Raw genomic sequence first — 243,793 nt, forward strand, 5'->3', positions numbered from 1 at the left:
GGAATTTCTTTAGTTCATTATTCCTTTGAGCACAATAGTATGCCATCACCAACATAGACCACAATTTGTTCAGCCATTCTCCAATTGAAGGGAATCCCCTTATTTTCCAATTTTTTTGGCCACTACAAAGAGTGCAGCTATGAATATTCTTGCACATGTATTTTTTCTTATTATCTCTTTGGGATACAAACCCAGCAGTGCTATGACTGGATGAAAGGGCAGATAGTCTTTTAGTGCCCTTTGGGCATAGTTCCAAATTGCCCTCCAGAATGGTGATCCAGAAATAGATCTTGATCTTTTAGATCTTTTAGACATGTAAGATAGATCTTTTACATATGTAAAATCCAGTGGAATTGCTTATTGGGTATGGGAGGGGAATGGGAGAAGGATAGGGAAAGGATATGAATCATGTAACCATGGAAAATATTATTAATTAATCAATTAAAAAAATTAAAAAAATAAATAAGAGGAAAAAAGACAAAAGGTAAGGTTTTTTAAAGAGTATATTGTAGCTGTATTCATATGTCTATCTTGGTAGGTAGACGTCTAAGTATTTCATATGTTCTGTAGTAATATTAAATGGAATTTTCCTGTCTATCTCTTCATAATGGTTTTTGCTGCTAAATACTGAGTTATATGGATTTAGTTTATGCCCTATAACTTTGCTAATGTTTTTAATTGATTTAATTATTTTTACTTGCCTTCTAGGGTTCTCTAAGTAAACCATCTTATCATATGCAAACTGTTTTAATTTTATTTCTTCTTTGTCTATGCTTATTTTCTTAATTTCTTTTTCTTGTCTTATTGCTTGAGATAGGATTTTTAGCATTCTATAGTGGTGATAATGGATATCCTTGTTTTAACTCTGATCTTATTGTCAAGAACTCTAAAGGCAATTAAATATAATGCTGTCTCTTGATTTTAGAGAAGTAATGCTTATCACAATTAGGAAAGGGCCATTGATTCCTTTATTTTCTGGAATTAATAGAAATGGCTATTATTTTGTCAAAAGGTTTTTCAGTATCTAATGATGTTACAGGATTTTTGCTATTCTTATATTACTAAATCGTTATGTTAACATGATGTTAATACTTTTAATAATATTGAACCAACCTTGAATTCCTGGTATGAACTCAACTTGGTCAAAATATATAATTTTTTTTGATATGTTACTATGGTCTCTTTGCTAATATTTTACAAAATTTGGGGGTGGTAAATATAGTAATGGAGAAATTCAAGTATGGTAAAAACAAAAGATAGCAATAATAATTATTTTTAAAAAAGATCATCAACAATCTGTTCTGTATATATCCTGTTTATATCTAGGTTTGGTTTTGTTTTTTGAAAATCTGCACTTCCCAAGTATTTCATCAACGATTCCCCCCTCCATTTTTCTTTCTCCCCCCCTTTCTCCATATCATCTTAATGCCCCAGTCTTTCCCTATGAGTGATTCTTCTAATTACTCTAATAATGCATACAATTTTTGAGAGTTACACATTACATTTTTTCCCAGGTATTTCAAACAGTACTTTGCGATATTAAATGCTTACCAAATGTTTGTTGATTTTACATGATTGCTCATCTCCCTCATTAGAATGAGAATTCCTTGAGGACAGTGGCTGATTTGACCTTTCTTTTTATTTATAACACTTAGCACTTTGCCTAGTACATGGTAAGAGCTTAATAAATGCTTTTTTTGACAGTCTGAAAGGGAAACCAGATACTGATGTGACAGATTTCTTTCTCTGGGTATATGGCCTGGATTTAGTTAGACCCTATACCACTTGAGGGCCAAGATTTAGAGTATATTTAAGGAATCTCAATAGTGAGGACGTGTCTGGCAGATTCAATTGAACATTCTTTTTTTTTTTTTAAGTTTTTAAAACATTATTTTATTTGGTCATTTTCATACATTGTTCATTGGAAACCGATCATTTTCTTTTCTTCCTCCCAAACCCCCCTCCACCCCTTCCCTAGCCAAGGCACGATTAGTCTAGGTATCACATGTGTCCTTGCTCTGAACCCATTTCCTTGTTGTTGGTATTTGCATTAGCTTCATTTAGCTAATTTAGCTTCTCACCTCGATCATGTCCCCTCAACCTCTGTAGTCAGGCAGTTGCTTTTCTTCAGTGTTTTTATTCCCTCAGTTTGTCCTCTCCTTGTGGATAGTGTTTTTTAGATCCCTGCAGATTGTTCAGGGACACTGCATTGATACCAATGGAGAAGTCCATTACTTTCAATTGTACCACAGTGTATCAGTCTCTGTGTAAAATGTTCTCCTGGTTCTGCTTCTCTCACTCTGCATCAATTCCTGGAGGTTGTTCCAGTTCACTTGGAATTCCTCCACTTTATTATTCCTTTTAGCACAATACTATTCCATCACCAAAATATACCACAATTTGTTAAGCCATTCCCCAATTGAAGGGCATCCCCTCATTTTCCAATTTTTTGCCACCACAAAGAGCGCAGCTATGAATATTCTTGTACAAGTCTTTTTCCTTATTATCTCTTTGGGGTACAGACCCAGCAGTGCTATGGCTGGATCAAAGGGCAGACAGTCTTTTATTGCCCTTTGGGCATAGTTCCAAATTGCCCTCCAGAATGGTTGGATCAATTCACAACTCCACCAGCAAAGAATTAATGTCCCTACTTTGCCACATCCCCTCCAGCATTCATTACTTTCCTTTGCTGTTATGTTAGCCAATCTGCTAGGTGTGAGGTGATACCTCAGAGTATTTTTGATTTGCATCTCTCTGATTATAAGAGATTTAGAACACTTTTTCATGTGCTTATTAATAGTCTTGATTTCTTTAACTGAAAATTGCCTATTCATGTCCCTTGCCCATTTTTCAATTGGAGAATGGATTGATTTTTTGTACAACTGGTTTAGCTCTTTATAGATTTGAGTAATTAGACCTTTGACAGAGGTTTTTGTTATGAAGATCATTTCCCAATTTTTTGTTTTCCTTCTAATTTTAGTTACATTGGTTTTGTTTGTACAAAAACTTTTTAATTTGATGTAGTCAAAATTATTTATTTTGCATTTTGTGACTCTTTCTAAGTCTTGCTTGGTTTTAAAATCTTTTCCTTCCCAAAGGTCTGACATGTATACTATTCTGTGTTCACCTAATTTACTTATAGTTTCCTTCTTTATATTCAAGTCATTCTCCCATTTTTAGTTTATCTTGGTGTAGGGTGTGAGGTGTTGATCCAAACCTAATCTCTCCCACACTCTCTTCCAATTTTCCCAGCAGTTTTTATCAAATACTGGATTTTTGTCCCAAAAGCTGGGGTCTTTGGGTTTGTCAAAGACTGTCTTGCTGAGATCATTTACCCCAAGTCTATTCCACTGATCCTCCTTTCTGTCTCTTAGCCAATACCAAATTGTTTTGATGACCGCTGCTTTGTAATATAGTTTGAGATCTGGGACTGCAAGGCCACCTTCCTTTGCATTTTTTTCATTATTTCCCTGGATATCCTTGATCCTTTATTCTTCCAAATGAACTTTGTTATGTTTTTTTTCTAATTCGGTAAAAAAGGTTTTTGGTAGTTCAATGGGTATGGCACTAAGTAAATTAATTTGGGCAGGATTGTCATTTTTATTATGTTAGCCTGTCCTACCCATGAGGAATCAATGTTTTTCCAATTGTTTAGATCTAGTTTTAATTGTGTGGAGAGTGCTTTGTAGTTGTGTTCATATAGTTCCTGTGTTTGTCTCGGCAGATAGATTCCTAAGTATTTTATATTGTCTAGGGTGATTTTAAATGGAATTTCTCTTTCTAATTCTTGCTGCTGAAATGGGTTGGAGATATATAGAAATGCTGAGGACTTATGCAGGTTTATTTTGTATCCTGCAACTTTGCTAAAGTTGATTATTTCGACTAGCTTTTTGGTTGATTCCCTAGGATTCTTTAAGTAAATCATCATATCATCAGCAAAGAGTGACAGCTTGGTCTCCTCATTGACAATTTTAATACCTTCAATTTCTCTTTCTTCTCTAATTGCTACTGATAGTGTTTCTAGTACAATATTAAATAATAAAGGTGATAATGGGCATCCTTGTTTGACTCCTGATCTTATTGGGAAGGCTTTGAGTTTTTCCCCATTGCAGATGATGTTTGCTGATGGTTTTAAGTATATACTGTATATATTATTTTTAGGAAAGGTCCTTCTGTTCCTATACTTTCTAGTGTTTTCACTAGGAATGGGTGTTGTATTTTGTCAAAGACTTTTTCTGCATCTATTGAGATAATCATGTGATTTTTGTCGGTTTGCTTGTTTATATGGTCAATTATGTGGATGGTTTTCCTAATATTATACCATCCTTGCATTCCTGGTATGAATCCTACCTGGTTGTAGTGGATAACCCTTGTGATGACTTGCTGGAGTCTTTTTGCTAGTATCCTATTTAAGATTTTTGCATCTATATTCATTAGGGAGATTGGCCTATAGTTTTCTTTCTCTGTTTTTAACCTGCCTAGCTTTGGGATCAGTACCATGTTTGTGTCGTAAAAAGAATTTGGTAGAACCCCTTCTTTGCTTTTTCTGTCAAATAGTTTGTATAGTATTGGGGTTAGGTGTTCTTTGAATGTTTGATAGAATTCATTTGTGAATCCGTCTGGACTGGGGATTTTTTCTTAGGGAGTTCTTTGATGACTTGTTCAATTTCTTTTTCTGATATGGGGTTGTTTAGGTAATTTATTTCTTCTTCTTTTAGCCTAGGCAATTTATATTTTTTAAGTATTCATCCATATCATTTATATTGCCATATTTTTTGCCATATAATTGGGCATAGTAGTTTTTAATGATTACCTTGATTTCCTCTTCATTAGAGGTGAGGTCTCCCTTTTCATCTTGGATACTGTCAATTTGGTTTTTTTCTTTCCTTTTTTTAATTAGACTGACTAGTACTTTGTCAATTTTATTTGTTTTTTCAAAGTACCAGCTTCTAGTCTTATTTATTAAATCAATAGTTCTTTGACTTTCAATTTTATTAATTTCTTCTTTGATTTTTAGGATCTCTAATTTAGTCTTCATCTGAGGGTTTTTAATTTGTTCACTTTCTAGTTTTTTAATTTGCACGCCCAATTCATTGACCTCTGCTCTTCTTAATTTGTTTATATATGAACTTAAGGATATAAATTTCCCCCTGAGTACTACTTTGGCTGCATCCCATAGGTTTTGAAAGGATGTCTCACCATTGTCATTTTCTTCAATGAAGTTATTAATTGTTTCTACAATTTGTTCTTTAACTAGCTGATTTTGGAGAATCATATTGTTTAATTTCCAATTAATTTTTGATTTATCTATCCATGTACCCTTACTAATTATTATTTTTATTGCATTGTGGTCTGAGAAGGTTGCATTTATTATTTCTGCCCTTTTGCACTTGTTTGCAATGATTTTGTGCCCTAGTACATGGTTAATTTTTGTGAATGTACCATGTACTGCTGAAAAGAAGGTGTATTCCTTTTTGTCCCTATTTATTTTTCTCCATATGTCTACTAACTCTAGTTTTTCTAAGATTTCATTTGCTTCTCTCACCTCTTTCTTATTTATATTTTGATTTGATTTATCTAGTTCAGATAGGGGAAGGTTCAGATCTCCCACTAGTATAGTTTTTCTATCTATTTCATCCTTGAGCTCCTCTAGTTTCTCCTTTAAAAATTTGGATGCTCTGCCATTTGGTGCATACATATTGAGTATAGATATTTCCTTGTTGTCTATACTGCCTTTTATCAGGATGTAATTACCTTCCCTATCTCTTTTAACTAGGTTTATTTTTACTTTGGATTTGTCCGATATCATGATTGCTACTCCTGCCTTCTTTTTATCATTTGATGCCCAATAGGTTTGGCTCCATCCTCTTACTTTCACCCTATGCATATCTACCTTCCTCGTGTGTGTTTCTTGCAGACAGCATATGGTAGGGTTTTGGATTCTAACCCACTCTGCTATTCGCTTGCGTTTTATGGGTGAGTTCATTCCATTCACATTCAGAGTTATGATTACTAGCTGTGTATTTCCCAGCATTTTGATTTCTACTCTTGGTCCTGCCTTTTCTTCTTTCACTATTTCCTTCTATACCAATGTTTGTTTATAGGCAGTCCCCTCCCTGTTCCCCCCCTTATTTTACTTCCCTTTCTACCCTCCTCCCTTCTTATTCCCTCCCTTATTTCCCCCTGTAGTCTTTTTAAAATTTTCCCACCACCCTCTCCCTCCCTTGTACTGCTTCCCTCCCCACCAGTCTGTTTTTTTACCCTTCTACTCCCTTATAGGGCGCAAATCTATTCTCTTCCCCAATGGATTGGATTGTTCTTCCCTCTTTGGGTCAGTTTCAAAGTATGTAAGAGTTGAGTATTTCCTATCTCCAACCTCTTTACCCTTCCAGTGTATCGATGTTCTCCCCTCTCCCCCCCCCATGAGCTTCTTTGTGACATATAAATTTACCCCCATTTGTTTCTTTTCCCATTTCTTTTAGTCATAACCTCTTTTCTTTTTTAGCTTTAGTCATGTATATATATATATATATATATATACACATGTATATGTATTTATGCATGCATATATCTATATACCTATTTATGTCTTGTCCTTTCATCCTATACAGTTTGTCACTGTTCCCTCTGAGTGTAATTCTTCTAGCTGCTCAGGTGATAGCAACAGTTTTTAAGAGTTGCCAATGACCTCTTTTCTTATAGGGATACATGTCATTTTAACTTATTGAGTCTCTTAAAATTTGTTGTTGTTGTTGTTGTTGTTGTTTTTGTTGTTGTTTCCCCTCTTTTTAAATTACCTTTTGATGGTTCTCTTGAGTTCTGTGGTTGGACTTCAAATTTTCTGTTCAGGTCTGGTCTTTTACTTATGAATGCTTGGAACTCTTCTGTTGTGTTAAATGACCATACTTTCCCCTGTAAGAGTATAGTCAGTTTTGATGGGTATTTTATTCTTGGCTGTAGACCTATTTCCCTTGCTTTCTGGAATATCGTATTCCATGCCTTTTGGTCCTTCAGTGTGGATAAAGACAGATCCTATGTTATCCTCACCGTGTATCTGAATGTATCTGAATATCTTCTGATGTATCTGAATGGCTTCTTCTTGGCAGCTTGTAATATCTGCTCTTTCATCTGATTGTTTTTGAATTTGGCTATAACATTTCTTGGTGTTGTCAGTTGGGGATTAAATACAGGGAGTGATCTATGGATTCTTTCAATCTCCACTTTCCCCTCTTGTTCTAGGATCTCGGGACAGTTTTCCTGGATAATTTCCTCTAGTATTATGTCCAGGCTTTTTCTTTTGTCGTGGTCTTCTGGTAGTCCAATTATTCTTAAATTGTCTCTTCTTGAATGATTTTCTAAATCGTGTGTTTTGTGAATGAGATGCTTCACATTTTCCTCAATTTTTTTCATTCTTTTTGTTTTGTTTTATAGTATCCTGCTGCCTTGTGAGGTCACTAGATTCTAGTTGTTTTATTCTGGTTCTTAAAGATTGGATTTCATCTCTGGCTTTTTGGTCGTCTTTTTCCTTCTGGTCTGATTTTCTTTGAAGATTGTCTTTCATCCTCTTTACCTCATCTTTCATCTCCTTTGCCTCATTTTCCAGCTGGATGATTTTGGCTTTCAGGACACTGTTTTCTTGTTTTAGTTCAAGTGCCTCTGTTTCCAGATGACTTATCTTAATTTTTAAGTTCTTTTCCCAATTGTCTTCAGCCTCTCTTAGCTGTGTTTTGAGTTCTTCCACAGCCTGTATCCAATTAGCTGGGATTTCTGGTTTATCGTTTGCTGATCTCTCCCCCTCTGTCCCATTTGCTGAGTAGTAGCTGTCTATTGTAGTTTCTTTCTTCTTTTTCTGTTGTTTGTTCAAATCCACCCCTTCTTTACTCTCCGTATTTGTCTGTGCTCTTGTTCCTCTCATTTTTTTGTTTTTTTTGGGGGATTTCTATCGGTCTCCCCTCTTGGAGCTTTAACCGAAGATCTCTTGGTGTTTTCTCTGGGGGAGGGTTTTTGGGGGTTTGAGCTTTCCTGTCCTCTGGAGGCTTTTGATTGGCTTAAAGTTCAGCAGTCAATGAGGATGGGTGGGGAGCCTGGGCTTCCCTGCATTCTGGAGACTTTTGATGGGATTGAGTTCAGCTTAGTTGGGCTGGGTTTACTCTGAGTTTTAAACTTCCTGGACGGCTGGAGCAAATATGGAGGATCTCCAAAGCTCTGACCAGGCTGCCAGGTCTATGCTCCTTCTAGGCTGCCATCTTGACTCTGCCTCTAGGTTTCTGTTTTTTTCAGAAGACCCTGCTCTCTAAGGGGGGAGGTGGGTGGCTTCCCTGGGCTCTGAGGGCTCCTGATGGGATTAGGTTCACCTGGTTTGGACTGAATGAGCCCTGAAGCAAAAAACCTCTTCCTCCACAATCTATGTTGAATGCCTGGAGACTGGCCCAGGTTGTTTTCAAGGTAAGCCCTTCGATGGCCCTGAGATTTTTGTTCTTTCAGAAGCTCTGAGGGCTCCTGATGGGATTAGGTTCAGGTGGTGTGGGCCAAATGATCCCGAGCCAAAAAAAAGAAAAAAAAACCAACTTCCTCCTCCACAGTCTATGTTGAATGCCTGGAGACTGGCCCAGGTTGTTTTCAAGGTAAGCTCTTCAGAGCAACCCCTTTGCTGGCCCTGAGTTTTCTGTCCTTTCAGTAGCTCTGAGGGCTCCTGATGGGATTGGGTTCAGCTGGTGCCCTAAAGCTGGGACCTCTCTTGAGACTCAGATGGAAGGACCCAGCCAGGGGGCTACAGGCTTCCCCCTTCTCTCTATGTTTCCCTGCCGTTTGGGTTGGGTGCCCCAGAGACGGGCTCAGGTTGCTTTCAAGGTGAGTCCTCAGAGCCCTGAGGTTCCCGATGCTGCCGTGGGATCATCACTCTGGGTTGGGGGGGATGGGTCATGGGACCTTCCTTCTGCCTACCCCTTAGATCCGAGTGATCTAGGGTTCTGGCTTTTGGGGTACAGTACCTTTTGATCCAGGTCCAGGAGGAGGGTTCCCCAGGTCTATCCTGTTGTTCAGCTTGAATTTCGGTGTCCTAGGAGCACTCCGTTTGTGATCGGTAAGGAAGGGTTTCCAAGGTCTGAACTTTCACTGCTTCTACGCCGCCATCTTGACTGGAAGTCTCCCAATTGAACATTCTTAAATCATCTGTCATGTGGAAAGAAGGCAGCATAATTGTAGTTTTTAGAATTCTGGACTTGGAGGTAAGACGATCTGGGTTGAAATCTGGATTTTGACACTTATTAGCTATGTGCCCCTCAACAAGTCACTTAACCTCTAAATGCTCCAAACAACACCCTAGTATTCACCTCCCAAGTCACACACAGATTTTAATCCACTTTGTAGGAGGGAGTTGCTATAGTTCTCCTCACTGAGGAAATTACAGATCCTTTATGTTTTATTCTATGTAAGGCTCTATCCCTAATAAAAGGCAGCACATTCGATCCTCACAGTAACCCTTTGAGATGGATATTGTTATTTTCCTTTACAGATGAGTAAACTGAGGCTTAGAGAATCTAAGTAACTTGTTTTTTCTACTATACTGTCTTGATCCTCTGCTAGGCACTATGGGGATTCAAAGCTAATATTTATAATAATGATGACATACCATTTACATATCATTTTAAGATTTGCAAAAGCACTTTATAAACATATCTCATTTAATCTTCATAACAGCCCTACTATTATTATCTTCATATTACGGATAAGGAAAGACAGGCAGAAAGGTTAAAAGACTCATCCACAGTTACCTAGCCAGTAAGAAACTGAGATGGGATTTGAACTCAGGTCTTCCTAAAGCCATCTCCAGCATTCTATCCACTGTACCACTTAGGTCCTCAATTCTAAGGAATTTAAGATTCCAGAGGCCTCTGCCTTGGCTATGATATGTATCCAAATAAGCAGGCTTTAAAGTGAAGGATAACAGCAAAAGAAAGCCAGACAAAATGTGATGATAAATTGGAGGAGTGGTCATGGAAAGCTTCATGGAGATGGTAACATCTGATTTGGCTTTCAGTGCTACATATCCAAGGGTAGCTAAGTTAGCACTGTGGATAGAGTGCTAGATCTGGAGTTCAAATCTAGCCTCAGACACACTACCAATGGGACCTCCAGTAAGTCACTTAAGCCTGTTGATTTCTGTTTCTTCAGTTATAAAATGAGCTGGTGAAGAAAATGGCAAATCACTCGAGAGTCTTCATGGAGAAAACCACAAATGGGGTCATGATGAGTTGGACATGACTGAAATGACTGAATAACAATGGCAGATGACTCTAGTAAATTCCTTTGAGATTGATCAGTGGGAATCGCTTTCATGACAATTGTGGCAGAAAGGAAGACTGAGACAAGGGGAGAAAGAAGAGGTCATGATGAAGGGTTTAAGGAATGTCTTCACTTTTTAGGGTCCATGCAGGAAAGTACCTGTTTTTGTGTGGGTCGATAGATAAGCTCTAAGGCAGACTAGTGTATGTACTGGACTGGCAAGTTTCTTCCTTACTCTGAACCTCAGATTCCTAAGGAGAGTGGACTAGATGATTCCAGAATCGTAGACTGCACGTATGGGATTTGCTGACTCCATGCACCTGTGAGCTCCCTGAAGCCAGAGATGATGGATTATACCTTGCACTGGCAAGCTAGCACACAGAAGGGCTCAGAGTATATATAACTGACTGTCCGAAATGCAGGCAGGACAAAAGAAGTCTGTGGCCTGCAATGCTGGGGCCTCATCATATCTTGTAAAAATCACACATAATGATTTTGGAAGGCCACAGGCACCCTCTAAGGTGCTGGGTGGTGGGAAAAGTAAAGGGAATCAGGTCCTAGAGTTATTGTCCCAGCTGGCAAAGGGAGATTATGAATTCTTGCCCCCAGGGACTGTCAGCTGATTTTTCAATTTTTTAAGAAATCAACTTTTAGGCAAGCCAGAGCAACACTGAATGTCACATTATATCAAATCACAATGGCACCTTCTTGTCTCTAGAGAGCTCCCTTAGAGATGTTGATGGAATTACCTGGAGAGAATTTATTCCCAAGTCCTTTGGTGAAATTCATGTGTGTGCAAAAGGGCACTATCTCCTGATGATTTTGAGATATCTCTGGGTATATTAATTGCTACTTGTTTTGCTTAACTTTCAGCTGCACAAATGAATATAAATAAGGAATGAAGGTAGAATGAGTAATAGATTAAACTCACAAAGACTTGATACTGAATTCTGACTCTGCTGTACGACCTGACCACGTCACAACTTGTCTAAGCCTAATTTTGCTTATCTGTATAATGGGGGTGATAGATAGCATTTCTAGGCCTATAGCCAAATCAAAGAAAGCAGAAAAGAATCTGAGTATTCAAAAATATTTATAGCAGCTCTTTTCTGAAGCAACAAAGAACTGGAAACTGAGGGGTTGTCTATCAGTTGGAGAACAGCTATGTAAATTATTGTATCTGAATATCATAAAAAACTACTATGCCAAAAGAAATAATAAAAGGGATGATTTCAGGAAAACCTGGGAAGACTCTATGAATCGATTCAGGGTGGAGTAAGCAGGACCAAAACAATTTATATGACAACAATATGCTGTTCAGTTATTTTCAATCATGCCCTACTTTCTTGTGACCTCATTTGGGATTTTCTTGCAAAGGTCCTAGAATGATTTGCTATTTCCTTCCCTATCTCATCTTACAGATGAGGAAATTGAGGCAAATGGGGATAAGTGACTCGATCAGGGTCACATAACTAGTAAGTATCTGAGGCCAGATTTGAACTCATGAAGATGAGTCTTCCTGATTCTAGACCCAGTGCTTTACCCACTGTGCCACCTAAATTCCATGACAACAATATTGGAAGATGGATAACTCTGAATGACTTAGAACTCTGATCACAGTGATTTACTTTGATGCCAGATATAACCCACTACACATGAAGTCTTGTTACAAAGGGAACAGTTGAAAACATCCTGACAGATGATGGACCAAGGTCTAAAACAGGACATACTATTTTGGCTACAGCCAAGGCAGGAATTTTTTTCTCTTGATCTTGCACATTTCTTACGTGGGTTTTGTTTGTTTATTTTCCAGTGTTAAAAAAAAAAACCAAACAGCAAGAAAAGAGCAAAATTTATAACAAGGCACTAATCCCTTCTTGCCTTGAGCTAGCATGAAGTCCAGAACTCATGGCAGGTGTTATAGGGAACTGGCTAATAATACTAGTTTTAGAATATCTCGGTGGATAGAGCACTGGATCTGGAGTCAAGAAGATCTAAGTTCAAATCTGGCCTCAGACACTTATAAGCTGTGTGATCCTAGCCAAGTCACTTAACCTCTGTTTGCCTTAATTATCAGGAGAAGGAAATAGCAAGCCCCTTCAGTACTTTTGCCAAGAAAATGCCATGGACAGAATTAGCATGATATAGTCTATGGGATCCCAAAGAATTAGGCATGGTTGAGCAATAACAATAACACAGCACTTTGTGGATACAGTTTCTAAATGCTCTTTGAAATTGGTGTGGGTATATTGTAATAGGTCCATGCTAGGAATAGAAGCCTTTTTAATTGGCTCCATAGTTGGAAGTGGAGGAACAATTCAAAGGTAGGAGTTCTTGGGAGCTTATCCTTTTACTTGGCTTGAGTTCTTCAGGTCTGGTGGTATTCTGGGGAGAGAAGAGTGTAGAATTTATAATAGTGGGAGACTTAAACTGTAAGAGTTAAAATAGTGAAAGCCATAAACTGTAATAATTAAATTGGTTGATGTTGTAAACTGTAGTGAGTTAAAATGGTGGAAGATATAAATTATGATAGATATAAGAAAGGGTGAGTAAATTTGACCGCTGAAAATATGTTTCACTACAGTGTCTTGGGTTTTAAATCAAATATAAGGTTGTCGCCAGGGAATGTATTCCCAAATTATGAATATGCCCAAGTCAACTGGGTTTTATAGATAATTTAATTAATAATACAATGAGTAATCAAAGAAAGAGAGAGAGAGGAAAAAAAAGTATAAGTATGAAGGGCCTTAAGCCAACATGGCCTAGACCTGAGTCTTAAGAGAAAGAGAATCAGTCAGTTTTTTTATCACTCACCACAAGATTTGTCTTAAGCAAGGATGTCTGGGGAACAGAGTCTCCCCAGAGGGAGTTCCAGCCAGAGTCAGCCTCCCAAGGGACTTCTTCTCAAGAGATCTTCAAAGGGCCTCCTCCAAAAGGATCTATCTCCAAGGATCTATCTCCAAGGATCAAGGATCCTATCCAAGCCTCCACTTGCTCAAGAGATTCCTTTTCTTATATAGGGTTTTTTTTTTCCTATGTCACCTCCTTCTTCCATCTACCAATCACCGTAGATGTTTTCTAAGACAGCCCATCTGAATTCCAGCTAAGTCGACTAATCTCCTCAGTAAGTCTGAACCAGAGAAAATGCTGCTGTGTCGACTCATCCCCTCAGTAAGTCTGAACCAGAGAAAACACAGCTGAGTCGACTAATCTCATTAAGAGAAAACCTGCCCGACCTTTTTTAGGTACCTAGCATCCCATTGTATCAATTCTAAAAACAGCCATGGCTCAAAGAACTCCTTGCCTTTATAAGTATGGTTTTTTAAGTACTTTCATTGTTTAGCAAGGAGTTTTCTCCCCTAAAGCAATCTTAAGTATGGGTGGAGTAGAGGTCCTCCCATAGCAAGGAGTTTTCACATCAAAATGGGGAATGTTCCCAGTCCAATGGGGAAATTTTTAACATTCACAAGTCTGAGAAATTTCAAGATTTATAAGAGAGAGGTGGTTCTTTAAGGGGAGATGCATATAGTGATTAATCTGGTCTCATACTCTGAGAGGCTGGCTACATCTCCTCCTCCCAGTTGTATTGGATATCCCTGAACCATTGAGGTGTTTCCTGTACTCAGTTTGGGCTACCTTTCTTATGTGATTCCCCCTCTCCTAACTGCCAATGCCTCATGCCCCAGTTTTATTTATTCAATTACCATCCAGTAACTTTTAAAAGGGAATATTTATTTTATAGCTATAGCAAGAACATAACTACAAACATTTTCCTCCAACACTTCAGGGGCATACTCTTCCCAACATACCCTTAGAGAGTTGGCTCAGTCCTAACAGTTTCTACATTGCATTGATTGCATAAAGTTCACATCCAAATGTGTCATCAGTGTTAGATAAGACACCTTGTCAGCTACTTCTGGGCTGAGTCCTGAAGGTCACATTTGTTTTTTAAGCCCTTACCTTCTTTTTATTTTTGAAATTTTTTGAAAATTTTGAAAATTTTATTTAATTAATTTAGAATAATTTTTCATGGTTACAAGATTCATGTTCTTTCCCTGCCTTCCACGAAACCTCCTTCCATAGCCAATGAGCAATTCCTCTGGATTTTACGTATCATTGATCAAGACCCATTTCTATACCATTGATTTTGCACTAGGGTGATCATTTAGAGCCTACATCCCCAATCATATCCCCCTTGACCCTTGTGATCAAGCAGTTGTTTTTCTTCTGCATATATACTCCCACAGTTCTTTCTCTGGATGTGGATAGCATCTTTCTCATAAGTCCCTCAGAATTGTCCTGGATCATTTAATTGCTGCTAGTAGAGAAGTCCATTACATTCGACACACAGTGTATCTGTCTCTGTGTATAATGTTATCGTGGTTCTGCTTCTCTCACTCTGCGTCAATTCCTGGAGGGGTCATTCCAGTTCCCATGGAATTCCTCCACTTTATTATTTCTTTGAGCACAATAGTATTCCATCACCAACATATACCACAATTTGTCCAGCCATTCCCCAATTGAAGGGCATCCCCTCATTTTCCAATTTTTTGCCACCACAAAGAATGCAGCTGTGAATATTCTTGTACAAGTCTTTTCCCTTATTATCTCTTTGAGGTACAAACCCAGCAGTGCTATGGCTGGATCAAAGGGCAGTCAGTCTTTTAGCACCCTTTGGGGATAGTTCCAAATTGTCATCCAGAATGTCTGGATCAATTCACAATTCCACCAGCAATCCTTACCTTCCTTTTAGAATCAATACTGTGTATTGGTTCCAAGGCAAGAAGAATAGTAAGGTCTAGGCAATGGTGGTTTTAAGTGACTTGTCCAGCTAGGAAGCCACTGAGATCACATTGCAACTCAGCATTTCCTGCCTCTAGGCAAGGCTCTCAATCCACTGAGCCATCCTGATGCCCCTACAATTGTTGCTTAATTGATCTCTGACAAAGCCTTCTTCTACACAACTGGCAAAACGATATTCTTAAAGTTCAGATCTGACTATCTCTCTCCCCTACTTAATCAATCCCAGTGATTTGCCATTGAATCTTGAATAAAATATTATTTCTTCAGTATCTCACCTTTTAAAATGTCTATTTTGGGGGATAATTTGTATAATGCCCACATTTATCAGTAGGGTAGTTAAAGCATATAATTTATAAATAAGTAATATACATATATTGGTGATATGAACTCAAAAATCTTTTACTAATGACATCATCAAAAATTTTGGAAACTACTGTTATAGGGAAATTAAAATGATAAGTGACTCTGGTGGCCTCTATTGTCTACACCTTATCCATGTTCAGACTTCTCTCTCCTTGTCCACCAGAATATAGGGGGGCAAGGAATGTTTTCCTCTTTGTCTTTGTGTCCCAAGCAACTAGCACAGTGTCTGGTATAAGTTAGATTCGTAAACAGAGTTTGAAAACTAAATTAAATTACCTCCTTCAATGTCCTCCTAGGTAAATGGTATTCTATAGGTTGCTGAAATGTCAGAAGGACACCAGAGTTAAAGAGAAAAGCTCAGGAGCTGGAAGAGGGAGGTTGTTGCACAAATTCTGATTCTATTGATCCCTAGGGACTGGATTTCAAGCATGCAATTTTCCCATTGGAGGACCTCATCTTTCTTATTTGTAAAGTGATTGAGTTGCCTCTCTGAGGTGCCTATCAACTCTAAATTCTATGATCCCCACAGAGTTAGATGATCTGTTTCAAATTAATTGTTAAAATATGTTGATAAAATTTGAGATTAAAATTAGAAATTAATTCATAAATTTCCTTAAAGGGAGGTGGCTTTAAAGATATGATCAGTTTGCATTTGGTAAGTGGGAGGAGGATCAACTAGTTGAATTCTGTCCCTGAGCTGGTCTGACTTTAGAAGAAAGGTGAGCGGCACGATTTCTCTTTCCGGCATACCCATAATTTCTTCCTTTTGGTTCAGCAGTCCCTCTCAGTGACATATGAAGGCAGGATAGCCAGAGAAGCCCCTTTGACAGTACTCACTTTCAAGAGTCCTCCAACAACTCGGACATTGGCGTGGATGTTTTCAGTCTAGCTGACAAAAAAAAAGGGGGGCATGTCTTGGCAGTTAAAAAGTGGAAGTCAAGAGATTCCTCTACGTAGAGTATTAATAAAAATTCCTTTCCTCTCCCTTTCTCTTTGCCTAAGAAGGTGTCAGTTTAAAAATATGTGTTCAGGCTTGGGAGCATTCAAGTATGTGGTAAGGCTCCAAACTGCTTTTGTGTCTGTGACCATTGGATTTGCGCTGGGGGAGGAGCCTCAGAGAAGCTGTGCCAATTAACATTGGCCCAAGTGGTGGAAGTTTAGAGAAATCAGGTAGAAGTCAGGACCCTCCAAAGAAGCCCAGACATGTTTCATTTGTCAGGGGGTCTGCCTGTGAGGGGGAAACTTTTGAGTGTATTTGACATCAAATGAGAATGTGATTTATTTTCATATTCATGCTCTGCAGTATTAGTTTGCTGCAAAAGGAAATGTGGAGAAGGGAAAAAAACAAATCATATGGGTCAGTTAAAATATTTTATAGATATGCTAATTTTAAAAATGATTGCGTATGAGGTTGCTTTAATATTTTTTGTTTAAAAAAAGAAATATTTTTCCCAGATTCTTCTCTTTCCAACTTAAAAAAAAAATAAAATAGAATAAAAGTTGAGAAGGGAATTCAGTGAATAGTTTAAAATATTTTTATATGATTTCATTTCATCTTGTAAGGTAAATTATTATGAGAGTTAGTCATTCCATTCAGTGAAGTTAAAGGATCAGACAGTATTGAAATACTAATTTTAAAGAAGGAGAAATTGAGGTGAGAAGATGAGAACCAAGATTAATTAGTTAATGAATGAATGAGTGAATTAAAAAAAAAATTCAGTGAAGGCATCATTGGGAGAAAAGCCCGAGGAAATGCAAACTTGCATTACAATTCAAGCTTTTATATTTTGTATTTCCTATGCAAGAGAATTTGAGGGTACCACACTTACCCTCTAGTAGTCTACCTTAAAGTCTACCTTAGGGAAATAAGACATATATGCACATGGGACGTAGGATCTATGATCCTAATAGGGTCATAGGTTTAGAGCAGGAAGGGATTTAAGACTTCACCTAGTCTAGTGGTATCAAAAGTCAAATAGAAATGGATCTCTCTGGTCACATAGTGTCTTTTTTTTTTTTTACCTTCTGTCTTGGAGTCAATGACTTGCCCAAGGTCCCGCAGGTGGGGCATATCAGAAGTGGGATTAGAATCCAGGGCCTCTGACTCTAGATGCTGTACTCCCCAAATAATTAAATAAAAATAGTATAATAGAGAATTTCTTATAACTCCTGCCTTTTCCAAATAACTAAAGCATATGCTTTAAATTTGAAACATTTTAATTTTAATCTTTTTGGATGGAAAAGCATAGGCATTGTGACAGGTATTTGTCTGACCACTCAGAAGCCCTTCCCTTCCCCTTAATTCTACAACTACAACTATATTTCAAGCCATCAAAATTCCCAGAAAGTCTGGCCACTAGAGAATTGAAGTATTATTTAATAGAAAGGGTCCAAAATTTGGAGTTAATCATTGAAATCTTGGGACAATCTTTTACTACCTGTGTGATCTTAGGTACATCACTTTCCATCTCTGGGCCTTGGTTTTTGTAAACTCAAAATTCCTTTGTGTATCTAAATGCTATGATCTCATATATAATGAGGTGACACCGTTTAGCAGACACTAAAGTATGATAAGAATTCAGAAACACAAGAAATATTTCTGGAATGGATTGGTAAGGGGCATATTTAATAAAATAGGTACTTAAGAAAAAGTTTGCAAAGCGGGTAGGATTTTAAGGGGGAAAGCTGCCCCAAAAGGTGAAGGGTTAAACTGGCTAATAAAAATCATGGAATAATAAGCTTAATAATAGATCCTTAGTTGTGGAAAGATCTTTAAGAGGTTTCTTTATAGTCTAAATTACCACTCAATTCTTCTTACTGTGTCTCTTGTATAATGAATCCTTGTTCCCTCTTCCTGAAAATAGTCTAATAGAACTTCCATCTTTAACTTGAATACTTTTAGTGATTGGAATGATACAGGGAATAGATTTACCTGACCTTGGAAGCCATCTACTAGGAGCAAAGGAGAGATAGGGGGAGGAAGAGAATAACTTGATTCTATCTCTCTATTCTGTCTCTATAGATATCAGTGTAAAGCAATATAAGGATGAGATTGGACTGGATATAATTAATATTCAACACTTCAAGGATTATTTTTATGAAGTTTATTATCTGACAAAATAGAACCATAGGACTAAGTTTTCTACCTGCTCAAAAATCCCAGCTCCACCAAAGCCGCCACAGGAAGGAAAGAGAGCTAGACATGGAACTGCACCCAATTTATATCCTGTCTACATCAGCATGTAACAACAGAAAGTGAGTATGGTGCTGGGGATTATAGTTTTGCTGAGGATCATAGTTTTGCTGGGGATCAGAGTTTTTAGGGCAACAAATTCAAATTACACAATATGGCATGAATAGACATCTGACCTGGGATCTGGCCCAAAATATCTTTTTTTAAAACCCTTACCTTTGTATTTGAGGGGTTACTTAGTTGTAACTGAGGGGTTCAGTCTTTCAGTATCAAGAAGGGGAAAGAGAAGAGAACCTCCCTTCTCAAAAGCAGGGTTAAGGGGAGACAGCTGATGTTTAAGGCTGGCTCAGATAGAGAAGAGGGGGTTTTGAAGATTTTCCCCTTTCTGCCTTCCCTCCTTAGCTAAGGTTGCTCTGCCAGATTCATTCTTGTCCCTCTTGTCCCCCCTCCACTGCTTGAGACCAAAGGGTCTCCCCTTGATCTGTTCATTCACACTTGTTCACAGCTTGGGGAACAGATAACTTGTAATGTCAACTCAATCAGAGTAATACAAAGAATAACTAGCAGGGGAAGAATGGGAAAGGAAAATGGGAAAAGGGGATCCTTGCTTCTATCTAAAACCCTTTTCCCTCCCTCCTCGTGTTTGGGGGGAACTCAGGCCTTGGCAGCCTGAGCCCCCTGAGAGGAAGTCAGGTTGACTCACCCTGGGTTTGGCCCCTTGGCTACAGTTCAGACTCAGGGCAACAGGAGCTTAAGTAAAGTCAGATAGAGATTTAAAATGTCTTTCTCAGTCTTCCTCTTTAATAGTCTTTTCAATTGGAAAATGTTGGGGGAAAGATTTCTAGTCACCAGCAGGAAAGGTGGGTAACTCTCAGGAGAAACCTTCTCTCTTCGGCTTCTCAAGACTAAGAGACCAACTCCTCTAACAGCCAGAAACTTCTCCTCTTCAAGACTCCAATCCCTTGGGGCCCTTCCCCTGTTGAGGTGATCAATTTCACACACTCTTCAGCTTGGCTCTTTCTTATGTGTCAGCCTCTGTCACACCTTCCATCTTAAAAATTAATACTAGGCATTAGTTCTAAGGCAGAACTAAGCAAGTAAGAGATAAGCAATTGGTTAAGTGACTTGTCCTAAGTCACATAGTTAGGAAGTGGCTGTGGTCAAATTTGAACCCAGGACCTCCTATTACTAGGCATGGCTCTCAGCTCACTGAGTCACTTAGCTGCCTGCCTCCATAATATCTCTGAGAAAGATATTTGTGGAGAGTTAGAGGATGGCTATGCCAATCTTGCCAGCAGCTTAGTAGGGGAGGGGCAGACTGGATCCAGGATGGTTGTGGATAGGCAATAAATCTCTCCTTTACTCTTCTCTCTCCAAGAGAAATATGGGGCTAGACTATCTATCTACCACATATCACAGATGTGTAGTTTAAAGGTACAACAGGAGTTAAGACTAAGTCACTTTTCATGTTTACTCTCAAGGGGAAGGTAACAGTTAACTTACTCTTGTCACCAAGTTCTCTTCTCTTAAACCCTTCTTTCATAATAAGACTGTAATGAATAGTTAGCAAACTTCTTTAAATGAAAAAGCAATAAATGCCAATAGGAGAAGTTATACGTATTAGAGCAAATATATAACATATTATAAATGAAATTTGATGGAATTGAGATAAGTTTTCAGTTTAATGGAGGAGGGATGGAGTGATCTCACCAAAGGAGTCCAGTTTTGGTATTCTTTCAGGTTTCAAGTCCTGGAAACTAAGAAATATGTTTGTGGGTAGGAGAGAGTTCCTGGCTTCTCTACTGCCTGTGACTCTGGAGAAATCTCTAGTCTATCTTTTAATAGATTGACCAGCTTTCTCAAACTCCTCTTCTAAAGTGTCTTTTCTCTACCCCAGGATTCAGTGTTGTCAGCTCAGAGTTCTCTTTGTCAATCAGGAATCACATTGCTTTCCCTCTCCACAGCACACATTATCACAGGACTTCCCCTCAGGAATACCTGAGGATGGAAGTGTGACTAGAGTAAAAAATGGAGTGGAATATGTTAGTTATGAGCACGTATATGAGTGAGGAACTGAAAAGGAAGAGTAGTAAAGATGTCATCAAGGATATGGATTATTGGAAGAGAAGATGGACTGGGCATGTGCAAAAGCTGAGGAATAAAAATTGAATAGCCCAAGTGTTATGCTAATATCTTCATGATGCCAGGAGAAAGTAAGAAACACATTGTGTGGATTCCCTGAGATGAACCTTTGAGAAGACATGAATAAGAAGAGATGCAGAGGATGGGAAGGTAGGCATGAGTTTGAATGTGCATCCTTTGGAAGGAGTATCATGAAATGTCAAAAATATAGAGGAAGGCTTCTATGATATTAGATGGACCCTCTCTGGAAGATTTAGGGAATGATAAACAATGGATGCACAGGATGGGCAGTCATAGACAGTTTGCTATCTATATTGTTGGAAGTATTACCTTAATGTGGTCACAGATCTGAAATATCAATGTATTATTAAGCATCTGGTGTAGCCAACATTTTGTGCTAGGAATAACTTCTTAAAGAGAAGTATCATGTATATTATTATACATTATATGTTTATATATTGTATAATCTATATGTTGATATTAATTACTATTAATTATGTGTTATATTATAATGTACAATATAATATTAATTATTAACTATTAATGATTAATATTATATTATATAACTCAAGGATCTTTGTGATTGAAAAAACAATCCAAAAAAGAGAATGGGGTGGGGGAGGGTGGTACCTACAGGCAATCTATTTCCAGGTGTAGCAAATCTCACTTCACAACAAAGGAAGGTGGTAGAATTCTGAGGAATTATGAGGCAAGTTTAGGTTACCATTCATGCTTTTTCCTAGTGAACTATAGAATAAGCAATCCAAACCTGGAAAGGGTCCAGGTACATGAGCTGGACTCTTTCTGGACTCGTGGTTGTTTCTTTACACATGCTGATAATGATGAAATGACAGATCCATACCCAAATACTTGTGAGAGTGGGCTTAGTAAAAACAGACTAAGTCCCCATCAGAGGGTGGAGGCTGGAGCCTGGATGACTGAATGGCAGTGATCTCCACAACCAGAATCTTCACTATAGTTATCTCTTAATTTTTAATTGGGGAGGAAGTAACTGTGACACCTGGCAACTGTAGAGTAGTATAGAAGGCACTTGGTTTGGAGTCCAAGTGTGAGTCCTGGCTCCGCTTTTTATTAGGGTGAGACCTTGGACAAGTTACCTTTCTGGACTTCAGTTTCTTCATCTATTCAATAAAGGCGTTGGATGCTGATCTCTAAGGTCGCTTTCACCTTTAAGCCCTCTGCATTTTTGACCTGAGCTCTTTGGAAATTTCCCTAAGGCCTCGTGTGCTTGGCAAGGGTGACTTTTCCTGAAAGCAAAGTTTTGAGAGAGACTGTAACTGGGAAAGAGATAGGAATGTATACTTTGGGGAAGGAAGTACTATCTATTAAAAACTGGGAACTTAGCAAAGAGCTTCTAGGACTGATAATGGAGCAAGCCTTTAAGTCAGAAACAAGCAGAGATGGAAAGGCTCGCTCTGAAAACAGACCAGAGATGAAGGATGAAGGATGAAGCCCTAGCCCTAGTTGTTTATGGAACTCATTTTGAGTCTGCTATGGTTTAGCTTTCCTGGTGGGTCCTTCCACATGGAGAGTGAGGATGGAGAGGAGGAGGGGAGCTGAATGCCTTTAAAAAATTCATACATGATTAAAGAGATTTTTTTTCTTCTCAAATTGCCATCCATTGCATAAAAGTGCCTGAGAAATCCAAGTGGGGCCAATGTTCCTTATGCCAGCCTGTATTTCTTCAGAGTCTGCTCAGTTCAGCATGGTCCTCTGTGAATGCCAAGTTCATTCCGATCTTCCTTTCATCTGGATAGGCCTTTGTAAATAATCATTTCCACCCCACTTCACATTTGCAAAGGGCTTGACAGTCCTGCTTAATTAGCTACTTCTCTTAACAATCCTATGAGGCAAGGAAATATTTTTAACCTCCTTTTAGAAGCATAGGTTTCCCAGGCTAATAACAATAATAATAATTTACATTTGGATAGTGCTTTCAAAGCACTTTACCATATCACTTGTCATTTTGAGCCTTTGGGAGGTGAGTAGGGCAAGTGTTATCACTTTTTTTTTTTTTTGCAAAGGAGGAAACTGAGACCCAGAGAATTGAAGTGGCTTGTTCAAGGTTCCAAGCTAATTAGCGAAGGCACGGGGAAGACTTAGATCTTTCTGACTTCTAATCCACAGTTCTTTTTACTATATTCAGGGGAACCCCTCTGAGTTGCTGAAGTTGGGCATGTGCAGCTGGATCCTTGGGGATAGACATGGGCTCTGGCTCGGTTATTGAGGGACTCACCCTTTGTTATGACAAAGAAGTCCTTTATTGGTCATTAAGACTAGGGGTGTGCGTCAAAGAAAATTGACAATTGACTCAATAAGAGTCAATCACTCAAGTTTGGGAAAGAATTGAAGAAAGGCCCTATATCTCTCTTCCTATATTTTGAGAGCATCACCTGGGATTCTGCCAATTTTCTCTTGAATTTCCAGTGAGGATGGAGGTGGGATTTCAGTGTTTAGTTTCCTTCTATGAGATAGTTCCTGAAACTACACCACTTCTTAGAGAGAAAAGATGGACCAATGCCCAGAGAATGTTGCTGTTAAAAGGACTAAGAAAGCTCAAGATATGTCCTGGTTTGCCTGGAGATCTAGACCTGCACATTATGCTGAAGGTGCAGAAGAAAGGGAAAAGTGAAATATCTGTTCAACAGTCTTATGGAGTTGTCTATAGTGAGAATATAACAGGGTATTGCTTTAGGACTTAAGTATTTGCCAATGAATGCTTAGCATTATTTTGTGTTTTAAGCATTTTTTTTTGTTATGGTGAAGGAAATAACTAGCTGCCCTATATCTGATATCTACTTTGTATATTAAGTACATTTTTTCTAGAAGAGATCTGATTAATCCCATTTGAGAGAGACCCCAGAAATGAGCTAAGCATTAAATTAGAGATTTTCCCTGGCACTTTGAAGGGATGGATCAATGAGCAGAGAGAGGGTGTAAGAAAGGCTGATTCTACTTCTTTTAAAGCTTGGGCTTACATCAAGAATGAACTTGATACATGGCGTTCAGAGCTGGAGCTCCCAAAAGAAGAACCTTCTGGGTCCTGTTTGACATTACTATGGCACATGGCCTCTCAGGCTAGAGAGAGTCCCTTGAGATAACATTGTCTTGTGTCTTATCTCCATAGTAGCTTCTTGAAATTATTTCCTAGAGAACTTGGGATAACAATATAGAACACTTGGAAATCATCAATAGAGGCTTTTCTTAGTAGCTTAGCTCTCTTTTTCCCTGCCCTATTTATACCCCTTCCATGCCCCCAAGCCCTGAAATTGCCCAGACTAGGTATCATTTGGGGCTAGATCCAAGAAGGTCATTGCCTTCACCTGAAGCTATCCCTGGAAAATGTTCTAGCAAATGCCTGCATTAGAATTAGGGTAGAAAAAGATAACTGTCATTGTTTGACCTACCATGCTTTGAGGGGAAGTACATTCTCATGTCTATTGCTTCTGGCTTATACTCAGAAAAGATGAAGTACATGATCTCCATTTTTAGGCCAACTGGGCAGATATTTCAGTCAAAAGACATCATCAACTGATCTGGGGAGGAAGGAGGAAGAGAGAGATCCTCTTCTTACTCTGTTACAATGGAAGAAGGCACAAAGGAAAAGGTTAAGAAAGAGTCCTGAAAACTGACCTATTAGCTTACTTTTATAGGCCCAGAAGAAGGTGGATTCTGTGATAAAGAGTTCATTGGCTTGAGTTTTCAATTAGTCATTCATCAGAAGCTTCCTGTGTCCTACCAGCAAAGTGTCAATGCTCACATTCCATAGGGATGTGCCCCTTAGATACTTCCATGTCTTATCTCATTAGGTTGATTAGGGAACTCATTAAAATGACCCAATACTGCCTTGACCAACCCCACTTAGATTAGTAAAACATTGACATAGCTCAATTTATATAGAGAGGAAGGCAAAGAGAGGATGGAACCTTGTAGTAAGTCAGTAGCAAAATCTGCCTGAGAATTTTCATCCCCTTAGCATTTAGCCCACATTACCTAATTCAAGACTTTGCTGAAAAATTTCCTTCACCTGCATTTGAAGACCTGCTTTTCATTGCACATCAGTCTCATAAACTGAAGGTCCCCAGTTCGATCCTTGAAAGGGGGGTATGATATACTGGGAAAGGCTTCTGAAGACAAAAGAGCTACTTGACTTCAGATGGGGTCTACCTCCCCACCTGAAGTGGATGTCCATTGTCTGGCGAAGAGGGACCTTCCCTCAGGGGGAAACTCTCTTGTTACAAGGTCAAAACCTGGGGTTTCTACCTCCCCACTAAATAAACTGGGGATCTCTAAATTTCCACGTTGATAGTGGTGTAATGAAAAGAACCACTCCTAGATTTTAAGTCAAAATGGGAATGTCTGCATTGTACCCAGATGCCCAGGTGACTGAAGAAGACCTTAAAACTCTCTGGAACTCAGATTTTTAATCTGTTTAATGAGAAGGTTGAACTGGAGGATCTCTAAAATTCTTATAACTTTAGAGTCTTTGACTAACACATTACCAGGGGAGCAGGTAGATGATTTATGAATTTTTTGAATATGTGGAGAATCTATGATTTCATCAGTAAGCCTAGCAAAGTCTTCTTACATAGGCAGAATTTATTGCTGATTTATCAAATGATAGTGAGGGCACTGGATTTGGAATCATAGTTTGAAACCTGGCTCTGCTACTTACTACCTGTGTAACTTTAGGCAAGATAGTTAATTTCCCTGAGTCTCAACTTCCTAATAGCTATATAGAATTCTATATATAGAATTTAAGGCTATATTTAAGTTTTGTGAAGCACTTTAAATATATTATCTCATTTGAAAACTCAGTGAGGTAGCTGCTGTCATTAACCCCATTTTACAGACAAGAAAACCAAGGATGAGAGACATTAGGGTTTGCCTAGAGTCATACAGTTAGTAAGTGTCTAAAACAGGGTTGGAACTTGGGTATTCCTGACTTTAAGTCCAGGGATCTATCTACTGTGCTTACTTCTTGATCCTCTGCTATAAAATGAAGTTGGATCTCAATGATTACAGTGATCCCTCACCTATCACAGAAGATATGTTCCAGAGACCCCTGTGATAGGTAAAAATCCACAGAGTAGCAGTGTTATATTTATTTTATTATATATATATATATTTTAATACTTTATGAACCCTTTCTAATCTCCTATAAACTTTTCCACACTCTTATTAACCTTTCCCACATTCTTATAAATATTGAGCCAATCAGCATCCAGGATATAGAACACACAGCTGCGGTTGGTTGCCTTTCACCCAATAGTGTGCCATGTTCAATTTCACATTGGCAAACTTGCACAAACAGTGGTGGCATACTGCATTCCATTGTGTAGAGTATGGTATTCATCTACAAAATCCTGCAATTTAGTGAAAACTCTGCAATACAGAATTATATATATACATATATATTTTTAAAAACCCAATGATAAAAACACAATGAGTGAATGGTGATATAGTGAGGGATGACTGTATTTTCACCTCTAGAGCACCTTCTACATTCTTTTTCAAAGGGAGAGGTACATGACTAATTTTTAAAAATAGACATATTTTTCCACTCATGAGAGGCCACTGGACAGACCTCAATACCCTCCCTCTTAGAATCAATATCAAGTATTGGTTCTAAGGCAGAGGGGTGGTAAGGGCCAGGCAATGGGGGCTTAAATGGCTTGCTCAGGGTCACACAGCCATATTTGAACCTAGGACCTCCCATCTCTAGACCTGACCCTCTATCCACTGAGCCACCTACCTGCCCCTATTCTCTTTATTTCTAAGATTTATGTATTAGATCTCAGGGGCAGCTAGGTGGCTCAGGGGTTCAAATTTGAACACAGACACTTCCCAGCTGTGTGATCCTGAGAAAGTTACTTAACTCCAATTACCCAGTCCTTAGTTCTCTTCTGCCTCAAAACTGATACTTAGTATTGATTCTAAGACAGAAGGTAAAGGCTTGAAAACAACAACAAAAAAGAAAATCTTGCAAAAACTTGCAAAAAACAACAACAAAAAACAGACATACTCCAAGTTTTTGTAAAAACCAACTATGCAAGGGAATTTTGTATTTAATTTTTTTTTTAGTTTTTAAAACATTATTTTATTTGGTTATTTTCATACATTTTTCATTGGAAACATCATTTTCTTTTCCTCCTCCCTCCCCCCCCCCCCCTTCCCTAGCCGACATACAATTCGTCTGGGTATCACATGTGGCCTTGCTCTGAACCCATTTCCTTGTTGTTGGTATTTGCATTAGGGTGCTCATTTAGAGTCTCTCCTCTGTCATGTCCCCTCAACCTCTGTAGTCAAGCAGTTGCTTTTCCTCGGTGTTTTTACTCCCTCAGTTTGTCCTCTGCTTGAGGATAGTTTGTATTTAATTAAAATTAAGAATTTAATACATTTTGTGACAATATAAAACATCTTAAATACACCTTAAAAATAATGTGGCATAGCTAGTGTTAATAATTTTTTTCTCTTTTCTCAGTAATATTTTCCCCATGTACATCTAGAAATATTTTTTATTTCTTTTCTGACATTTTGCCATGCAAATTTTCTCCATTCCTCCCTTCTCTCCTCCCTCTCTGAGACAGCAAGCAAGTTAATAAAATTTGTTATGATTTTCATAAAGGACAGGGGCTAGACCTATGATTTCATGGGTACAAAGAATGACTGGGTAAGACATTCCCTCTGCCACTATTGGTCCTCGAAGGTTACCTAGAGCCATGAGAAGCTAAGGGACTTACCCAGGGTCATACAGTTAGTATGTATTGGAAGCTTGATTTGAATCTAGGCTTTGGCATTGAGGCTCTGTTTCTATCTAGTATGACATACCACCTCTCACTCATATTTCTCAATGGTTCACACGATTGAGTTCATACCCAATAATAGATCTCTTATGACCCAAGTCAGTTGCCTGGGCTGTATGCATGCTAGATTGAGCAGCTCATTCTTTGCTTACCCTTTACTAACAAGTAATCTTTGAAATTCCATTAGTTTGGGGCATCAGAGTTTATAATCATTCCCCCTCAAAGAAGAATTCCTAGTAAGTTTGGATCATAACATAAATTAATCACAATATCATTATCACTATGATGGGTAGAATTATTTTATAAACTTCTCAAAATTTCATATCATTGGGGTAGGTAGGTGGCAGAATGGATAGGACTCCAGGCCTGAAATGCACATTTTGGTTCACATCTGACCTCAGATACTTCCTAGCTGTGTGACCCTGGTCAGGTCACTTAACTCCATTTGCCTCACCTTTGTCTTTCTGTCCTAGAGTCATTTTTTAGGACAGAAAGTAAGGGCTTAGGGGAAATAAAGACAAGTACTACTCACAGTCTTTCTCTCAAAAACTAATCAAGATTGATATTTATTTTTATAGTAACTACACAAGAAAACCTTGTTTTACACAAACAAGATGTTTCCAATGGTAGGAAATTTGTATTGCATTGTTTGATGAACCAAAGAACTCATTATTTAACTGTAGCTCAAGGAGAAGACTGTCAGGTTCTTTAAAATAAAAGTGAAAATTGCTTCTATAGATCAGTCAAGTGATTAAGAAGTGGAACTTCACTTTCTACTATTTTCTTTGCATGACTGGTATTTTTTAACTCGGGGAAAATGGCAAACATTTTACAAATGTATTATCTGTAGTTTTGATTTTCAGATGTGGTCATTTTATTCATACATAATGGAGTATGAATTTGAAGTTCTTATATTGATTTTTAGAGTATTCAGTTTTTTAAAAATATCCAATGAAATATAGAGAAAATTATTGCTAAAAAATTAATTTGCTTTGTTTTCACATTTTTTTTAAAAAGCACTTACCTTCCATCTTACAATCAATACTATGTATTGGTTCCAAAGGGAAAAAAGTGCTAAGGGCCAGGCAATGAGGGCTAAGTGACTTGCTCAGGGTCATATAATTAGGAAGTGTCTGGGGTCAGATTTGAACCCAGGTCCTTCCACCTTTGGGACTCTCAGTCCATTAAGGCAGTAATGGTGAAACTTTTAGAGCCTTTTAGACACCACGTGCCGTGGCCCACCCCATCCCCAGATTGGGTGCTATTTCCCCCCCCCTCAGACCAAGTGGCCTCCCACCCCCTCTCCTGCTGCCTTACCCCAGATGGGTGGGAGAAAGGGAGGGGGTGGCTCAGGTGCTCTGCTCAGGAGAGAGAGTAAATGCTTCCATTGGGCTACTGGGCAGAGGGGCAGGGAGGCAAGATGGAGAAGGGTAAGGGAGTAGCTCTACCTGAGTCCCCCTGCCTTTCTAGTAACTAACTCTGGTGAGTAATGGCATGCATGCCTACAGAAAGGTCTCTGTGCGCCATCTTTGGAACACATGTCATAAGTTTACCATCCCGGCAAGCCATTGAGCTTCTCCCCTTGTTTTCACTATTATCACTAAACAACAGAATTTCTTCTCAACTCAAACACCCTTCCATGTACTTTGTCACAAGAGATCCAGAGAGTTCTGCCATGATGCAGAAATGTTCTATTCTGGCGGGAGTGGTTTTCCACACTCAATCTAATTAATCTCAGAAATCAGACAATAAGATTAAGCTGTCAACCAATCAGTCATGTGAACCAGGTGTGAATGAGTCCTTAAGCAATTTAAAAGGATTGTAATGCTTTGCTCTTGGCTGAAGGCAAGGTGACATCACACACAAGAATCATTTTATTATTAGCTGAAAGAATCGGACCCACTGCTGGGTCTAGGTTCAGAAATGGCAGTTAGTTCATTGTAGATTCAGTAAAGAGATGAACCAATTTAATGATGGAAAAGCTCCAGTTCAGATGTTTGCCCTTTGGGACTTCAGGGTGGAGGAAAGAGGGTTTTAGTTTTTAAACTCTTAACTTCCTTCTTAGAATATTGACTAAGTATGGGTTCTAAGGCAAAAGAGCAATAAGGACCAGGTAATTGGGATTAAGTGAGTTGTCCAAGGTCACACAGCTAGGAAGTGTCTAAGAAGAGATTTGAACCCAGGACCTTATGACTCCAGGTCTGGCTCTATATTCATTAAACCATCTCAGTGCCCCAAGAAAGAGAGTTTTTAGACAAGATAGCTAAGTGGCATAGTGGATAAAATGGGGTCTTAGCTTAAAGAAGCCCTGATTTGGAGTTCAAATCTTGTCTTGGCAACTTCTTAGCTGAAGCCCTGAGCAAGTAACTGAACTTCTGTGCACCTCAATTTCTGTATCTGTAAAATGAGGAGCATGTTGGAAATGATGGTCTCTAAGATCCGTCACCACTTTAAATCTATTGATCCTGTGAGTTCTCCCTTGGGGCAGCTAAGTGGCACAGTGGAAAGAGTGCCAGGTTTGGTGTCAGGAAGACTCATATTCTTGTATTTAAGTCTGGCTTTAGACACTTATTAGTTGTGTGACCCTGGGTAAGTCATTTATCCCTGTTTGCCTTAGTTCATCATATATAAAGTGAGATGGAGAAGGAAATGGCAAGCCACTCCAGGATCTTTGCCAAAAACAAACAAACAACCCCCCCCCTCAAAATTGGGTGACAAAGAGTTGGACACTATTGAACAAAAATGTGATACTTCTCTCGTTGATCATATTATCTGAGAGAGTAGGAAACAACAAAAACAGGTCAGAGCAGAGAAAGCCTTACTTAGGATCTCTTCCAGTGCTTTTCTTTTCTCCCTTAAATTTCCAGCAAAGATATGGGTAGGGGGAGATTTTCTCCTCTTTTATTTCCCACTTGGAATGGGAATGTGTATTTGCCTGGATAAGCCTGATTCCCTGGCTTCATTCTTCTGCTTTCTGTTTCCTTCCCTAAGTACAAGCTAATGATTAATGATTCTAAGAAAATGAACATTCTGGCCTTGGTCACTACCTCTGGAGTTCAAAAATTCAAGGCAACATGAGTTAGGTGTTGACTGCCCAGTGGGAGATGATTTTCATGAGAGCACATTTCTCAAAAGAGAGGATAAATACCGTCAGAATCTTTTAGTTAGAATTAAAGGAGGTTGCATGCTAAGATGGAGGAATAAAGGATTCTCTACTCCACCAATACTACACACACACACACACACACACACACACACACACACACACACACAATTTTTCTAAAAACAAAGGAAAGCTGGAAGAATATATCTCACTGGGCTAAAAGGAGAGAGCAGCCTAGATAGCATCTGCAAGAACTGGCAGAACTTGGAGCAGCCTAACAAATGGTGACTCCACCAGAGGCAATGAAGCTGCAGAATGGGAACAAACCTAGCCCAAGCCAGTCCACAGAGGTATAGAAGGCAGAAAAGGCAGGAAACCTATAAACTCTCTCATGGCAGCAGAGCTCTGAGACCAGAAGGGAACAGAAGGGGGAGCTAGAACTTCAGGGCCCTACTCACTCTAATGTGGCAGCAGAGTCCTAAAGCCACAAGGGAACAGAGGGGAGGAACTGGAACCACAGCAAACTACTCATTCCTACATGGCAGCAGAGTACCTGAGGCAGTGGAGCCTAGAGACAGGGGATCTGTGGAGCCCAGACCACTTGGCAGGGGCAGGGAAAAAAACAGAGGAGAGATCAACCCAGCCCACAAAATTATGGGGGAACTGGTAGCATGGGGTGCTGAATATACCTAGAAAAAAGGCTATAAACCTCCTCAAAGCAAGTCATCAGGACCACCTCCTTGACAGACATACCATGAGAAACAAGGACAATTGGGCCTACCCCAAGTACCAGAGAAGAACACTCTGCAAGCTTGAAGCAATGTGCCTGCTACACAAGGAACAGTGAAGGACCTCAACAGATAGATAAGATTAACAGGGGGGAAAAACAACTAGAAAATTGATCAAAAGACAAAATAAACCCTGACCTTAGAAAGTTATTTTAATGACAGGGAAGACCAAAACACAAACCCAGAAGAGGACAGTGCCAAAAAAGAAAAATGTCAAGCCTCAAAGGAAAAGATAAAAGGCTACTCAAAAGAATCCTTGAAAGAACTTGAAAAGAAGTAAAAAAATAGAGAATTAACAGAAAATCTCAATAGAAGGGGAGAAATTAACAGAAGAAATCAACTTCCTAAAAACTAGAATAGACCAAAAGGAATGTGAGGTGAAAAAATACCTTGAATAAAATCACTCCCTCAGTAATAGAATTGACTAAATGGAAATAGAAGTAAAAAACAACTCTAAAAAGTAGGATTGGCCAAATGGAAAAGGAAACACAAAAACTCAAGGAAGAAAATAACATGCTAAAAATTAGAATTGGACAAATAGAACTAATTAAACCACAAGAATTAGGAAACAATAAGACAAAATTTAAAAAAAAATGAAAAGATAGAAGAAAATCTAAAATACCTCACTGGAAAAATGTCAAATCTGTAAAGTAGATCCAGGAGCCATTAAATATTTAAAAATTTTTTATTTTTTATTATTGTAAGAGAGGAATCTGTAAGAGAGAAAATCTTTGGCAGGAATCAGCTGCAAAGAGAAAGCATGGGGGAAGGGCAAAGGAAAAAACTCAAGATTCCATTGAGAGAACAGAAGCTGAGAGAACTCAAAACTGCCAGCTCACCTGATTCCTCAAGCTGAGAACCTGAGAAGAGGACCTCTGAGGCTGGGGGGTCCCTCTGGATATCAATTGTTCCCAGTGAACCCCTGAAATCTCTCACTCAGCTTAAGACATCATAGACTGGGACTTTGAAGAAAGCTGTTTACTGAGAAATCTTCACTCCAGAGATTATTCACCTATATCCCCAACTTGTCCTGAACTCCATTACTCTGACTAGAATCTCTTAGGAGTAGGGACCAAATCAGCAGCTGACCAGAAGAGGGGTCAAGGCCTAAAGCCTGGATCCCCAAGATTTAGAGGGATCAGTCTGCCAATCAATAGAGATTCCTGCTATCTACTTTCCTCACCTAATACCTTTATCTCTCCCTTCCCTGAGTGATCCCAAATAAAGTGTTACTACTTAGATCATGTCTGTCTAGTTCCTGGTGCTAAGGAAGGGGGCTGAAGATTTGGGGAGAACCATACCTCTCCCCAAAAGAGAGGGTTAACTCAGGATCATAGGGATATAAATAACTAGATCCAAAGGAGTAATCCTCTCCTCTGGGCAGAGGAGTAACTCCAGGTTTTGGGGGATGGAGAAGTGGCAATTGGTGTGCTTGAAGGACCCAGAGAGAGGAAGGTCCATCTGATTTCTCAACTATAGTTGAGACCAAGGAGGGAAGCTGTGTGCCATTTCACTAAAACTCTTGCCTCTAGTTTTAACCTTCACCTCCCAAAATCACTCTCTGAGGAGACATACTCTGTCTCTCTATGAAACAAAGCCAGGTTACCTTCTCCAAGAAGAAGAGAGAGGAAGATCAATCTCTTCCCTCTCTTCATTTCTCTCAATTCTTTCTCTCTCTCTCTCTCTCTCTCTCTCTCTCTCTCTCTCTCTCTCTCTCTCTCTCTCTCTCAAGTTCCTCAGTGTTTGTGTGTGTGTGACCCTCTTACTGGTCATATATTTCATTAGCATGCAAAACACACTTGCATATTGATCATTGTAAGAGCACATTCTTACAAAACCAAAACCCCCAAATAAAACCATAAATACATTGATGTGAAAGATAGTATGCTTTAATCCACATCCATCCAACTCTAATAGTTCTTGCTCTGGAGGTGAATAGCATTCCCAGTCATAAGTCTTTCAGGGTTGTCCCAGATGATCATTGCTAAGAGTAGCCAAGTTTTCACAGTTGATCATCATACAATATTACTGTTATTTTGTATAATGTTTTCCAGGTTCTACTTATTTCACTTTGAATCAATTCATGCAGATCTTTCCAACTTTTTCTGAAATCATCTTGCTTACCATTTTTTATAGCATAATAGTTTTCCATAGGGGTGTATGAGGTGTTCAGGAGGGGTAGCACCTTGGTATGGAGGGCTTGTCGTGCCCTTCTAGAGCAGTTCTCCAGCCTCTGACCCCCACCTGACACCCAGCTATCACTTGTGGCTCCTAGTAGCTGCTAGCATGCAGCAGCGGCCACACCCCAGGCAACGGCTTCAACAGGCCGGCTAAACCTTGTGAGAGTAGCCATTGGATCGTAGACCCCTGGTGAACCCCTTTGCTCACCTAGCATGTGAAGACTGTTTCGGCTGAACAGACGGAAGAAACCAATAAGAAGGTTCAACGGCTGAGATGGCGATGCAGCAAAGCACTGTGGAGTGCTTAGGGCGTGTTGGAGCACAAAAGCAACACAGCCATCCAATGCAGCTGAGGAACTCTCCAGGTGTAATGACTTTTCGGGCCACTGGACCCAGGCTTCCAACACCAAGAGAGTGGGACTGTCTCTGTGCATCGACTTTTCCACTTAAATCTCCTTCATGCACAAGTGTCTTTGTGCACACTCCTCTATCATAGATGAAAACTCACAAAGACAATCATCATTCTCGATTACTGAGAGACTATATATTTTATATATAGTTTTCTATATATAAATATACTATATATATTTCTACATATAAAAATACTAAATACTATAGTTTTCCATCACCAACATGTACCACAGTTTTTCAGTCATTCCCCAATTGATGGACATCCTCTCAGTTTCTAATTCTTTGCCATCACAAAAAGAGCTTCTATAAATATTTTTGTGCAAGTAGGTCCTTTCTTCTTTTTAATTAGCCCTTTGGGATACAGTTCCAGTAGTGATATTATAGGATCAGAGGGTATGAAGAGTTTTATAGTCCTTTGTGCATAATTCTAAATTGTCCTCCAGAATGTTTGGATCATTTCACAACTCCGCCAATAATGCATTAGTGCCCCAATTTTGTTACACCACCCCCATACACATACATATTTATCTCTTTTCTTTACTATCATATTGGCCAAACTGATAGATGTAAGGTGGTACCTCAGAGTTGTTTTAATTTGCATTTCTCTAATGAAGAGTAATTTAGAACATTTTTATATGATTATTGATAGCTTTGATTTCTTCATCTGAAAATTGTTTGTTCATATCCTTTAACCATTTGTCAATTGGAGAATGACTTGTATTCTTTTGAATTTGACTTAGTTCTCTATTGATTTGAGAAATTAGACCTATATCAGAGAAATTTGTAATAAAAAATTTCCCCCTACTTTGTTGTTTCCCTTCTAATCTTGGTTAGATTAGTTTTGTTTGTACAAAAGTTTTTTAATTTAATATACTTAAAATTATTCATTTTACATCTCATAATGCTCCCTATCTCTTGTTTGGTGATAAATTCTTCCCTTCTCCAAAGATCCAGGTAAAAACTAGACTATGTGCCCCCTAACTTATTTATACTATTTATATCTAAATCATATATCCATTTTGACCTTATCTTGGTATAGGATGTGAGATACTGATCTATACTTAGTTTCTGCCATATTGTTTTGTAATTTTTCCAGCAGGTTTTGCTAAATAGTCTTTTTTCCAAAACCTTGTAGCTCTGGGTTTTTCTAACACTAGGTTGTGAAGGTCATTTCCCCCTGTATAGTGAGTATCTAATCTATTCCACTGATCTACCATTCTGTTTTTTAGCCAGTACCAGACTCCTTTGATGATTATTGCTTTATAGTACAATTTGTGATCTGATACTGCTAAGCCACTTTCTGTCACACTTTTTTTCATTAATTCCCTTTATATTATTGACCTTTGTTCTTACAGATGAATTTTGTTATTTTTTTAGTTTTATAAAATAATTATTTGGTAGTTTGATTGATATGGCACTGAATAAGAAATTAATTTAGGTAGAATTGTCATTTTTATTATATTAGCTAAGCCTGTCTATGAGCAATTGATATTTTTCCAATTGTTTAGATCTGACTTTATTTTTGTGTAAAGTATTTTGTAATTGTGTTCAGTTAATTCCTGGGTTTGTCTTGGCAAGCATATTCCCAGGTTCAGTATTTTATATAGCTTAGAGTTATGTTAAATGGAATTTCTCTTTCAATCTCTTGCTCCTTAATTTTGTTGGTAATATATAGAAATGCTGATGATTTATGTGGATTTATTTTGTATCCTGCAACTTTACTGAAGTTATTAATTCTTTCAAATAGTTTTTAGTTGATTCTCTAGGTATACCATTCTCTGAGTATACCATCATATCATCTATAAAGAGTGATAGTTTAGTTTTCTCATTGCCTACTTTAATTCCTTCAATATCTTTTTCTATTTTTATTGCTGAAGTTAACATATCAAATAAAATATTATCGGTGATAATGGGTATCCTTTCTTTACTCCTGATCTTATTGGGAAGGTTTCTAACTTATTCTCATTGCAGAAAAATTGGAAAATGAGGGGATGCCCTCTGATTGAGGAATGGCTGAACAAATTGTGGTATATATTGGTGATGAAATACTATTGTGCCCAAAGGAATAATAAACTGGAGGAATTCCATGAGAACTGGAATGACCTCTAGGAACTGATGCAGAGTGGAAGGAGCAGAACCAGGAGAACCTGATACACAGAGACTGATATACTGTGATTCAATCGAATGTAATGGACTTCTCTACTAGCACCAATGCAATGATCCAGAAAAATTCTGAGAGACTTATGAGAAAGAACACTATCCACATTTAGAGGAAGAACTGTGGGAGTAGAAACACAGAACAACTACTTGATTGCATGGGTTGATGGGGATATGATTGGGAATATAGACTCTAAATGATTACTCTATGGTAAATATCAATGATATGAAAATAGGTCTTGATCAATGACACATGTAAAACCTAGTGGAATTGTGTGTCAGCTATGGGAGAGGGGTTGGGGAAAGGGAGGGAAAGAATATGAATCTGGTAACCATGGGAAAATATTATAGATTAATTAATTAAATAAAAATTTCCAAAACTTGGAAAAAATAATTTATTCCCATTGCAGATGATATTTGCTGATGGTTTTAGGTAGATACTACTTATCATTTTGAAGAGTGATCTATTTATTTTTATGCTTTTTAGTATTTTTAATAGTAATGAATGTTGTATTTCATTGAAGGCTTTTGCTGCATCTATTGAGATAATTATTGTGTGATTTCTATTAGTTTCGTTATTGTTATAGTCAATTATACTAATAATTTTCCTAATATTAAACTGGCTCTTATTTCCTTGTGTAAATCCCCCTTATTATAGTGAATGATCCTTGTGATATATTGCTATAGTCTCCATGCTAGTATCTTATTTAAAGTTTACATCTTTATTCATTAATAAAATTGACCTATAATTTTCTTTCCCTGTTTTTGCTCTTCCTGGCTAACAGTATTATATTTGTGGCATAAAAAGAATTTGGCAAGATTCCTTCTCTGCCTATTTCCACAAATAGTTTATATAGTTTAGGGATTAATTGTTCTTTATGTGTTTGATAGAATTCACTTGTGAATTCACCTGGCCCCAGGGATTTTTTTTCTTAGGGAGTTAATTGATGTTTTGTTCAATCTTTTCCTGATATGGGATTATTTAAGTATTCTATTTTTCACTTTTGCTCATCTGGGCAATTTATATATATATTTAAAATATTCATCTATTTCACTTAAATTGTCAGATTTATTGGCATATAATTGGGAAAAATAGCTCCTAATGATTGTTTGAATTTCTTCTTCATTGGTGGTGAGTGCACCTTTTTCATTTTTGATACTGATTATTTGATTTTCTTCTTTCCTTTTTAAAATAAAACTAACCAATGCTCCATATTTGTATTTGTTTTTATTTCCCTATAAAACCAACTCCTAGTCTTATTTATTAGTTCAATAGTTCTCTTACCTTCAAGTCTATTAATTTCTCTTCTAATTTTTAGGATTTCTAATTTAGTGTTTAATTGGGAATTTTTAATTTGTCCTTTTTCTAGTATTTTTTTTTACTTGTATGCTCAATTTATTGGTCTGCCTTTTTTCTATGTTGAAATGTGTTTAGTGATATAAAATTTCCCTTAAGTATTGCTTTAGCTGTATCCCATAACTTTTGGTATGTTATCTCCTCATTGGCATTCTCATTAATGAAATTATTGTTTCTAGAATTTGTTCTTTGACCCACACCCCCTTTTTAGCATTAGATTATTTTGTTTTCAATTAATTCTTATTTGTCTTTCCATGGACCTTTATTAACTATAATTTTTATTGCATTATGATCTGTAAAGAATGTATTTATCATTTATACTTTTCTGCATTTAACGGTGAGGTTTTTATGCCCTTACATATGGTCAGTTTTTCTGTAGGAGCAATGTATTACTGAAAAGAAGGTATTTTCCTTTCTATTCCCATTCAATTTTTTTCAGAGCTCTATCAGTTCTCACCTTTCTAAAATTTCATTGACTTCCTTTATTTCTTTCTTGTTTCTTGTTTTTTTGTTTGATTTATTTTGATCTGAAAGGGAGAAGTTGAGGTCACCCACTAATACAGTTTTACTGTCTATTTCCTTCTGAAGCTCATTTAATTTCTCTTTTAAATATTTGGGGGGCTACCCCATTTGGTGTATATGTGTTTAGTATTGATATTACTTTTTTCATATAGTAATTTTCAGCAAGATGTAATTTTTTGTTTCTTTTAATCAGATCTAGTTTTGCTTTACTTTGTCTGAGATCATGATTGCTACTCCTCTTTTTTACTTCAGATGATGCACAATAAATTATGCTCCAGCCCCTTACCTTTCTAGGCCTCAAATGTGTTTGTTGTAAACTACATATCATAGGATTTTGATTTTTAATACACACTCCTCTCCTGACTGTGGCTCCAAGATATTAATATTATTTCTTTCTGAATGCATCAATATTTTCTCCTTGTCTTGGAGGCTCTTGAATTTAGCCTTGATATTCCTGAGATTTGTCATTTTGGGATTTATTTCTGGAGATGATCTGTGGATTCTCTTTCTATTTCTATTTACTCTCTTTTTCAAGAATATCAGGGAAGTTTTCTTTGATAATTTCTCATATTATGATGTCCATAAGTTTTTGTATTTATCATGGCTTTCAGGTAGCCCAATAATTCTTAAATTGTCTCTTCTGGATCTATTTTCCAGATAAAAATTTTTAATGAAATATTTCATTTTTTTCTTCTTTTGATTTTGTTTTACTGTTTCTTGGTGTCTCATGAAGTCATTAGCTTCAATCTACTCAATTCTAATTTTTAAAGAAATGATTTTATTGTGTGAGCTTTTGAATCTCCTTTTCCATTTTGCCTGTGCTGCTGTTATTTTCTTCTTTTATTGCTTTCATTTCTCTTCCCCATTTTCCCCCTGACTCTCTTAATTTATTTTAAAATTTATTTTTGAGTTCCTCCATATCCTGAGACAAATTCATTTTTTTTTTGAAAATTTCTTTCTGTTTTCTTTGTTTTCGCTGTCCCTTTCTGGGTCTGTGACTAGTTTTTCTTTGTCTCTAAAATTGTATATGATTAGGTGTAATTTTGATATTTATTCATCTTCCCAGACTTTTTCTTGACTTTCACTTTTATCTTAAGGTTTGGCTATGTTATCAGAGTAGAGCAGGCATTCTCTTAAACTTCAGTATTTCCTTGATGCTATCCTTAGCTCTATTCTGCAAATTTCAGTTCATTCAAGGTAGTCTGATAGCCTGTGGGCTGGGAGCTCTGAAAGTCACTTCCCACTATTGATTCAATTACCCCCTGAGACTGCTGCTTGCTTGCAGAGCTCAGAGCACTGTGACCTACCCTGTGCTAGGGCTCAAAGTCTAATTTCAGGTTTGGGAGAAGACTTTTGGTCTCACTCTTAGTTGATCAGGTCAGACACACTGTGGACTGCCTTGCCCTTGGGGCTTCTAACTTTGTACTGAGCTTTAATAGGGGCCAGCTCCGGGCCATAGATTTTCTTGCTCTAGAGCTTGGGGCCTCATTCTGAGCTTACACAGACCAGCTATGCTGCATAGACTGCCTCACACTGGAGTTCAAATACTCTCCACAAGCTTGGGATGGGGCTTAAAATTTTATGGTATGTATGTGGAGGGTTGCATTGCTATTGGTTTAGCTAAGATATCAGGGTCTTGATGTTGGCTCAGGTTAAGAACCTAGAACAGTAAATGTGGGGTAGAGAGGCTTGATGTTAGCTTGTGCCAGCATTCCTTTGTGTAGCCTCCTATAGGCTTTGCTACCCTCTCACTTCAGTGAGCCAGACCCTGCCTATATTTCAAGTTTTCTCCACATGAAAGTTGCTTTTCTCCTTCTCCTTGCTGGTTTTCACTCTAGTAGTCATCTTGAGGAAGTTTTTTTGGGAGAGTTCTCATAGTGGTTTGAACTTTTTCTGCTTCAGCTCTTCCATCTTGGCTCTGTCCCTCCCACTACCCAGAAGGCATAATCTAAGTATCATTGGAATATATGAAAGTCATGATCAAAAAAAGAGCCTGGACACCATATTACAAGAAATCATCAGGTAAAACTGCCCTGATATCTTCAAAGAAGAGAAAAAATAGAAATTGAGAAAATCAACTGATTATTTCCTGAAAGAGACTCCAAAGTAAAATACCCCAGGACTACTGTAGGCAAATTACAGAGCTTCCAGACAAAACAAAAGTATTATAAGCTTCCAGAAAGAAACAATTGAAATAGCAAGGAACCACAGTAAGGATTACAGAGGATATAGCAACTTCTACATTAAAAGACCAGAAGGTATGGAATATAATATTCTGAAAGATAAAAGATCTAGGACTACAACCTAGAATTATATACCCAGCAAAACTGAGCATTATGTTCCAGGGGGAAAATGGATATTTAATGAGATAGAGGAATTTCAGACTTTCCTTAACAAAAACCTAGAGCTAAAAAGAAAATTCAATGAGCAAATTCAACACTCAAGAGAGGTATAAAAGAGGAAAGTGAAAACTTAAGGGTTTTGATAAAGTTGAATTGAGTATATTCATATCTGGGAAGGTGATCATTGATATAATTAAAGTGTCTATAATAGTTGAAAAAGGTAACATCCTAATGTATGCAAGATATCTAAAGTCCCTAAGCTACTCAAGAACTTTATCACTATTAGAGCAATAATAGAGTAGGAGGGTATAGAGAATAGGGAAGAGGAGTTGAAAAAAAAAGAAGGATGAATTAGGGGAGGAGTATGAATTGGAGAGATATTGATCAAAGGAAATTTGAGGAGGGATATGGTGGAAATGAAGGGAGAGGGGGGAAAATGGTGACAAGTAATGGAATAAATGGAAATGCACAGCTAATAACTATCACATTGAGTGTAAATGGGATGAATTCACCTATAGGAAGAAAACAGCAGAAAGGATTAAAAACTCCAGGACCTGACCATATAATATTTACAAGAAACACACTGAAAATAAGATATACATAAAGAATGAAGATGAGGGATTAGAGCAGAATGTACTATTCCTCAGCTGATCCAGAGAAGGCAGGGAGTATCAGCCATAATCTCTGATAGAGTTGGGGCTAAAGTGGATATAATTGGAAAGGGTAAATAGGGTAACTATATTATGTTGGGGGAATACTATGGATAATGAAGTATTATTAATATTGGACCATATTCACTAAGTGTTATAATATCCAGTTTTTTAAAGGAAAAACTAAATGTGACACAGATGAAAATAGATAACAAAATAATAATAGCAAAAAACCTTAATTTTCCCCCATCAGAACTAGATAAATCTAACAAAAAATATATAAGAAAGAAGCTAGGGAAATTAAAAGAAACTTAGATAAGTTAAATAATATAGATATCTGGAGAGCCCCAACATAGCTACATGAAGTTGACAGTAGATCCTAAACTTGAACAAACAATTAATCTAAATATAGAGTCCAGTGGGACAACAATGGTTTACAGATCATAAATATTCTGCAAAAATCTTACTTCAACATTCATCATACTATGGAAGTAATCCTGCATTCCCGAGAGATTGTTGCATTTGAACAAAAAATGGGTTAAAGTGATCAAGTTAAATGCTGATAAGAACATGGAGAAACAACCTAATATTACATGTCTAGAGCAGCTGTTTAGAAAACAAAAGAGAAATATATATTAAGAGCTTTAAAACTGTTCATGTTCATTGACTTACAAATCTCATTAGTAGGATTATTCCCTAAGAGTATTATTGAAAGGATAAATAGCTATTTAAATATGAAAATATTCATAGAAACTTTGTAATGACCAAGTAACTGGTAATAATACAAATGAAATAATTGGGAGAAATGGCTAAATAGATAGCAATATTGGAATGTGAAAGATTGTGTTATGTTATTAGAAATGATAAATATCAGAAAGATAAAAAATAAGGGAAATATATGAAGGGATGAAAAGAGAAGAAAGGAAATAAGAGTATATACTATGATTACATTAAAAAAATAGCAGCCACAAAATCAAAAGAAAAAAGTGTCCAAGTAAAACAAATCCAAGGGAACTCAGAAGTAGAAAATGTTTATATTAATACACACATATAATTTACATATTTTAAGCAAATTATAAATGATGTGGAGTTTGTGGTGTAGCACATAATTTTTATGCATTTGTTTATTTAATTTTGTTGTTGTTGTTGGAGTTTATGAAATATATAATTAAAAAACCAGCCTCATCACAGAAAAAGAAATTGAACAAACTGTCAAAGAACTCCCTAAGAAAAAAGCCCCAGGGTCAGATGGATTCACAAGTAAGTTCTACCACACATTAAAAGAACAACTAACTCCAATACAACATAAACTATTTAGAAAAATAGAGGAAGAAGGAATCCTTCCAAACTATTTTTATGACACAAATATGGTAGTAATATTTAAACCAGGAAGAGCTAAAACAGAGAAAGAAAACTATAGAATAATCTTATAAAACATTGATACAAAAATATAATAAAAATAAAAATTGTAATAAGATTACAGCACTATGCCAAGAATAATACACCATGATCAGGTGAATTTTATACCAGAAATGCAAGGATGGTTCATTTCAGGAAAACTATCAGCACAATTGACCATATAAAAAATAAAAAATAGAAACCACATGATTATTTCAAAAGATGCAGAAAAAGAATTTGACAAAATACATCACCTGTTCTTTAAAAAAACATTAAAAAACATTGGAATAAATGGAACCTTTCTCAAAGTGGCATCTCTCTAAAATCATTAGCAAGCTTTATCTGTAATAAGTATAAACTAACACCTTTCCCAATAAGTGCAGGTATAAAGCAAGGATGCCCATTAACACCACTTTTATTTAATATTGTACTAGAAATGCTCACTATAGCAATAAGAACAGAAAAAAATGAAGGACTTAAAATAGGTAATGAAAAAACAAAGTTATCACTCTTTGCAGGTGATATGATGGCATAGATAGAGAATCTTAAAGAATCAACTGAAAAGCTAAAAGAAATAATTAACAACGTCAGCAAAGTCACAGTATACAAAGTACACCCACTTAAAATCATCAATATTTCTATTTATTAACAAAACCCAATAGCAATATATAGAAAGGAAAATTCCATTCAAAGTAAATACTATAGATGATATACTCTAGGAATATACCTACCAAAACAAACCCAGCAAATAACTATATGACACAATTACCAAACATTCTTCACACAAATTGTCAGACCTAAAACAACCAGTAAAACATTAATTGGTTATGGATAGGCCAAGCCAGAATAGTGAAAAATGACAATCTTACCTAATTAATTGCTTATGGATAGGCCAAGCCAGAATAGTGAAAATGACAATCTTACCTAAATTAATTTACCTATTTAGTGCCATACCCACCAAATTACCCAAAAAAATATTTCTTAGAATGAGAAAAAATAACAACAAAGTTAATCTGGAAGAACAAAAAGCCAAGAATTTTAAGGGTTAATTAAGGGGAAAAAATATGAAGGAAGAAGGCCTGATTATATTAGACACCAAAGTATACTATAAAGTAATAATTATCAAACCAATAAAATATTGTGTAAGAAATAGAATGGTGGATATAGATTAGGTAATCAACACATGGCAGTTAATGTCCATAGCAACTTTTGTTTGATAAACCCAAAGATCTAAGCTTTGGGGGAAAGAATTCACTGTGTGACAAAACCTTCTGGGAAAACTAGAAAGTAATATGGCAGAGATTAGGCATAGACAAATATCTGACACTCTATACCAGGATAAAGTCAAAATAACACTATAAACAAATTATGGGAACATGGAAAAATTTATCTGTCAGAATTATAGATAAGGGAAGAATTTATGACCAAACGGGATATAAAGGACTTTACAAAAAAATGAAATAGATTGACATAGCCATAAAGATGCTACGGGCCAACTGAGGAAAAGCAGCAAAAAAGACAGATCTGAACTTCTGCTCTGAAATTCTTTGGCAAGGGCAGATTTCAAGAGAACTACAACTCTTTGTGAGGAGCCAAGGTTAGCTCCAAGATATGTTGTCATTCCTCAAGTAGGCTTAAGCTGTCTGGCCGAACTCCTCAGACAAGCAACATCTGCACTATTTTAGGCAAGAGACCTTGAAGCCATATCTTCATAGACACACGCATGCTAAGACCAAAAACCCTTTGTATTCTGTGTATGACCATATTACACCTGTGCTCTAACCCCCTCCTCACTTTATTGCCTAATTCTGACATTATGCCTATTATTCCTGATTGGCTTTCAATAACGTCATGCTTCTTTAGTTACTAGTGCATAATTTCTTATAACAATTGGACCTGTATGCTCAATAAACTAAAAATAATCTGTGATCCTATTCACAGCCCCCTCAACCCTGTCAACTTCTCATCCATGCAGGCCTTTTCTCTCTCTTTTCTCCCTTCTCTCCTGAAGCTGGTCTTGAAGAGAACCAGCTCTTATCAATAGATAATTTTGTTTAAATTGCATTTAAATGCATTTAATTAAATTAAATTGCATTTAAATAAAAACATAAAAATGTTTTGAACAAATAAAACCAATGCAGCCAAGATTAGAAGGGAAACAACAAATTTGGAGGAAAATCTTAAAGCAAATGTCGTTGACAAAAGCCTCATTTCTCAAATATATAGAGAACTGAGTCAAATTTATAAGACTACAACACATTCCACAATTGAAAAATGGTCAAAGGATATGAACAGGCAGTTTTCAGAGGAGGAAATGAAAACTATCCATAGTTATATGAAAAAAAAAAGCTCCAAATCACTATTGATTAGAAAAATGCAAATTAAAACAACTCTGAGAACAAAAGACCAAAAGATCTCATATCTACCAGATTGGCTAACATGACCCAAAAAGAAAATGATAAATGTTGGAGGGTGTATGGAAGAATTGGAATGCTAATAATACACTGTTAGTGAAATCATTTTGGAGAGCAAAATGGAACTAGGCTCAAAGGGCCACACAACTATGCTTACCCTTTAACCCAGCAATACCACTACTGGATCTGTTTCCCAAAGAGATCAGAGTAAGGGAAAAGGAACTATCTTTACCTAAGTATTTTTAGCAGCTCTTTTTGTAGTAGCAAAGAATTGGAAACTGAGGGGTTGTCTATCACTTGGGAAATGGATAAACAAGTTGTGGTACATGGTTATAATGGAGTACTATTGTGTCATAAGGAATGGTGAATAGGATGAGTTCAGAAAAATGTGGAAAGATTTATACAAACTGATACAAAGTAAAGTGAGCAGAATCAGGAGAACAATGTATGCAGAAATATTATATGATGATCCACGTGAAAGACTAAACTATTATTAGTAAAGCATGTCTCCAAGATAACCACAAGGGACACATGATGAAAATGAAGTGTTTCTACATGTAACAGGAAAAAAAAATAGATGTAGCAAATAAAATAAAATAAAATAAAATAAAATAAAATAAAATAAAGGACCAATAAGAGCCATTCTCTGGCTGACCAGAAAAGTAGACCTTATGAGTTACTTGGATTCTGTAGGTAGGAGATAAAATTACTTCTATACATTTGTCTTTACTTTCCACAGATCTTTCCTTCACATTATATATATTATATAATGGACTACTTGAGATATTTTACATCGTCTGAATCTGTTTGTATCTTAATCATTTTTTTGTGGTAGAGGATAGAAATTCCAGTTTTATGCTTTATATATTGCTATCATTTGTTCTGTGTCCCTACTGTTCCTACACTATTCTTGATCTTTGTTATCATCTACATGAGGAAATCTACTGTGATCTGCAAAGTTTTTGTACTACCATATAAAAAAAATCCCAGATAGTGCATATATGGGACTCTGTTTTTCAAAGGGGGAGAGGAAAAACCTAAGAATTATGGTCTTTGTTTCTTCCAATATCTTTTGGTTGCTCCTTCAAAGTGCTATTAAGATTTCTTCTCAGGACTGCCTATGTCAGTTGGAATTTGAGTGCAGATCAAAGCATGCCATCTTCCACTATATTTCCTACAAGAGATCTCTATTGTAGGTGTGATGGATCATCTATCATGACAAGAGCAATATGGAAGTATGTATTATATGAAAGAATGGGTATAATGTATATCAGACTATTCACCATCTGAATGGGGAGGAAGGGTAAGGGTGGGGAACGAGGGAGAAAATCTGAATTTTAAAATGTCATCAACAATTTTCATCAAGTGTTTCTACATGTAACAGGAAAAAAATAGATATAGCAAATAAAATAAAATAAAGGACCAATAAGAGCCATTATCTGGCTGACCAGAAAAGTAGACTTTATGAGTTACTTGGATTCTGTAGGGTTGGAGATAAAATTACTTCTAAACATTTATCTTTACTTTCCACAGGTCTTTCCTTCACATTATATATATATTATATAATGGACTACTTGAGATATTTTACATCGTCTGAATCTGTTTGTATCTTAATCATTTTTTGTGGTAGAGTATAGAAATTCCAGTTTTATGCTTTATATCTGTACCATTTATAGAAGACACTCTGTTATATTTTGGGGATACTCTGGTATGATACAATCACTATTTACCAAGATTCCCCTTTGCCTTTTTCCATGTAGATGGATCATTTATGCCTTTAGGCATCCAGATTATGAATTTGCATGGAAGAAATCATATCCTTTCACTAGCTTGGTAACAATCCCAAATTCCTAGATGAATGTAAAGCTCATTATCCAGCCCCTTCTTAAAAGGGAGGAGCCTCTTAGCAGAAACTTGTTAAGAGGCAAAGATATGATAGTTTTCCTTTGATAGGGCTGCAAAGGAGGGGGAGATTTTGGCTGGTGGGCAATGAAATACTGAAAGAGTGATGGTATAGGGAGATCCTTAATATTATCTTAGATCCAAGGACAGATTACATGCAAAAGACCCCTTGACCACTTAAGTCACATTTTATAATTTTGACATGCAATGAAGAACTGGTGGTGGGAATCTTGAAATTTCTCAGACTTGTGAATGTTAAAAAATTCCCCATTGGGGAATTCTCCATTGGAACAATTCCCTACTGGGACATTCCCCATTTGGAAAGTGAGAACTCTACTTAGATCAGAAATGAGAAGAACTCTACTCCACCCGTACTTAAAACTGCTTTAGGGGAGAAAACTCCTTGCTGAACAATGAAAAATACTTACACCCATACTTAAGCCATGCCTATTTTTAGAAAGGGGTGCTAAGTACTTATAAAGGTCAGGCAACTTGTGAACTTACAAGGAGCAAAGAGGTGAAAACTTACTCAGAGCTTTCCTGATTTGAATTACTCAGAAGTTTTAGCCTACCCAGAAAAGGTGAGAGCAAGATGTGAATTAAGAAGGTGATAACAAAATGAGAATTAAGAATGGCCAGTCCTTTGGAAAATGTCTACTGTGATTGGTAGATGTAAGGACTTAGGGGAGGTGACATAGGAGAAAACCCCCTATATAAGAAAAAGGAATCTTTTGAGAAAGGAGCTCTTGAGATGGAGAACAAGCTCTTGAGATATACAGGCTCTTGAGAGACAATCTCTAAGGAGATCTTTCAAGGGAGGCTGACTCTGGCTGGAACTCCCTCTAGGGAGACTCTGTCCCCCTGGATCCTCACTTGAACAGATCTTGTGGTGAGTGATTAAGGACTGACTGATCTTTTCTTTTAGGACTTATGCCTGGGTTGGCCAGGGCTACCCTGGGCCGGTCTATCCTTTTCTCATTATTCCCCTTTTTCTCTCTTTCTCTCTTTCTTTAATTCCTCATTGTATTATTAATGAAAATCTCTATAAAACCCAATTGACTTGGGTATATTCATAATTGGGAATATTTCCCTGGTGACTACCTTATATTTGATTTAAAACAAGACACTGTAGTGAAAACATATTTTCTGTGGTCACAATTTACTCACCCACTCTTATATCTACTATAATTTATATCTTCCACTATTTTAATCACTACAATTTATATCTACCAACTATTTTAAATCTTACAGTGGTAACTAATGTTCCTACACTAGACCTAATATTTGTTACCATCTACATGAGAAAATCTACTGTGATCTGCAAAGATTTTGTACTACCATATAAAAAAAAAAACAGATAGTGCATATATGGGACTCTGTCTTTCAACAGGGGAGAGAAAAACCTAAGAATTATGGTCTTTGTTTCTTCCAAAATCTTTTAGTTGCTCCTTCAAAGTGTTATTAAGATTTCTTCTCAGGACTGCCTTTGTCAGGTTTCTCATATCCATGAGTTTAGGATGGTCAAATAAAAGCTCTAAAGCCTTTTAAATGGGGTAAGGGCTATCAAGGAGCAACATGGAATAGGATCAGTCTCTACAAGTATTTCATTTCCTCTCTTGCTTCATTTTTCCCCTGCAAGGTGACAAAATTGTCCCTAGGATTTAATTGATCCAGAGGGTTAAGACTTAAGTCTCATTTCCATTGATGCAGCTTCCTGGAAGCCACTAGCTCTATCATTGTAGCTTCATGGTGGTCTAGTGGCATAAAAGGTCCACTGAAGTAGGAAAAGAGCCCTTCAGCTTTTGTGGATGTCCCAACATCATGAGAATCACACTGAACACCAGATACATTTTCATATGGAGAAAAGGGAAAATCTGTCCAAGTGCTGCAAAACCCTTGCTGAGTATCTTTTATATTATATGTCTTTATAGTCTTAAAAGATATCCCTTTGTTAAATGTTTAATTACCTACTATTACCTCATTTTTTTCCTCTTCCAAACCTAAACTAATTGGAGACCACCTGAATCATCTGCTCACTGTAGCTAGACCATATATACACATTTTGGAGAGGAAGTCAGCCCTTTTTAGGTCATCATTACTTCAAGGTAATTGACACAGGTCTGTGTGAATATAAAACAGAAAAGATCCCCTTGTGGAAAGAGAAGAGGGTCCCCTGAGCTCCCAAGTGACAAATTAGATCTAGGTTTCATCCTCACAACAACTGTGCTCTATCAGTGCAAATTCAATAAAAATGTCCATTGAGTCATCATCATTAAAAAAAATCCATCATTTATATTGAAATAGATGTTAATGCATCATTGTCATCAATAGTTTTGCAAAGCTTCCTTTTAATTTCAAAAACATGTGCCATGAATATGTAGCAAAGTGACTATTTAAAACTACATCTGTTGTATAATTTACTTACAATGAAGATTTTTAGCTTCTTGATTGATTACAAAGATTTTTAAATATATAGGCATTTCTTCCTTCCACTATATTGTCTGCAAAGGTATTAACTTTACAAATCTACTTTACGTGTGATTTGCCAAGCACAGAATCATTTATCCTATGGAGAACATTTGAATGCTTAGCAATTCTATAAGCAATCTCGTACAATTCAAGCAATTCTTTTGCTTTCAAGATGTGTTTTTTTTTAAGTTTGTTTTGCTTATTAAAAACATCAAATTTTCTCTGGAAAAATAATTGTCTTGCCAATGTACTCTGTATTTGTGCTTTCAAGATATTTTGATGTATTAGGTTTAATGCTAATTATAGCTAAAACACCTGCACAAAGCAAATGCAATGATCTTTTCTCTCCATCAAAAACAGTAAATACAGTGTATCTAATTTTCTGGTTTTGGATTATTTAATTTATGTTTCTATATTTCTTTCAGTTAAATTATTTTCTTTGCTAGTACTAGTTTCAACTGTTCCAACAGATTTTCTTTTTTAAAGAGGTTATCCATCACAAAGGAATATTATTTCACTTAAAAAATAGAGTAAAATTTTAAGATAATTAAATTTCAGTTTAATTGCTGAATATATTAAATGATTAAAACCATCCTTATGTTATTTCAATTTTCTACAAATGGCTTTTTTTGGAAACTAGCTTCTTATGTTGTACTTTTTAAAATGAAAAAATGAAGGTATTTCATAATATTCAGATATTATGGTACTTAGCCTTCATATGAAGGTTTCTTAATTTTAAGTTTACATATTTTACATTCAAATGAATCAAATAGCTTAGCAACATAAGTCATATGTGTCAAGAGCCAACTGATGGTGATGGTGGCAGATTGTGCCTGCACTGAAATTCACCAACTCCAATTTGACCTTGTGTGCTTATACTGTATTAAGTAATTACTCATCTGCATACACTGTAAGCTGGCTATAAGTACTCTGTTAACCATTTTTGTTGATTTTAATTTGAACTTTATTTTCATTGAAAAGAGCAAATGGATTTATTGAGGAAAATTCAGTGATTCTGGTCACTGATTCACACCCACCTTTTCCCTTGATGATTTTTTTTACATAAGATAAAATTTTTTAATTACACACTAAATCTGTGCCATTTTCCCAGGCTGTGTAGCATTTCAGCAATTTACCCAATTACACTCATTTTTGCTCTAAGAAGCATTAGTGAGAGTTATTATATTGTTTTGCACCAAACATTAGGTCCCTGCATCAGTCTTTGACCAGATTTCTCTTTCTCTCTTTTTTTTTCTTCAAAAACTCTTACCTTCTTTAAATATCAGCTCTAAAGCAGAAGATGGGCAAAAGGGCTAGGCAATTGAGGCCAAGTGACCTGCCCAAGGTCATACAACTAGGATGTGTCCAAGACCAGACTTGAACCTAGGACCTCCTGTCTCCAGGCCTGGCTCTCAATCTACTGAGCTATCCAGATGCCCCCCATAAGAAATTCTTATTAATGCACCTCACTATCATGCACAATTTTCAGCAATGAAGTTTGCCACATCGATTGACTTTTCTTTTCTGTTGAACACTTAGAGGCCATTGTTAGGTTATTAAGTAGTCTAATTTCAATATTTTGGGGTCCTTGATGATTTTTTTCTAACTCAAAGTGCTCCATAATTTAAAAAATTCTGTCAGAGGTGGAAGACTTAGCATTTATTGAGCACTAATTTCTTTCCAGATATTATTATAGGTCTTAGGGACACAGAGATTAAAGGGAAATAGCTCCCACCTATAAAGAAATTATATTCTCCTGGGGAAACATTGTTAAAGAAGTTTTCTTAATCTTTCCCCCTGTGCCTTTAAGAGGCAAAGGAGCAGAAACATTTCTCAGTAAGAGTCAGTTAACTTTCAGCCTCTGTGAAAGGGAGCAGAAGTTTCCGTTACCTAGGAAAGGAAGGAGGGAGCAAAGTAAAAGGACAGTTGGAGGTTTTTGCCTCTGGAGTTTCCTAGAGTGAGGGAGCTCTATCTGCTTTTGTCTCAGTCAGACTGGCAGTTGGAGTTTTTCTGACAGTTCAGGTAAAGAAAATGGATTTAAGGGGGTTTGGAATTTGATTAATGCTTATTGGTTGGCGTAGGTAGTTAGATAGAGCATAAATCCTTAGACAGTTTAGGTGGATAGGATGGACTTGGCCCTGGCAGAAGAAACTGCCCTTGAAGGCACATGGATTTAGGATTTTTTAAGAAATTTTAGTTAGGATTGGGGTTTTAGGACTAGTTATAAGATATTAAAATAATATTCTCACTTTCCTCCTTCCTATTTTCCTATCCAAACTTCTCAAAATGTGTTTTGTGTTTTATCAAACTGTTCTCCTGGCCTTTGTTCAAATTCCTACCAATAATTTTAAACCTTCACAATATGAATACCTATTTATAATTATGAAATATGGAATATCTTATTAAAATAATTAACTTTTCCTAAGCCTTGTGGATAATATAATGGCCTCAGAAGTCCAGGAGGCTCCTTCCTCTGATTTTTAGGGAGTTTGTTTTAGACAAAAATTGAATTGCTCCAAGTGTCCACTTGAGAAAATTCTTAATATGGAGTGACAGATTGGGCTCTCTGCTTAACTTAATTTTATCTATTTCCACTTACTCCTGACTTCTTTGTGATTGAGGTAAGATTCAGTTTACTAGAAACCTTTGGGTAATGAAACAGCAGATTATGTTATTGTGTCTGTGGATAGATGGGCACTAGAAAAAAAGCTTTCTGCATTTCTGCTTTGACATCTGAGATGCTTAGAGAACTGAGAGGGCATCTCTGAATCTCTCTTTCTGTCTCTCTCCTTTCCCCCTCTCTTATTCCGTGATAGATCCCTTCTTTTATAATAATTCCTTAGAGTATGACAAAGTATTCACACAATGACTTTGATTGATTCAAGGAGGTTTACAAACCCTGTTTAGAGGCAGTTTTGATTGATTGATTCAAATAGAAGTGTTCTTATCTAACACAGTTAATTACTTTTAAGGGGAAGGGACAATCAATAGAACCCCACCTTTAAGAGTACATATATTTTCAAGACAATTTCAATGAGAATGACAAGGATGGGGGGAAAATTGCCACTTGTAGGTGATCTCACTTGATCTGAGATTTGAAAGAAGCCAAGGGATCTAGAGGAAGAGGTTAGGAAGGAATGTATTCCAGGCATGGGGAATTACATGTGTAGAAGACATGCTTTTGTGTAGAAGGAATAGCAAGCAGGCTGGGGTGGCTAAACTGTAGACTGTTTGAAGAGGATTAGCATGAAAAAGCTGAGAGAGGTAATTTGTTAAGTTCTTTAAAAGCCTCATAGAGAAGTTTGTGTTTATTCTAGAGACCCCAGGGAGCCCCTAGGACTTTTTGAAGAAGGGAGCAACGTGTTCCAATCTTTGATTTAGGAGAACACTTTAGAAGGTAGGTGAAGGATAGATTGGAAAAGAGAAACACTTGAGGGATGGAGACTAATTAGGTGGCTGTTGCAATCACACAGGTCAGAAATGATAAAGGATTGAAGTAGCCTGGTGGAGAAAGGACTTAGAGGGGAGGTTGTGGAAAGACAGAATTGACAAGATGTGGTTAACTGTTTGGCTATGAGTGGTGAAGGAAAATGAGGACTGAAGAATTTCTCTAAAATCTTAAATTTGGGTAACAGGAAGAATGATGATATTCTTGACAGAAATAGAGAAATCAGGAAAAGAAACAGGTTTTAGGGAACAATAATTAGTTCCATATACAACACGTTGGGTTTGGGTTACTTATGGGATATTCCATTAGAAATTTCTAAAAGGCAGCTGGTGATATGGAACTAGAGTTTAGGAGAGAGACTACAGATATATTTCCAGGAGTCATCTGGATAGAGATGATAATTAAAGCCATGGAAGCTGATGAGGTCACCAAGAAAGGATATGTAGAGAAGAGGACCCAGGTTAAAGCCTTGGGGTATACAAAAAATGAGGGAATGATAAACTCTGTAAAAGATAAACTACCTAGACAACTTTAATCAGTTTATATTCATTGTTTTATGCTTTTTAAAAATCATTATGTCTTCTACATGCCATCCTATTAGATACTCAGTATTATAATTATAAGTTGTAACCACAGACTTAAAAATAAGTATAAATCCCAATTGCTGGTTGAATAATTCTGTCGGAGAATCAGTAATCAAAAATCATATTTTGAGTAAAATGACAAGGAAAAATTCCCCAAAGTGCTTTGCCAAGATACCCTTGCTAAGGGGAGTTATGTGCATGCCTTCAGAGTTCTGGAATGTGTCCAGATGCTCTTAAAGCCAAAGATTCATGAATAACCTTGGCTGTCTTCTTTTCATCATATATGGAGCAAGGGGCTAATTAATCCACCTCTATAAGGTGATAAAGAAAAAACCTGACATTCTGGAAGAAAGAAACCTAGAAGGAGAACGTCTGGTTCTCCCACTAAGAAGAAATATTCAGCTGACCACCCCCATTTTGGGGGGGGGAGTTTGTATAATGTGACTTTCTTGCATGTAGTAAATAAACCAGTCAACAAATGGGCCTGGATCTTAGACTGTGCTGGACATGTCTCTGACCCTGACTTTGTGATTTATATCTCTTACAATAAAGTCAATATTGGCTCAGAAAATTGTTCCCAAGATTTTTCTTTTATGCCCAGGAATTGATCCATGGCTCTTAGTAATAGGGTAACTCTGGACAAGTCACTAAATCTCTCTGTGACTCAGTTTAACCATCTGTATAATGGAATATTTGTATTGCATACCTTCTAGAGTTGCTATGAGGGAAACACTTTTAAGCCTTTTGAGTTTATTCATATAATTATAGTTTTAGAGATAAAAGGTACCTTAGAAGTCTTCTAATTTAAGGTTCAATTAAATTAGAAAAAATGGAGGTAGGGGCAGCTAGGCCTATTGAGAGCCAGGCTTGCAGAAAGGAAGTCAGATCAAATTTGGCCTTAGACACTTTCTAGCCTTGTGAGACCTTGGGCAAGTCACTTAACTCCTGTTGCCTAGTCCTGACCACTCTTCTGCCTTGGAACCAATGCACAGTATTGATTTTAAGATGGGAGGTAAGGGTTTAAAAAAAAAGAAAAAGAAAAAATAGAGGTCCATAATGATTAAATTATTTATCCAATGTCACATAGGAAGAAAATGTTACCTAGATCTGAATTCAGGCTCTCTGACTTCCAAGTGCTATTTCCCTTTTACTGTACCACATAATAGAAAAATGTGAGTAATTAGTAATAGTACATGAAATAAAGGGGAGGCAGAGCAAAACTTGGGCCCAGTTCACAAATTCACAAATACATTTTCTCAAGGCAACATATTCTATTTTAGGAAAGATAAAATTTTTAGGAAGTTTTTTCTCTCTCTTTTTTTTAAACTCTTACCTTCCATCTTAGAATCAATACTGGGTATTGGTTCCAAGGCAGAAGAGTGGTAAGGACTAGGCAATGGGGATTAAGTGACTTGTCCAGGGTCACACAGCTAAGAAGTATCTGAGGTCAAATTTGAACCCAGGACCTCCCATCTCTGGGTCTGGCTCTTAATCCACTGAGCCACCCAGCTACCCCACCCCCAATCTCTCTTCCACATGGTGACACTTCAAATTCTTGGTTATAGTTATCATGTCTCTCTCAAATCTTTTCTTCAGACAAAACTTAGCAGTTTAGTTTATTTGATCCTCATAAGCATGAACACAGTAAGTAGGACAGAATACAGCAAGACTATCTTCTCTCTAGTCTTTGTTCCTCAATGGTTAGCATGTTTCCACCCCTTCATATTCTCCATAGTCCAGTGCTTCTGAACCCCTAAAGACTGAATTATATCACCTTTTCCTTACCCCTAACTGCCCCCAACCCTATCCCCTCAATGCCACTTTTCAGATATGTTCACCTTTGTACTCTCTGCAATTCCTAGAACATAATTAACACATTTGCTTTAATTATTTCCATCCTCACTCCTATTTTTTGTCATTCTCTGAGAATTGGTTCTTTCCTGATGATACTGCATTCCTAGACATCCCTCTCTTATCTGGTTACATTTTTACTGATGCTCCCTAAGTCACTGATTATGGTAGAGGGCCCTTAGATGACTCCTTGTTCCCCATGGCCACTTTCAGACTCTCCCACGCCTATCATCTCGTCCTTTGACATTCACACTGTTTTCAAATCTCTCACTCAATTCACATCCCACTCACTGTTATCTATTGACCCTCCCAGGACATTTTCCTCTCCTTTGTACTAGATGAGTCCAATGCCTGGCCAAAAGTCTTTCTCTTTTCCACAATGTCTGCATTGATTTTAGAAGAGTTGAATATAAATAGCCCATCTTCTCAGTTCCTCAGTCTACTTTACTGTCATGATCTACTCTTCAACTCTACATGTACCTATAGAGAATGACATACCTTCCCCATCAAGTGCTCCACTTCTATGTTCCTTAGCTCTGAAGTTCCTTCATCAGATTGTGATCCTTTATCATTCTTTCCCTCTAGTTTATAGTCCTTAACCCTGTTATTCAACCTTGCCATGATCTCCAATCCCTTCACCTCTTAGGACTTTCCCATTCTGTCATGTCTTAGATGGCTGCATTCTTTACCATTTCATATTTCAATCTCTTGGAGAATTGGTTCAATGCTACACTATTTTTTATATTTGAATCCCTTTTTGACATCAACCTTGGATTACTTCTAGCATCTGCCTTTATCTGTGGTTCTATTCAAATGTGACTGAACAGATATGAATCCACCACAAATTTCTGTTACATAATCTCAACAGGGCCCTCATAGAACAAGATAATTCTTTTATACTTTCATAATTGATTCACTATCCAACTCACCTAAGCAGCGCTTTCAAATTTTTATCCCTTCTCAAATCTTCCACAGTACACCTGATGACCTCACCTTGTACTTCACTAAAAAAATAGGGGCCATTTGCTAAGTAGTCCTTTCTTTTCTATCTTCCTCATCTCACATCACTCAGGTACCTTTCTCTACTCTATTCCCATTCACTCTTATTTCTCACAAAGACATAGCCCTTTCCTTGCTAAGACAAATCTCTCTATAGGTATCCTTGATCCATTCTCATCTGGTATTCTCCTGAGGATTGCCCCTATAGAGCCAAGATGGTAGAATGAAGCCAGCATTTTTGCTAAGCTCTCTCAACAATCTTCCTGGACAACAATATTTTAAAAGTGTGACAAACTAAATTCTGAATGTGAAAACCAACAAAGTGAGTCAGTTTTCTAACCTAGGGAAGCTTAGGAAGACAGAAAGAAAGGACTGAGGATCCTGGGGTAGGGGCTGGCTGGGAGTTGAGTGCAGCACAAGTAGTACCAACTGTAGGCTGTCATGGCAACAGCAGTGGTGGGGAACAGCCTGAACACCTGGTCAGAAAGCAATCTCAGGAGACCTCACTAGCACTGTGAGCAGAATGGGGGAGGCATCTGGTGGGTTTTTTACTATTACCTAGCTCTGGATTACAGTTTCAGGGTGGAGAGAAGAGAAGAGAAATAGCTTCAGTAATGAGGGAGCAGTGGTCCTACCGATGTAAGGAAGGAGCAATAGGGCAGTGAATAGTCCTCTCTTTGGATCATAACACTTTGGAAGCACTGAAATTTATAGGCTTCCATTGATCTGTGAAAACAACAGAAAAACAAAACATAATAAACAACAAGAACAACAAAATAACATGCGCAGGACAGACATCCCTCTCATCACTAGAGTTGAGCAGAAACTGTCTGTAACCTCAAGTCTAAAATAAAAAAAAAATAGGCTGGAAAAATAAGGAAACAAAAAATAACTTGAACATAAAAGTCTCCTATGGTGATAGGGTGCTGAAGACACAAATTCAGAAGATAATGACTTGAAAATATCTATAAGCTGTGAATCTTGAAATTTCTCAGACTTGTAAATGTTAAAAATTTCCACATTGGGGAATTCTCCATTGGAATAATTCCCTACTGGGAACATTCCCCATTTTGACAGTGAGAACTCTACTTGGATCAGAAATGGGAGGACCTCTGCTCCACCCTTACTTAAGACTGCTTTAGGGGAGAAAACTCCTTGCTAAACAATGAGGGTACTTGGGCCCATACTTATAATGAGGCAAAAAGTTCTTTAAGCCATGCCTATTTTTAGAAGTAATACAATGGGGTGCTAAGTACCTATTAAAGGTCAGGCAACTTGTAAACTTGCCAGGAGCAAAGAGGTGAAAACTTATTCAGAAGTTTTTTCTGGTACAAACTTACTAAAGGGATTAGTCGACCCAGCAGTGAATTCAGAATGGGCTGTCCTTTGGAAAAAGTCTACTGTGATTGGTAGATGGAAGAACTTAGGGGAGGTGACATAGGAGAAAACCCCCTATATAAGAAAAAGCAGAATTGCTTGAAGGACATCGCTTGAGAAGAATCCTTTTGGAGGAATCCTTTTGAGGAATCTCTTGAGGAGAGGCTCTGGAGAAGGGAAGCTCTTGGAGGACAATCTCTAAGGAGGTCTCGCTGGAGCTCCTCTGTGGGGACTCTGTCCCTCTGGAGGCTCTTGAAAGAGGCCCTTTGAAACAGTCTCTGGCTGGAAGGCTCTTTGAGGAGGACTCTGGCTGGAACTCTCTGTGAGGAGACTCTGTCACTAGAATCCTTGCTTAGACAGACCTTGTGGTGAGTGATAAAAGACTGACTGACTGATCTCTCTCTCTTAAGACTCAGGTCTAGGCCATGTTGGCTTAAGGCCCTTCATACTTATTTACTTTTTCTTACTCTTTCTCTCTTTCTTTAATTCCTCATTGTATTATTAATTAAAGTCTCTATAAAACCCAGTTGACTTGGGTATATTCATAATTAGGAATATTTCCCTGGCGACCACCTTATATTTTGATTTAAAACAAGACACTGTAGTGAAAACATATTTTCTGCGGTCACAAATTTACTCACCCACTCTTATATCTACTGTAATTTATATCTTCCACTATTTTACTCACTACAGTTTATAGCATTAACTCTTTTAACTGCCACAGTTTATGGCAGACAACTATTTTAAATATAACAGTTTGTGGTTAACTATGTCTCCAACTATTTTAAATGTAAGAAAGCAAAGCCTCAAGGAAACATACAAATTGGATACAATTCCCCAAGATGAATTCCTAGAAGCTAAAAAGAGATAAAAAGCCAAAAACTATTTTAAAAATCAAATTAAGGGTAGTAAAGGAAAAAATGGGGGAAAGAAATGAGAGCTATTAGGCAAGAACGTTTTTGGAAGAGAATTATTAGCTTGGTAAAAGAGACACAAATAATGAAGAAAATAACTTCTTAAAAATAGAATTGGTCAGGGGCATTTAGGTAGCTCAGTGGATTGAGAGCCAGGCCTAGAGATGGGAGGTCCTAGGTTCAAATCTGGCCTCAGACACTTCCCAGCTGTGTGACCCTGGGCAAGTCACTTAACCCCCATTGCTTAGCCCTTACCACTCTTCTGCCTTGGAAGCAACACACAGTATTGATTCCAAGATGGAAGGTAAGGGTTAAAAAAAATAGAATTGGTCAAGTGAAAGCTAATAACTCCATAATACATCAAGAAAAAAAAAGTAAAAAATTAAAGAAAATGTGATTATATCACAAAAAAAAAATCTGCCCTGGAAAACAGATCAAACAGCAAGAATTTTAGAGTTATTGAACTAAATTAAAACCATTATTAAAAAAAAAAGCCTGGACATCATATTTCAAAAAATTGTAAAGGAAAACTGCCAAGATATCTTAGAACCAGAGGGTAAAGTATATAAATTGGGGTAGTTTCATCTTCAATCTTTCTCTAGCTATTGGCTCCTTTCTTGCTGCCTATAAATATACCCAACTTCTCTATTCTTAAAAAACCCTCACTTGATCCTACCATTTGTGCTAATCCTATATCTAGGATAGTCTAGGGAAGCTAGGTGATACAATGGATAGGCTCTAGAACAGTGATGGCAAACCTTTCAGAGACAGGTTTCCCAAAATTGTACTGAACCCTTAAGATTCCTGTGAGCCCCCAGCATTACCCCAGACAGGGGAGGGAGAAAGTGCTCACATTGTGTTGCTAGGCAGAGGGGTGAGGCATGTGAAAATATCCTCAGATGCTGTGGAGAAGGTGAACAGAGCAGCCACCTCTGGCATGGGGAGGCACATGTGCCATGGGCTCACCAACACAGTAGAGTAAGGAAAATCTGACTTTAAATCTTACCTCAAACAGTATTAGCTGTGTGACACTGAGCAAGTTACTTAACCTCTGCCTGCCTCTATTTATTAATTTGTAAAATGGGAATAATAATGGCACCTATCTCCCAAAATTGTCATAAAGACAAAATGAGATATTTGTATAATGCTTTACAAACATTAGAGCACTATATAAATGCCATTATTATTGTTGTTTTCTCCTAAACTCCTTGAGAAAGCCATCTAAAAACACTATTTCTATTTCTTCTCCTTTCACTTGATTCTAAACTTTCTGTAAGTTGGCTTTATTCATTCAAAACTGCTTTCTTTAAGGTCACCAATTGTCTCAAATGCCAGATCTAATGGCCTTTTCTCAATTTTATTATTCTTTTTACTCTTTGATTTTTTTCTTATCACCTTCTACATCTGTATACACTCTCCTCTGTAGTCTTTTATTTTTTTTTTAAAAGTCTTGCCTTCTGTCTTAGAATCAGTACTAGTATCAGTTCCAAGGCAGAAGAAAAATAAGAGTTAGGCAATTGGAATTAGGTGACTTGCCCAGGGTCACACAGCTAGGACGCATCTGAGGCCTAGGACTTCCCATCTTCAGACCTGGCTCTCAATCCACCAAGCTATCTAACTGCTTCTTCTTTAGACTTTTGGTACTAATCTTTCCTACTTCATCTCCTATATGACTCATATTAGATCTATATATCCAGCTATAACCTCTATTCTGAGCTTGATTCTCTCTCATCGTGCCTTTTTGAACACCTGGAACCAAACAGACATTTCAAATTCAACATATCAAAAAGAGAACTCATTTTTCTCTCCAAATATTTCCCTCTTCTGAACTTCTTAGACAATCTTACAACCTTGGTACAATCCTTCACTCCTTTCTAATAGTTACTCTATATAGCTAATTTGCTACTATCTCACTTTTTCTATTTTTATAACATTTACTATATATATATATATATATATATATATACTCTCTCTCCATTCATACAACTATTACTCTAAAATATTGCATTGGCCTTCTAATTGGTCTTTCAGACTCACATTGCTCCCCAATTCAAACTTTCCTTCACTTAGCTGTCAAAATGTTCTTTAAAAATTTTTTAATTTTTAACATTTTCCATGGTTATATGATTCATAATCCTTCCTCCCCCACTCTCTCCTCAGTAGAGCAATTTTTTTTAACATAAAAACCCTAATCATATCCCTATTGCACTACATGATTGGGCATATATTTTTCTAATGCATTTCTGGTTCCACAGTTCTTCCCCAGAGGTGGATAGTGTTCTTTTTCACAAATTCCTCTGGATTGTCCTGGGTCATTGCATTGCTGCTGGTAGACAAGTCTATTACATTCAATTATGCCATAATGTATCAGTCTCTGTGTACAATGTTCTCCTGGTTCTTCTCCTTTAGCTCTGCATCAATTCCTGGAGATTATTCCAGTTCACATGGAATTCCTCCATTTCTTTATTCCTTTCAGCAAAATGATATTCCATCACCAACATATACGACAATTTATTCAGCAATTTCCCAATCGATGGACATCCTCTCATTTTTCAATTTTTTTGCTACCACAAAAGGGCAGGTATGAATAATTTTGTACAAGTATTTTCCTTATTAGCTCTTTGGGGTACAAACCCAGCAGTGGTATGGCTAGGTCAAAGGGAAGGCATTCATTAAATCCCTTAAAGCATAGTTCCAATTTACTCTCCAGAATGGTTGGACCAATTCACAACTCTACCAGCAGTGTATTAGTGTCCCAATTTTACCACATCCCCTCCAGCACTTATCACTTTACTTTGCTGTCATATTGGCCAATGTGCTATGTGTGAGGTGATACCTTAGAGTTGTTTTAATTTGCATTTCTCTAATCAGGAGGGATTTAGAACACTTTTTCATGTGCTTATTGATAGTTTTGATTTCATCATGTGAAAACTGCCTATTCATGTCCCTTCACCATTTGTTGATCAGGAATGGCTTAATTTCTTTTAAATTTGACTTAATTCCTTATATTTTTGGGAAATTAAACCTTTGTCAGAGAGTTTTGTTATAAAAGTGTTCTCCCAGTTTGTTTCCTTCCTTCTAATTTTGGTTGCATTGGTTTTGTTTGTATGAAAACTTTTTAATTTGATATAATCAAAGTTAGTCATTTTATATTTTGCAATGTTCTCTATCTTTTGCATGGTCTTAAATTCCTTCCTTTCCCACAGACCTGACAGGTATACTAATCTATGTTCACATAATTTATTTATTATTTCACTCTTTATGTTTAAGTAATTTACTCATTTTGAATTTATCTTGGTATAGAGTATAAGATGTTGATCTAAATCTAATCTCTCCCATACTGTTTTCAAATTTTCCCAGCAGTATTTGTGAGTTCTTGTCCCCAAAGCTGGGGTCTTTGGGTTTATCGAACACTAGCTTACTGAGATCATTTACCCCTAGTTTATTCTATTCATCCACCCTCTGTCTCTTAGCCAGTACCATATTGTTTTGATGACCACTACTTTATAGTTCAGTTTAAGATGTGGTACTGCTAGACCCTCATCCTTTACATTTTTTTTTCATTATTTCTCTTGATATTCTTGATCTTTTGTTCTTCCACATGAACTTTGTTATAGTTTTTTCTAATTCAGTAAAACAGTTGTTTTTTTTTTTTTTTTAATTAAAACCCTTACCTTCCATCTTGGAGTCAATACTGTGTATTGGCTCTAAGGCAGAAGAGTGGTAAGGGCTAGGCAATGGGGGTTAAGTGACTTTCCCAGGGTCACACAGCTGGGAAGTGTGTCAGGCCAGATTTGAACCTAGGACCTCCCGTCTCTAGGCCTGGCTCTCAATCCACTGAGCTACCCAACTGCCCCTAAAATAGTTTTTTTGAGAGTTTGATAGGTATGGCACTGAATAAGTAGATTAATTTGGGTAGGATTGTCATTTTTATTATATTAGCCCATCCTACCCAGGAACAATTAATGTTTTTACAGTTGTTTAGATTGAGTTTCAATTGTGTAAAAAGTGTTTTGTAGTTGTGTTCATATAATTCCTGTGCTTATCTTGGCAGATAGATTCCTAAATATTTTATAGTCTAGAGTAATTTTTAAATGGAGTTTCTCTTTCTAACTCCTGCTACTGAGTTTTTTTTGGAAATATATAGAAAGACTAATGATTTATGTGGGTTTATTTTGTATGCTGAAACTTTACTAAAGTTGTTGATTATTTCCACTAGCCTTTTAGTTGATTTTCTAGGGTTCTTTAAGTATGCCATCATATCATCTGCAAAGAGTGATAGTTTAGGCTCTTCATTACCTACCTACTTTAATCCCTTCAATTTCTTTTTCTTTTTTTAATTGCTACTACTATTGTTTCTAGTACAATATTGAATAAAAGAGATGATAGTGGGCATCCTTCCTTCACTCTTGATCTTATTGGAAAGGTTTCTAATGGGTCCCCATTGCAGACGATACTTACAGATAGTTTTAAATACATGCTGTTTATTATTTTGAAGAATGGCCCTTGTATTCCTATACTTTCTAGTATTTTCAAAAGGAATGGGTTGTTAAAAGCTTTTTCTGCATCTATTGGGATAATCATGTGACTTTTGTTGGCTTTATTAGTGATATGGTCAATTATGTGGATGTTTTCCTAATATTAAACCATCCTTGCATTCCTGGTATAAATTTCACCTGATCATAGTTGATAATCCTCATGATCACTTGCTGGAGTCTTTTTGCTAGTATTCTATTTAAAATTTTTGCATCTATATTCATTAAGGAGATTAGTCTGTAGTTTTCTTTCTTGATTTTTGGTCTGCCTGACTTTGGAATCAGTACCAGATTAGGTCATAAAAGGAATTTGGTAAAATTATTTATTTGCTTATTTTATCAAATAATTTGTATAGTATTAGGATTAGTTGCTCTTTAACTGTTTGCTAGAATTCACTTGTAAATCCATATGGCCCTGGGGATTTTGTCTTAGGAAGTTCCTTGATGGCTTGCTTGTTTAATTTCTTTTCCAGAGATGGGATTGTTTAAGAATTCTATTTCCTCTTCTGTTAATCTATTATATTTTTGTAAATATTCACCCATTTCACTTGTTAAAGTAATGGATTTGGGGATGGTTTTAGGGAAGGGGTAACATATGATAACAGCAATATATATATAAACAGGGTATATTTAATATAAAAGAGTAAAGGGAATTAGGAGGGGATTAGGAAAGTCCTATTTCTAATAATAACCCACTCAGCTAATAAATATAAAACCCTTAACTTAATTTAACTAAACTAAACTAAACTAAACTAAACTACAAATTACTAAGGGGTTATCAATGTCCACAGGGCCAGATTCTCACAAACCCCAGATGGTAGGGTCAGATCAAGTTGTAGTGTCCTCACAAGGTCCAAAAAGGGAGAAAGTTCTCACCATTCACAATGTCCACCACTGTGAAGGAGGAACACTCACTCAACCTTTTGATAATCCAAAAGTCCTTGGCAGCTCCTCAATTGGTTCTTCAGAGAGACCACTAGGCACACCTTCAAGTTTGACTAGTTTCAGAGAGAGAGATTTTTAACTGCCTTAGAATCCTGACCCAGTCAAGTCTATGGGATCTTGATCTTGCAAACTACTAGCCTGCATTGCTATGCCCTGCTAGAAATCTTTTCTTACACACTTAGATTATCATATTTATTGCCACATAATTAAGCAAAGTAGTTCTTAAAAATTGCCTTAATTTCCTCTTCATTAGAGGTCAGATTTCCCCTTTCATCTTTGATACTATTAATTTGATTTTCTTTCTTTTTTATTATATTGACTAGTACTTCATCTATTTTATTTGTTTTTTTCAAAGTGCCAGCTCATAGTCTTATTTATTAGTTCAATAGTTCTTTTATTTTCAATTTGATTAATTTCTCCTTTAATTTTTAGGATTTCCAATTTAGTTTTTATCTGGGGATTTTTAATTTGTTCTTTTTCTAATTTTTTAAGTTGCAAGCCCAATTCATTGATCTTTGCCCTCTCTATTTTCTTGGAAAAGGTACTCAGTACTATAAATTTTTCCCTGAGTACTACTTTGGCTGTATCCCATAGGTTTTGGTATAATGTCTCCTCATTATCATTCTCTTTAATGAAGTCTGTAGTTGTTTCTATGATTTCTTCTTTGACCCACTTGTTTTGAAGAATTAGATTATTTATTTTCCAAGTTTCCAATTAATTTTAAATTTGTCCTTCCATGGATCATTGTTAATTATAATTTTTATCACATTGTGATCTGAAAAGGTTGCATTTAATATTTCTGCTTTTCAGCATTTGTTTGCAATATTTCTATGCCCTACAACATGGTTGATCTTTGTATATGTACCATATACTACTGAGAAGAAAGTATATTCCTTTTAATCTCTGTTCAGTTTTCTCCAGATACTTACTAACACTAATTTTCCTAGCATTTCATTTACTTCCCTTCTTTCTTATTTGTTTTTTGGTTTGATTTATCTAGTTCTGAAAAGGGAAGGTTAACATTCTTAACTTTAGCTTTGTCTGGTATCATTATTGCTACTCCTGCCTTTTTTTTTACTTTAGGAGATGCATAATATATTCTTCTTTTACCTTGAATCTGTGTGTGTCACCTTGCCTCAGATGTATTTCTTTTAAACAATATATAGTAGGATTTTGCTTTCTGCTTCTGTTTAGTGGATGAGTTCATCCCATTCACATTAAGTGTTATGATTACTAACTGTATATTGCCCTCCATAATATTATCCCCATTTGGATTCTGCTCTATTCCTTTTCACTCTATTCATCCTCACCAGTATTTTGCTTTTTGTCACCCCCCCCCAGTTCCCTCTCCCTTCAAATACCCCCCTCTTCCATTGTCTTTTTCCCCCTTCTACTTCTCTGTAGGGTAAGATAGAATTCTATGGTCCACTGAGTGTACTCATTTTCCCTCTCTGAGCTAGTTACAAAGAGAGTAAAGTTTAAGCATTTAAGTTTAAGAACCCCAAGCCCAGATTGGGATTCCTGGCTTTACTCTGGGTCCATGTAGATCAGCCCCCTTTGGCCCAGATTACATTGGGCTGGGACTCTGGACTTCTCCACAGGTTTTCAATTTTTTTTCAATTGATTGATCCAGTTAGTCAGATCTTCCCCAGCTGACAACAGAAGCTAAAAATGAGCTGGGCTTCCCACCCTGTTGTCAAGGTTATTCCCTGTAGTTTGTTGCAGCCTTTGCCCTTGGAGCTTAGTCATCAAGGCTCTCAGATCAATCTGTTGGGGAGGGGTGTTGGAGCTTGAGCTTCCCTGCCCTCTGAAAGCTTCTTATCTGCCCTATTGATGGGATTGAGCCATGGAGGAGTTGATCTGCAAAACTAGATGTGCCCTGAGGCCAAAACCTCCAGAAGGGGAGGGGGAGATGGAAGGTCTTGGCTGTGAATAGACTGCCTGCCCTGCACTTCTCCAGCTGCCTCTATGCTGCCTGTGTTCAATGCCCTGAGCCTGGCACAGCTGTGTCAGCAAGGTATTCCCTCTTAACTAGCTTCCTTGCCTGGCCAGAGATACCAGCCACCACTAGAGGATCAGCACTGTAGGTGGGGGAGGGGTCCTGGGACCTTCCTTCTTCCTTCCCCTTAAACTCATGTGTTCTAGAATTCAGACTTTTTTTTTGGGCATGTATCTTTTAAGTTGGGTCCAGCAGGAGGGTTCCATAGTTCTGCCCTGCTGTTTGATTTGGTTTTCAGTCCCCTCAAAGCGTTGTGTTTTTGATTGGTGAGGAAGGGTTTGTGGAGGTCTGTACTGTTGCTGTCTCTAAGCTGCCATCTTTACTGACATTCCCATTTAGCATTTTCTTGACAAAGATACTTTAGTTGTTGGCAATTTCTCTATCTTTTTTTTACAAATGAGGAAACTGAGGCAAACAATGTTAAGTAACTTGCCCAGGGTCACACAGTAAATATCTGAAGCCAGATTTGAACTCAGGAATATGAGTCTTCCTGATTTCAGGAAGGAAATTTATTCACTGTGCTACCTAGCTTCCCTTTCAATGCCTATACTATGAACTTAGAATGCTCTTTCTCTCCTTATTTGGTTTTCTTCAAGCATCAACACAGAGCTAGTATCTTCCTTCTAAGATTATCTTCTATCTATTCTATATATTTCTAATTTGTACACAGTTATATGCTGTTTCTCCCATTAAAATATTAGCTTCTTGAAGGCAAGGACTTAAATTTTTGCCTTTCTCTTTATCCCTATCACTTTGTATAATATCTGGCATATAGTAAACATTTAATAATAGTAATAATAATATGCTTACTAATAGGTGTTTGGTCTAGAGTCAGGAAGATCTGAATTCAAATCCAGTCTCAAATACTTACTAGATCTGTGACCCTGGCATGCCACTTAAACTTTGTTTCCTTCTTCTTTAAAAAGGGGGTAATAATAGCACCTATCTTTCATGGTTGTTATATGGATAAAATGAGATATTATTTGTAAATTGTTTTGCAGGTTTTAAAATGCTAGATAAATATTATCTATTATTATTATAAATTATAAATGCTTACAAATTGACTAGACATACCACACTGTTAACATATATTGGACTTGCTGTTCAATAAAGTCCCCGTATCTTATTTCAGATGAATTTTTGTCTAGTTACTCCTCTCCTATTTCAGCTTTTTGTGGTTTATTTTTTGCACCCAAATATAAGAATTGACATTTATCTCTGTTACATTTCATCTTATTCAAGTTAGGCCCATTGTTTTAGACTGTCAAATTTTTTTTTTGGATATTGACAGTCACCTAACATGTTAGAATTCACTTTTTGCTTTTTATTATTTACAAACTTGATGAACATATCATCCATCCCTTTATCAAAGTCATTGTTAAAAGTCAAACTCTTTTCTTGGACATTCTGTTAGAACCCCCTTTCCAAGCTGATCTGGAACTAGATCCATTTCAGACAATGCCTGGCTTTCTTCTCTATCACAAACTCTGAGAAGAGGTCAACTTTTTCCAAATTTTCATCATTTCCACCTTATCAACCATTTCACCTTACTGGTGAGAATCAGGTTCAGGATTATAGTTTCCTTAGTTGACTCCTGTGGATCTTAAAAATTCTCAGACCCTACTTCAGAACACTTGGTTAAGACCATTCCCCATTTTAAACAATGAAGGGACTTAGACAGGAATGTGAGAATTCTACTCCACCCATACTTAAGCATACTTTAGGGGAAGATAAAGTTGTAAACTCTTTGCTGAACAATGGAAAAAGTACTGAACTCATACTTATAGTGAAGCAAAAGACTTAAGCTAAGTCTATTTTTAGGAAGGTGCTAAGTACCTATAAAGGTCAGGCAACTTGCAAACTAGCAAGAGACAAGCTTAACAAAAGAGGTATAAGGTTTTAGGCTATTCAGGTGTGAATTACTCAAAAGTTTAGTCTACTCAGGTGTGAATTAAGAATGGTCTGTCCTTTGGAAAATGTCTACTGTGATTAGTAGATATGAGAACTTAGGGAAGGTGACATAGGAGAAAATTCTCTTTAAAAGGAGCTGTCTAAACCAGTTCAGGGGAGGTCAGAAGAATTCAGCCTTGGAAGCTGACGTGAAGCACAGGAGCTGAACTGGTGGGTCTCTCTGAACACTAGAATCTTGCTTGGGACAAATCTTATGGTGAGTGGATTAAAGACTGACTGATCTCTCTCTTAAGGCTTAAAGCCTAGGCTGGCCTAGCCCTTTTCTCATTATTTCCTCTTACTCTCTCTCTCTCTCTCTCTCTCTCTCTCTCTCTCTCTCTCTCTCTCTCTCTCTCTCTCTCTCTTTCTCTCTCTCTCTTTCATTAATTCCTTAATTTGTATTAATTAAAATCTCTATAAAAACCCAGCTGACTTGGGTATATTTCATATTTGGGAATTTTTCCCTGGCAACCACTATATTTTTGACTTGAAACCATATTTCTGCGGTAACAGTTTAAGGCAAACACTCTTTTATCTGTAACAGTTTATGCCACCACTCTTTTAAGGGTCACACTCCCCCAACACCCTTTTGAAAATATATGATAGGGGGCAGCTGGGTGGCTCAGTGGATTGAGAGCCAGGCCTAGAGACAGGAGGTCCTAGGTTCAAATCTGGCCTTAGATACTTTATAGCTGTATAACCCTGGGCAAGTCATTTAATCCCCATTACCTAGCCCTTATGGTTCTTCTGCCTTGGAACCAATACACAGTATTGATTCTAAGATGGAAGGTAAGGGATTAAAACAAAAGAAAAGAAAACATATGATGCTACTCTGTACACCTCCACTTTCTTTATCTGGTTTCTTTTGAATGAATAATAGTCTTTTAGAACCAGACAAGGTGCTATGTAATGAAGTCTCAGTGATAATATGTTGTCACATTTTCCTTCTTGAGTTAGGATCCCAACATGCTATCCATACTTTATGTATTTATGTATATATAGGCATGGATTTTTATTGATTTGGGGGGAATTTTTTGTTTCCTATGTTTTTTTCAGTGTCCCTTCCTATCTTGATGAGTATATGTAGGCAATTTTCTTCTTCCCTTTTCCTTTTCAGTTTAAAATCCTTTTGATTAGATTTCTAAAGATCCAGTCAGTCAGATTCTTTTGAATGCTTTTTTTGGTGCCTAGTTGGATGCCTGCTATTTCTATTATAATTAACTGGTTCTCAAGCATTGATCTCTCATCTATTTAATTTTTGTTATTTTTTCATTGCACCAAGAAGAAAATAATGATTTATGGAGAACAAGTGTTGACACATGAGAGGCGAGAGTCAAATGTCTCTCCTTTCATGAATAGATTATTGCATTTTATTTTGCAACAGAGCAATGGAACAGGAATGAGCTGTCTACTTTGTTGCATGTCTCTTGAGAGGAGAGGAGGGGAGTGAAATCTGAGTAATAGCATATAAGCCAGGGGAGAGAATAGTTTTGATAAAGCTGGTGTGTTGGAAAAATGGACTGGATATTTTCTCCTTCTTCTTGTTTGCTCTTGAGATTTAGATTAGGCTTGCATGAAGAGGAAAGGGGATAATTGGCTCCTACCTGGTGAATCTGGGGCACCATCCTCTTGAACTTTTACTGATTTGTAAATGAGTAGATATAAGAAAAGTAAAGAGTTTAACTTTTGGTGGTTCTAATTTCCTATGGCTGAAAGTATGGGGCACACCTCCAATCCCTGAGAATTGTTGTGCATTCTAAATTTGAGAAAGTCAGTTCTCTTTCCTGGGTTTCACTTTCATCATTTGTAAAATGAAGAGTTAATAATAGCAGATTTCTGGACTATCACTTAAATATATATTTGACATTGGTTGATTGTGCACTGGGAGGGTGTCCCTAGTAACACTTGAGGACCTAATTGTCTTAACATTGCATACCAAACCTAATTCCTGTCCTGCTTCCTAAAAGCCTTCCAAAAGTCATACCCCAGTTCCACAAAGATAAAGAGGTTGATGTTGATGGTTCTAAAGCAATTTCCTGTTCTTGAAACTATAAATCATTTGATCCTTGAGAATTTATATGTAAAGGATTTTAAGAATTAATTCGTGTCCCTAATCTTTCCTTATCTTCTAAATCACATGCTCAGACTGAGCCTAATTCTCCTTTATACAGAATTTTTTTTTTTGTCTCTATTCTGTTAAGAAGGGAAGAAAAGAGAACCCATATAGTCACTGGTTTGGTTCTCTGCAACTTCAGTCATGCTAAGTCTACTCTGAACTTCTATTCTTTCACTTCACTTTTTTTCTTCAAATATAAAAACCAAGTAACAATTTAGGACAGGTGAGTACTAACCATCAGTGTCTCATCTACCAAAGGCAGAAAGCAGATAGCAAAAGGAATGGACAATCAGCTCTCTGGAGCTCTTGGGGAAAGAGCAATGTGGTACACAAGAGGACTCCATGTGGTGGTGGGGTTGATGTGAAGGAGCACACCAGGTTTCCCCAGTGCTGAAGCCTCATCCAGCTGTGACCTTAGACATGGAGACTATATATGCCTTCAACCTCTAATCTGAGTCCTTTAATCTGAAAATAGAATTCATCTATATTTTGAACTCTAAGCTGGAGCACTTATAAGGAGGATTATTAGCTGACTTCTCTTGGGGTGCTGCAAAAGACTGATGCTCCCAAGTTTTAACTAGTTGATTCCAATGAACCAGCAAACAAGAGATTCCCAAATATTTTGCATCAGAAGAGAGATTATGACACAAGAGTTACATTAATTCCATTATATGCCTTTTTCCTCTTAGTAGATTTCAAGTTCTTTGAGAGCAAGGCCTGAATTGTGTTTACTTTGCTTTGTATCTACACTACCTAAGACTGACATTGTGGATTTTTTTGTAATATTTTTAGTTTTAAAAATACTTTAGGATGAATTGATAATTTGGGGTTACCAAATGGATCAGTTATTTCATCAATTTGGAAATATGCACCCATATTCTGTCCATATCCAAGTTCACCACCATTGCTATAACCTCTATTTTTCATGATATAACTAAGATATCAGTGGAACACTTAGGCTGTTTATTATCCCATGACCTTACCATATGAATATCCCATTTTGTTTTTTTATCATACTTTTATATCTCTGATGAAATAATTTACTCTTGCTCTTTCTTAAAATTCTTTACTACTTATATCTTACAGCCTCCCCCACAGTTCTCTTTTGTCTTCTGGGTGATATTCATTTTCAATTCTTCAGAGACAATTATTGTGTCCATATTTTATAGCTATATAACAATAGTGGTTGAATATTTATAGTAAATGCTTACATTAATATATATTTGCTTCAAGAAGAAGTGTAGTCATTAAAGGAGTATCATAATTTCTTGAAAACAATCCAGCTCTTTCTCTTACTTCTATTTATCTTGGCCCGACTTGTTCATCTCTGCCCACTGTCTAAGCTATAAATACTGATGGACAAGTTCAATAGGTTTTGCATACAACTGTATGTCACAATCTAAGCAATAGATATTTTTCATCTATTTTCTTTTTCTTATTTAGATGGTTGAGTGAATTTCTTCTGAATAGTTATGGATCTCTTGTAGGAATTTCTTCACTTTTCTGACAAATACAACCAGCAAAATATCATCCATAAAAAGGAGCATCCTTACCCAACCAGTCATAGGCATTGTATTTTCAACTTGATCTCTGCACCGTATACTCTGTGTCATAGTGTCAAACATCTTTGATGAACATATATTTCTTTTTTTAAGCCTTGCTTGATATTTATGATCAGATGGTCATTGAATGAGGTTCTTCTTGTTGTTAAATCTTAATTATTTTCCATTTTTCCAGCATGTAGTTGTTTTCCCCCCCCCCCCCATCCACCTCCCCTCTATATCCAATTGAGGGGGAAAACTCTGACCTTGCAACAAATATGTATAATCAAATAAAACAAATTTATACCTTGGCCAAGTCCAAAAAAATAAAATTCTACATATTCAGTCTATTACATATCTGTCAGGAGGTGGGGAGAATTCTTTTTCACCTGTCCTCTGGAATCATGCTTGATGATTGCATCTATCAGAATTCCAAAGTGTTCCCAAGTTGTTTTTACATAGTTGCTCTTATAATATGAATTATTCTACTGGATCTTCTCCCTTTACTCTGAATCAGTTCATTCAAGTCTCCCCAGGTTTCTCTGAAGCTACGTCATCTTTTAATGAATCTTGATTGATTTTTGATACATGAATGGAAAGCCCTTTCTGAAAGAGAATCTACTAAGGCATTTTGCTCTACCAAATAAAATACTTTATTTCATTAATAACCTATAACAAGTTCAGTGGGATCTTACAATCTATATTTTTTTAGTCAACTATGTGATGGTAAAGATGTTGTCTATTGTAGAATGTTGCTTGTGAAATCCTAACTTCATTGAGCATGCAATTAATATACATGCAGATAATTCTCATAAAATGTTATATAGGTACGAAAGTAGGCAATAAACTTTATTTATCTATGCTTTCTCAGTTGCCTATAAGGTATTAAACAAACTCTGAGGCTTTTCTCCATGCCTTTGGTGTTTTCTACTCCTTTAGAAACCTTGTGAATCAATGCCTCAGTTCCATGAGGACGATGTCACTTTGAGCACAGATTTTCTCTTTATACTTGGTCAAATCTGGCTGACTTTTCCATCTGTTGTTGTTGTTGTTTTAGTGCTTTCTGTACTGTTTTAGTAAGTGCTTCTGAAACTTTGAGGTTTGATTCAAGGACTACTGTTTTTGACAGTAAAAAAGGTTGTTGTTTTTTTTTAATAAAAAATCTTTCCAGATTTTTCCACTTTTCTCCACTGCATTTTTACTCTCCTTCCATTTTCATTCTCAAATGACCTTGGGAGGACTTTGCTTATTTGGGCTTTTCACCAAGTTTTCTTTAAACTGGTTTTACCCTCCATTGCTTCTCTCTGCTGCATAGGATAATATTACTCAGAATTAATCATCACTCTTCTCTATAAGATTTTACAAAAATGTTTATATTCTAAACTTGTATTACCTTTGGCTGTTGTCTTTCCCACTTGGCAAAAAGTCAAGTGTTTGCTGACAATGGAGTGCCATAACTTTCCTTGTTTTAGTAATTGATTTATGCTAGTTAAATTTCTCTATAAAATTATTAATAGGAATGCAGATATCCCTTTTCTGTCTAGTATGTGTTTTTCATTATTAATGACTTCATCAAATAGATTAGGATTGTCTCAATTGCATGCCATATCTTTGTACATGTTTATTCTTTCCTTAATTTTTTAAATTAATTTTGGTCTTTGCTCTAACAAGCTGATAGTACACCGACAGATCAAGATTTACTTTCATGTTATTAGGAAGTAATTTCCTATTTGTTAGAAAATAAGCAATTTCATTTTATGAAAATTTATTCAGTGTCCAGTGGCTACTGATTCTTTTTGTTAAGAAAGGATTTATTCAGTCTTTAAATCTTTGGGCTTTTTTATTCCTTATTCCAGACCTATGTTTTCTAATACATTTCTTACTGTCCTCATATATCCCCACTTTGTTACTGAATTCATCCAGCATCAAAACATGATAGCTATTGGTGAAAAATAATTATTTTTATGGTGGTCATTTTACAAATATTTATCATAAACATTGTAAAGAAAGATGACCACATAACAATTATATGTAATAATAATGTAACTGGGCACTGGTCACTGAGCCTAGTCCTTAGGGACAATGTTTAATAATGGCAACCTCTTGAGGAACTGGAAGCATGATAGACAATCCATAACTGGCTCTGGTCTGCTCTTCATGGTGAGGAGGACCCTTTTTGATTCACTTGGACATAATTCAGGAGGCACTATTTGACCACAATTTTGGGCTCTCTTGAGACTGATTACTTCTCCTTGTATGACTTCTTCTTAGCTCATGTCAGAAGTATGGTATAAGACCCTGGTATAACAGACAAAACATTAGGCTCTCTCTATCAAGGCCACATATGGCATTTGTTCTTTCCTTTTAGATGGAGAAAGTTTGAAGTAATGACCTTGTAAATTATAAAAGGTCAGGAGAACAAATCAACTGAGATCTGGTAGTCCAAGAGTCTATTCTTGTCCATTCTTTCTACTTGTAGTCTACTCTATTCCATACTCTAAAACTAAAAGGCAAATACTGAGGCAAAGAACTAATTCTCTAGCTGCATGTTAGCTTTGAGGAAGAATGATTGAGGCCATCTCCACTTTACAGCATAGTCTCTATCTATGCCTAACATCAGACAGAAAGAAATCACACAAAGGGAAGTAATGACACCAAGAAAGTTCACTGTTCTTGTCAACTATTAACTTCTGAGGTGTTCTAAATCCCTCCTGATTGGAGAAATGCAAATCAAAACAAGATACCACCTCATTCCTAGCAGATTGTCCAAAATGACAGTAAAGGAAAATAATAAATGTTGGAGGGGTTGTGGCAAAATCAGGACACTAATGCATTGCTGGTGGCAATTCTGGACCCATATTCTCAGTTTCCCAATCCTATAATCTTTTCACTACTACATCCTGTTCATTCATATTGCAGAAAAGATTCAGGTAAGTGACCTAGGCTAAATCTGAAAGTGACCCCAAGAGCTATAATCTGTGAAATTCCTGGTTCCTTCTACCCCATGTCATTTTGATGCCTTCTTCCCCTTCCAGCCTGTCTCTTTCCCAAAGTCTTTCATTACTTCTCCATTTCCAGAGAGTACATTTTCTAAGTATGGCTGTATATGAAATTCAGTTGGGAAACCGAACTTCCCAGAAGTTAAAAATAATGCCAATGCCTTACATGTCCCTGAAAATATGGTATGCAACCCAAAATGACAGAGGCTAGGTGGTGACTTAAGGGGATGTGACAGCCAAAGCTGAACTTGGAATACGGTTTGATAGGTGCCATTTAAATAGAGTTACTCTGTCTAGACCTATTGCCAGGCTGACAGATATTCTGGGCACTTGGGAGAGATATTTGTTCCTGAGTGTCTAGTGCTAGAGCCAATTGCCTCTGGCCCCATGCAACACAACAGTGAGTTTCAGTGGACAGGAAGACTATAGACCTAGAAAATTCTGTTCCCAGGTTACTCTGCCTTTTTTTTTTTTTGAGAAATTCACCCTTTTGTGAGCAATATTTTTATATGGATTAGAAGCAGAATTGAAAGGTTCAAGAAAAGATTATTCTTTATATTTTGCTGTATGTATTGAAGAAAAACACTAAATCTCTCTGTATGTGGTTTACTTTCTTCAAAAAGGGCAAATTTATCTCTATCCTTTCTTAGGCACAATCAAAATATTTCTGAAATACAGTACAATCAATTCTCAGGTGAGATGTGGTGGTGGATTTTTCATAGAAAATGTTGAATCTCAGACTTTTCCTCTTTACCATACAACTCACTTCTATATCACCTTTCTATTCATTTAATAAACATTTACTATGTACCTACTATACTTAAGGTATTGTGTTAAACACCAGAAAGATAGATGCCAAATAAGAAGCTATCTTATTTTATAAGGAGCTTACAGACTGGCAGCATATTTGAATATGTACACACACATGCACAGCATAAAGTACAATACAATATACAATAAATGCATGAGAGATATGAACAAAGTAGAGAAGATACAAAAAGACAGAAAGAGCTAAGGGAGGAGGAGGAGGAAGAGGAGGAGGAGAAGAGAGAGAGAGAGAGAGAGAGAGAGAGAGAGAAAGAGAGAGAGAGAGAGAGAGAGAGAGAGAGAGAGAGAGAGAGAGAGAGAGAGAGAGAGAGAGAGAGAGAGAGAGAGAGAGCGCACTCACTTTACAGATATCAGAAAAGGCTTCAAGAATCTGAGCTTGAAATTATGGGTACTATTTTAACAGACTGAAGGAGACACAAGAGGTGTCTCATTCCAAGGGTCGAGAATGATGTATACAAAGGCACAGAGGTGGGAAAGTACAAGATAAATTGTAACTGTGTTCTCAGATCTTGCAAATTCATTTTCATGTGAGCTAAAGCCTAAAGTTGGAAAGTAAGCATGCTTTCTAGAAGAGACATTTAATATAAACCGAACATAACTGATATAAGAATCCATACTCTTTTATATCAACCATTCATTCTGGATAATTGAAAGTTGGCTGTATAGATCTAAGATTCATCTTTAACAGGATTGTTCAGAAATGCATCTGCTGACCCTTATACCCTTCTTCCTTGTGACAGGCTCTAGAGAAATCAAATGGCTATTGTTTATGAGAACTGCTTAGTTACTGTCCTTGGGGCTGTAGGAATCAAACAAGATTCATCTTTTTTTAAAATGGAGTTCATGTTGACCCTAGGAAGATGCTAATTATAGCCCAGTGCTGTAGTGAGCACTGTAATTAAAAGTTGCATACAGCTGTCCTTTATACATTTTTCTCTTCAGGGAAATTAAACTTTTCCTCTAAGCATTCTTTCCATTGGGAAATTGAAGCTCCCCTCTATGAATCTTATCCAGGAAGTCTTTTTTAACCTTTAGTTTCAGCCTTCAAAGGGGAATTTTAGTTTGAGATATTTCTAAAGAATATTATCTTGAGGTGGGTATAAGTTGGGGGAAAAGTTGCATATGATTATTGAATATTAGAGATGGAAGGAACCTTAGAAATTATCTGGTCCAACTCCATTTTAATAATGAAGAAATGAGTCTAAAAGAAGGAAACATTTATCTAAAGTCATACGACTGGTCAATAGCAAAGCTGGAACTAGAACTTGGAGCTCCTGACTTTTTATCAGTGCATCATATACTGTTGTTTTGCAATATCTCATGTGACAATATTACAGTCCTTTATAGAGAGATTTGAAATATGTTATATATCTTTTGCCTTATGTCCCTTCTCTCAATCCTTAAACATATGAACAACTTTTGGGTTACTGAATTATTTAATAAATGGCAAGTTTTTATTGCTCAGATTTCTATAGGTTCAGAGAATCATATGAGGAAAAAATTCATGGACAATTCTGAGAAAGAAATTTTTGGAGTTAAGAGAAATTAAAAATGGTTTGTCTGAATGCCCAGAGAAGAGTGCATAATATCCAAGGAAGAAAAAATTTATCATTAAGTAACATCTTTTACATTGTACCTGCTTGGAAGCCTGAAGTTCTGGGAAGAGATGAGCATTGCCAGAGAATATCAAGCTCTTTAAGGTATAAAAATCTATGACCAAAGCAATACAGAAAAACATCATCTGTGAAACAGTAAATCTCTATTACTTACAACTTGCTTTTTAAAAAAGTTTGATAAATACAACATTGTTATAAAAACTATTGTTTGTATGTTACCTTCTGATCTTCCTTCTGTTCATTTAAAAAATTACTTCAGTGATCCTCTTTCTTCTCTTTGAGAGCAACTCTCTTGCTGATTTCCTCCTCCTTAGGTGTCCTTGCCACCATGAAAAAAAGAAAAACAGAATCTTTAAAATGAATAAACATAAACATAACAAATCCACACATTTTCCAGGTCCCAAAATGTATCTCATCTTGTTCTTTACCTTGTGTTGAGAAGTAGGCATCTGTTCTCTGGAATTGTGATTGGTCATTACATTGATCAGAATTCTTAAGTCTTTTTAAATTGTCTTTCTTTACAATGTTGTTATTGTATAACTTTTTTTCTGGGTGTTGCTCACTTCACTATGAATCAGTTCATATATGTCTTTCTGGGTCTCTCAGAATCCATTCCTTTCACTAATTCCTAGAGTGAAATAATATTCCATTATATTCATATACTATAACTTGTTCAACCATTCCCTAATTGATAAATTCTCTTTGTTTCCACTTATTTGATATATCCAAAAGTGCCCCCATTAATATTTTTGGACATAGGGTCTTTTTCTATTTTCTTTCATCTCTGGCATATAGGCCTAAGAGGGGGATCTCTGGGTTAAAGGAAATGCATAATTTAGGGACTTGTTTAAAGAATAGTCCCAGCTTGCTTTTTGGAATGGCTGGTCCATTTTATAAACTGGTCTACCAGCAATGTACCAGTATGCTGGTCTTCCCACAGCTCCATTAACAATTGTCATTTTACTTTCTTTGCCAACCTGATGGTTGCAAAGTGGAACTTCAGGGTTACTTTAATTTTTATTTCTCTCATTTTCTTCTCCCTTTAAAGTATTATTTTAATATGTCTGTTGGTAGCCTGGGTTCCTTCCTTTGAGACCTGTCTCTTCATATCATTTGACTATTTATCTATTAGAGAATGGACACTATTTTGTTAGTTTGTCACCTGAATGTCTGTCTACTATTCTGTAGCCCAGGTAGATCTTCACAAGCATTCTAGAGCCAATAAAGCTTAAGATTTTGACATTAAATTATGGGGCTAGTTGTGAAAGATAATGGAATGTAGACCCTTAGATCCAGAATTCTTTTGAGTCTTGCCTATCCTCCTTTTCCAGACATCCCATAACAGAAATAAGAAACCAATAGTTATCAAAAAGCTTTCTCAGAATACCACATTTCATCATTTCTCATGAAACCATTCCAGTGTATTGCAAATTTCCAAACTTGCAATAAAAATAATTTAGAATAAAAAAATAAGCCACAAAAGTACAAATTCCCTAGATTCCTTAAGGCTATGGATTATATTCTTCCTCCAATTTTCCTGCACACAGTGAGTGCTCATAAATAGGATACAAAGACAAAAAGTGAAACAGTTCCTGTTTCATTCTGAGCTTACATTCTGATAAGGGAGATATGTGTACACACAGAACATATACAAAATAGATACAAGGTCATCTTATGGGAAGATGGGGGAAGATTAGTAGCTGAGAGATGAATAACAAGAAGTCTAGTAGGGCTGAATCTTAGAGAGAATAGGAAAGAGTAATGTGTCATAGTAGTTAAGGGACAGGTAGTTAAAAGTCTGAAATTTTAAGTGGTTGAATTTATGTTTGAGAAATCTAGAGTGAGTGGGGAGCAACTAGTTTATTGAGTGAGGTAGAGGGGAGTGACTACATTATAGGATCTGAGCTTTTAGTAAAAGTCATTCAGATTTGGGATTGAGAGAAAATGATTATACTTGAACACTGAAGCCATTTAACCTCTGGGGACTTCAGTTTTCTTATCTGTAAAATGTAAGGGTTAGATTAAATGATATTTTAAGGTTCCTTTAAGCTCGTAATAACCTTTGTCCAACTTAGGATGAATTGATAAATTGGAGACATTTTTGTAGATAAACAAAAACACCCCCATATGAAAGATTTGAAAGAAGGGGGGGGGGACCAGGATTTGGGAGTGGTTTCCACTAAGTACAAAGGGCAAAGTCATGGAATATTAGACCCCTTAAAACTTTTCAGGATCTGTATGTAGGGGTATTGTTGTTGATCTAGCCCCTTTGCTGCCCTTCCCCTTGTTCATTTTCACCTTATAATAAAAAGAAGTTCAGGTAGGGCAAGTTCTATCACTGAAAATCAACACTGAGGTTGATTTTCCCTCAGAGGAATGTAACCTGTGAAACAGGCTGAGTTAAGTGGTTTCTTTCCTATATTGAGACAACTACCTGTTTGACTGATTTAAAGTTGTCTGGGAAGTAAGGTGCTATAGTCACCTGATTTTACTCATGTCTGATTATTTCATGGAATGTTGAACATCAATTTGTCAGTCCTGGGTGTGTGAAACTCTCACTTTCACCCTGGGACAATGTCAGTCAGGAAACTGGATGGCAATCCTTTGAAAGGATTGTTCACTGGATTCTTGGTTCAAGTAGGATGGGATCAGGTATGGGTTGGGTTAAACGATCTAGTCAACCCATACCTAAATGAATTTTTTTTCTGTTACATATCCAGCAAGTAGTTATCAAGCCTTGGGAGCTCAAAGGTTCCCATTTTAAGATAATCCAATGCCCCCTTAAGTAGGCCATTGGATTTTTTGGCCAGCTATAATTGTTAGGAAGCTTGGTCCCTACATCAAACAAAAATCTGCTTTGCAACTGCCATCTATTGCTCCTAGTTTTGCTGTCTGGCAACAAGAAGAACAAACATACTTGGAAATATCTCTCTTCTGCTTGAAAATACCTGAACACAATCTTCATATTCCCCCCTCCTAACCCTCTTAATTCTTCCCCACCCCAACAGGTAATTTCTCCAGGCTAAACAACTCCACTTTCTTCAATTCATTTTTGCATTACCTCAAGACCCTTCATCACCTTCTTCACCCTTCTCTGGATACTAGCCAAACAAATGATTCACAAAATGTGGTGCTTATTTCAGAAGTCCATTCAACTCTAAGATCCTTTGATTCTAGCCTAAGTGAGAAAGTGTTCATGAGTTAATATATTAATAGGAAGGGGATTAAAGAAAAGTTATAGGTTCCAATAACGGGTCATAAGATTGAAGATGCTATAAAAAATATTTCAGGGTGGAAAGGTTATAAAAGTTGACTTTGTCTTAAATCTTTTCCAGCTATAAGATTCAAATGAAATTTAGACTGTGTAGGAAGTGCTTTTGAGGGTCATTTGGGAAAAGTCTTGGGAAGGGGTATATCTTATCATCTTTCTTAAATTTCAACAAGTAGACAATGACTAATTTCCCCTGTGTTTAGGATTAAACCTTACAAGCACTGCTCAATCATGCAAGAGTCTTAGTGCCTTATAAAGAATACCTTGGCACTGACTTAGTAAGGGTCTATGACATCACCCTTCCCCCAGGATACTACTACTCTGGGTAGCCTCAACCTCCTCCCTCCCCAACCCAGGAAGCTTATGAATTGGATGGTTCTGAATAGGAATGCCATGTGAATGCAACACTCTTCTCTCTCCACTCCAAGGGAAGCTGAGTTTGTACTTGGGGAAAAGCCAAGAAAAGCACAAGATTTCAGCAGAGAATCAAGGAAACACACCCACTGAGGTTCTCATAGCAACATAATTGTGCACAGGCAACAGCCTATTTTGGTGGAAGTCTGTTTCAGCTCCCCCTCCCTATTTGTTAGAGGAGGCACGATCTGAGGCAGCATGTTGTAATGGAAAGAACACTAGATGGAATGAGCATCAGGAAGCCTGTGTTTGAGTTTTGCCCCTGTCATTAATTAGTAGTGCAACCTTAAAACAAATCACAGGACTACTCTAGACTTCAGTTTCCTCATCAGAAAAATGAGAGGTGGTTGGACCAGATGACATTTGGTGTAGTAAGAGAACCCTGAAATTTTACTAGCAGATCACCTTCTGGCATCTTTGTCTTTGAAAGAAAAGGGCATCTAGAGTTAGTGTTCTTGATCTGAGAATCCCTAATCTCCCAGTTCCTTAATTTCAGTTCCCATGTGAGTTGGTGAGATGTAACACTTTGATATTTTCAATGATTTTTAAAAATTTCACTGATCAGGTGAACTCTCTTTAAGCAATACAGGGTACAATCTCTTGATGTTTGCTTACCTTGTGTGATTCTTCCTTATGTCTTTCCATAAGTACTCCAGAGGGGCACCACTGAGTGAACTGGAAGTTTTTCTGATTCAATATCTTGGGGGCATCAATATACAAGTCAGGCAATCCATCTTTTATTAGGATATGGCTATGCAAAGACCTGTTTGGAGAGGCCTTTTATGTCTCCTCTCCCAGTATCTTAGTCAACAGGGATCAGGAGGTGGTTCCTTACACTTAATTTGGTTCTCTAACTCCAAATACTGTGCCTTTAACTTTAATCCTATGACTCATGACCATACTAGCCTTCCAACACCCCCCACACCCTTTTTTCCCCCCTTTCGGACCATTCTCTCTCCAAACCTTCTATCTTTCTACTATTTTAATACCCTCTTGTATCCACTATTTGTCAGTTTCCACCTAGGTCCTTAACTCCACCCCCAACCTTACACAAAGCATCTGCCTTGCCACCATGGGACAGGGAAAGAAGAAAATTCAGTAAAGTACTTCTAGAAGTTATTTGTAAATCAGAATAAAAAACAGGAGAGGTGAATAACTATCATTTACAAAGAATGGTGGGGAGGAAAGCTAGTGAACACTTTCTAATTTCATATCACTGATTGGAGGCTGATAGCTGTACATCTTTATAGACAGTAACCAGGGAAGCCTATTACAATGGAAAGAGAAAGAATACTGATATATGATGGTACTGGGTCTCCCCTTCTCTCAATATTTCTTCTTACCTCTGTGCCAACTCCCTTCTAACAGATGGCTTGTAATATGGAAGGAGATATTTTAAAAGTGGAGAGTGTAATGCATTGTATAATGATGTACACTCTCTTCTGCCCATACTACTTTCAAAATGAGCAAAATCCTAACTGGTGTGTGATACCCTTCTTTTCTTCCAGAAAAAAAAAAATTGTAAAATCTTGGGGGGGGGAGCTCAAGGAGAATGAGGAAGAGGATCTGTGTGTGTGGTGATGGGGGGGTGGTCTAAGAAGTCTTCTAGAGACGTTGTGTGCATGTGTGTGTGGAGGGGTGGGGGTGGGCGGAGATGAGAGGCACAGGGATTTATATTTAAACTTCCTTCTGCAACTGCCTCCCCACCCCCTACCAGCCGCTTTTACCCCATAGTCCCTACAGTCTTGCTTTATAGTGGTGAATACCCTGTCAGTCTTGGACCAGCAAGGGGTAAAAAGAAGATGCTAAAAAATTCCTCCCCTTTTCCATTCCCCTCAGTTGTAATTCAGTGAAGGTTTGACATGGAGGGTGGGGGAGAGAGGGGGGTCATAGGGGGGGTAGAGGGGCGGAGAGAGGGGGGGGGGAGAGAGAGAGGAAGGGAGAGAGGGAGAGAGGGAGGGAGGGGGTTGGAGAGGCGGGGTAAAATTTCTCTCTCCCGCCCCTCACATCGTTTCCCATCTAGAGGAGGATATTTGCTCAACTCAGAAAGCCAGACACTAGTCCAGTGCCCGAGATTGCTGATCGCTCCAGCGCGTTTTACTGTAGCAGGGAAGCGTCCGAGTCTTCTGAGCCACGTCCTCGCCTCCAGCTCAAGTTTTCCGGAGAGCCTAGGCGTGTTTCTTTAGGCAGAGAGAAACAAGGAAACTGGGGGAGGCGGGAACTAGGGTAACCGATTAGGGGGGAGACAAGCCCCTGCCCCGCCGCCTCTCTGTGCCCGGGTGGCCTGCCTTCACCACTTCCACCTCCCACCCCACCCCCACTCACCCAGCTCAGCCCCCGAGAAGACGCAAGGAGAAAGGGGTGTTGCTTAGCTCAGCCGAGCTGCAGAAGTTAAGAGGAGTTACTGGCTGCCTTTGGGCTGCTGTACTTCCCCAGAAGCGGGGCGAGAAGCAGCTGTACATTTGAGGCTACCTCCCTAAGCAAACCCGCAGCGTGTGTGGAGTGGGGCATGGTGGGGGTGGGGGGTGGGGATGCAAGACAAGAACTTGAAAGTGTGTGAAGGAATCAGAAGCAAATGAGAAGGGAGGAAAATAAAAGAAAGTGGAGACTGCTGAAAAGACTCAACCGTGGTTGATTTTTATCCCGTGTGTGCTCCAGATACAGTGTTTAGGTTCGGGTTTTGTTTTGGGGTGGGGTTTTTAGGGGCCCTTATTTTTAAAGCCACAACAGCTCTCCCTTTCTCTACTATCTATATATCTCCAACCCCTTGCTGGCTCTTATGGGCATGAAACACTCTTCCCGCTGCCTGCTCCTAAGGAGGAAAATGGCGGAGAACGCTGCCGAGAACACCGAGGTAAGGAGGCGAGAGAGCCAAGGTCCTTGGCGACCCCGGCCGCTCAGATCTGGAACCACTACGCTGCTGCTGCTGCTGCTGCTGCTGCCGCCGCCGCTGCTGCTACTGCCGCCGCCGTTGCTGCTACCACTACCGCTGCTCCGTATCAAGTGCCAAACTTTCCCTAGCTCCATCCTGCTTGCTTCTGCTCTGTGTGTGTGTGTGTGTGTGTGTGTGTGTGTGTGTGTGTGTTGTGCTGGGGGGTAGGAGGAGGGATAAGAGAAATCGAGGCAGTGCATGTACCGGACCCTCTCCTTGAAAATGCCAAGAAGCAGATAACACCCTCATCCCCTTCTTATACCATTAGCCTGCAAGCTCTCCATCCTCTTCTTTCTGGTTTTGCAGCTCTCTGGCTGCATGCAGGTCTTTCTCTTCTTTTACTTTGGGCTCTGCATAATTTTTTGGTTGGGGGAGGGTGTCAAGACAGGATGAAAAATCAAGCAGTCAGTTTCTCCCTCTTTGCACTAGTCAAGCTATCTTTTGTTTTTACCCCTTTTGGGGTTCCTAGTTTCTCACAGCAGTCCTTCTGCCTGAGCTGTGAGCCCTGAGTACTCCGGGTTCTACTTCAGGACCACGGATAGATCCTCCGCGCTTGGAGCTAGTGCGGGCAGGATGACTCGTAATCCGGGTTTGGTCTAAATGTCTCTGGAAGTAAGGGTGGGGGTGGGTTACAGCTATAGCCTCCTCCTTCAGTACCAGGGACAGCACCCCTGCAGTTCCCTGGAATTTGGGGGCTGGGAGATAATGCTGGAGTTTGTGACTGCAGCTATAGGCTCCATAAAAGCCCGGAACAAATGCCCCCCACTCTATGCTGCTCTATCTTTATTCCTGTTTTCGGCCCCATTTGTCTCCCTCTCTCCTTCTTTTCCACTTCCCTCAATTTTACCTTCTAGTCTACCCGGAGCATTAGTCTCCTCTTTTGATCCAATCCTTGGCCTGCGATTTCCCCTACAAGCAGCTCCTAGCTAGAGTGACCAGCGTCACTGACCTCATCTTTACAACTAGTGAATTAAGGGGCATCAGGGCACCTGTGGTCATGAATGAGGTTAGCTTCCCGGAAAAGCGCGGCATAAGAGAGTCGGTGAGGGCTTGGGGGTATGAGTGTGGAGACTGCCCCCTTACTTGCCGGCAAGAAAAAGAAAGAGAAAACTCCAGGCTCTATTAATAGCATGTGATCTGGCTGGGCTGCCACACATTTCACATATTGCTAACCCAAAGCACAGGAGGGATAGGGAAGAGAATAAGAGAACTCTTTCTTTATTTTCCCCTTTTATCCTATAGCTTTTGTTCCTTAACACCTGCAGCAGCCCCGCGTAAAGCATCCATCTCGATTTCTCCGCAGAGGCTGTAAGGAACGCAAACCCCTGTTCTCTGAAAGATACCAGAAGCGGCATGTATCTGGGAATCGTCAGTCTTGAAATACACACGCTCCGGGGGCTGAAATGTGGGAGGTTGGGGGAGGTGCATGAATGCAGCTGGGAGGTTTGTCAGCAATAAGGTCTTCGTTTAAGATAGACTCCAATCCTTTTTTCTCTTTTCAACCCCTAAATCCTTAGACAGGGAATTTGCAAAATGCTCCACCTGCTAGATGGTCGAAAAGATCTTTTATTCATGCCTTCTGATTCAGACATCTAGCAAGCAAAGCTCCGTTAGCTAGTTACTAGCCCTTTAAAGCTCAGTCTCTCTGCTTGCCCATCCTTGTCTTACTGACATTTGTAGCAGAGGTTGCTAAAAATAGCACAGAGCCCCGGACTGCACCTCTGTAAAGTGTGGGCCAGCCAGGCACGTAGCGGGACCCAGCCACCAACAGGCTGCTGGGAGGCGGAAGAAGGCGGAAGGGGAAAGGGTGCTCGACAGGAGGGGAGGGGGAAGCGTCAGGATCCTAGAGGAAGATTCTCAGAAGCTACTGCCACCACCCTTCCCGCTTCTCTTGGTTTTGTTTTTAAAATAAAGTTTTCGCTCCTATGTAAACTCTCTCCTCCTCCCCATCCTGATGCGCAGTGTCTGGCTGGGAAAGGGAGACAGAGGCTCTGGTTTCCGCAGTCTGCATTGGGTAGCTAACATAAAAAAGCAACAGCCCACCTTGGCTAGGGTTGCAAGTTTAGCCCGCTATTTTTACTCCCTTCTCTTGCCCCTTCTTCCCTTTCCCCTCCCCTTCCCTCTCTTTCCTCTTTCCAACCCCCCCTCCCCAATCCAGGCCCCCGCCCCGCACCTTCCCCATCATGTCTCACATGCAAGCTTTGCTTAAGGCTTGGATCAAAACAGTATCTACTGCGTAGAGCTAACAGATCGCTGTCGTACCCTTGTGCCAGGGGTTGATGGGCTGACCCGCAGCCAAGGTTGGAGCAAACTCCAGTGGATTCGAAACCGAGAGCTCAGTTCTTTCCACCTTTCACTGGCCACGGGCAACTAGCTTCCGTATAAACGTGGAACGAATCTAGGTACCTCGTGATGGTCACTAGGTCAACATCCAACTAATTACCTTTCTAAAGAGTCTGAAGCAGGAATTTCCCAGGTTCAGTTCCCAAGTCTGGTTGTGAGTTCTTCCGGAGTGGGTGGGGTCTGGGAATGTATTTGTAAAGGGTGACTAGAGTGAATGGAAGACTGAAGTAGTTCAGAAGGAGGACTTGTAGGGGAGATTCTGGGGAGAGAGGGAGAGAGAGAGAGAGACGGAGACAGAGACAGAGAATTAATTCATGTAGAGGAGGCTGTCAGGTCATTCTAAAGTAGTAGAACATTGGACTGGGAGTGTGAAGACCTGGATATGCATTCTTGGCGCTATATGACTTTGGGCAAATCATTTAGTCTCTTTTAGTCTCAGTTTCCTAGCTTTAGTTTCTTTGTAAAATGGGAAGAAGAATGCTTTTACTACCCACCTATCAGACTTATTTCAAGGGTCGAGAGAATTAATAGTATTTAGTAACTGGTACGGCTAAATATAACTCTAATACAGAAAGGAAGTAGAAACTGAGGAATGGAAATATCAACAACTACATTGTAGAATCTTTGCTTAATCACTGGTCAGTGGACTGAAAATTAGATTTGATATAACTTCTTCAGGTATTTATATAGCTTCTTTTAGGCAAGTTTTTATGAACAATGGAATTACACTGGAATTGGTTGACCTGTATTTGACTCCTAACTCTGGCTCTGACAGCATGACCTTGGGCAAGTCACTTTAAACCTCCTTTAGTCTTCTTTTGTACATTTGTAAGATGGAGATAAAAATACTTCTACCTACCTAGTAGGATTGTTGTAAAGAATGCACTTTGTAAAAATGCAAAATCAATTTACATATGTGCAAAACCCTTCAATATAGTAGATAAAAGTGCTCCACTGGGAGTCAAGTTGACCTGGATTCAAGTCCCATCTTTGACAAAGCCTGGTTGAGTGATCTTTTTTTTTTTTTTAAGTGCCTTACCTTCCATCTTGGAATCAATACTGTGTATTGGTTCCAAGGCAGAAGAGTGGTAAGGGCTAGGCAATGGGGGTTAAGTGACTTGCTCAGGTTCATACAGCTGAGAAGTGTCTGAGGCCAGATTTGAACCCAGGACCTCCCATCTCTAGGCCTGACTCTCAATACACTGAGCTACCCAGCTGCCCCCTGGTTGAGTGATCCTGGGCAAGTCACTTGACTTAGTTTCCCCCTGGCAACTCTCTGGGACTCTAAATTATAAAAGAATGGCTTATATATGTGGCATAGGATTTTCTACTACAGAAGTATCTCTAGACTGTAGAAACCAGAAGTCTGCTTTCCCCTCTCTCTTCCTCCCCCAAATGTAAATGGGACTTTTTACTACTCTTTCCAGGCCTCAGCCCCTCACAGCTTTATGTAAATCATAGCTTTTACCCCAGACCCAAAAACTTAGAGATAAGTGAGACCTCAAAGAGTATTTGGATAATCATGCAACAGACAGAATGTTGGTCTTCTGACTTCAAGTCAGTGTCTTCACTAAACAATGCTGTCCCCTCCCAGACCTAAAGGACTCAAGTTCTAGAGCCCTTAAGTGTCAAAGGAGTTTGGTTTTACTTAACCTTCCTGTGCTCCCTATCCTCCTTCAAGCACAGAGTTCTGACACAATCGGTTCTTAATCAGTATTTGCAGAATTGAGTGCAATTATTGAATCTGAGGGAAGCTGCCCCAAATCTGAAAGTAGAAGGGCTTCAGCAACTGTAACACAATGAATGAATGAGTACTCTTGGGTTATTCATACTCCTATTCAAGATCTGGCAATTACTGACTCCTACTTTGGGGCCCTCATTTGAATTACAGATAAATGGATTAATCACAATCTACAATTCTGAACTCAGAGGGCTAATGGCCCCTTCAGAGCTGTTCTTTGCTTTTCTGAGTCCCAGTGAGAGGTGCTTTCTTGTTCCTGATGACTGTCCTACTGGGGCTTTAATCACCAAGGAGAACCAACTCTTAACCTCCTCCAAGGGGTTTAAAACAGGTTTAGTGAAAGTATCACTTTGGGGACTCAATTTAGCGTTTTAAATATTTCTATGTTGACTCTGGGAATTATGGCTTAAAAAATTCTGATTCAATGAAAGGACCTGGTTGAACTGGCAGAGTGAGGAAAATGATTAACAATTCTTTTTTAAAAAGAATTCTGCCTGATCATAAGGCAGAAGAGTAGTAAGAGCTATGTAATTAGGGTTAAGTGACTTGTCCAGGGTCAAACAGCTAGGCTGTGTCTGAGGACAGATTTATTTTTTTTAACCCTTTATTTAAAAACAACAACAACAAACCTTATCTTCCTTCTTTTCAATATTATTTATCACTGGTTCTATGACTGAGGAATGGAAAGGGCTAGGCAATTGGAGTCCAGGATCACACAGCTAGAAAGTATCTGAGGTCATATTTGAACCCAGGTCTCCTGAGGCTAGTCCTGGCTCCCTATTTCTTATGCTACCCACCTGCCTTTGAGTAAGATTCTTTACACATGTGAAGGGGATTCTACTTTTCCATGGTGTACTGTAATCATCAATGAGTGACTGCTTGCTGTGTTCTGTGCTAGGTCCTTAGCACAGGGAATAAAAAATGTGAGATCTACTCTGGATTCTTGTGGAACTAGCTGAGAGTCTAGCAGGAAGTTAAGTAAAGCACCCAAAAACATTGTTAATAAAACAGAGCAGCATGTGGAAAATGAGAGATCAGGATTGTTCTGTTACTTAGAATTGTCCAAGTGTCTAGCCTGACTAGAAGTGTGGGGCTGTAGAACATCTGCCAAACCTTTAATTTATAAAGAAGTCTGGGAAATGACTTGGCCAAGTTTACACAGCTAGTTAATGGTTTAGCTGAAGCTCAGACCCAGGGCTCTTGACTTACAGTATAGAACTTTTCCTATTGAATCAAAATGTACCTCATGATGTAGGATCCAGGCATGGGTTTTAGGAGCCAACAGAAAAGATTTAAAAATCATCCCGCATATTTTGGAAGGTTGCTTTGAGCTGGCCTATCATCATGTTTTAAAGGTTGCTGTTTCTCTTGGTGGAAGCGGACTGAGGCAGAACACCCTCTCCCTGCTCTGTGCTTTATCCACAAGCATCAGAATTAGCATTGTTAATAATCATGATGCTCATATTTATATAGTACTTTAAGGTTTACAAAGTGACAGCTCACCAAACTGGGAGCTAGGAAGTAAAAGAATGATTTCTTCCATTTTACTCAGTCAGTATAGATTTGGAGTGAAAGAATCTGAGATCAAATTCTGACTTCCACCTACCTCCTGTACAGCCTTGGACAAGTCATTGAAAGGGTCTGCATCTCGGATTTCTCATTAAAAATAAACACAACTGAGGGGTTGTGCTAGAAGATCTCTGAGGCCACTTTTATCTCTAAGCCTGACTGCTTTTCTGACTGGCCCAATCGGAGCCCCCAGATCTTCATCTGTCAAGTAGGTTAATAACACTTATTCTCCCAACCCCACAGGGTTGTTGTGAGTAAAAGGGCTTGGGGAAGTGCCACAGAAAAGTGAGCTGTTATTATCTCCCACCGTTCCTATTTCTGCAATTAATAATGATCTCTCCAGCCATACAGCAGAGAGCTCAAGGTCATTGTCTCTTTGTCACCACCAGCACTGGTCACACTTGCCTAAAGGAAGGATTCCCAAGGGTTAAGGAGTTTGTGGCATTTTCATAGCAAATGCAATTTTTCAGAGGACTCTAGACTAGCTGATATTTATCAAGCACAGCGTTGTGGTCTCATCCAGGAGGGGGTTTGAATCTCTAGTTTTTCCACAATGCCATGTGAAGAAATTGTCACATACCATTTCAAAATACATGAAAATGCTTTACATCTTACACTAGGGCATCTATTGTATTTGCGAAAGTCAAATAAAGGAAAGAAAAAAAAACTGAGCAGTCTGGTAAAGTATAACCACCAAAGTGGCTGGAAGCAAACATTACATTTTAATGTAAAGTACAAGGATGTTTGATGCTTTTATATTAGTGTAGACATGGCAGTGATCTTTGGTAGAGGGAATATGATCCTTCTGTGAAAAGGACCTTCAGAGATCACACCCAGGATCTTTGCCTTCTAGCTAGCAACATCTAAAACACTATTGTTATGGAAACTGTAATAGATTTGGAGTCACAAGGCCTGGGTTTGAATACTGGCCATTAATAAAAGTGTGACCTTGGTCAGGTATTTCATCTCTTTGTTTCTTTAGCTATAAAATGAAGTGCTTTGAAAACATGATCTCCAGAATCCTTCCCTGCCTTGTAATGCTGTGGTTGTATGATCCTCTGAGAGAAGATGTTTGTCCTTCCATCAAGAGTGACTTCCATAATGCCAGGGTAATTCCTTTTTTAAACAACTTAATTTAGGAACTCTGCCTTAGTTCTTTTTAAAAAATAAAATATTTTCTTTTTTCAGCCCCATAATATTCTATATGTTTCTTCTCCCCTCCCCCCAGAGAGCTATCTCATATGACAAATAGTATTTGTTTTTTTTTTTTGGAGAGGAAAAAGGAAACAAAAAAAAGCCAGTCCAATTGACAATGAAAAAGTCAGAAAATATGCAATGTGTAACACAAATGAGCAAGATGTCATTTTTCTTCACTTGAATCCACTTGATCTTTATATTTTGTTACATTTATTTTTTTATTTTTTTGGTGCATCATTGAATTTCTTTTTATTTATATTGATGTAGTTACTATTAATATTGTTTTCTTGGCTCTATTCACTTTATTCCACATCATTTCATATGCCTTTCTGGCATGGGACATTGCACCCCCAAATTATAGAAGTGCTTCAGACCAAACTCTAAGCAGGAAAATTCCCTTGCTTCCTTGCATCCTTGTGACCCTACTATAGGAAAAGGAGAGTCCCCAGAGAGAATTATCCTCCTTGGATCTCCTTTTAGGTTTTGAGATGGACACAAAGATACACCTTCTATTATTCTTAGGAGAATCATCTTTGATGATGATTCTCTCAGAGACACTGTCCCAAGAGCCCCCAGAGTTTTGACAGTGTAGTATTTAGTGCTTTGCTCTATATGGCAGATTTAAGGACTTGTTTCTTGCCCTGATTAAATATTTGTGTTTTTTTTTTCTGACTACTCTGGTGGTTCTGTGTTTTTCCAAGTTGACACCATCCTTGCCTGAAGTATTTATTCACTCCTGAATTTCTGTTGCTTGGGATGTTTAAGAGGCAAAAAAAAATCTCTTCAGTTCTGAAATTCTTTCTAAAAATGCTTCAAATTATTCCTTATTGAACATCCATCTTTTGTCCTGTATGTTTGAGCTCAGATTTGCAGGGTAGGTCACCCTATGCTTCCTGCTGAATTCCATTGCATTTTGTAACACATTATTCCATTCTCTCATTATTTTTTTCTAGTGAGTATGGAATAGTCTTGTGGTACTTGAATGTCCTTTGCATTTGAAGATATCTCTCCTGATGTTTGTAGAACTCGTTTTTAGATAGAATCTTTAAATTTCAGTACTATGTCTTGGAATTTGCAAACTTTGGGGTTTTTTTCCTTTTCCTTTTCTGGAGGGGATCTGTGAATTCTTTTAAATAGAATTTCATATTCTACATTTAGAAGTTCCTGACAGTTCTCTTCTATTATTTCTTTCATTATGGTTTTAAAGGGTTTTTGGTATTTTCATGTTCTTTTGGGATAACTATAATCCCTAAATTGTCTCTACATGTCTTTGAGAACAATATGTTTTGCTTGCATAGTGAATATATTTTCTTTTAATGTTATTTTTTTGCTTCTCTTTTTTATGTTCTCCTTCGCTTCTGTGTATTTGAATTTCCAATCTCTGATACTCTTGTTTCTTTGGTAAAGTTTGCCATTGCAGAATCATGTTATTATTTTTGCTATGCAGGACATAAATTCTGCTTTTATAATCTTAATTCCTCTTTTTTAACCAAGTTTGAAATAACATGTTGTGGTTCCATGTTCTCAAATTCCATATCAAACATTAGATCATTTCCCCTTATTTTGCAGGCTTTATTCATGGATTCTCAAGCCCATTTACTGTTACACTTGGAGGCCATACTTCCTTCTGTCACTACTGTTTTTCCTATTGATTTATCTGTTTATGTTCAAGATTTTTGAGTTTTCTTCTTCCTGAAATCTTTGGTGCTTTTAGGTGTCCCCTTCTGGCTACTCTTTTCCCTACCTTCCAGAATCCCCCCCCCCCTCTGATTATGGTTTCCTCAGGGGCTGGATCACAAAGCATCTCAGCCTCCTTCTACATTGAGCAATCAATTACTGTTCACCAGCTAGGTGTCTATCTCAGGTGACTTTTGGATGGTCAGAACTGGCTCCAGCTGGGTTCTGGTGCTCTCTGCCTTAGGTCTGGTAGAGCACTTCACAGTCTCCCTATACATCCAGAGTCCTGTCCTAGAGATTCAGCCCACTTCCTCCTGTTCCTCATTTTGCTGGTTGGTCCAGCTCCAGCAGTTCAGATCTAATTTTCCTAGGCTTCAGAGCTTTGCAGCACTTATGATTCCAGGTTGCTAACCCCAGCAGCCTTTTGTTCTTCAAGGGCTCTGACCAAGCTGGCTGTGGAGGTCTGAGCAAACCCTTCCCGCACTGGAAGAAGGGAGGAAGCCATCCATGGGTAGGAATGGATTTTGACGTAATGCTGTGTGGTGTCCTTGGGTCTGCTAGTGCAGCATCACTGCTGGTAGAGTGGGAAGTGGGAGAGGGCTGGTCAGTGAGTAGCAGATAGTGGGTTTGATTTTCATTTGGATTTGCCTTAAGTTTGAATTCTGAGTGTTCTAGAACACAGAGACCATTGGAATTGCTTTATCTTTGGTGCATACTTCTTGAACTGAAGAGGTTTGAGAGGTGATGGAGATAGAGAAAATGTCTAGTCCTCCACTGTGTTGCTCACATGAAGTAACCCTGCCTTAGTTCTCACGTTACTCTCTTCACATTCAGAAGTATGTAGATTGTTGTTACTAGAGGGAACTTTAGAAATAATTTAGGGGGCAGGTAGGTGGTTCAGTGGATAGAGAGGCAGACCTGGAGTCAGGAGCACCTGGCTTCCACTATGGCCTCAGACATTTCCGAGATGTGTCATCCTTAACCCTGTTTGCCTAGCACTTGCTCTTCTGCCTTAGAATAAGGGGGGGGCAGCTGGGTGGCTAGAGATGGGAGGTCCTAGGTTCAAATCTGGCCTCAGACACTTCCCAGCTGTGTGACCCTGGGCAAGTCACTTGACCCCCATTGCCTAGCCCTTACCACTCTTCTGCCTTGGAGCCAATACACAGTATTGACTCCAAGACAGAAGGTAAGGGTTTAAAAAAAAAAAGAATTCTTACTAAGACAGAAAGTAACAGTTTAAAAAAGAAGAAAGAATTTAGTCTAAATCTCCTTTTACAGAGAGAAAAGCTAAAATTTGGAGGTTATATACCCTGCCTGGGGCAGATTATTAACTAGTCAAAGAACTGGAAATGGAACCCAGATCTTTTGACTCCTAAAAATGCAAGTTTATAGATTAATATAACTGGAATCAGAGTGAGTTTAGAGTTTATCTAGTCTAGTCTTCTCATTTTCCAGGAAACTGACCAGAGAAGTTAAGTGTTTTGCTCCAGGACATGAAGCTAATTAATAACAGAGCTATAAATTTAATTCAGATGTCTGGATCCCAGTGTTTTTTCCACTACATCATGCTTTGACTCTACTTTTTTTTCTGATTCATCTTTCAAGGAGATGGGGATAGAAAAAAGAAGATGGGGTTCAATTGGCAACTGTGTTTTCTTGTAACCGATCATCATGAATTCACTTTTTCTTTTTCTCCCAAGCTAGGCATCTGAATTCTGTTCTCCATCATTCATGTTTCTGTTTCTTTTGGAGGACCTAGGAGAACGAGGAGGACTTATCCTCCTCAACATTACCAGTCTTTTTTGCCTATTTCACCTGGAATTGGATTTTGTAGTTCACTAACTGTGAGATTTAGACACCGTCTATAGTGTATTTGACCTATTTACAGATAGTTCATATTTATTTGGCATTTGTATTCAGATTAAAAATTAGCCCTGAGTGAGTTAGGTATTAAAAATGTTATTATCTTCACCTTGTGGGTGAGGAATCTGAGGATCAGGAAGGTTAGGTTATAAGAAGCAGACCAGGGGACAGCTAGGTGGCTAAGTGGACAGAGTGCCAGGCCGGGAATCCTGAGGACCTGGGTTCAAATATGGTCTTAGACACTTCCTAGCTATGTCACCCTTGGCAAGTCACCTACCCCTGTTTGCCCAGCCCTTGTCCTTCTGTCATAGAGTTATAATTAAGACAGTAAGTAAAATTTAATAAAAAAGAAAAGTGGCAGAGCTGAAATTTGAAACCTTGCCTTTTGACTCCTTCTCTGATCACTTTCTATTAGATTAGACTTTTTTCTTTAATGCACTATGGATAAGTGGGGCCCAAGAAAATAATAATACTGAAAATAATGATAATAATAGCTGATATTTACGCAATACTTTCTATGTGCCAGGCACTATGCTCATTTGATCCTCACAAAAGCCCAGGGAGGCAGGTGCTATTTTTATTCCCATTTTACAGAAGAAGAAACTAAGACAAACAAAAGTTAAGTGACTTACCCTGGATCACATAGTTAATGTATGAGGTTAGATTTGAAATCAGGACTTCCCGACTCCTCCAGGCTTGACAGTCTCTCCATTGTACCACCCAACTATGCTTATTATGTATATAGTCATAGAATTTTAGCACTGTATAGGAAATTAGGAATAATTTAGACTTATAACCTCATTTTTAAATGAAAAAGTAGACCCATAGAGGTTGGGTGAAGGTGACTTAATGAAAGTTATGAGGCAGCAAATGTGTTTTGAGTTGTGCAATTCATGGTATATTATACCACCTGTCTTTGGAAAGTCTTGCAAATGGGGAGAAAACATTTTTTCCCATAGTAATTTTCAGGTACAGGCTGATCTGAAATGTCTTAATTCAACACTTTCCTAGGGAATGTGGGAAATGTTGATAGAGAGGAAAGGACATTGAATTTGGAGCCATGAATCTTTGGTTTGATTTAAAACCCTGTTACGTACTAATAGTGTGACCTCATGCAAACCACTTGCTTGAATTATCTGGGCTTCATTTTCCTTTATCTCAAGAATGAAGGGGTTGAGGGGGCAGCTGGGTAGCTCAGTGGATTGAGAGCCAGGCCTAGAGATGGGAGGTCCTAGGTTCAAATCTGGCCTCAGACACTTCCCAGCTGTGTGACCCTGGGCAAGTCACTTGACCCCCATTGCCTAGCCCTTACCACTCTTCTGCCTTGGAGCCAATACACAGTATTGACTCCAAGATGGAAGGTCAAGGTTAAAAAAAAAAAGAATGAAAGGGTTGGATCAAATGACTGCTATGGTCTCTTATAGCCCCAATTCTAAGATCCACACTTCAAAGATCCTCATAAGTGTAGAGCTGTAAAATTCCTCACCAGGTGGGTTTTGAAGAAGTTAGAGAATCACTCAAGCCCTTCTCAGAACTTCTTTGTTCACTGATTCCATCAGGTGAGAACCTTTTGAATATTCCAGATTTCAATGGAAGCATATTCTAGTCAATTCTATTGTTATAAACTCTAGTCTAGAGTTTTAGGGTCATTCCAGTCTCTTGTACTCCTGATTGCACACAGCAAGTTCTTTGTGTACAACTGATATCTTTTCTGTGGCATATTGTCTGGTTTTTCTTATTCTAAGAATTTAAAAAATATTTTTATATATAATTGGGTGGGGCAGCTGGGTTGCTCAGTGGACTGAGAGCCAGGCCTAAAGATGGGAGGTTCTAGATTAAAATCTGGCCTCAGACACTTCCCAGCTGTGTGACCCTGGGTAAGTCATTTGACCCCCATTGCCCAGCACTTATTGCTCTTTTGCTTTGGAACCTATACATAGTGTTGATTCTAAGGCAGACGGTAAAGGTTTATTTTTTTTAAAGTAATTGGGAAATGTTTTACAAAATAAATGAAGATACAATACAACCTACATAATCCCAATTTGTGGTTTTCTAAATCAACAAGTGACCTCCCATTGACACCACTAACACATAACAAAACAGAATTTGTATCCAAGATCTCACTAGGTCTAGAAATTACCTAACTAGATAAAGTGTAATAATGTAAAATTTGACTCTAATAAAGTAAACTCTAATAAGGCAACTGTAATAAAGCTGATTCCAATAAGGTAATATTTAATAATTCTGTAGTTGGATTTAAAAATCAACTCCACAAATATAGAATGTGGAAATGTGGCTAAGGTACTGTTCATGTACAAAATGTTTGAGGTTTTTAGTGAATTGCAAGCTCAATATGTCAGCAATATGACATGATGGGTAAAACATCTCATCTAATCCTAGAGTACATTACGAAAGATGTGATATACAGAAAGTGATAGTTCTCCCGCACTTTGCCATGCTTAGACCATATCCTGAGTACTTTGCTTTTTTGGAATACATATTAGAAATTATTTTCATAAGTTGGAGGCTGTCCAGAATATGTTGGCAACTTTGCCATATGACAATTGACTGAAGGAACTGGGATGGTTCATTTTGGAAGAGAAGATTTGTTCGTAGGAGGGCATAATAGTTGACTTTAATATTTGCAGGATTATTTTGTGTGGAAAAAGATTAAGCTTCTCCTTTAAAGACCAAGATGACAGAACTTGAAGAAATTGATGAAAATTTTAGAGAGGCAGATTTATGTTTGAAGTCATGAAAAAATCCCAAGCATTAGTGTTGTTAAAAAATGAAATGTGTTTCTCCTCACATAAGGTTTTCAAGTGCAGCTTGGATGGCAATTTGTTACTAGCCTTACTGAATGGATCTCATTCAGGAATAAGTTGGATTAAATGGCCTCTGAGGTCCCTTCATACTCTATTAACCTGATTTCATGAGTCAGTCATCATTTTCAAAATGTTAGAGGAAAATTGTCCAAAGATTATGAAGGATCGAAGCTTAGTCTGTTGGCACCAAAATTATAATTATGGAGTAAACATCATGAAAACTAGTTGGGATTTACAGAAAGAAGATAGAGATTAAATAAGGTACAGTTACTTTTTCCTCAATGCATGAAGGGGAACAGTGGTATTAGTTCTACAAAAGTTACTTCTTTGTTTTTAGAAGAAATTGCCTGACTCTTTCTAGCCATTCCATCCATTGCTCTCCTGATGCTTTGCTAAGGCTGCTTTTATTATTCATTTGCATCTATTTTTGCTTCTGTTGGGCCAGCCAAGAGCTACCATGTTGATTCAGAGAGAATGCAATGCTGAGAGACTGGTGAAAAAGAGGTCTGAATTCTAGTTCCAACTCTATTATTCAAATGGACACATCTTTCCCCTTCTCTGAGAGTGTTGAACTAAATTACCTTCAAATTCTAGCCTAAGGATCTCATGATAATATGGTTCTCTGAGCACATATTCAAGAGCAGAGGAATCCAGCCTCACATGGTTAGAGATGATCTTGCAGTGCGCTATTTGTGTCAGCTTTGGTAAATTCCTTCTACTTTCTACAGGATTGGACTAGATAATATCGTCGTTCCCTTATAGCTAACATTCTATACTGCTATGTGCTTATGATCCTATTTAGTAGATTATACATTTGTGGATAGATGAAAGTTTACTATATTTTAAGGATTTAGGAGTAGTGAAACTAGGGTAGGAAAGGAAGAGAAAAAGCAAGGGAGAAAAATGTAGAGTTAAGGTAACAGAGATCTCAGAATAGCCTACTTCTCCTTGTTTTGCTCCCCCTCCTACTTTTATTTTCACCCCCATTCTGTGATTACTATGACTTCTATCATTATCAATGACATGACCTAGTGGAACTGTGGCAGAGACACAATGTACCCCCTTCTACCAACCACTTCCCATTCCTTCCCTACCCCCAGAACCCTAGTACTTAACCTGGGGAAATATACTGCATATTGAAGCCTTTTGATGTGGTAGTTGGAAATTTGGCCAGTCTCTACTGAACCTATAGTAGCCAAAGGGCACCCTTTTTTACACCCAATTTTAAAGTGAGTTAAATCTGTCTTTGAAGCCTTTTTGCTCTTCTGTGTTGTCTAGTAACAGTTATAGAATATTTGAAATATGCAATCATTCAACAAATCAAGCATTTGCCAAATGCCTATTATGTGCCCGATATGGTGCTAAGTTCTGAGGATAAAAAAATGAAAATGAAGCAGTTTCTGCCCTCAAGAAGCTTACATTCTGATGAAGAAATATAGCATGTGCCAATAGATATTTATTTCACCAATCCAAGGGAACCTCAAGGGAAGGTAGCAGGAGGCACTAAACAGTCTCATGCAGAAAGGGGCACTTGATCTCAATCTTTAAAATAAAAACAAAACTCAAAAGTAGAGGAAAGGGGGAGGAAACTATTCTAGGCAGGGGTGGTGCGGGGTGAGACTAATCAGTGCAAAGGCTCAGAGATGGAAAATGGAGTATCTCCTGTGAACAATAACAAAAAGGCCATGAGGTGTGGCTCATAGAATGCCCAGGGGGTAATAATGTATAATATTAATATGTATGCCATGGTATACTAATATGCTTCATAATTAATGTTATAATCAATTATTCACAACCATCAATTATAATAAACATTGATCATTCTAATTAGTGGCATAATTATATAATATAATTATATATAATATAAATATTTATATATAATATAAAAATAATATAATGGAAAGGTAGGATGGAATGAGGCAGTGAAAAGTTTCTAACAAAGGAGTTTCTTCTAATGGTAACAGAAAGCCAGTAGAATTTATTGATGTGGTTAGACTTGACCTTTAGGAGATCACTTTGGCAGGTATGTGAAAAGTGGATCACAGTGGGTGGATGGAGGGGGAAGGGATGGCTTCAGCTGGGCAAACCAGTGAGAAGACTGTTGTAGTAGTTTAGAAAAGAGGTGAAGAAGGCCCAGCAGTATTTATGGTGCAAGTGGAGAGGAAGGGGCAGGTTCTAGAGTGAGAAAAAATAAAATTTGGCCACTGATTAGATATGTAGAGTGAGTGGAAGGAGTGGAGCATTATGTGGAAGCTGTGAATCTGGGCAACCAGAAAGATGGTGGCACCTTCAACAGAAACAGAGAGTTTGGGGAAAGAGAGAAGTGCATTAATTGGAAAAGGGTATTTTGGACCTATCGAGATTGATAGGCTTGTAGGAGATCCATTTCAAAATGTCCAATAGGCAGGAGGTAATGCTGGATTGGACTTCGGGAAAGAGAGGAGGGCTGGACACAGGGATCTGGGAGTCATGTGCATGGAGATGATAACTGAAATCCTTGGAATGATGAGATCATCAAGTGAGATCAAGTAGAGAGAAAAGGGAAGAGGCCCTTAGACAGAGTCTTCTCTGTCCATCTGCAGCTAGTGGTTGTGACATAGATGAAGAACTGTCACAGACTGATAAGGAGCAGCATAAAAAATAAAAGGCCCAGGTAGGAGTGAAAGTGGTGCCATGAAAACCCATAGAGGAGAAAGTATAAAGTGAAAAAGGATGTCCAGAAGGTTATGGTAGGAGGCATCTAGGTGGCTCAGTTGATAAGGGATCCAGGGCTAGAGATGGGAAGTCTTGGGTTTCAATCTGGCCTCAGACACTTCCTAACTGGGTGACCTTGGACAAGTCACTTAGCCCCCATTGCCTACCTGTCACCACTCTTCTGCCTGGCAACCAATGCACAGTATTGATTCTAAAGCAAAAAGTAAAGGTTTTTTTTTTTTTTAAGAAAGATAAGGATCAAGAAAAAACCATCTAATTTGGCAATTAAGACATTATTGGGATCTCTGGAGAGAACAGTTTCTATTGAATAATGAGGTCAGAAGCAACAACTTTCTAGTCCAACCAATTTATTACTCTGGATAATGAAACTGATACTGAGAAAGGGATGTGACTATCTCAAGTTACACAGGGATGGGCAACAGATGAAGAGTGCAAAGGCAGAGTTTGGTTTAATTTGAGGGAAAACTTTCTAACAATTATAACTGTCCCAAAGTAGACCAGGCTGCCTTAGGTGCTCTTCAAGCCTTGAGGACTGTTTGGTAGGGCTATTGTAGAGCAGTGGTGCATTGACTGATCCTTAAGGCTGTAGGCTGACAGAAATTAGCATTATCTAAGTTGTATTGCATGTGTATGTATGTATTTTGTTGAAGATTTTCCAATTACATTTTAATCTGCTTCAGGCACCACTCTGGAGCTTTGTTGGCTGCATGGGAACCTGGGCTATAACTAACACCGCTGCTGCAGTTTCTAGTTAGTTTGGTTGGTCCACACGGTATCTATGGTGCCTAACAACTCAGAGATTCTTTGATTTTAGTGGAAGAGCTAGTATTCAAATAAATTCAGATCAATACAACAAATATGTATTGTGTTTACAATGTATAATTCTGGGAGTGCAAAGACAGAGAACAAAATATTCCCTCCGCTGAAGGAATTTACATTCTGGAGGATAGGGGGACATATTCAAAGTATATACAGTTACACAAAATAGCTTCAAATGGGAATGACCAATAACAACTGGAGGGAGGGTGTCGGGAAAAGTCTTGTGTAGGAGCCTCACCTGAAAGACAGAGAAAGAAAAAGAGACCGAGGCAGAGGCAGAGACAGAGAGAGAGGACAGAGAGAAAAACAGGTAGAGACAGAGACCCAGAAAGATGCTGCTGAAAATGGGGAGAAAGACAGCCAGATGCTTCATGGTAGCCTTGCTAGGTAATATTAGAATTTGCTGCTTGTGTGGACTTACACAGGCAGTTATGAAACTTCTCAGAACCAGACCAGAGTGAGAGCAGAGCCACTGCAGCCTGTCAGAGCTGCAGCTCTTTCAAGTCCATTTGGCGACCCATTCAAAGTTGTGAAATGCTGTCACACCTTGCCTGCTATAAATCACACCAAGCATTGTGAATAAGGTTTCTTGGTGATTCACAGAGTTCCAGGGAGAAGTGGGCAAACAGGTTGCATACTCAGTGTCTTTTCTTCTTTGTTTAATCAAACTTTTGATATTGTTTTACATTTTTAAAAAGTTTTTTTTAAAGATCAAAAGTATACCCATCATGTGACACTGAAAAGGGCAGAATTGTTTTAGAATAATACGCTCTTACTTTTGGGGTATGATGTACAAAGTCTGTGGAATCTAATCTGTATTCTCAACTACCATTCACCCCCATACCACAAACCCAATCCGTGTCATGACTAGCTTCACAGTATTTCTCACATCTGTTCCCTTCTCTCTATTTACTCATAAAGCTAGTGTTGGACCTCATCCCCTCCAGCTTGATTATTGCAAAAGCCTCCTAACTGGTTGCTCTGCCTCAAGTCACTCTCTATTCCGATCCATTCTTCACATAGCTTCCAGTGATTTTCTTTAACAGTAGACGTGGCCATGTTGCTCCTCTTCCCAATAAACTCTTGTGGCTTTTCTTTGCTGTAATCTATGGTGTGTCCCAACTGGCCTTCTCTCTGTTCCGTACACTGGTACTACATCTTCCGTCTCTGTGCTTTTGTCCTAGCTGTGTTATAGGGAATTTAGGGAAAGGGGAAGGGTGTAGGAAAGGGAAAATACACAATTATATAAATAAGTTTATTAATAAAGGAAGGGAATGATGGAGGAAGGAAAGGGGTTAATGGACCCTCTGACTATTAAAACCCTAGATACTTAACCCAATATAGTTTATATACTAAGTTTAACCTGTCTAAACTAAACTAAAGGTTAACTAATAGTTAAAGTCTAAACAGGAATCCCAAATTCTCACTCTTTCCAGAGTCCTGGGTGGGTCAGGCTGCAGTATTCCAGTTGTAAAGTCCTTAGAAGATCCAGGAAAGGGAGAAATTCTCTTCTAAAATCACTTTGTCCAACAGAATGAATGTACATTTTCTCTCAAACTCTTCTTTTTTTTTTTAAACCCTTACCTTCTATCTTGGGACCAATTGGTCCCAAGGCAGAAGAGTGGTAAGGGCTAGGCAATGGGAGTTAAGTGACTTGCCCAGAGTCACACAGCTGGGAAGTGTATGAGGTCAGATTTGAACCCAGGACCTCCCATCTCTAGGCCTAGCTCTCAATCCACTGAGATACCCAGCCGCCCCCTATAATGCTCTCAACCTCTTCTTGATGATAATCTAAGGCAGGCAGCTTGAAAGATGGGTTTTCCAGGGAGAGTCCCAGATTCACAGCTTCAGTGTTGAAATCCAGCTTCAGACAGACAATTGAAAGCTCTTCCTCCAACAGCTTCGAATCTTGACCCAGCCAGCTCTCTTACAGAATCCAGGCTTGAGGGCTGTCAATCAATCCTTGCACTCTCCATTGCACCTTCCCTTGCTACAGCTGCCCCTATGCCTGAGATAGATTCTGTCCTCACCATTTCTCCTTTCCTTCAAGACACAGTTCAAGAACCACATGAATGAAGCCTTTTCTAATCTCCTACCAACTCCCTCCAACCCAAACATCTCTCTCTCACCTCCCTAGCATTTACTTTGAACATACTTCTCTATGTAATGTAAATGTCACCTCCCAAGAGATGGTTTCCTTATCTTTGTGTTTCCAAAGACTAGTTTGGTGCCCAGTCCAAAGTAGGTGCTCAATAAAGGTTTATTGATAGTCTAATTGATGAACCCCATTGTACAATTTCCTAACAATTGATCACCTACTCTGTATTTGAATACTTCTAGTGTTGTAGACCTCACTACTTTCAGAAGCAGCTGTTTGAGTGTAGAGACTACATCTGATATTTCTTTGTATCTCTCTGTATGTAGGAGGCACACAAAAATAGTGATATATTCTGGCAGTTAGGAGTAAATTAGGATAAATTAGGTAGTTATGACTATAAATCCTGGTTCTGCTTTTTGTGAGATGTATGATCTCAGTCAGGGCAGGTAGGTGGCACAGTAGATAGAACGCTGTTCTTAGAGTCAGGAAGATCTGAGTTCAAATGTGACCTCAGACATTTATTAGCTGTGTAATCTTTGGCAAGTCATTTCATCCTGTTTGTTTCAGTTTCCTTATTTGTAAATTGAGCTGAAGAAGGAAAAGGCCATTTACTCTAGTATCTTTGCCAAGAAAACCCCAAACAGGGTCACAAAGAATTGGACACAGAGGAAACAACAAGAAATATCTCAGAGTCTTAGTTCCCTTATCTATAAAGTGATGAGATTAACATGGATAATCTCTAAATTCATTTCCAGTTCTCACAATCTTTGACACTTTAATCATTGTAAAACAGAAGAAAAGAATAGGACTTCACTAAACACACAGGAAACTAGTAGTAGAAATGGCAACCAAATCAAGCGGTCAGTATTTTCTTGCATACTCAAATATGGAGAGATCTTGATAGGTAAGGACACATTACCTTCTACCCTTCTGGGGCCCATAATACTGTAATACTGTCCATGGGACTTTCCGGGCAAAGATGCTGGAGCCATTTGCCATTTTTTTCTTCAGTGGATTAAGGCAAACAGAGATTACATGACTTGCCTAGGGTCACACAGCTAGTAAGTGGTGTCTGAAGAGAGAGTTGAACCAGGTTTTCCTGACTCCAGGAGTAGTAAGTACTCCATCCACAGAACCACTTAGCTACCTCTGGGAGTGGACATATTCTACAGTTTATGTAAGGAATAGTCATCAGCAAATTCATTATTTTCAGACTTAGGTCATCTACTTCCTCTTAATGATTCTATTGCAAAATTATTAGTTTAAGGAAGACTCCAAGCCTTTATGAGAATCATCATTCTCCTTGAAAATCGGGAGTGAAGCTGGGAGTTTTACTCAATTGTAATGCTGTTTAATTCACACATACTTGGAAATTCAAGTACATTCTCTATTACTGTCAAGTAGTTATAACTTTAGTGTAATAATGAGGGAGTCTCAATCCAATGAAACAAGGCTATGGCTGACAATAGAAATTTAAATTGACATTAATTTGCTTATAATTTTGCCCATTTGTCAGTATTAGAAAAATATCATCTTTAACATGAGACAAACATATCTTATATTAACTTAGTAATTCCTCCCATCCCAATCAAAGGATTTCTTTAAAGTATGTGCAGATGAAGGTTATAACACAGATAGCCATTATTGTTTAAAAGTTATAAATTAACCCTTAACTTTTAAACTCTTACTTTGTATCTTAGTATGAATTCTAAGACAGAACAGCAAGGGCTAAGCAATGGGGGTTAAGTGACTTGCCCAAGGTCACCCAGCTAGGAAGTGTCTGAGATTAGATTTGAACCCAGGTCCTCTCAAACTCTGGGGCTTTGCTACCTAACTGCCCCATAGTATTTATTTTTTAGGAAAAATATTATAGATGAAGGTGGAAAGGGTTACTACTATATTTCAATGCTGACAGATAAAAATACGCTAACATATTGAAACATAACATATGTGCATATGTGGATTTGTTTGTGTATGTGTATATACACATATTTATTTCTACAGGTATTCTTTTTAAAGTATATTATATATGTATGTAAGTATATATAAAATGTAACTATGTAGATATATATCTCCTTGTGCATGTAATGAAGGCTCTGGGCTTTTTCAGAATAAAAAAGGCTTTATATCTTTCCCCCTTAGTATTCCAGGGGTATCCTTGAGAAGTTACAGGTATCTCTTGATTGACTTATGCCCTCGTTTCAGTGTAGTCCTGTCCCCGCCATTGTTAATTCTGAGATGAATGATGTAAAGTGATCATTGCACTACAAGTCTTGGATTTTTTTGGTCTTCCAGTGCATATAAAAGTTATGTTAATACCATGCTGTTTATTCATTTACTTTTCCTGAAAGTGTATTTACTTCAAAGATAGAGCAAGAATAAAAGTACAAATGTGACTTCCCAGTGCCTGGAGACAGTCTCTATGGAGTGTGAGCTCACATTTAACTCAGAGTCTACACAGCATTGGTCCCACCAATTCTCATCCAAATGTGACATGGGTGACTGGAGGAGTTTGAGTCCCAGGCTATTGTTGGACTGGGTATGGCAGCCTCCATGCTGAATTGTTTGTCTGCCAAAACAGGCTCATGGGGTGATAGTAATCTCCAGACTCCTTTTCTCAGAAGCAAGAAAGACTGGACAAAACAGAGGCAAAGAACAGCAGAGCTGCCTACTCTTGGTTGTGTTTTGGCTCCAGGTGAGGAAGAGCCTGAGGCTCCCAGGCCACCAGGAAGCCCTTAGCTGTGTGTCCTGCTTCTCCAGTGCCAGTAAGACACTGAGCCTGAACTGAGACTGACCCTGAATAGTCTGGTACTGTTTTGAAGGTTCCTCCCTTCTGGGTCTATAGCTAATCAAAGGGACTACTCTTCACCATGTGGTTAGTGAAGCCAAACCAGGTAGAGAATGACCGCGTATGCTTCTGATCTCTCCAAAGTCCTCATGCTTTCCAAAGCAAGGCCCTCCAGCCTCTTTCATATGGGGAAGCCCCCTTCTCCCATTTCATAATATTTGTATGTATTTATGTAAATATATATTATGTTTATATAAATATATATGTATCTTTTGGCCCAATAGCTCTTTTCTTCTAAATCTGGCTTCTCTAAAACCTGAGTGTGTTCTATAATTGGGGTTTTACAAATTTATGAATGTTTAATTTTTCATTTCAAAGAGTTCTTATTTTAAGAATGTAGCCTATATTTGGACCAAGGTGTCATATGTATATCTCCACTGCATAACGTATGCTGTCCTCCATACTTTGGTGCATTTTTGCTCTCACTAGAGCAGACACAGGCATATCTCTTAGCATATCATGAGTTTGGTTCCAGACCACTCACTAACATTATTATTGCAATTAAATATGCCACATGGATTTTTTTGGTCTTCCAATACATCTCAAAGTTATATTTATACTATACCATAGCCTATTAAGTGTGCCAAAATATTATGTTTAAAAACCAACATATATAGCTTAATTAAAAATGCTTTATTGCTAAAATATATTAACTATTATCCACATTTTCAGTGAATTATAATTTTGTTTTGCTGGTGGGGGATTTTGCTTCATTGTTGATGGCTGCTGACTGATCAGGGTGGTGGCTGATGAAGGTTCAGGTGGCTCTGGTGATTTCATAAAATAAGAAAGCAATGAAATTTGCCTACCACTTGACCCTTCCTTTTACTTGAACACTTAGAGGTTAGTATGGGGTTATTCATTGGCTCAATTTCAGTATTGTTGTGTCTCAGGGAATATGGAGGCCTGAGGAGAGGGAGGGAGACTGGGAACAGCCAGTAGAAGGAGTAGGCAAAGCATACCGGACATTTATCAATTAAACTGACTGTCTTCTATTGGTGTGTTTTGTGGTGCTCCAAAACGATTACAATGTTGACATCAAAGATCACTGATCACAGATCACTGACATAATAATAATTTTAATTCTTTAAATATTGTGAGAATTACCAAAATGTGACCTAGTGACACAATGTGAACACATGCTGTTGGAAAAATGGTGCCAACAGATTTGCTCTGTAGAGGATTGCTACAAACTAATTTGTAAAAAACAAACATGTATCTTCAATGTAGTATCTTCAAAGTGCAATAAAACAAAGTGCCATGGGACAAAATACGTCCATACTTCTCCTAGTGCTGAATATAGGCAATCCCAGTACTCTGAGCCTGTGGAATCCTGGTCTAGGACATTTCATAAATCTTCCACTGAGAATTCCCTAGCACTGCCCTCCTTTGTTTTAAAAATATTTCATGGAGCCATCCATCTGTTACCCTTGACTCTTCTTACATGACTGACTCACTTTTTTTTTTCATTTTATGTTTATTGGATGGCGTCTTTTAAAACACGTCTGATCTTGAAGTCATCACTGGCAAATGGTACAACTTGCTTAGATTTACTATGCGCTTACTAGTGCCCATTGTGGGTGCTTGTGATTTTGATTCTTTGGAAGGTGTGGGATTTAATGATTCATAGCCATACACTACAGACACTGAAATGTGACATACTTGAATGTATGCACACGTATATATGTAGCTATATACATACCCATAGATCATTAAAAAAATAAAAAAACCTTACCTTCTGCCTCAGAATCAGTACTGTGTATTGGTTCCAAGGCAGAAGAGCCCTAAGGGCAATGGGAGTTAAGTGATTTGCCCAGCTGGGAAGTGTCTGAGGCCAAATTTGAACCCAGGATCTCCCTTTTCTAGGCCTGGCTCTCAATCCTCTGAGCTACCCAGCTGCCTGTCTCCACCCACCCCCAGATAATTTTTGACTATATAACCCCCCCACCCCCCCCACCCGTTTTCTGTCTCTCCCTAATGTCAAGTCACTCAACTAGTATGTAACATATATACCATCACCCAGGCACTATGCTAAGCACTGGGAATGCAGAGAAAGGCAAAATAAAGTCTTTGCTCTCAAGAAGCATCTAATGGGGGGAGACAGCTTGGAAATAGCTATGGTGCAAACAAGATACACACAGGATAAATTGGGGGTAATCTCAGGGGGTTGTCAACTACAGAAGAAGTCTTGCAGAAAGTGGGACTTTAGTAGAGAGCTGAAGGAAGCCAGAAAAGCAAGGAGATGGAGAGGAGTGAGAGCTTTCTGTGCATGGTGGATGGCCAGTGAAAATGCTTGGAATAGTCAATGTACAATGATGTGTGTTTGTCTGTTACTTCAGAATAGTGCATGGGATTGGGTGATTGAGCATGAAAGCTGAAACCAGCAGAGTGTGGAATCAAGATCCATGGGACAGAGCCAAGTTACAATATCCCAGCAGCTACATGCATCCTGGTTGCTCTTGATGTACACAAATGTTTATGGATCCTAAAGCAGGAAAAGGCAAAATTGTAGTGGAAAGAGGGTTGGATTTTGAATCAGAAGCACTGGGTTTGAATCTTGGGTCTTAACACTAACTGTTTGATCTTAGGAAAGTCATCCAAACTCCCTGAGCCTCCATTTTGTTATCTGTAAAATGGAGTTGATACAACTTGTATATCACTTCTGAAAACTATGAAATTATATTTGGAATAGGAAGTTACTTACCTCTTTGAGTCAACTTAGTATTGACTCTACCTACCTAATAAGGAAGATACTTTGTAAACCTTAAAACCCTCTGTAAATGTGAGCTCGTTCTCATTACCACTGCCTATGGTGTTTGTCCAGGGAAAATGGAGTGGTATAGTATGAGTGACATACATACATATCCCTTAAACTTCCTTTGTTTTGTAAAAATGGAGATTTGAGCCCCAGACTTCAAACCCCAGAAGTCCTTGGTACTTCCCAGAATTCCCTATAATGTTACCTAAATCCTCATCTGGGCAAGATCACAATTAGTATTTAAACTAGCTGTAATGCCTACTTCAGCCTCTTCCTGTACTTGGACATTGCAACATGTAGTAAGTAGGCTGTGAATGAGCTAATCAGCCCTAGGCACGTGATTTATTATTTTGTATCCTTGATTTCTAATAATCTTAATAAACCCCATAAAATATAATATTTTTATTACTAGAAACTAATTTAATTTTTACAGTTTCCAGGTCCTGAACTGAGAAAGACAGTGATTGACAGCATCTTCCTGGATTTGTTCTGAAGGATCTCCTTCACCTTTCATTTTATACTTGGGGTAGGCAGTATAGAGTCCTAGAGAGAAAAATACTCAATTTGCACTATTTAATCAAATACTAACTAATTTATAAGGTTAGAGGTAAGAGGTAAACCTGTCTAGGTTCTATCTTTGTAGGTCAGGCAATATGTCACATCAAAGTGGAGTTTAAAAGACCTAGATTCAAATGCTAGTGCTAGCATTTACTCCAAAGTGATCTTGGATCAGTGACTTCAGCTTTGTTGGGCTCCACTTTCTCATCTATAGAATGATGGGATTGAGTAAGATTAGGGATTCTTAATCTGGGATCCACAGACTTGTAAAAAATCTGTCAATAGATTTCAGGAGATCTGTAGGATCTTGACTGGAAAAAATGACATTTTTATTTTCACTACCTCTAACGGAAATTTAGTATTTCCTCCAATTTTTAAAAAAAACATTATTCCAAAGTTCCCACCAGACTGCAAAGAGGTCTGTGACTCAAAATGTCAGAGCTAGATGATCACTGAGGTTTTTCCAAAGGTAAATCCTCTGGTCTGATGAGAGTAGGATTCTATTATTATTTTTTCTAATACCTTATTATAGTGACCTTGAGCCACATCACTTCATGTCTGTGGACCCACCATTCTCATCTGTTGATAAGATAAAATGGAGACCACATGCAAAACACAGTTTAGTGTAAGAATCAGAAGGACCAATAAGAGTCTATCTTGAACCCTGTCTCCATTTTGTGCTGCCACATGTATTCTCTTGCATTTTGTTTTTCTGTTATTTATCCATGGGAAACTAGATGTTATATGCCATCTATTATTTCATACATGCTGGTAGATGCAATTAATCAATGTCTTTTCATTTTATAAACAGAAGACCCCAAAACCTACTCATCCTCCTCCCAAAACTTATTCTTTTTGTTTTTTTTATTTTATTTTCCAAAATTTACTTTTTCTTTCTTTTCCTTGGGCCAGGCAATTTGAGTTAAGTGACCTTCCCAAGGTCAAACACCTAGGACGTATCTGAAGCCAGATTTGAATGTAGGGCCTCCCAATTCCAGGCCTGGTTCAAAATTCACTGTATTACCTAGCTGCCCCCTACTTCCATTTTGTCCCTCCCAACTTGGAAAGTCCCTAATCTACCCTCCAGTTGGAAATTAGATTATCTAATTTTGTATACTGGGTTGTATCCCGCTTAATTGTTAACATCAATTAGTTATATTATAGATATATTAGTTACATATAGTTATTTTATATAGTTTATATATCATATTATATATAATGATATATTTGTTATATTAGTTATATATTTTATTATTATATTATATATAATGATATATTAGTTATATATAATTGTTATAATTAATTAAGTGTATTTGTTTACTTTGCTTTGCTTTGTATTGAGTCTTTGGTCTGCCTGGGGAATCCACCAACCCACTCTTCTGACTGCCTAGCAAATAATCACTTATGCTCAGATTGTTTCTTCAGTTATTATTAATTACCTATTACACTAGAAAATGAAAAAGGTTTGGACAAGATGACTTTTTTTCTAGCAGTACATTTCAGTGAAATTCCATATCCAATACAGGTGTCATTCTTTTATTCAAGTTTAAAATTATGGAATCATGGGTAAGAAATTTCTAGACAAGATAATTGACAGAACCCTTTACTTAGGGCATAGAGGGAGCCTTTGGGGGCTTGGAAGAAGGAAGAAGAAAAGAAACCATTTGTGTTTCATAATTATTGGGTTCTTTCCTCTTTGTTTCCTTGATCATGCAGATGAGTTGGGCAATGATTTGTAAAGTGCCTGGAGCAGGTTGATCTCCCAGGATACCAACCTGGGCCAGTCTGTCATCTTGCTTGTTATCACTGGCAGTTATGATCAAATGAGATAAGTTATGATTAAATGAGATAATTTACAACATTGTGCAAGCCTTAAAGCACCACGTAAATGTTAGATAGTATTGTAGTTGTTGCTACCATTATAGTGAGACTTTGCTCCAAGATTCTCAGTCTTAGGAACCATGCAGAGACTGCCTGAACTGAAGATGAGCTGGGGTAGTTGTTTGGAGGGAAGAAAGATCAGTTTGCTGTGTGGCATGGGCAGTAAGGATTGTACTGAAGAGAAGAGAATAGCATAGATAAAGGGCAATGGAGTGGATATTAACACGAGGTTTGGAGTTAGAGGATCTGGGTTTCAAGTGAAGCTTGGCTTTGTGTGTTCTTGAGCAAGTCATTCCCTCTTACTGGGTCTCAGTTTTTGCACCTGCAAAGCAAGAAGTATTGGGTTAAGTCAATGACATCAAACTCAAATGGAAATGGATCCTTATGGGACAATACTGATTCGGGAAGTCTCAAATTAGCATTATCTATGCTGTATTGTATTTTTATTTCTTTTGTTGAACATTCCCTAAGTAATTTAAAATCTCGTTCTGAGTTACACCAGGGAGTTTTGTTTTGGTCTCTTCTTTGACACATCTGTATTAAATTATGTCCAAGGTCCCTTCTCTAGGTCTTTGGATTCCTGGATGTTAAGACTTGCCCAATGAACATCAAGGGGGCCCAGTAGATTGAGAGCCAGGTCTAGAGATGGAAGGTTTTGGGTTCAAATCTGTCCTCAAGAATTTAACCCCCATTACCTAGCTGTTGTCACTCTTCTGCCTTGGAAACAATATGCAGTATTGATTCTAAGATGGAAAGTAAGTATTAAAAAAAATACTTGTCCAAGGTCATTGAGTAACTTACTACATGACAAACACAGATCCCCCCCCCCCCAAAATTCCTCATATTTTTGTTTTGGGATAGGTAGGTGGCACAGCAGATGGAGGGCCAGGTCTGAAGTCAGGAAGGCTCATCTTCTTGACTTCAAATGTGGCCTCAGATACTTGCAAGCTGTGTGAACCTGGACAAATCACTTCACCCTGTTTGCCTCTGTTTCCTCATCTATAAAATGAGCTGGAGAAGGAAATGGCAAAACACTCCAGTATCTTTTCCAAGAAAATCCCACAAAGGGGTCATGAAGAATCAAACATAGCTGAAACGACTGAACCACAACAAATAACAGTCTTGTATACACTAAATACTATGCTCTCCATTTTCCCTGCTAGACTTCTGCTACTCTCTCTGCTCTGTGATAAGGCTTCTTGTGCTCCCTGAGGAAGAAAGGCAAAGAAAGTCAATTTCCTTTAGGGAATGTCTTAGTTCAATCTCAGAAGGAGCACCTGAGGTCTCGCTCTGAGATTCACTCCCTTATTAAGAGAATAAACATCTCTGCTGTTCCCATGGTCTCCGTTGGTAAGATATGGCCTCATTATACAGAGCTTATCTAGGTGTGTGTTCATGAATGTTTTAGTTATCCCATTAAGCAATCCCAGGCAAGCAATCTATGAGTAAGACTTATTCAACATAAGAGATAAAGTGGGTAAGTCAGTCCCACTCTATAAGCCTCAGTTTCCTTATTTGTAAAATGAGAGAGTTAGACTAAATGATTGTTAAGGTCTTTCCCTCTCTGAATATTCTAAGATTTTAACCTTTTGAAGGTAGAGGAATGAACAAGATGAACTCTGGAGGCCCTTTTCAGCCAAATAATTCTATAATTGCTGACTTGCTTCCTCATATGGACACCAAGCAAATTTCCTTAAATGGTGCTGATTATCTCTGCACTTAACTGGCCCTTGTGGGAACTAAATGATCTCTGTACCATTTCTAGGCACTGTTGGGAAATAAGCCACCTGTTAATCCCACAATATTTGTTCTTGTTTTTTGCAAAGGCAGCAAGGCACAATGGAGGAATTTTGAGTCTGAATTCTGGCTAGCTTTGGCTCTGCTACTGATTGCCTGTGTTACTATGGCCAAATCAAGGACTCTCTTCTTGCCTCAATTACTTTATCTGTAAAATATAGATAAAAATTCTACTACATACCTCTCAGAGTTATTGTGGGAAAAGTATTTTGTAAATATTAAATTGCTACGTAAATATAAGTTAACATTTGCAGAATTCACTCCTCATTTTTCAACTGTGTCAGATGGCCTTGGCTGGAGAATCTCTTTTATCTTCTCTTTTTTATTTTAATTTTCAAAATGGTAGTAATGCATTGCTGTTGGTTGAGGCAAAGCAATGCTCATATATTGCTGGTCAGACCATATCAGTGTCCTATTCAGTCCTAAGTGCCATATTTTGAGAGACCATTAACATGGTATACAGATGGAGGCACTCGGGACAAGATCAGTTGAAGAAACTAAAGCTAGAAAAGAAAAGATTAAGGCAGAAACTTGAAGCCTGAATTTGTCATCTCATTGATTTGGATTTCAGTTCCAAAGTGCTGGATCACAGTCCATTCATGTCTTCTCACTCCATGTAACTTTTCTCCATGTTCTTTCATAAATTCTCTGTGGGGACCCACCCCAAATGGGGAAAGTCTTCCTTTAGAATCTATTGATTCTATCCTGTATTGACTCCTTTAGAACCTATTGATTCTAAAGGAATTTGTGTGTACTGATGTATTCAAAGGGGTTTGATTGTATTCAGATGGAGCAAGTAGGCAGTCTATCTCTCATTCTTGCTACATGACCAGGCCACGCATTTTCCCAGGTAGATATTGCTTTGCTAATATTTTCAATTCTACTTTCCTTGTGCATTTTTTCATCAGCCTGCTATATGTGATAGCCTGAGATGTCCACCTTTCTCCATTGTCTTTTAGATGACCTATGATTTTTTTTACCTTTATCTTCTGTCTTAGAATCAATACTATTTATTGGCTACAAGGCAGAAGAACAGCAAAGGCTAGGCAATGGGGGTTAAGTGACTTGCCCAGAGTCACACAGCTGGAACGTGTCTGAGTTGATTTGAACCCAGGACTCCCTATCTCCAGGCCTGACTCTCTATCTTCTGAACCACTACACTGTCCCTGATGACTTAAAATTTTAATTGTTTAGGGGCATGCTTTATTGTTGTAGAGCATCAACAGGAGAATACCTGTGTTTAAAAAATGATCTTTGTTCAAGATATATGTTTGGGGGCCATTAAAACATCTTATAATTTCTCAGATGTGATACAATCTGCTTTTTTTCCTCTTGTATAATTCTGAGCTTAGTTTATCATCCATGCACTGTTTCTGTCTAACATATATATTCTTCAGATATCATTGTGGGTAGTGATTCCCTCTCCCCCCCACTTTTTTTGGTATAATCTCCCCCATTAGAACATAAATTCCTTGAAGGTGGGGGTTGTCTTTTTCCTTTTGCTCATTTTTGTATCCCTTAATGCTTTGTCCAATGCCTCGAACACAGTAAACACATAATTGCTTGTTGGCTTGCCTTATTGCTTTGATCGATCAACTCTATGGGCTGTTTATGCTACTGCATTTCATAGTTCGAACAATAGCTATTCTTTGTCCACTTGGGTTTTCCTGTATGCATAGTTAAGTTAATATTGAAGGCTATTCTTTTATTTTTCAGCTTCGGTAGTTCATTTCAAAATACGGAGTCAGAATTATTTTAAATGAATACCAAATCCTTCTCTTATCATCTTCTTTTTTCTTTCTGATTTGGGGATTTGATCTTTGCTCTAGAAAGTTAATGTTTTGATTGTACATAGGCAATTGACTTGAAGATGACTCTCACATCAGTTAAGTGTTCTTTCTTATTTTAAGATGGGAAGCAATCTGAAAACATTATCATAGGAAGGTCAATGGAAGTAACTGAAGCTGTTTAGCCCAGAGAATAGAAAACTTAGGGGGAGACATAACCACTATCTGTAAGTATTTGAAGGGTTTGGTGGAATAGAACAAGATTAACTCTTCTTAGTGCCAGAAGGCTGGACTGGGGCCAGTAGCTGAAAGTTACAGGGACATAGAATTTTGCTCAGTGAAAGATAAACTTTCTTCTACACAATAATGGAATAGGTTACTTGATTAAAGGAGTAGTGATTTTATAGGCACTAGAAGTATTCAAGTGGAGTCTAATAATAACTGGAAAGGGCATTGAATCAAGGGTCAAAAGAAATATGATTCTAGAGAAGAAGGACACAATATGACTTAGTGATTTGGAGTTAGGGGATTAGGTTTGAATTCCAGGTCTGTTTCTTCCCAGCTGTGTGACTTTTGATAAATTAGATCCCTTTTCTGGGTCACAGTTTTTATTTTGTATTTTTTTATAAAATGAAAGAAATATACTTGATGATTTATAATGTTACTTCTAATTCTAAAAATTCTATGATACTTACTGGGGCATCTAGGTGGCACAGAGGATAAGGTGCCAGGATTAGAGCCAGGAAGACTCATTTTCCTGAATCAAATCTGGCTTCAGACATTTAGTAACTTTGTGACTGTGGGTAAGATGCTTTACCATGTTTGACTCAGTTTCCTCATCTATAAAATTAACTTGAGACGGAAATAGCTAACCTCTCCAATATCTTCGCCAGGAAAACCCCAAATTGGGTCATAAAGAATATGAAATGACTGGAAATGATGATATTTATATGTGAAATGTCCCAATAAAAGACATTAGTTCATATTCTTTGATGCCAGAGGGGCAGAATTTGGAGCAATGGGATGAATGAATGAATAAGCCTTTATTAAGTGCTTACCATGTTCCTGTACTGAAGCAGTAAGTTAAACAAGATAGTCCCTATCATCAAGAAACTTAAATTTTAACCTTGTAGAAGATAACCCAAACAACTAGAATTTTAAAGTGATGGAGAGAGATACAGAGATAATCAGAAAGTGTCAAGTAGGACTAGAGTGCAGGAATAGATGATGTGAAAGATCAGTAATTAGAGCTAAGAATCTTAGTGCCAGGTAGCAGAAATTGTTGACAAATTTCAGCTTGATGTAAGCAAAAACTTTGTGCCAGGAAATCTAGGCAGGAAAGGAGAATGGTAAAGGGCAGCTTTATAAACTTTAAAGCTCTATATTAAATGTGAATTATTACTATTCTGTACCAATGAAATCAAAGGTTGAACACCTTTCTTCTACTATTGTTTTTTAATGACAAGAAATTTATCAAAATGAAGAAACTAACAAATAAAATAAAAGAATAAGTAATTATAAGCCACTCATATGTGCAAGTTGTTGCTGTTTAGTCATTTTTCAGTTGTGTCTAATTCCTTGTGACCCCATTTAGGGTTTTCTTAGCAAAAATACTAGAGGGGTTTGCCATTTCCTTCTCCAGTTCATTTTACAAATGAAGAAACTGAGGGAAACCGGGTTAAGTGATTTGCCCCGGGTTACACAGCCAGTAAGAGTCTGAGACCAGATTCGAACTCAGGAAGATGAGTCTTTCTGCCGTTCTTTCTGTGACACCACATAACTCCCCTTCACCAGGAAGGGCTTATGTTAGACACTTTGAGCGATACAAAGAATAAGATACTGAGCTTGTAGTCTAGACTAGATATATAAATACTGAAAGGCGTTAGGGATCAGGGTTACAGTGTCATCACCTGTAAAACGAGGGAGGTGGAAGTGTAAGGTCCTTCCAGCTTTTCCATCCTCTGGGTCCATGAGTCTGTCTTTTGAATCAACTGCTAAACTGTGTGGCAAACTATGAAGCCCTTTCTAAGTGCAGAAGAGACCCATAACCCAGGAGTCTTAAGGTAGTGACATTTCAGAAAGGCCAAACAGTAGATGAATAATGCTTTTAAGATTCAAAGGAAGAGAGAGATGGAACTAAAGCTGCAAGAGTGGCAGATTTAAAGGGGGGTAGTGAGGAACCAGGGTCAAGAAGCCACCAAAGAATCAAGGTTTTATGGAGACCTAAAGGATGTCAACTAGGAAACAGCTGACTCCAGAAGTAAAGAATATGGGGAGTGAATGAGGGCAGTAGGAGTATGACCGGCTTTAGCTGCTTATGACAGATTAGAAAAAGAATGTGTGTGTGTGTGTGTGTGTGTGTGTGTGTGTGTGTGTGTGTGTGTGTGTGTGTGTGTGGTGTGCTGTAGAGTTAGAAGGGACTTAACAATATAAATTCCAAACCCGTCTTTTTAATAATTATCAAAAACCATGAGCATTTCAGTATACAAAGTAGAGAATAGAGGATTGTATATGGGAGTATGGAGGTCTATATAATTTAATTTAAATGTTTTTCACATTTAACATAGTAGCAACCAAAGTGTGTGTGTGTGTGTGTGTGTGTGTGTGTGAGAGAGAGAGAGAGAGAGAGAGACAGACAGACAGACAGACAGACAGACAGAGATGGGGATGGAGACAGAGAGAGAATATGTGTTTGTCTGTCTGTCTCAAAGAGAGGAAGTCAGAAATCTAGGCTAAGAATGTGAAGATGTTCTATGAGCTAAACCTGGAATTGAAGCATTTTCAATTTCTGTATACTTGCATATCAAGGAAAGATAGAAAAAACATCAGGGCATTTTTAGAACCTTTCCTAAGACCCTGGTGAGAAAAGAGTCCTCTCCTGCCTGTGGGAGAGTAGAGGGGAGTAGGAAAAGGGAGGGGAAATGAGAAGATGGGGAAGTCTTCTCTTTAAGCCCATTAAGGAGGAAGAACCAGGAGCCAAATATCCAATTAACCTGACATCTCTCTCCGCCAAAATATCAGAGGATATAAGAAGGGAATTTAATATGTGGAGGCTTGGGAGAAAAGTGACTAATAGCTAGAAAACAGCCCTAGTTTATTTTAAAAAATTAGGTCAGGCCCAACAAATAGAATAGGTTCTTTCCCAGCAATCAGTGAAAGGGAGAGCAATGTGGGGGCAATGCCCCTTTGATTTGAGGTAGAAGTTTCCCATTGAGATGGAATAGGACAGGTGTCCGGCTATCTGAAAGTGTCCTTGGGCATTGCAGAGAGGCTAACCGGAAAAATCACTGCCCTGATAGCACAGCAAAGGAGGCAGGATGATTTAGTGGGGACAAGATGTGACTTAGAACTGAAAGATCTAGGTTTGAACTTGGACTCCTTGGCCCAGTCTGCCCTACTTGCTGTTCTTAGCACTGGATATTCCTGTTCCCACCTCCATGTCTTTACATGGGCTTTCACTCATGCTCCAAATGCTCTCCTTCCTCCACTTTGCTGCTTGGAATCCTTAGCTTTGCTGAAGAGTCAGCTCAAGTGGTTCTTCCTACACAAGGCCTTGCCCAGTCCCTTTTAGAGTTAATGTAACCCAACCTCCAAATGGTTATATATCTATTAATAGGCAAACTATATGCAAAGCCATGTGCTAGGTACAGAGGATAGAAAGACAAAAAGAGTTCCTGCCCTCATTGAGTTTATAGTCTATTGGGAGAATATAACATACGAATAATGTTTGTGTGTATAATATGTAATATATAGAAATAATAGGAAAATATGAATACTATAATATAGAAACATTCATGTTAATATAACAAACATTTACAGGCATATTTAGCATAATCAATACAACATATATAAATAGTATAACATTTATAAACAAAATATGACAATTAATATACAGATACATTAATATTAACACACATAAATAATATAGTTTTATATAATTAATGTGACACAAATAGCATAATATATACCTAATTAATATAACATAAAAATAGAAATAACACAACATACATATATATATAATTAATATAGCACACATGACATAATTAACATTTAACTTGTATAATAGATGAATAATTAATGCATGATATAGCATAACTAATATAACAAAAATAAGTAGTATAACATGTAAATAATAAGAATATGATCATTTTGATTAATCAAATATATAACATAATGTATATGCATAATACAACATAGAGAATAATTAACAAAGCATGTAAACAATATCACATATGTAAGTAATTAATATAACATATTCCCCAAGTGGACTCCAAGCTTCTTGAGGACAGGAATTCTTTTTGTCCTTCCCATACCCGGGCAAGGCTGCTATTCATAGGACTATAGCTCTAGAGATGGATGCTCTCTTCTAACTTCTCTGTGTCCCTTCTAAAATGAAAATGCTGTCCCCCAAGCCCAACATCATCTTTCAGACATGGTCTTACCAAAGGCAGACAGACCGTCAGCTCCCTAGTCTGGGTCCCTGTTTTAAAGAGAAGCTGACTACTGGTCAGAAGTGAAGTGACTTGTTCAAGGTCACACGGGTAGAAGGTGGCAAAGCTGGGACCTGGAGCCTGCCTTCCTAACGCCTGGGGCAGTCAGTGCTTTTCTGACTTGGTCACCCTGCCTCTCCGTCTGGCTTCTTTTGGGCATGTGAGGATTGGTTTAGAAAAAAGCTCTTTTGACATTTGGAGAAGGAGGAATGTTTTTGGCTCTTTTTGGCAGGGCCTCTTGTTCTCAGGGAAATCATTTTTACAGCTTGGGCTGGTGCCAGCAGGAGCCATTTATAGACTCATTGGCTCGTGTTGGCTTCAGTCAGCTTGGTGCAGTGAACAGGCTTCCTTTCCTCTGCCCTCCCCCTTCCCTCTCCCTCCTTGTCTAACCTTTGCTTCTCCCCTCCCCTCTTCTAAGGCTTTGCTTCTTCCTTCCTCTTTTTCTTGCTCCCCCTCTTTCTCCCTCATTGTTTTCTTGTTTGGTTCCCCCCCCCTTACTGGTGACCACAGATGACCTTGCTCCTTGACCTTGAGCACCATATTTACCTCTCTTGGCTTCAGTTTCCCCACCTGTCAAATGGGTCACAGATGGATAAATGCTGCCTGGTCAGGTACTCCTGATCTGATCTAACCTCTCCATTTTACAGATGAATAAACTGAAGCCCAAAGAAATCAAATGAAGGGAGGGAGCAATGGAGGTAGGATTGGAAGCGAGGTCTTCTGATCTCAAATGCTGGATTCTTTTAATGAATTGAGGGGATCCTACAAGTATGCATGATGGGAGGTAAGAGGGAAAGAGAAGAAGTCAGAATTCGTTTTTCATTTAACAATGGATGAGGAGGTTCTTTTTTGATATTAAATCTTGAGAGACCCGTTATACATAGCACCAGGACTATATTTATATGTAGTTTAATTTTTAAGGCCATAGATCAGGGGGTAAAAGAGAAGTCTGTGATGTTTGGAAAGAGCCTGGAGAAGGCAAGAGGACGGTTGCTCTCCTAGGGCTGATCTCTGCTGTCACCTTGTAGTCAAAACATAGTCTTTGTCCTGTTAGATGACATTGTAAATACAGTCCTGGACCTGGAGTCAGGCAGAACTGAGTGCAAATCCAACCTCCAAAACTTTACTAGTGACCCTGGGCAAGTCACTTAACCATGTTTGCCCCCATTTAAAAGAAAAACCTTAATGGGGATATGTGGAGTTGGACACAACTGAAACGACTGAGCAACACCAGGCAGATGTCCTGTTGTCCCTGTTGAAGGGCTACCCTACCCACTCCATTCCCAGAATGTCTTTAGGGTCTCTGTTTTTATTCTGGTGTCTCTATACAATAAATGTGTGCCCAGGGTCACCATTCTCAGGCTTGTCAGAACTCAAAGGACAAAGGTCAGGTCTGTGTAAGGCATCACACATAGTCAAGGGCAGTACGCTGTCATGGCTTTGGGGCCAGGAAACCCGAGTTCCAATTCTGGCTTTGTTATATACTCAATATATGACTTTAGACAACCACTTTGGATTCCAAGTGACTTTATAAAATGAGAATGATGCTGGAATTGCCTACCTCTTGTGCCTACCCTTATGAAGCAAATGTTTTTTGAGGTGCTACATGAATAGGAATTATTTGGGGGCAGCTGGGTGGTTCAGTGGATTGAGAACCAAGCTTAGAGACAAGAGATCCTGGGTTCAAATTTGAACTCAGACACTTCCCAGCTGTGTGACCCTGGGCAAGTCACTTGACCCCCATTGCCTAGCCCTTACCACTCTTCTGCCTTGGAACCAATACACGGTATTGATTCTAGGGCTGAAGGTAAGGGTTTTAAAAAATATGAAATGATTATAAATTGAGTTATCAATCAATCAACAAGCATTTATTAAAGCTCCTACTATGCATTCAATTGAAAACAGTGAGATGGTTCAATAGATAGGCTTAGATGGAGTCAGGAAGACTTGAGTCCTAATCTGGCCTCAGATATTCAATAGCTGTGTGACCCTGGGCAAGTCACTTAACTATTTACCTTAATTTACTGGAGAAGAAAATGGCAAACCACTCCAGAATTTTTCCAAGAAAAATCTCTTATGGGGTCATGAAGTATCAGAAAGGACTGAACCTTTACTGGGAACTTGGAGTACAAATGTAACAAATGAAATAGTCTTTACTTGCAAGGAGTTTACATTCTAATGGGGAAATGATGGTAAAAATTGTACACGGTGAATTGGAAAGAACACCAGGCCTGAGAAAGGATTATTCTGGCTCCACCATTTACTGGTGAATTGGGTCAAATCTCTTTATTTCTTTCATCCTCTGATTTCTCATCTATAAACTAGCAATAATAATAATGCTTCCTTTACCTGCCTTTCAGAGTTGTGATACTAACAAAGGCCCTATATGTTAGAGAAGGAAAGCAATTTATAAACCACAAAAAAAGTAGCTTAGAAAATTTTTCTTCCCTGTAGTGGTGTTCCAGAAAGTGTTTAACAATGACCTCTTTGGATGGGGAAATTTCTCTCTCACTTTCTCTCTCTCTCTCTCTCTCTGTCTCTTTCTCTTTCTCTTCCTCTCCATCTTTCTCCCTCTCTCTCTCCCTCTGTTTCTCTCTCTTTCTCTCCCCCCTCCCCGTGTCTCTCCCTGTCACTTTCTGTCTCTATCTCTCCTCTCTCTCCTTGTCTCTATCTCTCTGTATCTCTATCTATCTATCTACTTTTATTTATATGTACATGTACATATATATGTGTGTGATAAGTGTGTATATTTTTGGGTGTAAATACACACAGGACACACTTTTAATTTTATTAACATGAGAGAGAGAGAGAGACAGGGAGAGGGAAAAAGGGAGAGAGAGACAGGGAGAGGGAAAGAGGGAGAGGGAGAGAGAGAGAGAGAGAGGCAGAGAGTAAGAGACAGACAAAGAGACAGAGAGTAAGACAGAGACAGAGTAAGAGAGACAGACTGAGAAACAAAGAGACAGAGAGAGAGAGAGAGAGAGAGAGAGAGAGAGAGAGAGAGAGAGAGAGAGAGAGAGAGAGAGAGAGAGAGAGAGAGAGACGGAGAGAGAGACGGAGAGTGTATGCACTCGTGCAAGTGAATGTGTGTATATGGTCATCTGTCTTGTAAAGGAGGAAGATGGGGAAATGGAGGAAAATCCTACAGAGAGACAGAAATCCTTGTGATTGGAGACAGAGGTATTTGTGGGAAAAAGGGTTGCCTAGATCTTCCAGGTATCCAGGTATCCATGACCTTGACAGATCTGCACAAGTGAGAACAATGAGGACATTCCTACTCCACCTCTTTAAACATATTTAAATAATTGAGTGGATATCGGGGTCAGTCTCTTCCCCCAGCGTTGCCAATTCTCTGAATCAGCTTTAGAGGTGACTCCTGCCTCCCGATAGAGAGAGAGCAATTGACACGGTCTATTTTTAGCCTCATGGAGACCGTGACCGACATCCCAAGCGCAGGGTGGGCACACCTGCTGCATTCTAATGAAGCAAGCCCAGCTTCTGTCCCTATTGCCTTTTGCTGCCCGGCCCTGGCCCCAGGAACTCATCAGCTTGAAATCTGATGTTGCTAAACTGGGAAGCGCTGCTTATTTCCCAGAGGCCATAGCCTAGATACACACTGGGAAAATGGGGCAGTCACACTTTGTCCTCCTCCTTTTGTCTTCACCCCGTCTGTCTGCCCCACTTCCCAGGGGCTATCTCTAGGGTGAATGCATCCATGTCTGGGGAGCCTGGAGGGGATGAGATGGCATCTTGATTCAGTGCCAGTAGCTCTGGGTCTGGGTTCAGATCCTGACTGCTATTGAACGAACTCTTTGACCTTCCGTGATCCTCAGCCACCTTGCCTATCAAATAGCAAGCATAATTTAGGCACCTCAACTCCTTCTATTCCTTGGTTCATGCCTTATGGCCGGAGTGATACGGAACTCAAGACTAGAGATCCGGCATGTCACAGTCTTCATCCTCCAGTAAGAGGGTCTAGCCCCCAAGTTCGGAGCCACCAGCCTGGAGGTCTTATGGGAATCTGTGCACATGAGTGAACCTTCCTAAGAAATGGCAGCCTCTTCATAGTATTCATTGTGTAGACACAGCAGTTACTTCTACTGCCAACAAGCAGCTTCAAGTGATGGCACTGGCTAGGTCTGGAGTGAAGCTAGAAGGATGCATGGCATATTGCTCAAACTATTCAAACATATCATTGCTAGTTTGTATAGTTTATGGAAAACTCTTACCAGAAGCTGTCAGAACTGATGCTAAGTATCTGCAAGGACTAGGCAATCAGGGTTCAGTGTCTTTCTTCCAGGGCCACACATCTAGGAAGTATCCAAGGTCACATTTGAACTTGGGACCTCCTGACTCCAGGTTGGCTATCTACTACATGGACCACTTAGCTGTCCCTTCTAGTATACTTTAGAGCCTGCCCCTCTGTCTTTCTAGGCTCTCCATTCTGGTCGAGACTTCCACCACCTGAATAGGATCTCCATACATGGCATACATTTTACATAGTTCATCAAACAGAAAATGAAAGGAAATCCATCATGTGCTCCTGTAGGGAGTTATCAACCTCTCATCATCCTCTAACCCTCTTCTCACTTTCCCAGACCTTTAGGTAAGATATGGTAGAAATTCCTGAATCAGATTTGAACTCAGTGGTTAAAAAAAAAAACAACAACCACAAATTAACATTATCTATGTTGCATTGTATTTTTATTTACTTTGTTAATTGTTTCCCAATTACATTTTGATCTCATTCTCTTTACTTGGGAGTTTTGCTGGCCTCATCTTGGGCAACAAGTTTGGCAACTTTAGTCTATATCCTAGAAGTTCAGGAGACTGAAACCAAAGCCAACAGTCATCTTGATAGTGATTAATAAATCACCTAAACAATTAGTATTTACTAAATGCATACCTGGTACGTATAAAGAGGTCAAATAACTTAATGGATACAGAGCTGGCCTTGGAGTGAGAAGATCTGAGTTCAAGTCCTACCTTTAATACCTACTGATTGTATGAGGTTGTCACTTAAACTCTCAGTTCAACAGTTCTAAGATTATATAATTCAGAGAAGATGTGAATCAGCACTGGTAAAGGACATTCCTCACTGGCTATGACCTAAACTGATGAAATCACAGGTCCACACACACACACACACACAAACAACTGACAGGTGCTCTGCTAACATAGCTCTCTATTTAAAAATATATATATTTTTTGGGGGCAGCTGGGTAGCTCAGTGGATTGAGAGCCAGGCCCAGAGATGGGATGTCCTTGGTTCAAATCTGGCCTCAGACACTTCCTAGCTATGTAACCCTGGGCAAGTCACTTGATCCCCATTGCCTAGCCCTTATCACTCTTCTGTCTTGGAATCAATACCTAGTATTGATTCTAAAATGGAAGGTAGAGTTTTACAAAATTAAATAAAAAAATTTTCCCCATAATTACATATAAAAACAGTTTTTGATGTTTTAAAAAGAATTTTGAGTATTGAATTCTCTTCCTCCCTCTCCACCTCCCTGTCTACCCCTGTGCTGAGATGGTGAGTCATCTGGTATAGATTTTACATGTGCAACCATGAAAAACATTTTTCCATATTAATTATTTTGTGGAAGAAAAAACACAAAAAATTAAGAAAGTGAAAAAATCCATGTTAGTCTGGTTTCAGACTCCATCAGTTAGTTCTTTCTTTGGAAGTAGATGACATTTTTTTTTATAATGAATCTTTTGGGATTGTTTTGGGTCATTGTATTGCTGAGAATATTTAAGACATTCACAATTGTTCATCATATAGTATTGCTGTCACTATGTAGAATGTTCTCTTGGTTCTGCTTACTTTACTCTGCTTCAGTGCATGTAAGTCTTTCCAGGTTTTTCTGAGCTTCTCCTGCTTACAGCACAATAGTATTTTATTACAATCATAAACTATCTATTACTCAGCCATTCAGCAATTGATGAGGACCTCCTCACTTTCCAATTCTTTGCCTGCACAAAAAGAGCTACTTTAAATATTTTTATACACATAGACCCTTTGCCTTTTTGGTTTTTTAACTCTGTGGCAAACAAACCTAGTAATGATATTGCTGAGTCAAGGGGTATGTACTGTTTTATAGCTCTTTGGGCATAGATCCAACTTGTTCTCCAGGATGGCTAAATTATTTCACCAGGATGGCTAAATTATTTCACAACTTGCCCAATAGTGCAGTAGTGTCTGAATTTTCCCATATTTCCTCTAAAATCTATCATTTTCCTTTTCTGTCATAATAGCAAATCTGATTTAGGCATGATGTGGTATATCAGAGTTGTTTTAATTTGCATTTCTCTAATTAATAATGATTTAGAGCATTTTCCCATTTACATAGAGAACTTTAATTACTTTGACTAAGTACTGCCTGTTGATATCCTTTGATCATTTATTGATTGGGGAATGACTTGCATTCTTATACAGTTGACTCATTTCTCTATGTATTTGAGAAAGGAGATCCTTTTTGTAGTCTTATTTAAAAAAATTATTTGTTTAGAATATTTTTCCATGGTTACATTATTCAAGTTCTTTCTCTCCCCCTCTTCTTTCCCCCCTCCCAGAGCTGACAAGCAATTCCACTGGGTTATACATGTATTATTGCTCAAAACTTGTCTCCATATTATTTATATTTTGAATAGAGTGATCTTTTAAAACCCAAACCCTCAATCAGATACCCATAGAACCACATGGCATGTTTTCCTTCTGCATTTCTACTCCCACAGTTCTTCCTCTCAAAGTGGATAGCATTATTTGGCATAAGACCCTTGGGATTGTTCTTGATCACTGTGTTGCTATTAGTAGCAGTCTATTACATTTGATCATTCCACCATGTTTCACTTTCTGTGTACAATGTTCTCCTGGTTTTGCTCCTTTTGCTCTGCATCAATTCCTGGAGGTCTTTCGAGTTCACACAGAAATCCTCCAATTCATCTTTCCATAGCACAGTAGTATTCCATCACCATAATATACCACAATTTGTTCAGCCATTCCCCAATCAATGGACATTGGCTTGTTTTCCAACTTTTTTGCCATCACGAAAAGCACAGCTATGAATATTTTTGTAGAAACATTTTTCCTTACTATCTCTTTGGGGTACAAACCCAGCAGTGGTATGGCTGGATCAAAGGGCAGGCAGCCTTTTAAAGCCGTTTGGGCATATTTCAAAATTGCCTTCCAGAATGGTTGGACCAAGTCACAACTCCACCAGCAATTATCAGTGTCCCAATTTTGCCACATCCCCTCCAACATTCATTATTTTCCTTTACTGTCATATTAGTCAGTCTTCTAGGAATAAGGTGGTATCTCAGTTTGTTTTGATTTGCATTTCTCTAATCAGAGGGTATTTAGAATACTTTTTCATGTGCTTATTGATAGCTTTGATTTCTTTATCTGAAAACTGCATATTCATATCCCTTGATCATTTGTCAATTGGGGAATGGCTTGATTTTTTGTAAATTTGACTTAGTTCCTTATATATTTGGGAAATTAGACCTTTGTCAGAGATTTTTATCATAAATTTTTTCCCAGTTTGTTGCTTCTCTTCTAATTTTTGTCACATTTGCTTTGTTGTACAAAACCTTTTAAATTCAATATAATCAAAAGTATTCATTTTACATCTTAAAATGTTCTCTTTCTCTTGTTTGGTCTTAAATTCCTTCCTTTCTCATTGATTTGACAAGTATGCTATTCTATGTTCTCCTGACTTATTTATGATTTTGCTCTTTCTATCCAAATCATTTTCCCATTTTGAATTTTTCTTGGTAAAGGGCATGAAATGTTGATCTAAACCTAACTTTTCCCATAGTGTTTTTCAAATTTCCCAGCAGTTTTTTGTCAAATAGTGAGTTCTTGTCCCAAAATCTAGGATCTTTGGGTTTATTGAATCCTAGCTTGTTGAATTCATTTACACCTAGTCTATTTCATTGATCCACCCTTCTGTCTCCTAGCCAATACCATATTGTTTTTATGATCTCAGCTTTATAGTGCAGTTTAAGATCTGGTACTGCTAGGTCCCCATCCATCACTTTTTTCCATTATTTCCCTTGATGTTCTTGATCTTTTGTTCTTCCAGATGAACTTTGTTATACTTTTTTCCTATTCCATAATAGGCATGGCACCGAGTAAGTAAATTAATTTGGGGAGGATTGTCATTTTTATTATATTAACTCATCCAACCCATGAGTAATTAATGTTTTTCCAGTTATTTACATCTAGTTTTAATTGTGTGAAGTGTTTTGTAGTTGTGTTCATATAATTCCTGTGTTTGTCTTGGCAAATAGTTTCCCTTATATTTTCTAGAGTGATTTTAAATGCAATTTATCTTTCTACCTCTTGCTGCTGAGTTTTGTTGGAAATATATAGAAATATTGATGGTTTATGTGGGTTTATTTTGTACCCTGCAACTTTGCTAAAGTTGTTGATTATTTACACTAGCATTTTAGTTGATTCTCTAGGATTCTTTAAGTGTACCATCATATCATCTGCAAAGAGTGATAGTTTAATTTCCTCATTGCCTACTCTAATCCCTTCAATTTCTTTTTCATCTCTAATTGCTACCAGTAACATTTCTAGTATAATATTAAACAATAGAGTTGATAATGGGCATCCTTGATTCATTCCTTATTGGGAAGGCTTCTAACTTATCCCCATTGCAGTTAATACTTGCTGATAATTTTAAATATATGCTGTTTATTATTTTGAGGAAAGGCCCAGCTATTCCTATAAGGCCTTTATTAGAGATACTTATAAAGTTTTTCAGTGTTGTGATTACTGTGTATTATTCTCCATCCTATTTCCTCCACCATTTAATATTTTTCTCTCTCCTTTCTATCTTCAAATTTTTTGTTTCTGACTCCCACTTCCCTAATTTGTCCTTTTTTCTATCAGTCCCCTGCCTTCTCTGCACCGCCTCTGCTGCCCCACTTATCTTGTCTCTTTCTCCTTATACTTTCCTGTAGGGTAAGATAAATGTCCATACCCATTTGATTGTGTATATTCTTCCTTCTCTCAACCAATTCTGATGAGAGTATGGTTCAAGAGCTCTTTCCCCATCTCCCCCCCCCACCCGCACCCCTGTCTTCCCCTCTAATATAAAAGCTCTTTCTTGCCTCTTTTATATGAGATCATTTACCCCATTCTATTTCTCCCTTTCCCCTTCTCCCAATATATTCCTCTTCTCACTCTTATTTTTTTTAGATATCATCCCATCATATTCAATTCACACTCTTTTCATCTGTCTATGTATACTACTTCTATCTTTTCTAATAACCATAAAGTTCCGAGTTACAAGAATTGTTCACCCATGTAGGTATACAAATAATTTAACTTTATTGAATGTCTTTTGATTTCTTTTTCCAGTTTACCTTCCTAAACTTCTCTTGAATCTTATATTTGAACATCAAAATTTTCATTTAGCTCTGTTTTTTTTTTTTAAATTAGGAATGTTTGTAAGTTCTTTGCTTCATTGATACTCATTTTCCCCCTGGAGGATTATGTTCAGTTTTGATGGGCCCTCAGATCCTTTAAAGTAGAAGCTGCTAAATTTTGTGTTATTTTGACTGTGGCTGTACAAAGTTTGAATTGTTCCTTTCTGGCTCCTTGCAATATTTTTTCCTTGACATGGGAGTTCTGGAATTTGTCTATACTATTCCTTGGAGTTATCCTTTGGGGATCTCTTTCAGGAGGTGATTGGTGAATTCTTTCCATTTCTACTTCACCCTTCAGTTCTGGAATACCAGGGTAATTTTCCTTGATAATTCCTTGAAAGATGATGCCTGAGTTTTTGTTTTTTTTTTAAATTTGGCTTTCAGGAATTCCAGTAATTTTTAGATCATCTCTCCTAGATTTGTTTTTCAGGTTAGTTGTTTTTCCAATGAAGCTTTTCACATTTTCTTCTATTTTTTCATTCTTTTGACTTTGATTATTTCTTGATTTCTCAGAGTCATTAGGTTCCATTTTTAAAATTCTAGTTTTAAGGCATTATCTTCTTCCAGTGAGCTTTTGTACCTCCTTTTCTATCTGGCTAATTCTTCTTTTTAAATACTTCTTTTCCTCAGTGAATTTTTGTACCTCTTCCATTGCCTAAGCCTGCTAAGAACTAAGAAGTTCTTTCCTTCAGTGGATATTTGTACTTCTTTTACCAATTAGCCTTGTCTATTCTTTAATGTATTAGTTTCTTCAGCAATTTTTGGGTCTCTTCTATCAAGCCATTGACTCTTTTTTTGACCCCTCCCCTTTATAGCCAGTGGCTGAGAGTTCTAGAAGCCTTTCCTACTGACCCACCTGCTCCCAAGGTCCATTATTGCAGTGAGGCCTGACATAGTGTGTTGCTTTGAGTTTTACTTCTTTCCTGGTGCACTAGATCTTTTGTGCTGGCTTTCTAAGTTGTTTTGGGCTAAAAAAATTATTTTACCTTCTCTTTCTATGGGTTCTGCTTCTCTAGAATTTGTTTTGAGCCATTATATAATAGTTGTTTGAAAGGTAATTTGGAAGATATCAGGTGGGTCAGCATATTTTCTCTTTCATCTTGTCTTTGCCCCCCATATAGCTTTTTCTTGAGGAGTTCTTGGCAGCTTGGCAGCTCCTAGGGACAGCAGAACCAAGAAAGAATATAAAAACCAAAGCTGCTTCCTTTCCTGAGTCCACTTGAAACCTTAGGGCCTCCCTGGCTTCAGCCTCTCCCCTAAAAAAATCAGGGCAGCTTCACTTTCCAGGTTTTCACAGGTTGTATTTCATCTGACTCCTTCTGTGCAAATTACTAGAGACCTTGGGTCCCTGTAGTGATAAAGCATTGCCATGTTGAAGCATTGGTTACATTCATTTCCCTTCCCCTGTTCCCACACAGATATACATCCTAAGCAACAAAAGCACCAATATTAAATACATCAGAGATAATGATCCTATCATCACATGCAATCATCGCACAGTATTGTTTATATCATATTCACATTAACCTTATATGCAATAAACACAGAAAAATACAAAGCTTCATTTGACAGGTTTCTTCAATGACAAGATATCTAAATTACATGCAGGGCATTTCACATGTACACATAGCAATGATTCACACAAACGTCCTGTCTATTAGCAAAGAAACACAAAGCTGCAATAAAAATACATAATAACACCAGTACATTCACAAGTATTAACATCAACATCAACCAATAGAAAGCAGAACATATACAATAATAGTTGACAAGTACAGCAATGTATACCAATATATGAGCTTAAATCTCAACCATACATCTGATTAATCCACGATTCTTAGTATTGCCAGACAACAAGTATAACTATCTTTTAAATAGCATCTTAAGTTAGGTTGGCCACTGGTCAGATACTTTTTTTGGTGACATGCTGACCTTTCTGGATATCAAGTCTAGACTGACCATCATTGTCCTTAAACCTATAGATATATTCACAATTATATGTTTGAAGCTTGCCCAGACTGGTTATTGTTCTCTCTTTTCATTTTCTGTCTCTGTCTCTCTGTCTCTTGATCTCTGTCTCTTTCTGGACTCTTTCTGATAAAGAAAAATTTCTACTTACAGATATGACAGCAGCAAAAATACTAACATTTCTTTCTAGTATTTTGTGATATACTCTCCCTTGTACTACCTCATCCCCTGAGGAGAGTGGGCTCAGTCTTTAACACAATTTCTATATATAATTTGCCTTATTAACTTCCAAATATGACATAACTGATAGATAAATTAGTTCATCCTTTGCTTTTGCTGGGCTAGTTCAAGCAATTTGCTTTTATTTTGCACCTCAATATCTACCTTTCAGAAAATCCTGGCACAGACTTAAGTGCCACCCTGTTGGCTCAATAGCCTGATCCTAGTCTCTTTCATCTAAAATAGGAAAGAACACATCCAAAGAAACTAAGGGACTCATGTGCATAGCCTACATATCAGTCTAGGATGGGTAGAGAGAAGGGAATGTCTCTTATAGACTCTATCATGGGAATTTAGCTAGGGAGGGAAAAGACTGTGCAAAACCTGTTCGTATTATCAAATGCCATCTTGGCATATGCTAGGTGGTCTCTATAACTGAAAAACTAGGCAGAAAAGGAGTTCCCTCTGGGTTCCAATCCTGTCCACTCTCATGTGTAGGATTAGTTATAGTCTGGTATAGCAATCCTTTACACAACTCAACTTCTGCCTAAAGCTACTGTCTCAATAGTAGGGTGCTATTTGGGAAATGAAACTTGAGTACCCCCAATGTTTCTTTTTGGTTGTTCTTCTGTTTTCAGCCACATATGACTCTTTATGACCCCATTTGAGGTTTTCTTCTCAAGTGTACTAGAGTGGTTTGCCATTTCCTTCTCCTGATCATTTTACAGATGAAGAACCTGAAGCAAATAGAGTTAAGTGACTTGCCCAGGGTCAAATAGTTGGTAAGTATCTGAGGCCAGATTTGAACTCAGGAAGATGAGTCTTCCAGACTCTAGGTCCTGACTCCACTGCACTACTCAGCTGTTTCTTTATTTGCATCATTTTCCAAAAAATATCAGTGGTTATTTGCTCTTGATAATAATTGGACAAGGATAAGTGGAGAAATTAGGGTGTGTTCGGTGAAATGGGGTTCATGTAGGTGACTGGCAAATTATCTGATGGAAGGATTGAACTCTGTTATGTTTTCATTTGACTTCATTCAAATTCTTAGATAGCACAGATAATCATTATTGTTTCTATATCGCCCCTTCTTGGCCCGTAGCTCATCCTGATATCACAGCTGGCTAGTATTGCCACCTATTTCTGGTAAGCAGCATTCAGTTTGGTCTGGTCAAAATATGGGTTAATGGATTTTTGTCTGTTAAACACCTGAAATTATTTCCATACATTTGGAATGGCAGCCCTATCTCAGTAAGAGCTTACTTCAAAGCCCCAAATCTTAGTTTTTGTAAAGACTTACTGTCAAGAAGTCTTTTTCTGGAAAACGCAGTTGTGTTCTGATGACCATTGCTGTTTTGATACAAACCTTCCTAAATCTTCTAGGCTAGCATCCAAACATAAGACAAAAGACTTGCTCCAATCTATGTAGCCCAGCGCTGGTGAATGTGAAAGGCACTTAATAATATCTTTGAAACCTTGTTCACATTTGGAAGTCAAATGGCTTCAGAGGGTTCAGAGCAAAATGACTTTTCTTCCCTTCTGTTCCAATGCTTTTCAATCACGCATCAAGTGAGATCATTCAATGGCCTGGCAAGGATAGCCTAGTTCTTTACAAATTTGTGATAATAACCACCAAATCTTAGAGAATGTTTAGGTTTTGAAGTTTCTTTAGAAGTGGTCAATTGGAGAATACTTCTATTTTTTTCCCTGACTTTGTACTGACTCCTTGATAGGATACTATGTACTGTTAATGGTTGTCATAAGTTCTGTGAAACTAGCACACATTAATTGACAACTTTAAATCATCATTTTCTAATTAACCAAAAATTTTGATCAGTCTTCCCAAAGATGATTAATTTAATCACATGCACTAATACTCCACATAATTCAAGTCTCTATGAGCTATTGAAAAGTAGCAGGAACCAAGATGAATTAAGTAGGGCAAATACTCAAAATGGCAAAAATCCTGCCCTAAGGATCTGATAGTATCCACTCCATAAATGCAATACCGAAAGCCAATCATTATCTAGCAGATAATCTAGGGTATCATGAATTATTTGTATGATATAATGATCCATTTAACCTTTGTCAAAGTGTGTAATCCTCTTTTGCAGGAAATAGTGGAATTGGAAGGGTACAGGTTTTTTGGGAAGGGTACACTCTTTCTGGCTTTTCATATTTCTGGGAGAGTAACAGGGCAAAAGGTTAATGGTGAGAGCCTAAACTAAACCATCCAGCTGAGCTGACACAGTGCTATACAGTTTACTAATTAACCATGATTTTGATAGCATAAGAATCAACAGAAAACTTTCCTTGTGGTAGAAATTGATAGTTTCTTTCCTTGATTCTGTGCACAAATCTGAGAAGGTATTCTATAATCAATCAATAAATCAAGCAAATAGAGCCAGGTTAAGAGAGTAAAGGCAAGGACTCACCAGAGCTCTCCCAAATTTCCCTCAATACAATCATTTAAAATAAGACCTCAAAACAAATTCTGAAGCAGCAGAACCAACAAATGGACAGGTCAAAACAACTTTCTACTCAGAGAACTTAGAAGGTTGTAAGGAAAGCTCTGTCTCACTGGCCTGAAATGGAGCACAGTTCAGTACAGGCACTGGCAAGCCAACAGCAGGCCTTGGGAGTACTGAATAAGCAACAATGATTTCTGGGGCTCTCAGTTCATAGACAGTAAGGGAGTCAGACAACTGCTCAGAAGGAGGTTATAATTAGGTTCAGAACTCTGTTGCATTGTCCATATTCAGTTCTGAGTTGTAGTCTTGGCAGTGTTGGCAAACCTTTCTAAGTTTGAGTGCCCAGAGGGCAAATTCAAACTGTCTTTGACTGACCCCCTCTCTCCCATTACCAGAGAGAGCTGAGGGAGGAAGTTCTTGCTTTGGGTGGCTGGACAGAAGGGTGGGGCATGCAAAAATTATCCTTGGGTACTGGGAAGAGGGGGAATGGAGCAGCTCCCTGGGTACTGGCTCTGCACACATGCCACATCTTCACCAATGCTATTGTAGGGCAAGAAGAAGCACTAACACACCAAAATGTGTGGCTACAAGGGAGTAGGGGACCCTGTTCACAACTCTGGAGAAAAAAAAAAAGAGTGTTTTTGAACACTCACAGATAAAAGCATAAGCAAGGACAGCAGTAAGGACATCTTTCCTTAGATCATACTACCTTGCAAGAACTGAAAACTGATAGGCCCCCAGAACTAGTTCTGAAAATAGCAGCAGAAAGAATCCTCCCCCAAAGCTTAGAACAGTGTTTCCTCCACTCTGTAAATAGAACCCAACCTTAACAAAAAGTTAAAATTCAGGAAATAGTCTGGGAAAATGAGAAAACAAAAAAAGAACTTGAGTATAAAAAGTTACTATGTTGACAAAGAAGGCCAAAACAAACTCGGAAGACAAAAAGTCAAATATCTTTATTCAAAAACTTAAAGAAACATGTGAACTAGTCCTGGGATCCCCTGCTCCCCAAAGAATTCCTGTAGAGGGAGAGGAAAAACTAGGACAATAAATGGAAGTGATGCAAGGAAATCATGATAAAAGTGAACAGTTTGGTAAAAAAGTACAAAAAGTACTAAAGAAAATAATGTCTTAAAAAACAGGCCAAATGGTAATACTAAGAAAATCCACTGAAGAGAAGAACTCCTTAAAAAGCAGAGTCATCCAAATGGAATAGAAGGCATAAAAGCTCACTGAAAAGCACAGTTCTGTACACATTAGCATTGGGCAAGTGGAAGCTAATGGTTCCATGAGATATCAAGAAAATAAAACAAAGTCAAAAGAATGAAACTATAGAAGAAAATATCTCATTGGAAAAACAACTAACCAGGAAAATAGATTAAGGAGAAATATTTTAAGAATTATTGGACTACTATAAATCATGATAAAAAAAGTGATCCTAGACATTGTCATTGAAGAAATTATCAGAAAACTGCTCTGAGGTCCTAGAATCATATGTTAAAGTTGAAATAAAAAGAATCCACTAATTATCTCCTGAGAGAGATCCCCAAAATGAAGATCTCTAAGAATATTATAGTCAAATCCCAGAGTTTCCAGGTCAAAAAGAAAATATTACAAGCAGCAAATAGTTCTAATATGGAGCTACACTCAGGATAATATATGATTTAGTGGCTTCTTCATTAAAAGATCGGGGGACTTGAAATATGATATTCTAGAGATCAAGGGAACTAGGATACAACCAAGAATCACAAAACCAGCAAAAATGAGTATAATCCTTCAGGAGAAAAATGGATATTCAGTGAAATAGAGAACTTTCAAGCATTTCTGATGAAAAGACCAGAGCTGACTCAAAGATCTAATGTTCAAATACAAGACTTAAGAGAAGGAAAAAAGGTAAACAGGAAAGAGAAATCATAAGGGATTTAATAAAGTTAAACTGCTATCATCTTGAAGATGATACTTGTGATGCCCAAGAACTTTATTATTATTATCAGGGCAGTTAAAAGGAGTATACATAGATAGAGGGTATATGTATGAGTTGAATATGATGGGATAATACCTAAAGAAATTAAATTTAAAGGTGAGAAAGAAGGATGCAATGGGAGAGAGGGGAAGGGAGAAATAGGATGGCATAAATTATTTCATACCAACAACATGCAAAAGAGCTTTTTTCGTTAGAGGGTAAGATGGTAGAGATGGCAGGCAACACTTGAAACTTACTCTCATTGGAATTGGTTTAAAGAGGGAATAACATAATACTCAGTTGAATATAAAAATTTATCTTATCTAATGGGGAAGTAGGAGGAAAGAGGTAAAAGAGAAAGGGAAGGCTGACAGAAAGAAGTATGGATTTGGGGAGGTTGTGGTAAAAGGCAGACAATTCTGAGGAGGGACAGTGTGAATGGAGCAAGAGGATAAATGGGAGGAAAATAGAATGGAGGTAATAATGAGCATAAATTTTATAGCAAATTCCTCTGATAAAGACCTCATTTCTAAAATAGAAAACAATAAAATTCATAAGAATATTAATCATTTCCCAATTGACAAAAGGTCAAAGGATATCAACAGGTAGCTTTCAGATGAAAAAAAAAATCAAAGCTATTTATAGTCATGTGAAAAATAGTCACTATTAATTAGAGAAATGAAAATTAAAACAATTCTCAGGTACCATCTTATACCTATCAGATTGGCTAATATGACAGAAAAGAAAAGACTAATTTTGGACGGGACATGGGAAAATTGGGACACTAAAGCACTGTTGGTTGAATTGTGAACCGATTCAGTCATCATGGAGAGCAATTGGGAGCTATGTCCAAAGGACTATGAAATTGTACATCACCTTTGATCCAAGAATTCCACTATTAGATCTGTATTCCAAAGAGCCTTTAAAAAAAGGACAAGGATATATATGTACAAAAAATACTTATAGTAGCCCTTTTTGTATTATCAAAGAATTAGAAAATGAGGGGGTATCCATCAGTTGAGGAATGGCTGAACAAGTTCACATATGATTATGATGGGAAACTATTGTGCTAGAAGATGACAAACAGGATACTTTCAGAAAAACCTAGAAAGATTTACATGAATTGATGTAAAGTGATGTGAATAGAACCAGGAGAACATTGTACATATGATGATCAATTGTGAACGACTCAACTTTTCTCAGCAATACAATAAGCCAAGACAATTCTTAAAGACTTATGATGAAAAATGCTATCCATTTCCAGAGAAAGAACTGATAGAGTCTGAATGCAGATTATAGAACATTTTTAAAAACTTTCTTTTTTGGGGTCTGTGTTTTCTTTCACAAAATGACTAAAATGAAAATATGTTTATATGACTGTACATGTATAACCTATATAAATCTTGCCTTCTCAATGAAGAAATATTGGAGGGAAGGAAGGAGATAATATGGAACTCAAAATTTTTTTAATGTTAAAAATTGTTTTTATATATAATTGGAAAAAATACTCAGCACTAATTAGCATTTATTATGTAGCAGGCACTGTGCCAAGTCCTGAGGATACAAAACAAAGCAAAAGATAGTCCTTGCACTCAAGGAGCTTACCATTTAATGGGGGAAATAACATGAAAATAAATAAATACAAAGCAAGCTAGTTTCAGGATAAACAGGAAATAATGATCAGAGAGAAGCAATGAAATTAAAATAGATTGAGGAAAACTTCCTAGAGAAGAGGATTTTATCTGAGTTTAATGGAAGCCATGGAGATCAGAACAGAGGAAGGTGAGAATTCCAGAGTTTGGGGTCAACTAGAGAAAATGCCCAGAGCCAAGAGATAGTGTCTTATTTTGGGAATAGTTAGGGGTCCAGTATCACTGGAAAGAGCACTTGTCAGAGAGTTATATGTAAGAAGATTGGAAATGTAGGAGAAGGTTAGGTGATAAAAGATTTTGAATGTTAAAAAGAGCATTTCGTATTTGATCCCAGAAGCCATAGGGAGCCACTGTGTTTATCTAGTGGGGAGGTGACATTATCAGACTTGCATAGGAAAATCACTTTAATGATTGAAGAGAGAATGGATTGGAGTGGGAAGAGATAAGGCAGGCAGGCTACCTGCAGGCTATTGCAATAATTCAGATTTGAGGTGATGAGGGCCTATACCAGAGTTCTGGCAGTGGCAAAGGAGAACAGGGGGCACATATGAGAGATATAAAGGCAAATTTGACAGGCTTTGGTGACAGGGGATGAGAGAGAACGAAGAGTCCAAGAGCCCAAGGCTAAGTGGCAAGCCTTAGGTCAGGTGAAGTTAGTTGGAATTTTTCCTGAGTTTGACAAATCTCCACATGCCCCATCTATTTCTTATACAGTTTTATCCTAATCAGCAATTACTCATCATTTGGTAGTTTGTCAATAGCAGTCATTCATGCTGACCTTTGATTAACCAATCCTGTCTGCCTAATCAGGCTGCTTTGCTTCTCTTTAAGAAAACCCCACAAGTATCACAGAGTTAGACCTCTCACCTTTTTGCCAAATAGGATTCATCTGATGGGCAGCTGGGTAGCATAGTGGATTGAGTGACAGCCCTGGACTCAGGAGGACCTGACTTCAAATCTGGTCTCAAACACTTACCAGCTATGTGGCCTTAGACAAGTCACTGAACTTTGCCTCAGTTTCCTCATCTTTAAAATTAGCTAAGGAAGGAAATGGCAAACTATTCTAGCTTATTTGCCAAGAAAACCCCAAATGGGGTCATGAAGAGTCAGAGATGACTGAAATGACTAAGTGAGGATATTTATTCATTATTGGCACAGATCATCTCTGCTAAAAATGCTTCTTCAAAGTTCCCTAAGGGAATAGTTTTTGGATGATTGTGTCAATGGAGCAGAATAAGCTTTGGCACAGCCTGGCATGCAGGAAAAGCCTGGAAGGATTAGAAGGACCCTTTAGCAGAGATCAGATAGCATAGGAAACACAGCATGGAATCATACATCTATAGCTGGAATGGAATTTCCAGGTCATTCAATCGAAAACCCTTCATTTTACAAACAAACAAACTGAAACTCAGACATGCTAAAGATTAAATGACTTGTCCATCATTAGTTAGGTAGTACATAGCAAAGACAGAATTTGAACTCAAGTTCAATGCTCTTTTCCCTGTAATATGTAAGATTCCAGATTATTTTTGGCTAATTAATCATATCCTGCTCTGCCACTGTGTCCTTCTGATCTTTGCAGGCATTCCTGCTATAAGATGCCAAGTTTCTGCACAAATGTAAAAAGAAGCTCTTCAATGTGCTCTAGAAGGTAACTCGTTTTGCCTGACTCAGGTGCTTGCCAGTTATGATGTGATTTGGTAGCATAACTCACTGGCATTTCTTCTCTGGAAAGCATGAGGTTTTTTCCTGAGAAAAACTTGACTCTTGATTTCCTTCCGAAAGTAGCTAATCTAAATCCAGTCATTTCAGTGAGAGAAGCTTCTTTTGTCACTTATTTAAGCTTTTCAGCTTGTCTACAGGCAGACTTTTTCTTCTCATTTAAGAAAAATCACAACTTCTAAAATCACTGTTTGTCCTTCACATTGAGGTCAAGTGATGAGTTTTTAGGTATTATCTTCTACTGTTGCTGTATCAGGAATTTGAAAGTGATTACCTGGCTTGTATTTTACACAAAAACAGACTGGGAAGTTTCCTAGTGAGAACTTGTTGTTGACGTCTGCACTTCTATTCAAGTCATTCATAGCCCTTTTTAGTGTTTTTTAAAATAATATTCTTATTTTATACTTAGGTTTTACTCCTAAGAATTAAAAGATGTATGGGGTCAGCTGATGGCTCAGTGGACTGAGAGCCAGGACTAGAGATGATAGGTCCTGGGTTCAAATGTGACCTCAGATACTTCCCATCTGTGTTATGTATGTGTGGGGGCAAGTCATTTAAGCCCCAATGCCTAACCCTTACAGGTCTTCTGCCTTGGAACCAATACACAGTATTGATTCTAAGATGGAAGGTAAGAGTTAAAAAAATTCCCATCCCTAGCCTTTATTACTCTTTTGCCATGGAACAAATTGATTCCAAGATGGAAGGTAAGGATTTGAACAAAAAAAAATTAAAAGACTTAGGAGATAGAGAACTAGATCTAGAGATGGGAGGTCCTGAGTTCAAATCTGGATTCAGACACCTTAGCTATGTGACCCTGGTCAAATCACTGAAACCTGATTGCCTAGCCCTTATTGTTCTTCTGCCTTGAAATCAATACTTAATATCATTTCTAAGACAAAAGATAGAAGTTAAAAAAAAAAGAATAAAAAACCTTTGTGGTTCTCTATTGCTTTCCATCACTTTTCTAAAAATTGCTTTTCATTTTGTTCAAAGTTCTCTTAAAATGTTATTCAGCAAATCACTAAACAACTAAGTGGTGAAATGGATACTCAAGTTCAAATAAAATAGTTTATATATTTATATGTATTGAAAATAATGCTTTCTCTAGTAGGAGGGAAGGAGAGGGCTGGGAACTTTAATATAACAAACACATTTTTAAAAAGTTCAAATGACAATAACTAAATAGCATGTGCCAAAACTTAACATACAAAAAGACAAGCAATAAGAATGAATTCATTGCCTCATGCAAATAAGCCACTGAGTTGTCAATAGTACTAAGTAGGGCTGATGGCCAAGAATGCAATTTTGCTGTAGGCAACAGGCATAATGCATTCATAATCAATAATATTCACAAGTACAATGCCTTTGGGATTCTGTGGAATGTAGCGGGCCAATTTCAAGAGGAAAATCCCATGTGGGAAAATGAAATTTTAAAAAATATCATAATCTAGATTGTAAAGAAACAATTCTGGTGAAGAACCAAGAAAATGTTTCAAAATCATATTCTTGTGGCTTTCTATTGCCTCTAGGACAAAATAGAAAATCTTTTTAGCTTTTAAGGTCTTATTCAACTTGTGCCAAACCTATCTTTTCATTACTCCACTTCCCACATTCTGAAATCCCAACCAACTGGCATTTTTCTTCTTCCTCACATAGGATATTCCATCGCCTTTCTCTTTCTCTTTATCCTAGCCCCTCCATATGTCTGGGAGGGATCTCCTTCTTACCTTTCTTACATTGGCTTCAGAGAGACTTGGGTTTCTTTTAAAATCCAGCTCAATCTTGTCTTCTACACAATGCCTTGGCTAACATATTCCTTCTTTGCCCAACTTCTCTCCCACCCACACTATTTTTAGATTTAATTAATTTAAGCATGTTTGCATTTATTCACTTTATGATGTATATATTTTGACATGTACTTCTTGTCTCTCCCATTAGTACATTAGATCTTTGTAAGGAAGGATTGTTTCATTTTTTGTATTTGTATTTCTAGCACCCAGCATAATTCTTGGTGCTTAATAAATTCTTGTGAACTGATTATTGGAAAGAAATTTAAGAAAAATTACAGAATAAAAATTCATTAAAAAAAGAAGCTTTCCATCAATTCAACAACTCCCAAGAAAAGGTTTTTGAAAGAGCAGAAATTATATCTCCACATTTATCACCTGCAACACTGGGGCAAAGAATCAGAAATTCAAAAGCAAAAATAAGCAAATAAAAAATTCCCAGACCAATCCCAATTTGACACCTTATGGTCCTTTCTGTGATGTTTTCATAAGTCTTCTTTAAGTCATTATGTCACTGTTGTTTTTTTTTTAATCCAGTGAGGTAGTGCAATACTTAGGTTGACCACCAGGCAGTGCCTTATTTGAGCATCAGCTCTATGGCATTAGAGGGTACTCAGACTGGCAATACCCAGACTTTTTTCTCTTGCCAAGATTGCAGCTTCAGTATTTTGTAGAGGGTCTAGCCTGTGATTGAGCTAAAGCATGTGACTAACATTCAACAGTTCCTCCTGTCATTAATAAAAAGTTGTGTTCTTCTGAACATATTATCCATTTAGGATACATGGACCAATTTACCTGAATTTTGCTATGTATAATATCTCAATGACTACAAATCTAGCTTTTTGTAAAGTGTCTTGGGGGAAACCATTTCTAAAAGAGGAGAAAACTATTCATGTGTCATGTATTAGAACTACTATTTTCTCTCTGGATGATTATCCTGGTATGAAAACTCCTTCCATCAAAGCAAATAGACAACTCTTGTTACTTACACTTTAAGAAGGCTGACTGGATCACTGAGGTTATATGAGTCACCCACAGTCACATTTCTGCTTTATAAATCCATCACTATTTCTGATATACCTTCTGTATATAACAAAATACATTCTGCTATATGTTGCTTCCCAATGCAAACAATATTATCTCCATTTCCTAGATGAGGACCTGAGCAAAAAAAAAAAAAAGTTATGTGACTTTCCCAGAGTCACAAAGCTAAGAGTGATCAGGGTGAGGCTTTCAATGTAGGTTTTCAGACTCCAGGACCAGTGCTTTTAATGCCATACTATTCAGATGATCTTTTTGCAAAGAAAAAAAAAATGTGAGGCTGTGAGAATCTTTCTAGAGATCTGGATACTTTTTAAAAATAGGTTTTGTCTTTTCCCTTCTATACTTTTATCTCCTTGTACATTCATTTTCTGAACCTGACATTGGGAAGATGAAGCATAGTGGCAACCACTGGCATAGTATCCAGAAGATCTATAGGATAGTCAGCAAATGCCCTGATGGTAGCAAGAATAATTGCTTCACAAATATTTCATGTCACTTCAAAGGTGCAAATAGGATCTCATTTGTAAGTCTTTTCCCACCTCTGGATTTCAACAAAGTGGAACTAAGTAAAATAAGGAAGAGGGATTTGATTACTCCCCCACTGCCCAAAGCCATCCCCATTCACAATCACCATTACATTATGATATCATCATTAGCTGATCACTCCACTTCCATGATCACCATCCATATTTTAATGTCACCATCACTCCATTGCTATCATCATCTTCTTCATTACCATATTCCCATTGCCATTTCCAACCCCATTACCACCATGATCATCACTGCCTCCCACATCACTGTCACCTTCACCTTCATCACCATCATTACCAAAAAAGTCTTCTTTAAGCTCCTAATTGTTCACAGTGTGATGCTGGATTCATGAATATGCTGGAACAGGACCTCTGACCTCAGAGGACTCACAAGCCAAAATAGATAAATTTTCCTGACTTATTTTGTCTGGATTTTTCCTTTGTCCCTATAAACCTTTGTTTTGTATTATACTTATCTCTGGGCATATTGTATCTGTCTTAATAGACTCTAAGTTTCTCAAAGGCATACCTAGTATTATTTTTCATCTCTGGGTTCCCAGTGTCTAGCACAATACCTTGAATAGTAAGCAAATAATAAAAAATGAATTATTGAATTCAATGTAAACACTGCATGATTAACTTGGTTAATACTGAAGGACTGATGTCATCTCTAGTCCACCGAGAGGTATCTTTTATGGGTAGAGATGAAGGGTTTGGGTATACTTTGAAGAGGAAAAAGGGGAAAGTACTTATGGGAGGTCCATATGTAGGTAGAAATCCATCAGTTCTCTGTTTAGTCCCATCTTGGTTTCTGGGAAAGGAAGGATTCCAGTAGCTTCCCTGAGATGAGAGAGACAATTTAAATGATCAAGATTTTGTGAGAAGGAGAGGGTAATTACAGGATTTTAAAGCATCTCTTCTACTCCTAATGGCCCTCATACACTTTGGAAAATAATAGCTGATGATAGAAAGTAGGAGAAAGGGCTCAGGGAAAGGGGCTGGGGGTCAGGGGGAAGGAAGAGCTTGAGAGTTGGGCTTCCTTTTCGTCATCCTCATCTTTTGCTTCTGTTTAACACCAGGCCCTTTGCTTCCAGGTCAGCAGTGCACCCTCTCAACCTCCTCAGCCTGTAGTGGCTCCCAAGCCAGCACAGTGTGTCCATCATGTATCCACCCAGCCCAGCTGCCCTGGACGAGGAAAGATGTCTAAGCTGTTAAACCCAGAAGAGATGACCTCAAGGGATTACTACTTTGATTCCTATGCTCACTTTGGGATTCATGAGGTAAAATCATCACAACCTAGTAGAAATGTAGGAAAGATTCAGTGAATTAGAGTGAAAGAAATCCTAGAATGCTAGAATCATAAAGGAATTTAGAAATTATTTTTGAGATGAGGAAATTGAAGACTTAGAAGGAGAAAGAGACTAGCAGTGAATGTTGGTTCTAGAGCTGGGACTAGAACCTGGGTCTCCTGACTCCCAGTCCATTGCTCATGAATGTCAAGGAGTTTTGCATTTTCCCCTCACTATTAAAAAATTGAAGCAGCCATGTGGCAGTGAATAGAGAACCAGGCTTGGAGTCAGGAAGACTCACTTGATGAGTTCAAATTTGGCCTTGGATGGTTTCTTTTTAAAAATTTAAAAATTTAAAAAATTATTTATTTATATTTCAACTGAAATTTTTATTTAATTAATTAATTTGGAATATTTTCCTATGATTACATGATTTGTGTTCTTTCCCTCCCCTCCCCCATAGCCAATGTACAATTCCACTGGGTTTTACTGGTGTCATTGATCAAGACTTATTTTCATATTATTGATAATTGCACTAGGGCGATCGTTTAGAGTCTACGTCCCCAGACATATCCCCATCAACTCATGTGATCAAGAAGTTGTTTTTCTTCTGTGTTTCTACTCCCACAGTTCTTTCTTTGGATTTAGATAATATTCTTTCTCTTATGTCCCTCAGAATTGTCCTGGATCATTGCATTGCTGCCAGCAGAGAAGTCCATTACATTCAATTGTGCCACAGTGTATCATTCTCTGTGTACAATATTCTCCTGATTCTGCTCCTTTTGCTCTGCATCAATTCCTGGAGACCATTCCAGTTCACATGGAATTCCTCCAGTTCATTATTCCTTTGAGCACAATAGTATTCCATCACCAACATATACCACAATTTGTTCAGCCATTCCCCAATTGAAGGGCACCCCCTCATTTTCCAGTTTTTTGCTACCATAAAGAGTGTAGCTATAAATCTTTTTGTACAAGTCTTTTCCCTATGATCTCTTTGGGGTACAAACCCAGCAGTGCTATGGCTTGATCAAAGGGCAGGCAATCTTTTAGTGCCCTTTGGGCATAGTTCCAAATTGCCATCCAGAATGGTTGGATCAATTCAAAACTCCACCAGCAATGCATTGATGTCCTAATTTTGTCACATCCCCTCCAACATCTGTACTTTTCTTTGTGTCATGTTAGTTAATCTGCTAGGTCTGAGGTGATACCTCAGGGTTGTTTTGATTTGCATTTCTCTAATTATGAGAGAACATTTAGAACATTTTTTCATGTGTTTATTGATATTTTTGATTTCTGTATCCCTCAGATGCTTTTTTGCTGTGTGACCCTGGGAAAGAAAGTCACTTAATCCTTTTTGCCTCAGTTTCCTAATCTATCAAACGAACCAGAGAAGGAAATGGCAACTATTCCAGTATCTTTGCCAAGAAAACCCCCAAATGGTGTCGTGAAATGTTGAACATGATTGAAAAAATTACCGAACAACACATTCTAAAACTGGAAAAGGCTGTTTCATTACTCATGTATTCATTCAAAGACTAGGATAGCAATCTGCTGGGAATTTTGTAGAGGGGATTCTCATTCAAGAATGGCTTGGTATTACATGATTTCTCAAGTCCCCTGAGATTCTTTGATTCTATGCAAGTTGTTTTCTGATTCAACATAATAGAGTCGGCACTCAGTTTTCCAAGGCTGGATTATTGATCTGGAAATCAGTTGGGTTTTGAGCAATGTACAAAATTTCAAAGTAAGAAGGTGTAGGAAAGGCGTAGAAATGGTCAGTCTATGACTGTTTGTGAATAAATGTGCTTGTGGCAATCTGTGCTTGTGGATAACTGATTATTTGTTTTTAAAATCAAAGAGAAACAATTTTTGTGTTACTTGTATTCCACCAATGGTGTCTCTTATCCCCAAATGCACAGATAACTCAGAACTATTTGTTAGAAGAGCTCACAGTACTTTGTGGATGAAAGTTCTAAGGACAAAAGCAACTAGTCAAAGATCATCTTATATACCCTCTCTCTCAGGACTATACTTTTCTATCAGAAAAACATGAGTTTCTCCTCTTCTCAAAAAGGTATTCAGGGAATGAGATTGTCCAACTGCAATAATTCAAGGATCTGTGATAAATTACCAAGTTGGGCTCACTTCACTCACTCAGATCATGACTTCTAAATGGTCTTCATGTGTTGCTGTGTCTGAAAAAATTGTTATCCTACATCCAGGCTAGTCAGGAACCACCTTAGACTTAGCAAGACTGATTTTTAGATAACATTGCCAGGGCTTTACTTGAATCTTCCCTAATCTTTAAGGCTTGACAGGACTTGCACTTTTTCTGGTGATGCTTCAATAACCCAAAGTCACCCCTAGCTCATGGTAAAGCATAACATATCAGTGAATCTGTTATTTCTTCAATATGATTATTCTTTCCATTGATATAGATCCCAATTCCTCCAAGCTTTCTGAACCTGTGTGATTCTTGTCTATAATTTCATAAATCATAAAATCATATTTTTAGAGCTAGAAGGCACCTTGGAGGTCAGCTGGCCCAACTCCCTCTTTGAGAGATAAAGGCCCAAAGAGGTCAAGCAGTTTACTCAAGGACACCTAGAATGGCAAAACAGAAATTTGAACCCAGGTCCTCAGATGCCAAACTCAGCATTTTTTCCAGTGTACCAACTCTTTCATAGAAGATTGACCCAACATTCTGAAGACTTTCTTCTGGGTTTATTTTACAGAGTCTTCAGGGTTTATTTTACAGAGTGGATACTAGCACAATATTTAGGAGGAAATATAGAGAATGATGGAGTTATAGTTTTTCTACTGGAAAGAAAGTAGGTAGAATCTAAATTTGGAAAGGGGCACACCCAGGGACACAGATGACCAGGACCATCTTATATGGGCCTTATATGCTTCCAGTATTTACAGACATACCAATGTCTTCTGATGATGTCATCCAATGAAGTACTATTCCCATGAAACTGGAGTTCTCTGCTTTTCCCATCTTTGTCACATTGCTGTCTTGGGTGTCTCCTCAATGCACTCTGTTGTCAAGATGAGGTTATGCTTTGTACTGAAGTTTCTTCCTTATCACCAGGGTTTGGCAGCTCTTTAGCACAGAGTAGAGGGACTTTTTTATTCTTACTTCATTTGTGATGGAAAACCAGCCATCCCTACCCATATAGCTAGCAATGGGAAGGCTTAGAAATTTTTGTGTTTCCTTTTAACCTTTTTATATGTTCTGTTGCCACGTGTAAGTCTCTTGGTCTTATCTGAAATACAGTCAGAACATTCCTTTTCACTGGTATTATAACCAAGTTTTTCCAGGGGCTTTGCCTATTAAACTGCAAAAGAACCAGAAGACGTTACAGAGAGCTGACACATAATGTTGAGCATGTCCCATGCAAATCATGAGGCTTGGCTTGAATGAAGAATTCTGCAAGGGCTGGCGACTTTTGCCCTCCTCTCCCACAAGAAAACCACTGCCTTTCTATAATCTCCTTTGAGCAAAAAATTTGTAGACTTGGCAATCAAAGCAGTACAGAAGTGCGGTTCTTGGGTATGCACCCTAAGTAGTAATTATGCCAAATAGTAAGGAAAAATAGGGATCCAAGCAAAATAACAAACAGAAATTGGAGAGGTTATTATACAGGTTAGAATATACCACAGAATGCATAGAGTGAATGAGCTCTTTAGATAGCAATGGAATGAGGTCTCAGCTTAACCACCAGAGAGGGCTCATTCTTACAAAAGGGGAAATTCTCTAGAGTCCCTGGGCGAACAAGCTGGAAATCAGAGACATGTTGAAGAGCCAACTTTTATATGTCTACAGCTTCCAAGGTCTGTCTCTATCGCTTCATGTGTCTGGAGTTGGTCCCAAAGAGAGTCCAGGACCATGTGTGTCCTCTCAAAGAAGGAATAAAAAGAATGTCTTGTTATCCTGCCAATTCCATCCCTCACAAGGCACACAGTGTCAGCATTCTCTACAGCAATCTTGAATTAAGCCAAAGGAACAACAAAATGCCTGAGACTTAACTGGAAACCTGGTTATACTTGCAAATAGCAAAAACACAGAATAGAAATCATCTAACAATAATAATAATAGTTCAAGTTTATATAGTGGTTTAAGGTTTTCAAAATACTTTCTCATCACACGTGATGTTTTTACACAAATTAGAAAATAGAAGGATCGCATAAAGGAGGACTGTTATTCTCCTCCCCATCTTGCCATGTGACCATTCCATAACATTTCTTGATTATACATTTCCTCAATTACATATTACAGGTCTATTTCTTAATGTAGCTTAGTCATTGAGAATATGCTACAGTCTAATTGCACCTAGTATGCATCTCTGCATTGCCCATCAGGTTACTCACTACCTTTTGTCTTTTTTTTTTAAACCCTTACCTTCCATCTTATTGATTCTATGGCATAAGAGCAGTAAGGGCTAGGCAATAGGGGTTAAGTGACTTGTCCAGGGTCATACAGCTAGGAAGTGTCTGAGGCCAGCTTTGAACCCAGGACCTCTTGTCTCTAGGCCTGGCTTTCAATCCACTGAGCTACCCAGCTGCCCCCATACTACCCTTAGTCTTCAAAGATTGTGGTGTTTCAAGATGCACAACAATAGAACATCTTAAGGAGATTGTGCTAAAAATATATAGTCTTTTGTGCCAGTGAGCAGCTTGGAATCATTAAAAGTACTGTATATTTTCCCAAATATAACCCAACCCACTCTCTTTCTCCTATTCAGTTCAGAGCTTAACTCACTGTCCATCTATAGTGCCTGCCTAAAATATATGTACCAAAGTACTAACTCAACAGATTGGTTAGCCAACTGGATGAAATAAATAGCCTGTATAATAGACATTTTTCATCCATTTAGTGTTTCTTATATAGTCCTAGTGACAGATTGAGCCTGTATTCTCTAGTAGGTTGGCCAGTAAGTAATGGATTCTTTGGCCATGAGAGAGGATGGGACCAGGGGTACAAGTGGAGGGGGTTACCTTTACCAAAGCTAGTGTATTAGGGGATTATGCAGAGCTGCAGACTTTTCCCATTTTCTCTCCTCCACAACATTACACTAGACAGTCCTCTGAGACTGGAGCAAAGGAAAAGATTCTGGTTGAGGATATAGAAACATTTTGAGATGTAGAGGATCTGAGATAAAGATGGCTGCAATCTTAATCTGATGAGAAAAATTTTGTAAGAATGAAGTTGTGATGTTAAGGATAAAAGGGATTTTGAAGACACTTTGAAAGGTAGCAAATGAGGGATAAAGAAAAGAACTGCTCTACCTCAGTGAAGGTCCAATCAAGAATAGGTAGCAATAATTTGTAGGGTACCTAGTCATCACAGTTTCATGAATCTCTCTAGCAATTTCTAGCTGTTTGGGAGTAGAAATGGAGAGACTGGATATTTATGGTGGTTGAGTGTTGGGAATTAGCATGGGAAGAGCAGCAGAAGTCAGAAGAATATGATCAAGATTGTGAAGGGAAGGAGGTGAGGTCAGCAATGATGATGAACTAGAATCAGAGAGAGGGATTGAAGAAATAAAATAGTGATGGTGAACCTAAGGCACAGGTGCCAAAGATGGCATGCAGAACATTCTCTATGGGCACTCAGCTGACCCCTTTTCCCAACCCCAAAGTTTGTTACTAGAAAGTCAGAGGGACTCAGGCAGAGCTGCTCCCCTCTCCCTGTCCACCTTGCCTGGTGACATTTTATCACATCAGTCACTCCTCTGCCCAGCAGCATAGGGGATAAAGTGGGTGGCTCATAGAGTGCAGAGTTGGAGGGGAATGGAGTGCTTGGAGCACTCCCACCCCTCTCTCTACACTAGCTGAAGACATTCCTCCCTTCATCCACCCGTCTGCCTAGCAGTACAATGGAAATGCTTCTTCCCTCCCCTATGTGGGGTAAGGGAGGGGCAGGGCTCATCCAGTACTTGGTAGGGGGTGAGGGGCTCAGCATATGGTTTCTGGGGTGGGGTAGTGGCAAAGCACTTGGTTAGCACTCTATCCCTAAAAGATTCACCATCACTGAACTAGAAATTTCAGGGAGGACAAAGAGCAGACTCAGGAAGAATGATGCAATCAATTAATTAACAATAATTTGCTAAGCACCTACTATGTACCAGATGTTGTGCTAGATTCTAGGGATAAAACAAAATATGAAATAGTTCTTGCTGTCAAGGATCTTATAGTCTGTATTCTTGGGAGAGAAGAAGTACGCACAAGTGTCTTTGTGCACACTCATCTACATCACAGACGAAAGTGCACAAAGACAATCGTCATCCTTGGTTACCGAGAGACTACTACTACTACATATATCACTGGGTACTGAAGAAATATAAAAAGAAGAAATACAAATAATTATGAAGTAGTTAAATACAGGGAGTTAGGGCAGGAAGGCATTAGGGAGATCAGGAAAGGCTTTATATAGAGTGTGGTGTTTGAGTTGCATCAGGAAAGAAGAGGAGGATTCTATAAGGCTGAGTTGAGGAAAGAATGTGTTCCAGGAATGAGCAACAGCCAGAGCAAAGATTCAGGAGATGGAGTTCTTCATGTTAGAAAGAGAAAAAGAATTATTTTGGCTAGATTCTAGAGTCTAGGAGGGATAGTAATGTATAACAAAGCTGGAAAGGCAGGTTTTGTGAAGTGTTTTATAAGTTAAACAGAGAAGTTTATAATATAAACTAGAAAAAACAGGGAACCACTGGAGTTTGTGGAATAGGGAAGTGACAAGCTCCAGAAAATGACTTTATAAACTGAGTGGAAGACAAATGGTACTAAGGATGGATTTGAGGTAGAGAGATCATTTAGGAAGCTGTGGTCATCATCTGGGTGAGAGGTAATAAGGGCTCTGGATGAAGTGGGTAGCTCTGTAAGTAGAGAGAAGGGGTTAGATGTGGAGGATTTTGTAGAGATTGAAAGGAATTTGAGTGTGGGAGTTATCAACCAAAATATTGGAAACTGGGATTTTGCTAGCCTTGGAGAATGTTATTCAATGTCTTTAGCATTCTTTACCCCCAAAGCAGTGGGCTAATGATGAATAATTAAGAGATGTTCTGGAGCCCTTTCTTTTGAAAATATTGAGGTAGGTTTCTCTGAAATGGTTTCTTTGGAGCCTCATTTCCCAGTAATCAGTCAATGCTTGGTTTATGTGATGAACAGATTAGAAAACTAAGAGATATAGCCAGGTTTGCAGCAGGGCATTGAAAACAAATGTTTTCAATGAAAAGTAGCATTGTTTTGCTTGAAATTTCTTGGGACTTCTTTGGGCAGATCTCCTGTGGATGATTCAATTAAGTTGGAATTGATAGGAATTGATGGCTAGTAAGATCCTGGCAGTCAGTGTTCTGTTCTCTGGGGTTCTCTTTGCACAGTCTCTTACAGTCCTGGAACATAAAGTATCTAGATGGAGAATGTGAAATGGGAATGAGATATCTTTAAGGCATTGAGGAATGAGCAGATATTTCTCTCTCTCTCTCTCTCTCTCTCTCTCTCTCTCTCTCTCTCTCTCTGTGTGTGTGTGTGTGTGTGTGTGTGTGTATGTGTGTGTGTGTGTGTGATAGTGAAGGTATGTCTGGTTAATAATGGTCAGAGTCCTTGAAGGAGGCAAAGTATGTCCTAATTCCAATATGGGATTTGAGCTCATATTCTAGCTGTAACCCTCTGTCATCCAAAGACTAGGTGATCTTGAGGAAGTCACTTAATCCCTTTAGGCCTCAGTTTCCTCACTTGAAAATTAGGAGATTATATGAGATAACCATCTAAAATTTCTCATATGCTGGTAAATATTTAGCAACTGGCATTCTAGAAAAAAAATACCCTTGACTCATTTTTAAGTTTAATTTGCATTGTAAACATTTTCTCTGTCACTTTCTTAAATCTAGATAATTAACAAACAGCAACTCAATTCCTAATTTGTAGTATTCACTGATTTCTGTGGTGTAAATGCTAATAATCAAATTTAATAATGATCTCCAGCACATGCCAAATTCTGGATCTAAATTTATGATCCCATGAAAGTTCGTTTCCCATCCTGTCTTCTTGGGGGTTTGCCCCATTTGATTTGTTGGAGCTGTTCCAAGATGGTGGTAGAATTTTTCTTCTGTGCTAATCCCTCTCCTGCCCCCAGTATCAATAGGAAAGACAGAACTAATTCCCAGAAGTCCCGGTTCTTAAGGCTGTGATGGACAATGTCTCACCTTGTCCATTTCTGCCAAAAGGGCATATAGTTATGGGTTTCAGCAGATGACTGAGTAATTAACACAAGCAATCTTTGGGTAGGACTGTGACAGAAGGGTAGTGGGCCAGCCTAGGGAGCAAGTCAGAAGTACATAGGACTGATGGTCACCATTTTAAGAATGATATTGTCAAACTGGATTGTGAAAGAAGGCCTATGAGGGTGGTTATTGGTGGCTAATGATTTGTAGCCTGGAAAAAAGGAGGAGGGATATAATTTATTCATTGAACAAACACTAATCTCTCTATATTTTTGAGGTCCAGTTCCAAAGACACTTCTAGGAAGTCTTTCTTGACTCTGCCTAGAGGAAATTATCTTTCCCTCTCACCCTGAACTCCACCTTGGTCCTTATTTGTGATTTTTTTTTGGTTTGGGCAATTCCTGATAATGGTACTCTGTTTACCAACACAAATCAGTACCTGCTTTGCAATTTATAGTGTTAGAGCGAGGTGTGATGGAGCAAGTCTGTAATCTCCTTCTACTGGAGAGGTTAAAGCTGGAGTTCTAAGCTATAATAGAGTTAAGTCCAATCAGGTGAGTCCAACAAAGTGAACATGAATATAGCACCAATCTGGTGATCCATCAGGCTGCCTTAGAAGGAGTGAAATACTTACAAAAATGAATAATATGGAAATATATTTTGCATGATAATACATGTATAACCCATATTGAATTACCTGCCAGGATAGGGAGGAAGAAAGGAAGGGAGGGAGGGAAATAAGTTTGATCATATAACTTAGAACTTGTGTAGAAATTTGTAATTACATATAATTGGTAAAAATAAACAAATAAAAGTTTCAAAATGCTTATTAAGAAGGAACTTATAAAAAATTCCATGGAATATAAGCTGATCTCAGAATCATATTACATGGCATTTCCTTATGAGCTTCTCCTTAAAGAACATTTATTTTTGACACTATAAACCGGACACATATTTATTTATCTTTTTATATTTATTACTGCAATGGAATGTAAACTCCCAGATGGCACAGTACTTTTAATAGTCACTCAAGAAACTTTTATTAAGCACTTACTATATATGTCAGGCTCCATGCTATGTGCTGAGGATGGGGATAAAGCAAAAGTAAAAAAATAGTCCCTGCTCTCAAGGATCTTATAGTCTAATAACTAATAATCATTATCCTCATATGTTTATTGAACTTCATGTTTAAACCATGGATAACTGAGCAAATTGGGCACAAAAAGCCCCATTAGAAGTCTTTCCAAGTATAATATGTGCCTAAAAATTCATGTGCAGGGGACTTCCCTTATTGCTAGAGATTGATCATTCAATGTTTCATGCCTTCATGAGGGGCAGAGTTTATGAGAACTTGAGAAAAGAGCTACTCTGGGCTTCTGGCTTCCAGATTTGAAAGAGAAGATATGTAGATTCAGACTTTCTTCAGGAGAGGTCCCTGCAAGAAAAGACTTGAAGAAATCAATCGGGAAAAGAGATGGTACCTCAGCCATGTCCCTAAGTCTACCTTACTACATTAGAGATTTAGGGGAATTTCCTCTTGGGTAAAATCTAGGATGCTTTCTCTTGGTTGCATTGAGATTTCTTGTTCCCAGTAGGAGAGTTCATTCAACTCAGTGTGCTGTCTGGCATATATTCTCATATGTATGCTTTTTCTGATTTCTGTTTGCTATTGATTTGGATAGAGGGGATCATTGGTTATTTTCTATATGTGTTTATCATGCAACTGGCATTTAATGGGAAGAGAATTCTGCCTTGGATATATAGCATGGAACACTCTTTTCTCACAAAAAAATAATGATTGCTAACTCAACTTGAACCTGAAATTTATTTTCTATAAATCTTTGGGAACAATATTTAGGTGGGGCAAATCAATATAATTTTAATTTATCATATCCTCTCTCTGAGGAAAGTAGAGTGATGAACCTCTGGTTCTAAAGTCTTTCTCCTCTGCTGGCTGGAATCAAAGTCTGTCCTAGAGAAGGGTGAGGAGACTCTAGAAATAGCTATGCATTCCTCCATCATAGTCACATTTAGATAAACCCAAGTGAAAAGACATAACCTACATGGGCAAAACACAGGACAAATTCTTCCCTTACTCAAAATGTCAGAGCCCAATGGAACCTTAAAGTACATCTTATTTAAGAGCTTTATTTTTTCAGGTGAGATGATACTCAGAGAATTGACTTCTTCAAGTCACATAATTGGCAAATGATGCAACCTAGGCTAGATCCCAAGACCCTCAAGTCAACATTCTTTGCATTTTGCCAGGTTTTCTGACATAGGTCTGGGTGGAATGGAGGCAAAGGGTTCAGTCTGAAGCAGAGCTAAATCTGTGAGTGGCATTGAAATAATACATCTTCTAAGAAGGGAAAACTGAATGTGTGAAGTGTATGCTGAAGCCAATATTTTTCTCCTTCTTAATTATCAGCCTTTGTTGATGTGTTTACATTAGTGTTGACTAAGTTCAGAAAAATGTTTAGCTGCCTAATTAAGACAGAGCTTCCTATAATGCATTTCCATTAAAGTGCTCTTAAAATGTTCCATAGAGTGGTACTTCTATTTCTGAGTTGGAGATCGGTTAAACTTTTTTTAATGGTATGTCTTTATTGGGGAACATAACCTGATCCAGATGGCAAAATTTTCTCTGAGCAATGTTTGTTGAAACAAGTATTTATAATTCATACACTTTGTCCAATATTCTCAGCCAACGAAAGTCCTCATGGTCTATCTTCTTCCTTCTTAAATTTATTGAACTAACAATCTTTGTGGCTCACAAACTTATGATCTGTCAGGTTATGTTAAACAACATTTTCAGTCATGTTTTGTTTGTTTGATAAATCAAGCCCTAATATACCTAAACCTAGAATTGGCTGAGGTTCACTTCCACCTTACCCTCATTCTCTCTGTTTAGCCTTTCCTTGGAAACCATTACATACATAAAGTTGAGAACCTTATGGGACAGTTCATTGTTTCCTTTGTGACTTCTTCCCTGATGATGCTCTTGGGGCATATATCTAAAATGCTAAGAGAACCTAACTGTCTTTAATGAATTCAAGTCCCTTTTATATTTTTGGACACCTTAAGGAACTGACAGATATGATTGTTTAACCAAAAACTTGAAAAAAGCATGGCAGAACCAAGATGGCAGAATGGGAACAGCCACCCATTTGAACTCCCCCAATATTCCCCTCCAGACTACTTTAAAATGAGTTGTCAAGTCAAATTTCAGAGTGGCAGAGCAAACAACAGGTTGAGGTGAGACATTTTTCTGGCCTAAGAAAATTTAAGAAATCAGTAGGAGAAGTCTATGACATAGGGATAGAAGCCATTCCAGAGCCCCACACACAAGACCATAGGCAGCAGCAGCAACAGCAATCACCATATTGAAAGCTCTCAGCCCAGACAGTAAGGGGATCAGACAGCCGTTCAGAAAGATGACAAGGGAACCTCTGCTGGCACTAAGACCAACTGGCAGCTCTATTGTCCATATGCAATATGGGTCACAGTTCCAGGATGGCAAAGAAATCTGGTACATCAAGCTGCAGGATCAGGTCCCCTTCCTGGGTAAAGACCAGAGTATAGACCAGGAGAGCAGTGATCACACTCCTTCCAGGATCACATCATCTTGGAAGCACATAAAACCTACAGACCTCCAGAACTAGTTCTGAGTGTTATGAAAAAACCTAAAGTTTGGCACAGTGTCCCCCCACCACTAGGTGAGTAGAAGCTAGTCAACAAAAAGTCAAGAAATGGAATGGAAAATGAGCAAACCAAAACAACAAAAAGACTTTGACCATCCAAGAAAATGTGAAATAACTCATTGGAAAAATATCTCACCTTAAAAATAGGTCAAAGAGCGATAATTTAAGAATTATTAGATGACCTAAGACCTCTGATCAGACAAAAAGCCTAGATATCGTATTTTACGAAATTATCAAGGAGAATTGTCCCAATATCTTAGGCCCAGAGGGTAAAAGAGAAATTGAAAGAATCCATTGATCACCTCCCAAAAGAGGTATCAAAGTGAAAACTCTTAGAAATAGTAAAGTCAAATTCTAGCCCTCTCATGTCAAAGAGAAAATACTTTAAAAAGCAAGAAAGAGATAATTATAATATCGTGGATCCACAATCAAGATCACACAAGATTTAGTGGCTTCCATGTTAACGCATCAGAAGGTTTGTAATATGATATTTCTGAAGGCAAAAAAGCTAGGATTACAATGAAGAATAACCTACCAGCAAAACTAAGTGAATTCCTTCTTGTGAAAGTGGATATTTAATGAAATAGAGGACCTTCAAGCATTCCTGGTGAAAAGATTAGAGCTGAAAAGAAAATTTGACATTCAAAAACCAAACTCATGTGAAATTAAAAAAAATAAACATGAAAGAGTAATCATAAGAAATTCAAGTTATACTGTTTATATTCCTATACAGGAAGATGATACATGTAGCTTCTAAGAACTTTATCATGATTAGGACAATTAAAAGGAGATAATACAGACAGAGGGCATGAATGTGAGTTGATTATACTTAGAATGATCTCCAAAAAATATGAAGTGGTGAGAAAGAGGGATGCTATGGAAAAAGGGGGAAGAGAGAAGTTGAATGAGGAAAATTTTCTCACATGAAAGAGGTGTATAAGGAAGAGCTTTTACAAGGAGAGGAAAATTTGTGGGGTAGCAGGCAATACTTGAATCTCACTCTCATTAGAATTGATTTAAAGAGGGAAGGATATATATATATATATATATGTATATATATACACACATTCATTTGTGTATAGAATTGTTACTCATTAGAAAAATGAGGGGAAGGAGATAAAGGTTATGTGAAGGTAGGGTATGAAAAAAGGAAAGGCAGGTTAAGGAGGTAGTGGTCAGACATACAACAGACTTTTGAGGAGGGGCAGAATAAAAAGAAAGAAAGAAGGATAAATGGAAGAAAAAAGGGTAGAGGGAAATTCCCAGTAATCATAATAACTATGGATGTGAATGGGATGAACTAACCCATAAAATGAGAACCGAAATCAGAATGGATTGAAAATAGAATCTAACAATTCAGTATGTTGTATACAAGAGACACACTTAAAACCAATAGATATACCTAGAATTAAAATAAGAGGCTGGAGCAGAATTGATTATGATTCAGATGAAGTAAAAAGGCAGGGGTAGCAATCATAATCTCAGACAAAGCAGAAGCAAAAATAGACCTAAATGAAAAGAGATAATCAGAGAAACTATATATTGCTAAAAGGTACCATAGACAATGAAGTAATAATAAAAAAATTTTAGACTGAATGCAGAACTGAGCCAGATTTATAAAAATAAGAACCATTCCCCAATTTATAGTCAAAAGATCTGAACAGTTTAAAGAAGAAATCAAAGGTGTCTGTAGTTATATGAAAAAAGGCCTTAAATTACTTTTGATTAGGAAAATGCAAATTAACACAACTCTGAGGAACCACCTGACACATATCGAAAATGACAAACACTGGAAGAGATGAGGGAAAAATAGGTACACTGTAGTGAACTGGTCCAGCCATTCTGCACAACAACTTGCAACTGTACCCCAAAGGCTATGAAACTGTAACTCAGCCATACCAGGGCTATGTCTGTATCCCAAAGAGATCAAAGAAAAAGGAAAAGGACCTATATATACAAAAATATTTGTCACAGCTTTTTTGTGGTGGCAAAGAATCTGAAATCTGAAAAATGCTTGTTGATTGGAATAACTGAACAAGTTGTATTGTGATGGAGTATTATTATGTATAAGAAATGATGCATGGGGTGGTTGCAGGAACAAAACAAAACAAAACAAAACACCTGACAAGACCAATATGAACTGATGCAAAGTGAAATGCAAAGAACTGGGGTTGGGGTGGTCATTGTATACAGTAACAACAATCTTGTAATAATGATCAACTGTGAGACTAGGCTACTTGGGTCTAAAAAATTTCCAAGACTTATGATGGGAAAATGCTATCCAACTCCAGAGAGAGAACTGATTAACTCTGATTGCAAATTGAAATATAATTTTCTCATTTCATTTTTCTTCCTTTTTTGAAATATGGCTAATATGGAAATATGCTTTGCATGATTTCATATTTATAATTGATAATCATTGCTTGCTTTCTCATTGGGCCTAGGAGAGTGTGGGAGGGAGGGAGAGAATGTGGAATTAAAAATTAAAGGAAAGAATGTTAAAAATAATATACATTTTAAAATAATTTTTTCAAGTTAAAAAGAAAGATCAATGGAAAATAGAAGAGATGCCACAAGGTTGGAGTAGGGCAAATGTACCATTTTTCAAAAAAGCAAAGAGAATAGAATGTGTAAATTATAGGCTAGTGAGTTTGACTTAGCTTCCTGGGAAAAATCTAGAGCAAATCATTAAAGAGGTGGGTGGTGAACATTTGAAAAGGGAAAAGGTGATTACCAAGGGTCATTCCCAGATTCTTTTTTGATAGGACAAGGAAAAGGCTGTGGATATGGTTTATCAAGATTTTATTAAAAAAAATGTAACATGATTATTATTGTGATCTTTTCATTTATGTTTCACAAAGCTGTCCTTCCATCTCTATCCCAGAGAGCAATTTTTTTGTAAGAAAGAAAGAAGAAAAAGGAAAGAACAAAAAAATCAGTTCAGTAAAACTAACCAATGATTTTAATAGACTGAAATGTTTTTCAGTGTTCTATATCGTAGTTCTCTAATTCTGCAAAGAAACAGGAGAAAGCACCTTTTCATTTCTCATCTTTTGAGCTAAAATTGGTTGTTATAGTTTTGTAGCATTCAGTTTTTAATGTTTTGTTCTTGCTATTTTATATTGTTGAAGTAATTATGTAGATTGTTTTCTAGTTCTGCTTACTTCACTTTTCATCTCTGTATGCATTATATTCATAGTTTCTCACAGAATGGTAATTAATACTCAAATAATGCATGTAACTCAATTTATTTAAACATTCCCCAGTCCTTGGGCATCAATTTTGTTTATGATTTTTTGGTATTTCTAAGCACTTTCTAAGTGCTGCCATAAATATTTTAATGCTTATGAGACCTTGATTTTTGTCATTTACTTCCTTGGTATATATACAAAACTCTAGAGTCTTTGGTTCAAAAAGTATAGACATTTTAGTTACTTTCTTTGCATAATTCCAAATTACTTTCCAGAATGGTTAGATCAATTTTGTATTAGTATCCCCATCTTTCCATAACCCATATGACATTTAATATTCTCCTTTTTGTCATCTTTTCCAATTTATTCAGCAGGTAGTAAAGCCACAATATTCTTTTGATTTATATTTCTGCTAGTATTAGTTGTGACAGGACCATAATCTGTAGGAGTTCTTCTCCTTTCCCTGAAGTATGGGTTAGGCTAAAATTTTCTCTAAAGGTGACCAAGTTAGGACTTGATTAGTCTAGTGGTAGGGCAGTGCTCTCTGGATGCAGTTTCCTGATAGTCTCTGGCTCTGGCTTCCTGATCACCTAAAGGCATAAAAAGAACTACTTGTACATAGCCCAAGCCCTTCAATCATGGTGGATGTCCCTAGATCAGTGGAGGCCCCATACTGTGCCATTTCTTTATGGGATATTGGGAGAGGCATCTACCAAAGCTATAGTATTATAAAGATACCATTGTATATTTGTTGCATATCCTTGTTAATTATTTAATGACACAAGTTCCTAATTTTGTCTTGACATGGAGCCTGAATTAAGGCCTGCCACTAACAGTATGTTGATGTATTCTTTCATGTGGTTAAGTTTACAAATTTTTTTTTTTGCAAATTGTTTTTCACATTCTTTGACAACTCATGAATTAGGAATAGTTTTTGTTCATATATATTTCCATCAATTATCCCCTTCTGTCTCTTGATCTATCTATCAATCAGTCAATCAACCAATCAATCTATCTATCTGTCTACCTTCTCTTTCTATCTCCCTATTTTTATCTTGAATAGTATGCCCTTATCAGAAATAATTAATTCAAAGGGTTTTTCTCCCTAGCCAAACTCTTCCCTTCTTTTTCTAGTTGCATTAATTTTCATGATGAAAATCTTTGCTATTTCATGTAATCAAAGTATCATTTATCTTTTGTAATCACTTCTATCTTACATGTGATCAAGAATTTATCCCCTTATATAAAAAGTTTTCTGGTTCTCTTCTAGTTTTGTAATGGTATGATTTAAAAAAATAAATAGATATATAGTTTCTTGTTGTATTGTAAAAGATAGTAGTCCAAACTTAATTTGCCTGAAACTGCTTCCCAATTTCCCCAAGTCATGCATGCCAAATAAGGAGTTCTTTCATAGATAATTTATGTTTTAGAGCTTATGGAACACTGAGCTACTGAGTTAAACTATTTCTGATTCTTCCTTGTCTAGTCTGTTCCATTGATCTGTTTTTCTATTCTTAACCAGTACCAAATAGCTTTGATAATTACTTTTTTATAATATAGTTTGAGTGCTAGAAGTCTAATTCTCCCATTATTTCTACTTTCCTCCCACATTATTTCCCTTGAAATTCTAGACCTTTTCTTCTTCCAAATGAATTTGTTTACTATTTAATATAACTCTGTTAACTATCCCCTGGGCAATTCAATTGTTATAAAGCAAAACTGTAAATTAATTTTGTCAGTCTTTTTCAGCCATGCTCACTGACAATTTAGTGTTGGAGAATATATAGATAGGAGCTCGGGGTCTCTCCCGCTTTCTCTTCCCTCAAAGGGAGGGAGAGCCATAGAACATTTCTCCACTTATTTAAGTAGTTTTTTTTGGTAACAAAAATCTTTTGTTAAAAGGAACAAAGATCATGAAATAAAGAACAAAATGAGGAGAGCGTTGCACGCAGCAATGGCGATAGGTTTTGAAATTTGTTATATAGCAATATAATATGTAACATAACATAATACATATGATTTGTTATAAATATAATGAATTATATAATAAATATACTTATCCAAGAGGAACAAATAGGATATTACCTAGGCCCCCAGATCTGTCTCATTCTTTTTTTTCTCCCTAAGAAAGCAAGTAATATGATATAGATTGTACATATATGATCACATAATACATATTTCCCTGTTCATTATGTTGTGAAACAAAACATATTGCTTACACTAGAGAAAAATTTATAGAAAAAATAAAGAGAATAATGGTATGCTTCAGTCTGCATTTGGACCCCATCCATTCCTTCCATGGCAGTGGATATCCTTTTTCTCCATTAATCCTTTAGCATTGCTCTAGATCCTTGCCTTCATATAGTTAAGTCATTCACAGTTGATCATACATTATTGCTGTTACCATGTACAACATTCTCCTGGTTCTGCTCACTTGACTGCATCACATTATATAAGTCCACATTTTTTTGTGATCATCTTGTTATTTCTCTAAGTAGTATTTACCAGTTGTGTGTGTGTACGTACATATATACACATAAAGATAGGCTGTGGGTGAGATAAAGCAAATGAAGCTGCATCAGCAAACCTTTACTCCTTTTAAGTCTAGCTTGTAGCCTGTGAGACCCACCAGTCTCCCATACCAACCATAATTAACTCACAAAGGCAACCTTTAAAATTTTTTTTCATGAACTCTCTTTTTTGGAGGAGATTTCCCTTCAGTTCTGTTCCCTTCAAAAGTACATTATTGGCCTTTTTCACAGGATTAGTAAGATCTGAATTCAAGCCCTGCTTCTGAGCTATGCTAAATTCTGATTTGGGGAAAATCATGGCCCCTTAATCTTCTGGCAAGTCTCTAAGTCACTGAGAACGTCTTGATCCTCTGCAGGTAGAGGGAGTTCCCTATATGCATGAAACTACAGGGTTAGGTACTAACCTTTCCATCTAGATAATTTGTGGACTGACAGGTTAAATAGAAAATATTTTATGGATTTTGTAGTTGTTTTGAATGGACTTTCCCTCTGTCATTCCCTTCTAGGTTTTGTTGTTTCTATATAGAAATGCTAATAATTTTGTGGGTTTATTTTGTAACCTGCTACTTTGCTGAAGCTATTAATTGCCTCAATTAGTTTCTTGGCTGATTTCCTAGGATATTCAAAGTAAACCATCATGTCATCAGCAAATAGGGATAGTTTTTTCCCCCTTTTACGCCTATCTGTATGCCTTTAATCTCTTTCTCCTGTCATTGTTTAGTGAAGCACTTAATGAAGTGTCTGAGATTTCACATGAAGGAAGTGAAGAGATGTGGATTTGCTGATGATATAATTCAATGGATTTAGCAGCAGTTGTATAGCTATACTCAGAGAGTTGTTGTTAATGATTCAGTGTCTACAAAGCAAGAGATGGAGCATCTCAGAGATTTATTCCTCTTCAATAAATTACTTCTGTAAAAGCATAGATAGAATACTTATCAAATTTGTGGATGACACAAGGCTGGTAGGGATAGCTTACACACCGGATTACAGAATTGGGAGTCAAAAAGTTCTGGAGCATTGGGGGAAAAAATCTAGTAGAAGAAATGTGAGAAGGATAATTTGAGTCTGGATAATTTGGATCAGCCTCCTAAGTACAAAACAAAGGAGTCATAGTTAGAAGTTTCCCTTTCAAAATATCTGGGGATTTTATGAATAGTATTTTAGTCTAAGTCATTGGGTCCTCTAAAAAAATCATCAGACTCGGGCTGCTTGGAGTCAAGCAGAAGTGGTAGACCTTCTGTCTTCTGCCTAGATCTGACTTCATCTGGAGTATTGTCATCAGTCCTTGGTGCATTGATAAACAGCAAAGTCTCCATTCAGAGGAGGGAAATCAGGCTGATGAAGGACTCTGGGAAGCACTCATGCCATATGTGGAGTAGTTGAAAGGACTGGGTCATTTTGACTTGAGAAAAGAATATGTGTTTGGGCATGGGGAGAGCCATGTGGATGTGTGTGTGTGGATGTGGAGGGAGGGAGTGTGCATTTACTTTGTATGTGTGTGTGGATGTTGGAGGGGGTGATATGTGTGGATAAAAGGATGATATTGTCTTCAAGAGGAATTAGCCTTGTGCTATTTTGAATCATGGGGGAGAATCAGGAGTAACAGGCAGAAGTTGAAAAGCATTCAGCTTAGGCTTCATGTCAGGAAAACTAACGAAAACTGACCCAACATGGCATAGATCGCCTGGAGAGGTTCTGGATTATCTCTTGTAGGAGGCCTACCTTGTCAGGTATGTTGGAGTGTAGATCCTTTTTGAGTGTAGGTTAGACTAGTAATCATTTTCAACTCTTAAATTCTTTGATTCTGAGTTCAATATTTAAGCTGTCCATCAGGTCAGTCTTCAAGAGCATCTCAGTTGTATCCATTATTGAATGCCTTTTGGCCACCACAAGGATCTCAGCCTATAGATGCCTAGATGATTCCCCATATTGCCAAGTTCACGACTTTATATGGTATTATTGTTGGGGTCAGAATTAATTTAGGGGGTGGTGAAATAGAACAATCTTCAGAATATTCAGTTGTGAAATCTGTGGTTTATACTCAGCTCATGAGCCCCTGCCCTATCTGTTTATACTTTTTTCTTTGGTCACAACTCTTCTCATATCCTTAGGACTTAGGTTCTTATTATGCTGTGATCACATAATTTATTGAATATAATGACAATAAAAGGAAATATGTCTCACATTCCCTAAATAGAGCCATCTACCTCTAGCCATCTCCTAAAACTCTTCTTAATTACACTACCATATATTTGGGAATAGTCAAGGGAAACTGTTGGACCACCTATATCTGCAGCTCCTAGGAAGGAATAAGGTGACGGTATCTGTCTAAAACTATATCTAAAACCTGTCTAAAAAGCATGAACTTCAGGAAAGAATGAATCCAAACAAGTCATTTGGTCTCCTTCCCTGTTGAAAGGCCATCAGTCAATCAAACAATTTTTAACAAGCACCATGTACTGTGACGAGAATTGAAAGGCAAACATGAAACAGCTTCTGTCCTCTCCAAAAATCTTCAGCAGTGGATCAGAACAAAGAAACAACAACAACAACAAAAGTAGAACCCATGTGAACACAATACCATCTTCCTTAGTAATCAGTCTCAGTTCCATTTCACAAGCATTTACTAGGCACCTGCTATATTCTAAGCCCTGAGTTAGACTCAGGGCATTAAAGAATGTGGATTCTACAGGAGAGAAACAGCATGCCTACAAATAAATAAATAAACCCAAAATATGTACAAAGAAGACTCAAAGTAATTTCTGAGAAGGGGAAGGGAGAGCATTTATTTTGGGCCAGTCATTGTGATAAACGCTTTACAAATTTTATTTCATTTGATTCATACAATAATATCATAAGGTGTGAGGTAGGTGTTTATCATCCCATTTTATAGTTGAGGAAACTGAGGCAAGTTAAGTGACTTGCCTAGGGTCACATAACTAGTAAGTGTCTGAGGGTTGGATTTGAATTTAGATCTTTATGACTCTAGCTTGATCCTCTATTCACTGCATCATTCAGAGGAGGGGCATCAGGCTGATGGAGGGCACTGGGAAGCACTAATGCCATATGTGGAGTAATTGAAAAAACTGTTGTTTTTTTTTGCATGGAGAAAAGAATTATGTGTGTGTTTGTACATGGGGAGAGGTATGTGGATGTGGATGTGGAGGGAGGGAGTGTGCATATACTTTGTATGTGTGTGTGGATGTTGGAGGGGGTGATGTGTGGATAGGAGGATGATATTGTCTTCAAGAGGAATTAGCCTTGTGCTATTTTGAATCATGGGGAAGAATCTGGAGTAACAGGCAGAAGTTGAAAGGAGAAGGAGAGGAAGGATAGTTGAAAGGAGTTGAGTAGAAGTTGCCTAACAATTGTGAAAGGGGAGAGGACCGTGAAGTGGCATTAACAGTCAACCTTTAGTGAATTTAGGAACTCCAATAGGTGGAGATAAGGAGGGAAAGGATTCTACATGTGGGGTATAACTTATACAAAGGCACAAGTTAATGATTCTTCTCCATCAAAGAATTCTTCATTTCTCACCCAACAGCAGGTCATGCTGTAGTTAAATCTCTCTTCTAATTTTATCTGGATTGGAGATGGGGCGCTGTCCAAGGAAAGAGATGCCAAATCTGATAAACTCATGGTGGAACTCATGGAGGATGATTCTCCAGGTTCTCCAGAACCCACATGAGAAAGTTTACACTATTGTACCAAGTTCCCTTTGATTCTATTGTCAGGAAGCATTTGTCTGACTTAGATGCTATCTCTCCCTCCTCAAAAACCTAAACTCTCGGAATACTTTGGTTGTGGTTTCCATGTGTCATTTAGTATGTTCTTTTCAAATGTGTCTCTATATCCTTTATTAAATTAAAAATCCCAAGAGGATTGGCTTATGCTTCTTTGCATCTAGCCCAGCACAGTGCTTTTCCATAGGATATTCTCAACATATTTGGTGAGTGTACAGAGATAGTAATAATGATAATTATTAATAATATTAATAGTACATGCAAAATGTTTTATATCTATATGACATTATTTGATAATGAGATAAATGAAAATAAGTTCATTATACTCTGAAAAAAATGCCAAATCATTTTCTGTGAGAAAATTGAAGCTCAGAGTGGTTGTGACTAGTTTAATCTTACACAAATATCAGCAGAGCTAAGATTTGAACCCAAGCCCTCTGGATCCAAATCTAGTGTCATATACATTTCACCATAATGTCTAGATCATATATCATAAACATAAGATTTCATAATGGCAGAGCAGAGCCTTCAGAGCTTTTAGGGGAAGCCTGGATAGAGAATATCTGTGGAAAGAATGGAAAGGGACAGCTAAGTAGCACAGTGGATAGAGCTCCAGGCCTGGAACTGGCCTCAGATATTTCCTAGCTCTGTGATCCTGGACAAGTCACTTAGCCCTTTTTTGCCTAGCCCTTGCTAGCACTAATACTAAGACAAAAGATAAGGGCTTTTTAGAAAAAAGAAAAAGGAATGGTAAGATATGGACAAAAATTAAAAAGATACAAAAACTTAGGGAGATTGTGATCTTCATGGATAGAGATGTTCCCCTCATCAATGAATTCAAGAATATTAATGTCAGGGTTTACACATTTATCATCAGATCATAGATTTTGAGCTGAAACAGGCCTTAGAAGTAATCTAGCCAATTCATCTCATTTTATATATGAGAGAACTGAGACCCACAGAGGTTGTGGTTTGCCCAAGACCTCATAGGCAGTTAGTGCCAGAATTGAAGGCAGCAATCCAGAAAAGAAGTCTCTGATCTTCTTATTGTATTAAAGAATACTGAAGGAAACATTACTTCTTGAGTCTAGAGAAGGTAAACTGAGGAGAAACTGTTACTTGTTGAACTAGAGGACAAACTGAGAGAAAACTATTACTTCTTGATATAGAGAGGATGAACTGAGGGGAACCTGTTTATTCACCAATGGCTGTTGTTCTTTATCTGGCTTTGACTAGAGAGAGGACTGCTCTGAGGAATCTGCCTATCAATCCCTAAAGAGGGCTTATCTATTTCCTAATCTTCTTCCCTCACTCCTCCAACCCTCTTTCCCCTGCCACCCCTCTCCTCCCAATTTTCCCTCCCCCCTGAGTGAATTATAAAATATTCCAAGTTTCTTTCTCAGGTAAGGGGTTTAGGGGGATGAGGAAGTCCCTAATCTAACTGAGGTAAAATTGAGAAAATAGCCCAGTCACAAACTGTGACTATTAGACAGGATGATGGAGGACAATGGGTTTTCAAGATCTTTCTTCTTCCTCAGTTAGATTTCTCCTTCTTGTCAATTTCAACTGTCCAAAGTCACAGAACTTCAAATAACCAAGTCAGCTTCACAAGTCTCTCAGCCAACTTCAAACTCCAGAGAACAAATGTGTGTCCCCCAGTCAGAGACCAAAAAAACCCCTGGTCAACTCCAATTGCTCAGAGCTAGAGAGCCAGAGACTAAGTTCAAAAGCCCAGTTTCTCTTCTTAGTATGGCCAGCCAAAAGCCTCCAGGGACAAGTATGACTTCCAGTCCCAGACACAGAGACACAAAAGCCCCCTGGTCAACTCCAACTCCTCAGAGCCAGAGAGACAAAATCCAAGAGCCAAGTTTTTCCTTTCAGAGTGTGACCAGCCCAAAACCTCCAGGGAAAAGTATGACTTCCAGTCCCAGACACAGAGACACAAAAGCTCAGTTTCTCTTCTCAGGGTGGCCAGCCAAAGCCTCCAGGGAAAAGAGTGACTTCAGTCCCTCACACAGAGACACAAAAGCCCCCTCCCCCAGCTCCAACTGTCACCAACTCGGGGACATTCCAGCTGGAATCCTGGCTTGACAGACATCTAGAGCTAGATGCATTTTAGAGCTAGGTCTCCTGTCCTGCATCTTGGTTCACAGGTCCTGCAAAAACTTCTCTCTCTCATATCTCTACCACATTATACAAACTACCTTAGAGTTGACCTTGAAGGTGTAATATTGCCTTCAACAATTGTAGTTGAACAAAGAAGGCTGAAGCTTCTGGTTACCTCTGTCAACCTTCTAGCCACTTGAATGACATGTGGCTCTTTTCCTTCAGGACAAGCCACAGTAGTGCCCTAGAGATGACACTTGTCAATTTTTCCAAGTCATATTCCATGAATTAGAGAAGTAACACTGTGCTGTGAAAAGAATGCTAGATTTGGAGTAAAATGCCTGGATTTAAATCCCAATTCTGTTATTTGTGCTCTATGGAGCCCAACCTCAAATCTCCCAATTCATCAAATTATCCACTTATTTGCCATAGAGATTGTTATGTATCTTAAGTTTGACCATTCTACTATCTCAATAAACTCCAGCAGCTTCCTATCGATTGGCTGGTTGTCCTTAATGCTCAAAGAGGACCAAAATGACATCACTGGTGATGTCTTTTGAGTTGCACATAAGTGGGATTTAAATGAGGCAGAGTTGCACAAAGTCATCAATCACATTCTCTCTTCTGGAGACATCAAAGTCCAGTGGCAAGACAAAATCAAGATGCCTGGAGATAATTTGGGATACAGTGGATGACCTTGGCTTCTTTTATGTCTAAACTTCATAGCACCTTCTTCCTCTGCCTTCATAGACATTGGAACAAATTGTTCTCTTCTTTCCTTTCCTCCGGGGGAGTCTTTACATGCCTGAAATAGATACCCCCATAACCCACAAATAGGTTTGAAGCTTACCTTCAACTTAGTTTAGCCTGCCTGCCAAGACAGTTTACCAGGGTATGACCAATGCATATGGTGCAGCTTCTTGGAGCCACAACTGAGAGCTATTCTGTTGGTTCTCTATTACATTTAGAATTAAATGCACACTCTTCTGTTAGGCATTTCAAGGTCTCTACAATCTGGTTCCAGTCTATCTTCCCAGCCTTGTTACGGACCATTCCCTTTCACATACTCTGGTCCAGGCAAATTCATCTTTTCACTATTTCTCATGTCCTCAATTCCATCTCTCTCCCATTGCATGGAGAGCCATCTTCTAAGGTTGGGATACATTCCTTCCTCATTGTCACCTCTCTGAAGTTTCCTTTAAAGTTTAGCTCAAAGACTACCTCTTATGAGAGCCTTTTCTCAATCCAACCAGCTGCATGTACCTTTCCTCTATCTATATTTGTATGTGTTGGACATTTTGCCTCTCCTAATATAATAAAAGCTCCTGGAGGGCAGGGATGGCTTCATTTTTGTCTCAGTGCATACTGCTTAGCATATATTAGGCATCTAAAATACTTAGTGATTAATCAATCAAACCAGATCAATCTACCCTCTCTAAGTCCAAGTATCCTCATTTCTGTAAATAAGAGGTTAGATTAGATGGTCTTCCAGGCTGCTCCTAGCCTCACATCTGTGATCTTATGAAAAATTGCCCTAACTGCTTAATGGAATTTGCCCAACCCTGCTCTTCCAAAATTTTAATACAAACTCATTTTTCTTTTCCTGCAGAGCCTCTGCGGCTAATCAATTCATCTCATATCATGCAGTCTTATAGACTCACAGACTATTTGAGCTTCTTTGTAATGTATCTTAAAATCATCTAGTCCAAGGTAAGAAAACTGAGGCTCTGAGAGGTGAAGTAAATCATTTTGGGGCAAACAGATAATAAATGGCAAAGTTGGAATCTGACCCAAATAGTTTATTTATTGATTTTAAAATACTTTTTTAGTTTCCCTTCCCCCTTTCCAATTTCTTTCACTTCCCAAATCTCATTTCCCATTCTCTCTTGTAAAAAAAGAGAAAGAAACAAAACTAAGTCTTGTGGAAGCCACAACTTATGGTATTTATATATCTTCAGCCCACTGTTTCTGTATTGAGAAGGGAGAAATATTTTACATCATCAGCCCTTGGAAATCAAGATTGGTTACACTATTCACCATTCAGTGTAGGAAGGTGGGCTGGGTGAGGTTGAGAGGACCCTTGCTGAACTGATACCTGAGTTTTTGCTAACAAAAACTTTCTTAGAAGAATGTGGTTTGTTGCTTAGACATCAAGGATCTGGGATTTCATTGGTGTGCTTTCTCTAGGAATACTAGTCATAATCCCTCCATCCCTTGGTAGAGTTGAACTTAAATAGTAGCTAAGGCTCCAAAATTCTTCCCCTAAAGAAAATCTAGTGGCAAACCTCTCCAACCTTGGCTAAGCTCATCCTAAGACAAGACTATGCAGTCTGTACCAGGGCAAATACCAGAGCTTCTATGCTTACAGCATAGCTTTTAAGGGCTCAGAGTGGTCTCCATGTCATGAGAAGGCATTAGATTATCACCTTCTTTACTGAATGAGGAAATATTGCAACAGAACAACAAACTTATGGTTTATATGATATATTAATATATCTATGCCTTATGGTAAATAAATAAGCCCTTAGGATTATAGATTTGGAGCTGGGAGAGAACTTGGAGATGATTTTCTGTCAAAAAACATTTATTTATCTATTTGTTCATTATTTTAAAATCATTTACCTTCTGTCTTAAAATTGATACTGAATATTGATTCCAAGTGAAATGAATGGTAAGTGATGGTGAACCTATGGCACATGTGTCAAATATGGCACACAGAGCACTCTCTGTGGGGCACGCAGCCACTCAACCACCACCAAGTTCATTACTAGAAAGGCAGAGGGCCTTGGGTGGAGCTGCTCCCCCTACACCATGTCTGATGACATTTTTTCACGTCATCCACCCCTTTGCCCAGCAGCCCAATGGGAATGCTTTTTCCCTCCTCTGTGTGGGGTAAGGGGAGACAGGATGCACCCAGCATGTGGTGGGGGGGAGAGACATGGCACATGGTTTTGGGCGTGGGATGTGTGCATGGCACTCAGTCTGGTGGGGTGGGGTGGGGCCTGGCTCTCTCTAAAAGGTTTGCCATTACTGGACTAGGTCATAGGGGTTAAATGACATGTCCAGAGTCACACAACTAGGAATTATCTAAGGTCAACTTTGAATTCAGAATCTCTTATCTCTAGGTCTGGCTCTGTCTACTGAACCAACTGACTGCCCCATAACAAGCATTTTATATTTGGAAATATATGGAAATATATGGAAGTATATATGGAAATACTTACCATTTGTCAGGCATTATGCTAAGTGAAAGAAAGGCCAAAACATCATCCCTCTTCTCAAGGAGCTCACATTCTAATAAGAAAGATAATTAAATAATGATGTATATATAAAAGACACTATATAATATATACATAACGTACATATGTGTATATATAAATGTTGTTTAATGAAGAATAGTCTCAGAGAGAAGGATTTTGAGAGGGGAGGGGAAAAGTTCTGGGAAAGATCTTCTGGAATTTGAGTGGAGTCTTAAAGGAAACCAGGGAAGCTATGAGGCATGGACAGTCACTTCAAAGGCACAAAGAAAGAGCAGGTATACAAGGAACAGTGACTAGACTAATGTGGATGGATCTTAAAGTCCATGAGGGGTGGGGTTGAGAATCATAAGAAAACTAGAAAGGAAGAAAAGGTCCAGGCTATGAAAACCTTCAGTACAAATGAAGGATTTTTACTTGATCCTGGAAGTAATAGCAAGTTTTGAAAATAGAAATGATGTGGTCTAACCTATGCTTTAGGAAAAATCACTTTGGCCACTGAGTGGATGATGAACTGCAGCAGGGAGTCTTGTACTAATTAGGTCTTCTAAATAGTCTAAGAAATAGGTGCACAAGGGTCTATATGAAGGTGCTGTCTGTATGAGAACAAAGGAGGTAATGAATACAGGAGACGTTTTGAATATAAAAAAGATGTTTTGAAGATTTGGGAACAGGTTGGGTATATAGAGTAAATGGAGGTGAGGAATCACAAATGACACTTGCAATTTGTAAGCCTGGATGATTGGAAGGATGGTGGTATCCTTGAGAGTAATAGAAAAGTTAAAAAGATTGGAGGGTTTGGGGTGGGGAGATAATGAATTCTGTTTTGGACTTTGGAACTTGTCTACTTCTCCAAATTTTAGAGTTTGTTATGTCTGTGGGGCATCCCTTTTGACATGTCTAAGAGGTGATTGAAGATGATTCCAGTTCAGGAAAGTTTTTAGGGTTATATATGTATATCAGAGAAGCATCTTCACAAGAATGATAATTTAAGTCAAAGGACCTGATGAGATAACCAAATGAGACAATGTAAAAGGAGAAGAGAGTGGAACTATAAGATTAGGAAATAATATCATTTTTTTTTGTGGAAAGAACCATAGAGAACATCAATTCAATTCTTTCATTTTACACATGAGGAAACTGAGGCTGAGAGATGTGAAAAAGTAGTAAATAAATGGCAGAATCAAGACTCGAACTCAGATTCTTGACTCTAAATCTTGTACTACTTCTTTCCTGCTTGGGGGATTCCCTAACTTGATTTCTCTCTTCTCCTTTCTGCCACAGGAAATGCTAAAGGATGAGGTGCGCACGCTGACCTACAGAAACTCCATGTATCACAATAAACATGTGTTTAAGGACAAGGTGGTGTTGGATGTTGGGAGTGGCACGGGCATCCTTTCTATGTTTGCTGCTAAAGCAGGGGCCAAGAAGGTGTATGGGGTAAGGACCTCATTTCTTTCTTGCTTTGGGCCTTTTAGCAAATGGGCCTCATATTCTCTCTTCTCCAAATTATTTCTTCTCTATCTCCAACTTAACCTTGCCAACCCCTCCCCTGCCAACAAACACAAAAATAATGATTGGTGCTTCATACCTTCCATGCCTCAGAGAAAGCCAGAAAACCAACTATTAAGTCATGAGCTGTAGGAAAGGTTGAGTGATCATCACCCGACTAATGACAAATCCCTATAGAAATATTTGCTTATATCTCTGTAGAGCTTTTTGGTTGATCTCTGAGTGGTACAATGGAAAAGCCCTGGGTTTGGAGTCAAAGGACTCATTTAAATCTTGACTCACTCATTGCATAACAAATTGGGCAAATTGCTTCACCTCTTGGGGAGAGTTTCCTCATCTAAAATATAGAGTTTGGGCCAGATTATCTCTTCTAGTTCTAGGAGGTATGAAATAATTTTTGTATATATAAACATATATGCATAATAGTAAATCTTGTGAAATATGAAACCTAAATCTTTTGAGGTATGAGATAACAATAATAATAGCAGCTAGAATTTATATGTATTTTGAGATTTGCAAGGTGCCTCATGTGTTTCTCAGCTGATCTTCACAAAATCTCTCTAAGATAAGTGCTATCATTATCCCCATTTTACAGATGAGGAAACTGAGGCTGAAAGAAATTCAGTGACTTGCCCAGGGTGGCATAGTTAGTTTAGTATCTAAGGCAGGATTGAATTCAGATATGACTTCCAGCCCTGTACTCTCTCTATTATGTGAACCCAATTTCCTATGAAAAGACATTTGATAGAAGCTTCATTATCCCCATTTGACAGATATAAAACATGGAATTTAGAAAGAGGAATTGAGTTGCCCAGGGCCCAGGGTTAGTAAGTATCAGAACCAAAAGAGGAACTTTGGTGTCTTGATTTCAATTCTAGTATTCTTTCTAACAAGATAGGCTTCATTCCAAGGTGTTGGATTATTCTGCAGAGCAGTTAGGAGGTCAGGCCACTGATGCTCTCTCTCTTCCCTGGAAAATTTTGACATTTATTTTCACCTCATAGTGCTTTTACCTCTCTGATTTTCTAAAAATGTCCCCCAAATGTCCTGTGAATTAGATAAAAGTAAATATTTGTTTATAACAAAATGACTTATTACTTACAGAAAAAGTGTAATATAGGATCTCTACTAAAAACAAAACAAAACAAAAAAAACCCAAAAGAGTGGCCTCCTATTATCTATTGAATGAAGCTTAAATTTCTCATTCTGGCATTTAAGTATCCCCACAAGCAGATTCCGACCTGACTTTCCAGCTTGATTTCACACTATAAATTTAACCTCGCCCCCCTATCCTTTACGACCCATTATTGTCCTGATCTCTCCCATCCTGTGCTGTGCCTGTTATCTTTCTTGCTCAGAATGAATGACCCCCACCCACAACATAGATCTCTGTGGTCTGAAGTCTCTCCCAGCTTCAAGATATTTGACAAAAGCTTCATGTCCCCATCTGATCCAGCTCAGGCTCCACCTCCACCATGTAGTCTCTAGTGAAATGGATTTCTTCCACAGATATCTCATAAGGCTTTGCCTGACCCTTTCCCTTGCACTTGCCTCCTCTTTGTATTGTGCTTATTGGTGTACATGTTCCCCAATTAGAATGTAAGCTCCTTGAGAATAAAATCTACGCTGCATTTGTCTTTGCATCCTCAATGTCTTGTACATGGTTGGTGCTTTACGTTCCTTGAACTGATTTGAGTAGAGATCAGGTATATTATTGGTCCAAAAGCACTGGCAGAGTAAATAGTAGAAGCAGGATTAAAATCACTTTCCTTCTCTTTCCCTTCTTCCTTCCATCCTGACTGCCTCTCTCCCCTTCCCCCGTCCCCTACCTATTTTGCTTCGAGTAGGAATATAGAACAGGAAAGAATTTGCAATGACCAGCGGAGAGTATGTAGAGTTTGTGTTTTTGCCATAGCCGATTAATTATTACTTATGCTTAAGATGCAAGAAAGTCCTCCTCCTAAAAGGGGAAAGGAATTAGCATTTATATAGTAACTATGTGCTAGACACTATGTGCTAGATGCTTTTTATAAATGGTATCCTTACAACAACCTTGCATGGGTTCCTTAATTGAGAAAACTAAAGCAGAGGTTAAGTGACTTGCCCAGGGTCATGCAGCTAGTGAAATTGGATTTGAATTCTGACTCCATAGAGGCAGAAGAAAAGGTAGTGAAGCTCAAGGAATGTCTCTCCACTCCTTCCACTTATTAGGGAGATAACTAATGTGTTCTTTTTCTTAATATAAAGTTTTCTATTCAATAACAAAGAAGAAAAATGATTTCAAGAGCAGAATGTAATCTGTGTCAGGAATAAAGGATGGAAGATTGTGAAAGAGGAAGAAGAAGCACTAAATACTTTTGACTAGGGCAAACCTATGAGACTTACTGAAGAAGAAGAAGGGACTGGATGTTCAGAAAGGGAACAGCTGCTTGTTCTCAAAGGAAAGGTGCTGCTATCAGGCGAAAGTTCATCAAATCAAGAGAAGGGATGAAGAGATGTAGAGGGATGACTAGTGACTTCCTGTTGAGGAATACTAAGACAGCCATTTGTCAACCTGATGGAAAAACGAGAGAGCCCATTTCTCTTCTCTGGGGCCATGTATCTAGAACAGGAGGAAAAGGTTTCCAAGACTTCTCAAACCTGATTCAAACTACCACTGATTCATATGGGCATGGATTAAACTACCAAAAGCAATTTAGAAAGTATTGCTAAGGATATGAAGTCTTGGTTGAGAAATTGAAGACCCCAAGACCATCAGTGATGTTTTCAGTACTTCTGCTTATTTAAGGAAAGTGCCACAGAAGACGAAAAGCAGATTTGGGGAGATGGCTAAAAGGATGGGATTTGAAAAATAGGACTTATATTTCAGGAATGCAGCTTAAAATATAGAAATGACCAACTCCTAGTCACAGATGGAGTATACCTAACAAGGGCTGGTAAAAATGTATGCGTCTGAAGTCTTGCATATCTTTAGACTTTAAACTGAAAAAGTATTGGGGAAGGAGAAAATTGCCTGCATACATTTTTAAAGTTAGACTGAATAGAAAGCAGATAAGATTAATTAACCAATAAATAAACATTTATTAAGTGATTATGGTATACCAGAGTCTCGCTAGGAGGTGGAGTTACGAAGACAAAAATGAAACAGATGCTGTCCTCAGGTTCCTTACATTCTAACAGAGCAGAAAGAATAGCAAGAGAGATGAAATTCACAGGAGATGAAATGCAAGAAAGGATATCTAGAGAAAAACACACAAAATATGGTTAACAAAAAAGTCAGAGATCCTAAGGCAAAAAGGCAAGTTTGTCATATATGCTGTTAAAATTTGGTGGGATAGAACCTATGACTGGAATATGACTCTGGAAGAGAATATCTATATTTCCAAACATTGGACTATGTACAAGAAAGAAGAGGATAATAGCATTGTATATTAAGAAGATATATTCATTTAAGGAAAACCAATAATCAGAATGGGGAACATTGTAGGGAACATTTAATGAATAATAATAGAGGCAGGAGGAGAAATGATACCATCATTGAGATGTATAAGCCTCCTTAGATGGAGTAATTTGGGAATGAAAATGGATGAAGAATTTGGGAAATAGATGGATGGGAGAAACTGTAGGAGCTCTCTCTTGCACTTTCCCTCATTCTTTCTCTTTCTCTCTCTGTCTCTCTCTTTGTTTCCCACTCTCAGAAACAGAGAAAATATTAATTTATTACTTTGACTTAGTGATAATTTCATTCTCCAAAAGATGGAAGAATTTAAGAATGGAAATTCTATTCTATACCAATTTGCCATCAACAAAAAGAAACTCAGTGCTAGCATAGAAATGATAGGATATTTGTTGAAATGTGATAATTTCATCTTAGAATTTGTGATAGTGAAGGAGAGGAAAGTTGGACATAGTCTGATATGTCCTATATTTTGGGAAAGCAGATGACAAAGGATTCAGAGAAAGGTTAGTTAGTTTCTTATGCCCTTAATTTCTACAAGTTATCAAAAGAGAGAAGAACCCCTCAAAATCAAATTCTGAAAATGCAGAGAAACACTTCCAGTGAAGAGGAAAGAGTATTTTTAAGAGACTGATATGAGTGCACAAGAACTCCATAGATCAAATTAAATTTCACAAAGATATATATATATATATATATATATATATATATATATATATATATATATATATATACACAGAAGATGGAGGTAATGGAGACTGAGTAGAGAAACTAGTCATGGGAATATGATCAGGAACACTACTGCTGAACTGAACAAAACAAAACAAAACAAAATATAACATAATATAAAATGAACTGAAGGTGGGCAGGATAGAGACAATGGACAATTAGTGGAAAACAGAGCAGTTTGCCTCTTACCTTGATTATGTTATTTGATTAAGTTATCCTGTGATGTCAGAATTTGGACTAAAACAAACAGCCAAAAGCATTATTCTTCCCTTGTACTTGGTCTGATATTCACCCAGATCTTTTGCTTGAAAATGATCTCAGAAGGGATCATTAAGTCTAACCTTTCCAACCAAAATAGCTAATTGGAATTTGAAATACAAAACAGGTAGAGAAATAACAAGGGAGCATTTAGTTATTCTCTTCATCAATTTAAGTTATTGAGCCAAAATACTGAAAGAACTGGTGAATGTTATTGCTGAGTTCCTGTCAATGATTTTTTGACAAAAATCATGGAGAATTGTAGAGATACTTTAAAACTAGGGGAGGACAAATAATATCCTCATTTTGAAAACAATGAAGATCATTATGTCTTCAAATTATTGGTGAGTGAGCTTGATTTTGATTCTATAAAAGATTCTAGAAAGCATCGTTAAAGAGCTAGTAAACACCTATAAAATAAAAGAATCATCACCATGAACTAATAATAAATAATATCAAACTAACTTATCTCCTTCCCTCCTTTATTCTCCTTTCCCTCCCTCCTACCCTCCCTCCATCTCTTTCTTTTTTCCTTCCTTCCTTCCTTCCTTCCTTCCTTCCTTCCTTCCTTCCTTCCTTCCTTCCTTCCTTCCTTCCTTCCTTCCTTCCTTCCTTCCTTTGTTTTCTTTCTTTCTTTCTTTCTTTCTTTCTTTCTTTCTTTCTTTCTTTCTTTCTTTCTTTCTTTCTTTCTTTCTTTCTTTCTTTCTTTCTTTCTTTCTTTCTTTCTTTCTTTCTTTCTTTCTTTCTTTCTTTCTTTCTTTCTTTCTTTCTTTCTTTCTTTCCCCAAAGTCCAAGGATAAATAACATAGATATATCTTACTTAGATAATATTAAAGAATTTGACATGTCTCATGCTATTCTTGTGGGTGAAATGAAGGAAGAGACATGAGTGAGATGAGTTTGACATAGCTTGATTTAAACTTAGTTCAGTGGACATAGCAGAAGAAAAATTAGTCATTTGTAGTTCAAAATCAACTTGGAAGGAGATTTCTTGAAGAGTGCCTTAAGAACTTTGCCTCTATCATGTCTAATATTTTTTATTAATGACTTGTAAAAAAGGCATAGATGTCATACTTATCAGATTTGAAAGATATCCTATAAGTGTGAGGGATAACTAATAGTTTGGATAATAGAGTCACAAACTAAAAGGATCTTGGCATGCTTCACTCTTGAACTAAGTCCAAGAAATTTAAATCTCATAGAGTTAAGTTGAGCCTTAGGTTTTATCTTTCTGTTCACAACTGTAAAATCTTATACTTGAGTTAAAAAAACAAACAAACAAACTATCTCAAGTATAAAATGGAGGAGGTGTGATTACACCATTTCTGCAATATTGTCTTCAGACTTCGGCAACAAATTTTTAGGAAAAACATTGATAGATTGGAGAGAACCCAAAGAAGGGTGGTTTGGATGGTGAAAGACCCTAAGATTATCCCATATGGAGATTAGTTGAAAGAACTGGGGATGCTTACTTTGAAGAGAAGTAGAATTCTAATCAATCCAATCAATTCAACACAACCCAATACAATCAATCAATCAATCAATAAATCCACAGCTACTTACTACATGCCAGGCACCTAGCTAAATGCTGGAGATAAGAAGAGAAAAGTGAAACACTTCCTTCCCTCAAGGAGCTTCCATAGGGAAGAAAATATGTGCATATATAAGAATAATAACATAATATGTACAAAATGAATACAAGATTGTATGAAGAGGGGCAATACAATAGGCATTTATTAAGTATTAATATGTTTAAGTCACTGTGTTAGGAGAACATTGGGTTAAGAAGTCCTAATGAAAAACAGTCTATTCAGAAGGAGTTTGTATAGCTACCTTCACATATAGGAAGGACTGTTGCATCCCAATGGGTCCACTTACTCTATATTGTTCCAAAGAGTTGATCTTGGAGCTATGGGAAGAAGTTTCAAAGAAGCAGAGTTAGAGGGCAAAGAAAAACTTCCCAGGCAGTGATATGTAAAAGTAGAATGGGCAGCCTTAGGTGTTAGGTCCAGCTAGAGGTCTTCTTTAGGATGAGGTCTTCATTTTCAGGGCCTGGTTGGACTGAATGACCTCAGGTCTCCCTTTGAACTCTGATCTTTGAGGTCCTATGTAGTTCTGTGATTTTATAATGGTCAGTGGGAGGGAGAACATGGAATAGGAGAAGATGCTAAATGATTCTCCCCACCAAACCCAGCTAAATATGATGGAGCTATTTATTTGGAAAGCAACAGGAAAAACAGATTGCAAATAAATCACCATAGCTGGACTAGCCTCACTCAGCTGGAACACGGTAATGGAGAAACCATTGGACAGCTCCTTGGTTAGATTTCCTAAGATGACTGTGCCCAGCAAAGGGCAGAAAATACAGGGTTTCACTGCAGAGCTCTTGGATCTAAAAGAGGGGGAGAGGAAAGGAGTCAGAGCTAGAGGAAACAGAAACAGACTGTGATACTGAGATAGAGAGAAACTGAGTGAAAGTAAAGAGAAGCTGAAAGGCATAGAGACTTAAAGGAAAAAAAAAAGAAAGATGGGCAGAGCCAAAAAAGACAGAGGCTTAGGCAAAAAGAGACTAGACAAAGAAATTCATAGAAATTTTGCAGATCTATTTGAATGGTTCTCAAAGGTGATCAACAGAATGTAGGGCATCCAAAGGTCAAAACTATTTTCACAATAATGCTAAAACAGTATTTACCTATTAAAATGCTCCACCCATTCCCAAGTACCTATAAGAAGCCAGATTTTCTTTGACTACTTCAACTAAAGCAATATGTTATGACTGGCTGACTGAAGAAGTAGTTATAAGAATCCAGCTGTCATTTATTAAGCTGGACATTAAAGAGATTTGCAAAAAGATGCAAAACAAATACCACTCTCACTAATTTTTTTGTTTTGGAAAATATGGTTATTTTCATAAACATGTTATGTTAATATGTAACATTTTTAAATGAAAAAGTTATTTTAAAAAAGATTATAACGTTATTTCTAATAAATGATATATTGATAGATATAACCAAGGGCATGCTGGTAAATGTTTAACAACCAGCTCTCCAGGGGGAAAAAAAAAGCTTACACAACAGTACTTTTAAGTTTAATCTGAATTATTAACACTTTCTCCATCACTTGCTTAAGTCTGGACCAGAGGCACCAAACACTTGTATGACAATACCTGGCCTACTTCTGATTGCATCCTGAAGTAGATTAAAATGTAACTGTGAAATATTTAATAACATAAATAAAATGCAACACAATATATAGATAATGTTAGTATATGGTTATTTAAATCAATATTCAGCAACATATCTTTAGTGACCTGTTTCTATTTGATTTTTACAGCACTGGTCTAGACAATCAACAAAACAATAAATCAATCCCTGATTTTAACTGCCATCTGGGGATAAATGCTCACATTGAATATTTAACATTCTGTTCCAACTGGTTCCAACACACAACTAGATATAAGCTGTGTAAGCAAAAACTTTTTCAGGTCTTCAGTAATTTAAAAGAAGGTAAAAGGGTCCTGAGACCAAAAAGTTTGAGAATATTAGATCTAGTTGGAAGGAAGGAAGGAGGGAAAGGAGGGAGAGAGGGAAAGAGAAAGAATTTCAGATTCAAAGGGATCTCAGTAACATCTAGTCCAACCAGTGATGAAAGAAAATAAATGCCCTCTATCACATCTCTAACCATGGGGTCACTCAGCCTTTGCTTGAAAATCTCCAGTGAGAAGGAGATCTTTGGCCCATTTGGGGATCAGGAAAATCTTTCAGGAAGTTTTTCTTAAATGCCTAAATGTATCTCTTTGTGATTTCTACACATTGCTCTTAGTTCTTCCTTTTCTCTGCCATTCACTATCACTATGATCCTTTAATCCTCTTTTCCACAGCACACTTTACGAACAAAACAAAATGCCTTTTCTTCTATCCTTAGCTTCACCAACTTCTTTTCATTCTGGGATTTAGATTCCATTTTCTCACAAGTCCTTAAAATGCTTTTTCATTCATCTTAAGTTACTTGACCTTCCTTCCATTTTCTGTACGTTCCTTAAAGTGGTTTAATAATAAATTTTAAACTGGCAGATGAATTCCCTATACCATATTGGAGATTTTATATACCTTCCCCTTTTCCTGCTAATAAGAATCTCTTCTAGGTGGGAAGATAAGGAAGAAGAAATATGAACAGAAGAAAAACGGAGAGAGACAGAGAAACAGAAAGACAGAAAGACAGACAAAGAGACACAGAGATAAAGACACAGGGAGGGATATAGAAAGATATAGAGACACACAGTCAGAAAAAAGCAAGGAATCAGGGAGAGAGAGGTAAACAGAAATGGGGTGAAGGTGTCATGTGGTAATATTATAGAATACAGAACATTATGGATTTTAGATCCTAGTTACACTTGAATTTAGGAATCCTGAATTGACCACAATTAGAACCTTAATATGAGTTTGCCTAATTGGACTACAGCTGTGGGCCTAAGTCTAGAATGGGGTGTGATCCTGTTACTCAGGCTATTTTCTGAACACAGACCTGGGCATTAATGACTAACCCTATTAAAACCTAGATGGTACATAGGTTATCACTTTCTAGTTCTACCAATAATTTGCAGTGGTGTTGGAGAAGTCTCTTTACTTCCTTGAGTCTCAGCTTCACTTCCTCATTTGTAAAATGAGGGGATTGTACAAGATGAGCCATGAGCTCCCTCCCAGCTCTAACATTTTGCAGTTCATCTAACACCTCTCTCCTTTGTCCCACTCTCCTTTTAGATCGAATGCTCCAGTATTTCTGACTACTCAGAGAAAATTATCAAGGCCAACCACTTGGACAACAGTAAGGCAACTCAGACTATCCCCTGGAAATGTGGAAGCAGTGGGTGCCCCTGATTTGGTTCTGTCATTTACCTGTAAATGATGACCTTTCACCTTCAACTGACCATAGGGTATGGTGATGTGGTCAAGTGCTCAGTCCTCCCCCACTAAGTGGCAGTAGTCCTTCCCTGGGATGGTAGGTAAAGGATGATGGCCTTTTCAGATCCAGCTTTGATTCCAGAAGATTTTTGAACCTGTAGTATGGATTATATATTTAAGTCTCTCACATCCATCTGAGTGATCTTGGGAGCCATTTATATATTCATGTGCCTACTTCTCCATGAAGTAGGTCCAAGCTTACATTTGCTTACACCATCTTTAGGGCTCTGGCTATAGTTAGTACATAGGATGTTACCAATTTCTAATAGCTAGCCTCACACCCAGAAGTTCCATTTTCCTCCCAAGGGAAAGGCCACCAAGTGACCTAGAATTTGTGGGGAGGAGAGGGGCAGGTGTTCCCATGATCACTGGATAGATGTTTTCCAACTCACCCTACAGGTTTTCCTGCCAATCATGTTGTTATGGGCTGTTAGCACTTGAAAGTCTACACTAGACAAAAAGAATGGGAGAAGCACTCCATAGTTCCACAAGTGGAAAAGCTTTGTCAATCAGTCAGACAAACAACAAAATTGGATTTAGCCTTTGCTCAGTGCAGACAGTTATTCTAGAAACTAAGAGATTCTGAAAACAAAGAATAAGACCTTGTTTCTGGCCCTAATGAGAGGAAGGAATGGATAGAATGGTAGGACATCCAAATAAAATGGAGACAAGATAAATATGTTTATGCTGATATTTCAGACTTCATCAGTGTGGATGTTCCCTTCAGACTTTAGCAAAAAGGCTTTGTAAGTTGCTATGGCTAAGAAAAAGTTGTCACCTCATGGTCATCCCTTTGGTGATGAGTGTTTCTGATCTTTGCAAGACTGATCTTCAAATTATATACACATAATCTGTCACCTAGGACATAGAATTAAAGCCTTTTTAACTTGTTAGGACCTGCCAATATTTGTTATCCTTTGGCTACATAGCCTCTGATAACCCAAGGTCACTTCCATGCTAAGATGAAGCTTTTGTAAAAGAACTTTGAGGAGAAGGAAAATAGAGGAGAAACCCCCCCCCCCAGAAGAACAGATATGGTTTTAGCTGTATAGATATATGTATTTTTATGTAATACAACCATTATATATGAATATGTACCTATATGGATGTATAATATATATGTATCCCTACATACATATTGTTATGAGGATAAAATGAGATCACATATATATAAATTACTTTGCAAACCTTAAAGCACTATATAAATATATTATTTTATATATATACACTAAATCTACAGAGTTCAGAGACCTCTTAATTTTGGGCCCTCAGTTAATTATCCCATGGTAATTAATCCCAGGCTCCATATTTTCTTGGGGTTCAGAATCTTCTCTCTTATACTGGAGCTCCTACTTAATTATTCATTTTTACTAGTCAGTCAGAGGACACAGTTCACAGCAAAAACATTTAATGAAATAGGATAATAACCATAGAATATGACCCCTATAAAGTTTGAACTCATTCTTTCACCAAGGCAGACACAATTAGTGGGAAGGGCGCATCTTCAAAAGAGAACATATATGGGGCACCCACATTTATAGAAAATGGGTAAAAAGCCAGTTTACAATCAGGTCAGGAACTACACCTTTTAATCCTAAATAATTTTTATTCATATCTGTTCACAATAGTAATATGCAGAAACCTATTTAAGTTCACAATGTCTTTATAGTATCCTTTGGGTGATTTTGATTCTACTTAAATGAAGTTTCTTAATTCTATATAGAATATCTCTAGAGGGATACTTCGATGTATTTGTGATCTCACTGATGTGTATTTTCCTTTTAGTGTTCCCTACATGCTTTCTCAACCTGTGAGAATTTTGTTCAAGTTTTCTTCCACTTAGGGCCCATCTCAGTGAGCAAAGGGCTTTCCCCTAGATCTCTTGACATTCTATAAGGACCAATGAAGATATCCATAAATTATCTCTTTTTTCTCATGACACTATATGCATTTTTCTGTTGCAACTTTAATTTTTCAGAGACTTTGGCATTTCAGAGATAATGGTATATCATAATGTAGATGAAGGCATTCTTTATCCTTACTTTTTTCTCCTCTCTACAAAGTGTGGTTTTGATGTCTTTTCATGGAGTAAAAGTGACCTTGCAGTATTGAAGGCCATGTGAATGGAACATAAAATGTGGCAGACTCTACCATACTGGAATAGATTTCCACATGGTCCCAACAGTGATAGATGGTTACATTTCCAAGGATAAATCTGGCAAGGGCAGAGGACTCATTATGAGTCGCCTGGATATCAGTTATTTAATTATTTGACTTTAACACCTCATGAAATATTGAGAGAATATTAATATTACTTAAAGTTGGTCTTTATAGAAGGTAGGAGATTGGGATCACTAAAAACAGTATAAAATTTCTTAAACTTGATGCAACCTACTTTCCTATTCGTTTCTGGAACTATTTCATTGCTTAGATAGAGAGCAAAATATCCACACCAGAGAAATTAAAAAGTACCTACCCAATGCATATCTCATAATAATGCAATGTGCATTTTTCCATTTACTTCACCTTCCCAATGTCTGTTAGATAAAATCTTTTTCAAAAGACTATGTGTGAATTTCATTGATTTATAGTCTTCCAGAGCCGATGAAATAGTACAATGGAATGGAAGCATTTGAAAAATGATTCCTTGGCAATTCCTACTAATTTCACTTGATTCAAGACATTTTCAATGACACTGACAAACACATTAGGTGAGCAAATATATCTCTGGCTTATGTCTCTTTCAATGCTGGTATTCAGTATATCATTGATACTCTGTGATTGCATCTATTATAGATGTAGTATATTCTTAACATAGGAAACATTTTTGGAAAAGACCTTTAAGAATGCATTTTGTTCTATGAATCAAATGATTAAAAATAAGCTAACAATAGACACAGTGAAATATTATTTCTTCATATTTTTCAGACTGTGAAAATGTGTTTTTCTATAGAAGACCATCTGCGAAGGCTTCCTCTTCTCTTCCTCTATTTTCATTAATGATACCCTTGAAGTGTGCTTGAATAATTTTCATAAAGATTTTATAGAAATTAAAACATAAAATTAGAACATGGCAATATCTTCTTGGTACTCTTCACTTGTTAAAAGTACCATGTATTGGCTTTCCCATTATTTTGAAACCTTTTTCTCTGAGATATTTTGAAAATTAGTGCCTAGATACCTTTACAATTATATTGTCTCCAACATGGACTTCTTTAATCACATCCAGTATCATGATATTCATGACTTCAACTTCCTCATTAAAGTACAAATGTGACACTTCCACTGTCATCACTGATGAAAATAGATTAAGTGAATTCAGTCAGTTAGCATTTATTAAGCACCTGCAATGTCAGGCATTATGCTAAGGGATAGAGATACAAAGAAAGTCAAATGAAAGTCTCTGTTAAGGGAGCGTATGATCTATTGGAGTCAAAGAACTTTGATGTATGGAGATTAGTCACACATTCCTATAGTATCATGGCTGGTTTTACAGACTAGAAAGGAGAGCAGAAAAAGGCAATACAACTTGTTCTCCATCCTTCCTCTCTCTACTTCTGACTGACTTCTATCATCCTAGACAGAAAATTCTACTCTGATTGAAATAATTTTTAGTGAAGTAGAATTCTATAGTTTCCTTTAGTAACTCAATCTGGTTTCTAATCTTCTTAGTCCCTTCTTCTCCCCAGACCCTTGCCATAATCTGAATAGACATTTCCTTGGGAGGGTAATCCTGAGGGGATTGATCTAAAACATTCAGATAAAAAATGGAAAAAATGAAATGCTCAGAATGGAAACCTCCAAGTGATGGGTGCCCTTGGTCCTCACTTTGCCATACTTACAAACTGAGAACAAAGCATTAAGCATTATGGTTATCTAGAAAAAATCTTTGTGCTCAGTGGAAGCTATACAGGACTTTTTTTCTAACCTTCCTAGCTTGATACAGAATGCTCATTATGTTTTTGAAAGGCACAAATGCCAAAACTCAAAGTCCCAAGAAAATAATTGAATGAAAAATCCCATTATTCTCATGCCTATATAGCAACACACATGTTTTTCTAAAGATTCTCTAAAGACAAAAGTATCAGCACTTTTTGGTTCTCCAAGGGAGAGGTGAATTGCGGAGTAAAATCCTCTCCCTATTGTTTCTTTTATCTTCCTCCCAGTATGGAGTTCTGGAATTTCAGGATTTGAAGTACCTCAGAGGTTATCTAGTCCAATTCCTATCCCCACCAAAGTTAATGTTTGTTGGATCATTACATTGAATTGAATTAGTGGTACAGTGGATAGTGTCAGGTCTGGAGTCTGGAAGATTTATCTTCCTGAGTTCAAATTTGGCCTCAGATACTAGCTGTGTGTCCCTGGACAAGTCACTTAATCCCATTTGCTTTACTTTCCTCATCTGTAAAATGATGTGGATAAGGAAATGGTAAACAACCTCAGTATCTTTGCCAAGAAAACTCAAAATGGGGTCATTTTCATCATACTGGCTCTGACTTCATTTGCAAATAGGCCTAGATCTGCATGAAGAAACCTGAATATGGTTATATGATTTTAATATGGCTTCTTATACATATATATGGCCATAACAAGCAAGCTGTGAGGTACCTGACAAACATTATAGACTTAGAAAGGGATGCAATGATCATAAGGATATGGATTCATCAAAAACAAATCATGCCCAACTAATTCAATGATACTTGCTGAAAGGAAGTGAGTGAGGAGGGAAGGGGAGGCGCGCACAGACACACACACACACACACACACACACACACACACACACACACATAGAGAGAGAGGGGTGGGGAGAAAGAGAGAGGAATTGGGAGAGGGAGAGAAATAACTTAATATATGGACCATTTTGCTCACCATTCTCCTCAGTAAGTAAATGTGCCTCTCATATGAGTATCTCTCGCTGGACTGAGTGTAATTATATAATCTCTTCATCATACCTAGTAGAAATTTCTTTTTTAGGCTTAGGTTTAGAGAGCAAGCTAATGAGAGGGACAGTTTTGGTTAGCCTTCTTACCATTCTTGGTCAGCCATATTTTGTTCCTTCTCACTTCCTTGAATTCTCTCTTCATGGAGAAGAAGTGTAGTGTCGTGATCACACTCTAACTTAATCACACTTAGGTGTGAACCCTTTTAAGAATATTTTTCCCCTCATCATCTGTTTTCCTGTCTGCTAGGTTTTTTTGCCTAGTTTTGTTTCCTTCTATATGAATAGAAGTCCTGGTTCCCATCTCTCCTGATCAAGCTTAGCTCAAAGTCAAGAAAAAATAAAGCTTCCATTCAACTATTTTGATAGCAACTATCTCAGATCCATCTGTTCTCTAATATAGACTAACTTCCTTTAAAGACACCCTAGTTCATTTCCAGTTAAAACTGTTCAGCAATACCCTAATGTACTTTATGAATTATATATGGGATTTTCAGGAGTAATTTTGACTCTATGTGATCTTTATAATACTGCTAACCTAACTCCTATGTAAGATGAAATCCCACGTATTTCTTTCTGTTTTTTTTTAAACAAAGTTATTAGGCTAGTAAATAAGGTGACAGCATAGATGGATTTTATCAGTGTATTTGACAAAAATCTCTTGTGGTCTGCTTATGAACAATATAAAGATAAGTAGACCAGAGCATTGGAGAGTTAGATAAGTTCATGATTGATTGACTGACAGGATCCAAGTGCAGTGATCCATGTCAACCCAGTTCTCTGGTGGAATATCCCAGGGGCCTGTCCTTGGTACTGTTTTTTTCCAAAATTGTAATCAATTAAATATAATTTTAAATATAATGAAGTTGAGAGGTTAGAGAAATATATCACCTGAAACAGCTGGGGTCTAAAACAATTTCAACAAACTAGGATGGTGGGCTAAAGCAAAAGATGGAATTTAATAGAGAGAATGTGAAGTCTTACACTTGGTTTAGAAAAATTCAACTACATAAATGAAGAACCACAATTACCAATAATCCATATGAAAGAGATTATAATATTTTATTGGATTCTAGTTGTGATGTGTTATTGTGTTATGGCAGCCAAAAAAGTGAATGTATTCTTAGGTTAAATTGAGAGAAGCAGAGTATCCAGGGTGAAGAAGGTACTAATTATATTACATTTTGACCCTGTTCAAATCACATCTGAAGTACTGTGTCTGATTCTAGGTGCTATGTTTTAGAAGGAACATCAGCCAACTGGAAATTATATAGAGTGTAACTGGCTTAAAGGATGTAGGGATGCTTAGCCAGGAGAAGAAAAAAAACATGAGGAAGGGGCATATATTTGATTTTAAGAATTTTATGAGTTTTCATGTGAAAGAGGGATTAGATTTGCTTTGTTTTATCCCAGTGAAGAATATGTAGAAATTCCTGGGAGGCAGATTTTATCTGAACATAAGGAAAACATCTTAACAATTAGAGCTACTCCAAAACAGAATAGACTGTTTCATGAAATAGTGAGTTCTCTGTCACTGAAGACTGAATAACCATAGAAGCCAGGTAACTATTTTAGATGCTGTAGATTGATTTATGTTTGGGGTAGGAAATGGACTAAAATGGCATTAGAGGTCCCCTTTTACTCTTCAATTTGATGATTCTAGAGGTCTTTGATTAATTCATTGCTGGGCTTAATTAGAACAGGCAATGTTGGAGGTGGTAGTTGGTGAAGAAGGGGTATATTAAGAGAGGAAAGAAAAATTTTCACAGTTCGGATGAATTGTGAAGAGATACATGGACAATAAGACAAATATTACGACTGCAAAACTCATATCCTTCCATGCAAATCCAGGAACAGAGAGTATATTTTTAATTTCCCATTTTTCTATGTAAGACACAAAATATATCATAATTCAAAAATATAGAAGTTTCTGTGAATATCTTGGCCCATTATAATTTAGACATAGAAGATAGGAATGAAACCTAAGTCAGAAATAACTTAATATAGAACTGAAAGGACCCTTGAGAGTAACTGTCCAACTCCCAACTCCCTCATTTTCCAGACAACTAGACCAAGGACCAGAGAAATAACATAGTTTGCCCAAGGCCACGTAGGTACTAAGCAGTAGAATCAGGAACTAAAGACCTCTCTGATTACAAATCCAGTGGTTATTCTTCTTTTTTTAAGTGCTACAGTACCTTATTTAAAGATTTTTCCAAAATCTATCAACCTGGAACAACCTTCATTTGCCTTCCAAGTTTCCAATAGTTTTGTCCATCTTGACCAATGCTATTCTTCCATAGTCAATTAGACCTTTAGAGGTCTAATTCATTTGACAAATGAAGAGATTAAGGCCCAGAGAGTGAATTGACTTGTTCATGGTAGCACAGCAAGTTAGTATGAGCTCTGGGACTAGAATTAAGCTTTTCTGACCCCTACCACTTTGGGCCCTAGGGAAATTCATATTGGGTTTTGGCTATCCTTTAGCAGTTCATTGAATCTACATCCCACAAAGAGCTTGGATCATTCTCCGAGAGACCCACTAAACAACCTGACAAGAAAATTCTAACTTGAACACAAGTAAAACAATCCCTATATGTAAAGACTGGCTTCTCTGGTAGAAAAGAAGTACTCCAACTCTTCTGTTCTCCATGAGGTCAAGCTTATGGGACAAGGGGCATTCTATATTGAAGAGTCTTAAAAAGAATGACATTTTATAAGGGAGAAAACCCATTTTATATTATATCCAGGAGGTGGAAATCATTCAGTCTTTGCTTAAATACTTTTAGCAAAATAAAACTCATATTTCCAGAGGCATCTCATTCTACTTTTGGACAATGCTAATTACTATGTTCCTCCCCTCCCATTTCTATTGAGCCCAACTCTCTCTTCTCTTTAATTTCCACACTTTGATATTGATTCTGCACTTTGCGACCAAAGAAAATGTTGACTTTCCCTTCCACATAACAAATCTTCAGATATTTGAATATACCTACCATGTGTTCCTTATGTCTTCTTTTTTCCAACCTGAACATCTCTGATTCTTTCAACTATTCCTTCCAGAGAGTGACCTTGGCTTTGTATCCATTCACAATCCTGTTTGTTTCTCACTGAATATGCTCCTAATCCATCCTATGACCTCACTTTCAACTTTTATTTCAAATAGCATCAAAAATGGATGATCGGTGGATGAGATCAGATTAGATTATTTTTCTGTGCTTTGATGGTATTCTCCATAACTCCAGTGAATACAGCAAGTGTTCAGAATATCTGTAATGGATAATATTTCAGCGTTAATCTAACTAATCATCAATTGGTCAGGAGACTACTGTTGATCTGGCAATTTAGATAATCTCTGCCTACCTGGCTGGGCAAATTCTCATAGCAAGAGAATGGGTGGATCTTTCTAAGAAGTAGGACTTAAATCTTATTATGAGTATGAATCTTGCAAGGACTAATGGTGACATTTTGAATTGTATGGTAGTCTAGGATGACAGAGGAAAAGGAGGAAAGCAATGAAGACAGAGGGTTGTTGGAAAGAATCTTTTCTGGCAGTGAAATTAAAAGGTGAAATGTGTTTTAAACTTCAGTGCGCCGGGGGTAACTGGGTGGTTCAGTGGATTGAGAGTCAGGTCTAGAGATGGGAGGTCCTAGGTTCAAACCTGACCTCAGACACTTCCAAGCTGTGTGACCCTGGGCAAGTCACTTAACCCCCTTGCCTAGCTTCTTCTAAGATGGAAGGTAAAGGTTTAAAACAAAAAACATACAAACAAAAAAGTTCAATGTGTCAACTCTGATATGTAACTCTTATGTAGAACAACAGAGTAACTTCAGATTTCTTTGGGGCAATAACAAGAGGTTCAAATAATGTTGTACTACAAAAGTTGACCACTATCTATTTATTTATATTATTTTTTATTTAAAAAAACCTTATCTTCCATCTTAGAATCAGATAAGGCAGAAGAGTGGTAAGAGCTGGGTTATGGGGGTTAAATGACTTGCCTAGGATCACACAGCTGGGAAGTGCATGAATCCAGACTTGAACCCAGGACCTCCCATCTCTGGGTATGGCTCTTAATCCATTGAGCCACCCAGCTGCCCCCACCACTATCCCTTTAACAAAAAATAGAATGATCCATTTTTCATAATGCTTAGATTTCTACAATGCCAGAAAAAAACCAAGAAACCAATAACCAACCAACCAACTAGTACATACACAAACATTTTACTCAACCATTCAATGTTTACTTGAAGATTTAGAGAAAATTTCCCAATTTAGAATCTCTTGTTTCCTATTAAGTATTTAGCTATGATTAAATATTTTAAAGTCTACAGATGAGGGCCATGTCATAATCATTCAAACTTCCATTATCCTTGTAGCATAAAAATATGTCTATACAGCGACCTCAATGCAACCTTGAGCTGATGTTTTACTAGGAGCAAGTTCAGATTGAAGGCATAGCTCTAAAGAAGGTAGCTCTTTAGTGCCACAAATCCCTCTTCAGCTCCCCACCTTCCCAGCTGAAGGGCACTATTTACCCCTCTGCCACCATCCTGCCTTAATGGTCAACTTGGTAGCACAGAGTATAATTTTATTATACTTTCCTACATAATTTTATTATACTCTCCATATAAGAGAAGTTTTTCAAGTCAGCTGATTGACAATGCTTTGCTAAGTGATAGAACTATTAATTTATTGATACAGACACTTGCTGGAAGAAATATCTGAATTATATTGATTAAGAAATCAAAGCATCAAGTTTAAGTTGAGTTGATTAGAAGATGAAAGCAAAGCATCATAGGTGGTCAGAAGACTTGGAATCTAGTCCCTGTTCTATTTCTTACTAGCTTTGTGACTTTGGGTAAGTCATTTCCCTATTCTTAGATCCAATTTCCTCATCTATGATATAAACAAGTATTCTATGCAAACAATTTCCAGATATCTAGCCCCAGTCTATTTTGAGTATAATCCTGCATCACTAATAGCCCATGGGATATTTTCCACTAGATGTCCCAAAGACATCTCAACAAAGCAGAACAACTTCTTTCTCCCAAAACTTTTATTTCTTCTGAATAAAACTTTAGGATTATTCTTGACTATAGATGGCTAGGTGGTCCTGCAGAGTCTTGGAACTGGAGTCAAGGAGACCAGAGTTCAAATTCAGCCTCATAAAATGAACCAGCTGTGTGACCCTAGACAAGTCATTTGACATCTGTTTGCCTCATTTTCCTTATCTATAAAAGGGGTTAGAGAAGGAAATGGCAAACCATTCCAGTGTCTTTGCCGAGAAAACCCCAAATGGTGTCATGAATTGTTGAATATGATTGAAAACAACTCAGCAACAACAACACATATTTCATATTTACTTATATGCCTTTGCTTTTTAAAACTGATAGAAAATCAGTTGCTTGAGAGCAAGGACTGTTGCATTTTTGCCTTTATATCTTCAGAATCTTGTATCATTTCTGGCATATAATAGGCACACGATGAATGCTTGTTGACTGATTGATTTGTGAGGTGACACTGCACACATATAATAATTTAAGGATTAAAAAATGCTTGCTTTAAGATTATTTTGCATAACTAAAGTTACCCAAAATATAACCCAGGACTATAATCCGCCTCCTGACTCTACCCTAGTGCCTTTCCTACTATGCCATGAAACCTCTTAAATCCATTCAGTGATAGAACTATTAATTAATTGGTATGGACACAAACTGGAAGAATGATATTGATGAAGAAATCAAAGCAATGCAGTTGTGTGACAAGAATAATTTGGCACAATACAAAAGTGGATAAGGGAGAACTAAAGTAAAAAAATAGAAATAAAATTTCTCTCTTTTTTTCTGTACCAATGCTAAGTGTAATTTTTCCATTTTCCCAAGCAATGAATGAATTTATGGATCTGTTCACTTTGGTCCCAATTTTATATGAACTCTAGATTCTTCTGTATACAATAAGGTCTTCTCCAAAGCATTCTTTGTTCTGGGCAGAGAGCATTAGTGGCTAAGAACTTCATCACTTGAGTATGAATATCTATGCAGTTTCTTTCATTATTGGTTCCAGAATACTAATATCTTCACCTGAGTGTATCCTGGAACCTGAGCTGACACAGTAGTTATGTTTGATGCTTCTCAGGTTGTTTAGGACATCAAAACATCTCTGATGCTGTTGATTATGTGTCAGAATGACAAAAAAAACAAACAAACAACCAAAAAAACCAAAGGACCCCTGAGTGTTTGGGATGAGATATGTCGAAATCTGTCTCTACCTTTCTTTGCATCTCCAGCACTTAGCACAGTGCCTGGAACATAGGAAGCACTCAACAAATGCCTGTTGACTTGGCCTGACTCCTTTTCCTCAATTCTTGCCGCCAGTGAATTTTATAATGTTCAAATGAGGTTTCAGTTTGGGTGAAAGTTTTCTCATATTCCCATCTTCAAAGGGTGTCTCTTATTGTTTTGTTAACTCCACTTAGCTTTGTTCTTCATCCAGTTTCCTCTAAGCCTCAGCTACCTGCATTTTCTTTACTTCTCTCCTAGCAAATTATGCTTGCAACGGCCTCTGTGGGTCAGCTAAGGTTTGGCTCACATTCCTTTGTACTCAATTCCTTCCATAGCCTCTCATTTTTCAGCATGAAGTCATTCTTATTCCCTTCTCTAATTGAAACTACTCTTCATGATAATTTCCTAACACACACCTTCCTTCTAAGTATCTTGCTCTTTATTCAACTGTTACTAGGGTCTATCAAAAATTGGCCACAAGCAACCTTTCATCACTGCTTGTATAGAAGTATGGCTTATCTCTCTGTATCATGGAACTTTTAGGCAGACTGGCAAAGGCTATAGACTCCTCCTCAGAATAACGTTGGTTGTTTATATTCATAATGGAAGGAAATGCTAGGTTCTGCTGAGAAACTAGTGAAAATAAGGATGTATTTTTTTTTTTAAAACCCTTACCTTCTGTCTTGGAGTCAATACTGTGTATTGGCTCCAAGGCAGAAGAGTGGTAAGGGCTAGGCAATGGGGGTCAAGTGACTTGCCCAGGGTCACACAGCTGGGAAGTGTCTGAGGCCAGATTTGAACCTAGGACCTCCCGTCTCTAGGTCTGACTCTCAATCCACTGAGCCACCCAGCTGCCCCCAGGATGTATTTTTCCATCAAAGTTCATGGACCCCACTGAAATTTATCCATGGACTCTCCAAGTCCATGGAACTCAAGTTAAGAATGCTTGATGTAGGATCTCTTCAATTCAGGCATGTCATCCCTAATTCCCCTCCGGGATATGAAAAACATTCATTTCCAATCCAAATCTCATTTTAGCCAATGACTACATCTACCCTCTCCAAAGTATGGAATTGGCCTCTAATTTATTATAGGAGAATCAGAGGGGCACCTGTTGGACTCTTTCATCTGAGTTTCCCTAGAGGAATATTAATCAAGGTTCAGTTCAATAAATCATTTACAAAATTAAAAAAAAATTCATTAAGTACTTGCTCTATACAAGGCATTGTGCTAGATGCTGGGGATACAAAACTGAAAATGGCTTCTCCCCTGCCCTCTAAGAACTTCTATTTTCCCAAGGGATACAACATGCACAAAGTGAAATAGGCATAATATCATTTGAAGAGAAGGAAAGCTCTAAGAACTAAGAGGGATTAGGAAAGACTTCAAGGAAGACGTGGCACCTGATCTTAGCTTTGAAGAAAGCAAGGGATTCTAATAGATGTCATTTAGAAAGGAAAACATTCTGGGTATGGGGAACAGCTTGTGAAAAAGTACAGAGGAAATGGAATGCTGAGTTTAGAGAACAGCAGTGCCATGCAAAACAGCAGGAACAGGAGCAAGACAAAAGACAGGAAGTTCAGAAGATGCTTGGTAGGGGAGAGGGTGCAGTTTTACTGGCATGTGGGAAGGGGAATAATATAAAATGTCAGGAAAGTTGGGTTGGACCCAGACTAAAAAGGGCTTTATATGCCAGATTAAGGATATTGTATTTTCAGCCTAAAGGCAACAGACAGTTCTCAAAGATTTTTGAGCAGGGAAGCAATATGATCGGGCTTGTGTCTTAGGAATGTAGAGGATAGATTGAAGAGGGAAAAGACAAGAAGTACAGAAATTAATTAAGGGGCTATTGCAATAGTCCAATGTAGAGGTGATAAAGGTCAAAATTAGTGTGGTAGCTTTATGGATGGAGATAAGGCATTAGTTGGATTTGAGAAATATGGTAGAGATCTTCAGTTGAGATAAAAGGAGAATTACCTATACCAACAAGCCAACAAAGGGTCTTGACCTCTATTAAAATTTGGGGTGTGCTGATTCAAATTGGTTTCACTCTGAGGAACTATAGTCTTTGTCCTTGAAGATGTATTTATTGCTACTCCTCTAGAGGCTCCTGTTTTTCAATCATAGCTCAGATGCCAAAACACTGGAATGCTTGTCTGTGCCAAGTAGCACCCAACTGCCTAGGTTGCAGGCTAGCCTGGCTGTTGAAAAACACTTCCATTGGCTCCTGTTTCCCCTGAAGCACTGCCACCTGGGAAGTAGTCTATATTCTGGCCCAGACTCATAAGCTGCTCCACCAGTTCCAAATGGCCAACTGACAGTCTCACAACTGTTCCTGTTGGCTCCCTTACTGGAGTCACCAGACCCTTTATGGAGACTGAGGAAGGCAAAGGATGACTGTATCTAACACAGAGTTAGTGATATTGTTATGGACCATTTGATGTCACACTGATCTTAAATCCACTTGAGCTCTAAAGCCATTTGTGACCCACTCCTCCAAACTCTCCCCTTCCTCCTCACTGCAAGGATGGCTAGAGACTCAGAACTGCTATTTAGATGGGTTTGTTAGGGTTTCTTCAGGAATGCTATGTATCTACCCTGAGACTCAGAACTTTACAAAATCTCTTGACCTTAAAGCATTGATCTCTCTTAGCAGCCTTCTTTCCCCCTTTAGGATTCATTATCCTCATTCTCATAACTCAAGGCATCAATTCCCTGTACTTGGAGCTCAGTACAAACTGTCCTAGCCCTCGCATTCTTGCCTCTGGGATAACCCACACTTACTGTATAAGAGGTCAGCTTGGTGATGCCTTTCACATCATAACACTTCCTGAGTCCCACACATTGACTCAATCATGCCCCGCTTTCCCCTTCAATCACAGTCACTTTTTTTTTGTTCCAGTGAATGCCATTCTCACAACCCCACTGGGGGCTGAATCTACCACTAATGTCCAGCATTCAGTTGCCAGTGCCAAAGACTCATTTTGATGATGGCTAAATAGCTTGGGAGCTAGAGGATCAAATAAGGATGGCCTGCCCCTGACATGTTCCCCCACAGCCTTTATTTTTCAGCTCTGTGCGTCTCAGGGTTTATCAGAATGCTCCTGTTATTTTCTACACACCAGCTATAGGACTACATTGTATTGTATTACATTGTTGGTGAGATATGGTAATAACTGATATTTATGTAGCACTGTTAAGGTTTGCAAAGGTGCATTAGATCAATTTTGCTACATATTTCCCAATTATATTTTAATTTGGTTCAACCCACTTGGCAGTGTTGTGAGTTAACATTGTCTTGGTTTTCATTAAGTACTGGTCATTAGCACATAGGCCATGTCTTTAACACCTTTACATTGGATCATTTTATACTTACAACAACCCTATGAGGAACGTTCTACAGAGATTATTATTCTCATTTTACACACAAAGAATCAGAGGCTCAGAAAGGCTAAGTGACTTGCCCAGAATCACATAGCCAGTAAGTGCCAAGGTCAGGATTTGAACCCCAGGCTTTTAAATTCCAATTCTAGTTCTTGATCCATGATTTCATGATGCTGAGTGGAGGAAGTTTCATGTGACTGATCAATTCTTTCTATCTTTCTGCAAAGATGAAAATAACCTAATTGCTGGTGTTTTCTGCAAGTGGTTTCCATTTACACAGTGATCTGGGCAATTGTTGGAATAATCAGTTGGTTAGCTCTAACCTTGACACCAGCAGAATGTCTGTTGTGTGTAACACCTTGTTCTGGACATCATTGATGGGGGGTGGGCAGGGAGGAGGATGGGGAATGCAAGAACAAGAGGGGCATTTACCACAGAATGCAGGCCAATCCATAACCCTATGCCTCCATCTGGCTCTTCTGAGTTTTATATGAAGCTTTTAGGGTATCAGTATGGTTTTAGTGAAAAAAATCACTGGATTTGGATTCCGAAGTCTTGGCTTTTCATTCCAGAGCTTTTGCTAATTTACCAGACCACTCCAAGCAAGTCACTTTCCTTCTCAGTTTCCTTATCCAAAAAAACGAGGGAGTGGATTATTTGATCTTTCTGGTCTATTCTAGCTATTAAGCTCTACAATTCTATTTTTTTCTAAGTGTTATTACAATTTGGAAAAATTGTGTTCATAAAAAGTAAGACCAAGCCAGCTCTGCAAGTAAATTAATAAATGGATAAGTCCTGTAAATATTTGTTGGTTCTTTTCAATATAATAAACTAATTAGAGATTTATATCCCTAGACCTCATTTGGATAACCCTTTATCAGTGATGCTGGTGAGTTCTGGGTCAGGCTGACCTGTTAAGTATGATAATAGTTCCTCTAAAAGTTCTCAGAGCTTAATTCAGTGTAGTCTCAGTGGCCCCTATTCCTGTAAAATTTGATTTTTTTTCTATTGCTTTTTTTTTTCTCTCTGCTGGTTGTAGGTGGATAAGTAGGGAAAGAATCCAATGATAAACAAGAGTGGGATAAGATAAGGATAAGATAAGAGTTTGAATAAATGTCACACTGTGTCATTAACCCAGTAACAGAGTAGACTGGATTGTTCTGTGTTTCTGTATGGTTTATAGCCTAAAGGAAGCCACATTGTATAAAGCTTTATTAACCTTTTCCCTCATGATTCATCATAGCACAGAACTGATCTTAGGGTCCCAAAGATTATATCCACAGAGTATGGTGTCTGGTAAGTTCTACCATGTTGGAAAGGCATACCAAGTATGTCTGCTTTCTGAGAACCAGCCTAGATAAAGTGAAAGACTTTTCACCAATAGGCTGGCCACAAAGTGTTGAATTACTTGGCCAAGAAAGAAAAACAACCATTCTTGTGCCTGAACAACCCTTTTTGAATTCTGCCATGGTGTTGACAAAGTGTCAGGGGATGGGGAGTGGGGAAAGAATACCGTTTTTTTTTTTAAAGAATTTTTAGACTGTCTTTTTGTTTTTAAAGAATTTTTAGACTATAAACTTTAATTTCTACATTCCATGTAATGTTGAGACCTACACTGGGAAGACTCATGGATCTTCTTCAGTGGTACCCTATTCCCTCTGGAGATGAAGACTCAGCCTTACACTTAGAACTCTTACTAGTCTGGGTCCCAACTTTCTTTCCTTATTTATTTTATATTATTCACATAAGGACATGGGCAAGAGTTGTTCAGAATGAGAAGGCATGGATTGAATGCCCTTTTTGCAAAGGGAGTACTCACATTGAGGAGCTCACTGAAGCATTGAATTCTAAGTGTGTTATCAGGCTATTATCAATTCTAGCTGTCCAAGAGTGAAATGGGCTCTCTTGGGAGGTGATAGGTTTTTACTTAGTGGAGATCTTCAAATAAAGCTAGGTGAGTGTTCATCAGGCATATATTATAGGAGAAATTCTTATTCAGGTAGTGGTTGTACCAGATAAACTCTAAAATCCCTTCCGGCTCTTAGTCTGTACAATTTTATGGGATACCTAACAATGATTTAGAATAACATATCAGGAAAGTATTAGTTCCCCCAAAACAAACAATCTAGGTGAACTGGGGGTATGTGGCATAAAGAAAAAGAGGGAAATATTTTGGGGGGAGAGCCAGCACTTACAGTTTACCAATTGGACTTCCTGCAATTAGTTTTCTGGGATTTAAAAATATTTTTTCCTCTCTTTTTTACTTCTAACAGTCATCACCATATTTAAGGGTAAAGTGGAGGAGGTGGAGTTGCCAGTGGAAAAAGTAGACATCATCATCAGTGAGTGGATGGGTTATTGTCTTTTCTATGAGTCAATGCTTAACACAGTGATCTTCGCCAGGGACAAGTGGCTGGTAGGTGTCCTGCATGTTGCCCTCCTTGTTGGATTGCTGGTTGACCCACAGCTGTGCATCAGTCTTTTGACTAGAGAAAGGTTAGCCCCTCTTGCACCTCTGTTCATTGAGACTTCCTAGATTCCTCAAGTCAGAAATTCTTTTTGATGGTTTCCTCATTTGGCCCCTATCCCTAAAGCCTTTAAAAAAGGTTGACATAACCCCACCTCCTTTGCCTATGAAGTCCATTGCAGTGTCTAAATATTTTGGTAGATTGAAAATTTTCGTGAATGTTTAGCCCTGACTAGTTCTGATGAGATTGAAATATTTCACTTGGTTCAGACAAAAGTCAGGACAATAAGAATTGAGTTTTAATTAAATATTAAGCATCCAGAGACACATATAAGCTAAGATTCTGAAGAGCATTAATAAGAACTTTTGAGCTCTGCTTTCTCCTAGTGAAAAAGGCCCATTTCCCCTCCCCACATTGTCCTTATCTGTGCAGTCCACTTCATTCTTCCATTGCTCTCCACCTGACTCTTTCCAAAGTTTCCTCTTCCAAAAGTTCTATAGGAAGTGTTATGTGGTAAACTTTGGGCTTGTGGGTGGGAAAGATGAGGAGGAAGAGGATCCTGCCCAGCTTGTGATAGTACCTGGGATGTGCCCCAAAGCTCCAATGAAGGCTATCACTGTCCTCACCACAAACCAGGAGAACATGAAGCACTGGCAATGGGGGGGCTTTGTCTAGTTCTTCTATGTGCAGTTCAAAATGTGATGTCTTTGTCAGGTGAATAGATTACAAGATCCATTTCCCCACAATTCATCAACAGAAACCTGGAGGGCTTATGTTTCCAGACCGGGCAGCTTTGTACATGGTAGCAATTGAAGACAGACAGTACAAGGACTTCAAAATTCACTGTAAGTAACCTTTTTGGATAAGTGTTGGGCTTTTGTTTGTTTTCTACTTATTGAGCTGCTTTGGTGGGTCTGGCCAGAACCTCTTGTACTAGGAAAATGGCCTTTCTTATTCCCAGCAACTGACTGCATTAATTAATGTGGAGAATTGCTAAAAGAGTATGCACTTTTACTTCAAGGGTTTAGGTTTTAATATGTCTATTCCTTGGTCTTTAGGCAGGATCTAACAGGGATTTGAAATTGAGAAGTGACTTATCTTTAAGACTTTCAGGCTCTCTCTATTTGAACAGCTTTCCCTACTACTTGGAAGAGAAATCATTGAAGAGTTGTTGTTTTTTAAATATGTTGCTTATACATTATTGGAATCTGAATAAATGCATCTCGAATGAATGAAAAGCAAAAGGGTAAGTGAGTGAGTGAATGAATGGATAACTGTGAACAAACAAGCAAATGAATGAATGGATACAAAAGATAAAAAATGAATTCAAGAAGAATTGGAGCAGAGATTTGGTAGCAGACAACAGAAAAATCCTCAGAGATGGAAGGCCCAAATGTTCTCATAGTCATTAACAATGAATTTCTGGACTAGTGATTTTCTGGCTTTGTTTTGTAATATTCCAGCAATATCACTGGGATGTTGCAAAATTCTTAAAGATGGTGTACTTTTTCATTTCTACTCATTAAAACAATCTTGATGTCAACTAGCTCTGTGTAGGCTGGGAAAGCCTGATAAAATGACCCTTCATTTTTTGGTAGTGGAAATTGCATATCTTTATTTTTGAATGCATAATGAATGTATGTCCTATTATTATGTTGTCATGCACTTGGGTTCAAGTTTATGGGGTATATATTTTTTTGTAATGTAGCTCCATGCCAGTGAGAAACTAGGGATGTACAAAATTAATTCAGCTCTAAATATTCAATGATTACTGGGATAACAGAAACCTAGAAAAATCACATCATAGAATCAGTAAGAGCATTTAATTGGAACAGAGAAGGAAATGAAACAAACATTAGAAAGAGTGTCAGTAACCATTCCCCTGAATAATGGCATTCTCATTCTCTGCTTCTCTAGTATAATACCCTTTATCCAGATTCTCATATGCATCTGGGGGGGAAATGCAATATCTTGACAGCTCTGCTGGCTTCCCGTTCATAACTAAATCACAATCTGCCCCCCTTTAGTTAGCTCTGTGACCCTTCCCTTTCCCTGGCATAGTTCCACTTTTCTTCTTTCTTTCCCTGTCTCTTCCCTGTGACAACACACCTGGAAACTGCCACAGTGGCCTATGATCACTCAAAATCTTGGTCACTTGCCATGAAGCTAAATTCTTGGACTTTGTGCTCCATATAAAATGTAGATTCTGATTGGGCAGGTTGTGCATTTTGCATAGGACATTGGGAAATATAGGTGTCATTATGACTGCCCTCAAATAAAAATAAAAAGTCATCCCTCTAAATTGTACCAGATGTGCAAATATAGGGTATGCTAAAGGCCAACATGGTCATATCAAAAGAGGAAATAAATAATAATCCATAGCAAAGTTATACATAGTAAATGAAATAAATAGGTGACATATAAATATGTAGTGCATCATTATTCACCATTCAGTATCACAATAATCTTGGCATGTGACCTAGAGCATTGTCTGTATTCACATTCTCCAAATCCACTGCAGGTAGATTATCATTTAACCTTCCTCAGCCTCAATTTCCTTATATGTAAAATGAAAGGATTGGACTCTCTGAAGTTTCTTCTCTCTCTAGATAAGGTCTTATATTCTGAGATGTAGACTGATTTAAAAAGACTTTTCATATGCATCATCACTCACTTGTTATCCATCTGTCTCTAGTGGATAGAACCTTCATGGAACCAGCTTCTTCAATTTTTCTATTACTCCTGTATTCTTGGTTATCAGGGAGTTTGTCTCCTGTGAGTACAGTAGGGACCCAACTATTCTCCAGGACCATTCTATGGCAAACAGATTAGCCAGTCTTTCAACTACTGGAAAGAATGCTCCATCACTCAGTTTTCTTATGTTTTCCTTAGACACTAATGTTTCCTAGTAGCATTCTACCTCTGGTTAGGGTTCCTGACAGTAAATTCTAGCATCAAATCTATTTTCTTTCTTTTTGAGATATTTATTCTTAATTGATATCCCCTCTTTCTAATCTTTTAACCAAGTGACATATACTGGTGGTGAGTCTTCATAACTTTGCCATCTTTCAGAGCTCTAAAATACAGATCAATAAGCCCAAACATTTTCAGGTATAGAATGAAATCTATGATATCATTTCTGGTAACATTATATATAAGGGCCATATGCTTAACTCCAATTTAATAATAATGACATCAAAAATCGAATGATTTTGCCTTTAAAAATACACAGAAGAGAAAAGAAAGAAGTAGGACAGCTTTGAAAGGAACATCTTAAGCAAGCAGTGTGAAATGGAAATTCATGGTTTCATATAAAATTCCCTTTTTGTAGTCTACTGTGTATGAAAATGCTCTTTATTGGAGTTTAAATTCAGAATAAAAACTATAAAAACCAATACTGGAAAATGTGTCCTTCTAGGCCTGTTTTACATTTCTAGTCTCAAAGACTGTCAACTAAGGGCAGAGAATTCAGGCTAGGTTGATTCTTTTTGCCTTTCTATTTTTGGTTCTTCTCAACCATTTATTCATGAGTGATATGACTGTGAAATTTCAAGATGTTAAGAATAGTTCTTTTTAAACTTCCAGGAGTAGCCACAAAATTCTGCAAAAGTCTATAGCTTTAGGGGCAGCTGGGTGGATCAGTGGATTAAGAGCCAGGGTTAGAGATGGTAGGTCCTGGGTTCACATATGGCCTTAGCACTTCCTAACTACATTGATCTTGGGCAAGTCACTTACCCCCCATTGCCTAGCCCTCACCGCTATTCTGCCTTGGAACCAATACACAGTATTGATTCTAAGATGAAAGATCTTTCTTTAAAAAAAATCCATAGCATCCCCAAATTCCTTGCATATGGCTGGGCCGTATACTATCTTTTGTGAGATACTATATGACTTAGGTGCTTGGCAAATACTCTGTGGAGATACTTGTCTACTGCAATCTTTAGACACATAGTTTCAATGGCTTCTTAATACCACTTGAACAAAATATAAACTCCTTTGTTATTCAACATCCTTCATAGTTTGGCTCCCGAATACCTTTCCAGACTTATTACATATCAATTTCTAATAATATATGTATTTTCCTCAAACTGGCCTTAACTAACTCTTCCAGGCTTTTGTATAACCTCTCAGTCCTCCATGAATGGAATATGCTTCCTCTTCACTTCTGTCCCTTATAATCCTTCTCTTGCTTCAAAGATCAGCTCTAGCTCCACGTTCTACATGGCAAAATTCCTAATCTGTGCATATGCTAGTGCCTCCCTGCTCAAAATTATTTTATATATACTGTTTGCTTATTTATATATGTATTTGCTGTTTCCCCAAATTGAATTTAAACTCCTTAAAGGCAATAATTATTTAACTTGTGGCCTTTTATCCCCAGTTCCCAACATAATTCCTGACATGTAGTAGGTGCTTAATAATGCTTACTGATAGAATGATTGATTTTCACGTTGCCTGCTGCGGGGATTCGATAGTGTCCCCTTTATAGACCCAGCAGTGAAAATCCCTGGCTTTTTAAGAAGAGAGGCTAGAATATCTTGAACTCCTGATATGGAATCCTGAGCTATTTTAACTCTCTTATTGAACGTCTGAGACTCTCCACATCTCTCTTTTGGATCTTCTTCTGCATCACGATCGCCATCACCTTGGGTGAAGTTTTAGACCTTACTCTGTCTGAGTAAGGGTCTGAAATGGAGGTTCTAATGGGTAAGGTGTATGTTTTTTGTAAAGCACAGGGAAGTGCTGCTTTCTCCTTTTTAAAATAAAATTATAAAGTAAGGTTTGCCTAGATATTTCCCTGGGACAAAGGACTCAGCTACTTGTAATTGAACCATGGAAAATGACTGAAATTCACTTCTGAGCTGAGGAATAGGGCCTGGATATGTGATTTCATTGATGTAAGGAGCTTCTGAGTGAGGAAGCTCCTTCTACTCATATATGATGGCATTCTCCCTACAACATATAGTCATCGTGAACTCTATGGAATATTGAAAGGTCAAATGACTTGTCCAGAGTCACACAGTCATTATGAATCAGAGATGAGTCTTGAGCCCAGGTCATAGCTTTGAAGTCAGTTCTTTATTTTCCATGGCTAGCTATGTAGAAACAGGTATGAAATTCTGAGTCAAATAGAAGTATCAATCTGGCTTCACCTCACAAATAGCCTGAATACCAACCATTTGTAACTCTGATGACATGAAATGAGCACTGGTCTTAGAGTCCACTTCTAGGAAAAGCTCTGGGGACATAACGCAGAAGGTTCCTAACCACACTTCCCCTCCCTTCTCTCCTGTCTCCATCCAGGTCATGTTTGTGTGTATACCCCCTAGAAACCCCTGGTTTGTGTATGCATCATAGAACCCATTGAAACTCCAGGGGAACTCTTGTATGTGTATCAAGTAACCCATGGAAACTCCGCTCATACTCTCCCCATTTCTCAGACCCCTGCATGACATGTATCCTATAGATCACTGATGTATGGCAGATTGCCTTGTGGCATCCACCAAGCCAGGTTAGAGTCCCTCTGCCACTTACTAGCTCTATGACTCTGAGCAAGTTAGTTAAACTTGTGCAATCTCAATTTCCTCACCTATGATATGGAGATACTCGTCCTATTTGCCTCACTAGGTTGGTATGAGAAAATTACTAAAGGGTTATTTGGTTGCCCACTCTGAAGTAGTTAATAAATATTGGAGTTGGAATTTGAACCCAGATCTTTTGATTCCAAATCCATTATTCCTTCCCTTGCCACATCATGCCTCCTGGCAAAGGACACTGCTGGCAAAAGGCTATTCTACAGAGCAAATGTGTCACTGGGGACATTGACCTCATAGGATTTTAGAACTAGTGCAGACCTTAAAGTTTTGAGTTTTTTTTTTTCTAATTTAGTCTCCTTATTTTGCAGAAGAGGAAGTTGAGGTGAAGGGACTTGCCTAAGGTCACATAGGTAGTGATTAACTCTAAGACAGACATGGTGAAATAGGAAAATACATAAGCAGTTGAATAATAAATATTGACCCAATATATAAAAGCAAATGACACTGGTGTCTCACTTCAAAGCCATTGTTAGAGCTTTGGGTGGAGAGGAGTTTGTGTTGTAGGTGACAGTGCTGTAAGACAATCATTTTGATGTGTTGTTCATTCATTCATTCATTCATCAAATATTTACTGAGTACATGCCACATTGAGCATATAATTCTATAATAAATCACTTTCAATGGGTTTCAAGGCAAATTCAGTCTAATGAATTTCACTTCACAAAAAAATGAATCATGGTGATTATGTGCAAGGTTATGTGTGGATCAAGAATGATACAGAAAGAAAACAGACTGGATCCCAGACCTTAAGCAGCATATAATCTAGCCTGGGATGAGGCTGAATAATGTGGTAGACACAAATGACAATACAAATGATCATATCAATCAATAACCATTCATTAAGTACCTATTATGTGCCAAACACTGATCTAAGTGCTGAGGACACATAAAGAGGCAAAAGACAGTCCCTACCCTCAAGGAGCTTACAATCTAATGGTAGAGACCACCTCCAAGCAAATACAGACATGAAAGCTGGATACAGGATAAATAGGAAGTTCATGTAAGTGCCTAAAAGAAATACAGAGATCTGTGTAATCAGAGGATGGAAACTAGGCTGACCCAGGTTCATCAAGGAGGTGATAGCTGAGATGGATCTTGAGAGGATTTTAGAAAGGATTGGGTTGATGGATATTTGTCAGTTCATATGGAAGATGATGGGTAAAGAGAAATCATACTGAACTTCAGTTTATATAGTTTAGGATCAGGAGTTAGCAACCCAAAAAGCAGCTCGGGGGCATGGACCATGTGGCTCATTCAATCTCTTCTTGAAAATTGCATCAGTTATACAAACAAATTTAAATGAATTCTCTTGAATGAATCAGCTTTTCAACATGGTATCCTTATTCCAGGATCTCTGCCACAAAATCAGTTGTGATTTCTCTCTAATTGCTATTTTGGAAACAGACCTCTACTCAAGTCCTCCTTTGATATCTTCATGTGGCTTGGAGATGACTTTGGGCTTTCAAAGGCTATGATGGTAAAGCACAAACTCTAGCAGCTCCTACCCAGATGGCAAAGCTTCAAGTATGGGACTGTGTACCTGTTTTCCACAAATAAACCTAAGTCTAAAAAGGTTCATCGGAGAGGGATGATTATAAGGAGTAGGATTTTTAAAGCTACAATCACTCACAAACTCAAAAGTGAGATAAAAGATCTTAGAAGAATTGAAAATTATATTTAACATTCATTGGCAAAGGACCATACAAGCAGGGGTATACTAATAAATGTTTGGCTCTGAAAAAATGCATACATGACACACTTAAAATTTTAATTTAAAATTTTATTTTTAAAACATTTGCCTTCTGTCTTAGAATCAATACTGTGCATTGGTTCAAGGTAGAAAAGTGATAAATAGACAAGGTAGGTTAAATAATTTGCCCAGGGTTATAGAGCTAGGAACTATTTCAGGCCAGATTTGAACCAGGACCTATCTGCCCCCCACATGACAGCCTTATGAGTTTTATATTGTATTATTAACATTTTCATCAACTAGACAAATAACAAAATAATAAATTAAATCCTGATTTATACCATTTTTTGGTTTCTAAGGTATAAATGCTTACTCTGAAAACTTAGCTCTTATGAGTCTAGAGGAGCTGGCCTCAGCACACCTCTAAACACAAGGTACATATAGTAGATGAAAATAAGCTGGAATGTGTTGTCAGTGATGACCTAAAGGCAACACATGACATAAAAAATAGCATATGAGGTGATGGGGCAAGATAGGTAGCTGGATAGATTGAGAGCCAGACTTAGAGAAGGGAAGTTTTTTGGTTCAAATCTAGCCTCGGATACCCCTAGATGTGTGACCCTGGGCAAGTCCCTTAAATCTCATTGCCTATCCCTTGCCACTCTTTTGCCTTGGAACTGATACACGGTATTAATTTTAAAACAGAAAAAAAATAGTGTATAGGAAATGTACAATTGGAAAAGAACTTTTGGTCATACCAAGAACTAAGAAAAAGAAGTCAACAAGAACCTAAAGGAATGACTTCTGCATGGTGGGTGGAAGGATTTATGAAAGGATATAAGCAAGAGTAAAGTAGGATGAGAAGTGTAGATGGACTGGGATCTGAACCCTTGACTGTAGTGCCTGTGAGTGAAAAGAAGGAGCCACAAAAGGAATGATGATAAGATTAAAGCTTTTCTCAAAACTAGTTTCTAGGGGCAGCCAAGTGGCTCAGTGGATAGAGAGATCAGGCCTGGAGATAGGAGGTGCTGGGTTCAAATGTGACCTGCAACAATTCTAGTTATGTGACACTGGGAAAGTCATGACTCCAATTGTTCAGTTCTTGCCTCTTCTTCTGCCTTAGAACTAATGCTTAGTATTGATTCTAAGACAGAAAGTAAGGGTTTGTTTTTTTTAAGGATTTTTAAAAACAACAAAGAAAACCTAGTTTCTGTCATCAGTGGAGATTTATATAAAGTTCTGTATCAGAAGTTGTGAAACTTGGTAAGGATGATAAACAATTTTCAGTAGGCTCAAGACTCAGCTAAGGAAGGAATTTTAAAAAAATTAAATTAAGGAGGTAGGCTGATAGAACAAGGCATTTCAATTCCCTTTCTCAGAAGTTAAGTTGACAGGGAAACTGCTTACTAAGAGAATGAAGATTCAGGAAAGAATAAGGGATCTTAGGAGAATTTGTGATATACATATATATTATGAAAATATTGACCATGGAGAAATAGGCCACATCACAGCAACCTGTCTTCCTGCTTCTGACCAGGGGAGAAAATGGATTTTCCTGGCAGGTGAGGAGTTTGGGAACCTCCTTTGCTTTTAGATTTCTCTCCTAATTTTGAAATAAAGCTGACTTCAGCTTAATCAGCCTGCTCAATGGACTGCAGTCTCTTTTCTGCATGGTGTCTCATTCAACCCACTGAGCACCAAAGGCTTATGGCACTATAACAAACATCTGGTCTTCCTCTCCAACCTCTTGTTTCTCTCCTGAAAAAAAAATTGAAAAAAGAAATTCTACTGACAAGGCATACCCTGTGCAAGACTATAAAATTCTATCCTACTCTTTATTCATTTCTTTCCTTCCCATGGCCCAAGGTCCTATGTAGTCTGAAAGCAGATGTCTACTAAAAGTCTTAGAAATTCTGTGAATCTGGGAACTCAAACTTCTGATACTGTCAATTTAGATTTAGAAGAAATTTGGAAGCTACAGGTAAGGGATTAAGTGTCTTGCCCCATATTTAGGAAGACTTTGAGGTCACATTTGAACCCAGGACCTCTTCTCTTTAGTCTTGGCTCTCCATCCACTGAGCCACGTTGCTGCCCTGCTAATATACCTCTTGAAAGGTATATTAGATATTGATCTGGGAAATGGAGATGGCATATATACATACAGGTTAATAAAAGGTCATTAGATTTGGAATTTAAGAGATTGAGTGACAAAGTTGGTAGCTAGAAGACAGAGTAGAAAATAATGAGAAGAAAGGAAGTGGAGGCAGTAAGAACTAACATCTTTTTCTAGGGGTTTGGCTGACAAGTAGAAAGGAGATAGAGCATAATAACTTTAATGGTGATCTAAAAGGAATTTTTAGAAAAGGATGAGATATACATGGTTGTGTTTAAAATCAACAAGAAAAGAACTGATAGGGAGAGACTGAAGATGAGTGGGGACAGGGTGGTGGTGGATCATTCTAGGTAGGGGTATTTTTTTGCAGAAGAAGAAGAATGTGACCTAGCGATTCAATCATATACATGCTTATGCTCTCTTGAAAACTCTGGCTTCTTGGTTCATTGATCTCAGATCCCAAGACCTCTATTTCACTTCTCTTTGCTTATCCATAATCTCATCATGCTTTTTTTTCTGGTTTATACATTTATTATTATGCAAAGGATATTTCTATATTATTCATTTTTGTAAGTGAATAATCTTATAAAACCCAAACCCCAAAACATATACCCAAATAAACAAATGATAAATCATATGTTTTTATCTGCATTCTTACTCAACAGTTCTTTCTCTGGATGTGGATAGCATTCTTTGTCATAAGTCCCTCAGAAATGTTCTGGATCACTGTATTGCTTTTAGTAGCAAATTCTATCACATTTGATTATTCCACAATATTGCAGTTATAATGTTCTCCTGTGTGCAATGTTCTCCTGGTTCTGCATATTTCACTCTGCATCAGTTCATGTAGGTCTTTCTAGCTGTTTCTGAAATCATCCTGTTCATCATTCCTTATACTTCAATTCATCATGCTTTTCCAATTTCATAATTGTGTTCCCTCCATGGCCCAAAGTTCTAAAATTCCTTTCTTAGTTTGTAACCTTCTCATGTCCTTATATAATCTCTTTTACAAATTTCTATTTCTTCCTCTTTCACAGTTAATTAAGTTAGTCAATTTACATATATTAAATGCTGTAAGAATTTGCCTTAAAAAAGGCGAAAGACAGGAAGTGATGCAGTGCGAAAGGAGCAGAACCAGGAGAGCATTGTACACAGAGACTGATACATTGTGGTACAATCAAAGGTAATGGACTTCTCCATTAGTGGCAATGCAATGCCCCTGAACAATCTGCAGGGATCTAAAAAACACTATCCACAAGCAGAGGATAAACTGTGGGAGTAAAAACACCGATGAAAAGCAACTGCTTGAATACAGGGGTGGAGGGGATATGACTGAGGAGACTCTAAATGAACACTCTAATGCAAATACCAACAACAGGGAAATGGGTTCGAATCAAGAACACATGTGATACCCAATGGAATCGTGTGGGCTATGGGAGAGGTGGTGGGAGTGGGGAGGGAAGAAAAGAAAATGATCTTTGTTTCCAATGAATAGTGTTTGGAAATGACCAAATAAAAATTAAAAAAAAAAGGCAAAAGACAGAAGTTCACAGCCTAATGGGGGAAGCAAAATGTCAAAAGTCACATATAGACAAGATATATAGAGGATAAATTGGAGATAATCAATGGAGTGATGGGACTAGCCGGGGAGAATGGGAAAGGCTTTTTGAAAGAAGATGAGACTTAATCTAAGATGAAACCTTTCTCTTGATATTTATTTCTAATTGTTCTCCCTTTCGCTCCCCTCCTGGGCCATCTGCCTTCTACTCTTGCCTTACTTTCTTTTTTTCAGTGTTAACCCTGTTAACTAGTTGACTATACTTTGTCCTTTTCACTTGAATTCCTTGGAGTCTTCTCCAATTGCTATTCACACTTTGTAAAAACTCAAGTTTAGTATTATAATGCTGGATTCCAATGAAGAGGAACTCACAAAACTGTGCCAGATAGGTCCACAATAAAATCATTTATCTACTCTAAACTGGACTGTCACTGTTTCATGACAACTCTTTCTAATATATTTCCTTCTGTTGCTTTTCCAGATTTCATCTTTTCTTAAGCTCTCTATCCTTTCTCCCTTTACTTTAAGGAGAGGACTTCTCTCCTTTACTGTGAATCTCTCTTTTCTTTCCTGATATACATCTTAAAACCCCTCTAGATCACTTCCTATTTTCTTTTGTTTGTTCTAGCCTCAAGAAGAGAGGTGGTCCTCATCAAGGGCAATATCACTACTTGTACCCTTGATCCCATGTCCTTTGGATATTCTTTGGGGCCTTCCCATATTATTCCTTCTCTCAGTCTTGCTCTCTCTCTCTCTCTCTCTCTCTCTCTCTCTCTCTCTCTCTCTCTGTCTGTCTGTCTCTCTCCCCCCTCCCTCCCTCCTACTCTGTTTTTCTCTGTCTATCTGTCTTGCACACATACACTCATTCACACATCTTCAATTTCTCCTTATTTGCTAGTTTTTGATCCATAGTCATCTGCTCCCTAAAAATATTTTAGGTCTCCACCCTTAAAATAACCTTCACTTGGGCCCATAATTTCTTCAGATTGTCATAATATATTGTTTCCTCTTTTCATTGCCAAACTTAAAAAAAAAGTCATCTAAAATTGCTGCTTTCATTTCTTCACCTCCCACTCTCTTTGCAACCCCTTGCAATCTGGCTTCTGGACCCACCACTCAAATGAAATCGTTTTCTCAAGATTACCAAAAAATGACTTCATACTTTCTAAGTTTAATTTTCTCTGTCTTCATCTAGTTTAACCTCTGTATAACTTTTCACATTGTGAACTGCTCCTTCCTTCTGGATACAGTCTCCTCCATTGGTTTCTGTGACAGTGGTCTCTCCAGATTCCCTTTCTACATATATTCTATGTATATATTCTATACATCTATAATATGTATACATAACTTCTCAGTCTGTTATTCGATCAGCATCTATTCATCAACACCTTTCATGTGGGTAGCAGCAAAAGTTCTGTCCTGGGCTGCCTTCTCTCTATATACTTTCTCTTAGCGATTCCATTTCCCCATTGCTTTTTTCATATTGTTCTACTACTGCCATCATTGATCAACCTCTCCTCCTTTGAGGTTCATGCTATCCAAATATATTGCCCACTCCAGATCCCAGAGGCTACTGTTTACTGATCCCAAAGACGTTCTCTTTCTCTTTTCAGTGGGTGGCTCACAATCTTCTCCTCTACCCTAACACCTGCCTTCATTTTAATAACCTAGATGTACATATTAGTGTTCCCTCAAATACTCTAACCTTTTGGTTTCTCAGTCTGTTCATAGCATAGTGCCTGGCATATAGTATATGACTAATAAATGCTTGTTGACTACCAATTAAAATAGGAAACTCCATATCTTCTCTGGATCACCTATAGTAGCAACATATTCTACTTACACTTTTGACTAGTCAGGAAAATTAAGTCAAACTCCCAATTGTGCTGCTAGTCTACCTGACCTCTGATACCTCTTTCTGCTCCAACAGGGTGGGAGAACGTGTACGGCTTTGACATGACCTGTATCCGGGACGTCGCCATGAGAGAACCCTTGGTAGACATTGTCGACCCAAAGCAAGTGGTGACCAATGCCTGTTTAATAAAGGTCTGGAAACTCACAGATGTCCTGATTGGGCTAAAGTTATCTTAGGGACTCAGCTATGCTATGCAGTCCTGGAAAGGAAATTTGATTCAAAGAACAGAGGGCTCTAGGCTGGGTCTTGAGTGGGCCATCTAGATAGAAAGAAGAAAAAGAAACCCCTTATGTTTAGAACTCAGCTCTCCAATGACCCCCAGCTTCTTAAATCCTCAGGTTATTCTCAACCCCTTAAATCAGAGTGGATCATTCATGGGCTTTTAGAATTATAAGACTGAGATAAAAGAGAGTTTAGAGTTGACCTGGTCTACCCACTTCACTACCCACTCAGAAACCTGAGCTTTAAGGATGCCTAGCATTACATAGTAGCTGGAGTTGGATTTGATCTTTGTCCATATGATTTCAAATCCAGTGCTATAGCATAATGCCTCAAACAATTGACCAGAATTTATTTACATTCATGTTGTGCCCAGGCTCTCAATGATAACAAAAAGGTGGCCAGTGCTTAGAGTTCCTTGGGTTATAGCTGCTCTAGCATTGAGATGCCCAATATATTTCCAGATTCCCTTGGAGTTAATGACTGATGAGCCAGGAAGCATTTCTATCAAAGAAGTAGTGAACAGTATTGCTCTCCCAAACTCCATCATGGCAGGGTGGGACCTGGGACCTCTGGGGGAGGAAGGTCTATCATGTGGAAGAGGGATTCCACTTGCTTTATTTGATCTCAAAGGGCAGAAATATGAGCAGTTGGAGGAAGTTACAGAGAGAGAAAGAGAGAGAGAGAGAGAGAGAGAGAGAGAGAGAGAGAGAGAGAGAGAGAGAGAGAGAGAGATCAGTTTGTCATAATAAAGAACATCCCAGTAATTCAAAGATTCCAAAATGCAATGGGTTTCCTGGAGGAGGAAGAAGGGTAGTGAAATCCCCATTCCTAGAGATGATTAGTAAATATTTAGTAACTGGTTTTCTAGTGAAAAATAAAAATACATACCACACACTTTTAAGTGTAATCTGTATTATTAACATTTTCTCCCCTGCTTTCTTAAGATTAAACAATCAATTAATAAATGAAATCTAATTTGTAGTGTTTCCTAATTTCTGAGGCATAAATTATTACACTGAAAATTTAAGAAATCAGCTCCTAAGAGCAAAAGAAGCTGACTCCAGTGTACCTCTGTATAGAAATCTTCAAATAAAAGTTGTATCACAAGTTGTTAGAGAAGCTGTAATGGGGGATTCTTGTTTAAGCAATGTTTGGACTATGTGATTTCTGAGTCCAAACCAGTAAAATCAGTGAAGACAAGTTTAAAATAGTCAAAACCAGTGCAAACCAGTTCGAACTATTAAAAGTCAGTCAAAACCTATATAAATAAGTTGTAGTATATGATTATTATGGAAGCCTATTATACTGTAAAAAGTGATGAACAGGATGATTTTTGAAAAATCCTGAAACTCACATGAACTAATGCAAAATGAAATGAATAGAACCTAATAAGGTTCAACCAGTCAAAACCAGTTCAAACCAGTCAAAAAACAATAACAATTCAAACAAGTCCAAACCAGTATAAATCAGGCAAAACCAGCATAAACCTTACCAAAAAAGCAATCCAAACCAATATAAATTAGTCAGAACCAGTTTAAACCAGTTCAAACCAATACAAACCAGTACAAATCAGTTCAAACCAGTCCAAACCAACAGAAATCAGTCAAAACAAGGCAAAACCAATATAAACCAGTCAAAACCAGTTCAAGTCAGTAAAAACCTATTCAAGCCAGTTAAAACCAATTCACAGTAGTCAAACCCAATATAAATCAGTAAAAAACTGTTCAAATCAATATAGTCCATTAAAAACCTGTCAAAACCAGTATAAAACAATTCATACCAATAAAAAAATAACTAGTTCAAGCCAAACCACTCAAAACCAGTATAAACCAGTTAAAAACAGTTTGAACCAGTATAAGTTTGTACCTATAAAAACAGTTCAAACCATTCAAAAACCAGTAAAAACTAGTTCAAACCAGTCAAAACCAGGTCACCCCCCCCCAAAAAAAACACTTAAAATCAATTAAAACCAGCATAAGTGAGTTCAAGTAAGTATAAATCAGTCAAAACTAGTTCAAAACAGTACAAACCAGTTTAAACTAGTTCAAATCAGTATAAAATAGTAAAACCAGTTGAAGTCCCTATGAGGTAAGTAGTGCAAATGTCATTATCACAATTTTACACATGAGACAATCTAGACTTAAAGCCATTTTAGTGAATTACCTAAAGGCCTAGTAAGTGAGAAAACTCAAACACAGAATTTCTATATCCAAGCCATGTCTTTTTTTTTACTAAATTAGCCATAATAACTTGAAACTTCTCTACTTATATGTTCTCTCCATGTATGCAAGCCCAATGTTTTCCTTTTCTTCATGAATGCATGTCATGTGTTGCAGAGGGTATCAAAATGGTGGTGGTACACTCCAATTGTAGCAAGGCTCATACTTGGACAATAGACACACAATCCACCCCTGGGACTGTATTCAGTGCTTGGTAGGATTTTCTGGGACTTGTGTCCCATTGGCACAGTCTTAGAAAAACTTGGATCTCCTCTAAACTGTGATGAGGCTCTTCCATTTAAATAGACAATGTAGTAAGTACAAAGAACACTGAATTGGCATCTAAAGAGATAGGTTTTGATCCTGACTTTGCTATTTCCTACCTGACTTTGGGCAAGTCTCTTAACTAATCTGAACCTCACTTTCTTGATCTATAAAGCAAGGGAAGGTCCTTTCCTTGATCAAAATTAATGATTTTATAATCTGTATAAAAACAAAACTAATCAGTGGATGAACATGTATAAATCACAATAGAAATGTTTTTTAAAACCTTCAAAACAATAGAGTTTTGTCAATCAAAACAGAAACAAAGACCCCAAGAGTCTTATGGAGGGGAACTCTATGATACCTCTGGTGGCTCAGCAGTAACAGACCTTGGCAGCTTACAGAGGAAAGGTCAGCATCTTCCTGGACTGGTAACCTAAGAAACTGACCCATGCACCATCATAGGATTTTAGGGCTGGCAGGGCTCTTAGAGATGATCTAATTCAACCTCTTTTTTATGAGTTGAGAAAGAGTAGTTACCTGGATTAAGTAACAGAGTCAAGTTTCAAACACAGGTCTTTTAACTCCAAATCCAATTAATCTTTCTAATTTGGCATGGGACCTCTCAGGGCATGCAAATCATAGACATAATAAGATTGGATATTTAGAGTTGAAAGGGACCTTTCAGGTCATCTAGTCCAACTCTAACCCTCTCCTTCCTATTTTAAAGATGAAAAAACTGAGGCCCAGGTTGGTTAAGGGACTTGCCCAAGATAACACTTGTAGTAAGTAGCAGAGCCAGAATTAGAACTCAGGTCTTTGATCCCCAAATCCAATGAATTCAACTATCCAGAGCTTACTTCCATCATCTGAGGCAGACAGTAGGAAAAGATCTCATTCAGTTACACTGAAGTGGGTGAACTCACACAGGAATATCCAAGGAATAGTCCAACTTTAATGAAAAAATGAAAGAGATTTCAAAGGCATTACCCCCAAACCTCCAAAACTATTATTATTAAGTTATAAGACTCGAAAACAACAAGGAAGTCCTTCCTTTCCTTTCTCTCCTTATCCCTCCCTGTCACTATTTTTTTTCTCTATGGATTTTTTCTTTCTCTAGGAAGCCAGGATAGTGATCAGCTGCTTTGTTGAGAGGTTTGAAACCATCAGTGACCTCCTGTTCAGCTGTCACTAATGTGCTAAGTAGCTTCTTGTCTTGTTCCTCGGCTAGGAAAATATTTGTCCTTACTCACACCCTTAATTGCTATTTTCATGCTATTAATGTGTTTGGTGCATTAACCTTTACTATAATTAAGTCTGTGTTTTGACCAGACATGCTGGGACACATCCATTTGTAATATTACTTGGTGGAGGCTAAGAAAGGCCAAGACCATTCTGCTTAATTTATGTTGATGGAGCACCAAGTTATCTGGGAGCTGCCCTTGGGGCAGTCTCTACATTCTCAGGGAAGCCAGAGAAGGTCCTGGAGAAGGTGGGCCAGGAGTCAAAGGAGTTTGGCTTTGGGGAAGGAGTTGGAGCCATGGATCTTTGAATTTCCAAGAAGGGTCATAGGTTGGAAAGTCAAAAATGGTCTTAGCTGCCAGCCATTTCAACCCCTTCCTTTTCTAGACTAAGGAAAAGGAAGGAGGCCGGAGAGGAAATGACTTGGGTCATATAGGAGTTTCAGCCAGAGCTCTCCATTAGCATCTGTTAAAGAGGAAAGCAACTGGAGGCAGAGACCAGTTACCATGGTTTGGACAAGTGAGAAGTGATCATGAGTTCTGGAGGGGAAGGAGAAGAGAGGAAACTGGAGTTTCAAGAGTCCCAACTCTCTTACTTAGAACTTCTGTAACTGTAACCTTGAGCAAGTCATGATTATAGCTAGCACTCAAAGGTTAGCAAAGTGCTCTGTAAATACCATCTTACACATACATCCCTGAGAGCTAGGTGCTATTGTTAGTATCATATTATAGCTGAGGAAACTGAGGCAAACAGAAGTTAAGGGAGTTTCTCAGGGTTATATGTCTGGTATCTGAGCACAAATTTGAACCCAGAGTCATCCTGAGTCATTGCCAAGTGCTCTTTTGGCTGTGCCACTTAGCTGCCAGGCACCTAGTCATCATAATACCCTGAAACTCAGATTCCTCATATTTAAAATGAAGAGATTATTCTAGATGGTTTCTAATGTTCCTTCAAACTCTAAATCTATGAAGTGATGAACTAAGAATTTATTTTTTAAATGGCAATTGATTGAACATGAGGAAGAGAGAGAGGGAGAAAGGAATCAGTACTTCTTATAGTGCCCTACTATGTGCACTGACTAATCGCTTTACAAATTTACATAGTCAAAACAAACTCCCATATTATCTATGTTAAAAAATGTGGCTCATTCTGCAGCATGGGTCTATAGCCTCTCTGTCAAGTTATAGCTAGAATTTTTCAGTATTTGTCCTTTGCCTTTGGGATAATAGTTGATGAGGGTTCTTAAGTCATTCAAAATTGTCATTATTTAGAGTATAAATTATTTCCCTGCTTTTGCTCACTTCACTCTCCATTATCAGTCCTCTAAGTCTTCCCAGATTCCTCTGAAAGGACCCTCTTTTTCATTTCCCATTATATAGTATTGTTCTGTTAGATTCAAATGCCATAATTTGTTCAGCCATTCTCCAGTCAATGTGCTCTTTCTCAGGTTCCAATTCTTGGCCACCACAAAAGAGCTACTTTAAATATTTTTGTGCACATAGTAACTCTTTCTCTTTCTCTGATCTCTTTGGGAGTATTGCTGGTTTATTCTTAAAAAAGTTCCAGGAATAGAAAGTCCACAGATCCTTCAGTTGCCAGTTTTGAATATTTAACAAACTTGAAAGGTGGGAAGTTCTTCCTTATGCCTAACATAAATCTCTCCTGCTGTGTTATAAGACCCTTGTAAGTTTTTGTCCTACTTTTACTAGAGCTGGCAAATGGTTGGTGAGCATCATTCAACTAAAAAGAATGGTACATTGTAAAGTCTTTCAATTATATTTGCTCCTCATGCAAGATTGATTTTCATCTCCTTCCTGCTGAAATTGTTATATCTATTACTTCCTCATTTCCCAGTTGGAGCTGAAAATCCTATCCTTTTTTCCCCCCACCGCTTTTAGAACCTTTGTTTTCCCCCTGCTTGGGTTCATTTTTAATGGGTCAACTTAGAGTAGGTCAGGACAGCTCCCTGTGACTTTCTGATCTAGGAAGGGCCTTCCCTAATGAGAAGCCACTCAATACCCGGTCTCTGAAGGTCAAAGTCTCCTTTGTTCTTGTCACTCTTTACCTGCTGGAGGGCTGCTCAGCCATTTCTCTCTCTGATTTGTGCTCGTCTCCTGATTCCCCACATTCATCTTTGTTGTGGTGATTCCTTTCCCCCTTTCAATTTCTATCCAGAACCCATTATTAAAAGTGACCCCTGCGCCAGATACTTGGCAGATGACAGAGAACTGATTAGTTCTCTGGCCAAGACCAGGAAATGAGCAAGATCTAGAAAGATCTGGAGCCTTTCCGGGTCATGTCTCCTTTTATGTAAAGACAGGGTAAACTGCTCAGATTTGAGAGAAGATGGAGTTTTCCAGAGAAATGATTGGTACCTTAATCTTGAAATGAGTAGCTATTATTTCATAGATTTTTAGAATGATGAAACTGGATGGAACTTGAAAGACTATATGCTTTTACACCAACATTTTATAGATGAAGAGCCTAAGACTAAAGGAAGGAAATTATTTACTTGAGGATTCTCAACTAATCAATAGCAAAGCCATAATTTTTAACTCAGGTCTTGTAGAGCCAAGTTCAGCATACTTTCCACATACCACAGTGACTTCTTGTCTCCTTCACTCTTTGTCTTAAAAAGGAAAAGTTCCAGGAATGTCACAGCCAAAATTCAGAGTTCCTACAATAAAGAAAAAAATTCTGCAAACATCAAAAAAGAAACAGTTCAAGTGCCAAGCATCTGGATCACACAAAATCTGGCAGCCTTTAAGAATGACTAGAGGAGATCTTGGTATACAATATCCCCCAAAGGCAAATGATATACACTGACAACCAAAAATAAAATACCTTGAATCTTACAGGGAAATTAATGGATTTTAAATGCAATAGAGGAGTTTTAAGTATTTCTGATATAAAAGACAAGAACTGAATAGGAAGAAAGGAAGGAAGAAATAAGCATTTATCTCATGATCCTCACAAACTTCCTGTGAGGTAGGTACTATTAATTATCTATGTTTTTCAGTTGAGGAAACCGAGGCAAACATCAATTATGTGACTTCGTCAGGATCACCCAGCTAGTAATTTGAGGTCAAATTTAAATTAATGTCTTCCTGATTCTAAGTCCAGCATTTTAGCAACAACCCTGGGAGTTAGGTGCTAACATTATCTCCATTTTTTACAGATCATTAGGTAGGGAGAGATAGACGTTCAATTACACATTGGGGTTACAGAGCTAAAAAGTGCTTGAGGCTGGATTTGAATTTAGGCATCCACCAGCTTCAGTTCAGTGCCCTCATTTTTTTTTAGTTGAGGAGTATCACAGTCTAGACTTAACTCAGCTCCCCTGATTCCTAGTTCAAAGCTCTTTCCACTTTACTAGACTGTCGTCTTGCCAGGGAGGGCCTTTCAGCTTGGCAGTTTCTGCCAGTATTTGCCCTGCTGAGATGGCAATGAAGAACCCAGGGTTGCCCCCACATTGAGATGAGTCTTTGGAGTGGGGCTTGGCTGCAGGAATAATAATAAAGCAGATAACTTCTTATCCATTTTTGTTGGGTTTTAGAATCCATCCTATGGTTTACTGTGTTTAAGATGTCATTTTTCTCTTTATACCCTGGTCACAGCAAGTTTATATCACTCCCTGAGCCCTGGAGCTACAGAGCCAGTGGAGTCCACCCTGTGACTCAGGCGGCCCTCTGGGGAAAGGGGATAAGTGGCTTGTGCTCTCTCTTTTCTCTCCTACTACAGGAGGTAGACATTTACACTGTGAAGACAGAAGAGCTCTCATTCACATCTGCATTCTGCCTCCAGATTCAGCGCAATGACTACATCCATGCCCTGGTCACCTATTTTAATATTGAATTTACCAAGTGCCACAAGAAAATGGGATTTTCCACAGGTAAGGAGATCAATTTTCTGTCCTTCTGGCCAACTGGCACCCCTCTTATAGGACTGGTTTCTCCTTAATGGTTTATGGAAAATTCTTGGGAAAAAATCTTGGAATATTTCCTTATAGAGTAGGAAGGAAGAAGGAAATTCCATCCTTGTTATCAAAGCTAAAATGAGGAATTCTGCTATTTAGGGTAAATTCATTAGAGTATAGGTAGAGATGGAACAGAAACCCTAGTTTGTCATAAGGATAATGAGTACTACCACTGGTTCTAGGTGTTCTATACAGCTCAGATCCTCAGGCCAGATAATATTCACTGTATATATATCCACCTTTCCCCTAGCTCCCACTCCTCCAAGGATGAAGTACTCAAGAAGGATACATGATGTCAGTGATGGTGGGAGAGAAAGAAGGAAGGAAGGAAGGAAGGAAGGAAGGAAGGAAGGAAGGAAGGAAGGAAGGAAGGAAGGAAGGAAGGAAGGAAGGAAGGAAGGAAGGAAGGAAGGAAGGAAGGAAGGAAGGGAGGAAGGGAGGAAGGGAGGAAGGGAGGGAGGGAGGGAGGGAGAGAGAGCACATTTCTTTCTCTCAAAGCATTGTACTTCCTCCTGGTGATCAGTGAGGTCTTCTTTCTTCTTGTGTGCTCCCCAAGTAGTGGTGTCCAAGAGAGAAGGAAATAATGTTGTGGTTTTTATTTTTCCCAACACTCTGGAACAAAACCCTAATAGGCCTGTGTAAAGAAATAGGTTCTAGCCTCAGTTCTGCCACAAATTAGCTTTGTGACCTTGATCTAGTCAGTGATAGTGAACCTTTTAGAGACTGAGTGCCCAAACTGCAACCCTCATGCCACATGTGAACCCCACTTCCCCCTCCCCTGTCTTATCCCAGACAGGGAAGGGAGGAACACTCCCATTGGGCTGTTGGGCAGAGGGGCAGGTGATAGGAGAAATGTCCTCAGGTGTGAATGGAGACAGAGAAGGGAGCAACCTCTTCTAGCACACATGCCATAGATTCACCAACAATGGTAGTCATTCATCTTTAGTTACCATAGGAACCTTATCTGTAGAATAAAGACCTGGCACTAAATATCCTCTAAACTGATTCCAAGGGCTATTCTTCTGAGGACAATTTCTACTTTTTTCAGTACACATGTCATATATGTGTGGCAGAATGTTTAATAATCACTTTCCCAGAAAAATAATTATACTCATGATACTTTTCAGTTTTATCTTCATTATTAAAAATTTCTCTATCGCTTTAAGCCTAGTCAATTAATGAAACAATAAATCAAGCCCTAATTTGTAGCACTTGCTGATTTCCAAGGTGTAAACACTCACACCAAACATTTAGCAGTCATCTAGGGAGCCAGTATAAGCTGGTTCCAGCACATCCTGCTTGAGGGCATGCCAAGCATGAGAGTGGTTGGACCACAGGTATTGGGGTCTGTTTTAGGGAGAAAAAAAGTGGCAGGGAAGCAAAGTGGGTATATAGCCTGAAAATTACAGGATCACAAAAAAATTAAAATTGGGAGGAAGCTTAGAAATCATCTAGTCCAATCTATTCTTTTGCATAGATTAAGAAACAATACCTGAGAAGTGAAATTATTTTAAAAAATATATAGTAGGAGCAGTCAGATAGCTTCATAGAGAAAGAGTCAAGCCTGGAGATAGGAGGTCCTAGGTTAAAAATCTGACCTCAGACCCTTCCTAGCTATGTGACCCTACGCAAGTCACTTAACCTCCACTGCCTAGCCTTTACTCCTCTTCTGTCTTAGAATACATACTTAGTATCAATTCTTAAACAAAATAAGGGGAGAGAGAGTGAGAGAGAAAGGAAGAAAGGAAGAAAGGAAGAAAGGAAGGAAGGAAGAAAGAAAGAAAGAAAGAAAGAAAGAAAGAAAGAAAGAAAGAAAGAAAGAAAGAAAGAAAGAAAGAAAGAAAGAAAGAAAGAAAGAAAGAAAGAAAGAAAGAAAGAAAGAAAGAAAGAAAGAAAGAGAGAGAGAGAGAGAGAGAGAGAGAGAGAGAGAGAGAGAGAGGGAGGGAGGGAGGGAGGGAGGGAGGGAGGGAGGAAGGAAGGAAGGAAGGAAGGAAGGAAGGAAGGAAGGAAGGAAGGAAGGAAGGAAGGAAGGAAGGAAGGAAGGAAGGAAGGAAGAAAGGAAGGAAGGAAGGAAGGAAGGAAGGAAGGAAGGAAGGAAGGAAGGAAGGAAGGAAGGAAGGAAGGAAGGAAGGAAGGAAGGAAGGAAGGAAGGAAGGAAGGAAGGAAGGAAGGAAGGAAGGAAGGGAAGGAGGGAGGGAGGGAGGGAGGGAAAATAAATATAATAAATGGTATTCATAGAACCCTAGATTGGCAGGGACCTCAGAAGGCTAAGCCAATCCTTGTCTGAAATGTGTATCCTATCCAATATCATTAATAAATGGCCTTCTAGTTTTTGCTTGCAGAGCTCCAGTGATGGGGCAGCCCCTTCCACTAAGGACAGTTTCACCTGATAGGAAGTTCTTCCTTATATCGAACCTGTTTGCCTCTTCACAGCTTTTACCTATAGTTAGAGATAGCCCAGCATATATATAGCCTTGGTCCTGGAGGTAGGAAGATTTGATTCTAAATCTGGCCTCAGATTCTACTTGTTGTACAATCCTGGACAAATCATTAAACCTCACTCTACCTCAGTTTTCCTGATATATTAAATGGGGATAATAATAGCACCTACCTCTCAGGGTTGTTGTGAGGATAAAATGAGATCTTTTTAAGGCACTATATAAATTCTAACCAGTACTACTATTAGTTCCTAGTTCTTCCTTCTGAACCTATAGAGAACAAATCCATCCCTTTTCCCTATGACAGCTCTTTAGATCCTTAAAGATGGCTATCATATCACCCTCTGTGTTCTTTTTTCCAGGCCAGACATCTTTCGTTCCTTAAATTATTCCTCAAGTGGCATACATAGTCTTTGGTCTTTCCATTATCTTGATTTTCCCCAGTGATTTTTCAAACATATCTAAGAGGATATGCTTCTACTGAATTTTAAGTTGTAAATATCTTAAATACCTTCAGTACCAGTGGAAAAATATAAATCTCTTGAGTAATCCTGAAATTTTGGGAGGTGTATGTGTGTGTGGGTCCTCCCACAGATTAAAAAAGTGAGGGTTATTTGTTTAGCCCTTACCTTCCATTTAAGAATCAATATTGCATATTGGTTCCATGGCAGAAGAACAGTAAGGGCTTAGGCAATGGGGATCAAGTGATCCCTAGGTCACATTGTATGGGGTCACATAGCTAGGAAGGGTCTGAGGCCAGATTTGAACCCAGGACCTCCCACCTCTTTGACTGACTCTCTATCCATTGAGCCACCTATGGCTGCCCCCAGACCAAGGATTCTTAACTTCTTTTGTGTCTTTTTTGATGATCTAGTAAAGACCATGGAACTCTTCTCTAAATTGTGTTTTGAAATGCATAAAACAATACATAAGATTAAGGAAATCAATTATGTTGAAATATAGTTACCAAAATATATATTAAAAACCAATCCATGGACCCTAAGTTAAGGATCACTGATTATAGAAAAGGTCCCCCTACTCCTGGCCAAAAAGCTCATAACCAGAATAATCCTGTAGAAAGAGATGTGAGTTCAAACACTTAACAAGTACTAAGATGTCCTTAAACATCAGTATGTGGCAAAAATTTATATATATAAAATATACATATGTGTATATATGTGTACAAATGAACACACACACATATATGTATGTATGCATAGGCATATATGGTTATGTATGTTGCTGTGCATATATACATCGAAGTACATACATATTTTTGTCCATATAACAGGTCATATTGCAACTCTTTCATTTTACCAATGCAGAAAGTGAGACTAAATTTGAGAAAGTGATTTATCCAAGGTCACTCTGCTAGGACCCAGTAGAGTGAGGATCAGAACACGTTTTCTATTTCTGAATACAGTGATCCTTTTATGTACAATGCGATCACTAATAGGGAATCTCAAGGTCTTATGAAAGAATGACTGGCTTGGGCCAGTCAAGGAGCAAGAGCATTAAGATGGCTGGGTCTGGAAGGATTCAAATGGTCACAGAGTGTTCCTGCTGGATGGGATAGCTGTGCAAAGGTGGGGCCTGAAGAATACTCGAATCAGATTCAGGCTATACTGTGGAAACCACTGGACTGGAGAAAGTTGGAGATAATACTGGAAAGGGAACTAGGGGCCGGGCTATACCCCACAAATCTCTGCTCCTCATCTATATAACTTCCTATTCCCTCCTCAATGATGCAGAGTAGGTAAAGTGGAGAAAAGGCTCAAAAGTGTGTCAACTCAGCACTCTTTTCATCAATAGAGTCACACATCTTTTTGCATACTGGCACCATCTGAAACATCCAAGGCTTAGCTGGAAGCCCAAGTAATTCTTTGAAAATTTGGGGCAGCTAGGTAGCACAATGGATCCAGTGCCAAGCCTGGAGTCAAGAGGATCTGAGTTCAAATCTGGCCTCAGACACTTTCTAGCTGAATGATCCTGGGCAAGCCACTTAACCTTGATTGCCTATCCCTAACCATTCTTCTGTCTTAGAATTGAAACTAGGACTGAAGTAAGGATTTAAAAAAAAAAAAAAAAGAAAAAATATCAGGTATATCAATGACTATAATAGCAGAAAGGTAGTGAGAAATAGAAGAAATATCAATGGAAAATTTAAGTTCTTTTTTTAAAAACATAAAGTTGTTCTTTTAAAAAATATTTTCCTTAAAAAATAAAAAAAATTAAAAAACAAAATAAAAATAAAAAATACTTCCCCATGTTTACATGATTCATTTTCTCTCCCTCCCCTTTTCCCTCCCCCCTCCCACAGCCAACAAGCAATTCCACTGGGTTGTACAAATGTTATCACATGATACCTATTTCCATATTATTCATTTTTGCTATAGAGAAATCTTTTAAAGCCAAACTCCAAATCACATAATTGGGCTCAAGTTCTGACTATCACTACCCAATTGTATGACCTTGGGCAAGTCAAGTTATCTCTGTGAACTTCAATTTCCATAACTGCAAATTGAAATTGAAAAGTACTTGCACTATCTGAATCCCAGAGATATAAGGATGGCAGAAGGAACACCAGGTCAGAGAACCTAGGTTTTGAACTGGATTCTGTCACTTCATATCTGTGTGATCTTGGCCAAATGACTTTATCTCTTTGATGATCAATCCTCTCATTTGGAAAATAATAACAATAAACTCTGAGGTCCCCTTCAGCTCTAAATCTCTGAACTTACAAGTTCTTTTTAAGCAGAAAGTCCTATCTGCATGAGCCATAATGATGATAATGGTCTCAATACTGCCGGGAGAGAGTACAGAGAAATAATAGTGTTTCAGGAAAAAAGTACTTTGTGTCTAATCATGGCCACTTTGAACCCTGAGTCCTGGAGCCTCATCAGCTGTATATGTCAGACTTGTTTTCCACTGGCATGCCCATTGACTCTAGCACTTCCCAGGGTCAGGACTTCATTACAGACAAAACCCTGTGCTCTTTGGTGAAGAAGATGAGCTGGGGTTATCAAGGGTTATAAGACGTTTCCAGAAGGGGTGGGAAGTCCACCACCATCAGACAGAAATTCTAAAGGAATCCTAGTTTTAGGAGGTATTTGTTAGGTCCAAGTCCAAAGTTAAGTCCAACTCTAAGGCCAAGTTAGGAACCTAAGAGGTTTTGAGTTTCTAGGTAGATGCAGGAATAGAGGGCAAAGGTAATAATTAATATTTATATGACACTTTTAGATTTGCCAAGTGCTTTACATGTATTATCTCATATCACAAGAACTTTGCAAGGTAGGTACTATTATTATCCCCATTTTGCAAATAAGAACACTGAGGCTAAAGGCAAAAGCTGAATGACTGGCCTAAGGTCATATAGCTAGTATGAATATGGGGCAGGATTCAAACTCAGGTCTCCCTAATTCCTGGTCCACTGCTCTATTCACTGCTATACCACTTAGCTGCCTCTGAGTAAGAGAACTTCTTTGATAAAATGTCTGTCTGCTCTCCTGTGCCTTCCAGTACCACCTTCTACAAACTGTGCCCAGTTCTTCCTGATTTTGAGATAATCAACATCCACTCCACCAGTCTCATATCATGTTGCTTAGTTGCTTTAGCCTAAAGGCTGCAGATGAGTAATTAAAGGTCTGAAACAAATCATTGCCCAAATTTTAAAAATCTTCAGCTCCAGGATTGACTCTATTCCTGTCTTCATATTATGGCTCTGGCCTTAAATGCCAAGCTCTTAGCGTGGCCCCTCACCGTCAAAGACAAACAGTGGATCTGGGATTAAAAGATTAATAATACCATAGGAGTCATTGGGTAGATCTAATTCTATTTACCTTTTTTCAGGGAGTACTAGAATCCCAGAGAGTCAATTCTATTGGAAAAATAATTGGATTTGAAATCAAAGTCTTGAACCTTGCATGTATGCAGCCTTGGGCAAGTTCCTTTAACTCTTTTTATTTTTATTTTTTAAACTACTTACTTTCTATCTTAGAGTCAATACTGTGTATTGGATTCCAAGGCAGAAGAGTGGTAAGGGCTAGGCAATGATGGTTAAGTGACTTGCCCAGAATCACACAGCTAGGAATTGACTGAGACCAGATTTGAACTCCCATCTCTGGGCCTGGCTCTCCCTCCGCTGAACCACCTCACTGCCCCCTCCTTTAACTCTTGGGCTCTCAGTTTCCTCACTTGTCAAATGGGAGAATTGGTCACTCAAGAAAGTTCCTTGTAGTTCTAAGTCTGAAATCTCATAATACTTTGATCTTAAACCTCAGGCTTCAGTTTCTACTTGGTCCAGGAGAGTCCTTCTCCTTTTCTTTCTTATTCTCTTAAAACGAACTCTCTCTCCTATGATTACTGTCAGTTCAACTGTAGTGTGGCTCTATCCAACCCACTCCTGAACATGATCTTGTCATTGCACTGATGGAGCTTGGAAATGATTTGCTTTGCTAGCTTCAAGTACAGAGATACAGGTTCAGAGTTCAGGTACAGAGGTGTTGGAGCTGGAGTATATGCCTGCCCATGGACTTTTCACAGCTAAAGGGTATTCCCTCTAATGGATGAATCTCATGTTGTTTTGTCCTCTGTGTACAAAGATCTTAACTTTGGGGTGGTGTGTAAAGGACTGGTCTAAGAGGCATTAAGACTTGGGGGTTCAAGTTCTGCCACTGGCAGATCTCCTGACTGTGTAATACTATTAGACTAAAAGTCTCAGAGCCTCCAGGCAATTCTGTAAGACTATAATTTACAGTTAGATCTCCAGTTTACCTTAGAGGAAGTTTACATACTAGGAGTCCCCTATACCAGTGGAATCATATATTCAAAACAAATTTCCCAAGAGTGGCTTTGGGGGTAGAGTAGGATTTCCTAGTGGGAGCCGGGAAGTTACTGATTCCACTGGGAATAACTTGATAGCAAAAAACAAACAACCCATGGGGCTATATGGAAAGGGAGTCTCTAATTTTGACTTACTGCTAAGTTGTGTGACCAGGACATCATTCATCATTTTATTACCATTCAAATAAAGGCACTGGGCTGGGTAATCCCAAAGGTTCCTACTCTAGTTCTAAAGTAGTCAGATTCAATGATTGTCAAGTTCATCCTTTCCCTATAACCTGCTTTGTTCCAATAGAATGTAATCACTTTGAGGGCAGGGACTATTTTGTTTTATGTAGGTATTCCTAGCAATTAGCCCAATATCTGTTGAGTAGAAGGCAGTAGGAATCTTGGCTAAACAGTTTTCAAATCTCTGAAGTACTGCAAAACAGAAAATGGATTGTTCCCACCCCAGTTGCAGACAGAACAAGAGAAGACATCCTAAATTGTAGCAAGAAGGATTGGGGTTAGGCCGTAGGAAGAACTTATCAGTTCTGGGGAAATAAATCAGAAAAAAAAACACTTTCCTTTGACAGACATTGTGTCTATTAATAAGTTAATAAGTATTTGTTTTTATCATTGTTGTTTAGTACTATCCGATTCTTCATCACTCCATGAACCATAGCATGCCCTTCTATCCTCCACTCTCTCTTAAAAGTCTATATAAGTTTGTGTGAGTTATTTCCACGACACAATCTATCCATCTCATCCTCTGATATCTTCTTTTCCTTTAGCCTTCCATCTTTCCCAACATCAAGATCTTTTCTAATGAGGCCTGTTTACTCATTACATGGCCAAAGTATTTAAGCCTCAGCTTCAGTATTTGACCTTCTAATGAATGGCCTGAATTAATTTTTTTAAGTATTAACTGATTTGATCTCCTTACTGCCCAAAGGATTCTCAAAAGTCTTTTCCAACACCACAATTCCAAAGTTCTGCACTGCTCAGCTTTCCTTATAGTCCAACCCACAAAGCCATAAATTGCAACTAGAAAAAAACCACAACTCTGACTGTATGAATCTTTGTCAGCAAGGTGATGTCTCAGCTTTTTAGTATACTGTCCAGGTTTGTCATAGCTTTACTTCCAAGGAAGAAGTGTCTTTTAATTTCATGGCTGCAGTCACCATCTCAGTGATCTTTGAGCCTAAGAATATAAAATCTGACACTGCCTCCATTTCTTCTCCATCTATTTGCTGAGAAGTGATGGGACCAGTTGCTGCTAACTTAGTTTTTTTTTTTTTTATGTTAAACTTCAAGCTAGTTTTTACACTCCCCTCTTTTACCCTCATCAAGAGACTTCTTAATTCTTTATTTTCTGTGATCAGAGCATTTCAGAGTTTGTTGATCTTTCTCTTAGTGACCTTAATTCTGGTTTTCGATTCGTCCAGCCTGGCATTTTGCATGAAGTACTCTGCATGTTCCAGGAACCACACTAAACCCTGGAGATACAAGTACAAAGAATGAATCCCTACTCACAAAGCATTTCCATTCTGATAGGAGAGATAAGTACCTATAATATATTTAAAAGCATAAATAAGAAGTTAATAGATACTTTACATATATGTATATGCACATATAAAAACAAAGTAGTTAAATACAAAGTAGTTTGGGAGAAGATTGGAAATGCTTTGTGTAGAACTCCTAAATCTCAACTTCATGGAAGAGAGAAACTCTATGAGGCATCGATAAGGAAGGTGTACTTTCCAGATCTGGGCAAAAGCCTGTTCAAAGGCACACAGCTGGGAGGTGGAGGACCATTCACAAAGAAAAGAGAGAAGGCCAGTGAGGCTATATCACAGCCAAACGAAGAGTACTAATGTCCACTGACTCTGGAAAGGTTGGTTGGGATCTTAAAAGCTTTAGCAGGAGAGTCCCCTGGAGTAACATGAGTTGGTTGAGTGATTCCCTGTTGGAATTGAGAAGTCATGTGATCTGATCTAAACTTAAGGAAGAATCACCTAACTGCAAAATTGTATATGGAGCTAACAAGGGAGCAAAGTTCTATAAAAGAGCTCCGATGATTGCAGGGATGGGAAAGTTGCCTATTGTTAAAGGTCAAGTTGAAATCATTCCACTGAGAGCGAGGTCTAGAGATGGGAGGTCCTAGGTTCAAATCTGGCCTCAGACACTTCCTATCTGTGTAACCCTGGGCAAGTCACTTAAATCTAACCCTTATCACTCTTCTGCCTTGGAACAAATACTTAGTATTGGTTTTAAGATGGAAGGAAAGGGATTTTTAAAACAAGAAATCATTAGATTGCTTCAATGGGAAAGAACACAGGCTGAAAGCAGGAAGAGTGGAAATTCCTACTATTTCAGGGGGTCTTAACATAGATCTGTTCACTGAATTCTGAAGCATGAAGACCAGGACAAGCGCTGACCACTGACAAAGCTCATTTTATGAGGCAGGCTCTGTTCTTGATCTATACCAGAATACCAGCCTAGAGCAATATTCCTTAAGGTCTGAGAGAGTCTGAGGAGAAATAAAACCTAATTCTGCTTCACATTCAGAGTAATTCGCTTGTGTAAACTCATTAGCTCAAATGCTGTTATTGACTGAAAATAGTTCAGGAAGTGTTTTGACTATAAAATGAAGAGGCTAAACCTGATGACCTCAAAGGTGTCTTCCAGATCTGATCTGAATTTCAATCTCAGATAAAGGCAATGCTGATGGCTCCCTAGTGAATTGTCTTGAGAAATATAGGATGTTTGGGGATAGTGGGGAGTGAATGTAACTTGGAATTGAATAAGTTGGAGTCAAGTCAAGTCCCTTACACTAACCTGCCTGTATTAATGTAGACAAGCCACTTTGTCTCTGTGAGCTTCAGTTTCCCCATTTGTAAAATAGAAAGAGGGGCTGGTAGTGATATCATTAATAAAGGAGATGGATGTATCTATCCTCTACTAACACAAGATGGCCCTTTTTCTGCAAAATATCTTAGACCACTGAGGGGTTAAGTGACTGGTCCAGAAATACAGTGTCCCTTCACCTATTGTGGGAGTTATATTCCAGAGACCCCTGGGAAGTAGTGGCATCATATTTATTTTATATATATATATATATATATATATATATACATACACATATTATATTATATTATACTATATTATATTACATTACATTATATGATACGATGTGATATGATATGATATGATATGATATGATATGATATGATATGATATGATATGATATTATTACGGCTTTATAAATCCTAACCACTCTCCTATAAACCTTTTCCACACTCTTATTAACCTATAGTCATTGAGCCAATCAGCATCCAGGATGCAGAACACAGCACTGTGGTTGGTTGCTTTGCATTCCATCAGCCAGTAATGTGCCGTGATGTGATATTGAATTAGATATATTTTTTAAAAAATGTGCCACTACAAGTGAACTATGACATATAGACAATATTTGTTAAGGGTTTAAATGATAGCTCAGAATTTTTTACTTCCTACCTAAGAGGGCAGCTAGGTAGTGCAGTAGATCGAGTGTTAGACTTGGAGTCAGAAAAACTCATCTCCCTAAATTCAAGTCTAGCATCAGACACTAGCTGTGTGATCCTGAGCAAGTCATTTAATTCTATTTGCCTCAGTTTCTTCATCTGTAAAATTAGCCAGAGAAGGAAAATTGCAAATCATTCCAGTATATTTGCCAAGAAAACCCCAATTGGAGTCATGAAGAGTTAGACTCAACTGAAAAATAACTGAACAACCATCTACCTAAGAAGACTGCCAACTCAGAATTTTGGTACCTGGGACAAATTCAGCTGGGGGTGGTGGACTAGTGCAGTGACCATCTAAAAAAACCCTTATGGTGTTTGGCAGAGAAGGCAGGCTAGCAAAAGGTGGGACCATGAGCAGTTGGTTATCAGCTGGCAGATAATTGCAGAGGGAGGAAGGAAAGCAACTTCCCCTGAGTGCCCTGGTTCAAAGTTCCATTTGCCTGGTACTGGTGAAAGCTCTGCTTGTGAGAAGAAAAAAAATGAACAAATGCATGAAAAATGCTTTGTAAACTGTAAAACTAAAAATATGATTTTGAGGATGGCATCCACAAGGACAACTACATGCAAGACACTTAGATAATGTTTGTTGGATTAAATTTAATTGAACCATGCCCTCCCACTGCATTGTGTACCTCTTTCAGAAAAAGCATTCTGTCTTGGCGAGGTAAGAACTGGGTCTGAGCCCAGTGAAGCACTTCTTAAATTCTCAAGAGGCATCATAATGGGTGACTGAAAGAGTCTGCTGGAATCTTCTTGTTTGAAGGTCTTTAAGAACAAGAAAGACACCTATCTGAGCTGCTGTAGGTGGAAGAGCGGGTGGATAGTACTGTCAATCATGCCTTAAGCAATTCTCAACACAGAACCTAAGACAAGACTGACTTTGGGTGAACTTTTGACAGAGAAGGAGCCTGGGAGCAAGTGGACTTCATTTGTTAGAATAATTTTAATTGCTTAGTATTGTGTATTAGTCCACCTACTTTCCCTAATGTATCCTTCCCCTCACTTCATACAGAGAGCCATTCTTTAGAGCAAATAATAAAAAAAAAGATGGGGGAAAAACAGTCTGGCAGAATTAACCAATATAACAAAAAGGGCTGACATGATATACAGTCTTCCACATCCACAGTCTCTCATCTGGGCAAGAAAAGAAAAGAAGTACCTTCTCATATCTCTTATTTGAGTCTAAACTTTACAATTTTGCAAAATTCAGTTTAGATTGTTCTTTGGTGGTATTCTTTCTATCTAGATTGCTCTAGTTTTTATGTATGTGTGTTTAGGAGTATTCTATCTTCCTTTTATATGTATGGATTTCTCTTGATGTTTCCTTTTGTATATGTGTAGATTTCCCAGTTGAAGCACATTGGTCCTATTCAAATGACCAATAGTTGATTAAACTAGTCATTACAAAGGATACATTTCCTTCACAAAGGACATATTCCTTACAAAGGAAGAATAGAATCCTTATCTCAACCATGGATGTGCCAGTACATCCTACCCACATTCTTAGTATGCCTGTGATCCCAACCATTGCCAACATAAATGTGATCCAATCTACTGACATGGAGCTTTCATAATAAGACAGTAGCAACTCACATTTAATCTGTTAATCAAAAAGCTTTTATTTAGCACATAGCATGTACTAGAATATATACAACTTCCTTGATTTATGAGATAAAAATGAAACACCTGTCCTCAAAGGACTTTACATGCAACTGGAGCTATTCAAAGTTTACAACATGAAACAACTGTAGGAGGTAGGCAGTAATGCCACCCATTTTACAGATGAGATAACTGTGACTCCAAAACTGTAAACAATATCACTTCAACATCACTCACTACAAATTTATGTTACAAAAACTCAGCTTGGACCTTGATGCTACTCAAAAACCCCTCTATTCTGCTTCTATCTACTATCTATAGCATATATACCCCAGCAACTATTTCAATCCTTCTCTTCTACAATTTTGACTTATTACACTTTCAGTAGAAGGTCTAACTTCCCTTTTCATTAAGAAGATTCAGGTTATCTGTGATAGATCCCTCAACTCCTCCCCACTTTCTCTGTTCCCCAAATTTTCTAAATATTATCACATTTTTTTCTTCCTTTTGTTTGTAGAAAAGAGGTATACCCCCACTTTCTACTAAAGCTTATCCTTTTCCTTAATCTTGTTACCATTTTTCCCCCATATTACCCAGGACTTAGTTCAGGCCACCTCAATTTATCTTCAATGTCTTTCATAGTTTTTTCATACATAAAATCCTCCATTCTTTTTTTTATTCCAAATTTGAAAAAAAATACCCCCCCAAAAAAATCCTTCCTGTGACATTTCTTTTCCATTCATTGCCATCCATCTCCCTTGTCACATCTATATATCTTGAAAAAGCTATCTGAACCTGAAACTGATGACTTCATTTCATATGCATTCTAACCCAAGTCTCTTTTTATCTGGCTTCTGCCTCTAACATTCTACTGAAATTGGTCTCTTAAACATCATTAATAACATAGTTGCAAAATCCAATGGCCCCTTCCTCATTCACCAAGACTTTTCCATAGCTTTTGACACTGTTTACAATTCTGCATCACTCTATATCTGCATCACACTCTCCTAGTTCTTTTACCTAACTACTTGTTGGTCTTGAAGTCAACTGTCATCTTTTTTCTTTGTCTGCTTCTCTTCTCATTTTGTGCTCTATGCCTTGGGAATTTTACTCATTCCCATGGCTTCAACTAAACATTTCTATGCAGATGGCTCCCAAATCTTGATCTCTTATCTGGACCACTTTTGTAAACTTTAGAATATTGTCTCCAACTGTTTTAAAGATGTATCTCTCTGCATGTACAATTGATACATTATTCCAAACAACATCTTTTTCCTTCTTGGCTTACTTCTCTTAACTTCATTATATATGTCTGTAACACCATAAATCACCCTGTCTTTCATGTTTATAACCTTATGGTTATATTTGACTTTCCCTTTTCACCTTTCATATCTAATCAATCCACCCTTTCTAACACTCAGAGAATCTCTCCCTGGAAGGGACTTTAGAGATGAACTAGTTTATCATCTAGTTTGTTATTATTTCATCTCTTATTCCTTCTATTTCATTCTCACCAGCAGCAGTGCCATTCTTTTAAAGGCTCTTATTGGCATCTAAACAAACTATTGTAACAGCAGGTCTTCCTGCTTCCACTTTATTTTCTCCAATTCATGTTTCATACATCTGCCAGAATAAATTTTCTTTGATATGACCATGTTACCCTGCTCAAAAATCTTCAGCAGTTTCCTATTGCCTGTGAAATAAATTAAATTCTCTTTGGTACCTAAGACTCTCAAAAATCTGTCATCATTCTCACTTACTGACTGGATGACCATGGACAAACCACTTAACCTCTATTGGTCTCAGTTTCCTCATCTGCAAAATGAGATAATTTGACTTAATGATCTCTGAGGTTCCTTTCTGTCTATAAATCTATGATCCTATAACCCACTTACCAGTGATGTAACCCTTGATGGATAGATCACTTAACCTCTCTGGGACTCAAATTTTCTCATTTGAAAAATGAGAGTGTTGGACTCAATGACTGTCAAATTGGTGTTCCTAATGACCATGTTACCACTTCCCTCAATCAATAAACTGCACTGGACTCCTATTATCTGAAGGGTCAAATATAAAATCTCTGTATAGTTTTTAAATTCCTTCTTAACCCAATGTCTTCTACCTTTCTAATATTTTTCAACCCTTATCTTTCACCTTAGAATCAATATTACATATTGGTTCCAAGGCAGAAGAGTAGTCTCACACAGCCACACAGCTAGGAAGTAAGAGGCCCTTTCTAGTGTTCTTACATTTTACTTCCATGAATTCTGTGCTCCAGTGATACTAGCCTCCTTGCTCTGCTTCCTACTCCATCTCCCATATCTGGACATTTTTGCTGGATGTCCTCATTTCTGCCTCCTGGCTTCCTTGACTTCCTTAAAATTCCAGGGAAAAGTCCTATCTCATTAGGAATCCTTTTTTGATCCCCTAAATGTTAATCCTGTATTTCTATTGATTATTTCCTATTTATCCTGTATATTTCTTGTTTGTACAAGAATGTACAAATTTGTTTGCACTGTATTGTCTCAATTAGACTCTGAGCTCCTTGAAATCAAGAGCTGTTTTTGTCTTGTTTGTATTTTTGACACAACAGTGGCTGACATATAGTACAGACTCAATAAATGCTTCCTGACTTCATGTTGATTCATTTAATACTAAGGTGCTTTCCAACCACAAATCTATGATCCCATGATCCATTCATAAGCGATGTGGTCATGGACAAGTTACTTAGTCCCTCTGTGCCTCAGTTTACTCTTCTGTAAAATAATAGTATTAATGCCTGTAGAATTTATCTCATGAGGTTGTTATGAGGTTCAGAATTGTTTAAGCGGGTAATTTCCAAAAGGTAAAGTCCGGTGTAAATGTAAATTGTGATTATGGCTTCTCTGGTCGTATCTCATACTCATTCCACTTCAAGCTATATTCCAGTCAAAATGGCTCACTCTCACCTCCCAAACATGTTTTTACAGTCCCATTTTTCTATACCTTTGTTTATGCTTTTTTCTGTGTTTGGAAAGACTTACCTTTCTCCTTACCCTGTTGAATTCTTACCTCTTCTCCCAAGTCCAGCTCAATGCCTGTCCCTTCCCCACCCTTTCTCAGTCAGCCGTCCTGGTCCTTCCCCCATGATCTCACAAAATATTATGTTTAGGAACTGTCTAATGCAGTTATTATGTAATATTTTGCATTATAATGATCTATTTGTCTCTTAATGTCTTATTAGACTACAAACTCATGACTGAATTGTATAGCTTATGCTAGTGCCTAGCAAGCACTTTGCACACAATAGATCTGTTTTACAAAATTATTTATTACATTAAAATTCCTACTTCTTTCCCTCCCCTCCTAGTGCTAGAGAAGGCATCATTTGACCAAAAAAAGTATGTATGTACAAAACTAGGTCTTGCTTATTACTATTTATCAATTCTCTTGATGGACATTTGAGTGAATCAAGTACCCAGTGGTACCATTTGCATACTCAGGGGAATTCAGTGTGATTGGACCCATCAAAGATGGGAGAAAGGAGTACAACTTTTGGAGTGCCAAGATAGTTAATCATAATAGCTAATAACATTTATGGAGTGTTTAACATGTTCCAGGCACTGTGCTAAGCGCTTTACAAATATCTCCCATTTCATCTTCATAACAACCCTTCAAAACAGGGTTATTGCTACTATTACTATCCCCACTTTACAAATGAGGTTAAGACACTTACTTGCCCAGGGATTTACGTAAGCCAGTCATTGTCTGAGTCTGAATCTGAACTCGGGTTTTCCTGACTCCAAGCCAGGCACTCTATTCACCATGTCTCTTAGTTACCCCCAAGAGTTCCTAATAAGGATCATACTAGGACCTAGAGGTGGAAGGAACCTCAAAAGCTATCTACTCCAACCTCCTCACCTAACATACTTTATATTTGACACCAAACAGGGAGGGAAAATGAATACACCAAATGATATAGTAAGGATACAAAAATAAAAGAGCTTGACAGGCATTTAGCTGGGTTTAATACAATGAAATTGAGTTAGCCAGCCAACAAGCATTTATTAAGTATTTGTCTGGCTGGCATAGGATTAAAGTGCAGGGGGATATGAAGAAAAAATAAAGGCAACCTCTGCTCTTAAAGAACTTATATTCTAATGGTTATGATCACATGTAAATAACTCTGTACATATAAAATGTGTAAATAGAAGGTACCCTTAAAGGGTTTGGGTTGGGGCAAGATTCTCTGCAGGAAGTAGCCCATAATCTCAGTCTCAAAAGCAAACCTTTAAATAAGTCAGTAAATATTCAGTAAGTGATTACTATTTGCCAGGCATGGTGCTAAACTCTGGGGTCACAACGAAAGGCAAATAACAGTCCCTGCTGCCAAGAAGCTCACAGTCTAATGGGGGAGACAGTGTACAAACATGATATAGATGGATTAAACTGGAGATAATCAATAGAGGGAAGACTTCAACATTAAGGGGGGTTAGGGAAGTCTTCTTAGAGAAGGGGAGATTTTTGCTGAGACATAAAGAAAGCCAGAGGAGCAGGAGGTGAAGAGGGAGAGAGTTCCAGGCATGAGGAATATGCCCAGAATCAGGAGAATTATCTTATGGCAGGAAGAGTAAGGCCAGTGTCAACGGATCACAGAGTACATGGGGATGAGTAAGATAGGAGAGTGCCAGACTAGGAAGGATTTCATATTTGATCTTGGAGGTAATACAGAGCCACTGGAGTTTATTGAGGAGCAGGGGCTGGTTTGATATGGTTACACCCATGCTTTAGGAAGATCTCTTTGATAGCTGAGTAAACCAAAAAAGAGAATGACTTGTGGCAGGCAGACAGACCAGCAGATGATTGCAATACTTCAGGTGTATGGTGATGAGGACAAGGTGGTGGCAGTGTCAGAGAAGAGAAAGGAGCCTATATGAAAGATGTTGCTTAGCAGAATGGACTGCCAAGGATTCTAAGAAGTGAAGGTGAAGAGGGAGAGGTGTTCAGGCATGGGAGAATGCCATTGTAGAGGCATGGAGACAAGAGATGCAACGTCAAGTATAAGGAATAAATATAAAATCTTAGATTTAGGGTTCAAGAATCAGTGTCACCATTCCAAGATGAGGAAAGGATGTTTAGATAGAAGTTGTTTTGAAAAATAACTGGTGGTTCTGGTGGATTGAAAGTTCAGTGTGAGTCTGCTGTGTGAGGCACCATCTGTAAACAACTGATGTTATCTCAGGCTACAGGAGGAGAGGCTTAGCTTCCAAGATCCAGAAGGTGATCATCCTACCATACTCGAACCTTGTCATCTAGAGTATTATGTTCCATCCTGAGTACTACCATCTGAGAATGACAATTGATAAATTAGAGAGAGTCCAGAAGAGGCGGTGAAGGGCCTTCAATTATGTCACCTAAGAATCAGTTTAAAAAAATGAGTGTATTGGGGGCATCGAGGTGGCTCAGTGGATAGAGAACCAGACCTGGAGACAGGAAATCCTGGGTTCAAAGATGGCCTCAGATACTTCCTAGGTGTGTGACCTTGGGCAAATCATTTAATCTCTATTTCTCAAATATCTAGCTCTTACATAGTATTGATTCTAAGACAGAAAGTAAGGGTTATATATGTACATATATGTATATATATTTATACATGTATGTACATACATATATATCTTAAATTTGTTATATTTTATATATAAAAGAAACTGTGCATGCTTAACCTAGAGAAGAGAAGATTGGGGGGGGATATAATAACTATGTAAAGGATTTGAAAGGCTATCATATAAGGGAAGGATTAGATTTGTTCTGTTTGGCTTTAGAAAGCAGTAGCAGAGAACTGTATGGAAATTCCAAAAAGGCCAGCTTTGGGTAAGATAGCAAGAAAATGTCCTGAAATTAAAGGTATCCAAAATGGAATGGGCTGCCTTGAGATGGGGGCAGAGAAATGTTCTGTGACTTTCCTAGGGTCATACAACTATTAAGCATTTGAATTTGGATGTGATGATTCCCATCTAATCCTCTATCCACTAGGACATATAGCTTCCTCTAATGGGACCTGGAGTCAGGAAGATGAGTTTTCCTGAATTCAAATCTGGTCTCAGACAGTAATGACATGACCTTGGGCAAGTCACTTTACTTTGTTTACCTTCATTTTCTCATCTGTAAAATGAGCTTGAGAAGGAAATGGCAAATTATTCTAGTATCTTTGGCAAGAAAACCCCAAATGGGATTTCAACAGGGGAAAAAAAATTCATGAATCAGCATGACTTCATTAATTAGTGAAATGTAACTAAAGTGGAAGATGGATGATGGTCACTGTTCAGACAATCCTCTGTAAAAGCAAGAGAATGCAATATAATATGTCGCAGTAGGAAAAAAAAATGCTGAATTTGAACCACTGATGAATTTGAATTGTCTGACTCAACTTAAAAACAACTGAATAACTATAGTAACTCAACAGAGTACATGAGATTCCTTTAAATGAGCAAATTCTGTTTCTGGTGTTTTCCATAGTAGTTAAATGACTTGTTGGCAGTCATAGTGATAGAAAGTAATAAACTTGGGGTATGACACTGTAAACACCAAAACTATAAGGATAGTTTTGACTTAAAATCTAAATAAGTGGTCACCATGGGAAATTCCCAAATATGAAAATACTCAAGTCAGCTGGGGATTTATGGAGATTTTAATTAATAAAGAGAGAAGGAATTAAGGGAAAGAGAGAGAGACAGAGAGACAGAGACAGAGACAGAGACAGAGAGAGACAGACAGAGACAGAGACAGAGACAGAGAGAGAGACAGAGAGAGAGAGAGAGAGAGAGAGAGAGAGAGAGAGAGAGAGAGAGAGAGAGAGAGAGAGAGAAAGAATTAATCTAAACTGCTCTGGCTCAGGCTGAACCAAGAAGTAGGTTAAAAGCCTAGGCCAAAATGGCCTCCCTGAGCCTAAGGGAGAGCGAGTCAGTCTTTTTACTCACCACAAGACCATCTCAAAGCAAGCTCTAGTCCTCCACTGAATCTCCTGAACTCCAATTACCTGAACTGACTTTTTACCCTTCCTTTTAAAGAAAAAATTCTCTTATGTCACCTCCCCTAAATTTTCATGTCTACCAATCACAGTAGATATTTTTTCCAGGACTTTTTTTTCCATTCTTAGTTTTCACCACTCTTTAGTTCACATCTTCTCTGGTTAGAATATATCTTCTAAGTACTTCACACCTCTTTGCTAAGTTTGCCTTTTGTAAGTTACTTGACCTTTTTGTGATTAATTTAACCTTTGCAGGTACTTAATGTCTTTTTGTTTTAGATCTAAAAATAGATCTAGCTTAAGGTTCTAGCTTTACTATAAGGTATGAGTTAGGGACTTTCATTGTTAAATCAGGAGTTTACAACTTTATCTTCCCCTAAGGCACTGTCTGAGTTAGGGTGGAATAATTTTAAAAGTTCCCAATACATTCTTGTTAGACCAAATATCTCCATTGTTACAATAAGGGAATAACTAAATCAAATCTCCTAAAGTACAATCTGAGTAGTTTTTAAGATTCACAACACTCAGACCTTCTACTCTGAATCCAGTGTTGTCACCACTATGCCATGGCTAGTAATGCATTATTTACAATACATGCTTCTTCATCTATGAAGCCTTCCTTGATCTGCTCAGGAAGGATAGCAACCTCAATGGGCTTGATAGAGTTTCACAGTGATCAAATCCATATACTCTGCTCTCATCTCTGTACTTCCATTAAGTTCTTCCTCTAGTGCCTCAGCATGATGGGAAGGTGACCACAGAACACATGCTTTGATAGCTTCTGCAGAGCTGACCAGGTTTCCAGAACAAGGCCGGGACTTTGTGTTTGATTGTCTGAAGGCTAACGATGAAATGTTATAAAGGTTCATCACTAGCTTAATACCTTCTAGGGGATGATTATTTGATTTTTGCACCATGTCAACTTGTGAAGACTAGAGACACTGGGATCTTCTCAGTAAAGGAAATAAGCATACTTATGAAAGAGGAATTGTTTAAGTAGAGAAACAGTGAAAGGGATATATAGGTATCTAAGCTTCTTGAAGACAGAAAGGATATTTTTATCATTGTGTATATTATACCAGAAACTACCTACCATTGCATATGGTACATATGGATTATTTGATTTATTGATTGATTATTAAATCCATTATTGTAATAAAATAAATGAATTATCAGGAAGTCTTGACTAGAAGGTCTGAACTCCAAAATAGTTCTGAAAATCAGGTTCTTGTGGAGTTTAGCATTCATTTGTGCAAGGAACTAAGTCAAATCCCTACATGATGTTGACGTAGGTGGGTCTATGAAAAGGCAAGCTTGTTAACAGATGTCTGATCCCAGTGAGACAATAGACTCAAAGAGCTCCAATCGAGTTGTCAAATTGGTAATGTCATCAATGTGTGATGTGGAATAAGTACACTATGAGCCAGAGTTGGGGGTGTTCAGAGTGGAAATGAAAGTCTATCTTTGTGACACATTGTCAGAAAAGATAGAGGCTGGAAAGAAGGGTCAGAAGTATGGCTGGCTATGAGTCTGACTAGTACCTGCTAGTTATATTTGGAAGGGCTAGTTCCAGAAAATTTAGTCTAATCTCTTTTTTGTTCTTCTAAATGCTCTTGCCATGATTCATTGGATGCAAATTTTCTAACTAGAAGAGATCTTTGATCAGACTTTCTCAACCTTTTCTGTGTTGTAGACCCCTTCAGTGGTCTGTTAAAGCTTATGAATCCCTTCTCAGAATATTGTTTTTAATGCATTAGCTAGAATACTTGATTACCAAAAAAAATCAGTTATATGGAAATAAAATTGACAAAATACATTTCTAAAATTCTAAGTTCACAGACTCTAGATTAAATACCTCTGGGGCAGCAAGGTATCTCATTGGATCGAGAGCCAGCCCTAGAGCTAGGAGGTCCTAGATCAAATCTGGCCTCAGATACTTCCTAGTGATGTGACCCTGGACAAGTCACTTAACCCTTATAGCCTAGCCCTTACTGCTTTTCTGCCTTGGAGACAATATGTAGTATTGATTCTAAGATGGAAGGTAAGGGTTTTTTTTTTTTTTAAAGAACCTCTGATTTAGACGTTCTCTAAGGTGGTCTCATCTAATCCCCTTATTTTGACATAGATGAGGAAATTAAATCACATTGCCCTAACTGCTATTTTTTCAGCTATCTGCCAGTCTAAACACCTCAGGCCATTGAGCACAGGGGTAGTCTGAGTAACAATCATGGGGTCACATAGGCAGTAAGTGGCAAAACTAGAATCTAGATGTTCTCCTTTCAAATCCAGCATTCTTTCAACAGAATAAGTACAGTGAAGTTTGAATCCAAGTCCTCTGATCCAATGTCCTTTCCAGGATATAGGAACATCAGGATAATTGGTTTTGAAGGATTAAATCAGGACCAACCTTACTCAAAAGTGAATTTACCTGGTGGGTTTTATAGTAATTTAAGGAAATATACAAAGAGTCTCTTACTCCCAACCCTATCCTAGACACTTTGTGAAATTCTCCATTTCTCTTTTTCATTTCTATTAAAATTTCATCAATTAGATTCTTTTGGGCTAACCAGACACAGGAGAGTTTTTAAAAGGTTGGGGGAGGATATGGGGAAAGGAGAGTGAGATGGCTCAGTGGATTGAAAATTGGGGCTAGAGATGGGGAGGTTCTGGATTCAAATCTAATCTCAAAAATTTACTATCAGTATGGCCCTGGACAAGTCACTAAACCCCCTCCCCCCATTGCCTAGACCTTACTGCTCTTCTGCCTTGGAACTAATATTTTCATGGATTCTAAGACAGAAGGTAGGAGGTTTTTTGTTGTTTTGTTTTTCATTTAAGTATGCGCGTAAGCAGGGCTGACTACCAGCCATTTCATAATTCAGTGGGAATAAATTTAATCTTATTGCTTTCCTAGTGAGATGCCTCAAGGGAAAGGAATTAAGAGTTCTGTAGGTAGGAGAAGGGAAAGGAAGGAAAAGAGGAGTTTTTTTTTTAGCATAGGGACTTGCTAGTAGTGGGCAGGACTGACTGAGATGTTAAAATAGGGGCTTTGACTAGGGGAGAATATTGGTAAGGAGGTCTTAAGGACCACAATATGTTCAAGAATAGCTAAGACTGGTCCAAGACTCTTCTAGATCTGTATGTGTGTGTGTGTCTGTCTGTCTTTCTCTCAGGTCCCTTTATTTTGTCCTTCATTCTTGTTTCTCCTGTTTATTCCACAGCCCCTGATGCTCCTTATACCCACTGGAAGCAGACAGTTTTCTACTTAGAAGATTATCTCACTGTCAGAAGGGGTGAAGAGATCTATGGGACCATTTCCATGAAACCAAATGCAAAAAATGTGGTGAGTACATGGGTGAGCAACATATAAGAGAGATTAGTTGATCTGGAGATTGAGAGGGGAAAAGGGAAACTTAAAAAGCTCCTTAAGAGGGATTTCAGGGGAAAATAGGTGACTCAATGGATAGAGAGCCAGGCCTTGAGATGGGAGGTTCTGTGTTCAAATCTGGCCTCAGAAACTTCCCAGCTGTGTGACCCTGAGCAAGTCACTTTACCCCATTGCCTAGACCTTACAGCTCTTCTGCCTTGGAACTATTTGTATGGATTCTAAGATGGAAGGTAAGGGTCTAAAAAAAAGAGGGATTATAATAAATTATTCCCAAACATGGCTTCATTTCAAAATGTAAATCACCAGCAGAAGTTTTTAAGTACTTTGAGAACACTCAAAAGAGGAAGGGAAGGGATTAAGAAGTTCCTTTGGAATATAGCCCAATGGAAGTAAAGGAATGGGTTTACCCAGCGGGCTATCACAGTACTAGTCCAAGCATAAGGTGATTAGGGCAAGCACTAAGATGGTGGTACATACTTCCAGAGAGAAGGGGGTGCATCCAAAAGATGTTACAAAGGTGAAATTAAAGCTAATTTGGTAAGATTTGACAAAAGATTGGCTAAGAAGGAGTGAAAGAGAGTAAGGAATTCAGGAATATACACAGGCACATATATGATCCTAGGTGACTAGGAAGATGCACCCTTAATAATGGTAGGGAAGGTTGGAAGGGGAGGGATTTGGGAGGAGTAAATAATGAGTCAAGTTTTGGACATGTTGAATGTAAGATGTCAGCAACAATATCTGCTTCGAGGTGTCCAATAGGCATTAAGACTAGAGGTCAGGAAAGAGGTTAGGTTTAGATAAATAGATTTCAGAATCAGCAGCATAGAGATGACCATTGAACACAGGGGATCCAATGAGATCACAGATATGGAGAGAAGCACAAATAGAGGCTCAGAGATGAGAGAGCAGGAGAAGTAGAGATTAATCCAATATGACCCAAATTTAAAGTATATTGAGAGGTCATTTGAGACAAGATTTGAAAAGTGAGTTGGTGCTAAATTGTAAAGATCTTTAAATACCAGGAGAGGAATTTGAACTTTACTCAGTAGGCAATGGGGAACCACTGAACTATTGCAGAAAATAACAGCTCACACTCAAAACAACCTTGTGAAATGGGGTAGGGAAGTCCTATTCCCTTCATTTTACAGATGAGGAAATAGACACGCAGAGATGTTAATGATTTCTCCGATGTCTGAGTTGTACATGTGTGAGTCCACATCACAGTCCAACTCTCTTGTATCCAAGACCAGGGCTCTTTGCCCTGCCATATTATTTCCCAACAAGATTTCCTTTTGAACAGAGAATGAGTTTAAAGATTTCAAAGGAACCTCCTGCAAGGATGGCAAGCCATTGGGATAGGTTAATGGGTGCTGGCCATGGTTTGCCTTTGGTAGGAAGTTGTAAGAGCAAGATAAATACCTATCCATGTAGGAGAGGTTTGACAAGTTCTGTCTAGAGGAAGGGCAGGAAGTCAATTGACCCTTCATCTCTTCTCTTGGCAGCGGGACCTTGATTTCACAGTGGACTTGGACTTTAAGGGACAGCTGTGTGAAACATCTGTTTCTAATGACTACAAAATGCGTTAGCACACAAGGAAACTTGAAGAAAGCAAAAAAGAAGCACTGTCTCATCTCGATCTGCTGCATTTGCCCACCAAGGAAAACTGTTTGCAGGACTACACACACGGGGACTTCAGAGTGTTAACTCGGCCCAGAAGTTTGGTCACCTCAAGAGGTTCCCAGCAGGCCTTGCTCTAGGTTGGAGATTCAAAAGAACCCCTAGCTCGAAAGTCCAACCTAAAGGCCATCTAGGCAAAGAGGCTCTGGTGCTCCAACAAAACCACCCAAGGATGGGAAAGGACACATGCATACCAATTGTATTCCTTAACTGTGAATCTCTGGATCTTCCAAGTTTTGCATGCTGCAGGCAATTAGAGCAGACTGTTTACATTAAAACACGGAGACATAGTGTCTTTGATAGCTTAACCAAGATTATCTGTCTATCTGTGTGGTGTGTGTGTGCGTGCGTGTATGTGTGTGTGTGTGTGCAACATATATATTAATTTATATATCCACATATGCCTGTATATGCATGCATATACAATCAAGTGGGTATACCTAGACATTAATGCAGAGTGGTATGTAAGTATGTATATATGTGCAGATATATGCATATATATTTGTATTTATATCTATATATCTCACTTAGAGGGGTTTCTGTTGCTTTTGAATAAGGAATTTGTTTTGTGGTTAGTTTCTCCCCCTTAAACAGATGTTAAGTAGCCAGTGAAAGTTATCTGTATCACACTGGTTTTTCTTGAACTGGACCTGTCTCCTAGTGCCTAGCATAGTTCTACATGTCTAGAGGGCACTGAATAAAAATGGATGAAAGTGAGTGGGACTGAAGTCAAGTGCTTCTTTTGTCCAAAATGTCTCTTGCCCCTGGAGGGTTGTAGAGAAGACCCACCTACCTGATCTTGAGGTTGAAAGAGCAATAAGAAATCAGCTGCGTCATCTTATTCAAAGCCCCAAATCAAAGCCCAACCGAACAAAGCATAAGAACTTCTTGGTAGTGTGCCCATTCACTCTGTGGAAACTTCAAGGAAATGCTCTGTGGAGAGCAGCTTCCAATCACCAGTGGACCTTTGTTTCCGTAAGAGGCATTTGAGTGGACTCACTCATGAGGGAAGACCGTGAAAGAAGGCTTTGTTCCATAGAGATCTACCCCATTAAAGTAGGTTTTCCTTC

The 243,793-nt window shown here is 38.0% G+C and overlaps 1 protein-coding gene across 2 annotated transcripts; it reads left to right on the forward strand.

Moving 5' to 3' along the window:
* Positions 1-82,711: 82,711 nt before the first annotated feature.
* PRMT8 (protein arginine methyltransferase 8) lies at positions 82,712-243,440 on the forward strand. Of its 2 annotated transcripts, none has more exons than XM_056799128.1 (10): positions 82,712-83,546; positions 142,482-142,667; positions 170,721-170,876; positions 180,153-180,216; positions 197,235-197,377; positions 198,187-198,274; positions 210,318-210,433; positions 217,991-218,141; positions 240,877-240,998; positions 242,549-243,440. In XM_056799128.1, the coding sequence occupies exons 1-10, from the start codon at positions 83,472-83,474 to the stop codon at positions 242,630-242,632; spliced, it is 1,185 nt and encodes a 394-aa protein (XP_056655106.1). In that variant the 5' UTR covers positions 82,712-83,471; the 3' UTR covers positions 242,633-243,440. The 2 variants fall into 2 exon arrangements, with proteins under 2 accessions (XP_056655106.1, XP_056655104.1); XM_056799126.1 differs by having other exon boundaries at positions 82,718-83,546; positions 142,467-142,667.
* Positions 243,441-243,793: the final 353 nt, after the last annotated feature.

Source organism: Monodelphis domestica, chromosome 5, assembly GCF_027887165.1.
Source record: "Monodelphis domestica isolate mMonDom1 chromosome 5, mMonDom1.pri, whole genome shotgun sequence".
Lineage (NCBI taxonomy): Eukaryota > Metazoa > Chordata > Mammalia > Didelphimorphia > Didelphidae > Monodelphis > Monodelphis domestica.

Bases quoted from the DNA above. Each gene is read 5' to 3' on its own strand.
- PRMT8 (XM_056799126.1), top strand. From the start codon at position 83,472: ATGGGCATGAAACACTCTTCCCGCTGCCTGCTCCTAAGGAGGAAAATG. The intron at 170,877-180,152 runs GTAAGGACCTCA...CTCTCCTTTTAG, and splicing joins GGGCCAAGAAGGTGTATGGG to ATCGAATGCTCCAGTATTTC. The intron at 197,378-198,186 runs GTAGGTGTCCTG...ATTCATCAACAG, and splicing joins TCGCCAGGGACAAGTGGCTG to AAACCTGGAGGGCTTATGTT.